We start from the raw sequence: 250120 nt of genomic DNA on the forward strand, positions 1-250120 counted from the left end.
CTGATCCCTGGCTGCTTGGATAGTTTCTCTGTATTCCTCCCAAGATACCTGTCCTTGCTTCCACCCTCTGTAGGCCTCCTTTGCACCAGCCTCCCTGGGGCTGCAGGAAGGACAGAGCAAGACCCTACCTTGGTGCCCTGCCACACATTCACTCTGGAACCTGTGGTTAAACTGGGAAAAGCCACTGCATCAATACAGGCTCCAAAACAAACATTTCCTGCTGGTCTCCAGTGCCCTTCAAAGGTGTTTGTTTGGGTGGGTTTTTTTTGTTTTTACACAGGCCCAAGCACCACTTTACATGTAGGCTCTCACGTTTCTAGATACTCACAGTGTAATTCTGCTCCTTGAAAATCTCCATGCCCCTTCCTGGGAAACGCTGTGAGAAGGATAGGCCCTGGGCTCTGTCATGTTTCCTACTTTCTGCTGGGACAAAGAAGTGGGGAGAGGAAGGAGAGAAAGTGCAGTTTTGTTTTTTTCAGAAGGGGACACAGCACCAGCAGGTAAGGAAGGGAACAGCAGCTGGATGAGGGAGAGAGCGAGTTGTCCTAAGGCCCTTCTGAAGCAGTGGGGCACACCTGGCTGCTGGGGCCTTCCAAGGCCTGGTGCCGCCTGCCCTGGCCTGCGGGGGGCACACGCTCCTACGGGAGCTCTTGTCGAGGGCCTGAAGCTAGCTGCGGAAGCAGGCGACACCCCACTGGGCTCCGGCAGGGCGTGGCAGGCTCGGCGCCCCGCTCAGCGGCGATACCTCACGCTGACGAAGCCACCGACCGCGGCTTGCGCCGCCCAGGGGCCCGCGCACCTCCCACCCCTCCGCGAGGCGGCTCGCGCGAGGCTGCCTGGGAGCGCCCCGCCCCGCCCCTGGCGGCTGCCTCGCCTCGCCTCGCCTCGCCCCGCCCCTCCCCTCGCGCGGGGCACGGATCCCTGGCTGCGATAGCCGCTGCGCGGGGCGGCAGGGCCGGAGCGGCGTCTCCTCCCCTCTCCTCCCCTTCATTCCCCGTCCCGTCCCGGGACCGCTGCCGCCTCCCGCCCGGCCCGGGCCCCACTTGCGGCAAGGCTGGGCGGTGGCTCTGGCGGGGCCCGCTCGCTCCTCGCCCGCACCATGGCGGCGGAGCGCGGGGGCTGCTCCCTGGAGGCGGTGCCGCTGCCGCCCGAAGTGCGCGAGAGCCTGGCGGAGCTGGAGCTGGAGCTGTCGGAGGGTGAGGGCGGCCGGGGCCAGGGGGCCGGGGGCGGGGAGAGCTCGGCCCGGCCGGCGCCGCGGCAGGAAGCCCGCGGGTCGCTTCCGTTGTCCGCCCGGGGCGGGGCGGGAACCTGGTCTCGCTGAGGGGGCTGGGGGGCGGTGGGAGCCTCGTACCCCGGTTTCTCCCCCCGGGGCTCCTCTTCTGCTGCCAGCCCTCAGAGGGGAGCCGGGATGGGAGGGGGCGCATTTAGCAGAGAGTCTGACTCGGGACTGCGAGGTCTTGCGCCCTCCTCCCTGGGGGACCCCTTTTGCAGGAGGCGGTGGGGTTCACCCGGTGGCTGATGAACCGCGGGGGGGGTGGGGACGGCTCCAGCTGCCCCGCGTCCCCGGCCCCCGGTGCCTGGGTGGAAGCGGTTGTAGAGGCCTCTTCAGAGGCATTTTGTGAGATGGCCATGAGGCGTTTTTTGTTCAATCTGAGTTGGCCCCGAAATGGTCAGTTAGTGTGCAGCTGAATACCTTTTATCTTTTTTAATATTTATCCCTAATTATAGCTTTAATCTTAAGCCTTTCGCTTTGGATCTGTCCATAATTCCCACTGTTTTTATGCTTTCCTGTATATCAAGTTTCCAGGCAGGAATATGGTGACATTCCCTCCACACCTTTAGTTAAGGAGCCCTTGGTCAGAGGGGCAAAGATGCAGTGCCAGGCTAAGGTTCGCTTTGACAGTGTACTTAAGCCCATCTATTGGTTTGCAGCCCCCAAAAGGCCTTTTTTCCTTCCACCTCCAGGCTTGTGTTTGGTGATAACAGTCCTTTTGTGATCCCTGTTAGAATTACACTTGTTTTTGTGGTTGGATTGGGTTGTGGGTTTTTTTTATTTGTTTGTTTGTTTTGTTTTTGGGTTTGTTGGTGTTTTTTTTTTTTTTCGGATTGGTTCCCTGGCATGGCCCACCCTGCAGACAGACAGGTGTAGACACTTGGTGTGGAAGAGCATGTAAGATGTGGAAAAGACCGAAGCAGCGTTTTCTGGAAGCAGTTAGTCATTGCACGTTCCCTAGCTATGTTGTCAAGCTCCACTTTGGAACAGAACAGCTAAAAAGCTGTTAGAGCCACGATCCTGGGGTAGCCTGCTCCTCAGATGTTGCAGTTTTCAGATCAGTATGCTCAGGTGGGCAAAACTGGGGTTATTTTACCTTCATATGCTGGCTGACATATGTCGTGGTTTAGGAAATGATTCACAGATCAGCTGTTCTCACCTCCAGTGTGGAACCTTTGGTGCAGAGGCAGGGAAAAAGTATAGGATTAGTAATTTTGTTGTCCAAGTTTAACCTGCCACTGCACGTCTGCCAGAGCAGTACGCGACACGTACTGTTGCTTGTGCAAGAGGAGTTTCTGTGACTTGTGAGCTGCAGCAGTGTGCAGCTGGTACCTGCGTGCTCTCACAGTGTAGACACGCTTGGTACAAGAGCTTTTGCATGTGTGCTTGCTGGTGCTTGCAGGTTGGCCAGGATATCCTGGGGTTGGCTCCTCTTTTGTGTAGGTCCTGGCTCTGTGTTTTTTTTTTTAACCACTGGAACATTTTTTTTAATATATGGATCTGTGGTATGTTAAATCTGTGAAACGCCTAAAGTGATTGCGAACTGTCATAGTACAGTGCGTCTCATGCTGAAATTTGTATTGCTGGATTAAGTCATTGGATAAAGTAATAATGTTAGCTCAAACTTCTTGACCACTCTGAAGACTTAGTTTATGATCTTAGATGCCATTCCTTTTCTGCCTTGCCTTAATGACTTGAAAGTGTTTGCAAGCAGTTCTTCAGTGTCTGGTAATGTTATGTGCTTGTGTTCTGCGATCGCTTGACATTTGTATATGCTGCTTTTAATGGACCTCTCCATCATTAATATTCAGAACTTGCTCACTTGGAGAGGAAGGAATTGTGATCTAGGATTAGATGCTTGCATTTTAATCTATGTGAAGTGGAAGTAAATTGGTACATGTAGAGATTGTTGGTTATTTCCCTATTTTTATTTGAGCAGAATACAGCCCATAGTGGAAGGCCACTGCTGACAGTGGCTTCCTCAGGTTTTCAGCAGTCTTTTTACTGGACATACGGTGCTCTTCTGCGCTTGGTGTATGGATGTTGTAGCTGACCTTTGCCTTAATGAAGGGGGGTGTGTGTGTGAGACACAAAACAAGCAGCCTGCGGGGAGGTTTAATGGGGGATTTCTTACGCTGAATATGCTGTAAATTAGAGGTCATACTTGGGAGGATGTTACCATAATCTGAGAGGAATTGTGAAGGAAGGAAAAGAAGAAACTTGAGAGCAAGTTCCTTTATACTTTGTATGTGTACGTTGTTAATTGAAATGTCATGTGTGCTATGCTGAGGCAGGAATGACTAATGTTCTCTTTGATTACATTATTTTCACCTATAAATAAATCAGGAGAATGATTAAAAACTTCCTTTGTTTTTGCCCCAGGTTGTCATAGTGAAAGCTGGGAAATTGTTTGCATTTAGATGTAGAGAAAAGTGGAGACAGAGTACATTGCTAGTTTCTAAAAATCACTCAAAATCCCAAATCAAGTGTTCAGCTTGAAGAGTTTTGGATGGGGAGGGAACTCCAACTCTTGCTGCAATTCTGGTCACATGCACTCTTATGGATCCTTCCACTTTTACAAGATTCTAATCTCTTGATTGACAATTTTTTGTATTCTTCATGTACTAGAAAAATAATAGTTGGGGGTGAAAAAGAAACCTTAGAACAATGCTGATGTATTTTATCAACACTAATTTTTCTTGTAGAAAAAAATGGTGAATCTTTTAGTGAAAACTAAGAGATCTGCTACAACATTTTTGTGAGATAAGAACAATTTTGAGACAGTGATTGGCAGCTAAGCTGAATTGTAGCTTATCTGTAGATTAAGCTTTCTTACCTTAAGACTGTAAGATGCTGCAACTTTCTGATGTAATGGAAAGATGCAGAGTTCCCTAATCAGTCTGACAGGATCTTCTGTGAAAGCACGAAAGTACTTTAGTTCTTTATTAGTCACTATAAAATGTTTTTTTCTTCTGTCTTCTGAAACAGAACTAAGGTTATAAACCCCCCTTTTAAAAAAAATTAATCCAATCCACATTGGAGATTTTGTAAGAAAAACTTCAATGTGCTTTTTTAAAGCCTGTAACTGTTTTATGATGGTGTATCTTATATTTGTGTGTATTTTTATGTATCTAAATGTACTTGTACACTGCTTTTCATTAAGGTGTGATAATTTTGAAGAACAGGTCTCATTTAGACACAAATGGTACTTGTATAATTTGTGCATTCAAGAAAATCACGTTTGGTTTGAAAGCTGTGCCTCAAAACAACTTTTGACTGTTCTCTTGTGCACAAGGCTCCTTGTTTTTATCCTTTTCAGACCTTTCCCAGTGTTTCTCCTACAGCTTTTTCCATGGCACATAGCTATAATTTGCTGTTTTATGCAATAAGATGCATGTTTTGGGTGAGAGAGAAAAGCTTGAGAGGTCATGAAACCCTTCCTCTGGCAGAAATAAATGTTGACGTTTAAAGACCTCTTTCTGAAGAGCACTATGTGCTGTACTTCCACCATTTAAGCAGCTTTACTTGTACTCTTCTAAGCCTAGGGGATGTGGAATTGGGTCATTTTTTGCTTCTTGCAGGTCATCTGTGCAGGAAGATGCCTTGCTTGTTCCTTTCTAATCTAAGGACAATATATGGAGGAGTAGAAGTAGTCAAAGTTAAAAACATACTATATATCTGTATAGCAACAAGGACCAACTGGTGTTAGCTTGTGTGGCTTTGTCTTCTAGAGTTGTTTGTGGTGGTAGTCCCGTCAGCTACCAGTTTGGTGTCTTATGAGAACATATGGCTATGCTTGTTTCTTCTCTTGGAATTTTTTTGTGCTTGTTGCTATGTAGTTCTGGTGAGATGGGGCTGTTTGGATGCATAACTTATGACTTGCATTCAGTAAATGTATGTAAAAGTTGCAAAAAGAAGAATGTGGGTTTACAGACTTCCAGGTGGCTGTTTGACCAGCGTGTGAATATTACAATGGTTTTCTTTTCTTTTTCCTGAATTTCTGATCAACTTTAAACATTAAATATATGGATTTGGCTTTTCTTCTGTTTCCTAGGATTTGTAGGTCAAGCTTATTTTGGAACTGAGCTGAAACTCTTAACAGAGATTACCTGTTGTAAAGAAGTTAAAGATACTATTTTTTCCTAGTCCAAGTCTATTCTGTTACCTCTCTGATTGCTAGACGGGAAATGCTGTTCTTGATGGCTTCTATCAAACAGGCTACAGAATTAGTCCTGAGATAAAAATGTATTGTCATGTAGTTTACCGTCTTAAGTATAACTTGATTTTGCTGTTTATTTGGGATGTTGGGTTTTCCATCTTTTAACATGTTGCCCAAAGTTTCTTCTGAGCCTGGTTAAGTTTTAGTGGAAAGCATGGTGGTTTAGATGGAGTGTTCTATGTGCGGCTTTCTCTGGTTCCCAATGAGGTGGTTGTGTCAGCCTGGACAGAAAGCTCACTCTCACATAATTTTTATCCCATTTATTTATTTCCCACTTAAGAAAAGAGTTGTGTGACAAGGAAGCTTTGTCAGGGGTTGGTTTTTTTTGGGGGGGGAGGGTAGGGAGGCTGAGGTACTGCAAGTAGTGTAATGCATACAGCTGAGTGGAAGAAGGTGTCGGCCAAGAAGAGTTTCCTGAAAAAATTAAAGGTATTTAGTGTCTGACATTTTTGGCTACTGCAAACATTCTAGCCATGCTCCAGCAAATACTTTTTGCAATAATTGCTAGCCAGTATTAGCCCATACTAACAGTCTGGTTGGGTTCTTTAAAAAATAAATTGATAATAGAATATTCTGGGGGGGCAAAACATCTTTCTTACAAAAACTAAAGGCAGCGGTCAGAGCTGAAAAGTTTAACTTAATTGCATTTGTTATACTAGCAGTATTGATGGGGTATTTAAAATACTGTATTTGAAGTCTAATGAGGACAAGAGACACACATACACACATTAACCTGTTATCCTTATGATAAAGCATGGTATTTGGGTGTTAATTTTTTTCTGGTCTTAAAGTGGTAGTTTTCTGTTATGGAAGTCTTCAAAAAGTATGTCTGCAAGGTACAATTGTTTACCACTTCTGTGATCATTTTAAAACTCGGAAATAAATATAAACTGAGGCTGTCAGTGAGAAGAACTGTTGGAACTGGGGAGAGAGATGCTTGGCAAGTGGATGGTAGTCTGTGAAACTTGACCTGCGGCATCTTTGTTGCTTAATTTCTGGGCCTCTTCAGCAGAAACTGTTAATTGCGTGATAGTACATGGGGCTTGCCAAATGCCCATGTGGGGACTGAGTAAGTCTACAAAGCTTGTTCTCACATTACACCTGGCACAGGTCTCTGGACGTGGCTGACTTGATGTCCTTCAGGCTAGTTTGTATCCTTAGGTCCGGTTTGTGACTGAAATAGTCATGCAGTGTTTGAAGGGAAGCACGTTTCTGATTATTTATTTATTTATTATAAAATGATCTTGTAGCAAGGAACAGCTGCCATTGCAAGCTTCATGGTTAACCTATGTGAGGGATCCTTTGATACTGGTCATCAAGGTATCTGAAGAAGGGCTTTGAGGGATCATTGTTGGTGACTATCAATTGATGGAGCAAGGCTAGTTCATTCTGCCAGCCTTATCTGGAAGTTAGGTACTATTGTAGTCTTTAGGAATACTTGCTGCTTTAATGCTATACTGTGTATAAGCCAACAAGTGGTAGCTAACAGAAGTGTGCTTTTTATGGGTACAAGGATATTTGAATCCTTTTATCAAAATGCGCCTGGATTTAAACTGGTTTTGCTTTGCCAGACTTTGATTGTAAAACTATGCGATGATGTGGCTAACATTACCTTCCTGAAATATTCAGAGAATGTAGTTACAATGGCTTGACCTTGTGGGAGTCCAGTGTTTCATTGGTGGGTCTCTAAGCACATTCTCATTTGTGTAATTCTTAGGTTTATGTTGTTTAATGTGTGTATTATAGGATTATTATTAGGGGGAACATTCAGTTAATTAAGGAAAAGAGGGGCTTTTCATAGACTGTAACAATTGGAGGATTTTATTTGCTGCTATTTATAATGAACACAGTGAATGTGTATATGAAATTCTAGTTACAGCCATCTTCGAGTTTATCTTCTGGGAAATTAAAGCTGCTGCCTTCACGGTGGTAGGCCTTTGCTCCAGAACCTTCTTTTTGTTTATGTCCTAGCATATTTCTTGGCTGCTGTGAAAAGCTGGTGAAGCTTTGGGGCCTTATGGCTAAAAGGTGTTATTGCTGGATGGAGTTGCTGTCCCAGCATTTCTGTTTCACTGATGGCATCAGGGGATGCAGTCATCTGCAGCCATTGACAGGCTGGCTGTGAAGTAGCTGCCCAGTGGGTTGTCATCGCTCTGCCTCATCACATTGCTCTGACTGGTCAGCTAGTCCAGGTCATTAAAGAACAGGGGCCATATGACTATTGCTTCCTGGAGCTGTGTTCTGGTCGCAACTGAATTTTCTTTTATAACAGCAGCCTCTGAAAACTAGATTGCTTTTAAAGCCCCTTTTTTTCCCAAGTTAAACTTTCTGATTATGGTAGAAAACACAAATTAACTTGTCTAATAAGGGGATGTTTGCAATGAAGATTTTTTTTTTTCCTTACTGGTTATGACAATTTTAATGATGTCATTGCTATTAAACTGTAAAAATGAAATAGTATCCTTACTTGGTATGGTCAAGAATGCCGTTTTCTTCCCAAAAGTGGGTTCAGAATCTTCCTACTCTGCTTCAGGATAGGACTGAAGTTCATTTGAAGGCTACATATCTGTTGACATAAAGAGAGTCCAGCTAGGTGGCTGTTAGGTAGACATCTGGTATGTGGGATGCTTCCATCCATTGTGCTCCTTTTGGCTGCAGCACGTTTTGCAAGGCTGTTAAAGCACTGAATCTTGCCCTAACCATAAACTAGTTTGCTGCTAGAGCGGGAGAGGAAAGGAGAGGTGGAATGGAGGAGGGAGGCATTGCTACTGGGCTAAGTAGGAGTACTTCTTTTGAGCCAGGCTACTGGTACTGAGATGATAGTAGCTGTTTTTTCTGTACATCTTTGTGTCCTCCATTCTGTGCATCAGCCACATGACATTGTAAAGATTGTGCTGGTGGGGTCTGTTGCTGACAGTGGCTGTTGAGGTTGAGCTGTCCTGTCTAGAATGTGTGGAAGGTATTTTTCTAAACTGAGCAAGATGTTGTAATTGGGAACATACCCATTGTTTCAGAGTTATCCCATCACATTAGTATAATTGTAACAGTGACAACTGAGACTCTTGTAGCTATGTTTCTTGGATTACTACAGTGAAAAACAATTTTACACATTTTTACTACTGTCCTTTTTTTACACATGCACCACTTAATTTTTTCTTTTTTCAAATGAAAAGCCTATTCCTCAAAAAGGGGGAAGACTCTCTTCTCGTTCACCTGTGGGAATGCATTATAGCTGAGTTCATTGTCCAAACCTTGCTATGTTCTCCATAGAATTAGTTCATAAACTGGGGATTTAAGAGAGACAGCAGTTAACATAGATGGCATGAAGAGTTCAAAGTCTTATGTACCCTTCTACATTGTGAGAGAAAAACAAATTCACCCATTTTCTTTTTCTTACCTTATGTGCTGGATGATCAGAGCAGCAAATGGAAAAAAAAAAAAAAAAACCCTTATTATTTTTTTTTTCCTCCCCTCTATTTTGGAAGGTAATGAGAAATTGTTTTAGGGGCTCTTTTTGGATTGGCCTTAAAGATTAGCAGCAACCATGCTGCAAAGTTCAGTTGTGGTAGTGGAATAATATGATTGACTGTGGTTTTCATCTGTAACTCGCCTTCCCTTTCACTGATTCCCACTCCCCTGTCATATTCATTTTCCATCAGTGTTATTCTGCCCCCTCCCTTTTTCCCCTCGTTCCATCTTCTGCAACATGGGAGGACAAGCAAGGTGTCTTATCTTAGCTGAGGGCATCCTTGCAATTTTTATTTTCAGCTGCTTCTGATGAAAACAGTCCTGTGAGCAGTGAGAATCTGCAGAAGGACATCCAGTCTTATTTTGATATCTGTGGCTTCCAACTTAGGAGTTATGGGGATGCACTTAAGGGCTTACAAAAAAAGACTAAATCTACTGTGTTGTTATCTTTATTGCTTTGAGGAAACAGAAAATGCACAACCAGGAGAGCTGGAAGTGCTAGGTCATCAACTCTCTTTCCAATCAAAGCAGAATTTCAGACTCTACCAGTTAGGTGGTTTGGGCTTTTTTTTTTTTTTTTTTTTTTTGTCTTTTGGATTTCTGCTGTAGCTAACCAGTGTTTAAATTATTCTTCCTTGTGTTTGAGTAGAAGAATGTAAAATACTCTCCATCAGAAGCAGTTCTGCATTGAATGGTCAACTGTAGTTGTTGGAGATTGAGGTTGAAGACTTAAGTGGCAGCTCGCTATGTTCCTGGAAGATGCCTTAATTCATTGCTGATCTGAATGGCAACAGTAATGATAACTGTAAAATCCTGGGGTTTATCTAGCTGAGGCATAGGTAACATTTGTCAGAAATTTCTTAAGGGATTTCTTTAGATGTGATCCTGGGCAGACTGCTGTAGTTGACCCTGCAGGAGCAGGGGTTGAACTAGGTTGAACTTGAGATGTCCTTTCCAACTTCAGCTGCTCTGTGGCAGAGGGCTGGTCTTTAAACCTTGTTATTCTTTTGTATGTTGCTTTGGCAAGGAAGGTTAAATCCTGGTGAGGAAAAGGAGTATGATGGCAAACTTTAAGACAATTAAAGGAAATACATTTTCTTCCAGGTGTACTCATGGAAAAGTAAGTTTCCCTTAAAATCATAAATGCAAGTGTTCTAGCTCCCTATCCTCTCCCCCAAACCTAAATCAGGCTCTGCCAGTCTTAAGAACATAAAGTGATTCTTTTTTTTTTTCATTTGCTAGCTGTAGGAAGCTGTTGTTATTTTGTTTTGGTTTTGTTTTTCTTTTTTTTTTAAGGGATAAACTATTCTTCTGAAATGTGTTTTCATTGATGAAAGGCTACGGGCATTTTTTGGACTGAAAACCAGTATGATACAGAGATTCAAGATGCCCAAGATGCCAGCTTGGTGATGTTTCATACCCCTGAGTTACAGATGTATCACCCAATTCTGTTACTGGAGGAAATATCTTTGTACTATGTGTGTATGCAAATACAGAGGCAAAATATTTCAGTCTCTGATTACACAACAGTCATTTGGTTATAAAAAACTTGTGTATTTACCTTGGAAGAATTACCAAAGTGTTTGACAGTTTCTTGGCACAAGGTTTGTAGCTCTCAAGGAAGTGTAAAGTTGTTGCATTCTCTGGAGATTTCTTGAAGTGATGATTGACCCAAATTTGAAGATCTGCAGCAAGATGTAAGTGAATGGTTTTCCTGCGCTAAGGTTGAAGAAAGCAGTTCTGCAATGCAGAATTCAGGAAACCAAGCTGAAACGTGTAGCTGAATTATTAAAGCCTCCAAATCATCATTGTATCCTTCCGTCTTTTTTACTGTTTTATTACAACCTCTTTTCTTTCTCACTGTTGTTTTCCCAGCAATGCTCAACAGGACACAAAGATCAATCCTCCCCTGCAGTCTTGTTGAAAAATGCAGCATTGTTTGGCTTGCCTCCTAACAAGTGCATTTTACTCCTTTTTAATAACCTGTTTTCTTTTAAGCCTCCTTGGATTTTTTGTTTGTTTTCCTGTGTTGGAGCGTGTGTCATGTCGGTAAGCTTATCAAAAACACCCACTACAAGACAATGAAGAAAGAACCAGCTCGTATCTTCCATGTTGTTACTTTTAAAGGTCAAGGCGTTTCTTTTATTATCTCTATGAATCTTTCTTTAAGAATTTGGATAGACGTCTTACAGCTGGTGAATATAATTGGGCCTCATCCCTTCACTAGCAGGATCTTGTTCAGTGTTCCTTCTGGATGCCAGAAAGAAAAGTCTGACAAAATTCTGCCTCTTCTTGCATTTGCTATTTATGGACACTGAAAATATACTGATAGCTGATGTAATATTAGGAAGATAGATGCAAATCATCTTTTATTCTGGCTGTTTATTTTAATTTATCATGGCTTAAATTTTCCAGTTTTTTGTCCTTTTCCCTAGTTTTCTTGTTTCTTTCATTTTTGGTTATCACCCACTGCCCCCCCCCCCCCCCAAGTGCCTTTCAAAGTAAACAGCTATTTCAGAAGAAAGTTATGAGGGTAGCATGTCCTTATTTATCCTTAAAGCAATATTCCACTCTAATGCTGAAACTACTGATTACGCTTAACAAGCTGATGATAAAGTTTGAAGGGTGTGCATGTGTGTGTATATATATATATATGGGCAGTATCAGTTCACCTAGCTTTTTCCTTCCCACTGAAAAAGAATGTAATACTGGGATTTTGCTATGTCCCTTTCTGCTCTATTATCCTTTGTGTAGTGGTTTTCTGATGAAGTTTGGGGGCACACTTCTGCTGCTGTGGGAGCTCATTCTTTCCATTTCCAATCTTGCGCACAAGAGAGTCTCAGTTTTTACAATGGGAATCTTGTGCTTGCCTTGCTTCTCTGCTTTCTGGCTGCTGCTGTGAAGGGAGCTGGAAGGGGCCTCCGTCCATCCCCAGGCGCTGAGTAGGGTGTTGTTTCACCAGACAACTGAACTAAAGAAGTAGCTGTTGCCCAAAAGGGGAATTCCTGTACCCAAGCTTTTATCTTGAGCTACATCTGGTGCCTGTCTGATGCTGTGGTACAGTGGCAGCAAGTTAACATGACAGAAAGTGAGTATTCTTTTTTTAAAAGCAGGTTAATGAGCTGAATTGGCTTAGTGTTATAGCCTGATGGGCTCAGGGCTTGATTGGGTTGAGGCAGAGGGAGGAGGGTGTCAATACTTCAGCTTAGCTGCAACATGAGTCCATACCCAAAACTGATTTTTTTCAGCATCTCTCTGTATCTATACTGCTGTTCCTTCAGAGCTGTCCTGGATCCAGCCTGGAATGAAACATTGTCCTTGCTGGTTATAGCAGCATTTTGCCCTTCTAGAACTTGAAATATACAAACTCCCATAAATCATGGTGTAAGATCAATACGTTACTGTCCCACAGATCTGTGACTAATCAGATACAAGGAAAATAGCAGTCCACTCAATATTTTATCAGATAGGGTTTCAAAAAGCTATCTGTATATAGAGAACTGAAAACCTGTAATGGTAAGTGGTTTGACTATACCCTAGAGGGCCTTCAGCTCTGTCTTGCCACAGAGAAGTTTCAGCAGAGCACCCCAGGAACTGCAGCTTTTTTGGAGGTGAGGAAGGCTGGAGGTTTGGGTTCTGTTTTGTTTTCCTGTTGCAACAAGGTACATGGGTAGGATGAAGCCAACGATAAAGGGTGCATGTACTGTGGAGGATGGCAGTACAACTGTGAGGCTGAAAAGAGAAGTCCTGAGAATGATATAAAGGTTAAGGATAAGCAAGATTTTGTGCAAAGCAGATTCAGCTCACAGGTGCTGGTAACCACCAGGCACTGTGCACAGTCCATAGTGGGAATGTGTAATTTGGGGGAGTGACAGGGGGAGCAGCAGTGAGTTTCCCCCTTCATCAGGCTTTCGATTCTCTGCTATCTTGCAAGCTCATGCTGACGCATTACCCTCCAGCAGACCTCCATGCTCTGGATGCGCTGGTGGGTTTGATTAGAATTACATGTTGTTTAACAAAAATATTTTAAGTTTCTCATTACAAATGTTTGTGTATAATTTTTATTTCGTGGGAATTACTTCAATTTGCAGAGTATTCACTGTTTCCAGAGTTAGGAGCTCAGTAAAGATTTTTCCCTTCTTTTATTCTTTCCAGAAACAGTATTTGAAGAAAGTAAGTATTTAGGTTTGGGCATATTTTTAATTTTTTTTGTCTTAAGTTTTCATTTACAAAGTAACAATCACTAAGAAAATTAACCAAATAAACCAGCTAGTTGAGCTTGTAGTACATGTTGTGGAAATTGTGCAGTCCCAAGAACAGCCATTGTATTCTTGCTCTTTGCCTTCTTTCTACTGCCCTTAGGTTATACATGTGCATAGTAAAATTCATGACCTTGAAACTTCTTAGCAGTCAAGCTGATGAACCTAGAGTCACTCCTTAAGCAGGAGCTAGAGGACTTTTTTTTTCCCTTGCTCTAGTGCAAGTGTGTTGCTGCTCTGTGAGCTTTCATGTCAAGAATTTTCACTCTGGAGTTTCTTCTGGTTTGACTGCACATAGTCTCAGTTGACTTTTGGGCTATGCTTATAATTTACCCAAGAGACATCAGCATGGTAAGGAGTAGTTGGCTGTTGTGAGTTTGTGTGTCATATTTTTGCTGGTTGTGAGTTTGTTGTCCTTGAGCAGTTTGGTAAACTGAGAAATAATACATTTTGTAGTCATCAAATCTGAAGTCGTAGCTGGACATGTCAGTATGACCAATAGTGCAGGAGTAAAGGCAGTGTGTGCCTTTATCCCTGTGCTCCCTTTCCAGCTGCACCTGCCTTGTTTGTGAGGTTTTGGGTTACTTTTCTTGAATAATGCAGTAAACCGCTCTGTTTATAAGCATTGCTGTAATAATTGACCAATGTTGTTGTGTGACAGATGAAGGAATGTGTTAAGGAAATGGGTATTTTTAAACAGAAAATGCTCTTCTGATTAACTTAGTGGTTAGAACAAATTATATCTATATTTCTAGACTTCTAAAACTTGTAATGCCAGCATTAGCTGTATCAGCAACTATTGCCTAAATGAGTGCAAAGTCATGGTTTTCTTAAAATTTGGCTTTTAGCAGATACTGACACTTTTCTGATTTGTTTTGTTTTTATTTCCATAGGACATCAGTTTATAAATTAATCAGTACCTGAGACTGACCATTAACAAATGAGAATCTTCCCTTCCTAACAAAAGGTGTTGTTCAGATGTCCTTCAGAATGTTTAAATTCTGCTAATTGAAAGAAAACTTTGGGTGCTGGAAATACTTGCAACAGCTTTTTGCAGGAGGCAGGGGCTGCTCCAGAGACTGTAGAATGAAGATCTACAAAAGGCAGCACTGTGGTTATTGCCATTTCCTTTTTCAGTGAAAGTAAAAATTATTTTTTTTTTAATCTTACTGTTAATAATAGAAGCTTGTGGCACAGCACACTCTAAACTAGAAAAACCTTGCATAGTTTTCCAGCAGGAAGAGAAAGGGAACCAGAACCACATGGAATAACTTCTAACCCTGTCAATAATGTGCTTCTGAGATGCGCTTGGCTAACAGGCCACAGATCTTACCAGGTCCTGAATGATGAAGAAGGAGCTTCACTTTTTTTTCTTTTCCAGGATAAGTGACCAAAAAAATTACTTATGGACTAGCTGTATGAATTCTTACTTGGAAAATTGAATAATCAACCACAATCTGACAGCATTGTAATAGAGGCATCAGCACAATTCCCAGTTCCTGAGAACTTCTGTCCATCTTAAGCTGTTAACTTCTGTTTGTAGTTAATTTTGTATTTGCTTGTAATTATGGCTCGATATTCTAATTTTACACTACTGCTAAGATTATAAATAATACTTTAAATGATAAAATAGCTGTTTGTAAATCCTGGTATATATTACTTTTGCCTCAGCAAGTCATATGGGTCTTAACTTTGTGATAAGTATGTGTTGCAAAATCATAGCAGGATAGTTGTGATGATGAAGGTAGCTTACAGGCTGGTTTGAGATAACAGAGGAAGAAGACCAGAAAGCCTAGTAAAAAACAGTAAATGGTAGATAGTAGTAAGAAATAAATGAAGTCTTGTACTTTTAAAATGGAAGCTCTGTAAATAAGATCTGACAAATTCAGTGGCTGAGTAGGTACTTATACAGTTGCTATATTGCTGATCCTTCTGCCCTAGCAGGACCAGTGTTGTCTGGCATGCATCCGGAGGAGAAAAAAATAATTTAAAAATAATTATAAATACCCAAAACTTGTGCATAGCTAATATCTCACAACTTGTTCCTGTGTCTTCTGTGCCCTACTGCACTTAGTTGCATCTTCCACTTGGGAAGCTCTTGCATCAGTGTTGCTTTTACTATTTATTTGGGTTGTTTTCCTTTCACAGTTAGGCCATTTTGGTCACTGTTGTGCTACAAACAGATTTTTCTTGACTGTGGAAAGAGCCTGTTCTTGGTTTTATCCAACTCTGTCCAAAGTCTTCAGCGCTAGTGATAATCCACGAGTTTTTTGGGGGCTTTACCTTTCTTTAGTAGTTATTTGTAAGTACTGAAATGAACCGGTACATACTTTAGGCTTAACTTTGAGCTGTACTCTGCAGTGCTTCAGTCATGCTTGGTGAAGTTTGACAAGCCCAATAAACTGAATCACGGACATTCATGTATATGTTCAATGTTATTTTATGTTAAGTGCACATGGATTTATTTTTTTTTTAATAATAAAGATCAAACATTGTAAATGAAGTAGGTTGTAGCTCTTGTGGCACGATTCAATGCATGAAACTCAATAGCCATTTCTCTGTTATGTTTGCAATATGGTTATGTGTTGCAGTGAAAAGTGTGATAGCAGGATAAGCCCTTCTGGAAAAGGTGGGGGAATTAACAGCAGTCTTATGACTTTGGGCAGACACTTTCCTTAAGAAGAGACATACCTGACAGGTATTCTGTGAGCCATTTGTTCTTTCCCTGCTGTCCCCCAATGTTTTTTTCCGTTATTGTCTATAAGATTGTGATAAAATAAAAGTGACTGGCTAAATCATAACAAGAGGTAGCCTTGCTGTGTTAAAACAAGCAATGTTTTGACAGTGCAAAATAAAGAGAGATTATGAATCAGTACGAGATCATTCCCTGTGGTGACTGAAGGGTATTGTTGGATAGTTGATGACTCATGCAGTATTGATGTTATCAAAATTGTGTTCATCACATGAAATAGGTTCTCAATGCACTTTTATAAGGGAAATTCTGAACTTCAAAACTTGAGAACTTATTTTACAGTCGTCGCTGCATATCATATTTGGTATAATGACTGCAGTAAAATTGTTAACTGATGCTGTATAAAGACCATTGCTTTCTTTTGTGCTAGGAGGATAATAGGACTATTCACTGGAAAATAATGTTGTGCATAATTGATAGAAATATCTTTGGCAAAATATGGTTCAGATTATTAAATAAAGATATTTCGGTAAGCACAATACATTGTGACGGGGGGGAGGGAGGAGGATATCCTCAAAACTGATCATGTTGACATACTATCTTCAGATGATAAACCAGCTGATAAAATAGTAACTTTTGCAGGTTTATGGATGTGTAGACATTTTTAATAGCAGTGAAGTAATACACATTTAATGGAATGAAGCCATTGGATGCTTAATGGTAAATGCCAGTGGATTATATTTTAAGGCTAAGGAAACTTATGTTTAAAAGAAATACAATTACCAACATCATAGGAATTGGTGTTACTCCTTTGAGACTCATCTTCAGGTTTTGGACTTGTTTTTCTATATAAGTGATTTATTAGATTCCAAGCTTATCCAAGTATTTTTAAATTGTTTATTGAATTCCTAGTTTGTGCAGTCTACACTTAACTGGCATGAGCAATTACAAAAAATATAATTATATTGGTAAGTTTACTAGAGAAAATATTTGAAGAGATTGCAGTGTTGTTTTTTTTTTTTTTTTTGTGAAAACCAGGAGGCGCTATTATTCCAGTTATTTCTTGAATTGAATCATAGAACAGAATTACAGAGTTGTTTGTGTTGGAAGGGACCTTTAAAGGTCATCTAGTCCAACCCCCCTGCAATAAGCAGGGACATCTTCAACTAGATCAGGTTGCTCAGAGCCCCATCCAACCTGACCTTGAATGTTTCCAGGGATGGGGCATCTACCACCCCTCTGGGCAACCTGTTCCAGTGTTTCACCACCCGTATAGTAAAAAATGTCTTCCTTATATCTAGTCTAAATCTACCCTCTTTTAGTTTAAAGCCATTATCCCTTGTCCTATCACAACAGGCCCTACTAAAATGTTTGTCCCCATTTTTCTTAAAAGCCCACTTCAAGCACTGGAAGGCCACGATAAGGTCTCCTGGGAGCCTTCTCTTCTCCAGGCTGAACAACCCCAGCTCTCTCATAGGAGAGGTGCTCCATCCCTCTTGGTCATCTTTGACTTGCTCCAACAGGTCCATGTCTTTCCTGTGCTCAGGGCTCCAGAGCTGGACAAAGTACTCCAGGTGGGGTTTCATGAGAGTGGAGTAGAGGGGCAGAATCACCTTCCTCAACCTGCTGGCCACACCTCTTTTGATGCAGTCTAGGATGTGGTTGGCTTTCTGGGCTGCGACCGTACATTGTCATCTCATGTCCATTTTTTCATTCACCAGTACCCCGAAGTCCTTCTCCTCAGGGCTGCTCTCAATCCCTTCATCCCCCAGCCTGTATTGATACCAGGGGTTGCCCCAACCCAGGTGCAGGACCTTGCACTTGACCTTGTTGAACCTCATAAGGTTGACACTTCTTGAGCTTGTCCAGGTCCCTCTGGATGGCATCCCGTCCCCCAGGCATGTCAACCACACCACTCAGCTTGGTGTCATCTGCAAACTTGCTGAGGGTATACTTGATCCCACTGTCTGTGTCACTGATGAAGATATTAAGCAGCACTGGTGCCAACATGGACCCCCGAGGGAGGCCACTTGTCATTGATCACCATCTGATCATTGAGCCGTTGACCACTACCCTCTGGATGCAACCGTCCAACCAATTCCTTATCCACTGACAGTCCATCCATCAAATCCACATCTCTCCAATTTAGAGCGAAGGATGTTGTGGGGGACTGTGTCAGAGTCCTTAGGGAGGTCCAGATAGATGACATTTGCAGCTCTTCCCTTGTCTACTGATGTAGTCACTCCATCGTAGAAGGCCACTAGGTTCATTAGGCAGGATAATCTCCCTGTCCTCCATGAGCATAGCTTCTCGGAGGACTGCCATGACTCTTCAAATATCATAAAGAATGTCTTGACAACATCAGCCAATTCCCTCGGGACTCTGGGATGCATCTCATCAGGTCCCATAGACTTATGTATGTTCAGGTTCCTCAGGTGGTCACAAACCTGATTTTCTCTTACAGTGAGAGAGACTTTGCTCCCCCAGTCCCTGTCTTGCAGTCCATCCCCTATAGAGGTGTGGGAAGAGAGGTTTCCAGTGAAGACTGAGGCAAAAAAGTTGTTGAGTTCCTCAGTCTTCTCTTAGTCCATTGTTACCAGTTTGTCAGTCTTGCTAATCAGGGGGGTCACTTTCTTTGCCCTTACTTTTCTGGCTGACATACCTACAGAAGCCCTTATTATTATTCTTTGCATCCCTGGCCAAGTTCAGCTGCAGCCACAGCCTTGGCCTTCTCAGCTCAGGCTGCCTCCTGTCTTGATGTCACCAATTAGCGCATTTGCGTTGGTGACCAACAGGTCGAGTATTGCATCCCCTGTGGTGGGGCTGTCTATTACCTGGCTTAAGACGCTATCTTCAATGTACTCCAGGAGTCTCCTGGATTGCCTACAGCTAATTTTCCAGCAGATGGCGGGGTGGTTGAAATTCGCCAAGCAGGATGAGAGCATGCAAGCGATGCCTTCTGTAGCATGTAAGAAGGCTTTGTCAATAGGCTCCCTTTGATCGGGCGGCCTGTAGTAGACACCGACCACAAGGCTCCTTTCTTGCCTCAGTCTCTAATTCTTACCTGTAGACTTTCAACCTGCTCGTGGCTATTCTTCAGAGACAGCTCTTCACACTATCCATTTCTTGATGTAGAGGGCAATGCCTCCACCCCTCCTTCCTCGCCTGTCCCTTCTGAACAGCCTGTAGCCATCGATAGCTGCAATCCAGTCATAGGATTCATCCCACCAAGTTTCAGTAATGGAAGTTAGGTTCCCATGACACTTCATGGAGAGTCTTGAATACATGTGAAGTTATTAGAGGAGGTTCTGAGCGGCAGGTCCTTTAATGACTGAGGGCTGTTAAAAGTGGGGCCTGAAAATAGAAATAAATACAAAATCTGTCACTTGGCAGAAGAATGTCAAGTTGATGTCTTTAACCTTTTTTTGGTGTTTCCAGTAGATTTTACTGGATCTTGATGCGATGTTAATAACATTACTGATTTCCAGCTCTGGCAGGAAGGGACTTCACTGGTAGCTTTTGTAGTGAATTTTATTCTTGCTTACAACAAAGAAAGTAACAACAGGACCTTTCGTGGTTTGGCCTCAGCCACCAACAAAGAACCATGGGGCTGCTTGCTCAACTCCCACAGCTGTGGGAGAAATCGGCAGAAAAAGGCAAAACTCGTGGGTTGAGATGGTGCAGTTTAACAGAACAGCAAACAGGAAGAGAAAAAACAGTGACACTGAGAAAGAGAAGCAGTTAGCTGGGCATGGGTCACGTGGTATGGAATGCCTGCCTCCCCTACCTACTCCTTGGGGAAATTAACGCCATCCCTGCCAGAACCAGGACAGACCTTAAAGAAAAATCTGCGTGCAGAATATTGACTTTGAAATTACTTCTCCCCCCCCCCCCCCCCGCAATGAATTGTAGAGTTTTTCAGGGGTGTTGCTGGTAGCTGATATGAGTAATTAGAATTTCTTGATTTCAGTCTTTCTTCTTCTGGGAGGAAGGTTAAAATAATACTGCTTTCTAGAATATGAGGGGAGGGAACCTTAGCAACTGTAAAAGCTTCAGAATTTTAAACTCTTTAAATATCTTTCATAATTTGGAAACTAAAATTACTTCCGGAATTTATGAGTAAATCAGTTTAGCTGTTGAAAGAACACTCGAGTATCTAATAGAAAGATAAGACGCTTTCACATTATTATCCACTTGTGTCAGTTTTTGAGTGTTTTAAATCCATGGTTTATGGGTAAATTCATATACACTGAAAAAGTTTACAAGATAATTATGGAAAGCTACGATGCCTTTGTTCCCAAGAGGTGCTAAAAAGGGTGTATCTCATTTCTGAAGCACAGGAAGATTTAGACAAAACTGTAGAGAATATAGGATTATTGACATTCAGTTGTTTTCATATATGCTAAGAAGACACATGCAAAAGTCAAAAAAAGCTTTGCAGATTGGAAAGCTTAAAATTGCAGAATTTTGGCTGAAAAATTGAGCTGTTGATAATTTTCTTGGGAAAGGAGTTGAATTTCCAAAAGAGAAATCTTGTAAAAATATATGTATGTAGTAGTATAAATATTGCACTAAACACATTTTTCGGGAGTAAAAAATTGAAATGCTGCATAACTTTATGAGAAAATTGTGTTGGGTCACTTTCCAGATTTATTTTAATCTGTCAGACTAACGGATAATGGGGAAGTTGATGGTGACATAGTATTTCAGAACTCTCTTACCAGACCTCTGGAGGATCTAATGTTTCTAGGAGTAAAAAGCAAAATGTTTTCATGAATTAATAATTCATGAATTAATAAAAGTCGTGGTAGATAAGTGGATAGTAGCTCTGGTGGATTTCTTCTCCCTCGTATTAATCAAGACTGGAGAGAGAAGACTGGGGAACTTGAGAAACCTAATCAAGTTAGATAAATGGGCAAGGCATTTGTACAGGCCATGTCACCAGCTTCTACATATTAGATTAACAGGAATTTAATTGATTTAAAATTCCACAGCTGTTTATAAAATGCAGTAAGGCCATTTAAGTGTCTTCTGATCATAAGTCAAAGTGAAGGGACTAATTATAGCTGTTTGAAATGCTTAGCTCTAAGAGTATTTGTATTTTTTGTATTACCAATGTAGGTAATGTACTTCTTTATTCCAGTCTAAAATAACGTAGAGCCCTCTGTTGTGAACAGGAGCAGCTTTGTCTCATGAATGTTTAAAACAATTATTCAAATAATTTAAACATGATTTGGGGTGTCAATTTGAAAATGCTAGTGCATTTAGTTTGTTATCTCAAAAATCTTTAAAGTCTTGGTGGTAATTGAAATAGTCACTACCATAAGAGGTGGTGTTGAATCATAACTCTGCATTATGTAGTGACTGTTACATTGGGGGAGAAATAACTTCAGATTCATAACTTCAAGGCAAAACAGTCCATTTTTGTCATTTGTATGGATATATGGCTGTGCTGTGCCCCAGTCCTTTCTGGTGACAAGACAAAGTAAATCTTGATTGTACAGCTTTGTAGTGCTTTCCTGAAAATATAGTATTCAGACTTCATTGGTTACATAAGAAATAAAAAAAATCCAACAAAATGCTTTGATAAGCACTTCTGCAGAACAGATTTTTTTTTTTTTTTTTTTTTTTTAAATAAGTAAACTTCTGTGCTGGAAATTGAGTTCAAATAGCATGCTGAGTAAGCTTAAATGGAGTGAGTATTGCAACATGAAATGGAGTGGATGTCATCTACATTATGTTGCCTTCTCACTTGTGCTGCCGTTCATTCCCCCATCTTCTGTGATCTGCATCCATGAGCTCTTACATTGCCTGGAAGCCTGTTTACTTTAACTTTGAAGGAAAAAGCAAGCAGCCCTTTAGCATGATCCTCTGACATTTTTATTTTTGTTCTGAAACTTACAGATTTGCTAAAGTGGGTCTAGACATTAAGTAGTTTAATGTGCTACTGTTAAACATAACCTTGTAATCAGCTGAAAAATGCTTCTGTACCACAGCACTTGAAGGGTAATGTCAGTGGTGCCTTAGGTTTGCCTAGGCTTTTGGAAGCAAATGTCAAAATCTATTGCTTTGAACAATTTCACTGCTAATGAGTTTCCCACATGGAAACTTTTATGTTTCAATCTCCTAAGTTTAAGTGCAGGAGACTGAGTGAAAAAAAAACACCTTATCAGTAGATAGCTTTATTCTGCAGACATCTAGAGGTTATACAAGGTGAAACCAGATCCAGGTGTTATCTTTGAAAATATCAAGTTCTGTGCAAGCAGTGCCATCTCCTTTCTTTCTTTTTTCTTTAAATTCTTCTGTGGTCTTGCTTTCAGTACTGTATCCAGTCCCAAGAATTCAACAGGTTGTTGCTGCTTCATCAGGTTCTGAACACCAATGAAAGGAAAGGTGCTGCTGGGGATCTTGGTGAGATTTTTGAAATAAATCCATGCTCAGGCTAAATCTGAATTTAGGATCAGCTGGCTTTTCATACCATAACATATATGAATGAGACCATTTTGAGTATAAACAAATACAAATTTTCTATTTTGGGATGAAAAAGTTTGAACACGCAGTGCCAGCCTAGTTCCTCCTTCACAAGTACTTCCTGTCTGTGCCCCTAACCATGACCTTCCTGTTCATGTGCTCTTGCATTCTGAAGTCTGTTCTATCTTGACAAAAGAATTTAAAAACAAAACAAAAACCTATTCAATATTCTGTTCGTTGAACAATGTCTCTTCAGTGCACTTGATGAGTCAGAGGTCTTGTTGAAAAATAAATATGATCAAGTAGATTTTCCCAGTACTTGCATGCAAGAGACTACATTGGATTGAATGGGTAAGCTTAAGTGATACTTTTGAACTCCCATATTTCTCTTTGTAGCTTTAATGTTTGTCTAAACTTGCATTTTGGGCAGTTGGACGTTTTATGTTAGTACTGGGTAGCATTGCATGTGGTGGTTTTCTTTTTTTTCCTTGGAATTGAAATTCTAGAGGCAATTGTACTAGGCTTCACTATTATGACATCAAATATGGGCACTTTAGAAAGTTCATGGGCGAGTACTGTTTTAACAGAACTGCTTGCAATCTCTTTATTTTAATGAAGAGATTCCAAGTGATTAAGTGATTAGTAATCACTTAATAGTGATCACTGTTAAAGAGCTGTGGGGGAAAGCTGGTAGTAATGGAAGAGCTTGAGGAAAACATAGCTGTTTGCTATGAAGCTGAAGAACTTTGGTATTTCACTAGTGGCTGAGGACAGCATAGTCCCTTGCTGTTTGGTATTTCCTTTTGTGCTCTGGGCTGCAGGATGTTATCCTGTATGCTAACTATGGGATTCTAAAGACCTTTCTGTGAGCCCGTTTAGATCATTCACTTAAAAGAAAACTAATTTTCCCCACCCACCCACCCACCCATTTTGTTTCTGTAAAACAACTTGTGTTTCCTGGGTTAATCTCACTCAGGTTTTGGAGGGGTCTGAGTGCTGGACCTGGTGCTGAGTTGTGTCAGAAGTAGTTGTTTGGAGTGCACTGAAGGGGCGCAGGTCTCTCTTCCAGCTGCACTCCCACCTTGTGCAGCCCCACCCTTTGCTTACTTGCCAGGGTGAAAAATAGTTATGCTGCCACACCCCTCCTCACCCACCCTCTTAATGAACTGAAACAATTTTCGGCACATTTAAATGTCTTTTCAACAGCACTTGCATTAATAACAGCACCAAATATGCATGCCAAATTTGGCATAAGCTGTGGACATGGGCAAGGTGCAAAAGAAGATTGAGAAAGCATGCATGTGAGAGAAGAAAAAACAAAATCTCTTGAATGAGTTGTCTTGGCTTTGACACTCATGGCTGCTCTAGTATAGTTACAGTTCCTGTGTACTTTATTGATATTTCCTTGTATGGAGATGTCAAAGGTGAAAATGAGGACCCAGTTACCCTGTAGGAACTAAGAAGATTTAACAGCTTGCTTGTGCCAAAAAAAAGAGTACTTTTTCAGTTTAACTGAACAGAAAACTTGCCTGGCACAAAGTGAATGGGTCTGGCTGTCTGTTAACTGTCCAGGTTACTGATTTGATTGAGCATACTTTGTGAACACATCAGCTCTACAGCTGGCACATAGGATCATAGAATCATAGAATTAGTGAGGTTGGAAGGGACCTTTAAGATCATCAAGTCCAACCATTAACCTACCCTGATAAAAACACCACCACTTCTAAACCATGTCCCTAAGCACCTCATCTACCCTTTTCTTAAACACCTCCAGGGATGGTGAATCCACCACCTCTCTGGGCAGCCTATTCCAATGTTTAATAACCCTTTCAGTGAAAAACTGCTTCCTAATATCCAATCTAAACCTGCCCTGACATAACTTGAACCCGTTTCCTCTTGTCCTATCACTTGTCACCAGGGAGAAGAGGTCAGCTCCCATCTCTCTAAAACCTCCTTTCAGGTAGTTGTAGAGGGTGATAAGGTCTCCCCTCAGCCTCCTCTTCTCCAGGCTAAACAACCCCAGATCCCTCAGTCGTTCCTCATAAGGTTTGGGAGGGTGCAACGGTTGGGAGTTACATGCAGAGCTACAACAGGAGCAGTAACCTATTAAATTAGCCTAGGTGTGTTGTGTGACCAGACTTGGAGAAATTAATGTTTTCTTTAATCCTATTTTTAATCTTATTTCCCTTAGTATCTTCTGGCCTTGGCTTGGGAACTTACATACCTACTTACACCTGTCCTGTTCTGTTACGTACCTACTGACTTTAAGAATCTTCACCTGCCTGTTGCTGCTGTTGAAACTGCAAGTGTATCTTGAGAGAAGGTCTATGATCTTTTGAGACACAATTTTGTAATGCAGACATTTTGTTGGTCTCTTACTGTGGATCAACAGTGGGTGAATGTTTTCCTCTTTCTGACCTGAAGCTTTCTCTGTATGAGGTTTGTATTGGTGACTGGGCAGGAAAGAAGCATTTGGTTTAGAAAAACAAGGTCTGACAATACTGAGAATTGTCTAAGTGGGCATCATTCTATCATTCTCTCCAACATTATTTGGAAAGAACTGTTTCCCAGACTCAAGAAAGTAAGAAACTGGCCACCAAGAAACTGGAGGCTTAATTTGGCAGACTGTAATAGCTAGAGCAGTTTTATTTTGCATAACTGGAGGCAGGTGAGATGATAATGCTGTAAACACTGGAAGAATGGATGAGGAGGTGTTCTCTATAGTTAAAAATGTCATTTCCAGGTTCAGAGCACAGAAACATCAGAAAATCATCACAATGTGACCCACTGAGACTGAAAGAAGAGTAATTATATCAAGGACAAAGGAATCCATAATCATATCAAAATCCTATGTTTCCCAAATAATTTGGGAAAGGTAGAAATATTTAAATTAATTCCCTATTGATCATAGGGAAGGGATAGAAGATGCTATATGCTTTTTTTCAGCCATAATTGAGAGTGTTAAGTCTTGTCCACTGGAGTGAGAAAACTTTAAATCAGCAACTGCGTGCAGTTTGCATGCAAGAGCCCTTGAAAAAAATGGGAAAGAGGCTAGCGGAGAAGGTCTTTGAACTGTTGAACTGTTGGTGTCCCTTGTCTCCAAAGAGATTATCCAGAAGATGGAACCAGGTGCTTCAGAGTGGTACATACACGGAGGATGAGAGGCAGTGGACTTAAAGTGAAGCAGGAGAGATCTGGTTGGATATAAGGAGAAGGATTAGGATTGGCATTTTCACCGTGAGAGTGATGAGAATTCCCAGAGAGGCTGTGCAGTCTCTGTTCTCATTTTCAAGGTCCAACCTAAGCTACCCAGTCTGACCTTTTAATTTTCCTGCTTTTAGCAGGAGGTCTGACTAGAGTGGTCCCGTGCAGCCTGAATTTACTCATTTTTTCATGAAGGCTTAGCTTGAGAGCCAGAGAAAAATACTTAGGAAGCTTATAAGGAATCCTCCACAGCTTCAGGAGAACCATTAAATGGTTGATTGGAAGGGATTAGGATGTATTGGATAACACAGGCATCTAGCAGATAATAGATGAGCATATCCTAGGACAGGATGAGACATATGTGAATAGGGAAGACATGAGAATCTGGCTTTTTTGTATGGACCAAATAGTGAATAGCTACCATGAGGGTATCCCTGAAAAAAAATAGAGGTATTGGGGAGGTAATGGGCACAAACTTAAGTTGAACATAGGAAGTTCCATCTAATCATGAGGAGGAACTTCCTTACTTTGTGGGTGGCAGAGCACTGGAACAGGCTGCCCAGAGAGGTTATGGAGTCTCCGACTCTGGAGACATTCAAACCCCACCTGGACGCTGTCCTATGCAACCTACTGTAAGTGACTCTGCTCTGGCAGGGAGGTTGGACTAGATGATCTCCAGAGGTCCCTTCCAGCCCTGACCATTCTGTGATTCTTTGGAGTTAGTAATGTAATATTAAGAAGCTAGGAAAATTAGAAGTCACTATGAATGATATAAAAAGGAGCTTAATGCAGCCTTAAAAATGGAATTATAAATATGGCCAGCTCCCGAATAGCAGCATTTTTAGTAGATTTCCCTGGTTTGGCCTAATTATAGACACTTTTTAAAGTAATTGACAATTGAATACTTTTTAGATTGCAGTGGGAGAAGTAGAGATAAATAGTTAAGCAGCTTGGTAAGGAGATTTAGAGGCAAAGCCATCAAATACATGGGCACAGGATCAAAGGATGTAGGGCAGAATCCCTGTCCTGTATTCTGGGAAGCAGCAATTGCAAAGAATGGAAAGAAGTGGTGGCTAATCAGTTGGTGCAGGTTCTCTGTGCAATTTTGTGGCATATGACAGTGGTTCTCCAATTTGAAGCGTGTCAGACCATAAGGCAAGCATGAGCTTGGCCAGAGTGGTTCTATACTGGTAAGTTTAGGTACTACAGAATTGTGTTCTAAAGACAGGGAGCTTTCAACAAGTTAGATGTCTGAGTGGCTTTAGATGGAATCAAATGGGTCCTACTTACTATCTGTAGTTTGATGTCAGTGGCAGTGCTATTAAAAACATTTGCACAAGAGAAGGAAATGATTGTGAGAGAGTAGGGGTGGGAGATGTAAGGAGCTGAATGTCCTGCAGGAGAGCTTTCTCAATGTACAGCTACAGAACGTTTGGGACCTGTTGGCCAAGAAGGTTGATGTTCATGGTGCAGGTGTTGATGGAGTTCTTGAATAGATTATAGCAGCTTTCTGAAGTAACATTGTGTTCATCTGCTACTGGGAATCTCTTTGCTTCTGCTGCCTGCAAGCTGGAAAAGATGGAGGGGACACAAAGAAATGGGAGAATAATTTAAGGAATTGGGCTTGGTAGTTCTGCATTGACTGAGTTTATTCAGGAAGCTAGTTAGTGTTTACATGAAAAAAAAAGATGATGAGGGCTCTCAAAGCTATCACAGAAGGAAACAGTGAGAAGCAATGGCTGGAAATAAAATCTTAGATGAAAAGTAAATGCACTGGTTTTTAGTGGTAAGCAATACTGTAACAACATTTCTGCTCTTGCAGTATTTGAAATCAGGGTGGGAGGTATTTGTAAAGGTGCTGCTGTTCAAGTACAGCCGTGGAATTTGCAATTGAAACCCAGTGCAATGTAAAGGTCTGAATTAGGGAGAGTACGTAACTAGATAAACCTTCTATATGGTGTTGACGAATGGTGAGAACCTAGCTAAGGGCCTGTGTCAATAATAAACAGTTACATATCTGGTTTTGCTTAGGGATGAGGAGAAGGCCTTGTAAGCTTAGGAGTGTGTTCTTGTGTTAATGATCAAATCCCTTATTTTGGAGTAGTGCTTGCCAAACTCAAGTTCAGTACAAGTTGGTTTTGTTAATGTTTGAAATACCAAGGTGTAAAAGCAGGTCACCAGTCATAACTGCAGCACGGAAATATGCTGTATGTATGTGAGCTGGTAACTCTTGACAAAGATTACAGCAGAATAAAATTTTTGCTAGATGAAATCACCTTGAATTTACAGGGTGTTTTTTCCACTTTTCTAAATTTATCTTTTAGCTACCATTCACATTCCAACCAAGTGAAGGCTGAGTTTGATCTGTTAGTTTTAGCAGATATATAAAATGTGTGAATATTTAGAGAAAAGTAATTATTTGCTAGATTCTCTGTGAAGTCATTAACTTTTTCCTAGAAGAAGCAACTTCAAAGTTTGCACTGAGAAAAATGTTCAAGGTGGTACTGCTGATGTAGTCCTTGATGATAGTGACTTATATATATATATCAAGGTTTTAGTGAAGTGTGAGACTAACAGAGAAAGGAAAGAAGAAACTGTTACACGCGCATAAGTAGAATATAATAGTAAACAAGGATAACCATGCCAGTTTATTGTGTTTTTTTTTCCCCCCAGTTTTGATTTCCTGGCTGGCTCATTGAGTTGCCAGTCCATTCCTTACTCTTCCTATGTTATCTTTATTTTTGCAAGTTAATGCACTCATCTGCAGCTTCTCAAAGGGGATTAGATTCCACTGAATACATTTCTCTAATAAAGAAATAGCTCAAATCATAGAATGGTTTAGGTTGGAAAGGACCTTGAAGATCACCGAGTTCCAACCCCCCTGCCATAGGCAGGGACACCTCTCACTAGACCAGGTTGCCCAAGGCCACGTCCAGCCTGGCCTTGAACACCTCCAGGGATGGGGCCTCAACAACCTTTCCAGGCAACCTGTTCCAGTGCCTTACCACTCTTAAAGAATCAAAGAAAAAATACAGAATAGTTGAATCAGACTTTGCACTCCCTCTGAGTAGCAAATGTTTGTTCAGGCATAGCCACGTAGTTGATCAGGTTGATGGGATAAATTGCCTGAAGTCTCGGTGTTCTTTGCCTTGTCATTCTGAAGTCTATGCATTAGTAGAGGTGAATTATAAAATAAAGTTAAAAAACATTTGAACTTTATTAATGCAATGGCTGGGCTCTACATATTATTAAATTAAATAACAACATGACCAGAGTTGTTAAAATAAAAATGAGTTATGTACTGGGATAAAAAAAGATTAAATTGGCCCACCTGCTCTTCATGTTACATTTAGAAAATTACCAAGTCAGTGTTAGGTTTCAGTTGGTCCTAAGTAAGGAATTAGGTCTTCACTCAATAACTAAGATGGAATTCAGCAACTAAGCCCATGGCAGTGCTTTGAAATATATTGGGTTAAAATGATAGCTATAAAACCTGATTGGGCCAATTTAGTCCAACAAAGTCCTCAGTGCTGTTTGTGGTGGATTGCTGACCTCTTGCTCTGGCTCTTCTGGTTGGTTCTAAGTGAACTGTCTGAAAGCCCATTTGGCAGGAAAAAGTTCTTTTCAGCAGGTGGTGTGTTCAGTGTATGGTATGGTTTCAGTAGAGATACAGTCCTACTCAGTGGCCTATCCACAGGTGTAGATTTTAAAATTATTTCAGAAATAAAAGAAATAGACTTCTGAAAAGACAAAAGGTGTACATAGTTGAGGAACTTTTCTAGGAAATAGGAATCACGAGCCAAGTAAAGTTTTATTCTAAGATTTTTTTCTCAGTTGTTGAATATTTTCAACATTCAAATATTTTTGCAGTTTTCCATGCAAAAGAATGTTAGAGAGAGCACAATCAATTTAGCAACAGATATATTTTGGTAGAATTAAATGGGTTTAATAAATTGAGCGCTTTTTTTTCTGCTATCTAATCAATGATGACACTCATTGGAAACGAGATTTATTGCTGTAGTGGTGTTTCTGGATTCCCTTCTACAAGTTACTTTGAACCTATTTTACATCATTGTTGTGTTGCTAACTAAAAGTATTTTACTGCAAAAGAGTATTTTTCAGACACATTGCAGCCTTGGATTATGGCTATCACTGGATGTGAAATTCTGGAAACGTGGGGTTTTGTTTTGTCGCTGGAGTTGTTTCACTTTTTCCTCCCTAACATACTTTGTCCTTCTTTAGCAGCCAATTAAAGTTGCCTTCGTTCAGTACTTAATCTAATAAAAATGATGTGTTCTACTACTGGATTACATTGGTTATAACAAAGCTTACTTTATAGAAATGCTGCCAGTTAGACACTGCCTCAGCAGTAGCAGTGTGTTATGTTCAACCTCAAACAGGGTGCTGGTTGTGGGCTTGAGCATCTAAGACTACAGACACTGAACTTGGCTTTCCTTTGGCTCTTCAAAGAAGGCAAATGAGGAAAAAGTGCAGTTGGCAGAAACATTTTATTCTTGCAACATTTTATTCTTGCTGTTCAGGGAGAGCTCCAGTTCTTCAGAAAATAGATGTCTGTGTTTTTCTAGGGAAGATTTTTCAAGGTAAGGATATGAAAACATTTGGAAAGAAATCAGCATCTTTTGAGGAACTAATTTTCCTAGCATTGGTAGCAAACTGATGGCTCTTCTCTGGTCATTAAGTAGGAATGACTAAGCTGAGCGGATGGGGCGGCATGCAGGAGTGAATCAGCCCACTTGTCGATAACCAGCACTGATAGGTGCCTGGAGTGGGATATTCTTGGTCCTTGGTAACAGCCTTCTATGCAGAAAGTTGGCATGAGGTGATTGGTTTAATTTTTGTGAGCGCTCAGAGTTGCTGACTTTGAACAGATAGATGGCGTGTTGTGTGTGATAAGCTTAACTGGTAAAGCATTGCTCCTATGTGTGTGAGTAATCAAGAAAGGCCTTCACTAGGCATGTTCTTACACTTTTTAAGTCCTGGATTCAGGAACATACATTTGCTGATCATCTATAGTCTCCTAACTTCAGCTAGACAATAAGTAGTGTTACAACTAGAAATAAATATAAGTTAGCCATCATAGGGACCCATGGTGGGGGCTTCCCAGGCTTGTGAGCACTGAAGTGTTCTGGTCATGACAGGGATTGATAGTTTTTTCTCCTGCCACGAGAGGTTGGTTGTGTGCACCAGCTGGCTAGCTGTTCTGCATGCTTCCATGAATAATTCAGTGGGTTTCTTTTTTTCAGTTTCTCAATGTAGTTTATCATTTTATAGTTCAGCCAGAAACTCTGAATTACTTCATCTGTTTCTTTGTGATCACATCAGATGATTTATGTGAATCCACTATAAAGTCTTTGTGAGGTCTAATTTCCTAATGAAATTATGTTGTATTATGTTATTTTGTAGCTTTGCATGGATACTGGTGAAGATTTTTTTAAAAATATATACTACCTTTTTATTTTAAAAAATCAAAGTGTCTGCATTCATAGTAAAACTTAGCCCAGTAGCCACCCCCACCCCACCCCACCCCAGTTATTTCAAGATCAACTTTAAATCTCTTTTGTCCTTTACTTTAAAAGCATGGTTTGACAATACATGTGAGGGTATGGTAATAATGTGTCAGAAATGGATGCATTGCATGCATACAACGTCCTTTCAAAAGTTTTTCATTACTGCATTTTGCTAAAATAATTTCCAACAGTGTCAGAAAATATTTTTAGCTCAGATTTTAAAAGATACTGTTTGTTGATCTGCCCGACCACTCCTAGTCTGTGTTTTTTTCAACTTTTGTTGGCTTTTGTGGGAAGCAGACAGTATTTTCCCTGAGTAACGTGATTTCCACCAGTCTCCCTCCACCCCTCTACTCCCCTCCACCCCCATGCATATAGCTTTCCTAAGATTGTTAAAGGGAATGGCAATGTTCATGATTTACTTAATAATAAGATACGACAGCTGTATCTAGTTTGACAAATTTTGTTCATAACCTCTGGGTGAAGTTTCTAATCAACTTTACAGAACATATCAATTGAATGTTTCAAAAACAGTTTTCATACTTAAAAATGTCTGATGTTATGAAGCTGCAGGGGTTATTATATTTTGAAGCTTGTATCTGCTGTGGAAATACAAACTGTAATTTAACACACGCTTAATGAAAATGGTTCTTCATTTGTCCTTCTGGTGCAATAGTAGGCAAGAGTATGTTTCATTGAAAGGAAACATCTCAACTTATATAAAACAGGACTAGTTTTTAAATAATTGTAAGAGCAGGAGCCAGTGTCAGACTGGTACACCTACAGATGTATGTATAGCTGGCATCTGTCAATCTGTTTCTGTATTCTACAGAGAGCCCTAATGGGATAGAAGAGAAGTGGTGGAGTTTGAGCTCTTCCTGTCTCCCTGTGGAGTGAGCTTAAAGATTTACTGAAGCAGTATAAGAACAATTCATTAATTGGGCTAACTGAGCCTGGAAGCTTGCCCAGCTGCTTTTGTGATCCAATTATTTAACCTTACTTTACCCTGTTAAATGCTGACTCCTGGCAGATGAAGGAAATAATGGTTTAAAGCCAAGCAGCTGAATATTTAAATGGGAGCAGCTCTCTTGTCTTTCAGAGTACAAGCACAGTTTACAAATGTAGATTTGTGCAAAATGGAATAACCTGGAACGGATAGACTTTTCTCATCCTCACTGTACTGCATACTTCATTCATCTTGGCTTTTATTTTTAGTTTGTAAAATGTAAATGGTGCCTTTGTCTACAAACTGCTTTCAAACTTTGAGGTGAAAAGGTGGTATATAAATGTGTCAGAATAGAATTTTATAATTCTAACACTTAGCATTGCTTTTCCAATAGAAAAACTCCTAAATGGCTTGATCAGACTAAATTTACGCCAAGATATAAAGCACACTAGGCAATTAAAGGTATTGTAAAATAAGTAGTCCTATTGTGTAATTTGCACAAAGTGGAAAACTTTGTGCTACTAACGTACAGGTAAAATTACTTCCCTTTCTGGCATTAAGATACATGCCACTGGCTAGTCAATATTTGTCGAATTTCTAGAATTTGATGGTTCTGTGATTTCATTGTGTATGCAAAGGTTTAATGAAACGGTACATTTAAGTGCTTGTGTATCTCCATGTTACTACTTTTACATGCAGACAAGTTTTGTACTTTGATAACTTAAATTCTGTCAAAGGGATGAAAGTCCTACTGCAAATTACCAATAACATACGTTTTCAGTGAAGTTGTGCTAAACTTCTAATACTGCTTAAAAGGCGTCTTGATGCTTGCAGGATGTTTAAAACAGGCTCTTCCAAATAAAATTTTGTATAGATTAGTCAAATGCATGGAATGATCAGATGCCACTTATTTCCATTTTAAACAGATCCCTATAATAGGAAAGATTTATAATCAAGGTACTTTTGTGCTTCACTTATCATATGCAAACTAAATTAGGGCATCAATCGATAGCCCTTACTTCAGAAAATAGCAATGATTCAGGATAAAAGACTGCTGTTTGAATACTTTGCAAACTTACAGATGTAAGGGAGTGTTATTTTCTGGATATTAAAGATAAAGCTTCACAGGCTTCTCATGCGGCTACAGTTTTCTATGCTTTTGAAAGACAATGTGAACATAAGCTTAGCTGTGGCTGAAATACTGTGCTATAGAATGAGTCTAGGAATGAAGGTATGTTGTACAGAGGAGAAAAAAACCCATGACTTTTTACTAGAAATTTCATGTCAGAATGGACTTAAGGTTACGTGACAGGTTGAAAGTGCTTATTTTACCTGTGATTCCAAACCATGAGTTTTATAGAAGAGCAAACAATTGGAAACAGATACACTTACCACTCTCAAACAAAAAAAACCCAAACCTAAAACCAAAACCTACAAACCACTGAGTTTAGCAGTATAACTGCTTAGTATAACTAATCTATATGCAGTCACTTACTTCAGTATACAGTTCGGTAATGATGGAAGTACAGCTTTTAATATAATTTTAGGAAAAAAAGGTTAAGATTGAAACAGGAAAATTTAGTAGCTAAAAATGTAGAACCAAGACTACTTAGTAGATTACTTATTTACAGATAGTTGTGAGATGCCCTGCAGGTTTATCAATGCACTGTTGATTAATACTTCAGCTACTAGGGAAAGAATCCAGTGGTAAACTTCTGCTTTGCCCAGGAAAAAATGGTGGTTCCTCAGCTGGCAGAAAAAGGAGAAAAACCCCACCATGGTTTACAGAAGAGCTGTTCTGATGTGGATCCAGTTTGGAACCGGTTTGTTTAAAAAGTGCGCTAATTTCCAGATAGTGGTAAGTGATAGTTATGGAAGAATTCTTTTCTTTTTTTTTCCCTTCCCCAGAACTCTTTGATTATCAGATTTAAACAGCACAGACCTACCAGAGACCATATCTCAGGGATGGCAGCAAGTGTTGTCTTCTGCATAGTCTGGAGGTCCAAAACCCTTTCTTTAATTGAAAGTAATTATTTTCATTTTCTAGTTCCTTTATCACCTGTTGATCAGTTTGGCTTTTGCCTTATTTACACAAAAAGTGTGGTATCTGGGAGAAGAATACGTAGCAGGTAACCAAAGCTTGTAACGGACACGAGTAGTAGGTTTGGGAGAGTTGCTCTGGTTTTTAGATTTGTGCAGTGATTAAAACTTAGAAGTTAGTTAGAATGATTGTGAAATGCCACTCAGCAGAATCTGTTAACGGCGCACCCGTATGCGTCCCAGTTTGAAGCTCATGAGTGTGTATATGTGTATATTGAGAAAATATGTCCCTAAACTACTTCCAGTTTTCTTAGGAGTATTTAATTTCTGCGAAGTTTTCTTAACCTTCCCCATTCCTTTCCAGTATTTCTGCAGTTTCTTGTTAAGGATTTGTATTTTGATCTTTGGTTTATCTTGTTCCTCAAGGTCATGTTTCTACCTTGAACTACTTGCAGCTGTTGGATTCCATGTTCTTTTGAGACATGTCTGCAGCCTTGAAAGGAAACATGGTTTGGGGGTTTTGTTTGTTTGTTTGTTTGTTTGTTTGTTTGTTTTTTTCCCCTTTTCCCCAAGCCAGTAAGACCTCGATCAACTTTTTCAGCTCTGCCCTTTAAACTCAGTGAGTGAGTGACCTCCCAATGTCTCCCTGCTTTGCTGGATAGTGTGGCACTTCTCATCCATGTGACAAGTACTCCTGCACATGAGATCATAATGTTATAACTCTAGGGTTAGTCCTCTCATCCACAAGTTTAGCAATCCCACAGTGAAGGCTTAATAGAACATTTCTTCACTGCTAATGGTGCAGTGAGCCTGGCTACTTGGGGGCTCATTCATCAGCCTTTTTATCAGATGTTGCAATTGTGCTGGTTTCACCTTCTTTGAAATGAATGAATGAATCCTAGTAAATCATGCTCTGTCTTGATTCTGCTGGTTGCCTGCAGAGAACTTTGGTAAGGATAAAGACATGTACCAAGCAAAGTTCCAGGTCTGGGACGTGTTGTCAGCTCTTATTGCACACCTGATGACTGAGAACATGGGGTAGCATTCTTAGAGGTCTGTCAAATGCAAGACCTAAATCCATTCAAGCAACAAGCATGCTAAGAGTCACAGATTTTTTTTTTTTTTTAATCCTCTTTTGGTTTCCAGACATTGCTTTGATTCCTTCTGTGAATAGGATGGAGAAAAAGTTTTAGGTTTGGTAGGAAGCAAATGGCCAGAGGTAGGCTGTTTTATTTCATCCATATATATGTAATTCATGCCTTTTTTTTTTTTTTTAACTTTGTATGAATGAATCCTAGTAAATCATGCTCTGTCTTGATTCTGCTGGTTGCCTGCAGAGAACTTTGGTAAGGATAAAGACATGTACCAAGCAAAGTTCCAGGTCTGGGACGTGTTGTCAGCTCTTATTGCACACCTGATGACTGAGAACATGGGGTAGCATTCTTAGAGGTCTGTCAAATGCAAGACCTAAATCCATTCAAGCAACAAGCATGCTAAGAGTCACAGATTTTTTTTTTTTTTTAATCCTCTTTTGGTTTCCAGACATTGCTTTGATTCCTTCTGTGAATAGGATGGAGAAAAAGTTTTAGGTTTGGTAGGAAGCAAATGGCCAGAGGTAGGCTGTTTTATTTCATCCATATATATGTAATTCATGCCTTTTTTTTTTTTTTTAACTTTGTAGTTTGCTTTGGTATGCTCTTTCACCAATATGTTGCTGGAAGAATGTATTTGAAGCAAAGATCTAAATGTAAAATTTTACTTTTATGTCCTAACTCAAGTCAAAATAGTTATCTGCCTACATTTCTAAAATTCACTTTCTACTTAAGTATGTTTTCAAAAATATCAGATATTTATAATATATTTAATCTTGGTTATATTTCGTGCTGATGTGAAGCATTTGCCAAGTATGGAGGGATAAAAGTCCACGTTATTAGTGGAACTGCATAGTATCTCACCATCTTTAAGCAAGTGTGAATTCTGGGAGGTGGGCGTGGTTTTAAGTTAAGATCTCTGTTTTCATGTCTGTGCTGAGTTCTAGAAAACCAACAAAGCTCTCAAAATTTTGGTGGGATTTGGATTTTTTTATTTTTATACTAAGCTTACTGCTGGTTTTGCATGAAGCTACCTTGTTCTGTTGCTGGAATCGTGGAGGTACATGTTCTGAAACATCTCAAAAACTTATTTTGGGTTTCTGTAGAAGTTTTCCTTTTATTCTAGTCTGTAAAAAGACATCATGTTTTACCAGTGGAGTCTGCAATAAGGTTTAACACGATATCAGATGACAATTGTGAATAAAAACTAGTGCTTGAAGGAGATTATCACGTCCTAGAATTTGAAAGCAGAGACTTGTATTGCACATTGCAGAGTGGGCAACATGGTCTAGAGTTTGAAAGGGACTACACAGGTGTGCTAGAGAATGTTCTCCCAAGCCTTAGTATATTGAGCGTTTCTGATGCCCCAGAAGGGTGCAGAGCCAGGCTTGTCAGCTTCATTGTCTTCCATTACTCTGCAAATCTCTTGTGCTATACTGGAACCCCAGGTTCCAGTATAGGATGGGGAGCTACCTGTTAGAGAGCAGTGTAGAGGAAAGGGACCTGGGGGTCCTGGTGGACAGCAGGATGACCATGAGCCAGCACTGTGGCCTTGTGGCCAAGAAGGCCAATGGCATCCTGGGCTGTATTAGAAGGGGGGTGGTTAGCAGATCGAGAGAGGTCCTCCTTCCCCTCTACTCTGCCCTGGTGAGACCGCATCTGGAATATTGTGTCCAGTTCTGGGCCCCTCAGTTCAAGAAGGACAGAGAGCTGCTGGAGAGAGTCCAGCGTAGGGCAACTAAGATGATTAAGGGAGTGGAGCATCTCCCTTATGAGGAAAGACTGAGGGAGCTGGGTCTCTTTAGTTTGGAGAAGAGGAGACTGAGGGGTGATCTTATTAGCGTTTATAAATATATAAAGGGGGAATGTCATGAGGATGGAGCCAGGCTCTTCTCAGTAGCGACCAATGATAGGACAAGGGGTAATGGATTCAAGCTGGAACACAAGAGGTTCCACTTAAATTTGAGAAGAAACTTCTTCTCAGTGAGGGTGACAGAGCACTGGAACAGGCTGCCCAGGGAGGTTGTGGAGTCTCCTTCTCTGGAGACATTCAAAACTCGCCTGGACGCCTTCCTGTGCAACCTCATCTAGGTGTTCCTGCTCCGACAGGGGGATTGGACTAGATGATCTTTTGAGGTCCCTTCCAATCCCTAGCATACTGTGATACTGTGATACTGTGCTGCGTTCTGCATAATGGTAAATATCTCTAGAACCACGTTCAACACAGGTGCTGCGGACAAAACCACTTTTCTTCTGTTGTATAGCTCCAAGACTCATTTTCATAGTTACACAGATAGTGCTGCATCGGTAGTATGTATATGGCCATAAATTTCTCTGACGTGCCCAGGTCTTTGTTGCTGATGTGACTGATGCAAAGTTAGAGAGTTTAATCACAGGTTTCATGAAAATGAGAAAGCTTCTTTAAGAACTGTTCAAAACAATGTGCATTTATTTTTTTGTTTCTTTAGGAGACATCACTCAGAAAGGATATGAAAAGAAAAGAGCTAAGCTGTTAGCACGGTACATACCGCTCATTCAAGGTAAGAGACAGCATATAAGTTACACCTTTTGTGCTAAATCTGTGAAAATATGTAATGGAAAAGTTTTTACTAAATAGAATAGATGAATTAATAGCATTTGATTGACATGGCACCTAACCAGTAGGGGGAAATGGCTATTATAGAGAAGTTTAGAACAAGAGAAAAGTCTGAAATGTATTTTTGAACTTTTTGTGAAATGTTAAATGGTAACATTTTTGTCAGCAAACGTTAGTTTGAGAACTGTATCCAAGACTTTACAAATTTTTGAAGTTAACTTAGTTATTCCTGAAAGCAAGTTGGCCGGTTTTGTTAAATAAAACCACTCACTAGTCATCACTTTCATTCTTTAGTGTGCTTTTTTTGTACATGCCCTCTGCCTCCTCATCCCCCCTCACCCCCCCAGTTTCTTCAAAATACTGACTTTTTATTATAAACTGTTACTTCTTAAATTGGTTATTATCAGACTTTATCTTAAATGGCCAAAAGCTAAACACCCAACTTTTATTTATTTTTATACTAGGATGCTTAAATCATTTGGGGTTAAAGCTGTTGTGCTGCCATTGAGCTTTGGTCTTGTATGATAACCCTGGGCCAATTCTTTCATAGCTTAAGAGATTCTGGTTGAGATAAGGGAAAATGAGAAGACAACCAAATGAGTGGAACTGATAATACTGTAGATACCTGAGAGAAAAAAAAATAATCAGGTATTATTTTACAATGTTATTGTTATGCTTTCAGATCAGAGAACAGAGGGAATAATGCTGTTGAAATCTTGATGCAGTGACCCCTGTGGCTTCTCGTAGCAGGATAGACAAAAGTTGTATTCTCATGAGTTCTGCTGACTGCTGAGTTGTGGCATTTTAGAAAAGTTTTACAGTGTATTTGGCGTTGAACAGTTAGAACATGGTCTGGTATATTGTCATGGGGTTTCTTAGCAGAGGTTTATTGTTGTGGTTTGGGTTTCTGGTTGTGGTTTGTTTTTGTTTAAGAACAACTGTAGCTTTTTCCTTATCAAATTTATAGTACTCTGTGGACCACGCAGGACCTAACTCATCTCTATAAAATGCCTCATTTCTTGAATAGAAGCAGTTTGGATTTTTTTTTTTTATAAATATTGCAGTCAGCAGCAAGCTGCAGCTTCACTTGCCACAGCTTCTCCTCCTTACACCATTTTTCTCTTGGGAACTGTCTTGCTTTTCTGTTCCAAATACCCTATCCTCTAACTCTGCTTAGTTAAAGATTTTGAGACCAGGGTAAGTATGGATTTTGGCTGAGGATTAACAGTTATGAGACATGTTCTGTCAATGAACTCTGTCTACGAGAGTCCTAGTTTCTGTGATCTGATATTAGGTTCAACTGAGAATCCTAGGTCCCTGTAGATTTCTAGCTGCTTAAAAATTTCTCTTTTTTCAGCCAAGTTTTCCCTAATCATCATTTCAACCACCAAGGAGTGGTCGACAATTAACTAATCCTATGGTTTGTCCTACTTCTTTGATACCACATTTTCTATGAAATAGCAGATTACCCGATTTGTCTACCACTTCTGCCTAGCTTTGCATTAAAGTGACAGGAACCTAGCTTTAATACAAGAAAATGAGTGGTCTCTCTGCCTGTGAGCACAAAAAATGATACTCTGGCAAAAAGACAAAGTTTGCTTAAAACCATAAGCTAACTACTTTTTCAGTTTCCTGACATATGTTCCATTAACCCCGTTCTACCTTGGAATTTTAATTGACACAGCTTCAGCATACCTCAGATTAATGTGTGGGAGTCCCAGTGGCTTTGAGCCTGCAGTAATTTTTTGTCGTTAAAAATTTGATCGTGAGATTTTTTGTAACGTCCTTTGCTCAGCAGCATTCCTGATAGGGTTTGTTAAGTTTCCCTTTATCCATCAAGATTTTGCAGACTGATGGATACCAGCATTTTGGATTTGAAGAGTTCTTAGCCTGTGATTTGACCATCCTCATGACTTGAGTCATTCTAAATCTGATTTGGTTATGATTTCTTTTCCAAGTATATGCATTATCAGCTTTTCTTTGTTGGTCTATGAGGTAAAGACTGCTGACCAGTTAATTTTATCTCATGCTCTTCAGTACATATTTGAATTTCACAAGACGTGTTGTCTTCCTCATGGTGCATCAATACCTAGCTCTACTTGTTTTGTTACGGACCTTTAACTGATAGGTCAATTCTGCTGATTTGTAAGGTTTTTAACAAAATGTAAGGTGGGCACTGAAACTACTGAGTAAGAAGTAGAATTCCTGGTGAGAGGCAGGAAAGTAGAAAAAGGAATAATGGGAAAATTGTTTGAGATGAAAGGTTTTTATTAGTGTAAGTCTATGAAATATGAAATTATTAGACAACTCGAGATAGGACTGCATGTTGATGTGGTACTTGTAAAGAAGGAAGAGGTGGTGGCACAGATTTAGAAGCAACTGTGGAAAGAGCTGGCTTAAATTGAGAGAAGAGGGTAACCATTCTGTGTGCTGTAAGTTCTCCAACTTAGACTTGAATGTGTACAGGGTTTTCTATGATTTTGGGGTCAGTGATTCTTCTGTCTTGTTAGAAATTTGAAGTAGATATCTGTAATCACAGAGTTCAGATTTACATGGGTAGTTGATTGGATCCTCTTTTAACAAACATTCATGAATCAACAGTTGTATGGTCTTTGTGTCTTAAAAAACTCATTTACTTGTAAGATTTGAGTTCCAGAAGTTTAACTTTTCATGTTATACCTCATCAGCTGCCACATAAAAACTAATCGTATGAGAACTCCTACTCTTTCATTGCCAAGTAGAATGGATTGGATTAAGTTTCTACTGCACTGTGTAGCTGACTCTGTGGGGAACCAAATCATTATACAGACAGTGTTAAATAACCCCACAGAAAAAGACAGAAGTGACTGCAAAGCATATTTTCAATTAATAGTAAAATTAAGTAGAACTTGTTAGTATTCAGGAGTCGCGTTCCTGTAGGCTCTGTTTTGCATTCCAGAATTTTAAATCTGCAGTTATGAAGAGTTAGTAGAAATGTTAGATTTTGCTTAGGAACCATAAAACTATGTAGCTACTGGGAAATAATTAAAATGTGTTGTCTTGCACTAATCCAACCAAATGCACTGTGCCAAAGTAGAAAAAAGTGTTGAGTAATAGCAAGCCTTAGCAGTAATCAGTCATAATGAGTTTTGTCAGTCAACCTCTGCACCCAAATTTCAGATAAAACTCTGAGGAAATAATCAATTATAGACAACCTGGCATGCTGTTAGGTAAAGCTTCTGAGAGATGGATAACATCAGACACATTACAAAAATCCATTTTGAATGCGGGTAGAGCTTGGATGTAAAAAGTTTCAGAAAGAACATGATAAACGAGCAGTGTTTACAGTGAAATTGGGTAACTGGAATCCTGGAGCGTACTGTCCTGATAGTGAGAAAATACTGTACTCCCTTCTCCCTTTTTTCTTTGTAGCCAGTGTTCATCGTCACTTTTCTGTTGAATTTCAAGAAACTTTTGATGGTTAGGAGAACTATGTCTTTCTAGAATCACTTTGTATTCCCACATGTGGGATATATCTCAGAATAAGAAACAATACCAGGGATGATGGCGACCCCAAAAGGCTCATTATAAGCAATCTTGGGGCTGTGCTTGGGGGAACAGGTAACTTCTACCCGTGAAGTTACATTTGTCTCTGGAACATCAAAAAATTCATGTCAGGAAGTGGAATGTCGTAAGCTGATTGTTGGATGTGAAATAAATAAAATTTCTACTTTGTACTCAAATGTGATATGATCGTAGCTAGATTTCTTTTTAGTGGTTGCCATGCCATTACCTGAATTATGCTGATATTCTAGACACTTGAATGTAAACAGGGTTACGTAAGCTGGATGGCTGCCTCAAAGCAGCAAAAGTCATCAAAATATTTGCAGAAGGGTGTTGTATGAATTAATTAGTTTAACAGCTGAGAGGTTTGACAAAGGGCTTGTCATAAGCAAACCTCTGGATAGGAGTACTGGCCAACTTTTCTAGCTCATTAGAGTTTTCCCCTTTACTTAAACTTATTGTTAGTAACTACATCCTGACCAACTTCTTGGGTGTTGTCTGGGCAGGAAAAGCAACCATAAAATCCCAGTTCCTTTCCATTTGATGTGTTGTGCTGAGTAGGAGATTGGTGTTGAGTATTAGCTGAGGGACTTTGGCTCTGAACATGTGCAGGTGCTACTGCATCCTTCCGATGTTAGTGTATTTCTGCTGAAATCCCCTCTGGAGAAGTTGAGATGCAAGACTGGAATGAGAGGTGGTCCCATGTGGGTGTTTCTGGCTCTTGCCTGTAGTACAAGTCCCTCTTCTCCATGATCTCCTAGGCAGTACTGTGGGAGCATTGGTTTTCATAAAGCTTTGGCAAAAGAAGTCTGGAAAAAAGAGATACAGAGAGAATGAGAAGCCTAGCTGAATGGGAAAAGACATTGTAGAGGAAAGCATTGTAGAGGAAAATCATATTGCGAAGGGGAGGAGACATTCAAAAGTCATCTCTATAAAACAGAAGCCAAGACGGTCATCTAATTTGTGAGATGAAGCTAAGGGAAGGTGTTGGCCATGAGTTTTAATTTTGCTTCCTTACAGTTGTAGATTCTTTGTTGCTTACTGTGCTGTTGCTTACTCTTCCAAAAGCTTATCAGTTTCAATTAACTGGAAACATTTTGTTCCATGGTTTTCTCAGGCACGTTGTCTCCATCTCCTGGTGTAATTCTCTGTCTTTTGCCAGGAATTAGTATACTACCATGAAGGCACATGGTCTTCAACTTCCTTTCTAAACAGCTCAAGTTGTAACTCCAAAATCTCTTTCCCACCTTACTGGCATTTACATGAGCTATTACTACTGGTTCATATCCAATATTTTGCAAGACCATGTTCAGATGCGTTGTGAGAACTTTCCACCTTTACACAGAGGTGGCGAGTCATTACTCAGCCCTCTGTGATACTGTCAGAAATCTGGATGATTTGTTCATGGTGGAAACACCGAACATAACAGTTACCTCTCTAGGGGTAAGAAAAAGGGATCTATTTATTCAAAAGTAAATCTGGCCATCTTGTCAAGCAGACCCGTTATGGAATAATTTCTCTTCATTAGTTTGCTGTTGTCATGCATGGAAGCTTTTATCCCCCTTTAGGGGAGCTAATATGAAAACAGGATTTCTCTGTGATGCCCCTGAATTATCTTGTTGAACCTCTTTTTCTCTTCAGTGGCTAGTTACTTGCGTGTGTCAATGAAACTTGTCTCCCTGAGGTTTCTGTCTGTTTCAGTGAACTGAATCTGAAGTCTGAGGCCCTTTGGCTAACTGCGCCATGCATGCTCCTGAGAATGTGTGCATCTACACTCTTCCCTTGTGATGTTCGTTTTCTTGGTATCCTGATTTCTTACTGATCTTTTTACAGTGTCAATGTTATTTTTAAATTGCCTCTTCTGTTGTGTAAATCAGGTCGCAACTGCAGTGTTCTGGTGCTGCTTTACAGAACAGTCTGTGTAAAGGATTTCACTAGATTTAGTTCATGCTAGAGAAACACCTTGCTGAGTAACTTTATTTTTCCTCTGTTGTCAGAGTGATTCCACCATAATTAAAATTAGTTTTGGTTGTTCTTTGCTCCCCTTTTCTTCCTTAGCACTTCCGCTCCAGCAAAATTAAAATGTTACCACTTTCAAATTTTCGTTTTTAAGGAAAATGATGATGAAGCCTCCTCTAGTTTTGGTTGAGGCTGGCATGTCCCATAGTTCCATTTTTCTTACATTCTCTTTGTTTTATGTAATTTACTTGAAAAACCCTACTGCTAATTTTGTAGGAGCTCAGTTAAAGCATCAAACAATCAAATAGTACTTAAGATAACTTAGCAGTGCAGCCTAGTATGACTGATGGTTTTGTCTACTGACCATATGAAGTCCTGAAAATGAAAGAGCGTATTTCTTACACTGTAATACTTGTGATTACTTGATGAATGATGAGTCCATATTCTGTTAGTCGTGCTGAATAGAAAGGCATGTTAGAGTGGGATTAAGACATAGTCAGCTAGTGTAGGAAGCTGGGTTTGACTCTGTAGTCATTTGAATTTTCTGCAGTCTTTGAAAAATGTTTCTGCTGCTAACAAGGATACATGCCCTTTCTATTCCAACCAGAAGGTTGGATCAGATGCTCTTTCAAGGTCCCTTCCAACTTGAGCTGTTCTGTGATTCTATATAGCTGTGATTTTTGTTTTTATTTTTTTGTGGGTACTTCAGCCTAGCGTTCAATTAGAATAGGATGATTTTTATATGCCCCATAGCACTCTGTTCTGTAGTTCCTTTTCTAAGGAATGTGCAACTTGCTCTGGTGTCTTGGAGTCTACAATAGCTTTTATAATTTCTTATATTTATAATTTATAGGGGAAAAAAGTGCAGTTACCTTTCTTGGTGCTACTGAAGTAAAACTCCTACTTTATATTACGGGTATAACAGCTGTGATCAAAGTATGCCCAAATTTTAATAGGCTAATTTGGATCTTGGTATAATTTGTTTAAATGAAATATATGAAAATGTAGTGTGATCATGTGGGCTTTTTATAACTTCATTGCTCACAGTTTCTGAAAATAGCAATGGATTTCTATTCATGAGCCTTTTTTAAAAAGTGGTGGTTTTTTTGGTTTTTTTTTTTTTTTTTTAGCACTGCATCTTTATGACCAAATTTCATAATACATTATTTTGGGAGCTTGAATATGGAGATCGGGATATTATAGTGCTGGTGTTTTTTGTTGAGTTTTTTTGTGATAAATTAATTTTTCATTAAAAGTAAGAGTCATCCTGCACCAGTCTTAACTATATCTGTCTAGGTGCAACAAATATTTTTGAGCTTGGTGTAAACCTTCTGATGCAGTCAAGAGCAAATGATCAACTGGCATACTCAACTCAAAGTATTTTGTGTTATAGGAAACAATGAGGTAAATAGTTTTACAAAATGATGATAAAATTAAAAACTACATTTCTGTGATCTCAGTGTTTTATCTAGAAATAATGTATTTCCTAGAAATAAAGTGGGCTTGGATGCAGGATTTGTAGGTTTTTGTTTTCTTGTAAGCGTTTTGTAGGTGGTAGCCCTTCATGCACCCTTGTGCTTATGAAGTGCTGCTGCTGCTGTTTCAGAGGTGTGTCTTTTTTGGTAGACAAGGCCTTGTACTTTTCTCAAACTAACAATGTAAGACCTTTGTTCTGTCAGGAACGCAAAATGTGGTTATATCTGTCGTCTTTGGTAGCTTGCTTTCTTCTTTTCTAATTAGTGTGCTTAAATAGATATTGCCTCTGTGGGCTCAGCTAATATAACCAAATTTACATAAGTGATGTGGCCAGCATCACCTTGAAAGTTGATAGCTAAGCAAGGAGTGTTTTAACAGAGATTGTCCAGGCTCCAGGGACTGAATTGTCCTGTTGCTCTCTGCTGGAGCTGGGTGCTGTACAGCCAGCCATCTTCCTCTAATGGCTGTGTTTCACCTTCCATTCCCTGCTCCTAGTGTTGACTTTGCTAACTCTGCCATGGAGGCCTTTCATATCTGGCTTCTGCTTCTTTTACTGTCTGCTTTGATTAGACCTGTGCTGTGTGACACTTAGGTAATTTATATTAATTTGGGCTGTGACTGACAGGCAGAAGCTGCTTATGTTAGGAGAGCTGAGCTGCTTGTGAAGCATCTCCTGAACTGATGCTTAGAATGGACTATTATTTTGAGAAATAAAAATTCTAGCTAATGACATGTAGGTCTTCTGCTTACCAGTCTTGTCATAATGTCTAAATAAGCATGTCTCTTGCAGTTGGTATTTTCATTGAGACGGTTTAGTTTCCTGGCTCGTATTTGGATTCGTTGAATTGTTAACCAGAGTCTTCTATACTTTTGTATTTTTTGCTGCTGTTGTATGCTTCCTTTAATGGAAAATAATAACACCCTTAAAATTATTTAATTTTCTCCAAGTGTAAACCTGTAAGGTTACTTCCATGAGTAGAGAAGAATATTACAGAACAGTGGAAGATTGTCAAGCATAATTCATGTATATGATGCCTATTATTATTTTTTTTAAACTCATGATTTTCTAATATCTTCTTCTGCATAATAAATTACATTGGGTAGACCCTTGTTCAGTTTCACTGACCCAGAAGGTGTGAACACTTAGATAATTTCAGATCTTGAAGACAGAAATGTATGCATCAGGTAATATGTTCTGGGAGGTGTTATGACAGCAAAGAATGATACAATTGAACTACAACCTAAGTAAGAACTGGATACTTAATAACTGAGGTGAGGCTTCTCAGAACAAAAAGTAGAGAGAGGTCCTCCATCCTCAGATTTCAGTCTCTTGAGGAATAATTTCCATTTAGTCTCCTGCCTTAAGTTTTCTGTGAAAAGATCTGGAACTCAGAGTATGTTTCATGTAAAACTTCAGCATCTCAGGTCGTTTTTGTGAGAAGAGTTTGCTTTTTTCTTTTACAGTTCAGTGGGAAATAACTGTATCTAAAATTCTATTTAAAGAAATCTGGAATTAATATGACTGTTACTGTGGAGCTGTACCTAAGCTAGATACACATTAGCACAGTGTCGTGGTTTGGCCTCAGCCAGCAACAGAGAACCACGCAGCCACTCGCTCGACTCCCACAGCCGTGGGAAAAATCAGCAGAAAAGGGCAAAACTCGTGGGTTGAAATATTATAATTTAACAGAACAGACAAAGGGAAAAAGAAAGAAAAGAAAGAAAGAAAAACAATAACACCGGTAAAGGAATACAAGAACGCGATTACAGTACCGCCGCGAAGCGCACCGACCGGACCCGCACCGCCGCAACCCGCCCCCGAGTGGCGACTGACTCCCCCGCCCCGGCTAGCTCCTTTTATAGCGGGGCATGGGTCACGTGGTATGGAATACGTGCCTCCCCTGCCGGCTCCTTGGAAATTAACCCCATCCTTGCCGGAACCAGGACATTATCCACCCCTTATTCCATACCATCTATGTCATGCCCAGATCTTTCAGTTCCCATAGTCTATGAGCCATCCCTTAAAAATGTCCATTAAGCTCACGTAGTCCATGACGGTAGGCTCCAGCAGTGAGAACAGTCTCTCAGGGCACATAAGATGATGTGTAGTGCTGAACTGGTGGGTGCTGTATTTGAAGCTCGTGACTGGGGAATGCAATACAGTCCATGCCCATGGTCCACAGGTTGAAGATGTCGATCTCAAGGAAAATTGCTGGGCGCCAGATACTGAGATCAGTTCTTATTACATCATAAAATTATTCACTGGCTATTCTCACCCAAAATCAAATCCCCATGAGGTACACATCGGACTTCCCCATCCTCTCTCATCACCCACCAAGTGCACCCGGGTCCTTGTGCAAAAGCAATCCCACGGATGGGTTTGCCTTTGCCTGAGGCAGGGCTAACCCAGACTGTCTTTCCTAACATATTCTTCATATGCACTACAGGGACTTTATCCCCTTCTACTGTACGTGGAAGTTTTGATTGGGCAGGGCCAGCTCGATTGGCAGATCCCCTAGTGTTAACTAACCAGGTGGCTTTTGCTAAATGGGTATCCCAATGTTTGAAGGTCCCACCCCCCATGGCTCTCAGGGTAGTCTTTAGCAGTCCATTATATCGTTCTATCTTACCTGAGGCTGGTGCGTGATAAGGAATGTGATATACCCACTCAATGCCATGCTCTTTGGCCCAGGTGTCTATGAGGCTGTTTCGGAAGTGAGTCCCGTTGTCCGACTCAATTCTTTCTGGGGTGCCATGTCGCCATAGGATTTGCTTTTCAAGGCCCAGGATAGTGTTACGGGCGGTGGCATGGGGCACAGGGTATGTTTCCAGCCATCCAGTGGTTGCTTCCACCATTGTGAGCACGTGGCGCTTGCCTTGGCGAGTTTGTGGGAGTGTGATATAATCAATCTGCCAGGCCTCCCCATATTTATATTTTAGCCATCGTCCTCCGTACCAAAGAGGCTTTAACCGCTTGGCTTGCTTAATGGCAGCACACGTTTCACATTCGTGGATAACCTGTGCAATAGTGTCCATGGTCAAGTCCACCCCTCGGTCACGAGCCCATCTATATGTCGCATCTCTTCCTTGATGGCCTGAGGCATCATGGGCCCACCGAGCTATGAATAGTTCACCCTTACGTTGCCAGTCCAGATCCACCTCAGCCACTTCAATTTTAGCAGCCTGATCTACCTGCTGGTTGTTTTGATGTTCCTCAGTGGCCCGATTCTTGGGGATGTGGGCATCTACATGACGTACTTTCACAACCAGATTCTCAATCCGGGCAGCTATATCTTGCCACAGTTCAGCAGCCCAGATGGGCTTACCTCTGCGCTGCCAGTTGTTCTGCTTCCACTGCTGTAACCACCCCCACAGAGCATTTGCCACCATCCATGAATCAGTATAGAGGTAAAGTACCGGCCATTTCTCTCGCTCAGCAATGTCCAAAGCCAGCTGTATGGCTTTTACCTCTGCAAACTGACTCGACTCACCTTGTCCTTCAGTGGCTTCTGCAACTCGTCGTGTCGGATTCCACACAGCAGCCTTCCACTTTCGATGCTTTCCCACAATTCGGCAGGACCCATCAGTGAACAGGGCATGTTTCTTCTCATTTTCTGGCAGTTCATTATACGGTGGGGCCTCTTCTGCACGCGTCACCTCTTCCTCTAGTGATATTCCGAAATCTTTGCCTTCTGGCCAGTCCATGATCACTTCCAGTATGCCTGGACGACTGGGGCTTCCCATTCGAGTTCGCTGGGTGATCAGTGCAATCCACTTACTCCACGTAGCATCAGTTGCATGATGTGTGGCAGGGACCCTTTCTTTGAACATCCAGCCCAGCACTGGCAGTCGAGGTGCTAAGAGGAGCTGTGCTTCAGTGCCAACCACCTCCGAAGCAGCTCGAACCCCCTCGTATGCTGCCAATATCTCCTTTTCTGTTGGGGTATAGCGGGCTTCAGATCCTCTGTATCCCCGACTCCAGAACCCCAGGGGTCGACCTCGAGTCTCCCCTGGTGCTTTTTGCCAGAGGCTCCAGGTAGGGCCATTCTCCCCGGCTGCAGTGTAGAGCACATTTTTAACGTCTTGTCCTGCCCTGACTGGCCCCAGCGCTACTGCATGAACTATTTCCTGCTTAATTTGTTCGAAAGCTTGTCGTTGCTCAGGACCCCACTTAAAATCATTCTTTTTCCGCGTCACTTGATATAGAGGGCTCACAATCAGACTGTAATTTGGAATATGCATCCTCCAAAAACCCACAACACCTAAGAAAGCTTGTGTTTCCTTTTTACTAGTCGGTGGGGACATAGCTGCTATTTTGTTGATCACATCCATTGGGATCTGACGGCGTCCATCTTGCCACTTTATTCCTAAAAATTGGATCTCCTGTGCAGGTCCCTTAACCTTACTTCGTTTTATGGCAAAGCCAGCTTTCAGAAGGATTTGAACTATTTTATTCCCTTTCTCAAAAACTTCTTCTGCTGTGTCGCCCCATACAATGATATCATCAGTGTACTGCAAATGTTCTGGAGCTTCACCCTGTTCCAGTGTGGTCTGGATCAGTCCATGACAAATGGTGGGGCTGTGTTTCCACCCCTGGGGCAGTCGATTCCAGGTATACTGGATGCCCTTCCAAGTGAAAGCAAACTGTGGCCTGCACTCTGCCGCCAAAGGGATTGAGAAGAATGCATTGGCGATATCAATCGTTGCATACCACTTGGCTGGCTTCGACTCCAGTTCATATTGAAGCTCTAGCATGTCTGGCACGGCAGCGCTCAGCGGTGGTGTGACTTCATTCAGGCCACGATAATCCACTGTTAGCCTCCACTCTCCATTAGATTTTTGCACTGGCCATATGGGACTATTAAAGGGTGAGCGAGTCTTGCTAATCACTCCTTGAGTCTCTAGTTGATGAATCAACTTATGGATGGGAATCACAGAGTCTCGGTTAGTACGATATTGCCGTCGATGCACCGTTGTGGTAGCAATCGGCACCTGTTGTTCTTTGACCCTCAACAACCCTACCACAGAGGGGTCCTCTGAGAGACCAGGCAAGGTGGATAACTGTTCAATTTCTTCTGTCTCCAAGGCAGCTATGCCAAAAGCCCACCGGTATCCTTTTGGGTCCTTGAAGTATCCTCTCCTGAGATAGTCTATGCCAAGGATGCATGGAGCCTCTGGGCCAGTCACAATGGGATGCTTTTGCCACTCATTTCCAGTTAGGCTTACTTCAGCTTCCAGTACAGTCAACTCTTGGGATCCCCCTGTCACTCCAGAAATACAAATGGGTTCTGCTCCTCTGTAATTTGATGGTATTAAGGTGCATTGTGCACCAGTGTCCACCAGAGCCTTATACTCCTGTGGCTCAGATGTGCCAGGCCATCGAATCCACACAGTCCAATAAACCCGGTTGTCCCTTTCCCCCACCTGGCTGGAGGCAGGGCCCCTCTAATCCTGATCATAGTATACGTTACTCACTTGTTGCAAAAATGATTTGGAAGTCCCTTCAAGAGGATCAGAGGTTAGATCAGGCCTTCCATTCTGTCTGGGGAACTGTCTGCTGGAAACAGGAGCTGCACTTTTTCTGGAGGGATCCCCTTTTGTGTTTGTTCTTCCTTGCAGCTCACGTACCCGTGTCCGTAGTGCTGAGGTAGGTTGTCCATCCCACCTCCTCATGTCCTCTCCGTGGTCACGCAGGTAAAACCACAGGGTGCCTCGTTGTGTGTACCCCCTATACTCTTCCTCTTGAGTAGGGAAACGCCTGCTCCTAATAGCTGAGATGCTGGCCTGTACAGGTGGGGAGTAGGACATACTCTCTTCAAGTTGCTGGATCTTCTGGGACAGTTTCTCCACAGCTGAAACGAGGGGGGAAGATAGGCTTTCTTCATATTGACGGAGTCGTCCAGCCACCTCATCCACCGTTGGTCCCTCTTCACCTCTCCATTCCATCACTGCCAAGGAGTTGGCATATGATGATGGTGCGCTCCGTACAAACTTCCGCCATATGGGCCTTGTGCACTGGACTTCATCAGGATCTGTGGGTAACTGCGCATTATCTGGGTCAAAGTAAATCATCTCTCGTACGGCTAATTCCCTTAGGTACTGGATACCTTTTTCCATGGTGGTCCACTTGCTTGGACGACATACAACATCTTCACTGAAAGGATACCTTTCCCTTACACCTGACAGGAGTCACCTCCAGAGGCTGAGGGCTTGTGTCTTTTTCCCAATTGCCTTGTCAATGCCTGCCTCCCTAGACAAGGATCCCAGCTGCTTAGCTTCCCTGCCCTCTAATTCCAAGCTACTGGCCCCGTTATCCCAGCATCGGAGCAGCCAGGTGACAATGTGCTCACCAGGAAGTCGACTGAAATCTTTTTGCATATCTCGCAGCTCACTCAGGGATAGGGATCGGGTTATTACCTCTGGTTCTGTCTCTTCCTCCTGTTCCTTTGATGGCCCTGGTTCATCATCATCCTTTACTATGCAAACTGATTTCTTGGTGTATTTCTTCTTCCGTATAGGAGCAACTGATACTGGCACAGGTTGGTTGTCCGGTTCAGCTGCAGAGCCTGCCGCTGGGGTTTGAGTGGCTGCATTGCCTGTCACCAGGGTTTGAGTAGCCACAGTGCCTGCCACGGGAGTTGGAGTAGGCATAGTGCCTGCCACCGGGGTTGGAGTAGGCATAGTGCCTGCCACCGGGGTTGGAGTAGGCATAGTGCCTGCCACCGGGGTTGGAGTAGGCATAGTGCCTGCCACCGGGGTTGGAGTAGGCATAGTGCCTGCCACCGGGGTTGGAGTAGGCATAGTGCCTGCCACCGGGGTTGGAGTAGGCTCCTTGTCTGCCGGTCTGGCTTTCCCCTCTTTCCCCTGAGGGTCCTGCATAGTACTGAGCAGTGTTTGGTAGATACTGGCCAGGGCCCAACACAGTGCCATAAGTTGTGCCTCTCTGGAATAGCCACAGCATTTTCCTTTGAAATATTCTATTACTTTATCAGGGTCCTGTAGTTGTTCAAGGGTGAAGTCCCAAACCATTGGAGGTGAGAAGTTCTCTAGATACCTGCCCATGTTCTCCCACATCCCATGCCACCCCTGACTATCTGGCCTTGGGACAGATTTCTGAGTGGTAGTCTTAAACAGCTGTTTTACCCTAAAAAAGACTTGAAAAACATTCAGGAGACATAGCAATAGGAACACGCTGGTTTGAGCATCCCAAGGATATTCAAAATTCTCAAGAGGTGTTATACCTGGCCCAAAGGAGAAAAAGGAGGCAAAAGAGCTGGGGAAAGTATCTCCCCCTGTTTCTCCCATAGATTGGGTGTGATTATTGATAACTTCTGAGAGACGGTAACCAAGGTATGGACAGGACAGCAATACTACATAGAAACCCCAACAAAGCCACTTGAATAGTGATGTTACCATATCATAAGCTGATATTGCACAGGACAGCAAAATTATAGTCCTGATCCCTCTCCCTGAGATGACAAACAGCATCACAGGGAGTACATACAGCATATAAGAATTTACATAACACAGCCATGTAAACAAACGAAGCAACATTGTAACCGGCAACTATTTAACTAATAGGAGAAATACATATAAGAAATCCGTTTTAACAAGCTCTGGTCAGATCTGTTGTTATTAGAACCCTTCGTGCCCCACGTTGGGCGCCAAAAAGGACTGTCGTGGTTTGGCCTCAGCCAGCAACAGAGAACCACGCAGCCACTTGCTCGACTCCCACAGCCGTGGGAAAAATCAGCAGAAAAGGGCAAAACTCGTGGGTTGAAATATTATAATTTAACAGAACAGACAAAGGGAAAAAGAAAGAAAAGAAAGAAAGAAAAACAATAACACCGGTAAAGGAATACAAGAACGCGATTACAGTACCGCCGCGAAGCGCACCGACCGGACCCGCACCGCCGCAACCCGCCCCCGAGTGGCGACTGACTCCCCCGCCCCGGCTAGCTCCTTTTATAGCGGGGCATGGGTCACGTGGTATGGAATACGTGCCTCCCCTGCCGGCTCCTTGGAAATTAACCCCATCCTTGCCGGAACCAGGACACACAGCTACGCAGCTTTTCTTGGGAAGACTGTGAGGAATACGAGGTACCCTAGTGATGGTGAAATCAAGGAGTTACATGCAGATATTTCATGTGAAGGTACTACACAAAAATGCACCTCTTCTGCCGTGGTGTATGAAATGGTGCTAACAGGGAAGGAGGCCCTATTTCCAGCCCACCTGGCCCTGCCCCTGCTCCTTGCGTACATTAATAAATGGCTGAAAAAACTGCCAGGAAAGATCTTACCTATTCTTCTAGACTACCTGTCTCTAACTAGGAAACTCCTGAAGCTCCCTCTCCTTTAGGGCAGGCAATGGCAGAGGGCACTAAGAAATACTGCAGTCCTTGGCAAAAACCTCCCTTGTTTTTGTAGGGGCTTATGTGAGTGGGTGGTAAACAAACTGCAGTGGAGAAACATGAACAGGAGGTCTGTAGGGCTTGAATCTATGGAGAGGGCATGAAAAACAGAGGCAGGGTTGGAGGAGATGGGCTGAAGAGCCTGGGGGTGAAGGGGCAGTAAGGGAAGGAATGTGCTACAGACGGATGGCTGGCCATGGTCTTTGGGCAGAGCAGAGTGCTGAGTGCAGAGGAGACAGCGGAGAGGGACCAGAGCAGGGCTGGATGGACTGAAAGGTTGGCCTAGAGCCAGACCAGGAGTTTCCCACACTTGTTTTATTTTCTGCCTGTCATACCTTTTTTCATTTCTTTTAGTGCTTTGAACCTGGTTGTTGTCTTTTGTTCCTCTCTCATTTCTAGATCCAGTTCAACAGCTGCAGAAAGGTTGAATAGTGTACAAAGAACCTGAAGTTTCCTCTTCGGCCTCCCTCTTCCCCTCTGCTCTCTGCAAAGCTCTTTAATATAATACACCATCTTTTGCAGACTGTGGATGTTTAGAGGCATGATACGTAACCGGGTAGCAATGCAAGTAAAACTGAGATAAGGGTATTGTGGCCATGCTGTTTTAACTCCTTTGGTTTTATTTTTCAGTTTACCATTAAAACTTTGAAGAGAATACTTTTGAAAGGTTCAGCTAGTAAACTGGTACAACATATAAATTAACCTAGTTTAGAACTGAAATTACTTTGCCTGAATGTCTATTTTGGGAGATGAATATCATGATCAGTCTTTTTGTGAAGGTAATGAGATTTGCATGCCTAATAGCTGTTTCAAATAAGAGTTTGCTGAGACATTGGTGAAAGTCTTTAAAAACCACTGAGTTTGATGTTAAGACATCACATCTTATGCAGATTAGTTGAAAGAGATAATAAGGCAAATGCTCTGCTCGTGAGTTGCCCAGGAGACTCCTCTAGCAATAAAGTTTGTGCTTTTGCTAAGTATGTTTTTGAAATTTTTATCTCTGCCTATCTGATGCCAGATGTGTTTAGCTTAGCGTCTTCCCCTGCATTACCAGCAGAGTCTTCATTGTACTGTCAACTGTTCAGTGCTCTTATAGTAAAATAATTTTGGCTTGTATAAATCAAAATTGCTAGAAATGTCAGTGTTAGTCTTGATTCTCCAGCATTAGTGGATGGAAAAATAGTTCTAATTCAAATATTAACTTTAATTTCATCCTGTAGAAGAGAATTATTCAGTTAATTGGAACAAGCAGCCTCTTTAAAATGACTTTTCATTCTTTCTAGCTTTTTGGGTAAGTTAAAAAAGGACAAAATACAGTGATAGTGGATCAAGTGTCTTTAGTGTATACTTGTTAAAATACTTTTGTGAAGATCTTCAGTGTGAATGGGGGAAGTTAGCCTGATTATCCAGCTGCTTTTGCTGAAGGCTAAGGTAGTGATTTGCATAGTACCAGAATAAGTTAACAAGTTCACCAAGCTTGTGGAATAGGATTTTTCTGGCACATACTTGTGTAGCCTAAGAGTCAGATGCAATATCATATGATTTTTACCAAAAAGTGATGTTTTTCAGACTCATCCATGGTGTTTTTGCGCTATGATGTGAAAACTTCCTCTTTGAGAAGGCAAAAAGGGAGGCTTAACTTGAAGAAGCGCAGTTGTGGTTTCTAACAGTGCACTCATTTTATGCCTCATCCTAATTTAAAGGGAACTTCTGACATTCATTTATGTATATTTCATCACAGTACAGCTGCCCTAACTCCGATTCACAAAAATTGGTTCTGTAAGTGTTGGAGGAGGAGAGAGTTCTGGGTTTGGAGTTGGTAAGCTTTCATGCACTCTATGCTTATATGGGGTCCCTTCTCTTCCCCACTTCCCCTGCCCCCAGTACTGGTGTGGCCAAATAGCAGTGCTCAAGTTGGGCATGTCTTAGGAGCATCCCACATGCAGCTTGTCATCTGCTGGTTGGTTATACCAGTTAGCTTGTTTTACATCCTTTTTCCCCATATGTTCAAGGGCTAAATCCTTGTGCCAGGTGCAGCAGCGTCATTGGCCACAAATTATGCTGACCAGCTTTGCTGGGTGTCCTTGTTTCAGCTGGGATAGAGTTAATTTTCTTTCTAGTGGCTGCTGTGTTTCACATTTGGTATAAAAATAATGTCCATAATGCATATTGATTTAGTTGTTGCCAGGTGATGTTTATATTAGTCAGGGACTTTTTTCAGCTTCCCATAGAAGTTGAGAGGGGCACAGACAGAACAAGCTGGCCAACAAAATATTCCATACCATAGACATCATGCCTAGTATACAAATGGGGGTTGGCCAGGGGGTGGGAATCCACTCTCACTGCTCTGGATGGGCTGGGCAACTGGACACTGGGTGGTGAAAGTAACTGGTGTTGTATTACTTTATTTTTTACCATTATTATTATCATTGTTCTGTTAAAATGCATTTATCTCAAGCCGTGAGTTGTTTTTCTTTTTTCCCTTTCCCCTTCTTTTCTCCCTCTTTTCCCTAGCCTTCTGGGAGCAGGGAGGGGAGAATTGAGCGAGTGGCTGCATGGTGCTAGCTGCCTGCTGGGGTTTAACTGCAACACCAGGCATATGCGATCACAGACTGGGAAAGGGGCTTGGTTGTGGTCTTACGAGTCCTGATTCCAAGGCATTGTTGTTACATGCTTTCATACCAGTTTAGGAGTTAAAAATGGGGGATTCATGGACTATACCATGCCCAGGGAGAGAGAAAGGTTTTGAAAGCTGAATACTGAACTGTAGGACTGGAAAAGATAAGAGTGAGGAATTACGAGTAGAGCATTAATCTCTTCTTCCACTTAGAACTAATAACCCTCTTTTGGAGTAAAAAAATAAATGGCACAAAAATAAATAATCTTCTGCTCTTTTGTTGCTGCCTTTACCCAAGGTTCCTTGTGACAAGAGCACACAAAATTGACCTGATGTTTGGCATGATGACTTTCCTAATGTAGATATGCTATTGTGTGAAAATTTCATAAACAGGCAATCTATTTTAGGAAGACTCAGCTTAGCTGCTCGTCCTGTTCTCTTTTTCACCACCTTACTTATCCCATTATCCATTTGCATCTGCTCTTTTCTTGGCTCAGGCTTTGAGGAGATGACTTGCCTCAATCTTTTTAATGAAATATGAAGTTTTTTACTGTTTCCAGACCAACAAATCGTGCTGGACTCTTGACTTGTGGCTATGTAAAACTTTTGTTCACATGAAATGTAAAATGCAATTCTCAAGTGTTTTCACCACTCTTTGAGTTTCAGATATGTTGAATCAATTCAGTTGGTAGACTAAATTTGCTTTTCTTTTGGAAACAGAATTCTGCTAAAGTGTTTCAGGGAACGTTACCTCTTTATATTGGGTAGCATTGAAACTTCATGCGCTAACTCACCTCCATGTTCAACTGCTCTCCACTGGGGACACCAGTTTCTTTACTGGTCTGTCTCATTTCCCCTATTGGAAAATGCATTTGATGTTACTTAGCCTGTCATCTACTTCAAAAGCTTTACTTTTGAGGAGTAGGAAAACTCCATTAGGTGAGAATGTGTGTGTTCTTTCTGTGTAGCAAATTGTAAAAGATGGGAACGTGTCTCTGGAGTTGGATTAATTTCTGAATACTTAGATCTGTGTGATTTATTAAGTGTTCCTTACTTTTCTACTACTTAGGCTCATATTTTTTTCCCCACACACGCTCCCCAAGTCCTTGGCTAACTCAAGGTTGCCTTCTCAACATCCAGAGATGTTAACACTCAGCTAGCTGCAAATGGGGGTGGAAAAGGGATTATGGAGTGCATTCACCCACTGGTGTTAACAGGTACCTAAGAAAGCTGATGTATAGCAACTGATCCAGGCAGGAAGGTGATAAAGAACTTTTCCTGAGGTTATTATATTTAAAGAGAGTATTTGAAAATTCGTTTTGATTAGCTGAGATAGAACTGGTATATTCAGTCCAATTACTGGATGGGTGTACTCTTTGCTGGGTGAAAACTGGCTGGATGGCCAGGCCCGAAGAGTGGAGTTAAATTCAGTTGGCAGCCAGTCACAAGTGGTGTTCCTCAGGGCTCAGTACTGAGGCTGGTTCTCTTTAATATCTTTATCAATGATCTGGATGAGGGGATCGAGTGCACCCTCAGGAAGTTTGCAGACAACACCAAGTTACCTGGGAGTATTGATCTGCTTCAAGGCAGGAAGGCTCTACAGAGGGATCTGGATAGGCTGAATTGATAGGCCAAGGCCAATGGTATGAGATTCAACAAGGCCAAGTGCCAGGTCCTGCACTTGAGTCACAACAACCCCATGCAATGCTACAGGCTTGGGGAGGAGTGGCTGAAAAGCTGCTCTGCAGAAAAGGACCTGGGGGTGTTGATTGACAGCCAGCTGAACACAAACCAGCAGTGTGCCCAGGTGGCCAAGAAGGCCAACAGCATCTTGGCATGTATCAGGAATAGTGTGGTGAGCAGGACTAGGGAAGTGATTGTCCCCCTGTACTCAGCACTGGTGAGGCCCCACCTCAAGTACTGTGTTCAGTTTGGGGCCCCTCCCTACAAGAAAGATGTTGAGCTTCTGGAGCGTATCCAAAGAAGGGCAGTGAGTTTGGTGAGGGGTCTAGAGCACAAGTCTTATGAGGAGCAGCTGAGGGAACTGGTGTTGTTTAGCTTGGAGAAAAGGAGGCTCAGGAGAGGCCTTTGTCACTCTCTACCTGAAAGGAGGTTGTAATGAGGTGGGAATCCGGCTCTTCTCCCAAGTAACAAGTGATAGGACAAGAGGAAATGGCCTCAAGTTGCACCAGGGGAGGTTTAGATTGGATATGAGGAAAAATTTCTTCACAGAAAGGGTTATCAAACATTGGAACAGGCTCCCTGGGGAAGTGGTTGAGTCACCATCCCTGGAGCTATTTAAAAAACAGGTAGATGTGGTGCTGAGGGACATGGTTTAGTGGTGTTTTTGGCACTGTTAGGTTGATGGTTGGACTCAACTTAAAGTTCCCTTCCAACCTAGACAACTCTATGATTCTATGATTCTAATATTTGAAAACTTACACTTCAAATGTGAAGACCACATCTTACTGTAAGGTCTTAATGAAAATCTCTTCTAATTTCTAGATTTATTAATAATAAATTACCAATGTCTTTTGTTGTACACACTTGGGGTGAAGGGGAGGGAGGGGAAGCCCCATAAGAGAAAGAGGAATCCTTTCTTATTTGTTAAAGAATTTACTTGCAAAGGAACTGGCAGAGATTCCTCTTGAGTGATGTCTTCAGTTCAGCGAAAGCTGCTTTCTGTAAATATTTGCATTTTCATAGAATCATAGAATGGTTAGAGTTGGAACGGACCTTGAAGATCATTGAGTTCCAACCCTCCTGCCCTGGGCAGGGACACCTTCCACTAGACCAGGTTGCTCAAAGCCCCATCCAACCTGGCCTTGAACCCTTTCAGGGATGGGGCATCCACAACTTCCCTGGGCAACTTGTTCCAGTGTTTCACCACCCTCACAGTAAAGAATTTCTTCCTAGTAGCTAATCTGAATCTACTCTCTTTCAGTTTAGAACCATTACCCCTCATCCTATTGCTACACTCCCTGATAAAGAGTCCCTCCCCATCTTTCCTGTAAGCCCTTTTTAGGTACTGAAAGGCTGCTATAAGGTCTCCGCAGAGCCTTCTCTTCTCCAGGCTGAACAACCCCAACTCTCTCAGCCTGTCTTCATAGGAAAGACGCTCCAGCCCTCTGATCATCTTTGTGGCCCTCCTCTGGACTCACTCCAATAAGTCTGTGTCCTTATTTTGGTGGCCCCAGAGCTGGATGCAGTACTCCAGGTGGGGTCTTACCAGAGCAGAGTACAGGAGCAGAATCGCTTCCCTAAACCTGCTGGCCTTGCTTCTGTTGATGCAGCCCAGGACATGGTTGGCCTTCTGGTCTGCTAGTGAACATTGCCAGCTCAGGCTGAGCTGACGTGCAGAAATGAAACTCCAGAGACTCCACAACCGAGAAGGTTGTAAAGTAGGTATGTTTATTCAGCGCTGGGCAGCACTGGGGGTCGCCCCACCACAATCGTGCGCGCCCAATGCAGCGGCCTTCTCAAATATATATAGTACTTAACTACATAATCATAAGATTTCCCAATACGCCTATACATATGCATAACCTGTCCCCGCTTCGTATTAAAATTAGCTCTAAGAAGTCATTTTCATGAACTCCTCCCAACTGCGCTTGCGCAATGCCTCCTGGTGGTGGTCGCTGAGGGTCGTGACGATGAAGGCTGATGATTCCTCTTCATCAACGCAAGTAACTTTTTGTCCTTGCGCAGACTCATTTCTTCTTTGGTCTTTGTCCAGACCGCAGGGTTAGTTTCAGCCGCTTTTCAAGGCATACTCTTATTCGTTATCAGGAGCTGTCCTTGGCAATCTCAAGACTTCTTGCTTCGTCCATTTTTATCAGGCCTGTCCTTTAGGTTATGAATCACTACTAGTCAATCAGTACACAATGTGTTATTGTCTCTATCACATACCCCTGACTCAGAGCTTCTTATCCACCAACACCCCCAAGTCCTTCTCCTCAGGGCTGCTTTCAAACTCTTCTCCACACAGCCTCTATTGGTCCTTGAGATTGCCCTGACCCAAGTGCAGGACCTTGCAATTGGCTTTGTTGAACTTCATGAGGTTCACTTGAGTTCACCTATCAGTGCCCCCTGGATGATTGTAAACTCCTGCAAGGAGCAAAGGAGTTTTTCTGTTATTCAGAAGTTTCTTATGCTTACCAGATCAACTAGGTTTTAGTTTAAAAATTTTAAAATGCAGTTGGAAGGTAAGATTATTTTTTTTAAAGGCCTAGACTTAGGGCTTCAGTAGTACTTGTAAGTAGGTGTCAAGGGTGGTAAAAGAATGTAGGCATGGGAAGCAGATGTTTTATTTGAAAATCTGAATTTGTACTGAAATAAAACTCTATTTCAGGTGTGGATCCATCCCTGCAAGCAGAGAACAGAGTCACAGGCTCTTCGCAAGCTACTGCTGCTGTATCTAAACAGAAATCCCGTTCTACCAACTCGAGGGATGAGCGATTCCGATCTGGTAAGGAAAAGAAATGTAGCTAAGACACATCAGGTGTCTTAAGAGGAAAAGTGTACCGGTAAAGCAGTACCTATACCTAAAGAAAAAATTGGAAGTACTTTGGAAGAAGGGAAGAGCTAATGAATATTTTTCAAGTAGCTGTTTGTATTTCTATACATGAATGGACTTGTTTGAATCCAGAATGGAGGAAATGCTGGGATGGAAAGAAATTATAGACATGCTTTCTGATGTTTTTCTTATTGTGAATTTTATACCATGCTTAACAATTTTCTCTTGTTTGCTGATTGGGTGTCTAGTATGTAGATCAGTTATTTAAACATTTAAAAAACTACAGTGTGTGAGTTACGGTGTTTTTTTTATTTATTTGGTTGGGATATTTTGTTAAGGGAAAGTTACAGGATTATCATATTCACTGTAGCTCACTTTCAAATAGTTCCTGGTTTAATATTTCCTGTGTCCAGTTCTGGTCTCCCCAGTTCAAGAAAGGCAAGGAACTACTGGAAACAGTCCGGTGGAGGGCTACAACGATGGTGAGGGACTGGAGCAGAGAGGAGAGGCTGAGAGACCTGGGCCTGCTTAGTCTGGAAAAGAGAAAACTGAGAGGGGGATCTCATCAATGCTTATAAATATCTAAAGGGTGGGTGTCAAGAGGATGGAGCTAGACTCTTTCCAGTGGTGCCCAGTGACAGAACAAGATACAACGAGCACAAACTGGAACACAGGAAATTCCATCTCAACATGAAGAAAAACTTTATTTTGAGGGTAACAGAGCATTGGAACAGGCTGCCCAGAGAGGTTGTGGAGTCTCCCAGTCTGGAGATATTCAAAACCCACCTGGACTCTATCTTGTGCAACCTGCTGTAGATGAACCTGCTCTGGCAGGGTGGTTGGATTATAGGTGATGTCTAGAGGTGCCTTCAACCCCTACCATTCTGCGATTTTGTAAGGCAAGTGCACAAAAAAGGGAAATGTCACAATGGATATTCTACTTAATTTTAAATGGATGCCACTGCGACAAACCTGTTTTGGAAACTTCTGTGAAAATATCAATATCCTCATCACATCCAGTTTCCATTGTTATTTTTCAGGTGATTGAAATACACTGTTTACTTGTGGAATTCCTTGTCACAATAGTGAGAAAAGACGGGTGTTTGGAAGCTTTTCTCTCCTGAATACCTTTGAACTTTTAAGTGGAAATTTTTCTGTTTGTTTTCCAGGGTAATTATATGCCTTGGGTTTGGAGATAAGTGCAAGCAATGGCATGCATTGCACATCCTTAATATGTTGTTGGTCTTGCATCATTTTGCTTTGCAACTGCTTGGGCATAGTGGTTATTGCATCATATTTGCATTGCTGACATTTAAAACCTTGCTCCAGAAATGGACTTGATATGCCCATATGGGTTCCTTATGAATAACTGAAAGATGAATGAGACTAAATATTCTGAGGATATATGTACTCCTGGGAAAGATGTATTCAGCTACACAAAGAAGAAACTTCTGAACGTCAGGGAAGATTACATAGTATCAAAATTAACTAAATGACATGTTTAAGAGTATGTACAAATTGGTCATTTAAATTTATTTTTGCATTTCAAATTTATCAATATAATTCTACTGTTGAATATATACTGGGGAAAAAAAGCCAGATTTAGTGATTGAATTACAGCCATGATTTCCAAGTTGTGATCAAATAGATTCCAAATAAAGTACAAGCCGTCATGAATCTGACAAATTACTTCATTTAAAGTAGCATGTGATGTTAAAACTAACAGAAATAAAATCTGCACAAGAGCACAACTACAACAGGGAATACTTGGGAACCGTTAGCTGAGAGAGCTAGGAGGGTCTAGAGCAATATGCTATATACACGGACAATTTTCCTGTCTCAGAGCTTCAGCTGACCTATTTAATTTGCACTGAGGATACTTAAAAAAGCAAACAAATACGACAAGAAGCAAGTAAATAACCCCAACATAGTACTGGTATTTGGGGTGGAAGTTTGTCATAGGGCTCATTAGTCTTACGGTGCAAGACATGTAGAAGTGGGTGGATATTAACAAGTTCAGCTACTGTAATTGTTATGAATAGATGTGGCTTTTAAATGTTAGTTAAAGTCTAACTATCAGTGCTAATTATCAGCGCTTCCTCTTTTCCTAGAGTTAATATTTCTATGGCCTTGCTGATTTTAAAATTCTTTAAATCACCTTTCAGTGATTCAAATGTACTGCTCACCCTCTCATCAGTCTATAGCTTAGCCAATATTTTTACATCTCGATATGAGTATTTCTGAATGATCCTAAGCGTTCAAGCGTTCTGACAGTGCACAGTTATTCAAGATGAAGCCTGATGTGTAGGGCTTTTAGGTTATTTCTTGTACTTATCACTGGCCAGTGCCAAAAACCTAGGTAGTGTTTCATGTGGACTGCCATGTCCTTTTGTGCTTTCCTGTCACTGCTCTGCTAACTCATGTTTCATTAAAAACTGTTGCCTAGAGCGTGTTCTTTACTTTGAAATCTAAACCCCTTGGGGAAAAAGTTCTTAGTTGTAACAGATGTAATTGGATGTCTTTTTTCCATTAGTGATACATGACAAGGCTTAGTGTGCTCAGGTGGTATTAAAACCAAATAGTGATGGTTTTGCTTCACTTGATTTAGGCTAAACTTATGCCTATGCAGGGTGTTATACATACAGCTTTCAGAAGCCTGTGTCTTTTCCTCTTTTTCCTGTCTAATTTTTAGAAAAAAAATCTTCAGATTTATTGCATTAGTGGTTCTCTTCTTTATCTCAATGAAGAGACGACTGAAAGAAAAACGCAAGGTGTTTGTTGCATGTTTTTACTCCTTGAAAGTATTACTGCTCTGATTCTAATAGATGTTGAATCATCTAGTTGACTTGAGTCTGAAAATGCTTCATATTGGTGTTGATGCTCTTTTTCATGGCTGCTTATGCTGTGAGATTTATGTATACGTAGAGCATGAACAGAAATGTTGACAAGTCATCTCAGAAAATAGCAGTTACTGCGAAGTAGCTTCACTTTGTTCCTCCCAATACTTAGGCATAAAAAGAGCCGTAGTTTTGCTTCACAAAGCAGTCCCAATTTATCTGAGAAATTCTAACCATCCTAAAAGCATTTTCTACCTAAGAAAAGATGTCCAGCACCACCAGCTTGAAATGTTGTGACCTTTTTAAATTTCCCTGTATGTTGACACATATCACCTGTTGCGAAGGATAAATGGCTTTTGGCTATGATTCTGGATACTGTTTCTTCTTGTATCAATTGCCTGCCTTATTTATTCTTTAGAGTTTTGGGGGGAGTGAAGGGTATGCTGTCTCTTTTTTTTTTATTTTTTATTTTCTTCCACTCTTTCTTTCTTTTTTCCCTTTCTTTGCATCTCATCAATTCTGCTATGTGTTTTTCAAGAGTAGCTGATGAGGGTGGAATGCAACTTTTCATAGAACAGGATCTCTTTCTGGAGCAATTATAGTTATTTTAGAACCATCAACATAAATTACATAAAGTAAGCAAGCAAAACAATTTTGCCTTTTTATGGAAATACTCTGCCATTTACTAGCTGTAAGCATATATCTTTTTAGTTTCACAGAGTTGTTGTCCATTCAAATTAACTATGATTTCTATCACCCACAGATTTTTATCTTCAAGCACTAAATATTACTCAAAAATTTCCAACAGTGGATACCATCAATAAATACTGTAGGCTTCTAAATTACCTAGGAGTTATTGGAACAGCAGTTAATATTACAGTGCTTTAACTAATTTTTCGTTCTGTTAAATGATGGCAGTGGGACAGAGAAAGGAAGAAATGCAGAGACTTTGTAAGCATTTGTCTGTGATAAGTACTAAGACCCTTGTATCCTCAATTCAGAAGACATTTGGTGATGGGTATATGGCTATTGCTGCTGGCTTTTCTTTTGGAGTAGGGGTGGTGGTGGGAGTGGTGGTTTGGTTTCTGGTTGAGGCACGGTGCCTTCTCCTATGTTCAGTCCCACTGCTGCCTGGTTTGGGATAAGAACCCAGATGAGTTAGCTGGTAAGCCTTTAAAGTGTCTGAAAAAGCATTCCCAGCAGCTATACTTTCCACTCTTGCACAATTTTTCTCGTTACTGTTCTTCAGCCTGTTGGATATATGGCTGGAATACACAGACTGTTCTCCCAGCTTGCCTGGAGCAGGATACAGAGATGCATTTGGGGAGCTGCTCCAGCTGAGGGACAAGCCTGCTCAGCATGCAAGGGGTGATACCTGTACAGCAGCGTGCAATATACATCCGCTTTCTCTTTCAGTTCATGTCGTAGACCTTGATCCCCACAGTGATCCTCTGTGCTCTACCAGCCTTCCTGGAGTCATACTAGCTTTTTAAAAATGTTTTACTTTTTTTTTTTTTTAACTGGCAATCCTTGTCACAGAGGTGCAGTCATATGCGACACAGTTTGCAGCAGCCATTTCTAGAGGCAGACAGTGCTGGTTGCTTTAGCTACTGGTATTTGGAGATCTGTGAGCAGTAGGGAAACCGGTCAACATATGAATGCCGTTTTTTCTTCAAACAACTGTAGAAATTCTTCCTCCTGTGCCGAAGGCAGGAACCAAGAATCAGAGGCTGGTAAACAAGTAGAGGCTACAAACAGGAAAGATAAATGCTCTTCCAATAACTGGAGGTTTTAGGGTGTAAGAGTTTACATGATTTCTAGTCCACAAACTATTTCTTAGTTTTCCTCCCTCATCCTTTTTTAAGGACATGTAGAAGGAAAGAAAACAAGAATAGGTACATAAAATGGAAGAGAAGATTATGTGGTTTACTACAACAGAGGAAGAAAAATATGTTTTGGATCAATAATAAATTGATAGTTGTCTGCAGCTTAATAAAGCACAGAAACTTAGAACTATTCTTTCAAGTCTTTTTCTTTTGCTTTTGGATGGCAGCATATTTTTTTATCACTTTGGTATGCATAATATTCATGTTAATAAGATGCTGGCATTGCTGTTCATCTCTTTCAGTATTCGCTGATGAACATTTGTGTTCCCTGTTCTCAGAAATGTGATGTAATACAGATCGCATTTGATCTGATTTTAATGACTATTTAATGCACTGAAGAAAACTGAAGTCCACAGTTCTTACGTATTAAATTGGTCTCACAGTAAATTTTTAAGAATTTAGTAACAGAAAATGGTAGAGAGCTTCTTTTTCAATTCCAATAGCCAGTTGAAGTTTAATTTATAGTGATATATGAATTTTTGTACCCTAAATGTTGTTGTTCTTCTAAAATTATTTCCTTCCTTTTTCTTTTTTTAGTGAAGTCTGTTTCATCATGCATATAATGTAGATAAAGCTCTTAAAGGAAACGTGGAATACGAATAAAGCATCCCAGGGAAGTGAAACTAGTTAGTTAGGTTATTTGGCTGAGAGACAATGGTTCTACCCAATTATTATCCAAGAACACCAGAACAGGTTGCCCAGGGAAGCTGTGGATGCCCCATCCCTGTAAGTGTTCAAGGCCAGGTGGGACGGGACTTTGAGCAACCTAGTCTAGTGGGAGGTGTCCCTGCCCCATGGCAGGGACCTTGGAACTAGATAACTTTTGAAGTCTTCTAACTTAAACCATTCTATGATTCTATGAAAAGATAGTAAAAGAAAAATTTCAAGCTGGAAATAGATCTTAATGGGTCCAGAAGGAACTGATGAGCTAAATCAGCGCTATAAAAATAAAACATGAAACAGAATTAAAATTTATCCTGACTGTCTTTTGGTTCATTTTTATCATTTAATCTAGTATTTTCTAGGTTTGGGGTGGGAGTTAGGAGGGCTAGAGGAGGAGGTGGTGCTGATTTTGCCCTTTGGAAATGGAATAAAAAGTAGTTCCCATCTTGCTACCACACATCTGTGTGATGTTATGACCTGTCTCACTCTGTTAAAATGGCTCAACACACCCTTGCCTCGTTTGTCCTTCCCATTCCCTAAATACACAACTAGCTAAGAATGCTTTCATTTTTTTATCTGAAAAACATTCATGATTTAATGAATTTATATACAGACTATAAATATTGTGTGCTAATTTCCTCTTTTGGAAGACATTTTCTGGAGAAAAAACATTTGTTATGTTCCCTTTCTTCCTACTAGATGTTAATGTAACAAAATGTCTTCTAAATTATATGTAGATATATGCACGGTTGGAATGAATGAATCTAATAGTTCACATCTTTTTTTAAAAACAAGCAGCTTGGTTTTGAGTTCAAGTTCTGCTATGGAAATGTGTCCTGCAGAATTGGCATTTTGCCTCTAACTTTTAAGGCTGCAAAAAAAACCCATTAAGTAATATTCTCAAATCTGTGGATAGCAGTAATGTCATTGGTGCATCTGAGTAACACAGGAAGACAGGAAGTGTGTTGAGTTCTGCTTAAACTTTCTGGAATTTTGTGAAATTAAGAGATTTGCTTTTGTATATCCATGAGAATAAACTTCAACAATGGACATTTACAAGCTGGGGGAAGCCCAAAACTAAATATCAGGAGAAACCAAGACTTGACAAAAAGCAGTAGCCCAGATATGGGGAAGGGAGGCAGGGAGATATAGGGAGAGGGTAGTGAGTTTTTAATTCATAAAACATCTACGAACAACTCCTTGGTGTGAAGGACAGCAGCAAAAATCTATCATGCTCCCCAGTCTAAAAAAAAATAAAATCTTGTCTCAAAAGATAGAGGTTTAAGAAGTTTTGGGTTTTTGTTTTGGGGGTTTTTGTTTTTTGGGGGTTTTGTTTGTTTGTTTGTTTGTTTTTTAAACATATTTTTTCCCCTCATAACAGCATTGTCCTTGAACCTTACAGGTTAGTTGCACAAAACATTCTTATTTGAGACAAGCATCTACATAGTAAATTCGTAAGTCTTGTAAGAACACACAGGTGGTGTAGTGTGTTTGCATATATATATTTTAAATACAACATTGAACAGGTTATCTGGGGGAAGACTTGAAAAGTGACATTGTTACCGTGAAGAACTAGGTGGTGTCTGGGACCATATGCACAAGGCTTATTTTGATTTTTCTGATCCATTTGGCCAGGCTGAAGGAAACAGTTTGTTTCTCGTTTGAAACTGTGACTAAGAAAGATCAGCTTCCTGATTTTTGATTAAGAGTGCATTGGGTTTTTTTCTGGCATTTCTCTTAAAGGTGCTGTGCTCTTCCAGTACTGGGGTTTTAACTTGTTTCTCTCATGGCGTCTCTTTGGTCTCATGTATTGCAGTAAATTGCGCTGTGTAGTCGTGCAAAGTGCGATGCCTGAAGTACATGGTATGGTTATGCTTTGGAGCAGGGGGGATTTTTACATGTGGAAATGGAACAGGTTTCATCTGAGAAAGGAAAATATGTCAGATTAAGATATGGTGATTTTTGTTCAGTTTACTTAAGAGTAGAAGTTTGGCCAGTATCTGTCATAGAGTTGGTTAGAAATATATTGCATGAAGCCTCCTCTGGCAAGGTCATGCTTTTGAGTTTATAGGCAGCATTTGTCATCTGTTTTAGAAATGGAGAATTGAATCGTTGTCCCACAAGTGTCAGGTGTTTATCCGGTGCATCGGGGCACAGCTGCCTTTGGAAAGTGTTTCATGCCAAGATGTCCTTACAGATTAACATTGATGTGTTGTGCTTTGCCATTTCATACACTTTCATTCTCTGGGATGCTCAAAAATCTCATCCAGTTTTTGGTAAAACATATACTGATTAACTTTCCCCTGAGCTATCTCTTGTGTTGTCCGAGTTAACTGGAATTGATCAGAATATTTAAAATAAATTAGGAAGAACCTCATGCTGAGTATGACCAAAGCAGTTTCAGGACTAGCACCAGCACCAGAAGTGGTGCCTTTTATTTTATTTTTTTTTTTAAAAAAGGTACTGTACTTGAATCTTAGGTCATAAGTTAAACTATATTTTTAGTCTGCCTCATTTCTCCTTGACATCTGTTCACTTGTTATGAATTTTCTTTCTCCATAAGCTTTAGCTTTTGACACCATTGAAATATATATGTCAAAGAGAAAAATCTGAAGGCAATTTCGAATTACTTGAATTCAATAAATTTTATCTGTGGTGTGGTCTTGATTGAACACAAAATCCCTCTTTAATAGTACTTTTAGCTTAAAAATAAGAAAAGTTAAAATATACCCAATGAGTATATTAGGGTAATTTATGATTTCAGGAAGGTGAAAACAGTTTGTTTGTCTTCCCTAATTCTTCATATATATTTAGCCTTCTCTTTCTGCTTTTTCTTACTTGCATTCTTTTGTGAGAGCTTCAAGTATACATTTTTCACTTCTTTTCCCATTGTGAATTCTGAAGGATGAGGAATCCAATGCTATTGCCAATATACAGTATCTGCATTGATATTTTCCCTCAAAATTAAATCATAGCTTAGAACTAATGTGCTAGGTATTCTGTAACTTCAGTATTGATTTTCAGGGTGTTCTTCCTAAATGATACTTGCAAAGCCTTTTCAAGCTAATTTAATGAGGAAAATATGTTCACCCTGCTTATATCCTTTCTTAACTTTTCAAGCCATTGCTTCTGCACTGAATTTGAGTGGGAGGCAGGCGTATTTATTCAGTCCTACTAAACATCATTAAAGGAGAAACAGTTGATAAAGTTGTCACAGCTTCAGAATTGAGAACTGTGTTACTGTAGGTTAGCTTGGGCCTTTCTGCTCTCTAAGAAGTGCTGCTTCCTCTGAAGCTGAGAACCTACTCCTTTCTGTAAGCTAAGCAATTGGCCGTAAGGGCCATCGTGTGTGATTCAGCTTTTCGTGTGTGATTCAGCTTTTGGGTTTGAGCTGTGAAAGATGGCATTGATGCTTTCTATATCTTTAGAAAGAAATAATGATTAAACTTAATGTCTTAACCTTTTTTTGTTTTCTATATAGATGTCCACACGGAAGCGGTACAGGCAGCACTTGCAAAATACAAAGAGAGAAAAATGCCCATGCCTTCAAAAAGACGGTCTGTTCTTGTGCACTCTTCAGTAGAAACATACACACCTCCAGGTATCTATTGAGTTAACATACGTAAATCTTGCCAGGTGAACATGATAACAAAATATAAAGAGCAAATGCTAAGTTGTAAGTATGTTGCAATAAACTACTTCTATATTCATGGCTGTATTTCCTGATAATCAGGTGTCAGTTGGATTTGTTCTTTGATGTCTTTCCTCAAGATTTTTAGTGTCTTCTCTAGAGATACTGTAGCTGCTAAAGGTACACTTAAAAGCAATAATAGAGTGAGCAGTTGCCCTTTATGCATTAAGTATGTTCTCTTACATAATGTCTCACTTGGAAGGAGATAATCTTGGCGAGCGTGTCAGAACTGTAAATAGTTTATTTTGCATTGCATAAGATTCTTTTTTTAAGAGTTGAAGAAAATGCCAGAGCATTAAGTTGCTGCGTTAGCTTGCAAAACACTCATCAGATGGTTTCAGCTTTGAGCAATTTAAAACATTCAGAAAATTATATGCTTTAATTGTTCAAATTGTTTAGGTTAGAACATTTTCTTTAATTTTTTGAGGGGGAGGTAAGTAATCTTCCTGTTGTCTCACAATCAATTCTCTATAGGTTAAGAAAATTCTTTCTCCAGATAACGTGCTAGCAAGCCAAGTGTTCTGGGGCCAGTGTCTTGTATACAAAGAAGAGGAATTTCCCATAGCTCTTAAGTTTTGAATTATGTGCTCTTGTCTTTTCTAAGGTGGCCTGGGACTAGAAGCACTCTAGTGCCCTTCTCCATCAATTCTATTTCTTATACCCCTTCTGTAAAAGAGGAGTTCTGATGTGCTGCTCTTGCTTCCTGTGCTATATTTCTTCTTTCCGTTCTTCCCATTTAAAGGAAATTCAATTTTTCTTTGCTAGTCACGCATTTTTATATTGTTTTTGTGGGTTCTCTGGTGCTTTCATTAGGTAATAAATAGTAAGCTGCTTTCATAGTTTTATATATGGTCTTTCCCTCACCCTTATGTTTTTGTCTATAAAATATATGAAGATATCATGAATTTTGATTAGCTTATTCTTCTAGTACTTCTATACTCAGAAGCCCACGAGGGCAGCTGTTGCAGCACGGTGGTTATCGTGCTCTTGAGTTTTCTTGCATACATGTTGTTTTTGTGTGTGAAAGTTGCCATGAATTGCATAAAGTGAAATCCTGGAGAAAATTAATATGTAGCAACCATCTGTATCCTGAGGCTTTGGGAGAGAGGCCCTGAGGTTTCTGTTTATAGCTCTTCAAAGGAATATTCCTTCTTGCCCTCCAAAATAAACTCTGAGAGAACAATCAGTGGTGCATTTCATGTAGCATCACTCTGTCCTTTCCTCTCATTCCCATAGTGTGACAAATCACTATGTGTTTGGCATGAGGCACACAAGAAGAAAAGAACATGCTACTGTTCTGCCTAAGATTTGGTGTACAAAAAAGAGCTGGCATTCAGAAGCTCTGCTGAAAGTGGAGGACAACTGGGCTTTCCAGTCTCCCTCAAAATTTAAAACTAGAAGGAATCTCCTTTCAGTTTTTTTGAGAGAATCAAAATATCATTCTCTTTTGAATACCTTCAGGACAGATTTGAAGCAGTGTCCCTGTGGTTACTGCTGCGCCCACTCTGCCTGCAGTCAGGGCTCTGTGTGCTGTTCTGGAGGAGCAGAGTCTTGAGGGGTGGTTGAGAGACTCTTAAAACATTGAGATGCTGTGGGTGAACAGTTAGGTTATGTGATAAAAGCTGGCCTGCACACCTTCCCAGGAACATAGAAAGTGATGGGTGGGGGAGCCCAAATAATACCTTGCCCCAGCTACTCTGAGGCCTGTCCCAAGAGCCATCAGCCTATCACAGACCCATCTCTACAAGCCCAGAGGAGCACGGGGAACAACAGCAGGTGGGAACCCAAGTTAAGGACTCCGGAGAAGGGTCACCCTGTCTAGGACCCTCCTAGGGCTGTCCCTGCAGCCTTCCTGTCCAGGCATGAAACCTATCAAGACTAGTCAACACTAGAGCACCTTCTGGACTGAGGGGAGATGCCCCGGAGGGCTATGGGACACATTATGGGATGCAAGGCAAAAGTGTATTTGGACTGCATCAGGCTTGTTATGGGATGTTTAGGTGAGGAACCACAGATGGGGAAAGGGGTAGATTTAGGCGATTTGGGGAGGAAGAATTGTGGGGAAAATATTGGGGTAAGGGGCTAAAAAGGGCTGGTCATGTATAAATGGTAAACACGCCTGGCCTGTTATATTCCATTCCTAACACCTCTCCTGGGTGAGGGACTCTATATTCTGTGTGCATGGAGTGGCTGAGTCAATCAGTCTATACAAGCAAATGGAGCAGGACTGCAGCCTCAGGCTCGTACATCTAGGTGTTAGGAACTGGGGAGACTGGCATCCAGGGACAGCAGACCCAGTGTCCAAGCCCAGCTGCTGGAGGGATCCACATTGCATGTGTGTGTGCATGTATGACCTCCATCCTGCTCAGCCAGAGCAGGGAGCAGGATGAGGCCATGGGATCTGCCTGTGTTTGTGGGAGTGGTTTTGTGTTTGTGCTGCTGGAGAGTGTAATCTTCTAATGTGCTTGCCCAAGTGGTTATCAGAGAAGACAAGTATTATATTCGTGCTGGGCCTTAGCAGGATACAGAAGCACCCTAACTAATATATTCTGAAAGAAGAGTTAAGCGTCTCTGGGATCTGTCATGTTGTTTCTAAGAGAAGGTGACTTGTTATGAGATTACCTTTATCTTTATAAGAAAACGGGCCACTAAATGAATTCTGTATCATGGGAGATCAGGCCATTCAGAAATATTCTAAGGACTTGCCTTAGCTGTATCCATTCACAAACATAATTGTCTTTTTATGGGCCTGCCTTTATTTGCAAACTTAGCAAGAAAAATCTGAAATTACAAAGACCCTGAGTAGTGCTGAAGCGTCTAGTTTTGTTGTCTTAAGTCATTAAACCACTGTCTTAAAATCTTTGTATTGGCAGAAATTAATGCAATTAAAACCGGGCTTTCTTAATAACTGAAATTTGTTACAGTTAGCATCAGTCACCAGGAAGGAAGCATCAGACTAGTCACAACATTAAGTTCAAAACCAACTCCTGACTGCCAGTAATGGAACTGCTTTTGTCAGTCGTCCTTCCAAAAATTTTAACATATGTTTGGTTTTGTCCCATCAAGTCTCTCATCCTTCCCATACAGATTTCGCATGATCAGAACTTGAGCAGCAGTCTTAATGCAAGTTTGGTCCAAAGGGTGGTGGTTTCTGTGGCTATCTTGGATCAGGTCCCAGCCAGGAAGAGCTGCAAGCCAAGTACATAGTATTCTGCTCACAGCACACAGAGAACCACTAATTACCTCTTGCAGCTGCCACAGAGCTAGTTGCTGATGTTACCTTGCAACTTTTCTGTTGTAATTATGTTTTGATGTTAGAATGTTTTTGCTACAGATCATTAATTTTTATACACAGTTAATATTTTATGTTTAAAGTGGGTTTTCCCCCTACTCCAGTTTATGTTAGATATCTGAAAGCTTAGAAATTTTAGAGAGACTTCATTAAACTTGTACCTGGATAAGGGGATGCTGTCAGAGTATGTATTCTTTGAGAAGCCTGTTTTTTTTCGGTAGGTTTTTTTTTCTTAGTGATAGTAGATCACAAATGTGTGTATGTTGGGTGGGGTTGTCAAAACCTGACTGTAATCCTATCTTGTTCCATATTCCTGGAATTGTTTATTTTTGCTTTCTGCCTAAAAGAAAGGGAAGGTTGCAAGCACTAAAGGGCAGGTTTGGCTCCACTCCAAGAACAGATGGAGTCAGCAGCCTAAAACTACAAACATGGCAGTAAAACAGAAATATCGTACAAGGCACAGACCCAGGAATGGCAATCCACCACAGCTGTATCTTCTCAAAGATCAATTGTTTGTGTATTTTCATTCAAAATTGCCATGTTTGAGTAGGGATGGTCAAGTAATGAGAGATCTGTGATTTTTAACTTTGAAAATGCCATCAATTTCAACAGGCTTTTAATGAAATTATTTCTGATTTTTATGGTTTTAGACTGTTTAAGAGCAGTTATTCTGAAGGTCTTGGAAACACATATATTCTTGAAAAGCAGAAAATTAAACACCTGGTAACTGAAATTTGTTGCCAAAGATGAGGAAAAGATTTTTAATGTGGCTTCAACAAAATTCATATGGAATTGTATATAGCTGAACAGTCATGGGTTCAGAGGATTTAAAAAAAAAAAAAAAAAAGCCCTAACTAAGGTTGCAGAATTTCTGAGGTAACCCACCCCACTATCACCCAAAATTTCCATGTCTGGAAGGAACTCTGGAGTATGGTAATGGATACCCTACCTTTTTTAGAAGCTGTTTTTCAGCTCCTACTGACTTCTTAATTGGTCTGGCTGTTATGTGTAACTTAAAACCACTCTTCAGAAACTGACATGATGTGAACTTTATCAGTATGTGGGCACTGTATTGTTTTAGGAGCTTTCCTTTAATTACCCAGTGGAGAGCTGGGGTGGGGGGATCAAGTTCTTAAAATATAGCAGTCTTTTTAGGAGGGCAAGATTTTTTTTTCTGTAACTAAGGTTTATGGTTTTCACTCAAAATCAACAGGGATATTTTCATGGTATTTGGAAAGACCTTTTTATTTGTTATTGAGTAGATAATAAATGTGGAAGGATTGTGTGCCAAAGGGAAACGTCTGGAAAGTTGTAAATAACTGAATGGTAATTAAAATAGGAGCCCTTTATCAGACTTCTAACAGCAACAAATGTACATCTAGAATGAAAAGATACTCTATTAGGCATTTCTATGTAGTGCTTGTTAATATCAGTTTATGTGGTTAAAATACATGCTTTTAAATTCCTTTAAATTATTCTTAAATTAATGAAATTACTGTTTCATTGAACTTTATAGCACTGTGCTTTTTTTAGTAACTAGTTCTCAAAAAACTTGTCAGAAGAATCGAAAAGTGAAGAATTTTTCCCTGAAAATGTAAAAGGAAAACACCCAATTAAAAATGTAATGGAATTTATTCACGTGGGATGAGGTCCAATTTACCTGTTCAGAACAGAAATATTCTTTCAGTGGAATAGGTATGGTATGCTCACTAAGCGTGGTCTGTGAAGGTACTAGGTCCCTTAGGTAGAAGCCTTTTTTGAGTCTTACGCCATTCCAAATACAGGAGGTAAATGAAACTTTGCTTCAAGTGTGTTCTAGGTATAATGTGTAGAAGTTGTTGCATTAACCTAAAAAATGGCATTGAGCAGAATTTGTGCATTTGAATATACCATTTGCTGAAAACATGCATCTCGTGTAGTACATGAGAACACTACGTGAAGAACATGGAAAAACTTCATGTTCCCGTCTGTTGGGTCATTCCCACATTACATGCCTGTCATCGTTATTTTAATCACAGACACATCGTCAGCATCAGAAGATGAGGGCTCGTTACGTCGGCAAGGGCGGATCACCTCCACTCCGTTCCAGAGCCATTCCAACGTAGAGCCCTGGCTTAACCGGGTTATTCAGGGCTCCTCCACCTCATCTTCTGCATCCTCCACCTCATCTCATCCAGGAGGGAAACCTGCTGCTGCTTCCAATACTACTGCCACCGCTACTGCCACTGTGCTTGCAGATCTCATGGCACACACCCAGCTAGGTCAGTAAAGAAATGCCTGTGTGGTTGGAATAAAATCAAATTAAAAATTCCAAAACAGGGCTAAACAGAAAAGTATTCACCAGAAGATATCTGTAAATAACCTTAAAGTGTACAATCCACAGACCAGGTATGTATGATATATATGTATTTAATTTCGACCAAACCAGTTGTTCATGAGATCTGAACATGCATTCTTCATGGTAAAATGTTTGATTTATCGAGAAACTAAGCTTCAATTTTACTGGATTCAAAAGCAGAATTTCAAAGGGATTATATTTTTGGTGCATGCTTTCCCATCAGCATGTATTTACCCTAGACAATTATCAGGTTAGGGATTTCAAAGGTGACTCAATTGATAAACATCCAAAAGACAAGAAAAACATCCAGAATCTTTTGGAAAGTTATGAAATCAAAGATACAAAGCTACATTTCAGGCTCCAATGTGATTTTTTTTCCTTTAATTAAAATTTAAGTCATGAATAGTCTTTTATTGTGAAACTAGAGTGAAAATGTAGTAGTACTGGTAAGCCAAAATGTAAATGAGAGTTTTTTCTCAATCTCTGTAATGCTGAAAGTCCAGAACTTCAGGTTACTTTTTTTTGTCCTCAAATGCAGAGAACTAGTCTTGTGCTTTTGGAGGATTTGGTAGGGAGGCAGAAAGGCAGTCTCTTCCACCATGGAAATAATTTTTGCAATGTTTTGTATGCTGTAGATTGATAGTGGATTTATGTGTGTGCAACAGGTCTGCACTAGTGTTGAAAGATGGGAAAGGACCTAGAGGAGAAACAATAACTTTGTATTTCAAATATATTTTTTTCCCCAAAGTAATTTAGAAAAATGAAATGAAGAATGATGTTTGTATTTCAGCTATGGACTACAGCATGAAGTTCTTGGGCTTCTAGTAGTATGCTGTAGGCATCATGTATATTGTTCCTGGACGTTTCAGGTTTTGGCAGTTTTAGTGCTCTACTTGCCTGAGTTTTTGATTATCTATGACTATATGCCTACATACACTATACAGACAGTTTTTTCTTTTTCATTACAGAGAACAAATTAGGTTAGATGAGGAAAACATATTGAAATGCTTTAGATTTAAACTGAGCATACAGGCTTCTGTATACCTAGAGATGTCAATTAGCATGATAATTTAAGGCACAAATACATTTTGCAAATACATGTTCATTTAGCTGGTCTAGGTGTTACCTTCAAATTCTGTGGAAAGCCCAATCACGTAACCTTTAGACTACTCTGTTTGGATGATACAAACGGTTCACTTAGACGTGAGGCAGCTATTCATGAGAGGGTTGATTCTTCGTTCTTTGCTGGTTTGCCCTCTGAGTTCCTTCTGCCTTATATTAAGTATGGGCATCAACCTTAGTTTATAGTAGCTATGGGCTTCAAAATGCAACAATGCTTGTAGTTTTTGGCTGGGAGTTTTAGTTCTTAAGATTCCGAAAGCACATTATGAAACAGAGAAAAGAGTATAAACAAGCTAGAGGCACTCTGAAGGAGGATCATCTGAATCTTCTATATGGCTTAGGTGCTGACAGAAACAGGGATTGATGCATTATGCCATGATTGACATCCCAGTTTTCACAGTGCAGGCAGTTTTCTGCAAGTGGAGCTGAGATGGAAAGAGGTAGTAGCTTGCTTTGTGTTCTGGAAGGCTCTTTAGATGTCAGAGAGTCTGGGAAGGGTTGTGTGTGTCTTTCCTATTTATCTTTGCTCCCTCCTCAATTTTGTATGGTGATCTCTTTATTGTGGAAGCTTAGTATCTAAGTATCAGTATCTAAGCTTTTATAAGGCAAAACTTGTTTTCCAGTTCCTTGACAAAAAATTAAATGTCTTTTTGCATAAGAATAATCTTCCTCATTTCTGAAATGCTTGCCATATTCCATAAATTTTCATTTCCAGCTTGATAACGTTCATGCATGTCCAGTAACAATTTAGTTGTCAAATTTTTCATAGAATCATAGAATCAAAGAATGGTTTAGGTTGGAAGGGACCTTGAAGATCATCAGGTTCCAACCCCCCTGCTGTAGGCAGGGACACCTCCCACTAGACCAGGTTGCCCAAGGCCACATCCAGCCTGGCCTTAAACACCGCCAGGGATGAGGCCTCAACAACTTCTCTGGGCAACCTGTTCCAGTGCCTTACCACCCTCAGAGTGAAAAATTTCTTCCTAATGTTTAATCTAAACCTGCCCTCTTCCAGTTTAAAGCCATTCCCCCTCATCCTATCACTACATGCCCTAGTAAAATGTCCCTCCCCAGCTCTCCTGTAGGCCCCCTTTAGGTACTGGAAAGCCGCAATAAGATCTCCCCGGAGCCTTCTCTTCTCCAGGCTGAACAGTCCCAACTCTCTCAGCCTCTCCTCATAGGAGAGGTGCTCCAGCCCTCGGATCATCCTCGTGGCCCTCCTCTGGACACGCTCCAACAGGTCCATGTCCTTCTTATGTTGGGGACTCCAGAGCTGAATGCAGTACTCCAGGTGGGGTCACACGAGAGTGGAGTAGAGGGGCAGAATCACCTCCTTTGACCTGCTGGCCACACTTCTGATGCAGCCCAGGATACGGTTGGCCTTCTGGGCTGCGATTGCACATTGTTGGTTCATGTTGAGCTTCTTGTCAATCAGCACCCTCAGGTCCTTCTCCTCAGGGCTGCTCTCCAGCCATTCCCCGACGAGCCTGTATTTGTGCTTGGGATTGACCTGACCCAGATGTAGGACCTTGCACTTGGCCTTGTTGAACTTCATGAGGTTGGCTTAGGCCCACCTCTCCAGCCTGTCCAGGTCCCTCTGGATGGCGTCCCTCCCCTCCAGCATGTCTACCTCGCTAAACAGCTTGGTATCATCGGCAAACTTGGTGAGGGTGCACTCAACCCCGCTGTCCATGTCACCGACAAAGATGTTGAACAGTACAGGTCCCAGTACCGACCCCTGAGGAACACCACTCGTCACTGGTCTCCACTTGTTCTTTGAGACGTTAACCGCAACTCTTTGAGTGCGACCATCCAGCCAGTTCTTTATCCACCGAGCGGTCCATTTGTCAAATCCATGTCTCTTCAATTTAGAGACCAGGATATCATGTGGGACAGTGTCAAACACTTTGCATAAGTCCAGGTAGGTGACATCTGTTGCTCTTCCCTTGTCCACTGCCACTGTAACCTCTTCGTAGAAGGCCACCAAATTAGTGAGGTGTGACTTGCCCTTGGTGAAGCCATGCTGGCTGTCACCAGTCACCTCCTTATTTTCTATATGCCTTAGAAGAGTTTCCAGGAGGATCTTCTCCATGATCTTGCCAGGCATAGAGGTGAGACTGACTGGCCTGTAGTTCCCTGGGTCTTCCTTATTTCCCTTTTTGAAAATAGGAGTTATGTTTTCCCTTTTCCAGTCATCGGGAACCTCAGCAGACCACCATGACTTCTCAAATGTGCTGGCTAGTGGCTTAGCAACTTCATCTGCCAGTTCCCTCAGGACCCACAGATGTATCTCATCAGGTCCTTGTGCACCTTTAGGTTCCTCAGGTGGTCTTGTACTTGATCTTCACCTACAGTGGGTGTTTCTTCATTTTCCCAATCCTCATCTTTGCATTCTGCATCATGGGCAGTGCGGCTGCAGTCCTTGCCAGTGAAGACTGAGGCAAAAAAGTCATTGAGTACCTCAGCTCTGTCTCTGTACCGGGTAACCAGTTCTTGCGTTTCCTTACGGAGAGGGCCCGCATCTTCCCTAGTCTGTCTTTTCTCAATGACATACTTAAAGAAGGATTTTTTGTTTGTCTTAATGTCTCTGGCCAGATGTAGTTCTATCTGGGCTTTAGCTTGTCTAACCTGATCCCTGCCTGCTCGAACGATTCCTCTGTATTCCTCCCAGGCTACCCTCCCCTGTTTCCACCTCCTATAGGCCTCCTTTTTCCTTTTGGTTATGTCCAGGAGCTCCTTGTTTATCCATGCAGGTCTCCTGGCTTTTCTGCCTGCCTTCCTCTTTGTAGGGATGCATCACTCCTGAGCTTGGAGGAGGTGATCCTTGAATATTTACCAACTTTCTTGGGCCCTTCTTCCTTCCAGCGCTTCATCCCATGGCACCATACCAAGCAGATTCTGCAAGAGGCCAAAGTCAGCTCTCCCAAAGTCCAGGGTGGTCAGTTTGCTGTGCACCTTCCTTGCTGCCTTGAGGATCTTGAACTCGACCATTTCATGGTCACTACAGCCCAGGCTACCCTTGAGTTTGACACTGTCTACCAGACCCTCCTTGTTGGTAAGATCAAGGTCCAGTATAGCTCCTCAACCACTTGGAGAAGGAAGTTGTCGTCAGTGCAATCCAAGAACCTCCTGGATTGCCTATGGCTGGCTGTGTTACCCTTCCAACAGATTTTGGGGTGATTGAAGTCGCCGATGAGGACCAGGGTCTGTGAACCTGATGCCGCCCCTATCTGTCTACAGAGGGCTTTATCCACTTGGTTGTCTTGGTCAGGTGGTCTGTAGCAGACCCCCACTGTAATGTCTCCTGCTCCTGATTTCCCTTTAATCCTGACCCATAGGCTCTCAGTTGGCTCTTTATCCATCCCTAGGCTGAGCTCCATGCATTCCAGCTGCTCGTTGACATGTAAGGCAACACCGCCTCCTCGTTTCCCTTGCCTGTCTCTCCTGAAGAGCCTGTAGCCTTCCATGCCAACACTCCAGTCGTAGGAATCATCCCACCGTGCTTCTATGATGCCAGTGAGATCATAGCCTTGGAGGTGTGCTTGCATCTCTAGCTTCCCCTGTTTGGTCCCCATGCTGCGTGCATTTGCATAGAGGCACTTCAGCTGTATTGAGGCTGGCTTGGCTGGAGCAGTTGTAATTACTTTGTTCTGCTCTCCAGGCAGCATTCCTGTGCTGTGTATTAACGGTGCCTCCCCATTGGCTCCTGTTGGTCCAGAAGCTCCTGGCTCATCTACGTAAGACTTTGAACATGCTGCAGCGTAGCTAGCACATTTTGGAGCAAACAGCTGCAAGCTCTCACCAGCACCCGGTTCCTCTTTGCTTGGTACAACATCCCTTGGCTTGTCGCAGACAAACCTAATAATACCCACTTTCCCTGTCTAGTTTAGTTTAAAGCCCTGTTAATAAGCCCTGCTAATTCTTGGGCAAAAACCCTTCTCCACCTTTGAGTGAGACAACCCCTGTCTGCTGCTAGCAGGCCTGGTGCTGCATAGGCCATTCCATTGTCAAAAAAACCAAAATTGTTGCAGTAACACCAGCCACGTAGCCACGTATTGAGACTGAGCTGGTCTGTTTCTTTCAATGTCATTGCCTGCAACTGGAAGTAGCGACAAAAAAAAAACCCTGTGCTCCACATTCCTATACTAACTGTCCCAATGCCCTGATATCTCTTTTAATAATTTTTGCACTTCCATTTGCGCTTCGTTGCCCCTCACATGGAACAGAAGCAGCAGGTAGTAGTCGGAGGGCCGTACCAGGCTAGGGAGTCTCTTTGTGATATCCCTGACCTGTGCCCCAGGGAGGCAGCAGACTTCCCTGAGAGTGGGGTCTGCCCTACGTATCAGACCCTCTGTCCCCCTCAGAGTTGAGTCACCCATGACTATAACCCTCCTTTTCTTCCTTGTAGAGGTAGTCTTAGTACGGTGAGTAGGCCTTTCTGGTCCCAGCGGCTCCTCTGATATATTTGGACTGTCAGCCTCGTCCTTTGGCTGCTCTACCATGTTTGTCTATAGACTTCCTGGCTCACAAGAATAGGAAAACTTACTCAGTTCTTATGTTACAAAATTTTTGATTATCTATAAATGCTAGTATACTTCGAGAAAGTACCCCTTTGATTTGTCCTAGAGCATAAAAGAAGAGTTTATTTTCTCAGTTAATGTGAATGTGCTGACATCAGCAATGTAAAAGTAATCTTGTGTATTTTAAACGCTATGCCTTACTAAAATACTCTGTATTTTGACTATGTACTGAACAACTATTCACAATTTTGATATGTTGGAGAATTTAAATTTAGGAGATTGTTCCCTTGCAGCTTATCTTCTCAAGCTTGTGTTTTTAATGATGAGTTTGTACTAAATTCCCAAAAAATTGACTGTTGCATTGGAAGTGCAAGGTTATAGTATTTATAATAAAGTCAGATAGGAATATGCATTATTTTTGAGCTGTTTGTCTTTCACCTATAAGAGCAAGGACAACACCTACATGTTGGTTTTTTTGTTGTTTTTTTTTTTTTTTTCTTTTAGTGTAATATTTTCTTTAAAATGAGTAAGGCTAGCAGAACATTTAGGTTTTTTTCAAGGTCACAATCTCAACTGTGGAGTATTTCCCAACTTAGCACTTGTTAGAGTAACTGGAAAAATGGATTATCGTGGTATTTGGCCCACTATTTATTGAAAGACTTAAAAGTACAATTCCTTTTCTTAAGGGGAAGCAGGGTTATAAGTGTAAGTGTTTTGAACTTCTGTGGCTCTGAAAGCAGTTTTACAGGAGTTGTAAGAGTGAGGTGTGTTAGAAGCAGTTTCAAAGAGTTTATTGAAGATGAAATGCAAGAATGAAGTAGTGGCTTGTGGATCGTATTTTGTGTTCTGGCTGTCTTGGTGCACTCTTTTTACTTTTTTATTTATTGTTTCAATACAATTTAATAAACTTCTTTTAAATGTCCTCCATATATAGCTATTTCCTGTGCTTGTTTTCAGTTAGGAATGATTGTTACTGGGTTTTTTGTTTCTTTTCTGAGCCTTCTCATTTTTTGAGTGATTTCTTTGAGCTGTTCCCAAGTAAACAGCTCTTCTGCAAGTGTTCCCAAAGAGCTTCTTCCTTATGTTATTTTCTGAGCATTTAATTGCAGAGCTTTTGTATTTCAAATATCTGCCTCATGCATGTGGGCAGAAGATTGCTTTTTCCCAACAGGAATATTCATGATAAAACCTGCATTTGTTCAGCATTTCAGCATCTGTAGTTTATGCACAGCTTTTGACTTATATGTGCACCAGATCTCATAATGTGTTTCAGTCTCTCTTGACCTCTCTCTTGATTGTTATATTTTTACCTATGTGTGCATCACTTTGAGTGTACATTTTCAGTCTCCTTAATGTGTAGTGGTGACAACTTCATCTATAGGAATGCCATTTTGGGGCCTTCCACTGATGAAGCCACACTGCAGATACATCCCTAATTGTAATTCTTGCTGGTGTATTCAAGTATGAACTTGTGGGCTAGTACTGCAGTATGGGAACCAGGTACATTTGACTCTGTGTCCTTTTCTGTGATTAGTTTGTATGCTGAAGTCTGTGTTTTGGGAATTTGGTAAAGCAAAGGAAAAAAAAAAAAAACAACCAAAAAGCAACTCAAAAAGTGTTTAGAACACAGCGAAAGAATTTCAATTTACTCTGAATACATGGGCTTTCTATACGCTCTGTAAAGTGGTTATACAGATTGGTTTTACACATAGTTGTCACCTTTTCTTGTTACTGGCTCTAAACTCAGGCATTTGTCAGAAACATTAAGTGATACTTTGTCCTTCTTGTACCTTATCCACATGGAAGGAATTTGTGGTCCTTGCTTAGTGCCCAGCAGGACATGTCTCTGCAATACAAAAATGGGCATTGCAGTGATGACCATTGGAAAGTATGGGTATGGATTTAATTTTTTCTTCTGGTGATCCCTCTAAAATTGCTTAGAGCTGTTCTGGTGGCTTGTATGTCAGCTCTGGAAATCTATGAACAAAGCTATAAGCTCTTTGAGTTTTCTCAAAATGGGTGGGGTAATGTATGTATTTCACAGCACTGCCCTATGCTTTCTGCAGGATTTGTGGCATGCTGAGGTCCTTCAAGGGGTATTACTGCAGAGCTCCTTGACCCCAAGCAGTCCCTCCAGCACAGTGCAGCATTGTTCTTAAGCTCTTTCCTGTTGTGCTCCTATTTTTACTTAGTAGGATTGTGAATGTTTCAGGAATCCAGTTCTTGTTTTGTCTTGTTTGAACACTTCTCCCGGATACTGCCATTTCCTAACCTGTGATTCCATTCAAAACCATTCCATAATCTAGGTCACAATTTTGGAATGACAGTATTCCCTAAGCATTGTTCTGCAGCACAGAAACATGGTGCAGTTCCAAGCAAAGCAGGCTTTTGCCTCAAGGTTGTTACAAGATGGTTTTCAAGCCCCTGTGAGTATGTGAGGATTTGAGAAATGTGCTGCTTTCCTTATGTAAATATACATCATAAAAAAATTTAGGTATTTATTGCTTATGGCGCACACCATTAAAATGAAACAGCATGTTGTGCCTGGCCACAAATGACTACCTCATGCCTCAGAGAACCCTTTTTTATCTGTTGTGAGCAGTGTGTGTTGGCATCTACACCACAGATTTTTTTGAGCGTTACAGGCATTCCAGCTGTTCTCATTGATAGATGCCTCAGTGAAGAATGTACTGTGTCTGTACCACAACATAAACAGGAAGCTTTTCCCTACAGTATCATTGTGAGACTGTTAAAAGCAGGTGGTAAGAAAAGCTGCTAAAGGAAAACTGTGACTGGTCTTACAAACTGCAAGTGACAGTTTAAGTCAGCAGTTACTTTCCTCTGAGGAAGTCTCTCATCTCTCCGTGTCCATCTTCAAGATGTGTTCAGACCTAAGTGCGCTGTCTTTGCCACCTTAAATCTTAATCTGGGTTTCTCAGGAAAAGTCTTCCTCTTACAGCTTGCAGAATGTAGATAAGTGCTTCATGTTATCCTGGGGCAAAAGTTCCCGTATTTTAAACCTTATGCTTTTGTCCCTTTCTCTTCCTATGGGCCTTAGATGAGTCATTCCATTTTTGTGATGAGACTTTTGAGTGCCTGAATTTCTTCTGAGAGACATGAGACAGGCTTTCTTTGTAGGCTTGTGCTGTTTACCCATAATGAATCTCCCTGCTTTCACCTTGAAGTGATGGACTGACCCACCGCTCTCTTTATTTGTCAGAATTTGTTTGGATGCCTTTGAAAGTTGGAATAGCTCTTCTCCACCCTGGAGAGACACAGCAGTTCTTTCCAGGATTCCCCCTGTATCTAAAAGATTTTGGTTACAGTTTGATTAGAGAAATTAGAGTTTTGTCAAAAACACATAAGAAAACAGCAAGAATGCTGTAAGAAGCAACTTTGGAGATATTGATTCTTAAAATGACTGATGAGTTCCCATGTCTGTCTTCCATTTCTACAGATAACCACTCTGCACCTCCGGATGTAACCACTGGACTGGTGGAGCATTTACATCATGAGCGTCCACAGGTAGCATCAGTACGAGGAGTTCCCAGAGGCTACAACAGCAGCATTTTGGAAACTGCAGATGGTGATTGTATTATAAACCTCCTATCTTTCAATCTATGTCCCTTTTTCTGAATAAGCAAATGCATAACAGAGCTTGACACCCATATGTGTCTGCCCCTCCAAAGCTTTACAGTAGTATGGTGTATCTGTCAGTCTACCACAGGAGAGGAAACTGTACTGCTTATCTCATGTTCTGCTGGTGGGAGGCATGTCTGCATTTCTGTATATTTCTATAGTAAAAGGCAATGTAAGCCCTTTAGTCCCACACTTCAATTTCATATTGCCCCAGAGGTTTATATTTCAATAAATATAAAAAAACCACACTTATATTTAATTTAAAATAAATATATCACACATATAAATGAAAATCAGTATTCAACATTGTTTTGTGTTGTGATTATTTTTTGCTAGCCCTGTAAAATATTGAAAGATTCACTTATTTTTTCCAAGCATTCTCAGACTTTCATAACTGAATAAATATTAAGATGTAGCAAATACAGAGACTCTTGAAGAAAAGAACATTCTTCAGGTTTGTATTGGAATCTCATGGAGTCAGCAGTTTGAAAAGCTAAATTAAAGTGTGAGAAGGTATATGCATCAGCCAAGTAGCTAGGGATCAGCATTATTTTAAAACAAATAATCCATGTTTGAAACTGTTGCTGATTAAAGCTGTTTTTTTCCAAATAAGCTGCTCATCTTGAATGACTCTTCCACCTGAAAGCTGCACTGAGCTTAGAGTGATGTCAGCAATGTGGCAGCATGTGTTTTAGTGTATGTTTATTAATATATGGTAACTAATAATTTTTTTTCTGTTTGGCAGGTGTACCAGTGAGTAGCAGAGTGTCCTCTAAAATCCAGCAGCTTCTAAATACCTTGAAACGACCAAAGCGACCACCTTTGAAAGAGTTTTTTGTTGATGATTTTGAAGAACTTCTAGAAGGTTAATTTTCTTTCAAATACATTTTTCACTCTGTGTAAGCGGTTCATGAAAGAACTGATACATTTTAGCAAGTGTTTTCTTTTTCTCTTCCCTATAGAAAACAAATCATGGTGGAGTTGTTTCATTGGAGAGAGAAAGGTCATATGCTAGGTCTAACTAGATCAGGCTGCTCAAGGCCATGTCCAGTCCAGTTCTGAGCATCTCCAAACATGGAGATTCCACAGCCTCTTTGGCGGCTCACATTCAAGCTGCTTGTCTACAAGCACCCCCACGTCCTACTCTGGAAAGCTGCTTTGTAGCTGGTCAGTGCTCAAATACAGTAAGATGAGTTAGTTACTTGCTAGTTAGTTACTTGCTAGTAACTGGAATTTATTATGATAATACTGTTTGTATGCATGTTGATATCCTCTTCTTGAAATCCAGAAACATTAATTATTTTAGAGGTTCAGAGGAATTAAATGCATTGAGTGCACTGTGTAATATGTCTTGTCTGTGCACTACATGAAAGGATAGTGCTTGTACGTGCTTTGCAGATATTGCTCAGCTAAAAACCACTATTTTTTCTCTGAATGCATGTGTCTAGGTGGAAAGAAAAGCATCTCTAATAAATGCAGAAGTTGCTTAGCAATATGTAGCTGCCTTTAAAAACAGCTGCATCAGCTAATTTTGGAGAATGATTTCTGTTCTGTTCTCTTAGTCCTAAAGATTAAGTGAAAATTTTATTCTCTGTGACATTTTTGAGCAGCTGCTACTAGATTCTCTGTACTGTTTGTTTGATACTTTAAAATATAAAGTGACTGCAGTTCTAGTTTTCGCTGAAGATTTTTCAGGCATGCTTTCGTTGAGGTTGCGTGTATGTCATTGTGGAGAGCGGAGAGTATCACTTTGAACTTTTAATTTTAGTTATTGCATAGATTTAGTGTTAGCTAAATCCAACTATGACTTTGTTTTGCTAACTAAGATCAAGGTGCTTCACCTTCTTCAGCAGCTTGGAGAGTGATTTTAACAGCAGGCTGCTCAGAGAGCAAATGGCTTACAACCCCTGCAGTGTTCCACAGTCGAGAGAAATGACCTGGAAATCAAACAAAATATTCTGTGAGTGATATAGTTTTAGTTGTAGGTAATCCATACCAGGAGCATTTAATCTGGCTTTTTTTTTTTCCCCCAATATATGTTGTGACAGAGGCATAGTGTCATTCTTCATCACCTGTTGAGAATTTGGTGCAGCAAAAATAAATTGTCACTGAAGCCATTCTCTCTGATAACACTTCTTGACTTGGTGTAGGCTTTCATTTAAATGGATGTGCAGAACAAACAGCAGAAAATATAATCTTTCCAAAGTAGAGAAAAAGAGTGAACTAGAGAGTCAAATTCTGTTCCTGTGGCCAGGTCCTTTGAATAATGCAGAATCAGAACTCCAAAGTGATGGTAATCCTTTTTCTGTGAAGCCAACAGAGGATTAGTATAGCATCATCATAAAGCAGAGGAGAAGGTAATGATAGCTGTGAGGAAGAAGAAGGTGAGAATGCTTCATAGAATAGTCTATTAAGTGTAACTTGCACATTTTGTAACGATTGACATTTGACGTTTTACTGTGCTCTGGTTTTAGTGCAACAGCCTGACCCAAATCAACCAAAGCCTGAAGGAAACCAAATGAATGTACTTAAAGGTGAACCCTTAGGCATGGTAACCAGTTGGCCACCTTCTCTGCTGGCTGCCCTGCAGCGCTGGGGAACTACCCAACCAAAAGCTCCTTGTCTGACGGCATTGGATACGACTGGGAAAGCTATTTATACGCTTACCTATGGTAGGAAGAATTAGGCATTCATTGTGGAAAGAATTATTTACTCTACTTAAGAGGGACTGTGCTCATGACAGTTACTTTCATTTCATATGAAAAACATTTTAAAGAAAGTTAATAAAGGGAAAATGTATAATATTGATTCTTTACAAGTGGGTATTTGTAAATTTCAAACAATTGTGGGGGTTTTTCCTTAAAAGAAAATAAAAAATAGCCTGGTGTAAAAGAGGAAGAAGTAACAAATGACTAATAATGGACTCTTCAGATTCCTAGAGTAGATATTAAATTTTAGCATGTTATTGCCTATCCTTATAGAGAAGACTTTTACTTCAGGAGCATATTAAGGATGTTATTGTGGGAAGGGAAACTTGCCTGTATCAATGAAGTGGAAGTATTATGGTAATGGCTTTTTTTTTTTTTTTTTTAAGATAATTGTGTCCCTTGGGACAGCTATCTGCAGCATATCATTGTATAATATGTTAGAATGTTAAAATTACTTGTATGCTTTCTTACAGATGAAGTATGCTTACAGGAGATGTAACTGAGCAGCTGCATTAGTTTCATTACTTTGCAGTGGAGCTTTGAGAATTGATTAGAGTATCATATTTAGTTTTACATGAAAAAAAAAAAGCGAAAGACAAACTAAAAAGAAGCCAAGCCTTGAACTGTACTTGGACTCTCTGCCAGCTGCACTGCATTTACTGCATTTGATGTACTTGATTCCTGTGTAATTTTTTTTTTGTATAACTGGAAATTACACAGAAAAAAAAAACAGTTGAATTGAAGAAGTTTGAGACTGTTGGTTGCTTCATGATCTGAAGGGATTGCGTGTGGATGTCAGTCTGTGATAAAGACTCTGTACTAGAAAGCTGAGTTCCAGATGCATGTGGTTTGCCATGGCATGTTTCTTTGGGGGGTTCTTCTTGCTTTGATTTACTATTTACAGTGAAATGGTTTTGCTGTTGCTCAATTTTTTATAAATAGGTTTTTTTTTAGCAAAGCCCTTTTTTTTGAGGGGGGGCTACAAATTAAAAATTGATTTTTATTTTGTGTCAAATAAGTAGTTAAATTGTTGTCTTTGTATTTAGTAGCTTAGAATAGGTTTTTGTTCTGAATTACTGAAAGCTGTGTAGATTACTACTGAGCACTGAACTGGCATTTCACAGAGACAGATATTATGGCATTTATTCCTACCCTTTGTTTCTAAAATTTCAGTTAATTTTTTGTCCAGTTTAGGATTTTTCTTTTTATCCCAAGCAGTTTGCTAAGAGCCCTTAGGAAGGAGTCTTGTTAAGTGCCTTTTGGAAATGCAGTTAAATTATATCAATCAGATTCTGTGTGTGTGTGTACACTTGCACTGAAACATTGGAACAAATCAGTAGGTTTGTGAGATGGAACGGCTTTCACAAGAGTGATGTTTGCTTCTCCCCATTTACTTGCTTATGTTCCTCTTGACCCTGTTCTAATACAAACAACTTGCATAATGCATATATAAGGCACTGAGATTTGTCTATTAAATGTTAATTTTTGTCTCTATTTTTATATTTCTATATTGTGGGTTTTTTTTTTTTTTTTTTCTTTAGGCAAGCTGTGGAGTCGAAGCTTGAAGTTAGCGTATACCCTGCTAAACAAGCTAATCACTAAGAATGCACCACTGCTGAAGCCTGGTGACCGGGTAGGCTTCTGTTTGAAATGGTCTGTATGGATAAAATAGACAGTGAGGAACAGCGTTAGCTAAAGAAAGCCTTGTAATACTGTGACTTGTAATAGTATGTTATCACAATATTTAGTATTTCTGTTCCTAGTTTAAATATGAACCTTAACATTGTTGGAAAACTTTTTTCCCACAAAAGCACCCTCCCCCCCAAAATGAGAACAAAACCCATTTCTTGTTATTTTAATGTATTTTTGTAGGTAGCTCTCGTATTTCCTAATAGTGATCCGGTTATGTTTATGGTGGCATTTTATGGATGTCTCCTGGCGGAACTTATTCCTGTCCCAATAGAAGTTCCACTAACAAGAAAGGTAGGCAAATACATTCAACTTTTTTATGGTTTAATAAATAAATAAAGTTGGGGGATGTCTAAATCCTATAGTCCTTATATGGGACCCTTCAGAGCCTGTACTTTTGAAAGCGCTATGGTGCATCAGCTGAACTACTCAGTGCATTTTATGCTTGGAAAGTGTTTAATATTTAGTTAGGGAAAGGAGGAAATAGTTTGAAGCTAATAAGTTAACTATTTTAGAATAAGTAACTGTTGAAATTATGTTAACTTTTGAAAAGCTGTGTGAAAGTGTTTCTCAAAATATAACACAGAAATGCTGTCTTTTCAGCTGTCGTGCTGAGTAATGAGAGCACAGGCAGGCAGAGACACCATAGTTACTGGAAATATCAGTATAATCCCACACACACTTTGATTATTAGGGAAGAGCCGAAAAGATCCAGGCTGTGCTCTTCAGTGCTTCAGGACAGCATCAGCTCTCTGTTTTACCAGAACTTACAAACAACTCTGTTGGGTTGGAGAGGGATGCACAACCATTGCTTTTAACACTACTTTGCTACCATTGCTTGCCAGATCTACTGCCAAACCTAACTTAGTTGGCACTAAGCAAAACTAAGCCTTTTGAACATAGACTTCAGTCGTTTGTCTTCCATAAAAAGTCTTATGGGCTATAAGTTTGTTTTTTCCTGTGATGTAAATTGGCTTAATATTTTCTAAACATGGAAAAGTTACAGTAAACTGTACAGAAGCTTCATTATTTGTAATTTTGCTATAACATGGTTTTTCTGTAGGATGCTGGCAGCCAGCAGATTGGATTTCTTTTGGGCAGCTGTGGAGTAACACTAGCTTTAACCACTGATGCCTGTCAAAAAGGCCTTCCTAAAGCTCAGACTGGTGAGGTGGTTACGTTCAAAGGTATGTTTTTAAACTACTCAAATTTCTTCCTAGGGTAAAGAGTGGGTGTATCCATTGTTGCTATTAAACAGTAATCTTTGAGTTTTCTTGCATGCTTCTAGTTTACATATGAAAAACAACTGCCATATAAAGTAGAACTGCCTTCATTGTCAAGATAGTGCTGCTTCTTCCTGTCAGGGTGGTGAAGCTGCAGCTTTTGCTTGCCTCCTGTTATCCCTGAATACTAGGGAAAAAAATTATTTTTGGAACTGTAATGACAGTAACTTTTCTTTTTCTTTGAAGGCTGGCCTCATCTCATTTGGTTTGTGATTGATGGGAAGCATCTGGCGAAACCGACTAAGGACTGGCATCCGCAAGTACGGGATGCCAGTGCTGAGATTGCTTACATTGAGGTGATCCAGTATAATATGCCTAATTTACAGTTACTCTATTGTAGTTTGTCACAGCATATATTTTTCCTTTAATCTCTTGATGCAGTGAAAGAGATGACTATAATATTCTTAACTGTGGAACAAGAATGTTTCCCTCGAGGTTGCGAGGCAAACTGTCATTTGAGTGGTTGTTTTGAGTAAGATTGAAGATTGGGGGTAATTGGCATTTTTGGATCCCTGGGAAAATTTGTTTAATTGGGGTAGAGAAACAGTCAGATTTCATATGATATTAGTATATTCTCTGAACATAAATGTATCTTTTATGCTACCTTTTCGATTTTTTTAAAAGCTCACTTCATTTTTATAATAAAATATTATTTCAGTTCACTACTGTAAATTTTCTAGATTTTGTTGTTAATCTAATGCTTGTGTAAACTTTCTCTTTTCAGTACAAAACAAGTAAAGAGGGCAGCACAGTGGGCATTACTATATCTCATGCTTCCATGCTGGCACACTGTCATGCATTGACTCAGGCATGTGGTTATTCAGAAGGTAGGTTAGATAGGTACAACTTTAAAATGATACTTGTAGCTTTGAATATTCAGACAATTTATGTTGCAAAATCATGTTTACTGTCTTGAAAGAACTTTAGATAAGCAGTAGTAGCTTTAACTGCAAAGGGAATGACAAACTTCCTCATTCATAATTGGTGTGATATGTGAAGGAAAGTAAGAAGCCGCTTGTGGAGTCATAATCAATGTGTATTAAAATTTCTTTAACCTCAGATCCTTATTGATTTTATTCAAGCATTTGGATTTTTCAATCTTAACAAATTTGCTAGTTGGCGGTAAGAGCTATACTGACTTTTCATCCTCTTGAAGACAGCTTTGCTATGAATCTGTTTTGCCCTCCTTAATGCCTTTTGAACACACTGGCCACTTTATGAAGACATAAGGGGGCCAGTTTGAGATGCCCATGTGCAGAGTTAGAGGAGCCCTCCCAGCAGACATTCAGGGAGTTTTCTTAGACTGATCCTAGAGGCCATTTGAGTAGCTTGGATCTCTTTGAATAGCTTTGGATGCTGCCAGTTCCAGTTGTAGCTGCTCTAACAGTGCAGACTGGTGTGCCGTGCAGACAGGCTGGTGTCAGTTATGCAGCTTCTTATCTCTCAGGAGAAGGAGTTGCAGTTGTTGACCAAAGGGGTCAACTGACTAGGTGAGATGTAATACGCATCGTACTCCTTATCGCTCTTCTACTTCGTGATTCCTAGGAGTGTGACAGTTGACCCCTGAAAGAGGCTTGATCTGAGAGTTACCATGTTAAAAACGCCTTAACTTGTTTGGCTTTACTGCTCTTGCACCTTTGATGACCCTGCCTGCCTAGATCACAAGTCCTAATGCAAGTCATCTGCTCCAATTACTTCAGCTAGATCTGTGATTCTGGATAGTGCATTTGAGGGCACGAGCAGATTGCTAACAGTTACTAACTGTCCTCTCTTTCACTTATTTTTTTTTCTTCCTCCTTTGGGCAAGTGGTTTATGGCCGTAGTGATCCAAAGTCCACATAAGTAATATGATAGGGTAAAAGAGGTTTTCACAGTCAGATATCTGTACTCTTTTTACTTATCATCAAAGAGGACAGTTTCCCATTTTCATTTCAGGACACCTTCCTGTCACAGTTGCCAACTACAAGAACTGTGCTGGGAGAGGGGAGGGTGCACCCAGCTTGTAGGTAAAGGATTGTACAACTGTTCCTGAATCCTGAAAGGATGATGGCAGCCAATTATGGATTGAAGGGGTCTACATGTCTTAATTTTCAGAAAAATGTGGAGTAGTGTTGCTAGCCATTAACATTTCAGATCTTCACAAACAATACTGAATTCTCTTGTCCTCCTGCATGTTCATTTTTCAAATTTCTGTTGCCACATGCTAGAGATGCTGTCACAAGGTTTTTATTCTGTATAGACAATACCCAGTATAAAGCTTTGCCTTCTGTTTTGTTTATAGCTTCTTGCACCTTCACAGTTTTGGCCACAGTAGTTCCTATTTTCAAAAAGGAAGGGATCTTCTTAGTTACTCATGTCCTAGAAAAGAACATCTCCATAGGGATTGGAATACAGAGGGAGATCTACTTGTTTTCAGTTATTCTCTCAATGAATAGCAAAGAACTGCACCTGATTTTGACCATGTGCATAGAGTTCATCTATGCTACCATTAACCAAAAACTTTTCCCTTTGAAATCTACTTGCTGGAAGAATCTCATGGTTTGACCCATAATGGGGTAGTGTATCCTAATGTATCTTGGGACATGCAGAATCACAGAATGGTTGAGATTTGAAGGGACCTCTGGAGGTCATCTGGTCCAAACCCTCAGCTCAAGCAGGGCCACCTAGAGCCAATTACCCAGGACCACATCCAGATGGCTTTTCAATATCTCCAAGGATGGAAACTTCACAACTTCTCTGAGCAACTTGTGCCAGTGCTCAGTTACCCCCACATAAAGTTTTTCCAGGTGCTCCAGTCTCCTAATCATCCTTGTGGCCCTTCACTGGACTCGCTTCAGTAGCTCCATCCCTCTCTTGTACTGGGTAGAAATACACAGAAATAGACACAGTACTGCAGACCTCACCAGTGCTGAGTAGAGCGGAAGAATCACTTCCTTGACCAGCTGACAGTACTCCTCCCACTGCACCATTAGCCGCCTTTCGCGCAGTACTGCAGACCTCACCAGTGCTGAGTAGAGAGGAAGAATCACTTCCTTGACCAGCTGACAGTACTCCTCCCACTGCACCATTAGCCGCCTTTCGCGCAGTACTGCAGACCTCACCAGTGCTGAGTAGAGAGGAAGAATCACTTCCTTGACCAGCTGACAGTACTCCTCCCACTGCACCATTAGCCGCCTTTCGCGCAGTACTGCAGACCTCACCAGTGCTGAGTAGAGAGGAAGAATCACTTCCTTGACCAGCTGACAGTACTCCTCCCAGTACATAGCTGGGTCATGTGCAACTTGGTGTTCATTCAACCATGAATCCCAGGGCCCTTTCTCCAAACCTGCTCTCCAGATGGTTGGCTCTATGTTCTGGTGCATGGGGTTATTCCACCCCAGCGGGGAGGACTTAGCATTTCTCCTTGAACTTCACAAGATTCCTGACAGATCATTCCCTCAGCCTGTCAGGGTCCCTCTGGATGGCAGCACAACCCACTGGTGTATCAGCCATTCCTCCAGCTTTGTGTCATCAGCAAACTTGCTGAGGATACCCTCTGCCCCATCATCCAGATCATTAATGAAGATGCTGAACAAACCTGGAGCTAGTATTGAGCTACACAGCTAATTACTGGCCTCCACCTAGACTTTGTGCCACCAGTCACCACCCTCTGGGCCTCGTTGTTCAGCCAGTTTTCAGTCTACCTCCTTGTATACTCATTCAGCCCATACTCTACAACTTCCCTGGGCAACCTGTTCCAGTGCCTCACCACCCTCACAGTAAAGAATTTGTTCCTAATACCTAATCAAAATCTACCCTCTTTCACTTTAAAACCATTACCCCCTCATCCTATCACTACACTGCCTGATAAAGTGTCCCTCCCCATCTTTCCTGTAGGCCCCCTTTAAGTACTGGCAGGCTGCTATAAGGTCTCCACAGAGCCTTCTCTTCTCCAGGCTGAACAACCCCAACTGTCTCAGCCTGTCTTCATAGGAAAGACGCTCCAGCCCTCTGACCATCTTTGTGGCCCTCCTCTGGACTCACTCCAATAAGTCTGTGTCCTTATTTTGGTGGCCCCAGAGCTGGATGCAGTACTCCAGGTGGGGTCTCACCAGAGCAGAGTAGGGGAGCAGAATCACTTCCCTCGACCTGCTGGCCGCGCTTCTTTTGATGCTGCCCAGGATGTGGTTGGCTTTCTGGGCTGCGAGCGCACATTGCTGGCTTATGCTGAGCTTCTTATCCACTGACACCCCCAAGTCCTTCTTCTCAGGGGGCTGCTTTCAATCCATTCTCCAGCCTGTATTTGTGCTCAGGATTGCCCTGACCTAAGTGCAGGACCTTGCCCTTGGCCTTGTTGAACTTCATGAGGTTGGCATGGGCCCACCTCTCAAGCCTGTCCAGGTTTCTCTGGATGGCATTCCTTCCCTCCAGTGTGTCGACCATACAGCTTGGTGTTGTTGGCAAACTTGGTGAGGGTGCACTCAATCACATTGTCACTGATAAAGATGTTGAACAGCACCGGTCCCAGTTCTGACACCTGAGGAATGCCACTCGTCACTGGTTTCCACTTGGACATTGAGCCATTGATCATAACCCTTTGAGTGTGGCCATCCAGCCAATTCCTTATGCACCAAGTGGTCCATCTCTCCAATCATCCGTATCTCTCCAATTTAGATAACAGGATGTTGTGTGGGACAGTGTCAAATGCTTTGCACAAATCCAGGTAGATGACATCTGTTGATCTCCCCTTATCCATCATTGCTGTAATGCTGTCATAGAAGTCCACCAAATTTGTCAGGCATGACTTGCCCTTGGTGAAGCCATGTTTGCTGTCACCAATCACTCCCTTGTTTTCCATGTTCCTTAGCATAGTTTCCAGGATGATCTGCTCCATGATCTTGCTGGGCACAGAAATGAGACTGACTCGCTTGTAGTTCACGGGTATTCCTTATTTCCCTTTTTAAAAATGGGGGTTATATTTCCCCTTTTCCAGTCAGTGGGAACTTCACCAGACTGCCATGACTTCTCATGACTTCTCAGATATGATGGATAGTGGCTTAGCAACTTCATCTGCCAGTTCCCTCAGGACCCGTGGATAAATCTGATCAGGTCCCATGGACTTGTGCACCTTCAGGTTCCTCAGCTGGTCTTGAACCTGGTCTTTTACAGTGGGCTGTTTTTCATCCTCACAGTCCTTGCCTTTATCTTCTGCGACTTGGGCAGTGTGGCTAGAGCCCTTGGCGGTGAAGACCAAGACAAAATTTTTTCCTTCTGTACAGACTCATGACTGAGACTATGCACCTGTCTCAGGGCAACTGGAGCTCTCTCGCCCAGAGAATGAATGCATAGATGGCTGACTTACTGAAGTATTTCATTTATCGGGAAATAGCTGTGTACATTCTGAAAAGTGAAAAAGAATAATATATACCCTAAAGAACAGTTTCTTGTGCATGCAGCTATTCTCAGTGATAAGCAATTTTCACCTCATCAGTACAAGATATCCCTCTAATATCAGGTTGAATCTTTGATTTAAAATCTTTGATTCTATTTTTTAAATCACGTAAAGTGTTCAAATTTCTCAGAGAAAACATTGAAGAAAGTTTGGTACAGCCTTGGTCATTTCTTACTGAATTTAATTCTTTCAAATATAGCTGAACCTTTCCAGTTCAAGTGAAAAATTTTGCATCAAAACTAAAGTTTTAGTCTGCGTATTTCATCGGCAAATGTGAAAAACACACAAGAAGTGGTATTATAATGAAAACAGGGTCTTAAATACTTTGTAATAATCTTGTCTATAATCATAATTGAAAGATGATTGTTTTAAGTAAAATAAGACACTTTCAGCTTAAACAGCCTGTTTGTTGTAGACGAGAAGGCATGGCAACATGGCTTTGATTTGTCAGTGGTGTTGGAAGTTTCATAGTTGCTTTAACAAATATTTTGAGTTGTTAAATATTCTTATAAATATGCTTCTTAAGTCTGATAGTTTTTCCTTCACTTTCAGCTGAAACACTAACAAATGTCTTGGATTTCAAAAGAGATGCTGGCCTTTGGCATGGGGTATTAACAGTGAGTATTTAAATGAATGAAAAAAAACTGCAGCAAGTTGCTTCTCTTAGGAATTAGAGTATTTGTATCAGAATGAGGTCATAAACTCTCTCAAGCTATTTATATTTCAATATTTATAAGTCAGAATAAAGTGTTATTTTTTCAGTAACAGACTGCACAGGCATAGCTTATGTTTTTACTGACTATACACATAGTTTTCACTAACAGTTAAATGCAAGAGTTACGCTGTAGCTGTGATGATTTTTTTTTTTTAAGTATTGGTACATGCTGTGTAGTCTTTTAGTCACCTGGAAGTTTATTTTTTAATATTTTTCTCGTAGAGTGTTATGAACAGGATGCATGTCATCAGTATTCCCTATGCATTAATGAAGGTTAATCCACTGTCCTGGATACAGAAAGTCTGCTCATACAAAGGTAACCTTGAAGTATTTTTGCTTAACCCATCTCTTTTTGGATGATTAAAAAAAATAATTTGTTTGTATAAAATGTCTGCTGTGTCTGAGGCCACTGTTCTTTTATCTAGCTGACTTTCTTTGCCACAGCTTTAGCAATTGGGTACCTCACTTCAGTACTGTATCTGCTGATAGATTAATTGATGAGTGATGTTGATGGCTTCTTCTGATAGACCTTTAAAGAAACTGGTTTTCTTATATCAGTATTTAAATTTATAGTAAACATTTAAATTCTATAATCAAGTCCATCTGGAAACACTGAATATATGTGTGTCATAGTAGTTAAATATTTGGCATTCATATTTGTTTTCTGTGTTCGTAATTTGTTTCATAAATTTATGTAAATACACAGAAATATTTATATAATTTTATAATTGGTCTTTATTTTGTTCTGCACATGCACCGTAATTATCTTTTTATTTTCAGCCCGTGTAGCAGTAGTCAAATCACGTGATATGCACTGGTCACTTCTGGCTCAGAGGGACCAGAGAGATGTCAGTCTGAGCTCTTTACGAATGTTAATAGTGGCAGATGGAGCTAATCCATGTGAGTATGGATACATTTTCTGAGTGTCAGTTCAAGGTGAACTAAAGCACACTGTAAATCACAGAACGCTGGGTCTGCACTGTAGGGGTTCAGCACCACTGACTGTAGTTCATCTTCAGCGAAACAGACAGCAGCAGTATTTCTTTACCAAGGACACTGTAGCAAAAGTTTCATAGAAAATATTCTGAAGAATCTATTCCTTATATAAAGAATAGTTGGCAATGTAATTTGAAAGAGGCTTTTAAAATTTCAAGTAAATCGTAATGCCAGTTTCGAAGTAGTTGCTCGTGTTTTGCATGTAGACGTAAAATATTTGAGTTGCAGTGTGTTTGATTCTGTATGTGCCCCTAGGGCTTGTCTCAGTCATGTGATAAGGACATAATAATGGGAGCAGTCACAGCCTTAACTCAAAACTATGACAGCTATTATCTAGAGTATGCAGTAGGTTCTTGCCTTTTTCTGTCAATTCTGTTTACAGTAATCTGAGAAAGCAGCTGTGAGATTTTTTTATCCAACAGGCAAGAATATACCTTATTTACTTAATTTTGTGGATCTCATACACCAGAAAATCAAGAGTATTTCTGATTCCTTGGAGTTGCATGTTGAGAGGTCAGCAAGTTGCGATGGCAGAAGATGAAAGCTTGACATCCTCTTGCTAAGATAATACTTGTTGTAAGCACTGTTTCTGAGCTGATGTTTAGAAAGTTAGGCAGTTTGATCTATAGTAAAACACTATTTGTATGCTAGTGATGCTACTGCTTGTTCATTGCTGTTTGCACTTCTTAGCTACATTTAGCTGTGTAAATTCATTTTTATAACCTCATCTTTTGATCAGTGCTATACTTTTATATGAACTGACATGAAATTATACCTAGGACGTACTATAACAGTGAAGCTTGCTGGTTTGCATTATGTGCTGCAGTTCCACAACTGTAAAATACAAAGCTGTAAGTGATGAGGTATCGTCTTACATTTTGGGCTGAGTGCTAAAGGCCAGGTAGAGTTCTGAATTGAAGTGAAGATATGTAAGAAGCATTTGATGTTAATTTCTAAATGCTTTCCTTCTGTGACCTCTATGAGAAACACTCATATAGGAACTATATAGGAAGCAGACAGATACAGTTACACTTAGTGACTAAATACTTTGATCACTGAAGGGCTTTTGGTGATGTTAAGTGTTACAGAGTGCTGGCAGAGAAAGAGAGAATGTAGTTGTGAATTTCATTCAGTGAATTAGTTGTTAACTACTAGGGTTTGGGTTTGTTTTTTTTTCCTCCGAATCTAACATCTAATAATAGGCTGGAATGTCTTTTAAGGCAGTTTAAATGTATATTGGTTTTGTGCATGGATGCAACCATATTTGTATTAGCTGAGCTGAGAGTAAGTATATACTTTGAAATCCTGCAGCACAAGCTTTCCTGCCCTTGGCAAAATGTTTCCAATTGTGTGATTGTTCTTTTTAGGGTCGATATCTTCATGTGATGCATTCCTGAATGTATTTCAATCCAGAGGTTTGAGACCAGAAGTAATCTGTCCCTGTGCTAGTTCTTCAGAGGCACTAACTGTTGCTATTCGCAGGTAATTCTCTTTTATGAGAAGTGATCTGAAACATTTCTTGACTGTTGAAGTGTATCTGGCATTAAAATGGTAGTCAGAAAAGATGATTAGCCACATAAAGATGCCCAAAGACCTAGACAGGGGAAGTCTGAGGTTCACAGGTATCTCCTTCACTGAAGGATGTGTGATTTTTGTTTTGTTTTTGTTGAAAAGTTTAACATTTTCTAAAAGTAGTCGGCCAAAAGAGGGTTTTTCTACTGCTTGGGAAAGCGAAGTCTTCTCCTCAATAATGTTGCCGGAGGACCTTTACAAAATGCCCCCAAAATCAAGACTGACTTGGGAGGAAAAGGATGCTGAATCTTCAAGTAATTGCTTATATACAATGTCTTGTAAACAGGGGGCTAAAGAAAGGAAAAAAATACTTCTAACTGGCCTGAAAAATACCGTTGAATTTTTGGAGATAGCAAGAGATGCTCTGAAAAAAGGAAAGTCTTTGATTATGAATAGACATATGGATGGAATATGCTGGAATGTTTTGACAGTGGTTTTGATCAAAATGTGCTTGTTCGGAAACTCAATTTCAAGAAAACTTGGAACAAAAAAGTTTGAGGTTTTGGAGAGTACTTTCTCTGGTGGGAGAACTGACATTTCCCAATTAAAAAAAAAATGCAATTCAAGAACTAGGTTTTTTTAAACAGCACCTGGAATCTTTTGTTCTGTTCCGTCCTGAAAGTTGAACAGTTACACAAAATGGAGTTGTTGGTCCTCAATCAATTCTGCTCAGAGTAAGAAGTGTCAAGCCCTCCAAACACTTCCTAATTTTTCTGGTGTTTAGAAAATTTAGCCTTTGAATGCTTACTCTTGACACTTCTTTGCCCATAATAGAACTTAATTCTCTTCCAGAGGAAGCTATGTGATGTTTTATTCCAGGTCTTTTTTCATCTAGTTAAAATACATTACCAGTCTTGAACTCTTGTTTGTTTAAAATGCGAAACCATTATTTCTCTTTACTATAACAAGCCTGAGAGACTTGCACAATGTTTTCGGTGAGCATATTGCCATTGGTCTGTTGATTCATATCTGATTTGACTTTATGTTTTTCAGACCTCCAGAATTGGGTGGGCCTCCTCCAGGAAAAGCAGTGTTATCTATGAATTGTCTGAGTTTTGGCGTGATAAGAGTGGATACAGAAGAGAAGCTGTCAGTGTTAACTGTACAGGATGTTGGTCAAATTATGCCTGGAGGTAGGAAAGCGTTTCATGTAGGCTTAAACATACTCCACATATAATGACTTGTGCTGATGAAATAAATAAAAATGTCAAATAATAAATACCTTCAAGGTGGTAGTATGACTTACGTTTTGATGCATTACCTAAACATACAATGATTAAGTACTGTCTCTACTAGATTATTCAATGTTTTCAGTAGAGATTAATCAACGATAAATTTGAATGGCCGTACGTTTTGGTATGGCCTGATGCTTTTGGCTGGTCTGCAGAGCTGTGTTGTTATTTACTTGTTAGCATTAGTGCTGACTGACATACAGCTATGAAATAACAAAGACAGCAGAACAAAACCTAACGCATAGTAAGAAATACCGTCTTTCATCCAGAAGTGATAGTCTACATGTTAGAATAAAAGAGAATATTTCAGTTGAAAGAGACCTACAACAATAATCTAGTCCAACTGCTTGACCTTTTCAGGGCTGATCAAAAGTTAAAGCATGTTAAGGGCGTTGGCCAAATGCCTTTTAAACACTGACAGGCATGGGGCATCAACCATCTCTCTAGGAAGCCCGTTCTAGTGTTTGACCTCCCTCTCAGTAAAGAAATGTTTTCTAATGTCCAATCTAAATCTGCCCTAGTGCAGCTTTGAACCATTCCCATGCGTCCTGTCACTGGATCCCAGGGAGAAGAGCTCAGCACCTCCCTTTCCACATCCCCTCCTCAGGAAGCTGTAGAGAGCAATGAAGTCCCCCCTCAGCCTCCTTTTCTCCAAACTAGACAAACCCAAAGTCCTTAGATACTCCTTATGGGACGTGTCTTCCAGCCCTTTCACCAGCTGCATTGCCCTCCTCTGAAGAATTCACATGCCTGAGATCATAGAGACATAGTGAGATACAGTCTCGTTAGGAAGGACAGGAGGAGGAGCTGACCTTTATGTGAGAGAACAGTTGGAATGCATGGAGCTCACCTGAGGATGGATGAGGAGCCAACTGAGAGTTTATAGGTTAAGGATTAAAGAGCAGACCAGTAGGGGTGACATTGTAGTGAGTGTCTGCTGCAGACTGCCTGACCAGGACGAACAAGTGCATGAGGCCTTCTGCAGACAGCTAGAAGCAGCCTCATGTTTGTAGGCTGTGGTCCTCATGGGGGACTTCAGCCACCTTGATGTGTGCTGGAGGGAGGACATGACAGGACATAAGCAATCCAGGAGGTTCCTAGAGATCATCAATAACAAATTCCTAACCCAAGTGATAGGGGAGCAAATGAGGAGACGGTCTTTGACCCTCACACTCACAGATGAAGAGGCAGTTATTTGGGATATGAAGGCTGAAGGCTACAGTGACCGTGAGATAGTAGAGTTCAGGATCCTGAAAGAACAGAGCAGGGCAAAATCAAGATCGCAGCGCTGCACTTCAGGAGAGCAGACTTGGGCCTCTTCAGGTATCTGATTGGTAGAGTCCCATGGGATAAAGCCCCAGAGGGGAGAGGGGCCTAAGAAAGCTGGTTAATATTCAAGGATCACCTCCTCCAAGATCAAGAGCAGTCCATCCCAAAGACCTGGAATTTGGGCAAAAATGCCAGGAGTCCTGCATGGATGAACTAGGAGCTCCTGTCACAAATCATATGTAATAAGGAAGTATAAAGAAGGTGGAAGCAGGGGCAACTAACCTGAAAGGCATACAGACACACTGTCTAAGCATGCGTGGATGGAAAGCCAAAGCGCTGCTGGAACTGAATCAGGGGAGGGCTGTTAAAGGCAACAAAAAGGACTTCTGTAAATACATAGGTGACAAAAGGAAGACCAGGGAAAATGTGAGCCTACTGCTGAATGAGGTGGAGGACCCAGCAACAGAGGACATGGAAAAGGCTGAGATACTGAATGCCACCTTCATCTCAGTCTTCACCATCCAGACTGGCTTTCAGAAATCCCAGGCCCTGGAGACCTGGGGGCAAGGTCTGGAGCAAAGAAGACATATCCTTTGTAGAAGAGATGAAGTTAAGGAATACCTTAACAAACAAAACATGCATAAGTTCATGGGCCCTGATGGGATTCACCCATGAGTGCTGAGGGAGCTGTTTGATGTCATTGTGAAGCCACTCTTAACAATCTTTCAATTACTATGGTGACTGGGAGAAGTGCCTAAGGACTCGAGGAAAGCAAATGTCACTCCTGTCTTCAAGAAGGGCAAGAAGGAGAATCCAGGGAACTACAGTCTAGTCAGTCTTGCCTCAAACCTTGGGAAGGTGATGGAACAGCTAATTCTGGAAACAATTTTTTCAGGCACATGGAGGACAAGAAAGTCATTGGGAGTAGTCAGCATGAATTCATGCTGACAGAAGTCAGAAGTCATGCTTGACCAACCTGATTGCCTTCTACAATGAAGTGACTGTCTTGGTAGATGAGGGGAGAGCAGTGGATATTGTCTACCTTGACTTTGATCAGGTTTTGGACACTGTCTTCTGTTAGATCCTCACAGAAAAGCTGATGAAGCATGGACTGGATGAGCACCTGGGGAGGTGGACTGAAAACTGGCTGAACAACAAGGCCCAGAGGGTGGTGACTGGTGGCACAAAGTCTAGGTGGAGGCCAGTAATTAGCTGTGTAGCTCAATACTAGCTCCAGGTTTGTTCAGCATCTTCATTAATGATCTGGATGATGGGGCAGAGGGTATCCTCAGCAAGTTTGCTGATGACACAGAGCTGGAGGAATGGCTGATACACCAGTGGGTTGTGCTGCCATCCAGAGGGACACTGACAGGCTGAGGGAATGATCTGTCAGGAACCTTGTGAAGTTCAAGAAGGAGAAACGCTAAGTCCTCCCTCCTGCACCAGGACATGCTGAGAGCCAACTGTGTGGAGAGCAGATTTGCAGAAAAGGCCCTGGGATTCATGGTGGCCACCAAGTTCTTCGTGATGCAGCAATGTGCCCTTGCGGCAAAGAAGGCTAATGGTGTACTGGGCTGCATTAGGAGGACTGTTGTCAGCTGGTCAAAGGAGGCGATTCTTCCTCTCTACTCAGCACTGGTGAGGCCACAACCTGCAGTACTGTGTCTATTTCTGTCTATTTCTCTCCAGTACCAGAGAAAGATGGAGCTGCTGAAGGGTCACTAAGATGACTAAGAGCATCTCAGCATATGAGAAGCTGAGGGAGCTGGTGCTGTTCAGCTTGGAAAACAGAAGGCTTTGGGGGGCATTATCAACGTATACAAATATCAGAAGGGATGTTATAGAGAAGACTGAGTCTGGCTGTTTTCAGTGGTGTCCCATGACAGAACAAGAGTGAATGGACACAAACGGAAACACATGAGCTTCCCTCTGAACAGAAGGAAAAACTTTTTCCACAGTGAGGGTGACTGAGCACTGGCACAGGTTGCCCAGAGAGGTTGTAGAGTCTCCATTTGTGGAGATACTGAAAAGCTGTCTGGATGTAGTCCGGGGCAGCTGGCTCTAGGTGGCCCTGCTTGAGCCACCGGAGGTCCCTTCCAACCTCAGCTATTCTGAGAGTCCTGGACTCTGGATATCCCACCAAACTGGCCCATCCTGGTTTAACCTCGGTTTCTTAATGACATCTGTTTGCAACACTGTTCTTTTTAAAGTAGGTAAATATTGGCATTGTTCCCCAGCCTTTTATGTGGATTGTAGCAAGGAGACTTGGTTTTCTTTTGAGGCTGTTATAGTTGAAATTAAGACCAATTGAATCAAAAACAGATTCACTAAGTATTTATTAAGGTAGGAAAGCAAAGGCAGTGCTGGGCGGCCGAGGAGTCACAGCTCCACTTAGGCTCACACTTTACCCCCTCCAGAGTCCTCTTCTTATAGTCCGTCTCTTCCGGGTTGATGTGACTTTTCGCTGGTTTCTTCTGCGGCCTCAGGCTTTGTTGCTAGGGGGCCTTTTCTGGTTTTCTGGTAGGTTGCGATCTTATCACTTAGAGCATGCATACTACATACACACCATACACACTTTTACAAATCTAAAGTATTCCCTTATCAGAAATCAAGGCTAGCATATCTTGTTTACTTCTTCTGGCTATACTGGTTTACAGTGATTGGCATATTGTGAAATGCTGCATAGCTTACATACTGGTTTGATTAACAAATTTACAATGCAAGTCTATCACAAGGCTAGGCTGCCGAGTCATGTATTATTTGTAGAGGAGAGCACTCTGAAGAAGATTAATAAAATTAGGGTGCCAAACCAGACCTAAGACTGAAAAATGGCTGGGATCTGTGTCCTGAAAGACCCCTTAGTGCCCTCTACTCCAGAAGTGAAGATTGCAACATTGAGGTTGGTAGTGTAACACTCCCGGGTAATACTAGCTTCAGGCCCTGTCCTGACTTAGCCTGTGTGTGCTTGGAGAGGATGAGAGACAGATTTTTTGGAATTCTCCTTACCCCTTCAGGTTTACTATGCAGTGACCACAGAACCCGATTTGTTCTGGTCATGCCCTTGGCACGTGTGGCTTTGCTATTCTTGGTCCCATTATGGATCTCATGCCTTGCTGAGCTGTGGTTCCAGAGCCTACCTCTCTGTAGAGCATTTACTCAAGGTAAAGATGAAGGGGAGAGCTATCTTGTGCTATTTCAGCAACCACCTCTTCTCTGTACATCAAGGCCCTCATTGTGAGTAAGAGGAGGCAGACATCTTTCCAGTCTGCTGATAAAAATTTCAGCAATGGTGTAGCAAGTGGCACTGATCTTGTTTCATTTTCCTCATTACTTCCAGAAGCACTTTGCAAACAACATGTTGGTGGTTCAGTTATTCTTACTGAAATTAAATTCACATTCAGAGCTTCCTCTTCTTACCAATAAAAGACTGAGTAGAAGCTCTGCGCTTCATACCAAAATAAAGGGAAAGGAGCCCTTCCTGTGGGGATTCATGTCTGACCTGCTCATTTTAACTGTACAAAATTGAACATCTCTATGCTGACCTTCTAGGTAGATAGGCAAGATATTCAAAGTGTTCTGCACAAGGGCTTTGTTGCCAGCAGGAGGGTTTTAGTACATTCCTCAATATGTTCATAGAACTGTATGCATTCTGCAGATCCCGTTAGAGTTCAGTGTGCCAGGCACCCTCAGGCAGGTGATACCTGGTTGGATCTGTGAAAAATCTTTGTGACCTCTTTGCTCTGCCAGTTACCATTATATCACCATCTCTTTTCTGCTTATGATCCTTGAGCATACTATAGCATCACAGATCTGAGTCAAGATAGGTGGGCCAGGTAATTTACAACAAAGTAACTTCTGCTTCAACTTAACGCTCTAGGAAGTAAGGTTGTAAAGGCAGGCCAATGTGAATACAGCCATTGAGGATAATGACTATGCATTGTTGTACGGCCTCAATGTGAAAGCATGCTCAAGCATCATGTGCAGGGAAAAAAAAAAGAGGATAGTGACCTAATGAGACTTAATGGCTTCTGAATTGCTTCATCTGAATGTTCAAATTCAGGCTGTTAAACTTATCTGCAAAGACCCAGATGATGGTCAGCTGCAACTGGCGTCTCAACAGAATGGTCATTTTTCCACTTCAACTAGAATACAGATGGCACGGACTACTACTGCTGTCTGGTTTGGCTGTTCAGACTACTGATGTCCCTTGAAACCCCACTGAAATTTAGCCGTGCTCCCAATGCTCTACTATGAGTTAATCACAGGAACATGGAGGGAACAAGTCTGTATGCTCTTCAGGTAGTCACGGATCCTTTGGTGAACCATCTGAGGTTGAACTTGATGTTGGTCCAGTTTTTGAGAGTTCAAAAAAAGTGGTATTTGATGCAGGATCAATTAAAATCTTTCTTTGGATCAATTTATCACATGGAGATCCTCCTGGCTTTGCTGTAGACTTGTTCTCTGGGCAGACTGTGCTTGACTACACTAAGGCACAAAGCAACCTACGGTTGTGTTGCACCTTAAGCTACTCTTCATATTCAACCGTTACAGCTGTAAGCCCACTTGCTTAATCTTCTGTAGTGCATTTGCTCGGTGGCAGGTTCAAGTCTGCTTTGTGATGTTGGAAGAATTACCTGCGTGTTTGCAGGTAAGTAATTTCACCTTCCTCTTCTAAGTAAGTTGCTAATGAAAAACATGTCCCTGTCCTTGTGAAATGCTTAATTGGATCTTTGACAAAACTCGTTCTCCTTTGTCAAATGCTGTGGAGCATTGGTAAATATAATGGACCCTTCTGGTTTAGGATGCCATTGGCAGACAATTGGCAACACTACCAGGGCTTTCTACATTAGTAAGAAACATGGAGTGACTTGTCTGATTATGTGAGTGGAGAACAGTTAAGTGTGTATCCATTTAATGCCTCAAAGTGGTATGACTTGTAATTGATGACTATTGCTATTTTAAAATATAGTAGTAAGTGGCAAAACTACATGTAGGTTAAACAGAAGTTGGGCAACTTAATGAATTAACTCTTTTAAAACTCTGATCAGCATTGGACTATCAGTATCTGGGGCAGATTAGCTTCAATTTGACCAAATGATAAAAATTCCAGGTGTGAAGGTATATTTTAGCAGAAATTTCTCTGCACGTTCCTTAAGTCAGAACATACACAATAGAGTTCTTTCTAGAGGGTAATCTAATGACTTTGTTCCCTGTGACTGTCTCTTAAAAAAAAAACAAAACAACTTGTTAAAAGCTTTCAGAGTAGGAAGAAAGTAAAAAGCTAGCAGTTATTTATAGATGTGTACCAAATGAAAAGAAATTAATGACTTAAGGAAATTAATGACTTTTTTATTTTCAAATGAGTCTGCATGTACATTCTAACAGTGTGCCTTACCTTGTAAGATTTATGCTTTTTCCTGTGTAGTATTCATGGAGGATGTGCTCTGTCCATTCTCACTTGGTGTTTGGCATACAGGAGAGGTCGTACCACCATTTCCTTTCCTGTTAGTTGTCCTCTTGAATTACTCTGCTGACTGATGAGTCTTGCTATATGTCTGGTTCTGGGGTTGGTTTTTTTTTTTTTATTTCCTTAGATTGCTGTGCTTTCACCAAAGGTCTAATTTGAGTCAGATGCCATCCCTGAAGGCTTTGTTCCATCTTCTGATCCCCATTGAATGTGTTTAATGTCTTGGAAGTGACTACGTGCCCTAGTCTTTCAAACATTTTAATTATATAAGAGCTCACATTCCTGAATTTTGTTGAGTCAAACGTGCTCTGAAAGTAGTCTCCTAACCAAGAACTAGTAGTCATGCTGAGACTTGTTCAGTGAAGTCAAATGGTTTTGATCTCATTACCCTTGAAGGTCCCTGGCTTACTTTATTTGGAAACCAGCTGGTTAAAAGGTCGTGGATAAAGTGTCCACTTTTGTCTTCCTTTTGTCAGATCTTGCTATTAGTTCTGAGACACTGAGCCCATCTGCTCAGTGAATCTTATTTAGCAGACTCCTCAGCACCAGGATCATGTCTTATGTCACCGCTGTTTAACCTGTAGGCCACTCTTGATGCCACATTCTCTTCAGCCTTCAGTTCACTTTCATATCCACTGTGAATGCCAATCACAAGAGCCACCAGGGAAGTGCAAGCATCCACAAAGAAATCTTCCCATCAAAGATACCATGGGAATTCTTAAGAGAGAACTTAATATGCATTCCTGTGGAATCTTCTCTGCAGCTCCTGGAGGGATGCTGTTTTGTCTTACCTGTTGAGCACCTTGGGCTGTTTTGCATGGTTTCTGTCTGGGACTGACATTGCTAAGAAGCAATATTTCGCTCATAACAATCTTTAGTTCATTTTTTCGAATTGGACTGGTAAAGATGGTAGGGAGAGTACCAACCCTCTCCTCTTCTGCCTGTTTTGTGCCTCCAGCTTTCCCATCAACTGGGATGTGATTGCCGTGTCATCTGTCATCTTGGAAGCTTATTATACCTTATGCTTGCACCTGGATCTGGAAGCTCGGTGTATTCAATCAAGTCTGCCTGTCTGCTACTTCCCAACTAAACATTTCCATTCTTTTACAGGGATCCTTCTCACATTCTTTCTTTGACAGGAGAGTAACCCTCTCTAATCCAGAAGATCCATATCCGTATAGCTCTGGTACAAATAGCTCCGTACAAAGCCTGGTTTGTAGAAAGAATGCTGCAGCAACTACATTCTTATACTTAAACAGAAAACTTTGGGTTGGTGCCAGATCTTACGCTTCTGCAAGGTGAACTTATGCATATACAGTTTAAAGTTCTGTATTCTGACTGTGTTCAGTATCTTTCCCAGAAGGTTGAGGAGAATGGTTCAAATTTCTCAAATGGCAGGATGCTTACTTTGCCTCCAGTCTATGGATGTCTTGGATGTTATTGTTTCCTCTGTCTGTGTCTCAGCAAACATTTGCCCAGGCTCTGGTAGTTATCATGACACAGCTTTGCTGCAGAGGAATCTGGTTCTTTTATCTCAGTGCCTGATTTGTGAAAGGAGTTGTTACGGAACAACTTTGTGAAGCTTTCATATTGTGAAGTGAGATAGCAGTATCTCATTCCCACTCAGTCCTTAGAATTTATTGTAGTTCCACTTGGCTTCAGTCTATCACATGATGGCACAACAGCCTGCCACTGCAAAACTTCTCTTGGAGATTTCTGGCAATATATACACTCATGATGAGATGTTTTTTTCCAGTTTAAATGTTGTGCTCTGGATGCTTGTGTGACCACCTTTAGAGTTTAGATTCTTGCCCATCCTTATCTAAGAAGTTGGATTGCTTTATGCCTGCTGCCCTTCCCAGAAGAGCAGGGAAGGATTCAGGTCCTTGCATTGGACATCCCCATATGCTGTTTTCTTCAAGACTATGTTTCTCTGGAAACGGTCCAAATTTGTTCCAGAATGGTGGTAGCGGTGTTTTATCCAAGCCTTTTAGTATTTTTCGTAAGGCTTCATGCTTCTAGATCAGAAGTTACAACTAAAGACTGTAGTGCAAGGAGGGCCCTCTCAGGCCAGGAAGACATGCTTGCTACAAGAAGATCCTGGAATTCCCCTGTTGGCACATAGTGACAACCCAAATGGATATCGGTTGCATACGGATCCACTATGAAACTGCAAAAGTGGAACAGAGGAGCACTTTCTAACACTCATCAGGCACCTTTGGTAGTAACGTACTGCTGTGCAAGCCTCTGACTTTCTTCTTTCATTCATGCTGTGCTGGTCTTGAAACATCCAAAGCTGAATCCAGTCTTTGGTAGGGTATCAGTGTGGTCATTTGTTTGCACAGTAGGATTCTCATCCTCTGCCAGAAATCCCATGGCAGAGCTAACTGCTGAGAGTCACCATCTATAAGAATGTACATGTGGACTCATTTGAAGAAAGAAAACTTTCTTACCAGTAATCAGTGTTCTTTGCGATGTGTAGTCCACATGTACATTCCTGTCCCATCTGCTTTTCCCTTCTCTCTAATTCTTTTTCAGATGCAATGCTGTTAAGAGAGACTGAAATGGTGGTAGATGCACTCTCTTGTATGTCACACATGAAGCAGGAAAAGAAGGAGAAGCAAGAGTACAGGCTCTACAGATACTGCAAAAGGAAAACCTTGCAGTATCACGTGGCAGGGCAGAACTATTCCTGCTGTTAGAATTTACGTGTAGTCTACCTGTATCATACATTGGTTACTGGTAAGTTTTTTGGTTGGTTTTTTTTTTTTTTACTTGATCAGGGTGATAGTATTGTCCTTGGGCTTCATGGATGGAGCATCATTTGGGGACCAATCTGTTGGTTTTTCAATGTTTGTGAACGACTTGAGGACTGTAACAGTGTTGCACTCTCCAGTTATTAACACTTCCCTCTGCATCATTGCTGAAGTATTGCAATACAGAGTTCTGAGATTAACACAAGTTATTTCCTGTGGTAATAAACTATTTATTCTATTTCAATTTGCCACTAGGATGAAAAAAAGGCCTTTTTTTCCGGTTTCTCCTCCTAAATTGCAGAATGCATTTTTTGCACAACTAACTGATCGTTCATACTGTATAATTTAATTCCAACCTTCCAATTCATACATATAATTTTCAGCAACAGAAACTGTTGTTCTAATTTGGATTTGGACCTGAACCAGCGTTTGAGTCGTGTCTCCTTATTTGGTCACCAAAGGTTATCATTGTGTGATTCCAAACACTTCATTAATAAATGCTAGTTGTTCTAATAGATAATTTTTATGAAACCAAAATAATTTAGAAGTTGGTCTATTGGTAGCGTGAATTATTTTCTGTCCTGTTGACGTAAGAACTGAAGACTTCTCTGAGATTAGAAAAATGTACCTATGAATCTGTTCTATCAGCAGAGTTCTTGGTCCATGCTTGCAGCAGAGCTGGCTTTATCATGTATTAGTATTAAAGGAAATATGCCACTTTCAATTTATGATTCCTCTTCATGCTAGTTGAACAACGGTAAAAAGTAAGGGCTATCTGTGTATCACTTTAGATTGGCTAAATTAGAAAACAGTAATGCAGTCCTTCATGATGGGTAAGCCTTATCTAGGATTGGCATCTGATCTATGTTCCATGGCCAACACATTCAAAACATCCTGATAGAAATAAAGCAACTAAATAAATTTTTCATATCTCTGGGGTCTCATGGTTGTTTTCTTTAATATAGGAGGTGTGACCACAAAGTACTCTGATAATCTGAGTTGGAAGCAGATGCAATGGGAAAGGGCAGAACATCAATTTATGGCAAAGTCTGTGTTATTTTTTCAAAGGCCTTGTTTATTTTGTATTGACCCAGATAGTCATTTTGATTTCTTTGTTAGTCTTGAGTCTTAAGTGCTAACCTAAACTTCCTTGCTTTATCGTGCCTTCTCCCTCCGTATCTTTTTTCTTTCCCTTTGGGACTAGGAAAGATGAAATCCAGACTGCTTAAGCAAGGGCTCTACTTAGCCAAAGAAACCTCTGAGAAAACAATGACTTCAGAAGTAAAATATAACCAGTGAGTCAGTGTAATATTTGGTTTACAAGCGTGTATATCCTTGATTTAAAAATAAGAAAATTTCAGTGTAGGAAGACTTCTGAGATTTCAGAAGAAAATTGGTAAGGATAATGGCTGTAGGACCTTTATGAAATGCAGTCCTTTTAATGAGTTGAAGATCATTAAACTGAAGATAGGGAAGAGATAACATTTAGTCACAGGAGTAAGTTCAGTAAGGGACAGCTCTGTCAGATGAGTTGTCTGTGGTCTCCAAATAATAGTTGGCAGACTGGCCTGCTTTAAAAGAAGATGGGTCATAAGGAAGAAAAATCATTGACCTGCCAGTGAGAGAATAAAATAGCCTACTTTTCTCTCCATTTCTAATGTGTTTCTCACATAACTTAAGGGGTGATACTATGAATACCAAAGTGTGCAATAAATAAAAGAAATGGTACATCTGTAATTGGTATCTTCTTATTTTTCATCTTTACTCTCATATATGCTTGTACTTGATCAAACCATCTGCCTTCATGTTGAAAATCAATTGCTACGGTTTTAGATTCAGTTGCAGCTGATGTGTAGGCTGTGAAGCACTGTAAGAAAAAAAAATTGCATTTGTGAACTTGCATCTTTAATCTTGGAGAACACATGACACAGGCTGTCAAAAAGATAGAGCTGTCTTGCATGCTGATTTTGCTGTAGCTGATAGATAATTGATATTAAAATCTTTATCTGCCTGCCAGTGGCAAAGCAACTTCGTGTCAGCTGCTGAAGCATACCAATGCTGTGATTCTGTGTTCTTCCTTTCCTTTTAGCAAATGTGTGTGTTGTGAAGGTGGATGGGACACCCTATCTGTGCAAAGCTGATGAGGTTGGAGAAATATGTGTGAATTCAGAAGCAACTGGGATGGCATATTTCGGCCTCCTCGGAATTACCAAAAATGTGTTCGAGGTTTGTATTTTTCTTTGTAATGTAAAGTTTCATTGTTACATTTCTATTATTTAACTTCTTTGTTCCTTAAACTTTGCTTCATTCTCAATCAGAGCTCAAAATTCTGTCCCTTATAACCAAAAATACAAAGTACCATCAGCAGTCAATCCGCTGCCTGCATATTCTGCAATCCAATGTTGTGCCTATGTTAGCATTAAATTCATCTTAGTTCTCAGTAACACAGCAGTCTTATGTAAAGTTACCTGAAGACGCTTCAAGTTTATGGGTGCACAGCTTGAGACAGAGAGTTAGAAGTTAGTCTGGTATTTCTGAGCTTCTTCATACAATCAAAATGCATTTGTTAGGATATAATAAATTATTTAGAAAAGTTTCCTTTGTGTATTGCAAACAGTATGTGCTTTTCAAAATGAACTTTAGTGTTGATTTGCTATAATGCTTAGAACACTAAACAGTTTCCTGTTGGATATATGAAATTATGTTCCTAGATACATGGTAGGAGAGATAGTAAGGAAGATGGCATAAGAGCCATAAACCTTGAAGCTTGTCAAAGTAAAGCAAAAGTGATCTTTCTGCCCAGATTTTTCCTTGAAGTGGTATCCCAATTTCATGTTTTCCCTTTTCTGGCAAGAAAGGAGTGAAAATCCTTTGGGAGTCGCACACAGAGTAGCATTACACTGAGCAGCAGTTTGAAGACTCAGCTGAAGTATGGAGTTCTACCAGAGAGATGAAAAAAATCCTGACCATAGTCTTCTCTTTCAAAAAAAGCTCTTTCTTTCAGCTTGCAAAGGCTCAACGCTTTAAACAGCTTAGCTTTCAGCAGTGTCCTTAGCTAGTGAGACAGCCAGTGAGAAATCTGATGTAATGGAAGAGTTGGGGGGTGGTGGAAAGGCAAGGAAACCACCTGAGTAGATGAGCGGAACTTGTTGATGAGCTTAATGCTTTTGCTCTAGTTCTCTGTTGTAGGCAGTCCCATAATTGCAGCAAACTTAACTTTCTCAAAGTTCTGATTTGTTGCAATTGAAGTGATATGCCTGGGTATGTATCTCATCGGGGATGTTAATAGTAGCAATAGAAAGACTTTCTGATTAAGTGCTATGTGAGTGCATACTATAAATCCTGATTAAAAAAGCGGTGTGAAGTCTTGTTATGAAGTCTAAGTAGCTTAGATAAATATTAGAAAGAAGGCTACCACAGAGTTAAGAATTGATGTGTTCTTCATTATTCAAAAAAATGTTCATAGTTGACATGATAGTAACTGTTGTCATCAGGTAATTTTTCAACTAGTCATAGAGCTGCAGTGAAACAGAGGCATATTATCTTCATTTTTCTTATCAGTACTGTGAGTGTCTGAGTACTTATGTGTTCTTTCAGGCCATTCCAGTGACGGCAACTGGCGTACCTGTTTCAGACCAGCCCTTTACAAGAACAGGATTGCTTGGCTTTGTGGGTCCTGTAAGTGTGAATGAGCCGTCTGGGGCCCTGCTTTGTCCTGACTCCCAACACTAAGTGATGCCCCTGAATTCAGCAGAATTCTCTTAGGGTGATGAACTCACACAGATCTTAAGAATATTCTTTGCTTTAGTCAGGCATATATCACTGGGAGTCTGGAGGTTTTGCCCCTCTATTTGTAATCTTGTCTTCTTTTCAGGACTATTTGGTGTTTGTGGTAGGAAAATTGGATGGTCTAATGACAGTTAGTGGCCGCAGGCACAATGCAGATGATGTGGTAGCCACCGCATTGGCAGTCGAACCCATGAAGTTTGTCTATCGGGGGAGGTGAGTATATTAAAAACTTCACCACTGCTGATTGGACTTTGTTGCTCCTTTTTTCACCTGCAAAAAATCAACAAGTAACACAGCATTCACAAGAGCTCTGCATGTGAATTTTTACATATGTATTTTGTAGGAAAGGTGGCACTGAGTTGTGATATGCCAGATAAGAATTTATCTGTCCCTGCTAACTTGGAAGACAAATACTGACACCATGCTTTGTGCATAATAGATTTAAAATTACTTTTGTATAGTATAGGTGTAGCTCTTTAAGTGTCTGTTTAAAAATTCTTTCAAAGCTTCTCTTAAGACAATGAATCTTGTATGCCAAATGTAAAACAGAACTCCCCTTTGTCCACCTGAGCATTTCATGCAGAGTGGCCTAGGGAAGAACTTTGCAGTATGTTCTAAAGAACAAACTGGGAGTGTTGAGGCTGCTGAAGAAACTTCAAAAATAGTGTGTGTTTTATCACCGACCTTACTGCTCTTCAGTGGTCAACAGCTCGATGTTCAGATGGCAGCTGGTGACAAGTGGTGTCCCTCAGGGGCACCAGTGCTGTTTAGTATCTTTAATATCTTCAATGACATAAACAGTGGGATCAAGTGCACCCTCCACAAGTTTGCAGATGATACCAAGCTGAGTGGTGTGGTTGACATGCCTGAGGGATGGGATGCCATCCAGAGGTACTTGGACAAGCTTGAGAAGTGGGCTCGTGTGAACCTTATGAGGTTCAACAAGGTCAAGTGCAAGGTCCTGCAGCTGGGCTGGGGCAAACCCTAGTATCAGTACAGCCTGGGGGATGAAGGGAGCAGCCCTGAGGAGAAGGACTTGGTGGATGAAAAACTGGACATGAACCAATAATGTACACTTACAGGCCAGAAGGCCAACCGTATCCTGGGCTGCATCAAAAGAAGCGTGCCTTGCCAGCAGGTCGAGGGAGGTGATTCTGCCCTTCTACTCCACTCTCGTGAGACTCCACCTGGTGTACTGTGTCCAGCTCTGGAGCCCTGAGCACAGGAAAGACATGGACATGTTGAAGCAAGTCCAGAGGAGGGCCACAAAGATGATCAGAGGGATGGAGCAACTCTCCTATGAGAGAGCTGGGGTTGTTGAGCCTGGAGAAGAGAAGGCTCCCAGGAGACCTTATTGTGGCCTTCCAGTGCTTGAAGGGGGCTTACAGGAAAGAAGGAGACAGACTTTGTAGTAGGGCCCGTTGCGATAGGACAAGGGAAAACCGTTTTAAACTAAAAGAGGGTAGATTCAGACTAGATATAAGGAAGACATTTTTTATGATTAGGCTGGTGAAACACTGGAATGGGTTGCCCAGAGAGGTTGGTAGATGCCCCATCCATGGAAACGTTCAGGGTCAGGATGGACAGGGCTCTGAGCAACCTGATCTAGTTGAAGATGTCCCTGCTTATGGCAGGGGGGTTGGACTACACGTTCTTTAAAGGTCCCTTCCAACCCAAACCATTCTATGATTCTGTGAAAGTCAAGCTTACCTCATTTTTGCATCACTTGTGCAATTCACATATAAAAATAATGGCATATTAATATTTTTGAGGTTGAGGTTATTATTAATATTTTGTCCTAGAAGATGTGAGCCGAAAATTAATTTACTTCATGAAGGGGAGTAAGTATTTTTTAGTGCAAACATTGATGGGCAGGCTGGTCAGTAATTTGGCATAGTTGTCTTTCAGGAGGGACATCATATGTAGGTGTAACAATTTTAGCATGCATGATGGAGTTATACAGGCAAGGTTTGCACAGTCCCTGCACGTATGGAACCTGCCTGTGCTAAACATGTGCTACATTGGTGACTGCAAATTCACTTGACCCCCTAGAGAAATAAATTTCAATAATAAACCTACATTTGTTTTAAATTTGTCTGTGATTTTGTGATGATTTGGCATGAATAATGCTTGTGTGTTGAAACAGTACCATTGAAGGTTGCAGTCGTTTCTACATTATAATAAACCATGCTATGTTCATCATATGTTGCATCCTATCATTCTTCTGTCCTTTGCGTTTTAGGATAGCAGTGTTTTCTGTGACCGTTTTGCATGATGATCGAATAGTGCTTGTGGCAGAGCAGCGCCCTGATGCATCAGAGGAGGATAGTTTTCAGTGGATGAGCAGGGTTCTACAGGTAGTCAGTCTGTCCTTTCTCTCTTTCCAGGTGAATAAGGCTGATATATGAAATGAGAATCTTAGAGCATCTTTTTCTCCATAAGAAAAACATAGCAGTGTAACTACAGAGAGTTGGAATAAGCTGACTTCTGAATGTATTTCAGGGTTTGGTAGTTAACTGAATTTTGTAAAAAGTAAGACTTTCTTTCAGAATGTTTTTTAAATTCATGCTACTAGGATTTGTAAAGGCCTAAGGATGATAGTGTGTGTTTGTTTTAATCTTTTAATCCTACACATCTCTTCTGATTTCATACTGGCTGAGAAGTTAAGTCTGGAAATGTTTAAGGGTATACTTAGTGCCAAGTATCAAAACACACTCTGAAATCTTTTTATGTCACTAACATCCTTATTCTAGATCTCCAACAGTAAGCATTTAAAACTTTTTCCTTGATTATGTCATTGTGTTTCTGTGGGGGACCAGGAGGGAGGGAAATTCTGATAGATTTGCATTTGAGGATTTCGGAGTTAATCGGTCAGTTCTAAGGAAGTAAAAAGTGAGAGAGCAATTATGGAAGACGACTCTGGTGAAGGGACAACTGAAGGGAAGACTAGAGAGAACAACTTAAGCGAAGATGCCTCTTAAGAGTAAGGCAGTTGTGTACTAATGGTTTCTGTCTAATTTCAGCTTTGGTTTTTCTGGTGGTTTTTTGTTTTTTTTTTTTTGTTTTTTGTTTTTTTTTTTTTTTGGAGGGAATACCTGGTAATAGAAAGGCTGTTTTTCATGGGAGGAAATATTTTTATTTTTCTTTTTAGAAGTGTCATAGCTAAAATAGACATGTTTTAGGCAGCAAGATGTTTTCCTCCCTATTTTTGTGGTTTTATGTTCTACTGAGCTTTTGTGATTGTGCCATATGTGCAAAATTTGCTGTGGTATAATTTTGGTTTTTTAAAATCTCTGCACTTTTTGCCCAGTTTTAAGAGACTTTCCTAATCCCTGATGTGCAGGTGGCATCCCCTTGATAGAGTGCACAAGCAAAGTCCTGGGTCTGCTCCTGCTCCCATTGAAGTCATGGCACAACTTCTATGAGTTCAGTGAGTGCAGAATTGGACCCTTTATTTGCAAATTGTGTGCAAGTAAAACTTTTATTAATATTATTAAATGACTCGAATTCAAATTCTTTGTCTAGCTACTTCCCAGTTGATAACGTGGAATATATTTTTTTCTTTCTGTAAAGGCAATTGATAGCATTCACCAAGTGGGCATCTACTGTCTTGCCTTGGTGCCAGCCAACACTTTGCCAAAGGCTCCACTCGGAGGAATTCATATTTCAGAAACGAAGCAGCGCTTTTTAGAGGGTGCGCTGCACCCCTGTAATGTCTTGATGTGTCCACATACTTGTGTCACTAACCTGCCTAAGCCTCGACAGAAACAACCAGGTGAGTAAACCAGAGTGTGTTCCTTAGTTCTGTGTGTCTGTCTCTGAGGGTATGCGTGGAATATGATCCAGAAGCAATGTGACAGCTCAGGGCTGTGCACATTGAATGGCTTTAAGCTGCATAGCTTTGCAGAGCTAGTGATGTTGTCACAGCAGCCTGGAGCTCGGTGAGGGCATTATGATCTGCCTCGAGTCCCAGGAAGATGCAAGGACATACAACATGTGCCAATTTCATGCTTCTATAGCTACATTATAAATTGTTCCTGTACTGACCATCTTGCAAAGGATGGTCCTCAGACATGCTGTAACTCTTGTACAAAAACTGAAGTACAGACAGACCTCAATTTGCTGGACCTGTAAGAGACTAATTTTTTTTTAATGTATCAGGCTGATAAAGGACTGATTTTTAGTGTACCATACTATCTTCTTCTCTCTTTTTCTATGCAATATGATCCTTGGTTTTAGCTTTTCATCTTTTCAGATCTATGTTACACATGGCATTTATAGTAATCTACAGGCTGAATTACAGATTATTACATGTTCCTTACATTATTTTTCCTGTTTTTGCACTGTTTTTCAAAATGTAGATGTTGGTCCTGCTTCAATGATAGTAGGAAACCTTGTTGCTGGAAAGAGAATTGCACAAGCCTCAGGAAGAGACGTTACGCAGTTGGAGGATAATGACCAGGCAAGAAAGGTAACACTGATGTCCTGGTATTGTTAAATATTTGAATTGGCTTATTCAAAATGAGAGAAGACCGGTTACAGTATTCTGCTGAAACTAAGCATGGTGCATTTTGAGTGAATATGAGCGTCTCCTTTTTTTCTGTTTCAGTTCCTGTATTTAGCAGATGTTCTTCAGTGGCGAGCTCAGACAACTCCAGATCATCCTCTCTTTCTTTTGTTGAATTCCAAGGTGAGATGCACTTTAGGTCGTACATGGAGATTGCGATCAGCAAAAGACTGATTGGATTCTAAGAAAATTCCAGCTAGAAATCTTTTCCTAAAATGCTTCAGGTTATTTTGACGAAGCAGACAAACATTGCTAGTTAGAAAGCAGCATAACTTTACCATATCTGGAATTTTATTCCACATCTTTTATTCCACATGTGGAATATCAGTATGCATTCTGCCTAGCTTAAAACATTGCAGTAATTGCATTTCCTGCTGGGAGACTACTTTTGTCTTATTAATGGAAGATTCTGTCTTCATCTCTGAGCACAAGGGTAAGTGGAAGTCAGAGCTGGAGGATTTTTTATTTAGAAGATCTAGAGTCTAATTAGAGAATCCTTGGACAGTTTTGGGGTCGTATTTTCCAGGAGCACTGCATACCCTTCCAGAGACACTGATGCGTTGTCATCATCTAGGCTCTGTCCCCAGAAAGGATGGCACTTATAGTCACTCAAACATGAACAAGTAAAAGCTTCAGTTTTGGAGTACAGCCTCTATGTACTTATAGAATCTATATACTTTATTCAAGGGCTGTCTGAGCCCTTATGACATATGACAAAGCAGTGGTCATGTTTCTCAGCAAATACATAATTTTTGCTCATAGCCACTCTGCTCTGCATATGAAAGTCAGTAGTTTTTCTAGCATTCACATGCTCTGTGTATCCAGCACTTTGTAAAGGGGTGTGAAAAAACATGCACTCTTGTATGTTCCTCAATCCTGCAGCCTCTCTGGGCTTGAGAAGCACTACTACTGTGCATATTTCAGAGATCTCAAATAGTTTAGCTTCTTCTACTGCTGTTCTGGCTCTTTTGTATTCCCCTCCTTTCTTTCCAGGAGGCAAAGCTGCTGAATTTTTGTTTGAGCCTGTACTCAGTAACTACCCTTCCAGTGATAGTAACAGCCCAGTGACAAATTGTGACTACCCTGTGCTGTGCTGTACTGCAGACATGTGAGGTAGGGAACATGCTTTCAGAAGGTCCAGCAGCAGTCCCTGGGAAGTAAAGGGTTTGCCATTGTGGGTCTCATTCACACAAGCAAAATGGTTTAGGACGTGGTTCAACTGAATTTTCTCCTGAGACTCTGCTTTAGGAGAAGACACTGCTTCAATATGGTTATTGCTAAAAGCCACAGAATTGGTTTATTCTTCTATGAGAGTAAAGAGGCTTTTGAGGGAAGTTTTCTAGTATGAAGAAGCCCTTTTCTGGGTCACTTTGTTCAGGCAACTTTTACCTTTCACAAGGAGACTGCAAAAAGAAAACACAAAATTTAGGCACAAAGAAATTATCTGTTGGTGAACATGTCTTAAATAGCTGGGGACTCATAAGCTACAATGCTAAACATTAAAGTGTTCAGAGCTGTCCATGAAACACCCTTTTGTTTTACACCTTCTCATGTCAATATTCTTCTCCCGAGTCTTGGAGCTGCTACTGTTCCTATATCAATAATACACTGTATATACTGTTCTTATTTTGCATGACAGCTCCCAGGCTTTAACAACAGTTTCCTTAGTAAAACTGAGCAGAGTGCCAGTGCCATCATGCATCAAACTGGGCCTTGGATCAGGCAGCTGTGCACTTGGGCTGATGATTACATGTGGCAACTTGAAACTGAATACTTGTATAGCAAACAGTTGCTGTGATAATCCTTATCTGTATAGTGGGAGGCTTGATTCAGTCTCTGACTGTTTTCCTCTGAGGTGGTTGTCCCAGCAGTTTTTCTTGAATCAGATTGCAGTCTTGGAAAAACAGATCCATCCCAACCTCACAGGCTTAAGGCTAAGACATCGCTTCCTAGGCTGGATAGAAAAAGGATGTTTTCTGTCTTCACATCAAAAACTGGATTAAGCCTTTTGGAGTCCCCATGACTCTGTGACTGCCTAAGCAATCCAAAGATACACCTGCTTCCATGTGAAGACTTTCCAGATGCGTAGTTGTGGGAAATACACTTTCTACAAGATGGACAGTAGATGCACTGAAGCAGAACTGACAGTGCATACCAACCATAGTTCAGGTTGCCTCTATGACCCTTTAAAAGAATATCTATACCAAAGACATCAGCAGAGTTCCCTTTGCTCTTTTAAGACTGCTGATTGCAAAAACATCTAGAGGTTTGGCTGTGCACTGTAGGGTAATGCTGATGCAGTGCTTGACTTGTTGCTAAAACAGTTGTGTTACTACTATTACTACTGTGTTTTCTCCCTTGGACTGTGAAATTTCAAATATTTGTAAGGTACCCTTTTTGTGGTATCAAATATATATAGAATCTGCTTCACTGTCTGATGTTCAAAATAATACGTATAAAATTCTCTAGCATTTTAAAAGTTCATGGTACTAGCAGCATGGTTTCCAAAACACCAAGACAGAAGCTCCTTAAATCTCTTCTATGAATCCTATTAAATTCAGCTTCCATAGCCTGAAGAGCTTCTGTCCTCTCCCCCCGCAAGCTCCCTAGATAAAGGGAGTATGTTGCACTGGACAAAATAGTACTCTGAGAGAAGGTTTCTTTCATAAGAAAAGCTGGAAAAACACTCATCAGATCTGTGAATTACATGGGATTCAGTTCTATGTGCAGGCACCTTTCTTGACCTGTCTTTGAGCCAGTCTTGTCTCCCCTTTACTGACCTGCAGAGTTGTTAATAAATACTTGATGGGTGTTGACCTTACTACACAACTTCAGGAGCAACCAAGGAGAATGTTCAGAACTACTCTATTTCCAGGTGTTTATTTTTTATTGTCTCTTTGTGTGGAAACAAGGAAAACTAAATATATTCTCTCTTTTGGACTTAAAAATATTGCAGTACTGTACAATGGTGCAGATGGTGAGAGACGGGGCCTGTTGCTGAGAATATCTATTCCCTTTCATAAAAAGTGTTTGCCTTGTTGTTAAAATAAGGACAATGAAATATTTCGTTTGCAGCGTGTACTTTATTCAGTTTCAAACTGTTCTCCATAACATGATGTTGCTTCTGTGATGTGCAGGGCACTGTAGCTAGCACTGCCTCCTGCATACAGTTGCACAAGAGAGCAGAGAGAGTGGCAGTTGCACTGATGGAGAAAGGACGACTGAATGTTGGTGACCATGTGGCCTTGGTTTATCCTCCAGGTAAGGCAGTACAGACAGCAAAAATCAGTGTCAGACATGACAAGAAAATAAATAACTCTTGAAAAGATACAGCATTCAAACATACATTTAATATAGTGGTATACGGCAGTGACTATTTCAAGGAACAGACTTCCTTTTGGTCATTTTATTATTGAGTCACTTCTCCAAGTAGCAAACTACATTTACGAAACCTTTCACCTAACTACTCACGATGTCTGGGCAGTTATACAAGAGTAGTTTGGTTTAAACCACATGAAAGATTCTCATTTTTCAGCCTCAGAGAATGGAATAAAACTGCATACGTATTCATTGAAAGCTAGATGAGGGTTGTTGGTGTATGAACACCTTTGCTTTCCTGAATGGCTGTCTCTAGAAGTGAAGTCTGGACCACAGACTTGCATTACTAGTGTATATTTACAAGTGTACCTCAGGAAAAAGGTATTACCTCATAAAAGTAGGATGCCTGTGTATTTCAGAGTGATAATTGTGAAAAACAAATATAAGCTTTTTAAAAGAATCTGAGTTGTCATCTTCATAACCTACAATACCTTATTTTGTTATTTTTATTTTATGCTGCCTGTCCATGAAAATATTAAAAGTTTGTAGGGCTTGAATAATTTTTGCCAACTCTCAAATGCAAAATATTTTAACCCTACAGAATTGGGCATGGCCAAGAACAGACTGTTGATTTGAAGAGACCTTTGTGATAAATCCTTATATCCTAATAAAATAAATCAGTGTGTATTTTTATTTTGGTGAAAGAGCTTGACTTTTTGTTCTAATAAAAATGGCTTTAATTTCACCAATATTCTTTACAGGAGTAGACCTGATAGCAACTTTCTATGGCTGCTTATATGCTGGCTGTATACCTATCACTGTTCGCCCACCTCATCCACAGAATCTTGCTACCACTCTGCCCACTGTCAAAATGATTGTAGAGGTATGTATAAGACATTCCTCTCCTAATGTTTTTGGTGGGTGTAGGATGGTTCATGGAACCTGATGAATTGCTTTGCCACAGTCAATGTAAAATAAATTAGGAAAAAAAATAGTCAGTATGCTGTAGCTGAGTCAATAAATATCTTTTCAGAAACTTGTTTAAAAATTTCCTTCTGTTTTTGTAATTTATTTTGCTTTGTTTCCAATGTTTTTCTTCATCTATTCAGCTTCCTGGTTATCTCATCCGGATGGACATGAAATCACTTAAGCATTCATTCACTAGTTATTTATAAATGTTTTTAATGCTGTGTCTTTTACAGGTCAGTAAGTCTGCATGTATACTGACCACACAAGCAATAATGAAACTGCTGAGGTCCAAGGAAGCTGCAACAGCTGTAGATATTAAAACATGGCCCACTATTTTGGATACAGGTACAGAATGTTTGCCCACTAGCCAAAATGTAAATAGTTTGAAGACTTACTTATTTTGTTATACCATAACTGCCTAATAGAATGGATGCATTGCATTGAAATAGCTGTCCAGAAACTTTAGAAAGCATCTGCTAAAGATACGTTTTTGTCCTGTGCTCTTTAGCCAAAATAATAATATGGTACTCTTTTCTTTTTATGTATTTTAAATAGATGATATGCCTAAAAAGAAGCTGGCTACTATTTTCAGACCTACATCTCCTGATATGTTGGCATACTTGGACTTCAGCGTGTCTACTACTGGTATATTAGCAGGAGTAAAGGTAAAGTAACGAGAGAGATTATTACACTTTGTTTCCTTATATATAGGCATATTCTGCATTCATTCCTCCTGCCAGAGAAGAAATACAAAAATGTAAATGGACCATGTTGGTGTTCAGAAAGCTTATTTTTCAATTTGTATGACCTCAAAATTTCTTGATGTGCATGCTTGAAGCATTCAGTCTTACTGGCTCCATGTGAGGCACATGTTTGTCATAAAGTTCATGAGTGTTTTCTTCTGAATTTATCATAGAGATGTCAGGTGTCATATGTCATCATTCGATGTCATGACAGATGCCATTTTCCAATGGCATGAAAAGTACCTGAAATTTGGGGCTTGCATCCCTTTCCAGTTTTAAAGGTGCTTAAAAAAACGCAAACCACTACATGTTGCCACGTCTTCTAAAATAAACATTTCTATCAGTTGTTTCATGTGATACCCACTTTTTAAAAAGGTCCCTGGGAGTGCCTGTTTTCCTCTTACAGATGTCTCATGCAGCTACAAGTGCCTTATGTCGCTCTATAAAGCTACAGTGTGAGCTGTACCCTTCGCGTCAGATTGCCATCTGCCTTGACCCTTACTGTGGCTTGGGATTTGCACTGTGGTGCTTGTGCAGGTATGTCATTTGAGTCTTAGGCTTTCTCATGTGTTCCCAGCCTTCTCTAGAATCCAAGGGAACAGCAGTGGATGAAACTGTCAGAGAAAATCAAATTAACCTTTTTATATATATTTCATAAAATACCTTTTGTGGTAGCAAAATTTATCAAGTTAGTTAGTTAGTTGAGTACCTTGGGTTTTGGAAGTGGAATTAATTAGATACCAAATCCAAGAAAAATAAAGGACTTCACTATTTCACATTGATTAAATAAATCCTTTCAAAGACTTTTGAGATTAAAACATATCTTTTTACAAGACCCTTAAGGTGTTGACTGCAAGATTGGTATGCACTAAAATATATTGCTAAAAGAAGCAATTAAATGTTTCTTAAAATAAATGAGACCTGAATTGGTTCATTCAGATAACTACTATAATGCAGCACATTTTGCAAGGCTGCAAAATTTTCCTCTTTTTTGCCTTTTAAAACAAACATTCAATAGTGGTTTAGATATTTCATTTTAAAAAATGCAGAAACTGAATATGAAAGGTTATTTTGTAAACAGATAAAGTTAATTTTACTGTAGTTAAACTTTACCTTCCCTCTCCCATTTCCCCAATTGGAAAGGAAGTGTACTGAAGGAAAGCAAAAAATTTAACTTTGGTAACATCTGTTGATTTATGTCATCAATAAAGTGAGGCAGGGTGGAGGGAGAAGAAACCTCAGTGATGGAAGAATTAAAATCTAAATGGATTTTTAAAAAATATTTTTAGGGAAGGGAACTACATGTGTCATGCTTTCTATACAAGAGTTAATATAAGGTGGCTTTGTTTCATCTGAGTTACAGCTTTGTTTTGTGTGAAAAACTGTTTTATTATGGAATGCTTTTTTTTCTCTTTTAGTATGTTTAAAAAGAAAACAAAAACCCCTCATCATATTGGCCCCTACAAAACCACATCAACTCTAGTTACGTGAAATGGCAAGCATGTCACGCTACCTGTTGAAAGTAATTAGAGATGCTTTTATTTTTTTCAAAATGCATTGGTTTATCTAAGCCTGGTTTTACAGAGGCTGATTTTGTTGATAGTAACTGATCTAAAAAACTTTTGGCAATTTAAGACTGTGTGGTCATGGCGTTTACTGTCTTGAAATGAATATATAATATTAAAAAACATAAAATTAAAAGGAGGTGTGACTCTGAATTTGACTTTCTGTCCACTCATGTTAACTGGTATCCAGGTTAACTATTTCACATCAACACTATTTAAAAACTGACATCCATACGGCAAAGATCAGAAAATTGCACTAAAAACTTGAATGGTGCAATATAGGTGTTAAAAACTCATTTCACTCAAAGAAAAACCTAGAATGACTCACAAAAATAAGATCAATTACCAATTGTAATCTGTAACTGGAATGATGTCTCAAATGTTAACATTTTAGTGTCAGAAGTCCTGTCTATTCAAGGTATTGAGTATTTCTGTATAGTTCAGCACAATTTACCACAGGGCAAGTATACTCACCTTAAAGCAAACCCATAGTTCTTAGCTAACTAAGAAATACTTGCTCTCTATGTAGAAGATAAGCTGAAGTTTAGATGGATACCAAGCTCTCAGTTTTCCTGTATTTACTTCATTTTGACTTTATGTAACTTTTGGCTTTTTACGCTAGCTTGAAGTTTTCATGTTTCTTTTTCTTCCTCTCCCTAGTGTATATTCGGGTCATCAGTCTATTCTAGTCCCTCCTCTGGAACTGGAGAGCAATGTGTCTCTGTGGTTGTCTGCTGTAAGTCAATATAAAGTGCGTGTCACGTTCTGCTCTTACTCTGTGATGGAGATGTGCACCAAAGGGCTTGGAACACAGACTGATACACTCCGGGTGAGCAGACTTGATTTTACAGCTTACTGACATACAAATAAATGTATCTTTCTAAAACAATTTCATTTTGGCTTGCAGAAGATGGGCAATAAGTGTTTCTTTGGTTTTTGGGAAATGTTGAGATCGCTGGAAGTTTCAGTGATTGTGTTTCTGGTGGTGAAAAAAAGAAGTCTTATGTTTTCAACTTTGCTTATTTGTGCCACCTCTGTGCTGCTGGGTATTTCTGGGATTTTGGGCGGAATACGTAGCAAGCCTATCAACTTTATGTTGTCTGCGATGAAAAAAAAAAAATAAAATCCAACCAACCAACCAAAAAAAAACCCACACCAAAAAAAGAAAAACACCCAAAGCCCCACCAAACCACAAAAAACCTCTCCCCCCCAAAAGACCAAAACATAAAGCCCCCCAAAACCTGTCAAATCTCACCTGCTTTCAGATCTCTTGACACCAAAAGTACTGAGTTCTAAAATGGATGTATTCTTCCTAACAGTAGCAATTACACATTAATATATACATTTATTTTTGAGGGAAATCTCTTAACTGAAACTTAATGTCCTTGAAGAGGCGCCTTTGTCTGAATGGTAGGAGAGTTCCCATGGCTGTAGTAACTAAGCTGCTCAGCACTTCCACTGGGAATGTCTGGCAGCTTGTTGTGCACAAGAAAGCGGCTACATTGTGCTCATTCTTATTCTCAGTACACACAGAAAGCTCTGTCCCTCTCTTCTCTTGGACCTCACTTAAGGGAATGCTGGCCCACAGCCATTTGCTACAGGTTCACATTCACGCTGATGAGAGCTAATAATGTCTCAAACACTCTGTCTGCAGCTGAACTGTGCAACACAGTAAGTGGATCTCTTGTGAAGCCAGCCCTGTGACACAATGACATTTTCTGGTGTTTTCAGCTCTAAATGCTGAGTGGCTGTGTTGCAGCTACACAGTGCAAGTAGTTTGCATCTTGTGCATCAAACCCTGCCACAAAGCTTCTTGGCACAATTTTAGAGGGTTGTCCTGGGTGGATGGAGTCAAACTGAATGCAGTCTGTGTCTATATTGTTTAACTGGTCCGTGTCAGTTATTCTAGTGTTTTTAAACTCCGTTTTGCAAATTAAAATGGCTTACTTCTAGAATTGTTGACTTCAAACTTAAAATGTTGGTGTTTTCTTCACTCAACCTCTCAGATGAAAGGAGTTAACCTGTCCTGCGTGCGAACATGCATGGTGGTTGCAGAGGAGAGACCAAGGATTACGTTAACACAGTCTTTCTCTAAGTTATTCAAAGACCTGGGCCTCTCTGCTCGTGCAGTGAGCACTACATTTGGGTGCAGGGTCAACGTAGCAATTTGCTTACAGGTGAGATTAAACTGCTTATTCCTTATACTTATGGACAGAACCTCTGGGAACTTCATAGGAAATTATGTTCAGCTCTATGTAATTTTTTTAAAATCAATTAGAGCTCCATTGCTTGTCTGCTTCAGCACCAAATTAAATAAGCCTTGAAGATGTGGATTATCATAATTTCACTTTTCTGTACTCATTGACCAATTGATTTGCTTTCCTAAGACAGAGGATCAGTATTAAGAAACTTGTTTCCTTCCTACTATGCAGGAGCAGTATTAAATTAAATACACAGCTTCCTGTTCATAAACATATTAAATATTTCAAGCGGTGCTATTTCAGCTTTTGTGTGATTCAGATTCTGTCTGTTTGAAAAATAGCTTATTGTGTATGTGGATTTAAATGGAAGACAGAGTTCCTCAAATAAGACCCAGAAAAATTGATAAGGTTGGCAGGGTTTTTTACTTTTAAAATCTCAAATTAGTATTATCAACACGCAAATAGGTTTGTTTCACCTCATGAGAGAATTGGACTTATTTTTCAACTAAAGAAATAAAATTGGAAGCTCTGAGGGGGAGTATATGCACGTAAAGTACACAGCCCTACTTCGCACGCAACTTTGATAGTTTAGTATTCCATTAATGATATCTTGTATGTCTAATTTAACCAGATTAAATCTAACTTTTCTTAATGAGATGTTTCTTCTCTAATTAGGAGAGGGAAATAATAATGCATTCCAAAACTCACCTGAAAATCGGGTACTATGGTCTAGAAAATGGCAAAGCGCCCAGGGTTTTGGATGATACTTGAGTAACAGATGAACTGCTCAATTTTCAGATGTAGCTTTTTATGTGAGGAATTTCATAGATGGAACATGCCTTAAGTATGTGTGTAACTGTAAATTTTATTTCCAGTTTTATTGGTATGAATTACACAATAAAAAATATGATTCTATGAAGATTGCTACTGTGCTTCTGCAAAACTTTTTTTTTTTTCTTGTGCCCACTAGATGAAGGAAAGCCTTTTGTCCTCTCAGAATATATTTTAATGTTCTTTATTTCCTACAGGGTAGATGATTTGGAACATTAGTTTCTTAAATATGATGCCATTCATAATTGTTTCTTTAGTTTCTTTCACACATATTAAAGAAGAAAATGTTTTTAACAACCTCTAGATAAATGGTTATAAAGAAATGCAGCCAGAACAATTTTATGAATCAGTAGATGGAAAAATGGGAAGTATATAGATGAAAATAAGACGATTGTACAGAAAGTTTTTAAGTTCATTAAATAAAACATTTTAAATGTCAAGTGTGAAAGAATAGCTTTCTAAATTGCCTGTCTAAATAAGGATTTTAAGACAGTTTTGGATATTTGTTGTTCAGACTGTACGAAGGGTGGAAAAAACAGGTTTTTTACAGAATGTTAAATGGCAATGTGAAAAGTACTCCAAGAAAACTGTGAAGTGTTTAGGGCTGCTGAGCAGTTAAACTTCCCTTTCATTTTATACCTTCTTCATCTCTGTTCTCCATCCTTGAGTCCTTTTTTTAGTGGTGATTTTTTTTTTTAAACGCCTTTCCCCCATTCTTCCAAATTGATATCTGTATTTGACTTTTTAAATCAATGAATTTAACTGGCCAAATAGAATTGGTATTTGATACAAGTTAGCATGCATATAAATGCATCTTCCAACCTTACTGGAATGGTTTACTGAGGTGGTGTTTCTGGAGCTGCAAACAGCCTTTAGATACTTAGAGATGGAGGAGAGATTTATAATAAGACAACAGGCATTATGTATGATCTCCCTTAAACCTCTTCTTGTTTATTAACTGGGACTTGCATGTTTCCCACTGAACCACTTAAAATTGCCGAGCTCTTAAGTAATCTGAAATGGAAATTTTTTTTTTCCACTCTAAAACAGTATGAGTTTTGTTTTCTGTCTTACTGTGTGTATCTTATGTTTCCAGTACCTCTTTGTTTGTATTTTCTTTTTTCCCCTTTCTCTCTGTTTCAAACACTTTGATGGCCTCTGTTACTTCTGTTTGTGGTCGCACTGTCAGCCAAACAGGCTGGGCAAGCTGGCTGAACAGGTATAGTGATGCATGTGTGCTTGTAATGTCCTAAAGTCTGTCTGGGTCAGCAGTGTTACTCTATAACAAATGTACGCCATCTGAAAGAGTTTTTATTTTAAACAGATCGAGCAAGACTTTTTTTCTAAAGAAGTTCAGTTTTACTCACAAAGAACATTTGTACCTGAAGGGCAACACCTCTTTCTCAAACAAGCAAGAAAAGGAGTATAGCAATAATTAAAGTGGTATATTTCTAAAGACATGATCATGGCGTTCACCTGGTATGGCCGTCAATGTCACTGAGCCTCAGTGGTGTGATAAAAGTACACTGTAAAGACATTATTACTGTTCTCCAGCACTGCAGTCTTGAGCTGATGGCAAAGTGGCCTCATTTCAAGTATTTCTGAAATGAGAAACCATGCTATGGGGGTCATGCTATAGGTTTAGTCACCAAAACCTCAACTGTTTTTTAGCTTAAATATGCATTTCACAGTAGTTTCCAGTTTTCAGATTAAGTTCTGCTGGGGTAAAAATAAAGGTCCCCTGTTCCTATATTGAGAAATGGGAAACCTTTCGCCAGAGTTGGTCAGAAGGTTTATCCTCTGACTGCAACAGAGCTCTGCCTCTGCTGAGGCTGTTACTGTCAGGAGCCCTGAAAAGATATGGGTTGGTTAGAGTTATGTTTTAGTTAAATGTTGGGGGTTTTTTCTTCAAAGTTGACAAAGCTGTTATAAAGTAGAACAGTTGAGCTTTTGTGAAAGGGATTTAGGCCCAAACAGGTGTATGCTTACATGCTTTGCAGTTGCTATGTAGTTTTTAGAGAAGGTGCTAACAAAATCAAGTTTTAAAAACTTAGACTTACCTGTATGAATACACACTTCACTTGTGCATTCATTCACTGATTCCTTAAAACATCAAAGCTTTATGGCAGTCACTCTATAAAGGGGGGCTGGTTTACTTTACTTCTTGTAGATTAGGGCAGTACTTTATGTGTCAGTAAAAAAGGGAGAGGAATTTGTGAATTTATGTGGCTGTGAAAATGAAAGCAGGATTTTCTGGCTTCTGTTGAATTCGTTTCTTCCTTCTTATTCTTAGGGAACAGCAGGACCAGATCCAACAACAGTCTACGTAGATATGAGAGCACTTCGACATGACAGGTACAGATTATTTTAAAGCATTAACTATTTAATGACTGTAGAGGAGAAAGTTCAGCCTCGTTGCATTGCATTGGTATGTTGAAATATTTTTGGCAGCCTCATCACCATATACAAGGAATCCCACCCTAGAAAATCCTTTGATGGCTATGTGCTGGAAGAGGTCTGGCACCTCCTCCTCCATCACTTGTTCTGCTGTTTCTTTCTAGACCCTCACCTAACTTGCTGTCTGTTCATCAGTCTTGTATAATCTAGACTCATTAGCTGTTTCTTACCTAACCAGACCGTTAGCAAAAGGTGACCTTGCCAACTGGCTGGTTAGTCATAGAATCACAGAAACAGGGTGGGTGGGATCTCTGGATGTCCCTCATGGAACCTCCTGCTCAGAGCCAGGACCAGCTTCAAGGCTTCATAGGTTGCTGAGGGCCAGAACAAGTTCAGTACAGAAAATTTCCAGGAATGGAGATCCTCCTCCTCTCTGGGCGTATGTGCTGAGACTGACACCCCACTCTGGGCAACTTTTTCTTACTGGCATTTCCCAACTTGCATATTATGTCCCTGGCCTCTTCCCCTTTATGGTGTGCAACTCTGAGTAATCTGGCTCCATCTTCTCTCTAACAATCCTTTAGGTAGTGGAAAAAGTACAGTTAGAGTCTCCCTTAGTCTTTTGTCGCTCTGCCCCACCCTTCAGACCAAGCCAACTCAATTCCCTCAGCCTTCCTAGATCCAGCAAATTTATGTCAGGCCTGTACTACAGCATATCAAAACACACACACAGAGATGCGTACACACATGTCATCTGGAAACTTGACAAGGATACATCATTCTATCAGACTTAATTCTGTAGTCATAAATTTCATATTAACTTGCCTCTTGGTTAAGTTAGTTAATAAAAGTGCCAGCAGCACCAAGTTCAGACTGTAAGTTTAGTAGGGTACAAACATATATGCATTTGTTTCTGTACTTAATAATATAAGAAACATAATGTCAAGCCTTGGTGCATTTGCTTTATTTTTTTTAATTGATAATGTTAAATTAGGGACTTATGTTAACTGGCAACTACTCATCTGTAGTTTTTGCAAACTTAAATCTTAGCTGTTAGAAGACAAGCAATATGTCATCATTTGCAGAATCCCAATTTGCCATCTGAACAGATCAATGTAAACTACAGTCATTTGCTCCTTATTTAATATATCACTATGACTTGCATGCTATGTATTTCTGTTAAAAACAAGTTCAGCCATAGCCTCAAAGCTGCCGCTATGTTAGTCAGTTCTAGCCTATGGGTGTAGGGATAGTGTAATATAACATAATACATAGGAGCTGCTTCTCTTGTACGCTTCTCCTAGTGCACTCAATTCCTATTCCTTCTGCAAATGTACTACTGACACTGTGCCATGTTTCAGTGTGGCAAGCAGATGTCCGGGACAGTCCAACAAAGAAAGTGAATTTAAAATGCTGGTGGAACTGCAACCTCAGAGCTCTGTTGGAAAATCTCTCCAGAGAGCTGAGTTTCTGATTCTTAAAAGAGATGTGGTCTATGGGAAGGCTAATATGGAAGTCTTGAAGATAGTTAGAAACTCTTAACTGTCTTACTGCATTGTGAAAAACTGAGGATAATGGCTGGCATCATAACAGTTTTGTCAGTGCAGCTAAGCATAGGATAACACTGGATATTTAAGTTCATAAATTCTTGTACAAATGCATTCTTTTATTTTCCCAGGGTGCGTTTGGTAGAGAGAGGTTCTCCACACAGTCTTCCACTTATGGAGTCTGGGAAGGTGAGAGACTGAGAGCAATCCTTCCTCATGATCCTTACCTGGGTAGTGAGCTGCTTCAGCTGGATCTCAGTACAGAATCTGTGCAACAAGCTTCACTAATCACAGTATATCTAGAGGGTTATATATAGAGAGAGGCACTAGAGAGAGCATAAAATAAACAGCTAGTTAAAATGAAGCCAGGTGCATAAAGTGAAGCAATAGGAAAAAATCAGAGGCCTTCATGCAGAAGATGTTTTTCAGGTGTGAAACAAACTTTAACGATGGAGCTGCAAAATAGCTGCTTAGAGTTTAAATGATTGAACAACTTGGAAGAGATGGTTTATATCTATCATGCAGAGAGGAATAGAAAGGAAAGAATTGCACAGACTGTTGACTTCTGTGGCTCTGCATTATTAATTTTTCTTTTGACGAATTCAAGTTATCTTAACTTCTATTTTAAACATTTGCTTCTTATTCAAGATTCTTCCAGGGGTAAAGGTCATCATAGCACACACAGAAACCAAGGGACCTCTGGGAGACTCGCATTTAGGAGAGGTAAAGCTTGATGCTGTTGTACTTTGTTTATCAGCAGTAATTTAACAAATAGATAAATCTTGTCAGGTAAATGCCTGCCTCTTAGTGGGATGGCCACATAATGTGGCAAGTGAATGAACTCTCAGGGAGCTGGAACTGTTTACATACTTGTATGTACGTCTTCACTGTTCCTCCATCCTCTGCAAAATTACTACATGTCAGTACCAGGTGGTATCAGTTGACTAGTCTGTGTCTGATTGGCAGCTAGAAGAGGCAGTGAATATCTTATGTACTCCCATCAGTGGACAGTAGTAATGAGGTAATTTGCTGTTTGGTTTAATCTTTGTTTCATATACATCTGGATTTGTGTATACTAAGATGCCCAATTAATAGAAGATTGCAAGTTAACAGGTGTTCCTTTCCAGTAAGCCAAATGCCTTGTTCGTTTTTCCTCTTTACCATCCCCAATCACATCTATGTAAAACTCCTTTTTACTCCTTTTTCCTGATCATTTCCTGTGAGGCAGAAGTTAATGAATTATTTTAATAAAACTACTCCTGGCAAAGGAGCAACAAAATTGTCAGTAGAACAGATCTTTTAAATCAATAAATGATGCTGCCTAGGTCTGGCAAAATAACCTATGTTTATATGAGAATGATTCCCTTTTGTTTTTTTGTATCCCCTAGATATGGGTGAGTAGTCCGCACAATGCTACTGGTTACTACACAGTGTATGGAGAAGAAGCACTGCATGCTGATCACTTTACTGCTCGCTTGAGTTTTGGAGACACTCAGACTGTATGGGCTCGGACTGGGTACCTTGGCTTTCTGCGCAGAACAGAACTTACTGATGCTAGTGGAGGTGAGAGAAAACAAATGTACTTACAGAAGCACGTGTTTGAAACTCCTTGAGGTAGTTGAGCTAGTGAAGAGTAAGCTATCCTGCAAATTTATCCTGACTTCCATCTGCGAAAAGTGCTAAATGTAACAGGAATTGTTACTCTGTACGTATTCATTGATTATAATGATACTGGGTAATCGTGCAAAATGAGAAATTCATAATGCCTTTTTGACAGATTTAGAAATATTTCCACTTACACAAAATAATATCAGTGCATTTGTTAGAAGCACTAGGGCCTTTCTAGTCACTTTTCCTCTGAACCTCTTTCCTTACAGACCAGATGCAGTATTTCAGTGCTGATCTAGAGAATATGAATAATATTAAGTCATTTAGCAGTTTTAGGACATGCACAAATACCAATGATTTCCCAGCCTGTCAGAAGTTAAAGGTCTAGAGGAGTAACTTCACCATAATTTTTCCAGTATAGAAAATAAATTGTTAATCTAATTTTTTCAATCTAAGGCAAGATGTCTAAACTTGAGAAATGTAAGCAGATGGAAGAAAAACTGCTCCTTTTTCTGTTAAGACAGAGTATGGAGTAGGTATAACTCTTGATTATCACACATTTAAAAAGTAATCTCTAAACATCCAAAGAAAAGGAGTTTGAATGCTTATAACTTATTAACAAATGTATATTGCTAATTGTCTGTGATTGGTTTTAAATGAATGGTGGTAGTTACATGGATAGTGTTGGTGTGTCCTCATTGCTGTCACTGGATAATGAACTGTAGGGGGCTCACAGACACCTTTTACATTTCCTGTAATCACTCATGCTACAAGATAGAAAAGCAGCATTACCACTTCTGGAACTTAAGTGCCTGTTTTGGGGGACACCATGCATATCCTTGCTACTTTTAGTCCTCCATTATGTGAAGGAAGAAGAGTGAGTGGGTGTTGTGGTTTGGCCTCGGCTGGCAAAGAACCATGCGGCCACTCACTCAATCCCCACAGCCTTGGGGGAAAATCGGAAGAAAAAGGCAAAACTTGTGGGTTGAGATAAAGGCAGTTTAACAGAACAACAAATAAAAGAGAAAAAACAAAAACAATAATGCCTATAAAGGAACATACAAATGCAGTTACAGTACCACTGCTCACTGTTCCAATCCACTCCGATCTGCAACTTCCTGCCCCCTCCCCCAGCCAGCTCCCCCTAGAGCTTGGGCATAGCTCACATGGTATGGAATACCTGTGTCCCCTGCTGGTTCCTTGGGGAAATTAACCCCATCCCTGCCAGAACCAGGACAGTGAGGATAGCAATTTGTCGAAGGTGCAGACTTTTGTTGAGGAGCTACCCCATCTGCTGCAGTGGATACCAGTCCAGGGTTCAGAAATGGCCCATGATGTAACCCTATTGGATCTAGTCACTAGGAGAGGGTCATCCTCTAGTCTACTGTGCTGGTGTGCTATTCAGTCTCCCTGGGGCTCTTGAGAGTAAAAGAGGTGGATGCTATTGCTCCAGCTGGACAAATCCCTGCAGCCCACTGAATTCCATCTCCTCCAGAGCAGCATCCTGTAGACTTCCCTCTTCCACAGTTAGAGTGCCATCAGAGAGCCAAAGGTGAATTCTGGTAAAGAAGCAGTCTTCATCAGAGATGTGTGGCATCCATAGCCCAGAGCTACCACCATTAGACAGAAGGGTCCCTTCTTGGCACCAGGCCTCTTTATCCGTTCAGCCTGCATAGTAGGTTCTGTGTTGGCTAGCCCCTTCTGAATCTGTGTTCTTCAAGGAATGTGGTCTCAGGCTATCAATGGGATAATGGTGTAATGTAGATCCAGCTCCTTGAAAAAGCATTTACTACATGTCATCTTCCCCTTCAGAGCTGGTAGAGCATGATAAAAGAACACTCAACCAAGGTGCTCTAAGGTTTCCTGGCTTCCTTCTCTCTGATTTTTTAGGGTAGTTACTGGACCTCCAGGGCACATTGTACTGCTGCTCAGTGCAAGATTCTGCACTGTAAGGTTCTGCATTGGATGCTTCGACGGATTTGTCCTTCTGTCAGTGTTCAAAGTGAAATGGCACCCTGTTCTTGAGAAAGCTGGTAGTTGACAGAAATTGGAATCTGTGAACAGACATTCACAAAGAAGGAGAACATGCAGGTGCCAAGGCACCAGATTACTGTAACAAGTTTTTGTGCCTTGTAGCTTTCTGAAAAATCATGTATCATAGAGATTTTTATCATTGTGGAACAATGTCAGTTGTCCTTTAGTTTGTCAGCTTTTGAGAGGCTATGTACGGTGAATTAACATAGCAAGTATGCATGAAGTACAGTGCAGTTTCCCAACATGCTTTTTGTCTCAAGTTCCACGATTGGGCAGAATTATAAAATGGGTGCAAAAAAAAGCGAACTTGAACTGAACAAAGTTACAGGATGAATGTGGCAATGTGGAAAGCATGTCAAGAGGGGTCTAGGAGAGCTTTGCTTATTTAACCTAGCAAACCTAAGGCTGACAAGGGAATAGAGTTGTTCTTGCATTAATTGTGCGGAACTTAAGCTGAGAAGAATATTGCTGGCATGAGGACAACTGGGTATAAGTTGGTTTTAAAAAGAGAAAAAAAGAAGTTAAATTTGGAAACTGGAAAAGTGTTCCTATTGATCAGAGAGTTCTCTGTTAAGAATAGTGGGACAAAAAGATGCTTTAACAATGGATTTTTACTGGGTTTACGAACTGAGATTACACTACATGAGAAAAGGGGCAGAATTGGATGATCCAGAAATTCTTTTTAGTCTGGTTTCACTTGCTTGAAGTCAATAGGCAGAAGTTCGAAATGACCTCTTCTCTCCAAATGGTAGAGCTTGATGTTTATTATAGACTTTTTCTCCTAGGAAGCACTGGGAACATCTTAGAATGTCAGGAATAAGCACGTACAAATGACCATAATTACTCTGTAGATCTGATGGTATTTTAAATGTCTGTGCTATATTGCAGAGAGGCATGATGCCCTGTATGTGGTAGGCTCCTTGGATGAAACACTGGAGCTCAGAGGAATGAGGTACCATCCCATTGATATAGAGACCTCTGTAATAAGAGCGCATAAGAGCATTGCAGAATGGTAAGAGCCTCAGTATTACTTTTCTGTATCCTTTTATTTCTTCTAAAGCAGCAGAAGTCAGGCTTTGTGGAACAGCATGCTAGACTGAGAAGCTTGCTGTAGAGTGAACTAACCAAAACTGCTTAGAAACTACTGTAGTGGGAGTAACTGAAATATAATGCCCCTCTTTCCCCTGCCTCTGCTGCCTAAAAAAAATAAAAAGTGGCAAGCCCACTCCTTTATCAGTTTGATCTTCATAGTCTGAAAGACAGGGAGGGCAGGGCGTGAACAGGGTAGCAGAGCACTTGCAAGTTTTGTTGTTGACTTCCCTGGCTGTGTCAGAATGTACGTACTTGGATGTGGTAAACACATCTTAAGGTTTCTTGAGTGGTATCTTCTAACATACATTATTCTCATTTGGTCCTAATGGATGATGTATGCCATTTGGCTGTAGGTCCTCTTCAGTCTCAAAGTGGTAGTGTTTACTTGTAAGCTTTGGGCTGTTTTGTCTTTCCTTTAATAATCTCTGAAGATTTATACAAGTAAATTTATATCAAGTATGCACACACTGAATGTGAAATCATAATGGTTCCCATTTTAATACTTAAATGCAAAGGACTTTTAAATACATGATTGTATACATTTGAGAGAAAAAGACCTACTTGTATTTTGTACATGGACAATTAAAAAACAAGTGGCAGAGAATATCCCAGGAAGTTACAGCTTTAATATCTCTTGGTTTACAAATACTTTCACATTATTATTATATAACTTGTTCTCATTTATTATATTGTTCAAGTCCTTACAAAATTTATTTCCAGTGATCCTCTCTTTGATAACTATCTTCCTTTGGCTATGTATTTTTTTCTCACCATTAATATTTGTATCATGCCAACAGTGCTGTGTTTACATGGACCAACTTGCTTGTGGTGGTTGTGGAGTTGGAAGGCTCAGAACAAGAAGCGTTGGACCTGGTTGCACTGGTAACAAATGTGGTTCTGGAAGAGCATTATCTCATAGTAGGTGTTGTAGTCATTGTGGACCCTGGTGTTATTCCTATCAATTCCCGTGGTGAGAAGCAACGAATGCACTTGAGAGACGGATTTTTAGCTGATCAGCTGGATCCTATTTATGTTGCTTACAACATGTGAAAACGGAAAATCACATCAAGGCTAAATCACCAAAATCAAGGGACTTTCTGAATAACATTGGAATCATTTTCTGTGTTTTTAAAAGCTGTTGAAGACCTTAGGAAAATGGAGATACTGATCTTCACAGACCTTAATCTCTCAGATTGCATTTGCTTTCATAAATCCATTGTAACAGTTACAGCTGTCTTAGGATGGAGAGTTTACTGGAATTCCTGAAGGAAGCTTATTAGAACTATCACGGACCAATGTTTTTTTTTACAGTAATTATGAATGTCAATACTTGATGCACTGCATAGAACGACATAAAGCAGGGTGGGGAGAGAACACCAGCTGTAAGGAGGACTCTTGGAAATAATACTGAAAGTCATGAGTAACCGTTCGGAGTTCACCCTCCATGTGATTGCAATATATTGGCAGTATCTGGGTTGGGATGTAACTTTCATGATTGCACACATCTCTACCATATTCTCTACTGTACTGAATTTTGCACATATTTTAGATTTAAAAATGCGGCCCTTTTATTTTAAAACACTGACTTATCCCTGTTCAGAAGAAACAAATTCATTCCAATCCCAGATTCTATGTAACAACAATTATGCTGCTGTTCAGCTTTTTTATACCAATCAAAAACAAATACTGCAACTGTAACAAGGTTACTTATTGTACCATGCTGGATTCTGTAATGCTAAAACCTTTATAATAAAATGTAAGTTAATATCTGGTTTTAACTACTTGATGCAGGAGGCTTCGCTGCTCTTGCTGTCATAACTTCATGTTAAAGTTGCTTGTTTTCATTGCATTAGCTGTTAATTACTGCCCTGCATAATGCCAAGTATTTGAAAATTCATTCCAAAGCCAGTAGTCTCTGAATGATTCATAGAAATGTTTACAAAGCATGGTCTTACATATGTTTTCCCTGAATATCCTGTGCTAAAACTTATGATAGTGATTTCTTTTTTTTTCACTGTGGAAAAGATATTCAGTGTTAGCTAGCTTGATCTGCTGTGGTACAAACTTTTTTTTTTTTAATAGTTGTATTTAGACAGATGTTTTGTTCAGGCTGAAATATCCAGTTGGTTGAGGCACACTTGACCAATTAAGGTTTTGAAGTTTCTGCCTGATCTAATACTGCAGTGAACCTAATTCAGAAAGAGAATGTGAAATTACTCAAATACTTCATGTATTTGATAGTAAGCACGAAACTAACAAATAATTATTTTTATAGGGTTGTTAAAGACTTTGAGCTACATAAAATTTTTTAATAATGCGTTGGTTTGGCAAAAGAGTCAGGTTTTTCTGCAAGGCAATTCTGCCTAAGAAAGATGGATGTCAGTCTCCTGATTTAAGGATATCAGATTGACTCTTGGTCAAATAAACTATAAAATCTTCAACATAAAGCTTTCATATATAGTAGTTCTTTGCCCTCATGGTGTTTGACTGTGATGTATTATACAGCCGCACCCTCTACTATGACTGTAATTATGTACAGAACTTGTGTAACTTATTAAGTACAGCAACCTTTATTTAGCAGTGGACTGTGGGACACTCCTAACAAAAGAGCTGGCAAAAGGAAAACTACCTAACCCCAATTTTAATGTTGTAGTTTTTTAGCAAATAAAGCATTGTAAGATTTTTGTATTGAGATTATGACAGTGAGACAAGTTGCTCTGTAAAGTAAATCTAAAACAAACGGCACATTAAACATTTCAAAAAAGCTCTGGAAAATGACTTGCTGAATGTTGAAACTTATGCTGTTAGATCAAGAACTTAGCTTATCTACAGTACAGTTTTCACCTGTGTTTTGGACAGCGTAATGCCTAAGCAGCTTTTTCTGCAAAATTTTATTACAGTTGCTTTACAATTAAAGCAACTGCACATCCTCAAAGCCTGGATATTCCTGAGTTTCGTATGTTTTCAGTACCCAAATTGAAATGCTCCCCCGGGGGTCTGGCTTACCTCCCTGCCCTGACCTGTGTGTGGGTCCTCCTTACCCACAACTGGCACCGCCCACGCGCCACATTTTCTAAGCTTGGGTGAAGAGTGCAGCTCGGGGGTGAACAATCCGCTGCTTATTTCGCACAGCAAAGCTAACGGTGAGTCTTGACAAAAAGACCTGCTGCGTCGGAGCAGGGGGGAGACAGGGGAGAGAGGAGCCCGCTGCACCGCCAGTGCACGGAGCTGCCTTGCATCAGGCGCGCTCCCCAGAGCGGCGGTGAGCTCTCCCTTGAAGCAGCGGATCTGTGAGGCTGCAGCACCGTCCCCGCCGAGCCAGAGGATGGTGGCCGCGAGTCCGCGCCGGCACCTCACTTGCGGACGTCACCATCGCGCGCCGGCGGCGCATGCGCGCGGAGCACGGCTCGTGCCGCTGCTTCCGGGGCGAGGCGGCGCGGCGAGCGGACCGCCGCCATGGTGCCGGTGGGGCAGCCGGGCTGCCGGGCCGCCGGGCGGGGCTTGGCGCTCGCTGCCGAGGCGGAGCGGCCCCACGGGTGCGAGCAGTGCGGGAAGGCCTTCGCGCAGGCCGGCGCCCTGGCCAAGCACCGCCGGGTCCACACCGGGGAGAAGCCCTACCGCTGCCCTGTCTGCACCAAGGCCTTTGCCCTCTCCTCTGGGCTGGTGCTCCACAAGCGCACCCACACCGGGGAGCGGCCCCATGCCTGCCCACTCTGCGGCAAGGCCTTCATCTCTTCCTCGCACCTTGCCCTCCACCTGCGCTCCCACACGGGCGAGCGGAAGTATCAGTGCCCCGTCTGCGGAAAGCTCTTCCTCCAGTCCTCCCACCTCGTGCGCCACAAGGCCATCCACACTGGTGAGAGGCCTTTCAAGTGTGAGGACTGTGGCAAGCTCTTTGGGCGTGCCTCACACCTCACGACCCACCGCCGTGTGCACACAGGGGAGAGGCCTTTCAAGTGCCTGCAGTGCGAGAAGGCCTTCACGCAGAAGGCTGGGCTGGTCCTCCACGTCCGCCTGCATACTGGGGAACGGCCCTACAAGTGTGACAAGTGTGGGAAGAACTTCCGCTCCTCTGCCCACCTCATGTCGCACCAGGTTCTCGAGTCAGGTGAGAGGAACTTCAAGTGCTCTACCTGCGGGAAGGCCTTCAAGCAGGCATCGTCTCTCAAGCAGCACCTGAAGACCCACGAGGTACATGAGCCTCACCGCTGCTCAGTCTGTAGCCGAGCCTTTTCTAGGTCTTCTTACCTCCAGCTTCACCTGAGAACACACAGTGGGGAGCGGCCATACCACTGTTTGGTTTGCAACCGGACATATGCCAAAATTTCTACCTTTGAAAAACATTGTAAAAAGCACCAGCAGGATGAAGAGAGACCTGATGCTCAACCCAGGTCTGTGACCACCAGAGCAAAAGCACTGGCTGAAAAGAAAAAGTGGGAGCAGAAACAGCAGCACCAAGATGACAGCCGCAAGCAACCTCACCAGGCTGACCCAAAGCAGCAGCAGCAGGCAGAAAGGCTGTAAGAGTCACTAAAACAAGAACTGTTCCTGGCCCTCTGTGGCATGGCTCATGGGAGGTAGAGTGTCTGGTTTAATTTTGGTCAAAAGATAATGCTGTACCAGCATTACTCCAGAGCATGTTTCCAAATAGCATTCTTTCTCTGATGCAAGGTTCAATGCAAACACTTCTCTGGGGCGCATCAGATATGTAAAAGTCTGCTGAGGCTCCCTGCAGACAGTGTGGTGTGCAAAACGCTCCACGGTTACAGGGGGGATTCCACCTTGTTCACAGGCCCTGGTGGTTTTATTTTATGTCAGCAGCGTTTTCTAACACAGGCTTCCAGGAGTTCCTGACCAAAGCACCTGCTTTTACCCAGATTTAAAGAGCGATGCTTCTTCATATGTGGAAATAAATTGAGTTGTAGTCTCTTAAATGAAGGGAAATTTTTTGTTTGAAGAGGCAAGAGAGGTAGTGCATCTACAGAAAACAGTTTTGTGTCAACAATGGGTTTAGGAAACAAGCGGGAATTTATCCTCCAAAACACAGTTTGTTTTTAAAAGCACTGTTCATAGTGAGATGATAGCATCTTTGAGCCTTTTCTGGTTTTGTCACTTTATTACAACAAGGCGTTGTACTTGGCATCCAGATAATGCTGTATATGAAGTGCATCTAAAGCACAGCAGATTTTATTGGCAAAGCAACTTAAGTCATCTTTCTCAAAACTGTTGAGGGCAGGTGTCAAAAATCTGTAATTCATCTTAATTCATCACATTTGAAATCCCAGCTTGTAGTAAAGGTACAAGACTGATTTTTATTCTTTTTTTTTTTTACCTGATCTTTTGGGAAAGTAAAATGTAGTAACAAGGGAATTCTAAGCTCTGTCTCCTGAATTAAGAAATTGCTGTAGCTGGCCAGTCACCACGCTGAGGGAATGAGGCAAGATGCCACAAAAGGGTTGCTGTTGAAGCAGAATGTTTCAGATAGGTGTGAGATCAGACTCCAGTGAGTACTAAATAGCTTTGTAAACATTAATAAAACTGCCTTTATTGCAGCAGTGTTGTTTGTCAGACAGCACTTTGTAGTGACTCTTTATGTCAGCTTTATGTCATTCTAGCAACAGTACTATCAGGCTACTTTATGCCTTTATTTATGACTTATTGTTACCCAGGAATTTATTATAGCAGAAAAAAGGAAGCAGTGAATTAATTTAAAGTGCATATTTTTAATTTTTTGTACCAAGTCCCTGATGTTATTTCCCTGGCATTGTGTGAAAAAACATATTATGCACTTTAAGGATCTTTTTGGATAGGCTTCTGGTTTTGGTTTATGTAGCATATTCACAACTCTGTTTTAAGGCCAAAGAAGGAATTTTCCAAAAGCTTGCACACTGAAAGTATTGCAGTGTATCACACCAGAAATCACATTAATAGGTGATAGAGCTCGATTACATCTAAGAACTAATTTACAGCTAACAAAACTACATTAAATAATTGTCTGACTTACTGCACTTCAACATTTACTTGATGCTGGGTATACTAAGATATAACCCTTATTGCTGAACGGATGTTTATATTCAGGTGGTTAATATACTTTAAATATTTACATAGTCAGATATGTCAAATCAGATGTTTCTAAGCCAGAGTTTCTTGTCATGACAGACTCTAATGTAAATTTTTGCTACAATCTTTAGATTTTGTTTTGTGACCAATCGTGTTGTTTAGGAGGAACTAGACACACTCAGTTTTATTTCCAGTTTGGTTATGTCAGTGCCATATAAGCAGAGTTCTGTCTTTTTTTGTATTTCAATTCATGTTATTAAAATTATATACACCACACTCTTTTCCTCCAGTCATTTTTTTTAATCCCATTCTCACCTAAACATAAAAGTTTACTTATGAAAGTGAAAAACATTTGCTAATTTTCTAGCATTCTTTAAAACTTATCTTGCAAAGGTAACTGCAAAATATTGATTTATTTCGGGTATTTTTCTTTGCCAAACATGGACAACAGTGCCATGGTGGTTGTGTCTATACTTGTAATGTGCCATGCTTACATGCACAATCAAAATTTCAGTTGCAGGAAAATATAGAAGTGGCCTTTTAAAGATCAGTTTTATGTTGCTCCTTGATAGTTTTGGAGGTGTTTTGTTTAAAAAGCTTCCAATTTTGCTCTTCTAGTTTCCTGTCTTCCCCCTGCAATTGGAAGTCAACACTGTTCGGGATGCAGGATGAACTCAGACTGTGTACAGTAAAATCCAGTGTCTGAAATTTCCAGTGTATTTCAGAATGGAAAAACTGAAACTGTTGCAGGAATTAAGGCCAGGCAAATCCTTTAGATTTAATATGTGTAAGGGGGAATAAATTCAATCCATGGATCACTCACAGAAATGCTGCCGCTTTCTTTTGAAATACCTGTTTCAGTTTAATGTACAGAGGGAGCAGGAATGTGCTTCTGTGTCACTAGACTGCCAGGAGGGAGAAGCACCGAGGGAGGAGCACCTCTGAGTGCCCTCATGGCTTGCAACACAGAGTTCTGAATGCATGGGAGATGTGGCCTAGCAGCACAGTGCTTTGTTTACACAATTACTTTACTCTGTCCAACAAGGTCAGGAATGTTCCTTCTCGGGTCTGTAAAAGTCTGCATTTGATTTGTGGAAAAAGCGTATTTTGTTTTTCTTTTTGAAGATAAATTGTTTTTGCTGTCAGCCGATGAACTCTGCTACTGAATGATTCAGTGTGAATGCAATTCCATCGGCAGTTAACAAGATGAAGATTTTTTTTTTTTACATGTGCTAACAGCAATAATTAGCACTACCAGTAAGATTAGATCCTATGTGGAAGAATGTTTTTGTGGGGGTCTGTAAGTGCTCTTCCAGTGCGGTAATTTTGTGTCTGATCCAGAGAGAGCGTTCCCTTTCACAGATGTATTTCGCCTAAAATTATCTGTGGAGAGAATAAAAGCCCAAATTCTAATCTCTCAGAGCAAAAAGTAATGGCAGCATTTTAAATTATGAAAATGTAGTTCAACACTGTCTGTCACTTTTCTAATTTGCAAAGTTAATTTGAGTCTGTTAAGTGTCTCAAGCTCCTCCTGTTGTTGTACTTTCTTCTTTTGGTTTCACTTTTAGTATTGTGGATAAATAGTTCTTGTCTTGACAGGGCATTTAATATATGAAGCCGTCCATTGGTGATCTTCCATTGGTGCTCTTCCTGGTGGGAAATTCACTTGCATCCTCTTTTATGGGGAGTCAAAAGCATAACTGACAAACATGTCCAAGCATCAGGTAGGCACTGCTAGTGTAGTGCTGCCATTTCATTCTGAGGGAGCCTTCAAGGGCCCTGAGGGTCCCACGGTGCAGACCCCAGAGCTCCATGTTACCAAATCAGCCTTTCTGCAGGTCATCACATGCCAGTCTCCACTAATAACAAAAATGTGGATTTTCTGAGCTCTCCTGGGATTGATGCAATATCAAATCAATCTAACCAATGCCAGTGGGGTACTGTAAGAGCACAAACACCTCAAGTAACCAGCAGGCTGATTCTGTTGACTGGGATGTGGGCATAACTAAAATTGTTTAATAATGTCATCAGCTTACGACCGTCCCTTCCTGAAAAGTGAACTATCCCCACCAGAGCCTGAAAACTGGTCTTGATAGGACTGGCACTTATAAGTATCTAGCCTGTTGTTACTGGGAGGTTAGTGAGTTGCTTAAGCATTTTGAGCCTCCTTCAGAGCCAGCTGTGATGTCTACCTTGTAAAGCTCTGACACCTGCTCCTTGGTCAGCCCCAAGGCTTGAGCGATTTTTCCCCAGAAAGCCTTGCCACCCTTCTGAGTCCCTCACAGCACTACTCAAACCCCTTGTTGGCACATGTTGCGTTAAGGGGCAAAGTAGTTTTGGCAGAAAATAAATCCCCTTGTGTTCTAACACTCCTCACTGAGCTGGGAGGCTAGGTGCAGCTAGGTTTAAATTCTGAGTGATGCCCAATTCACCACTATCAGTCCAGGCGCGTTTAATATATATTAAACTGTTATGGTTCTGGATACACTAATAGCGGACTGCACCTTCAGCCCAGTTGTGCTCATGAACTAACACGGCCTCACTTTGGTCGCGTTCAATGAGAAAACCCAAACAACTAGCTACCTACACAGTGCAGTTTATTTAAATAACAAATACACAAGTTCTTTTGGATTGCCAGTGATAGTGACTGTCTGCAAAGCACGTGCGAATACTAAAGAGGCTAGCAATATAGCTCGATTACAAATGTGCTAAGTTATAAAACCACTCTATATAGAGATTTCTAAGTTCCCTGAGGAAGCACTTGGTATAGCCAAGTGTTCAAATCTTACCCACAAGCGTCCTTATGGGGGGGGAATAGAGGCTCAGCCCATCGACTGGTCCCAGAAGTCCACAATGGTGTCTTCTCTCACATCCCCCTTTTCTTGGGCTATTTTTATACTATTTTTTATCTTCAAGGTGGAGTTTGAGTGACTCTAGTCATAAATACTTTCATTATGATTGGTGTAAAATTTTCTTGCCTCGCATTTAAAGGTGTAGTTTACAAAAAATTCAGGGCGCAGACTCAAGGAGGAGTGGTCGCACCTTGGAGGTGGGCAGCTTTTGGGATGGAGGTGTGTTTTGGTGTTATAATGAGCAAAGTTCACTAAAGAACAGCATTTCATCAAAACCAAAGAAAAGACAGATTTTTGGCTCAGGGTAACAAGTAGGCAGTTTATCAGTTCTATAAGACCTTCGAGGGCTCCATTTGGTCCCCAAGTTCCCAGTTTATCACAGAGTTTTAGCTGCGGTGCCTGCACTCTGCTCCATCCTTCGCACTGTTTTTCTTTCGTGGCGCCATCTCTTCCCATGTTTGCTGGATTATCACAGGGTTTGGCCTTGGAATCTCCACCCCACTCCACTCCCTGTGTTGCTTTGCAAGCAATATTGTACAGGGAATTGCAGATGTAGCAGATTCTTCACATACCAGCTGTGGCTGTATTTTACCCTAGAAGCCTTTTGATTTTATACCTTTCCTTAATGTGTGACCAATGCTGTATTATTGGTCATTTTTCGTAATCATTCCACAACACGGCAGCATCCTTTTTCTAGGCTGCACACAGGAGTCTGTGGGGACCCAGGGCATTAGCAGAGGGTAGCTGGCTGTGGCTGTGCCTGTGTGTTCGAGGGGGCAGTGTGCAAGAGGGATCAGCAGTGGTGAGGTTTCAGCAGTGGCACCTCATGCTATGTCCTTTGGTGAGTGTTGCCCAAACTGCTTTGCCTGCCTCCCCCATCACACCAGTGTGCAGCTATCCCCACAGTCTGCGCTCTCAGCTGAGGCACTGCCTGTGTAGAGAGCAGCGGGACACAATGGGAGCAGAGCTGCAGTGCAGGTGCAGTGCAGCAAGGTGCCAGGTAATGCCTCTGTGAATTCCCAGCAGTGGTGTTGCTAAGTCAGGACCAGCTTTACTGCTAGAAACATGTGCATAGTCATACTACGTCACTTCCTGCTCCTGCTGTTGTTGCTCGCCAAGGGACAGGACAGCCTGCTCTGTGGCTCACTGGCTCTGCCAGCATTCAAGCCACATGTTACACCTACAGCTCTTTGCTGCTGTGATGCTGTGCAGAGCTGCTGAAAAGGCTCGGTCTTGGGAAAGGATTCCTCATCCATGTGAGCACTGCTGGTGCGGTGAGGCAGAAAGCAGGTGGAACTTGGAGACCTGCCAGACAGCCTCACCAGCAGGCCCTTGTGCTGAAGCATCAGACTCCTCTGCTGAACTCAGGTTCAGGCCCAAGAGAAGGTCATGAGAGTCCCATCTACCCTGACTAACCTTAGGGACGCTGGGACAGACAGTGTCCCCATTCATTGTCCTCACATGCTGCATCAAGTCCATACAAGTGTTTGAAACAGCTGAACTGAGAACTGATGAGGATGTTAAAAATGTAGTGGAAGTAACTTGGATGCTAAACAAGCTTTCAACAAATGAACACTACCCTAGGATGGCAAAAGTGCTTTTTTTAATTCTAGAGGGAGTACAAGATGTTGACTTTCTTGTATGCATGTCTACCCGAGTGTCCCCTTTCACAGCTTTGGGGAGGCAGATAAGAATACCAAGATGGCTCCTGTCTGAAGAAATGTTGTTTTGCACATGAAATCATTATAAAATGTGGAATGAGGTAAAGACAACAACATCTGCAGCCATCTTTGTCATGAATTTGTTGCTGTAGATTTTGAATGCCATGAATGCCTAACTCACAGGTATTGCTGAGCTGAACAGCAAGTGCAGACTGAAAAAGGCAGGAGCATAGGCTTTGGGAAGGGTTTTAGTTTTGGCTTTGTAAGGCTCACCAGTGCAAGTCACTGGATGACCCTGGCAGCATCTAGAACAGCAGAAGTCCCGTGAAGGTGCGTTGTGCTCCTTTGGACTCGCTGGTACGTCTGCCAGTTTGGACATCCAGGCGGAGCATAGTGATGATGGCAACCTTGAGCTGTTTGGCCAGCCACAGTGATGCCAGGGAGGAGATGAAGGCTCAACAAGAAACCCCAGGGTGTGAGCAGTAGCAGTACTTCAGGCTGCATCCTCCAGCCTTCCCCTCTGTTAGTGAAGGGCAGCTGGGGAGCTGCATGCAGCCTGGGACAAAAGGACACATTTTTCACCAGACACTAATTGCTCCCCAGGGACCGAAACAACATTTTATTCTCACTGTTTCCACGCACTCCAAAGACTGCGCCTGGTTTATGTTAAAGCTCTGTGGTCACACTAGGCAGATTCCGCCGTCCCTTCTCGCTGAGCCTGGAGACCTTGCCAAGGCACATCCCAGGCCCAGAAGCTGTCACCAGCCCAGGAGCCCCATATACTTTCAATTCCAGTTCTGCAGGCCGTTAAAAGCAGGAGGAGCCATCAACAATAGAAGAGCCTGGGCTGTTAGATGGTTATTGCTTTGCCTTTCAAGCCAAGGGTGTCTCAGTTTGCCAAGAAATGCATGGGCTGTGCAGAGCCCCTGTGACAGGACAAGGGCTGTGCAGCTTGAGTTGCTACCATGCATAGGGTGCTCAGAGCACACAGGAATCAATGGAAACTTTTCCATTCACACCAGTGGGCTCAGAACCACACTTCTGTAACCAGCCCCTCTGCATCACCTCCTACTTCAGCCCTTGAATCTCCCTTTTCCCTTTGCAAACAAGCTTGGATAGCGGCATCCACCTGCCTCTAGCCCCATGCACCTACCTTGCATACAGCAGCAGGGAAGGAGCTGGAGACAAGGCTATCACGCACGGTATCCAACCAGGTGGGCACTGGCCAACAGACTTTCCTGAGCTGTGCGGGTGTTTCTTGTTTGCAAAGCCGCAGAACTTAATAAGCTGCTTAAGTCTAGCTCCAAGGACCCCCTAATTGCACCCAATCTTTTTCCCAGAGGAGTGATGCTACTCTGCATCTCTCCAGCATGAGCAGGATGTGCTCACCTGCTTCCCACCAACTCACTTATGCTCAAAGAACTCATTGCAAGCAGCGGTGACCATCGCAATGAAGGCTACAAACTCCTGGAAGTCACACTCTGCATCCCCATTGCTGTCCAGAGCCTCTATGACTTTGTCCACAGTCTCCTGGGTTTGATCTCCTGAAGGGATAGAAACACGCAGCCAAAGCAGAAGAGGATCAGAACAAGGCCCAGACAGTAACATGTCCCTGCTTCTCGGGTGCTCTTATGGCTGAATCTCTGTTCAGGCACATCCCAAATAGCTTGTTGCTCTTTCCTGCCTGTGTTGGGGCACCGTCGTGTGCCTTGCAGCAGCATCTGTACAACAGCAGCCCTCCTGAAGTGGGAGTCACAGCCATAGCTGTTCCGCTGGGAAGGGGCAACCTGAGCCCCCTGGGGCAAGGCTGTCCCCCCTTCCCAGGGAAGGAAATTTCCCTAGTATCCAATGTAAACACCAACCCCCCACTCAGGCTATTGCCCTTGTCCTGCCACCTGCTGCTCCTGCAGAGTTGGAGCAACGTTTAATTCACCACAGTGTAAAAAACCCACTTCTCCTGTGCTTGCTTCCCATGGGAGATGGAGTTAGCAGAGCCCAGCAGCTGCTCGACATGGTTCCCTGAACCTAGCTGGGCATGCTGCACAGAGGGCAATACTTAGGCAGAGGAAATGAGTCAACCCGTTGTTAATGAACTCCTTCGGTTCCGATTTCTTCAGCTTGTGCTTGTCTCCCTCCTTCCCTGAGTACTGGTGGAGGGCATCAGTGATGGTGATCATAGCCTTCGCCAGCTCAGACATGGTCACAGCATGTCCCTGAGGTCAGAGGGAGTGATGGGTGTGTTAGCCTGGGCAAGCTCCAGCGATGCCTTTTGCTTTGCAAGTACAGCCACCCCAGGGCTCCCTCCACATATCAGCAATGCTGGAGCCCACACTCAAAACATGCTGCTGAAAAGCACCACTAGCAGCTCTCACATCAGGGATGAAGATCCCAAGAGATCTTGGTCCTTCCACTGGGAGCTCTCGAGGCAAGGAGAACCACAATGCAAGGAGTGCCCAGTAAAGAACTGGTGCATGCCAGGAGCTGACACATCCCTTGGGAGTGATCTGAGTTTGGCACCTTGGGTCTCTGTGTGGGCAAAGCGTAGGAGAGAAAACAAGGAGAAGCTGCAAAGCCCTGGTGGCTTCCAGCAAGGTGCTCCTACGTTTTCCATGTGTACCAACCTGGCTTGCAGGCAGCATGTTGTCACTTCACCTCTTCTTTGGTTCCTGCTGCTTAACCCATTGCTTTGTTCTCTGTGCTTGGGAGAGGGGCAGGCACGGTTTTAATTTCTGCACATGGAGCTTCAGAAAGGTTTTGCTGTACCCTCTGTCACAGGCACTCTCACCTCTGCCTTTCTTGACTGCAGGACTGGATCCAACTGAGCAGTCAGGATTTGGATCCAGCAGTTCCAGGCAGGAACCAGTTTTGATGAGTGCCAGCAGGACAAAATAAGCACATCTCTTCTAACCTCCGTCCTCCTGTGCTTGATCTGGAGACCCTCTTGGGAATGTTAATAATTGGGATTGCAGTGTTTCCTGCAGATTTCATAAACGGACAAACCAAAGAGACTCTGATCAAAAAGGAAGAGATGCAAAACCACCTTCCCAAAAGCTGTTGAATGCACTGATGCTGTGGGGGAGGGGGAAAGACTTATTGTCTGGCTTCATACCCCATGGATAAATGTCTCCTGTCCTGTGGCCTGGCTGTGTTTCACCACCACAAGGCCTGATGCCGAAGGCACTGAATCTCATCCCACGGCCTGACTCTCAAGCTGCTGCCCTTCCCCATGCAGCAGTTGGTGTCCAAACTGTGAGACTGTTTCCCATCAGGTAGGAAATATTCCTAAAGCACTTCATGCATGTTTCCTAACAGCTCTTTGCATGCTCATGACCTGCCTGCACTAGGCTGAGCTAGCTGCCAGCGGCACTGCCTGCTTCCAGCTGCAAGACTGAGGAGTGTTTCAGCTCCCCACTGGCCTCTGCTGTAGTGGCAGAGCTCAGACCTGCAATGGTGCCCCCCGCGCCACCCCTCCCAGGGCAGCAGCCTGCCTCCATCAGCCAAGCACCTGCCCCAGTATCCCCCGGCCCCTCTCACCTCCCTGCTGGCAGTGGGGCTGTGGCACAGCAATGCAATGTGTCCGGGTGCAGGCACCCCAGGGACTCACTGGCTTCTTATGCCCTGAGGCGCAGAGCTGCGGGCCCTACCTCAGCACCCACGGCACCAATGGCAGCTGGGGGTGGGGGTATCCAGAGCTGGGCACTGTGCCCACGCTATGCAGCAATGCACACAGGGACATATTGACTCACTGCCAGCTCAGGGCCAGAGACGTGGGAGCCATTGCAGAGAAAGCTGCCGTTGCGAGAAAAAAATAACTGGGCAGTCAGCAGGAGAGCTGGCCTGGCAGCATTGCTTGTGCTGCCACTCTTGTCCACAGTAAAGGCAATGAATTGTGAGCCACAGCTAGGTAGGTGCAGTCCGAGCTGGGCTGGGGGCCCCAACACCTGCCCCAAGGCACCCCGCAGCCAGGGCCAGGCGCATAGGAACGATGGAGCCCCCTTTCCCCTGTGGGCCCTGACCCAGGGCTGCAGCATCCTCTGGGGCAGAGGTTTTTCTTTGCATGTGATGAGAATGTCCATCACGGAAGCTTGTGCCTGCGGTCTCCTGTCCCTTCACTGTGCACCTCTGAGATGGGTCTGGCTGCATCTTCTCTGCCACCCTGTCAGTCTGGGGGACAGTGGGACCCTTTGCAGGGGAGTTGCAATTGTATCAAGCTGCAAGTGATTGAAGGACAGAGCTGGCAGCAGCTCCTCCCTGATGCATACTGGGGAGACAGTGCCAGGTTCTGGGGCGTCCCTTGCCCTCACTGTTGTGGTTTGGCCTCAGCCAGCAACAGAGAACCACGCAGCTGCTTGCTCGACTCCCACAGCCGTGGGAAAAATCAGCAGAAAAGGGCAAAACTCGTGGGTTGAAATATTATAATTTAACAGAACAGACAAAGGGAAGAAAAAAAAAAAAAAGAAAAACAATAACACTGGTAAAGGAATATAAGAACGCAATTACAGTACCGCCGCGAAGCGCACCGACCGGACCCGCACTGCCGCAGCCCACCCCCAAGTGGCGACTGACTCCCCCGCCCCGGCTAGCTCCTTTTATAGCGGGGCATGGGTCACGTGGTATGGAATACTTGCCTCCCCTGCCGGCTCCTTGGGGAAATTAACCCCATCCTTGCCGGAAGCAGGACATTATCCACCACTTATTCCATACCATCTATGTCATGCCCAGATCTTTCAGTTCCCATAGTCTATGAGCCATCCCTTAAAAATGTCCATTAAGCTCACGTAGTCCATGACGGTAGGCTCCATCGGTGAGAACAGTCTCTCAGGGCACATAAGATGATGTGTAGTGCTGCACTGGCGGGTGCTGTATTTGAAGCTCGTGACTGGGGAATCCAACACAGTCCATGCCCACAGTCCACAGGTTGAAGATGTCAATCTCAAGGAAAATTGCTGGGCGCCAGATACTGAGATCAGTTCTTATTACATCATCACGCACTTTACTTAGTCTCATCAAAATCCATCTGTCATTGATTTGGGTGATTCTTCTGTAATACCATTGATAGCAATAATAATGATAACATACACCAGCAAGGTTATTTAACATCATAACATTATTCATTGGCTATTCTCACCCAAAATCAAATCCCCATGAGGTACACATCGGACCTCCACATCCTCTCTCATCACCCACCAAGTGCACCCGGGTCCTTGTGCAAAAGCAATCCTGCGGATGGGTTTGCCTTTGCCTGAGGCAGGGCTAACCCAGACTGTCTTTCCTAACATATTCTTCATATGCACTACAGGGACTTTATCCCCTTCTACTGTACGTGGAAGTTTTGATTGGGCAGGGCCAGCTCGATTGGCAGATCCCCTAGTGTTAACTAACCAGGTGGCTTTTGCTAAATGGGTATCCCAATGTTTGAAGGTCCCACCCCCCATGGCTCTCAGGGTAGTCTTTAGCAGTCCATTATATCGTTTTATCTTACCCGAGGCTGGTGCATGATAAGGAATGTGATATACCCACTCAATGCCATGCTCTTTGGCCCAGGTGTCTATGAGGCTGTTTCGGAAGTGAGTCCCGTTGTCCGACTCAATTCTTTCTGGGGTGCCATGTCGCCATAGGATTTGCTTTTCAAGGCCCAGGACAGTGTTACGGGCGGTGGCATGGGGCACAGGGTATGACTCCAGCCATCCAGTGGTTGCTTCCACCATTGTGAGCACGTGGCGCTTGCCTTGGCGAATTTGTGGGAGTGTGATATAATCAATCTGCCAGGCCTCCCCATATTTATATTTTAGCCATCGTCCTCCGTACCAAAGAGGCTTTAACTGCTTGGCTTGCTTAATGGCAGCACACGTTTCACATTCGTGGATAACCTGTGCAATAGTGTCCATGGTCAAGTCCACCCCTCGGTCACGAGCCCATCTATATGTCGCATCTCTTCCTTGATGGCCTGAGGCATCGTGGGCCCACCGAGATATGAATAGTTCACCCTTACGTTGCCAGTCCAGATCCACCTCAGCCACTTCAATTTTAGCAGCCTGATCTACCTGCTTGGGGTAGCAATTCTTGGGGATGTGGGCATCTACATGATGTACTTTCACAACCAAATTCTCAATCCGGGCAGCTATATCTTGCCACAGTTCAGCAGCCCAGATGGGCTTACCTCTGCGCTGCCAGTTGTTCTGCTTCCACTGCTGTAACCACCCCCACAGAGCATTTGCCACCATCCATGAATCAGTATAGAGGTAAAGTACCGGCCATTTCTCTCGCTCAGCAATATCCAAAGCCAGCTGTATGGCTTTTACCTCTGCAAACTGACTCGACTCACCTTGTCATTCGGTGGCTTCTGCAACTCGTCGTGTCGGACTCCACACAGCAGCCTTCCACTTTCGATGCTTTCCCACAATTTGGCAGGACCCATCAGTGAACAGGGCATGTTTCTTCTCATTTTCTGGCAGTTCATTATACGGTGGGGCCTCTTCTGCACGCGTCACCTCTTCCTCTAGTGATATTCCGAAATCTTTGCCTTCTGGCCAGTCCATGATCACTTCCAGTATTCCTGGACGACTGGGGCTTCCCATTCGAGTTCGCTCTGTGATCAGTGCAATCCACTTACTCCATGTAGCATCAGTTGCATGATGTGTGGCAGGGACCCTTTCTTTGAACATCCAGCCCAGCACTGGCAGTTGAGGTGCTAAGAGGAGCTGTGCTTCAGTGCCAACAACCTCCGAAGCAGCTCGAACCCCCTCGTATGCTGCCAATATCTCCTTTTCCGTTGGAGTATAGCGGGCTTCGGATCCTCTGTATCCCCGACTCCAGAACCCCAGGGGTCGACCTCGAGTCTCCCCTGGTGCTTTTTGCCAGAGGCTCCATGTAGGGCCATTCTCCCCGGCTGCAGTGTAGAGCACATTTTTAACGTCTTGTCCCGCCCTAACTGGCCCCAGGGCTACTGCATGAACTATTTCCAGCTTAATTTGTTCGAAAGCTTGTCGTTGCTCAGGACCCCACTTAAAATCATTCTTTTTCTGTGTCACTTGATATAGAGGGCTCACAATCAAACTGTAATTTGGAATATGCATCCTCCAAAAACCCACAACACCTAAGAAAGCTTGTCTTTCCTTTTTACTAGTCGGTGGGGACATAGCTGCTATTTTGTTGATCACATCCATTGGGATCTGACAGCGTCCATCTTGCCATTTTATTCCTAAAAATTGGATCTCCTGTGCAGGTCCCTTAACCTTACTTCGTTTTATGGCAAAGCCAGCTTTCAGAAGGATTTGAACTATTTTATTCCCTTTCTCAAAAACTTCTTCTGCTGTGTTGCCCCATACAATGATGTCATCAATGTACTGCAAATGTTCTGGAGCTTCACCCTGTTCCAGTGTGGTCTGGATCAGTCCATGACAAATGGTGGGGCTGTGTTTCCACCCCTGGGGCAGTCGATTCCAGGTGTACTGGATGCCCTTCCAAGTGAAAGCAAACTGTGGCCTGCACTCTGCCGCCAAAGGGATTGAGAAGAATGCATTGGCGATATCAATCGTTGCATACCACTTGGCTGGCTTCGACTCCAGTTCGTATTGAAGCTCTAGCATGTCTGGCATGGCAGCGCTCAGCGGTGGTGTGACTTCATTCAGGCCACGATAATCCACTGTTAGCCTCCACTCTCCATTAGATTTGCGCACTGGCCATATGGGACTATTAAAGGGTGAGCGAGTCTTGCTAATCACTCCTTGAGTCTCTAGTTGACGAATCAACTTATGGATGGGAATCACAGAGTCTTGGTTAGTACGATATTGCCGTCGATGCACCGTTGTGGTAGCAATCGGCACCTGTTGTTCTTTGACCCTCAACAACCCTACCACAGAGGGGTCCTCTGAGAGACCAGGCAAGGTGGATAACTGTTCAATTTCTTCTGTCTCCAAGGCAGCTATGCCAAAAGCCCACCGGTATCCTTTTGGGTCCTTGAAGTATCCTCTCCTGAGATAGTCTATGCCAAGGATGCATGGAGCCTCTGGGCCAGTCACAATGGGATGCTTTTGCCACTCATTTCCAGTTAGGCTTACTTCAGCTTCCAGTACAGTCAACTCTTGGGATCCCCCTGTCACTCCAGAAATACAAATGGGTTCTGCTCCTCTGTAATTTGATGGTATTAAGGTGCATTGTGCACCAGTGTCCACCAGAGCCTATACTCCTGTGGCTCAGATGTGCCAGGCCATCGAATCCACACAGTCCAATAAACCCGGTTGTCCCTTTCCCCCACCTGGCTGGAGGCAGGGCCCCTCTAATCCTGATCATAGTATACATTACTCACTTGTTGCAAAAATGATTTGGAAGTCCCTTCAAGAGGATCGGAGGTAAGATCAGGCCTTCCATTCTGTCTGGGAAACTGTCTGCTGGAAACAGGAGCTGCACTTTTCTTGGAGGGATCCCCTTTTGTGATTGTTCTTCCTTGCAGCTCACGTACCCGTGTCCGTAGGGTTGAGGTAGGTTGTCCATCCCACCTCCTCATGTCCTCTCCGTGGTCACGCAGGTAAAACCACAGGGTGCCTCGTGGTGTGTACCCCCTATACTCTCCCTCTTGAGTAGGGAAACGCCTGCTACTAATAGCTGAGATGCTGGCCTGTACAGGTGGGGAGTAGGACATACTCTCTTCAAGTTGCTGGACCTTCTGGGACAGTTTCTCCACAGCTGAAACGAGGGGGGAAGATAGGCTTTCTTCATATTGACGGAGTCGTCCAGCCACCTCATCCACCGTTGGTCCCTCTTCACCTCTCCATTCCATCACTGCCAAGGAGTTGGCATATGATGATGGTGCGCTCCGTACAAACTTCCGCCATATGGGCCTTGTGCACTGGACTTCATCAGGATCTGTGGGTAACTGCGCATTATCTGGGTCAAAGTAAATCATCTCTCGTACGGCTAATTCCCTTAGGTACTGGATACCTTTTTCCATGGTGGTCCACTTGCTTGGACGACATACAACATCTTCACTGAAAGGATACCTTTCCCTTACACCTGCCAGGAGTCACCTCCAGAGGCTGAGGGCTTGTGTCTTTTTCCCAATTGCCTTGTCAATGCCTGCCTCCCTAGACAAGGATCCCAGCTGCTTAGCTTCCCTGCCCTCTAATTCCAAGCTACTGGCCCCGTTATCCCAGCATTGGAGCAGCCAGGTGACAATGTGCTCACCAGGAAGTCGACTGAAATCTTTTTGCATATCTCGCAGCTCACTCAGGGATAGGGATCGGGTTATTACCTCTGGTTCTGTCTCTTCCTCCTGTTCCTTTGATGGCCCTGGTTCATCATCATCCTTTACTATGCAAACTGATTTCTTGGTGTATTTCTTCTTCCGTATAGGAGCAACTGATACTGGCACAGGTTGGTTTTCCGGTTCAGCTGCAGTGCCTGCTGCTGAGGTTTGAGTGGCTGCATTGCCTGTCACCAGGGTTTGAGTAACCACAGTGCCTGCCACCGGGGTTGGAGTAGCCACAGTGCCTGCCACCGGGGTTGGAGTAGCCACAGTGCCTGCCACCGGGGTTGGAGTAGCCACAGTGCCTGCCACCGGGGTTGGAGTAGCCACAGTGCCTGCCACCGGGGTTGGAGTAGCCTCCTTGTCTGCCGGTCTGGCTTTCCCCTCTTTCCCCTGAGGGTCCTGCATAGTACTGAGCAGTGTTTGGTAGATACTGGCCAGGGCCCAACACAGTGCCATAAGTTGTGCCTCTCTAGAATACCCACAGCATTTTCCTTTGAAATTTTCTATTACTTTATCAGGGTCCTGTAGTTGTTCAAGGGTGAAGGCCCAAACCACTGGAGGTGAGAAGTTCCCTAGATACCTGCCCACGTTCTCCCACATCCATGCCACCCCTGACTATCTGGCCTTGGGACAGATTTCTGAGTGGTAGTCTTAAACAGCTGTTTTACCCTAAAAAAGACTTGAAAAACATTCAGGAGACATAGCAATAGGAACACGCTGGTTTGAGCATCCCAAGGATATTCAAAATTCTCAAGAGGTGTTATACCTGGCCCAAAGGAGAAAAAGGAGGCAAAAGAGCTGGGGAAAGTATCTCCCCCTGTTTCTCCCATAGATTGGGTGTGATTATTGATAACTTCTGAGAGACGGTAACCAAGGTATGGACAGGACAGCAATACTGCATAGAAACCCCAACAAAGCCACTTGAATAGTGATGTTACCATATCATAAGCTGATATTGCACAGGACAGCAAAAATTATAGTCCTGACCCCTCTCCCTGAGATGACAAACAGCATCACAGGGAGTACATACAGTATATAAGAATTTACATAACACAGCCATGTAAACAAACAAAGCAACATTGTAACCGGCAACTATTTAACTAATAGGAGAAATACATATAAGAAATCCGTTTTAAAAAGCTCTGGTAAGATCTGTCGTTATTACAACCCTTTGTGCCCCGCGTTGGGCGCCAAAAAGGACTGTCGTGGTTTGGCCTCAGCCAGCAACAGAGAACCACGCAGCCACTTGCTCGACTCCCACAGCCGTGGGAAAAATCAGCAGAAAAGGGCAAAACTCGTGGGTTGAAATATTATAATTTAACAGAACAGACAAAGGGAAAAAAAAAAAAAAAAGAAAAACAATAACACTGGTAAAGGAATATAAGAACGCAATTACAGTACCGCCGCGAAGCGCACCGACCGGACCCGCACTGCCACAGCCCACCCCCAAGTGGCAACTGACTCCCCCGCCCCGGCTAGCTCCTTTTATAGCGGGGCATGGGTCACGTGGTATGGAATACTTGCCTCCCCTGCCGGCTCCTTGGGGAAATTAACCCCATCCTTGCCGGAACCAGGACACTCACAAAAAGCAGCGTCAAGTGGCTTTGGGTTGTAAAGGTGCTCTCACAAAGCTGTGACCTGGCCAGTTACTGCAACACCACCCTTTTGTCAGGGGGGCGGCAGGAACCTCCTGTCTGCATGTACCTGTTGTCCATGTCACGGCTGCATGGGTGGCAATTCTCAGTAGTCCTCAGCCAGCCCCAGCAGACACCACGGGCATTAAATGCACTTTTATTTAAACCCAAGAGCTGTAAGTTTCCCTTTCCACCACAGACTCCCTTGCAGGCTGGTGCAGAGACCCGATGGAAGTGATGCTTCACAGGGACGAGCGGGCAGCCCAGAAGGGAAGGGGGATCTGGAGGGGAGCAGGTGACAAGCAGCAAGAGCAGGAAACAGCATCTTTCTCCCAGACTGCTCCTGGTGGCGCAGTATAAGTGGGTGGTTGATAAACACAGAGAATATGCTGAAGAAAGCAGGTTTTTCCTGTGCTTCATTGCCTAGCCACGCCATTTCCCAAGAATGGGATGGGATGACACAAAGGTGAAGCTATCTGCTATTACAGTCGGCGAGGAGATCAGCTCCAGTGAAGGTAAGGCCTCACTGGTGAAGGGGATCGCGGCGGATCGGGCTGGCAAAGGGCTCTTTTGAGGGCTCTTGTAGCTGGGAAAAGCGGCTGGTGCGTGCTTGTGCCGGAGCCGGCAGCTCGGGGGCGGGCTGCTGACGTGGCAGGGGCGGAGCCAGCGTCACACGCGGCAGCTCTAAACGGGCCGCTCAGGAGGCCCACGCCATACGCGGGCAGCTGGTGGATGTCACCCAGGGCGTCACAGCGGTGAGAGTGGGCAAACAGGGCGCAGCTCTTCTAACGGTAAGTTACTAAAAAACTCTTGACCCGGCCAGGACGTCATGGTAAGAACTCGGCAGAAGACCATGGCTTTCCTGAGCTCTGCACCGAGCAGCTCTGAGGTGGCCACCCAGACAGAGCTAGCGTGGCAACATGCTGCCACTCAGGTGTCAGGCTGTAGGGAGTGCCCTTCTCTTGCGCCGGTGTTGAATAGTCACGGTGAGCAGGCCTGTGGGCTGTGTGCCCAAGTAGAGGAACTCCTTCAGCTAGTGATGGAGCTCCGTGAGGAGGTAAGCCGCTTAAGAAGTATAAGGGAAAGTGAACAGGAGATAGATAACTGGAGTCACACTCTGTCTTCCCTGAGAGAAGCACCCCAGGGAGACCGAGCTCCACCTACAGTGAACCCCACACCCTCCAGCATTGTGTCTGAATGTGGAGATTCAGAAGACAGGGGCCAGTGGCAACAAGTCCCCACTCGTCGTGGCAGGCGTGCCTCCCAGGTAACCCCCACACCATCCCAGGTGCTGTTACAGAACAGATATGATGTTCTTGAAAGGGAAGAGGAGGATGACAATAACTGTGGCTTGCCAAACATTGAGTTGCCACTGAAGCCAAGACAGATAACACCTCATATAACGACATCATCATTTAGGAAAGAAAGACGGGTCTTGTAGTAGGGGACTCGATTCTGAAGGGAGTGGACGGTCCCATATGTAGACCGGACCCAATCTGTAGGGAGGTCTGCTGTCTTCCTGGGGCCAGAGTTAAGGATATCCGGAGGAAACTCCCTAGCCTAGTCAGGCCTACTGACTACTACCCTTTATTGATCTTTCAGTTAGGTAATGATGAAATTCCAGGAAGGAGCCTGAGGGCAATGAAGAGAGACTAGTTAGGGGATCAGGAGCACAAGTAGTGTTTGCTTCTATCCCAACAATTGCACAGATGGACGGGAAGATTAACAGGAAACACCAGCTGATCAATGCCTGGCTCAGAGACTGGTGTCGTCGGCAGGATTTTGGGTTCTTTGATCATGGGCTGCTTTTCAGGACACCAGGCCTTCTGGCAACAGATGGCAAAAGCCTGTCTCAGAGGGGGAAAAGGGTTTTAGGGCAGGAGTTGGCGGGGCTCATTGACAGGGCTTTAAACTAGGTTCGAAGGGGGATGGGGATAGATCCAAGGCTGCTAGCAAAAAGCCTGAAAGTAGGGTGCTGGCACTAGACTTGGAAAAGACAGGGGGCGTAACCGGGCTCCTTAGGAAGATGTCTGGGGATGGCAGAACTTCAGCTCCCTCCAGTAAAAAGGAGAAAGGACCAATAGCCCAGCTGAAGTGCTTATACACTAATGCACGTAGCATGGGCAACAAACAGGAGGAGCTGGAAGCCATTGTACACCAGGGTAATTACGATGTAGTTGCCATCACAGAAACATGGTGGGATGACTCGCATAGCTATAGTGCTGCCATGGATGGCTATAGACTCTTCAGGAAGGATAGGCAAGCGAGGAGAGGCGGGGGGGTGGCCCTGTATGTCAGGGAGTCTTATGAATGTCTTGAACTAAATGATGGTGATAATGGGATTGAGTGTTTATGGGTAAGGATCAGGGGGAGGGCTAACAAGGCAGATATTGTAGTAGGAGTCTGTTATAGACCGCCCAACCAGGATGAGGAGGCAGATGAAATATTCTATAAACGGCTGGGAGAAGTCTCAAGATCGCGAGCTCTAGTCCTCGTGGGAGACTTCAATTTGCCGGACATCTGCTGGGAATACAATACAGCAGGGAGGGAACAGTCTAGAAAGTTCCTGGAAGGTACTGGGGATAACTTCTTAACACAACTAGTGAAAGAGCCAACTAGGGAAGGTGCCCTGCTGGATCTGTTGTTTGTAAACAGGGAAGGTCTTGTGGGGGATGTGATGGTCGGAGGCCGTCTTGGCAACAGTGACCACGAAATGATAGAGTTCTCAGTTCTGGGAGAAGCAAGGAAGGGGGTCAGCAGAACTGCCACCTTGGACTTCCGGAAAGCGGACTTTGGGCTCTTCAGGAGCCTGGTTGACAAAGTCCCCTGGGAGGCAGTCCTCCAGGGCAAAGGAGCCCAGGAAGCCTGGATGTCTTTCAAGACGGAAGTCCTAAAGGCGCAGGAGCAGGCTGTCCCCGCGTGCCGTAAGACAAGCCGTTGGGGAAAAAGACCGGCCTGGCTAAGCAGGGAGCTAGTGTTGCAGCTTAGGGAAAAAAGAGGATATACGGCCTTTGGAAGGAAGGGCAGGCCGCTCAGGAGGACTACAAAGAGGTAGTGAAGCAATGTAGGGAAAAAATCAGAAGGGCCAAAGCTCAGCTAGAGCTAAACCTGGCTTCTGTTGTCAAGGACAACAAAAAAAGTTGTTGGGGCCGGTAACGTAGTAACCAAGGATGAGGAAAAGGCTGAGGTACTTAATGCCATCTTTGCCTCAGTCTTCAGCAGTAGGACCAGTTGTTCCTTGAGTTCCCCGACCCCTGAGCTAGCATACAGGGATGGGGAGCAGAATGAAGCTCCTGTAATCCAAAAGGAAATGGTGAGGGACCTGCTTCAGCACCTGGAGGTGCACAAATCTATGGGGCCAGATGGGATCCATCCAAGGGTACTGAAGGAGCTGGCGGAAGTGCTCACCAGGCCACTCTGCATCATTTATGAACAGTCCTGGATAACCGGGGAGGTCCCAGCTGACTGGAGGTTGGCAAATGTGACACCCATCCATAAGAAGGGCCGGAAGGAGGATCCAGGGAACTACAGGCCAGTCAGTCTGACATCGGTGCCTGGGAAGGTCATGGAGCAGATCATCCTCAGTGCCATCACACGGCACATGCAAGAGAACAGGGTGATCAGGCCCAGTCAGCATGGGTTTGTGAAAGGCAGGTCATGCCTGTCAAACCTGATCTCCTTCTATGACAAGGTGACCCACTTAGTGGACGAGGGAAAAGCTGTGGATGTTATCTACCTGGATTTTTGCAAGGCTTTTGACACCGTTTCCCATAGCATTCTCCTGGAGAAACTGGCTGCTCATGGCCTGGACAGGTGTACTCTTTGCTGGGTAAAAAACTGGCTGTATGGCCGTACCCAGAGAGTGGTGGTAAATGGAGTTAAATCCAGTTGGTGTCCAGTCACAAGTGGTGTCCCCCAGGGATCGGTGCTGGGGCCCGTTCTCTTTAATATCTTTATCAATGATCTGGATGAGGGGATCGAATGCACCCTCAGTAAATTCGCAGACGACACTAAACTAGGGGGGTGTGTTGATCTGCTTGAGGGTAGATTGGCTCTGCAGAGGGATCTGGACAGGCTGGACAGATGGGCTGAGGCCAATGGTATGAGGTTCAACAAAGCCAAGTGTCGGGTCCTGCACTTGGGTCACAACAACCCCATGCAGCGCTACAGACTGGGGGCGGAGTGGCTCGAAAGCTGCCTGGCAGAAAAGGACCTGGGGGTGTTGGTGGACAGCTGGCTGAGCATGAGCCAGCAGTGTGCCCAGGCAGCCAAGAAGGCCAACACCATCCTGGCCTGCATCAGGAATAGTGTGGTGAGCCGGACTAGGGAAGTAATCATCCCCCTGTACTCGGCACTGGTGAGGCCTCACCTCGAGTACTGCGTTCAGTTTTGGGCCCCTCACTACAAGAAGGACATTGAGGTGTTGGAGCGTGTCCAGAGAAGGGCTACAAAGCTGGTGAAGGGTCTGGAGGACAAACCTTATGAGGAACGACTGAGGGATCTGGGGTTGTTTAGCCTGGAGAAGAGGAGGCTGAGGGGAGACCTTATCACCCTCTACAACTACCTGAAAGGAGGTTTTAGAGAGATGGGAGCTGACCTCTTCTCCCTGGTGACAAGTGATAGGACAAGAGGAAACGGGTTCAAGTTATGTCAGGGCAGGTTTAGATTGGATATTAGGAAGCATTTTTTCACTGAAAGGGTTATTAAACATTGGAATAGGCTGCCCAGAGAGGTGGTGGATTCACCATCCCTGGAGGTGTTTAAGAAAAGGGTAGATGAGGTGCTTAGGGACATGGTTTAGAAGTGGTGGTGTTTTTATCAGGGTAGGTTAATGGTTGGACTTGATGATCTTAAAGGTCCCTTCCAACCTCACTGATTCTATGATTCTATGATTCTACTGGTGTGGCATGTTTCCATTTACACCTTATTCACTGCAGCACAGGATCAATAGTTGCTTTATGTCTTTCGCCTTTGTTGAATTTCACTCAGCGCAACTAAGAACAGATCACTGCTATTACCAAGAAGACAGGTTACCAATACCCATGATAGAGTCCACAGGTGTCATTTTATTACCGTGGTCAGCTCCTGTGGAGAAATGTGAGGCGTGTAAGAGCCTTATACATAAGCTTGTGGAGAAGGATGAAGGTCTGGACCTCTTAAAAAGTGTCCCTTTGAAGAGGCAGGGCTGGGTTGCTGGGCAAACACAATCCCTGGCAGTGCCTGTGTTCCCCAAAGCTACCATGAATGCAGTCACTGAGACAACACCTACCATGTTACAACATGGTTACACCTACAGTTTTGCACATAGTAGTGTGAAAGAAACCCATCCGCATTGATAATTTCCTTACATCAGATCTTGAAAGCTTTTGTAACAGCTTCAAACATTGGTTCGGGGAAAAATAGTTTCCCCAGTGTTAAGCTTTAGTATATTGACTCTAAATATAGACACTGAAATTCTCATCTTTATAGCATTGCAAACTGCAGCAGTTATCTGTGCTCTCATTGGACTGGCAGGTATAGGAGGCACACTTTTGGCAGTGGTATTTCTACTGTGGAGATATAGTTTGTCAACAGTCTTGCAATATTCAATTTTTTCCAAGTATATTTGTATTCGCTTAAGAGCTGGCTATACATGGAACTCTGTCAGCAGGAAAGAAATAGTTTTTTCTCCATCGATAACAATTTGATCTGGTAGATCTCTTAGCTCAGTCATTAGCCAAGAAATGCATCAAAGCACACCATTTCTAGTCAGAGACAAGGTCCTAGCTTGGCTTCGCTAAACCATTTTCTGATGTCATTTTTGAAAGTGGACTTTTCTTGAAATGGAACGGAAAAAATAGCATTTGGCAGCTCAAAACCTGAACAGTCTTGAAATTACTTTTCCTGCTTATTCTTACTGTCCATTTCACCCCAAATCATTCTAACTTCTGTATTTTACAGGGAATGTCTGAAATGATCTGCTGCACTGGCTGATAGGTTGGGAAGGAGCAGCGGGATCAGGTGTGAACACCTCACTTTCCTGCCTCTGCTAATAAGCAGCTCCAGGGTACTTTCCCAGTCTTTTCCCAGGCTCATATCCTAGCAAACACTGCTCTCCTGGCGTGGGTCATCCCTGACCTGGCCTGTGAAAGTCCAAGAGGTCTGGGTATAGGTGTGGGGCTGAGAGCTGGCTGTGCTTTTAGTGCTATCCAAAGAGTTGCTTCCATTATTTTAAAATCCATGGTCCTGATCTTTGAACAGGAGACTGTAACCTTGGGGCTCCTTTCCTCAGGGTCACTGTTTCCTTGCCAGAGCTTTGGGCTGATGTGTTTAAAGAAACAGAGTGTTTTACAGAACCCAAGGCCAAGCAAAACACTTCAACCCTCTGCCTGTCTCCCTCTCCCCAGTAAAACACAATGTGGGCTCTTCGTAGCAGGCTCAGGGAGAAAAGCCAGTCTATTTCTTTGTCTTTCTGGTTTGTATGGCACCAGGCTCTGCCAGACCACGAGACAAAGGCCAGCAATCATTGAACTGGGAGAAAAAAGTAATGAAAGCAGAGGAATTTGTGTGTGAGGGGGAAGAAGTGGCTTCTGCCTCTGCAGGGCTGTGCTCACAGTCCCAGCACACAAAGTAGCATTGCAGAAAGCAGGCTCCCCAGCTCTGTGCCATGGTTACTGTGTCCATTTCTGAACCCATAAACATGGCAGCCACACGGTCCTCATGGGAAGCCTCAAATGATGCCTAGAAGCAGAAACACTGGGACACATCTGGGAATTGGGCTGGTGCTTGCTGAAATTGTTGGAGGGAGATGATGGGCCCGATTTAGTGCCTGCACATAGGTCCAGGGAGCCCAAGGTGTTGTGTCTGCCCCAGAAGGGACCCGCTGGGCCCTGCACCATCTCTGCCAGCCCTGTGCAAATGTCAACTCTGCCTCTGCCTGAGGACTAGGAGAGATTGGGCAGGCTCCATGAGATGAGTAATGGGTCTTTTTTGCTCCCATAGAACAGACTCACAAGGTTTAGACGATGTCTCCCTCTCGGGAACCAAAGGTAAAGGTAGCTTTACATCCACCTTTATGTCATAAATTCTGGGCTCTGGGCTCTGGCTAGCTGCCATTTTCCCCGCTGTCCTTCCAGCATACCCGTGCACTAGAGTTGCAGAGGAAGAGCTCTGGACCTTGCTGCTGGCCCACCAGATGCTATCGTCTTGGCAGTTTTTGCGACCCCTTAAAGCACTGAATAGCGCTGCTGCCACTTCAACAAATTCTCTGGAGTTGAAAACACTGGGATGCTCTTACCTTGTCTGAAAAATGGCCTTGATCTTAGGTCAGTTCCTGGCTGAATTCAGCTGAAACAACAAGACACTATTCTTAAGTTTGTTAAAAAGATGTACGAATATGTTCTCCGTCAAACCTGCACTGAGAGAAGGCATTACAGCATCGATCTCAAGTGTCTCTCCAGCCCCGGGTACAGACAGCAGCCCCAATGAGAGACGATTGCAGGCTTGCTGGTGGAGCAGGATGCGGAACGTGTGACGAAACGGGAAAAAGGACTTCACTGTGAGGTTCAAATTAACAATTTATTTGGACTTCACTCACAGGTCCAATACGTCACTATTGCAAGTTCTAGGTGTACAATGGCGATTACACTATTGCAGTTTAAAAGAAATTAGTGGGGTACACTATTGCAAGCTGCAAATGATCCCAACAAGTAACAACACAAACCACAAGCACGCTAGATATTAATACCTTAAACGAGTGCACCATTCACAAACTTAATAGCATGCTATATACCGTACGTATGTTTCTTAGTCGCTTACCCTCTCTCAGGTAAGGTCGCTCAGTCCCTAGGAAGTTACCCTGTACAGCGTCCTGGACAGGGGGGGGACGGATCTCCTACAGGCCAGCTGTATCGTTGGAGGATTCCCCATTTTTCTCCCCAAACCCTGTGGTTTATATTTCCTGACTCTGTGAGGGTGCAGGATTATGCCTGAGTGGATTACACTATCTGGGATATTTACCTCTGGTGGTGCAATAGCTAAGTCTCTGTTGCCAATTTGTTATGTCTAGCGCTCAAAGTCATGGGAATAGTGGTGGGATGGGACTCAGGACATTTTGTTTGTCAAGGGCCATTTGGTTTCGTTTTCACGGAATCACAGAGTTTTCAGAGTTGGAAGGGACCTCTAGAGATCATCTAGTCCAACTCCCCTGCTAAAGCAGGATTGCCTAGAGTACATTACTCAGGACTACATCCAGGCGGGTCTTGAAAATCTCCAGAGAAGGGGACTCCACAACCTCCCTGGGCAGCCTGTTCCAGTGCTCTGTCACCCTCACCGTAAAGAAGTTTTTCTGTGTATTTGAACGGAACATCCTATGTTCTAACTTGTGCCCATTACCCCTCGTCCTGTCACTGAGAACCATTGAAAAGGACTGGCTCCATGCTCCTTCGACCCACCCTTTAGATACTTGTAAGTATTAATAAGGTCTTCCCTCAGCCTTCTCTTCTCCAGGCTAAAGAGTCCCAGATCTCTCAGCCTTTCCTCATAAGGGAGATGCTCCAATCCCTTAATCATCTTAGTTGCCCTTCGCTGGACTCGCTCCAGCAGTTCCCTGTCCCTCTTGAACTGGGGAGCCCAAAACTGGACACAGTATTCCAGCTGTGGCCTCACCAGTGCAGAGTAGAGGGGGAGAATGACCTCCTTTGACCTACTGGCCACACTCTTCCCTAGGATTCCATTGGACTTTTTGGCAACAAGGGCACATTGATGGGTCATGGACAATTTACTGTCCACTAGGACCCCCAGATCCTTCTCTTCAGAGGTACTTCCCAGCAGGTCCGCCACTAACCTATACTGGTGCTTTACATTCTTCCTCCCCAGGTGCAGGACCTTGCACTTGCTTTTGTTGAACCTCATTAGGTTCTTCTCTGCCCAGCTCTCCAGCCTGTCCAGGTCACGCTGGATGGCAGCACGGCCCTCTGGAGTGTCAGCCACCCCACCCAGTTTGGTATCATCAGCAAACTTGCTGAGGATACACTCTGTCCCCTCATCCAGGTCATTAATGAATATATTAAACAAAATTGACCCCTGGGTATTGACCCCTGGGGGACACCACTGGTTACAGGCCTCCAACTAGACTCTGTGCCACTGATTACAACCCTCTAAGTTCTGTCCCGCAGCCAACTCTCAGTCCACCTCGCTGTCGCCTCATCTAGCCCATACTTCCTCAACTTCCTAATGAGGATGTTATGGGAGACAGTGTCAAAAGCCTTGCTGAAGTCAAGGTAGATGACATCTACGACTCTCCCCTCATCCAGCCAACCAGTTATAACATCATAGAAAGCTATCAGATTGGTCAAGCATGATTTACCCTTGGTAAATCCGTGTTGACCACTTCCAATAACTTCCTGTTCTTCAACGTGTTTGGGGATGACATCCAGAATGAGTCGCTCCATCACTTTCCCAGGGACAGAGGTGAGACTAACTGGTCTGTAGTTCCCTGGGTCCTCCTTCTTGCCTTTCATATGCAATTTTGAGATAACCCCGGGCTAAGCTGTTTTGCAGCTCCCCCCAAGTTATCTCTGCATAGACAAGGCAAGGCAGAGATGAAGCTGAGTCGGATGACAACTCCCTGCATCTCACCTATTGTGCTCGGAAACCAGTTTGGCTGGCTGCTCCCATACAGAAGGCTTACGCCCTCTGCTGCATGGAGCCAAGTTACCTTAATGGGGACAGAGGAAACCATAGAGGATTTTAAGATACTGCTAAAACACCTGTGTTTCTGCTTAAAATATTTCTGCTCAAACAGTGACTATTTCAGGTCTCTCAAAGCAGAGATGGCCATATTTAGATTGTGTTCTGTAAAATCCCTTTGATCAGATCCTCTTTAATACAAACTAGATGATATCTCATGGCTTTAAAGTACCTTTGCAATTTTTACTCTAGCAGCGTAACAAATAGCATTTGGCAGATAAGACCTTGTGAACTGTCTCATGTGCTGGACTGCAATAAATTGGGGGAAAGTTGTGGTGTTTGCTCTTATGAGCTGATGGCATCCCTTTCTCAGGGGCATGCTCAGTTTCTAATGTGTCCAGCAGCAGAGTGCCCACAAACAACAGGAACAGAGCGTTCCCCTGTCAGCTGTGCTCTAAACCTCAGAGGTATAAAAACTAGTGTAAAAATAATGCCCAGGTAGCAGGAGTCTGGCAATTATTAAAAATAAAATTTTCATAATTAAAATGTAATTTCTAAGGCAGGCAGGTTTGACAGAAAAATAAAACCAGGTGGTTCATCTTCCATCACTGCCTTTAGGCAAACATTACCATAAATTGTCCAAAGATTTTGGTTTCCACAAGGAACTGGAGATACTTACAGAAGGCTCGTCTCAGGCAGATGCATTATGATATTTTTTTTTCTTAAACCAAGCTATTAAGCCCCAAGTTCCCTTTGTCTGTTTAAACTGTGCAAGAGAAGCAATGCAGCTCTCCCTAATGAGGATCAGTAGTATTAGGCACAAGTTAGGCACAAGTCAAAGATGATATCCTCATGCCATGACATCCCCCTCAGGAGGACTCCAGCACCATTAGTTGTTCAGACAAAATTCTGCTGTTACTGAACACAGCCAGGGCTGAACCTGTGTGTGACCTAAGCCTAGTTTATAAAAGAAATACCAAATTAATTCTATAATTCCCAAATAAAATTACTATATCCTCACCAAATAATCCCAGAGGTTATGCTGGACATGAGTGCAGAGATATTTGCTAGTGGAAGAGCATTTTAAATTCAACTTGTAGTGTGTGAATACAGTAAGTATTCACAGGCATGTTTCTGTCCTGGGGTGCTGATGGGTGCCACATTTGGGAGTAGCTCTTTTATCCCTGGGCCCCTCTTGCTCTCTGAGGCCCCCAGGGACTGCTGTGCCAGACATGGAGATGGTCCCTGCCTCCAAGGCCTTAGAGTCAAGGTTGAATTTTGATCACAAGTATTTATGGCAATGAATTTGAGCTTTTCTGCCTGAACTTTCCACTGGCTTAGCTTGATCTAGTGTCGCCTCTGCAGTAGGACAGAAGCCATGTTGCTCTGAAAGGCAGCAGAAGAAATTTTATCACCACATTTAAACAAGCATGCATTAAATTCCCACCCAGCCCTTCCAACACACAACAGCAGCAAGTAAAGCATCTCTGGCTCACATTCTTCTTTCCCAGAGCAGGATTTATAGTGTGTGTTATAAAAACAGTGCATTTCTTTGGAGGGACAGAGATGGTAAAAAAATTATGTCTGCAGGAGGAAAGGAAAGGGGAATTCATCCGTGCTATGGATGTGCACTTTAAGTCTGTGTTGCTGCAGCTCTGGGATGCAGCTACAGGGCCCCAGTGTATGTCAGGAGGGTTTGCCAGCCAGGTATGTTTCTGTCCCACAAAATCCCATTTGCAGCCCAGCTGAGGCCTGCCTCCTGCAAAGCAGTCCCTGACATCCCTGGGCTGCACACTTCTGCCAGTGATGCAACCCCAGGTGTCCATCTGTCCCTGAGGGACTCGCGGCTCCTCACACGCCACCCCAGACTCCTGTTGGGTTTGTCCAGCTCACGGCAGGATGTTAGCCCCTTCTCAACCACCTGTGTGCCTGATGGAGTTTGTACTTCCATTAGAGGAGCCATCTTGAGCCTGAGCAGTTTTGAAGGGCTAAAACCCACTTGCTCACTAGCCCAGGATGGGAATGCTGCCAAATATGGAGCAGCATTGGGGGTGTTAGCAAAGAAATGGGGGCACATCACTGGGTGAGGACAGGATGGGAGTAGCTCTGTGACCTCCTCATAGACCTCATGGACTTCTGTCCCATGGCAGCACCTGTGGGAGGGTGACAATCTGCCCCCAACACTGCACCCATGCTTGGGGCACAAAGGAAAGTTCACAGTAGGGATGCCTGACTCACCTCCTCACCTGATACCAGAGGTGAAACCACCACCCATCCTTACCCCAACCCTGATATTGTTTTTATAAGGGCTGGCAGACCCCCGTGCCTGTGACAGGATGTGCCACATGTCTGTTCTCTTTTAACCTCATGGTTACAGTACTTGTAAAGCATCACAAAATGTTTTATGGGTGTCACTCCAGCCCACAACACCCCTCCTCAGCCAGGCAGAGCACCAGTATTTAGCAGGTGCCTGCCACCCCAAGAGAGCCATGCCAAGGATTGTGATCAGGGGTGCTGCTGGTGGCGGTGTTTTCAGAGGGTGCTGACTGCATCGCCTCTGCTGGGAGCCTTTCTGCAGGTTTGGTGAGCAAAAGCAGGTCTCTGAGGCAGCAGCGCATGGCAGGGCTTAGGGGAGCCAGGGAGCACTGGTGCAGTGGGAGAGTGGGCACCCGTGGGTCAGGGTGCACCATCCCCATGGCTGGCGCTGCACCAAGACATGATGTCCCTAGCCCCTCATGGTCCACAAGGACGTGGACTGGGCACCCAGGCTCAGCTGGAGTTGGTTTATTATTTCCTTTAGCAATGGAAACCACACGCCTGGGCTTTGAGGATGCAGAGAGGTAGGGACAGTCACTCTTGGGGTTGGCGCTGTCACCCAAAGGCACAGGGCAGCATTTGGGATCTGCGGGGGGTTAGTACTCCTGGGGAAGTGAGCATGGTCTCTGTGCCCGGGGCTGTCACGTGGGGCAGAGGAGCTGGGTTCTGGCTGCTGGTGGGGTGATGACATCCCCATGACAGCAGGTGCTGCAAGGAGGGGGACATGTGCAGGGACAGATGCAGTGGCATGTCTTGGCACAGCCAGGGGCAGCAACACCATGGCATGCCCTGGGGCCGGGTGTCAGAGCTGGTTGTGCAGCTGAGGCCCCTGGGGCTGAGGGTGTTGCCTGTGGAGCTGAGCCTGGGCTTATGGCCCACAGTCACCCTTGTGAAGGTGGGTCCTCAGGAGGAACCACCAATGCTAGGCAGTGAAATGCCATCAGTGTCCACTCCATTGGGTGCGTGTCCATCTTTATCAACCACCCACTTGTCCAGCACCATCACGAGCCATGAGCTGCTGATCTTGCTGCTTGTCACCTGCTCCCCGTCACCTGCTCCCCTCCAGATCCCCCTTCCCTGCTGGGCTGCCTGCTGGTCCCTGTGAAGCATCATTTCCATCGGGTCTCTGCACCAGCCTGCAAGGGAGTCTGTGGTGGAAAGGGAAACTTACAGCTCTTGGGTTTAAATAAAAGTGCATTTAATGCCCGTGGTGTCTGCTGGGGCTGGCAGAGGACTTCTGAGAATTGCCACCCATGCAGCCGTGACATGGACAACATGTACACGCAGACAGGAGGTTCCTGCCGCCCCCCTGACAAAAGGGTGGTGTTGCAGTAACTGGCCAGGTCACAGCTTTGTGAGAGCACCTTTACAACCCAAAGCCACTTGACGCTGCTTTTTGTGAGGGCAAGGGACGCCCCAGAACCTGGCACTGTCCCTCCAGCAGGCGTCAGGGCGGAGAAGCCGAGGTGGTGGCCAAGGAGAGGCAGCCGGTCCGCCTCGGGGGCGCACAGCCCGAGGACAAGCGGCAGTGCCGGCGGTCGGGGACCGTCCCGTCACTCGCCACTGACGCCGACCCGTGGGGGCGGGGCTTAGGGACGGGGCGGAGTTGTCCTCCCGGAACCGCGGCCCCATTGGCTGCCGCGCATGAGGCGATATCGGTCCAGGGCGGTGCGGGCCCCGACACGGCGGTGGAGTGGACGGAGGCGACGATGGCGGCGGATGGCGAGTGGGTGCCGGCGCGCCGCGGCGGAGGGTAGCCGGCGGGGCAGAGCGGGGGTGATGGCCGCGGCTAACGGTGCCCATCTCCGGCAGGGCGGTGCGGCGGCGCGGTGGCCCGCGGCGTTCGGCGGCGGCCACGGCGCTGCCTGCCTGGCGGTTGCGCTGCGAGGGCGGTCGCCAGCGCTGGCGCTACCTAGGAGACGGCGATGGCGACGACGGCGAGGCAGGCAGCGAGCAGCGGGCGCAGACGGCGCTGGAGAAGCACAGCCTCGGCCTGGACACGGTGCGGGGCGGGGGCCGGGCGGGTGGCAGCGCCCTCGCCGAGGGGCAACCCCGGCTGAGGCGCTGTCACCCTGCAGGAAGAGGTGCTGCGACCCTTGCCGGTGGCCGGCACGGCACGGGAGGCTGCTTGCAAGGGCATGGTGTTCTACGCCACCTTGCAGGCAGAGGACGGGCACTGGGCGGGCGACTACGGCGGGCCCCTCTTCCTCCTGCCAGGTAGGACTCGTGTAGCGTCTTCCCTGAGATGGGTGAATGTGTTGCTTTTGCCTTCGTGTAAGAGCCAGCCTGTCTGATCTTCCAGGTCTCCTCATCACGTGCCACACTGTCAAGATCCAGCTGCCAGAAGGGTTTCAGAAAGAGATGGTGCGCTACCTGCGCTCTGTGCAGCTCCCGGATGGAGGCTGGGGCTTGTGAGTGGCAAAGATGCTTCTTTTAGTGATGGCACCTCCAAAGTCCAGCACTTGGAGCTACTGTCAAATCTGCCCAGGCTTGGGGAGTGGGATGAGGCAACTGTGATACCTCTGGGTGGTTGGACTTGCTTGTGTAGCACTCCAGGTACACCTTTAGCCACAGAAATGGCTGGAACATCAAGTTTGACTGTATCTTCTCTGTGGCGCTGTATCCCAGAGCATCATGTGTGATAGGGTAGTCCAGAGCAATGTTTCTCCTTGGGTTAGTTGGTTCTCCCCTTTTTCACAGTCAGCCCTGGCATCCCACTTCACCCCATAAAAGACAGCCATGTGCAGTGGGTTGTGTCTGACTAATGCTAATAGCTGTCTAATGGTTATGCTGTCTCTGTGTATACCCGTGACAGGCATGTGGAAGACAAATCGACAGTGTTTGGCACAGCACTCAACTATGTAGCCCTGAGGATCCTGGGGCTTGGACCAGATGACCCTGACATTGTGCGGGCCCGTGTCAACCTGCACAGCAAAGGTCAGCTCCATTGTGCCCAGCACAGCAGCTGTGGGCCTGGTACGCTGGTGAGAGAGGTCTGGCTGGACCCGAGGGCTCTGTGGAACATGAGGGGCTGACAGGTAGCAGAGGAACTGTTGCTCTTGCTTGCCCTCAATGGCACCTGCATTTTCAATTAATGATGGGAAGGTGATACATTTTCATACCATTGCCTGCTGGCCCTTTTTTGGGACACATGTCCCAGCCTGAGTAGCATGCTCTCAAACATGAGAAGTAACACTGCGATGGGGAAGAAAGCAAGGAGCTGGCATAGTTGTGTTAACCCTGAAAGCTGATATCGCTCTCTGCAGGAGGTGCTGTGGGAATCCCTTCCTGGGGGAAGTTTTGGCTGGCTGTCTTGAATGTTTACAGCTGGGAAGGAATGAACACACTTCTCCCAGAGATGTGGTATGTGCTGCCCTTGATGTGAAGGTAGAGGGTGTTGTCAGTCTTTCCACCAGCCTCAACCTGGAGCTGTCCCAGGCACTGGTGTTTGCTTCGATAACTTGAAGTTTTTCGATAACTTCGAAAACCAGGGGCTGCACAGTACCAAAAGCTGCTGGTGCTTTGTCCTCAAATGCACTTAACTGTCAGTCTGGGCCTCTGCTCTCAGTCACATGGGGAAGAGAGGGGCTCCTGAACTTTCTCCCCTTCCTCCTCTCTGAGCTCAGCATCCTGCCTGCCCTGTGTCAGCTGGGCCAGAAGCAGTGCCTGCTGGCCCTGGTGGGGAGGGAGCAGCCCTTTTGGGGAGGATCTGAACAGGGCCAAGCTGTGTGGATATTCCTTTCTTTTCTCCTGTAGGTGTACCAGCAGCAGCAGGCCTGGTACAGGGAATAGGGAAAGTCATACCCTGCTCCAGGCATCCCCTTGTCAGCACATTTTCTCTCTGTGCTGCTCGTGGCCCTCTTTGTTCCTCATAGTTGCACCTTCTCTGTTGCAAACAGGCTGCTTCCTACGTGGTTCCCAGCCCACCCGTCCCGGCTCTGGTGTCACTGCCGCCAAGTCTACCTCCCCATGAGCTACTGTTATGCCAGGCGTCTGTCAGCAGAAGAGGATGAGCTCATACAGAGCTTGCGGCAGGTAAGGAGCTGACCCTGGTAGGGCTCCCTGACAAGGATCCGTGGCTGCCTGACCACCTGCTGTGCCAGCCATGTCCTTGTGGACCAGCCTCTGGCTTGTGGAGTGATAGCTCTCATACCCACACAGTCTCTCTGTACAGGTGGCAGAGCCAACTTCCAGCAGTAAACTTCCTCTTGGTGCTTGCTCCCAGCTTGCCAGGCTGATGTCCTTTGTTGTCTTGTGTCAGGAGCTGTACGTGGAAGACTACGCCAGCATAGACTGGCCAGCCCAGAGGAACAATGTGGCTGCCTGTGATGTGTACACCCCACACAGCTGGCTGCTGGGAGTTGCCTATAGTGAGTGTGGTGTTGGCTGGAGTGGGAGGGCCCTTGATATGAGCCGGTGGTGGTGGAACTGCTGCCTTGTACCATGGGGGCTCTTTAGGGTCTACTGCCAGCTACTGGTATATGCCCTGGAGCTGGGATGGAGATATGGATTATGTGATCGTTGAGCTTCCCCCTCCCTGAGACCAGCAGGACCTTGTGCCCTGGTCCTTGGGCCACTCTGGGGCAGTGCAGTTCCCATACTTTCCTTCACTGGTCATCATGTGAGCTGTGGTGCAGCCTGCCACAGCAAGTGAATCTGGCCTCATGGGGTGGGTTTTTCATTGCATGTCCCATTCTTCTCCTGTAGCCATCATGAATGTGTACGAAGCCCACCACAGCACCCACCTGCGGCAGCGAGCCATCACAGAGCTGTACGACCATATCAAAGCTGATGACAGATTTACCAAGTGTATCAGCATTGGGCCGGTAGGACACTTACTGTCGATCCTTTAAAAATCTTGCCCTTTGCTCTTTAGGGACCAGCTTGTGCCCCCCCCCCAGCCCTTTGCAGTTGTGGCATGTAACCATAATCACCAGATCTTGCTCAGGCAGAATTCCTGCTGCTCCTAATGCTCAAGAGCTTAATGCTATCAGGGCACAGAAGATGCAGAGGGCATGGGGACAGCTCTGGCCTTGGTGAGAGGTATCTCTCCTTGTGGTCCAGGGAAATGATCTGAGGGAAAACTCTGGAGTAATCTCACAGCACCTGCTCTGGTAACTCAGCTATGCCACAGATGGAGCTGTCGCGAGCCTGGGACCACCTCTGGATGGCTTTGTGCTGGGTGGGAGTGATACATGACTCTGGGGCTGGAAGAATCTGTATCCAGACCAGTAACAGCACTGCTCTCGGCAGATTTCCAAGACGATCAACATGCTGGTTCGCTGGTTCGTGGATGGGAAGAACTCCCCAGCTTTTCAGGAGCATGTTTCCAGGATCCCCGACTATCTCTGGTAAGGGCCAAGTGTGGGCCACCTGGCACAGCGTAGGGCTCTGACTCCTCTGGAGTGAACACACCGTGGCTCTCAATCTGCTTCCTGGCACTCTTGCTGTGCCTGTGCTGCAGCACTGTGCTCTCTCCTTCCACAGGCTGGGCCTCGACGGCATGAAGATGCAGGTGAAGTGCCGTTCAGCTGTGACTGAGAGGGACCCTGGCATGTTGGGGCAGCCCATGGAATAATGGGATAGCTTGTTCACACTGGGCCTGAGCTTCTGGCATCTCACCTTTGGTGCCTGGTGGCCTTGTCTGTCTCACTGCCACTTCCCCTGGCTGTGCCGGGAGTGAGTAGTGTCCATCCTACTAGTTTGCCTCTCTGTGGCTGTGAGCTGAGGGGGCAGCTCTAGGCCTCCATCCCCTTCATCCCCACGGGTCCTGGGGCCCCATGGGCCCCTGATACTGCATGTGGACTGAGCTGTGCTTCTCTCATAGTCGTCGTGTCCCTCTGCTCCTTATCGCTAGCCACCTATCCTGTCTTGGCTGTACACAGAGCAGGCTGAAGCAGCTGTCTCATTTCCTATCTCCTTACTGTCCCTGAGCTGCTGCTCCCCTTTATGCCAGCACAACAGCCATGATGCTGGGTGACATAAAACTGAGACACAAGGCAGAGGGAGCTAGTGGGGGATATGCTGTCCTATAGACCCCACAGCTAGGTCAGGCTGCTGCCAGCACCTGCCCCTCACTATCTGTTTTCTCTCTTCCAGGGCACAAATGGATCCCAGCTCTGGGATACTGCCTTTGCCATCCAAGCCTTCTTGGAGGTATTGCACTCCTTAGTGCTACATGCTGCCTTAGGAAAATGGTCTCTCCTGACACGTCCCTGAATACCAGCAGCTCTTACTGTGCATCCCCTCAGACCTCTGCTATGCCAATTGTGGCATTGCATCGTATGACTGAGCCAGGCAAACACACATCTTCTCAGACCCCATCTCAGGCGGGGTGCCCAGCACAGCTGGTACAGCCCATCTTTGCCAGCTGCTTTTGAAGCAGGAGCCCACAGTGCCAGCTGAGTGGGTCAGGTTAGACTTCCCAGTTGCTGCAGTCTTGTGGTAAAACTCTGGCTCTTCCTCCTTGCTCTGCTTGGCCCCAGAGCATTGCAGGGCAGGGACAGTGTGCAGGTCTCCTGCTTTGCTGCACTGAGGCAGCTGTGGTGGGTATGCGTTTTGGAGAGTGGTGTGATTGCCCTCGTAAGCCCCTAACATGGTCATGCAAATATCTCTTTCAGTGATGCTGGTAACAGTTGTTGGTTCAGTTCTCACTGTAGAGGTTTGTAATGGAAACAGTAAATGAAGTATGAATGCAAACCTACAGAAAAGGCTAAATGAAGGGCCAGACATTAATGGCACCTAGATCAGCAGGTCAGCAAGGTCCCAGCACATCCTCTCCTTCTTGAGGGTCACATTTGGTGGGCACAACTCCTTACTGACTGCTAACTGTTCACTTCTGTTTCTAGGCAGAAGCCCAGAAGATGCCTGAATTCACATCCTGCCTCCAAAATGCCTATGAGTTCCTCCGGTTTACCCAGGTGAGCAGAGCCACTTGCTGGTGTCTCTCACATGCTGGCTGTGTAGACTTGGCAGCTTCTCAGAGCCCTCTTGGATGCATCTGTTGCCTTCTGAAGAGCTCTTCTGAAGGGCTGGACTAGCAAAGTCCTAGGGACAGCCTCCTGTTTTCTCCTCCCTGTTGCTGGGAGCCATCTTTGCAGCTTGGAGAGGACCTTGGCCAGGCCCAGAGATGTTGGGTTGGCTGCCTGGGCTAAGAGAGGCTGGAAAACTGAGAGCTTAGGCTTCTTTGCCCTTCAACCTGTCTGGTGCCCACGTATTTGAGGCACCCTTCTGGGAAACCCAAACTCCTTGGCTAGTGACTGCATGAGCTCAGCTCCTGCTGGCCAGGCCGGTGGCTCAAGGTGGGGGTCACTGTCACCAGCAGCTTGCTGCAGACGCAGTCATAGGTATTGCTTATGGTGCTGTCAATGGGAGCATTGAAAGCAGATGGCTCCCTGGCAGGAAAGCATCCAAAGAGGGGACTTAGCAACACTTGTTGAAACCGGGCCAAAATGTGCTTTCACTTCAGCCCTCCCTGTTCCAGAGCTGATCTCTTTCCTTGTTTGCCTCCCTGAGCAAAAGACAGGTGGTACCTAGTCCCACGCAGTTCTGCATCTCCAATGGTTTCAGCCCATGGTCCTGCAGTGAGGCACCTCCAGCCTGCCCTCACTTGTTTCTTGTCTCCTGCAGATCCCAGAGAACCCACCCGACTACCAGAAATATTATCGCCATCTGAACAAGGTATGATGGCTGGAACTGGTCTCTGAGGGACTTGCAAATGGGGCAGGAATTTGGCTAGAAGGGATGGGAATAAGGGACAGTACCTCCTCCCTTACATGAACAGAACAGGAAGGTGCTGAGCCCTCCTGACCCCTTTCCAGGGTGGCTTCCCCTTCAGCACCCGAGACTGTGGTTGGATTGTGGCAGACTGCACAGCAGAGGGGCTGAAGTCAGTTATGCTGCTTCAGGAGAAGTGCCCCTTCATAGCCAAGCTTGTCCCCCCTGAGCGCCTCTTTGATGCCGTGAATGTGGTAAGTGCTGCAAAAATTAGGGCCAAGGGAAATGCAGACAGCATAGAGCTAAAATAAGAGAAGTCAAGGCCTCATATGTTGTTAGATCTGGTATTACTAAGCTAGTACAAGGCCCGTGGCCTGGTATCGCAACACCATATTTACTGCGACATAATGTAATGTGACAGTCCAGATTGGGCCAGCCTGCCAATGTGGTTTGGGACCTGGGTTATCTGCCAGCCCCATGGACTTGTGGGTCTGACTTTGTCCTCGTGCCTGGCTTGGGGCCAGAGTGGGGTGGTACTGCCTGTTAGCCAGTCCTAATCACTCTCTGCTTGTCTGGGCAGTTGCTGAGCATGAGAAACTCAGATGGAGGCTTTGCCACATATGAAACCAAGCGAGGCGGCCACTTACTGGAACTGCTGAACCCCTCAGAGGTGTTTGGTAAGGGGAGCTGTGTGGGGCTGGTCATCCTGCCCCCTGTGGACTGGCCTCACCGTGCCCAGTGGGTGCATGGTTTTGCCCCGGGTCCCTGTGTGGGATAATTGTGGCCTGGGTCCAAGGGAGAGCATGTGGCTCAGAGGTTCCCCAGTGGAGGGACTGTTGCAGTGACACTCTTCAATTGCTGGCAGGTGACATCATGATCGACTACACCTATGTGGAGTGCACATCGGCTGTTATGCAGGCACTGAGACACTTCCACGATCAGTTCCCTGAGCACAGAGCCCCAGAGATCAGGTGAGGCACTGAGATAAGAGTCAGGTAGGGGAGAAGGCAGGCAGCAATGTCATGCTGCCTGCCATGGCCTCTGTTAGCACAGCTCTTGCTGAGCCTTGTCAGGGCTCTGACCTGAACCTCTGCATTGGGATGGAGCAGCACTTGCAGTGGCCCTTGGTGTATGCACAGCTGGGATGCTGGTGACTTCTCCAGAGCCCCTGCAAGAGGCTGGGGCCCAGCCTTCTCAAGGAGCAGGACATTGGATGTTTGGGATCAGGCTGGGGGAAATTGGTGGAGATCTGCCTGCCTCTTGACTTAGCAGTTGCCTTGATCTTGCAGCCATTTGTAGGTTGGGTCCCCTGCTTGTGTGCTGGCATGAGGCAGAAAAGCGCCTAAGTAGTATATGATTTGACTGAGATCCTGAACAACGTGGCTGCCTGTCTGCATGCTCTTGCCTCTTGAGCCCTCTAATAATGGGACCCATGAAAGCCTCAGAGGGACTGATGGATGCCCCTGATGAAGCAGCCACTGAGTTTGAGCTGCTTCTGAAGTGGGTGTCTTTTTCCTGACCAGGGAGACTCTGCAGAAGGGCCTGGACTTCTGTCGCAAGAAGCAACGAGCTGATGGGTCATGGGAAGGGTAAGCAGTGTTCCTGGTGCCCAGTTTCCCCTGGCTGGCCCAGTGTGAGAGGGACCATGATCACAAGTATTCTGTGGGAAGGGCAAGTAGGGGCTGAGCCTCCTTTAGCTCCTGTGCTTTGCTCTCCTTTCCTCTCCCTCCATCCCAGGCGGAGCAGGCACCTCATGCATTGCACAAGACCCAGGCAACCCCTGGGGGCTAGGGTGGCCCCAGATCCTTTGGTCCCAGAATGTCTGCTAACCCTGAGTGAGCTGGGAGCAGGTGCATAGTTGCACCATAGGGGAAGGCAGGCTGCAGCTCTATGCCTGGCTCTGCTCTTGCTGTGAACATGGCCACATTGCAGCCTGCCTCTACCTGGGGCCTTGCACCCCTGACAGTACCAGTCTCCCCTTCCTCCTAGGAGCTGGGGGGTTTGTTTCACCTATGGCACCTGGTTTGGTCTGGAGGCATTCGCCAGTATGCAGCACACATATCAGGACAGGTGAGAAGGAGCTGTCTGGTTCCCTTGCCCCTACCTGAGTCTTGGGCTGGGGCAAGACTCTATGGTGGGGCGGGGTGGATGCCCTGGCTGTGCGGGGGGTCTCCTGCCCCAGGTATTGCCCCTCTAAATCCTGTGCCTGTGATATGACCAGGGCACTTGCTGCCTGAGCCTTAAACTCAGGGCAGTCCTGGCCATGGGCAGGGGAGACCATAGCTCCTGTTGGCAGCTGGGAAACATGGGTGTGCCCTGTCTGATTCTCTGCCCCATCCTTGCAGGGCTGCATGCCGAGAGGTGGCCCAGGCCTGCCAGTTCCTCATCTCCAAGCAGATGGCAGATGGCGGGTGGGGAGAGGACTTCGAGTCATGTGAGCAGCGCACGTATGTGCAGAGTGCCATGTCGCAGATCCACAACACATGTTGGGCCCTGCTGGGGCTCATGGCTGTCAGGTAGGAGCAGCCCTCACCTGTTAAGGTGTCACCTGGCCCTGAGTGCTCAGTGAGATGGGAAATGCAGGCTGGGCTGTGTGTCAGGGCTGGCACAGGCCCTGGGCCTGGCTGGTGCCGGCCATGCCACGTTTGTGAGCTTGTTGGTCACAAACCTCCTGCAATGAGGGACTGGCCTGCACAGTGCTTCATGGGCCAGCGAGACTCATAATGCCGGGTGAGGGGGAGCCAGGACAAAGCAAAGGTCTGGTTCATAAGCACAGGCCTCCAGCCCAGGAAAATGCTGTGAGTGTCTGGTGTAGGGTTGTGAGGGGCCTTCCCAAAGCACACAGCATGCCTGGGACCAGCTCAGGGCAGCCTGGAGGTGGTTGAATTCCCTAAGCACGTGGATGGGGGTTTGCAGTTTGGATAAGAGTGCTCACATCTCCCTCGTGATTTGCAGGTACCCTGACATCAACGTACTGGAAAGGGGCATCAAAGTGTTGATTGATAAGCAGCTGCCCAACGGGGACTGGCCTCAGGTACGTCTTTCCAAGGGGTTCCCTGGTATTGCACATGTCCTGGGCTTGGTGCAGCCATTGCAATGGTGTGCTTTCCCTTACCTGGAAGGGAAGTCACACGTGGCTTTTGGTGGGGAAAATTCAGGAAGGCAATGAACTCAGCACTGCATCCTGGACACACTGTGGTTCCCTGTCACCCATACCATCTTGCTGTCTGTCTCTCTCTCAGGAGAATATTGCCGGGGTATTCAACAAGTCATGTGCCATCAGTTACACTGCGTACCGCAATGTCTTCCCCATCTGGACACTAGGTCGTTTCTGCCGGCTTCATCCCAACAGCCCTCTTGCTGGGCAACTGCAATGCAGATACTCAGCTGGGGCAGGGAGGACCATGCAGGAGGCCCTGTCTGCCTGAACATGGGCCATTGCAGATGCCATGGCCTCTAACTTGTCTTAGATATTGGCTCTTGCATGGGGCCACGGAGGGTGTTTCTTGCATAGGATATCTCAGTGCTGATCTTAACACATGGACCGCTGCATCTGCCAGGCAGGAGTGCTGCCGTGGTGCTGCAGAGTCTCTGCTTTCTGTTGAACCTCTACTAAAAATCCACTTTTAAAGGTTTTTCCCAGGTATATCCTCCCTCACAGAATGGAGAGTGAAGTGCCTTTTCAGACCAGTTTGGTGATCTGAGAAGAGAAAGCTGCCAAGCTGTGTTGTATTACACATCTAGACAGACTCTCTCATCCTGGGTAGAGCAAAGCTGCTTTTATCTTCCCCTCATGCTGTCCAGGTTGGCTCTCTGCAGCAAGAGTGTGGGAGGGCCTCCCCTGTGTCCAGCATCGTGATGGGGTGCACAATCCCTGCTGAGCTGGCCTCTGTGCTGTGAGTGCTGGTGACTGCCTTTGAAGTCTTCTCTGCTCTAGAGCCTGTGCTGGGAGGGGAAGGGTGCCTGTCCTCCCCCAGAAAGATGGGAAAGAGGAGTGCTTCCCTCAGTTTCCTTACTGTTCTGTCCCCTAGCTGGTGGCACTTGGCTTCCCAGAGCCTCACAAGTGAAGTCACCAGCATCATTCCCACTTTGAAAAAGGGGAAACTGAAGCAGAAAGCACTGAGGTAGCGAGTGTCAGGACACAGCCTGGATCCCTGGGCTTCAGCCTTCCCCCAGCACTGCAGGTGTGTCTGTTCAGGCTATGGTGCATTTGGGCATTCACACTTCATTGTCAGAGTTGGAAGTCGCATTGACTGACAGGTTAATAAACTGCTAATGGTGTTGCAAGTGGAACTTAATTGTGTGTTGGTCTCCTTATGGTCTGCCCCAGTGTGTGTCCCAAGCACAGGGGAGTTTGCATAGCAGCGTCCTGTAACCTGCCTTGGGTCACCTGTCCCCAGTGGTATGGGCAACATCTCCACCAGCAAGCAAGCCAAGCTTGGAGCCTGTGTCTGCTTTGCCCTCCTCCAATGCCTTTGGCCCCAGAAAAATATAATCAAGGAAGCAGCTGACTAAAGGGGAACAATCATTTCCCTCTACCTGCCGCTTACACTCAAGCAAATAAGCCCAGTGTGCAGTTGACTGCACTCTCTTGGACTCATTGCCCACCAGGACTCCCAGTCCATTTTTGCAAAGCTGTACCCCAGCCATCTGGCCATCTGGCTGCATGGGGTTATTCCATCCTAGGGGCAAAATATTGTATTTGCCTGCATCTAACTTCATAGAAGAACTGTAGAATCATAGACCTTCCTGTTCAACCCATTTCTCCAGCCTCTGGGAGGCAGCTCCTCTCTGTACCATATCCTCCTCCTGCCCAGACTGGTAGGGTCTACAGACTTGCTGAGCATGCACTTCATCCCCTTCCCCAGGTTGTTAACTAGAAAAGTATACTTAAGCAAACCCAACTTGGGTTGTTTTGACAGCCCTGTTTGCCTTTTCTAAATTCTGGAGTCCTTTACACCTGTCTGTGATACTACTCTGCATTTAAATAATCTCCATATTCTCCATTACAAGCAGGAAGAGGGTTTTGTTGTAGTTTTGATTTTGTTTTATTTTTAATCATTGTAGGGGAACTTGACAAAAGCAGTCAACAGGTTATTGTAAGTTTGTTTTCTTTTTTTCTTTTATTGTGTACAGTTTCTTGATACCTAACGCTCCAAGCAACGTCGTGTCCCTGAGTGCTGCAAAGAAGCTGTTTTATCACTAAAATACCATTTTCATTATAAATATTTTGGTTGGTAAGGGGCCAAAGATTTGTGATGTTAGATACCAGTTAGCTGGATTTATGCCGTGTACGGATTCTTTTTTTTCCATCTTTGCGCAAGATCAGGAGCAGGGAGTGGCAGTTACTAAGCTTTCTTCTAGCTGAAACTGAATTGATTCAACTGTCCTGTGGTTGTGTGTTTTGAGGGGATGTGGCTGTTTGGATTTCAGCCTAGGTTTTGGCCTTTAACCAAACAAAACTAGGTTTACCTTGCCAATTTTATAACTATAAACTGCTGAATGTAATTTATTTTCTGTCCTCCTTTGGGAATCCAGGAACTCTTAATTTTGCTTCAGTTTGAGAGCAGGAAAATGTTCCCTCTGCTTTGCAGTGGGAGCATCATGGTGAGTTGCATTATATCACATAAAGCAGAGATACTGAGCAGCAAATAGGTCCTCTCTAAAGGTAAAAGAAACTTGTTAGCTTGGGGTTTCAGGCTGAACTTTGTTTTTGTCTTGTTTCTGAGTGAGAGGCAGAAAGGGTCATCATAGAACATCTCAAGTTGAAAGGGACCCATAAGGATTATTGAGTCCAACTCCCCACTCCTCACAGGACTACCTAAAACTAAATCATATGACTAAGAGTATTGTCCAGACAGAACAGGCTTGATGCCGTGACCGCTTCCTTGGGGAGCCTCTTCTGGTGACCGACCACCCTCTCATGACCTATTGCTGATCACGACAGAGAGGAGATCCAGCACCACTGCCTCCCCTTGAGGAAGCTGTAGACTGCAATGAGGTTTCCCCTCAGCCTTCTCTCCTCTAAGCTTAACAAACCAAGTGACCTCAGCTGCTCCTCGTAAGTCTTGCCATCAAGACCTTGCACCATCTTGGTTGCCCTCCTCTGGGCTGATGTCATTCTTATATTGAGGCACCCAAAACTGCACCAGTGCAGTGTAGAGTGGAACAATCACCTCCCTCGACCAGCTAGCTATGCTGTGCTTGATACATCCCAGGGCACGGTTGGCCCTTCTGGCTGCCAGGGCACACTGTTGATTCATATTCAACTTGCCATCAACTGAAATCCCCAGATCTCTTCCCTTGGGGCTGCTTTCCAGCCTCTCGTTCCCCAGTTTGTATGTATAACCAGGATTGCCCCGTCCCAGGTGCAGAATCCGTCACTTGATCTTGTTAAATTTCATGCAGTTGGTGACTGCAGGCTCTCTGTCTATCCAGATCTCTCTGTAAGGCCTCTCTACTCTTGAAGGAGTCCACAGCTCTTCCTATCATTGGCAAACTAACTTAATGCACATTCCATTCCTGTGTCCAGATCGTTTATAAAACATTAAAGAGCACTGGCTGTAAAATTGAGCCCTGGAGAACCCCACTGGTGACTGGCCACCTGCTGAATGTGAGCCCATTTACTATAACTCTTTGAGACATCCCACAATTTCACTGGCCAGCCCTTTCAGTACCTTGGGATGAATCCCATCAGGCCACCATAGATTTATGTGACTCCAGCTGGAGCAGCAAGTCTTGAACAAGTTCACAGTTGGCTGGGAACTTCTCAAATCCCCAGTCATGGTCTTCCAACACAGTGCTCTGGGGGTCCCAGGGCCCATCATTGTCATTGACAGAGGTGAAGAAAGTTTTAATTGTCTCCACTTTATCTTCATCCTTTATCCTATCTCCGCTTTATCTTCATTTGAGGTGACCGGCCTCATCAAGCAATGTTACCATGTTAGGGATGAAGACAGTCATTTGGGATTCAGGAGACATGATGTCAAACGCTGCTCCCCAGCAGCTCTACCTGGCCAGGCTGATCTATTTTTCTTGGACAGATCTCAAAAGCCATAGAAGTGCCTAATTTTCATGGAGTTCACAAGTCATCTGGATCCTCAAATACCTGTGGGGCTTTAGACCTAGTTTCTGAAGTAGGATTTAATGGCACTTTCTTATCCCCTGACTTTGTCAAGACAGACAAGAGGGACAAAGACCAAAAAAGTCACCATGACAATACAGAAGTTTGATACTTAAGTAATACTTCTCTCATACTGGTAGTTGAGTAGTACTTTTTTCATGCTGTCATCAGTTATTTTTGTATGTGGAGTTAGTTTGCAGTTTTCTCTTTTCATACAGCTGCTGTAGTTGTCCTTGAGCCAATTTCCAAAATAGTTCTCATCAGTTTAAAAAAGAGACTGTTTTTCTATCAGGAGTTAGGAAGCTGGACTTGTCGCTTCTTCAAGTCAATGGCAGTCAGCTTTTCCAGCAACATGACCATGTCCTTGCCATGAACAGAACCAACATATCTTGCTCTAAGACTAATTTGGTTTCTATGTTGAGTGCAAGACTGTAATTGTGATTCCTAAAGAGTGCAAGACTGTAATTGTGATTCCTAAATAGAGTGTGAAAGCTGTTTCCTATGCCTGAGATAAAGGCCATCTTAATGGATTTTAGGTCTTGATGGTGTCGGTTAATGTTTTAAAGCTGTCCTAGACACTCCTGTAGTTTGAAGCCTCTTGGCCACCAGCTCAGTTTTTCATGTGTCTGACAAACAGATCATAGAATCATAGAATCAGAATTGTCTAGCTTGGAAGGGACTTTTAAGATCATCGAGTCCAACCATCAACCTAACACTGCCAAAACCACCACTAAACCACCTAAGCGCAACGTCTACCTGTCTTTTAAATACCTCTAGGGATGGCAACTCCACAACTTCCCTGGGTAGCCCGTTCCAATGCTTAACAACCCTTTCTGTGAAGAAATTTTTCCCAATAATCAATCTAAACCTACCCTGATGTAACTTGGGGCCATTTTCTTCTGTTCTATCACTTGTTACTGGTGAGAAGAGTTTGACTCCCACCTCTCTACAATGTCCTTTCAGGTAGTTGTAGAGAGCAATAAAGTCCCTCATTGAGCTAGGACAGTGACATGACATTGTTGAAATGACAATCCTGGGGCAGCTGGTATTTTAAATTCCAGCTGCGAGGTACTCTAAGGTGTCATGACTCAAAGGCCAAGCTACGCACAAGCTGGGAAACTTGGGTTCTCCAGTCTACCATTCAAATTCAGCATGACAAAACTGGAACACATTAAAGGCACTGAGGTTTTCAGAGTATTAACTATCCTTCCATCATCCCTCTCACCCAAAGAAACCAGAACCCCCATATTAAGATAACTGTGTGATGATAATTTCTTAATATAATTTCTACATAGGAATAGCCAAGGTAAACAACAGCACTCACAAAAGAGCTGATGGCAGAGCTGATAGCCCTAGCAGTTCATCTTTCTACCTCCAGGGACCACTGTTTTTTAGAGGGGGGGTGGGGAACCTTAGGACTATCTTGTGCAAGGTTGCCATCTTGTCTTTCATTTACAAAAAAAAAATTAAGCTACATTTGAATTTTCACTGATTTACTCCTTTTTTCCTTATTAATTGTTCCCAGCCATAGCTGGTGTCATATATTTCTTTTTGCACTTCTTTCATTTACTATCACAGGCCAAGAAAATTTGCGCAAGGTGAACATCCTGGAAGAACTAGGTAAAAGTAGAGTGGTTTTGTTCTTAAATTTTAACACCACCACCAGCAGTATTATTTTCGTGCGTGTAAATTTTGGGACAGCCACCTAGTACCATTCTGGGAGATGAGGCCAGAGGAGTGCTCAAGTCACTTTGCCTCCCAGCCTCTACCCTTGGGCAAGAAGGAAACATGCCTTTCCCCAGCCTGGGTTAGTACAAAGGAAAGGAGCGGGGCTGGGGCTCTTTGTGTGCTCAAGGGGGGTTGAATGGTGCCCAGTGACGGCTGGATGTCCCCTACGAACTGCCGTGTGTGTGGCAGCATGCATCATCCCAACTCCCGTCACCATGCTGTCCAGACACACAGGGGAGCTGGTCCGTAAGAGCTGGCACAGCACCATGGCACAAGGGGGCGGGGGACCCTGCAGATGAGTGTCATGTCCTACTGCTACAAAAATAAGGATAAGTAAAAATTGGTGTTCAAGCTATAAAAGTAATCACAGGCTGTGCCTGCACTTTGTTCTGTTTCAACCTTTGTGGTTTTTTGGCCCCTTCTTTTTAGAAATGCAAAAGAAAATATGAGACAGCATCACTACCCTGGGTCTCATGTGAACAGTGGATTTTAGCAGAGAAGAGGTAGAAGCAACATCTCTGGTGTCCTGTTTAAATTTTTCACAGAATTTGACATCGTTTGGATGTCACAGTGCATCTTCCTTAAAGTCTTGGCTGGTAACTGGTGAAAGGAGGAAAATGTTTCTCAAGTCAAGACAGGAAAACTCTCAGCTCCTATGCTGGGCTACACCACTTCCATCAAGAAACACCAGCAACATCTGGCTTCTTCTCAGAGGCTGTGTGAGCACAGTCGGGATTTATTCATTTATTCTCTTCCTCCAGGGAGAGCCCAGGGCAGTCACGCACTGCCAGCCACTGTGGGTGAGCAGCTGTGGCCTGCACACCTAGCACCCCACCCTGGGAGACCCACTTGGCTGACCCTGGGCCCAGTGGTCCGCCTTCTCTTCAGGGAATGGCCTCTGGGATAGGGCCAGGACCTCAAGTGGCCAGCCCATTCACCTGCCTTTCCCATTGCTGGGCTCATCTCTGGTGCATCAAGAACCCTGTGTCACTCCATGACATGGCCCACGGGCACCAGGACATTCCCGCATTCCCGCTTTTCTGTGGGACCAGAGGATGCTCCCCACCACTGCCCACCACATTTTTCTAGCTCTGTTCCTCCATCTTTCTCCATCTGTCTGTCCTGCTGCGCATCACTATTTTTTCTATCTCTGTTTCTGTCCTGCTCCCTGTCCCTCTCTTTCTCTATCCCTCTGTGCCTCTTCCTGTTTTTTTTTTTCTACGCTGCTGTCATGCTCTGTGCCACTGCTTTTCCTTTCTGTATTCCACTGTCCTTCTCCTGTTCATGTCTTTTTCTCTTTTTCCCTCTGTCCCACTTCCCAGCCCTTTTTCCTTCCTCCCTCTCTGCCCTGCAGCCTATTGTTACAGGCACCAACTATTCCCCACCAGACTGACAAGCGCTGCTCCAGTAAAGCTGAGCTGCCCTGTGGGAAGAGGGACTGTATGGGCACTAAGTCCCATAGCAGACTCACTCCTGGGACTTCTGTACCTTAACTGACAAATGACTGCTTTCTTCTTTGCACTCATGGCTACACCTGCAGTCCCTTTGCACTTGGTAAATGGCTGTTACAGTGTCCACAAGAGGAGGTGGCATGGTGGGGGTGAGGCATTTGGGTCCCTGGGGAACCCCAGTGCTACTCACAGGGCTGCAGGGGGTTTCCCTTGCATTGCCATGGATGCTTCAAGTCCCCAGGCTGCTTCTAGTTTTGCTCTTAGCACGCCTGATGACCTGGGTACATCCAGGGCCAAGGGTCAGGCCAGCACGAGTGGTGCTTGGAGCTGAGGTTCACACAGAGCCAGGGCTGCTTGCAGATGACATCCTGCCAGCCACCCCAAGCCCCACAGCAGGCATCACAGCCCCTTGGGTAGTCACTAAGACTTTTTGTTTGTGCTTGGATGAACCTCAAGTCCTCCATGCGCCTTTCTGCATGCTCACAGATTCCCTGTGTGTCTTGCAGTATGCCACCAAGACTTCTCTATAGCATTCTCTTGTACTGGAGTTTTCCTGGTAATTTTTTGGTGTGCGCTGAGGTTATTTGTCTTCCTCTCCATGTGCCCCAGGGAGTTCTCTGTTTGTGTTATCAGCCCCTGATGTTTTTTCTTTACTTTACCGCATCCCAGAGCTTGTTCTGTCCTCCCCATAACAATGTATCTCCAATGAATCTTTCTGTGATGTGCAACACACCAACTGAGCACTTGTGAACCTACTTGCAGAAGCCCCTCACTGCTCCTGGCCCATCCCGCTGTACCCACACAGCATCTCACTGTGCCCATGAAAGCAGGGCTGGGGCAACGGAGGGTGCTGTCCCCATCAGGCCCTACCAGGACACTCTCCACATGCCACTTCTCTGCAGGCCGAGAGCGGGGGGGTGGCCTCTTGCACCTCGGGTCTCCTATGCCTCAGCAGGGGCTGCTGGCTGCAGCCCCCAGCCCCAGCAGCTAGTGGCTTAGGCCCTGTGCTGGCATTGAGGGAGAGAGCAGGAGGGTGCCAGGCTGGGGTGGGCAGCAGCAGAGATGGGCTCAGCACCGACCATCCGTTCCTGCTGCAAGGTCTCAGGGTGAGGGCCAGGGCCTTCGCCTGAGAAAGCCTAAGCCAGACCTGCAGGCTGAGGTGGGTCAGGAGCACCTGTGCCCCAATGGCATGACTAGGCTTTGTTGCCTAACCCCCCCCCCCCCCCCCCCCCCCTTATCATTGCTGATGTTCTTGGCTAAAAATGGGAAAATGGGGAGTAACTTTGCCATGTGTGCTTGTGGCCTGATCATACTGGGCCCTGGGTGCTAGTGGGGCTTTCCAGGTGGCTGAGTGACACTGTGCAGCTATAAGCAGTGGTGCAAATGGCTCCAGCAGCCAGCATCTCTCTGCTGTAACATGTCTCACCTGTGCAGTCAAGAGAGCTGGCTGGATTTTCCTGCAGCTCCAGCCTGGGTCTTGCTCCTTCCTATGTCACCTTTTGTGATGCAGTTAGGTCTGATGGGTTGGAGGTCTCCAGTTTCTGCCTATATGCATATGATAATATAATATAAAAGTGTATATAATAATTTGATATATAATTCAATATAATCATATATAATGGACTATGCCTTCCTGTCTGGCAACACAGCTGAGAGAGTCCTCAGGGCTCTCTTGGCCTGCAGCTGCTTTGCACAGGGGCCAGGCTGGGCCTCAGCATGGGGGAGCTCAGGTTGGGTGACAGTATCAACCTGCCAGGGAGAAGCCATGCTGGGTTGCAGAGTGCAGAAGCCATCCCATGAGAGCCTGGTGGAACAGCTCTGTGAGGATTAAGGCACAGACTCCAGAGTGTGGTAAATGAAATCCACTTTATTAAGCAAGTACGCTCTTTATATACTTTTCTACCAAGGCCAGTAATTTTCTACTTTACTTGTTTACACCATTGCATACTCTAAAAGATCTTGTTCCCACCGGGAAGGGAATCTCTCTTCCCTGTGAGCAGCATCTCCTTATCTAGGGAGTAGCTTCACACAACTTCATCTGCCAAAACAGTGCTGCAGCTGCTTATTCCTCCCTATTAGTTCTACCACACTTAACCCTTTTGCCTCAGTCCCCCACAACTCCCCCTTTTTTTTGTTTTGTTGAACAATTAGCACTGTGTTTATTGATTTTTCCACCATTCTCTGCGTACATTGTAAAAGGCATGGTAAAAAGCGTGGTTCTGCAAAGCAGCATGTCTAACCGAATCTACATCCATTAATAAACTAGGTAGAGCCAGCGACCTAGCATTGCTCTGTTTGGTAAGCCAGCACTCTAATTTATTCAATGCGGCTAAAGCTTGCGAAGCAGCAACACCTGGTGCAAGTATAGAGGCCGTAATTATCTCCCCTTTACTCCAAAACTCCACATTATTGTTGCATTCACTCTGAAAGGCGTGGGCCAATCATTTGGTGCGTCGATGATGCTTTGTAAAATTCTGAATCATTGATGTATTTGGGGTCAACAGCGTAAGTCTTCCCAGACTACAGGGCCATCCCCTTATAGATGAGGGTATACCTCCCCAAGCTCAATCACCACAGATAAAGAAGAGCCTCTGTGGGAGCTGTAAAGGCACATTGCTGGAGCAGGAGACAGTACTACTAGTATAGTTGCACCAGGCTGTGTCATTTCTATATATCAACAGAGAAGAATTAACATTTTACCCTATAGATTGATTCTGGCCAATATAATTAAAAATTAGACAGCTATCCATTTTAATTGAGCCTAGGAGTTCAATCTCCTGTGGCTTGTGGGGCAGGGGGTGGCAAGTAAGGAGCCCACCCATCCCAGTTATCAGCCAAAGCCGATGAGTTTGCGAAATGCTTTGCTTGTTCATGGCTTGGCCAGTTGTCTGCTGGGACACTGACTAGACATGTCAAAAAGGGGTTTCCTGGGGTAGCCAGCAAAAGGCACAGGGTGTCCTGGCCAGTCTTGTTTGCCAAAGTTACCCAGATGTTTTCCTTGGGTGCCGGTGGGATCCATATCCCATCTCCTGGTTCTGCAGTGATCATGATGATGAGCATGACTGCAGTGACAGTCAGACCCATCTTGCCGGGACCCATCTTGGTCCAGTATCTGTGGAGATACAAGCGTATCCTTTTCCCCATGTTATTAAAGGGTAAGGTCCTTCCCATCAGCCTGTCTCCAAATTTTTTATCATGATAGGGGCTTGCCCATGAATCACGTCCTGGGCAGATTGCCCAAAGTGTTTCTGAATAGGTGATTGCTCATTTTGCCAGCGATTCAGAAAGTTCAGAACAAGAGAGCTTTTGCTAACCGTTCCATAGGGGTGCCATATCCTTGCGAACGCAAACCCCATGGATTCACACTGTATAATGGTGGAAGGATAAAATTTTGACAAGTTTGGCATGATCGAACAATAGTTCTCGCCTGTTCACGTGTCAATTTAAATTGTCACTGCAGAGCCATGGCATTTTGGTGGTAAAGGTCTTGGGATAATTTAGCGTGGGTAAGAGTATTTGGTACCATTGCTGATGCTGTCAGAGCACTGGCTCGCCGGTTCCCTTCAACTATGGGGCCTGGTAACAAGGTGTGCACCCGTAGATGTACAATAAAATAAGGATGCATGCGGTTCTGTAGTAACATAAGGAGGGTTGAAAACAATGAATACAATTGTGCATTAGATAATTCTTGTAGTAAGGCACTCTCGGCACGTTGAACAATACCAACAATGTATTGAGAATCTGAAACAAAGTTTAAAGGCTCATTTGGCCATGAAGAAAAGATGCAAATCACAGCTGACAATTCTATGAGTTGGGTAGAACCACAAACATAATGCACATCGGATTGCCATTGTTCATTCTCTTGCCACACGACTACAGCTTTGCTGTTTTTTCCTGAGCCGTCTGTAAATATTGTTCGTGTCCCAGCAAGTGGGGTATGGCTTAGCATTGCAACAGACTTAAAAGGAACTGAATCCAAAAACCAAAGCAAAGCGTTTTTTGGCCAGTGAATAGAGATTTGTCCAGAAAAGCCTGCCAAAGCATAAACAAATTCATCACTAAATTGGAATAAATGATCCAAAAGGTCCTGTGTAATGGTAAGATAAATGGTATGTGGGTCAGCACCAAATATCTGTCTTAACCGTAAACAGCCTTTTCCAATGATCTCTGCTAGTAATTCTGCCAATGTTGAGATTGTGCGTTTGGCAGTATGGGGCAGGAATATCCACTCCAAATGAGTGTTGTAGTAGTGTTACTTGCCCAATTAAGGCTTTAGAGTGATGTTTACCGGTGAAAACATACACGTTCACTGGTAGATCAGGATTATATCAATCTGCTTTGTATGTTTGAATTTTCATTGATACGTCTTCCAATAATTGTTGTGCCACGGTTGTTAGATGTGTAGGAGACGCTAAATCTGGGTCTCCTTTGAGCAGGTTAAATAGGGGTGATAATTCCTCAGTGGACAGCCCTAAAAGAGGATGAATCCAATTAATAGTACCTAACAGTTTCTGTAACTCATGTAATGTATTAATCTGTGGATCTATTTTGATATTTGGTGGACCCCCCTTTTCTCAGTAATTTTCTGTCCTAAATATGTCAACGGGAGTGTTCGCTGGATTTTTTCAGGAGATATTACAAGATTAAAAGTAGAAAGAGCATCCCTAGTTTTTGCAAACATTATGTTCAGTTGTTTACCTGAAGGGGCAGCAAGCAGGATATCCATATAATGATAAATTACACAATTCTGAAACATTGCTCTAACTGGTGACAATGCTCGCGCTACATGCCACTGACAAATTGTAGGACTATTTTTCATACCTTGTGGCAGAGCAGTCCAATGGTACCGTTTACTGGGTTCGGCCATATTAGTTGAGGGAACAGAGAAAGCAAACTGTTTAGCATCATCAGGGTGCAAGGGGATAGTAAAGAAACAATTTTTGAGATCAATAACAATTATTGGCCGGTCCATGGGAATTAAAGTAGGTGACGGGACACCCTGTTGTAAGAGCCCCATATCTTCGAGGATTGTGTTTACTGCTCGTAAATCCTGCAGGAGTCTCCATTTCCCTGATTTTTTCTTTATGACAAATAGTAGGGTGTTCCATGGGCTATGTGTTGGAACTATGTGTCTCAATTGCAATTGTTCATGGATTAGGTCACTGAGATGTTGCAACTTCTCCATAGTTAAAGGCCACTGATTAGCCCAGATGGGATCTTCTGTTAACCTGGTCATTTTCGGGGTGAGCTGCTCATCAGTGGCCAGATTAGTAAATTTTGTAGCTGTATGCCCCGTTGTGCTAAAGCGTCTCATCCCGATAAAGTAATGGGTATGGGTAAGATCAATGGCCTAACTGTTGCCAGTCGATTTTCCGGTCCTTCTGCTAATAAAAGTGATCGGCTTTGATAAGGGCTAGTTTGACCGGCAACTCCTGTCACAGAGGTAATGGCTGGTTCGGACTTCCAAGCAGAGGGCCAATCCTGCGCTGCAATAATAGTAACATCAGCTCCTGTATCCACCATTCCATTAATTAATACCGTGATTTTGTGTCGTGGTTTAGGCCAAATCCACCACTGGGGACCCGAGGGACCCCAGACGGGACCGACAGATGCTCCCCTCTACCCCTCTTCAAAGAGAGAGGCAGAGGAGGAAAAAGACTTATGAGTTTAGAAGGAACTAAACTACTTTAATGAAATATTAATAATAAAATAAAAAGAAATAATGAAATATATACAAAACCGTATCAAGCTCCCAAGATGACAATCACGTCACCAGCTGGCACTGGACTCAGTGACGGACGGGAACTGGATTCCGGATCTGGATTCAGGATCGGGATCACAGGCAGACAAACAGAGTCCTCCTCAGACGTCGGCCATTGAAGCAAGAGCCCGTGACCCTTTGATCCCTCAGCTTTTATACTGAGCATGAGGCAGATGGGATGGAATACCCTGTTGGTCAGTTTTGGGTCACCTGTCCTGTCCGCTCCTCCCTGCAGGTGGGACCCCACTATGCTTTTCTGCTTCCGACCCTCCAACGTGGCAAATAACAAAGTTGGTTGGCCTTGGGGGTTATAGCAATAAGTATAAACAAGAGCCTCTCTGCATACCATGCCTGGGCATCAGCTATAAACAATTGGTCTTATCACTCTGAGAGAGTGAACACTGTCTGCACAATATGCAGTTAATTTCAGTTGTTAGAAGAGGCCCAGCTAAGAAGCGAAGTTACTGAACAAAATTGGTTCTGTTTTACCTCAAACCAGGACATTTTGTCATCTTGATTATGAATCTTGCAGCACATCAGCCTCTGCTGCACTTGTTCTGTCCAATAAATCAATGGAAGCCCTGTTGAACCAAAACCCTTACCTTCCCTCTTGTCACAGAGCGGGGCATAATCCTCAGGTCTGTGAGAAGTATGGAAGGGGACTAGTTGTGCAAGACGAGTTCCAGACAGTACAAAACAAGGGGGTTGAGGTGTCCATAACATGATTTTTATTTCTCCTGTATAGTCAGCACTGATAACTCCTGGCAATACAAATAGTCCCAAGAGGGTCATGGACAATCTCTCTAGTAACAGCGCATTGCCTTCTCCAAGAGGACCAAACACACCGGTTGGCACTGCTACAGGTTTCGAAGTATCTAAGTATGCAGGTTGGGAGGTGGCCAAGTCCAAGCCAGCGCTTCCTTGGGTGCTGGCACGAAGGGGTTGTTCGCGCTGCTGCTGACCCAACTTCGCTTTTGTGGCTGGGGGACATTTATTGTCTTGGCACCTCTCCCTGGGGCGCTCCGACGACAGTTTCCCTGCCCTCTTGCTTCAGGCAAAGGTCTTGCCGTCTTTATTGTACTTAGATCTACATTGATTGGCATAATGCCTCCCTTTCCCACAACAGGGGCATAATTGTGGACCTTTAGGACAATCTTGCTTCAGATGTTCTATTTGCCCACAAAGAAAACAAGCCCCTCTCATGTTGCATGCTGCAAACGCCTGTGTCATGGCTTGCATTTGGTATGTGTGTGTTCCTATGGCGCTACATGAGTCAACCATCTGTGGGATATTAGCGTTAGGATTTGTGGCCAATAAAGCCTCTAACAATTTCTTACAGTCCACATTAGCATTTGCTACAGCAAGCTGTTTAAGCAATATCTGCCGGGCTTCAGGGTGTTCAACTTGTTGTTCTAAGGCTTCATTTAACTGATCAACAAATTTCATAAATGGCTCTGTAGTCTCCTGTTTAACCATTGCAAATGACTTTGAGCCCCCCCTCCCCTCTTCTGGATCACTCTGTCCTGGGTCAGATGGATCAGGCAGACATGAATTTGACACATCAGGTGCAGAAGGTTGCACAGGCGCTGAGGGTTGCGAGGCTAGATCTTGAGTATTTTTATCTAATGCGTCAAACACCAGTCGCCAGGTAGATAATAACAGAGGCGCTGCCACGTCACTCATTGTGGCTGCATTCCCAATTGTGTCCCAAGTACTCTTACTATAGATATTACTTGAGTTGGCTTCAGGGACATGTGCAGAGACCCATACTAAAAGTTCCTTAAGTTTTTCTTCTTTTATAGTTACATCTCATTTTGCTAAAAAGGTTTTGAGCACCTTGAACACAGATTTGTGCTCAGGCGATATACAATTTCCCATGTTCCCAGCTGCTTACCTCTTCTTTCAGGTAATTGATTGTCACTGCACAGCTCTTTTGTGGTTCAGCTGGGATCCTCTCTGGTACCACTTCACAGTTTTTCTCCAAGTCCCTGTTTGGGCGCCATTTGTGAGGATTAAGGCATGGACTCCAGAGTGTGGTAAATGAAATCCGCTTTATTAAGCAAGTATGCTCTTTATATACTTTTCTACCAAGGCCAGTAATTTTCTACTTTACTTGTTTACACCATTGCGTACTCTAAAAGATCTTGTTCCCACCGGGAAGGGAATCTCTTCCGTGTAAGCAGCACGTCCTTAACTAGGGAGTAGCTTCACACAACTTCATCGTCTGCCAGAACAGTGCTGCAGCTGCTTATTCCTCCCTATTAGTTATACCACACTTAACCCTTCTTTTGCCTCAGTCCCCCACACAGCGCTGCCCAAGTTCTGCCCACAGGGCTGGGCTGAAGGACAGCTGTTCTTGCAGAGTTCCCACTGGTGGGGCTCAGGCCCCCACAGCAGATTTATGTCATCAAAGAGTGGAATAAGCTTCTCCATCAGCTGCAGAGTGATGGGGCTGGCTGCCTTCCTCTTCATATTACCTATGATGTTTCTGAAGACTAGCACGACCTTCATCTTGATGTCTGTGTTCGTATCCTGCAAGGTCTCCATGAAGTCTGGCAGCAGGACCTGCAGGTTTTTTGCCTGTCTGAAGCACAGAATTTCCTTTAGGTGATGTGGTGAAAGACCAACCTGGCAAAAATGCTGTGGTCACTGAGCACCAACCTCCTGTCCACCTTCTTGTCATGTGGCACAGAAATTGCTGCAGCAGCCTCCTGGCAGGCAATGGCCATGGGCAGCATTGATGGGGATGCGAGAGAGCAGGGGTAGGGAAGTGAAGGCAGAAGAGCAAAGAGTATGTGTCCCCTGCTCAGCTACCCTCTTTTCCAACCAGCCCAAATAGGCAGATGACTTGGTAACCCTCTGTGCCTGGAAAGTTTGCCAGGCACCCACGGGCCCCTCCATGGTAGGGAGGGCATTTGGAACCATCACCTCCTGACTCCCAGACAAGTCTAAGCCAGCACATTACCAATTGCCCCAGCCCCAGGCTGCCGACATGGCTCCACTTGACTATGCCTTGCTCACCACCTCAGGTTTCTTTGACAGCGTAATAAAGGCTCCATGCACAAATGAGAGCATCATCAGCCTTGAATGCCTCAGAGACCTGCAGATATTGTACAGGACTACAAACTTTTCTGATTTAATGTCGCTACAGGCCAGCAGCTGAATCAAAGGTGACAGTGAGAGACGGGTAGACCTGCAGGGCTCCCCACACTGTGCGGCTCCTTGTTCCCACTGGCAGCTGAGGACAATGGCACTGGGGCCACCCAACCCATCCTGGGGCAGGAGAGAGCTGAGGTGGTGTTCCCCATGGGGCAGGGAGGAGCATGGTGGCAGTGTTCTACGATGGCTTGGACAGCTGACCCACCAGGGCTGGAAAGCACAGTGGGATGGAGGGCCCTGCTCCTCAGGGATGTCCTGCAGTTCTGTGAAGTCCGTGCCTGGTAGAAATGGGGCTTTTTTGATACCTTTTTAGCTTCTCTGGACTTGAGGTTTCAAAACATTTCATTTGTCCATCCACCAGGATAAGCATTGACTTTGTGTCTGGAGAGGCATTTTGATATTCAGGCCCTGGGTGTTTCCTAGAGCAAAGTGGTGTTTCTCTTGTTTTCTACCTCTCTGTCTCTGTCATATGTTTAGCTTATAAGTGCGTTAGAAAGGAGCTTTCTGGTGGGGCTTACACATTTCACAGCCCGGGACAGCCATGTCTGTGACCGTCACAAGGTTTTCATTCTGCCTTCCCACAGAAAGCCAAGCCATAATGCAAGGAGTTTGGTCTCATCTGCCTCCCAAGCAAAGCTAGAAATAGTGTTATCATCAATGAGCTCCTATGTGACATAAAGGAAGCTTGCCAAGAAACAGTAGTGTCTTGCCACATAGGCTTTGAACTAGCCCTGGTTAAGAAGCTGACCAGCAGATTGTCAGTAGATGACACTCAGGCTGCAAGGGTATTATACATTTCCCAGCAGTCACATACCTGGAGGGAGATCTGCTTTGATGGCCACATGCCAGAAGAACATGGTGGACATACATAGATTTGTTTCTTGGACCTGTTAGTAGAGTATTGCCCAGGGCAGAGGACAACAGCACAAAAACAGTGAAGTTATTGCCTTTTTCTCAAGCCAAAGAGGCAATTTCACAAGGAGTTTCTCTCCTTAGCAGCTGCAGAAGTGCCAGCTGTCTGAAAACACCTGTGGCTATTTCAAGGCATGAGCTGATTGTTTTGTACCTGCTAATGCAGGGCAAAAAGACAGCTTGTGGTTGTCTTCTCTAAATGAATGGCTAGAGAAATATTACTAACTTGGTCCAGGTGTGATCTCGTTGTTTATCTTGGGAAGTCCATGGATGGGATGTGGCTGGAGCCACATACTTCCCATACCTGGTCATGGAGGGCTCCACATAGTAACGAGGGCCTGGAGAAGAGCTGTCTTCCATAGGAGTTTTTGCCCCTTTGCATGTGTAAACAGGGGCTTTAGTTTTGGTGGGACTGCATTTCAGGTAACCTAGGAAGAGCAGCATATGGAAGGACACCTGCATGCAACAACATGTTTAAAGCTCCTTTATAACTGGAGGACTTTGAGTTGACGGCCTCATGAAATTACCTTCATGGGGGACGTTTTCCTCCCAGAATAATACAAGCTAGTGATACAGTGCCTTATAGTGCCAAAGAGCAAATCTAAGCACAAACGAGTTTGCAACTGTATTGCTAAGTCATCTTAAAAAGAAAGCAGATCTCCTGCCAGCCTAGTTCCAGTGACTGTCATTTTCTATATGTAAATGCTACTTGTTCTCTCAAAAGGTAAATGAACATCCATTTTAATCCCACACATCCAGTATTTCAGACTTGCAGTTCAGGGCCCTGACACGGGCTCTGTGGCCCACAAGGGTGTTCGAGTCAAGGTAACCCTCCAGAAACTTCTTATATGCAAAATGTGCAATACGGATCCACACTTTAAGCTTCTAATGTGACACAAGAAGCACTCAGTTTACACTATGCCGATAAGTCAGTATCATGGTTTGACAGGGGCTGCTGACGCGGCAGGGGCGGAGCCAGCGTCACACGCGGCAGCTCTAAACGGGCTGCTCACAGGCCAACGGTCAGTCGCCGAGGAGATCAGCTCCAGTGAAGGTAAGGCCTCACTGGGGAAGGGGATCGCGGCGGATCGGGCTGGCAAAGGGCTCTTTTGAGGGCTCTTGTAGCTGGGAAAAGCGGCTGGTGCGTGCTTGTGCCGGAGCGGGCAGCTCGGGGGCGGGCTGCTGACGTGGCAGGGGCGGAGCCAGCGTCACACGCGGCAGCTCTAAACGGGCCGCTCAGGAGGCCCACGCCATACACGGGCAGCTGGTGGATGTCACCCAGGGCGTCACAGCGGTGAGAGTGGGCAAACAGGGCGCAGCTCTTCTAACGGTAAGTTACTAAAAAACTCTTGACCCGGCCAGGACGTCATGGTAAGAACTCGGCAGAAGACCATGGCTTTCCTGAGCTCTGCACCGAGCAGCTCTGAGGTGGCCACCCAGACAGAGCTAGCGTGGCAACATGCTGCCACTCAGGTGTCAGGCTGTAGGGAGTGCCCTTCTCTTGCGCCGGTGTTGAATAGTCACGGTGAGCAGGCCTGTGGGCAGTGTGCCCAAGTAGAGGAACTCCTTCAGCTAGTGATGGAGCTCCGTGAGGAGGTAAGCCGCTTAAGAAGTATAAGGGAAAGTGAACAGGAGATAGATAACTGGAGTCACACTCTGTCTTCCCTGAGAGAAGCACCCCAGGGAGACCGAGCTCCGCCTACAATGAACCCCACACCCTCTAGCATTGTGTCTGAATGTGGAGATTCAGAAGACAGGGGCCAGTGGCAACAAGTCCCCACTCGTCGTGGCAGGCGTGCCTCCCAGGTAACCCCCACACCATCCCAGGTGCTGTTACAGAACAGATATGATGTTCTTGAAAGGGAAGAGGAGGATGACAATAACTGTGGCTTGCCAAACATTGAGTTGCCACTGAAGCCAAGACAGATAACACCTCATATAACGACATCATCATTTAGGAAAGAAAGACGGGTCTTGTAGTAGGGGACTCGATTCTGAAGGGAGTGGACGGTCCCATATGTAGACCGGACCCAATCTGTAGGGAGGTCTGCTGTCTTCCTGGGGCCAGAGTTAAGGATATCTGGAGGAAACTCCCTAGCCTAGTCAGGCCTACTGACTACTACCCTTTATTGATCTTTCAGTTAGGTAATGATGAAATTCCAGGAAGGAGCCTGAGGGCAATGAAGAGAGACTAGTTAGGGGATCAGGAGCACAAGTAGTGTTTGCTTCTATCCCAACAATTGCACAGATGGACGGGAAGATTAACAGGAAACACCAGCTGATCAATGCCTGGCTCAGAGACTGGTGTCGTCGGCAGGATTTTGGGTTCTTTGATCATGGGCTGCTTTTCAGGACACCAGGCCTTCTGGCAACAGATGGCAAAAGCCTGTCTCAGAGGGGGAAAAGGGTTTTAGGGCAGGAGTTGGCGGGGCTCATTGACAGGGCTTTAAACTAGGTTCGAAGGGGGATGGGGATAGATCCAAGGCTGCTAGCAAAAAGCCTGAAAGTGGGGTGCTGGCACTAGACTTGGAAAAGACAGGGGGCGTAACCGGGCTCCTTAGGAAGATGTCTGGGGATGGCAGAACTTCAGCTCCCTCCAGTAAAAAGGAGAAAGGACCAATAGCCCAGCTGAAGTGCTTATACACTAATGCACGTAGCATGGGCAACAAACAGGAGGAGCTGGAAGCCATTGTACACCAGGGTAATTACGATGTAGTTGCCATCACAGAAACATGGTGGGATGACTCGCATAGCTATAGTGCTGCCATGGATGGCTATAGACTCTTCAGGAAGGATAGGCAAGCGAGGAGAGGCGGGGGGGTGGCCCTGTATGTCAGGGAGTCTTATGAATGTCTTGAACTAAATGATGGTGATAATGGGATTGAGTGTTTATGGGTAAGGATCAGGGGGAGGGCTAACAAGGCAGATATTGTAGTAGGAGTCTGTTATAGACCGCCCAACCAGGATGAGGAGGCAGATGAAATATTCTATAAACGGCTGGGAGAAGTCTCAAGATCGCGAGCTCTAGTCCTCGTGGGAGACTTCAATTTGCCGGACATCTGCTGGGAATACAATACAGCAGGGAGGGAACAGTCTAGAAAGTTCCTGGAAGGTACTGGGGATAACTTCTTAACACAACTAGTGAAAGAGCCAACTAGGGAAGGTGCCCTGCTGGATCTGTTGTTTGTAAACAGGGAAGGTCTTGTGGGGGATGTGATGGTCGGAGGCCGTCTTGGCAACAGTGACCACGAAATGATAGAGTTCTCAGTTCTGGGAGAAGCAAGGAAGGGGGTCAGCAGAACTGCCACCTTGGACTTCCGGAAAGCGGACTTTGGGCTCTTCAGGAGCCTGGTTGACAAAGTCCCCTGGGAGGCAGTCCTCCAGGGCAAAGGAGCCCAGGAAGCCTGGATGTCTTTCAAGACGGAAGTCCTAAAGGCGCAGGAGCAGGCTGTCCCCGCGTGCCGTAAGACAAGCCGTTGGGGAAAAAGACCGGCCTGGCTAAGCAGGGAGCTAGTGTTGCAGCTTAGGGAAAAAAGAGGATATACGGCCTTTGGAAGGAAGGGCAGGCCGCTCAGGAGGACTACAAAGAGGTAGTGAAGCAATGTAGGGAAAAAATCAGAAGGGCCAAAGCTCAGCTAGAGCTAAACCTGGCTTCTGTTGTCAAGGACAACAAAAAAAGTTGTTGGGGCCGGTAACGTAGTAACCAAGGATGAGGAAAAGGCTGAGGTACTTAATGCCATCTTTGCCTCAGTCTTCAGCAGTAGGACCAGTTGTTCCTTGAGTTCCCCGACCCCTGAGCTAGAATACAGGGATGGGGAGCAGAATGAAGCTCCTGTAATCCAAAAGGAAATGGTGAGGGACCTGCTTCAGCACCTGGAGGTGCACAAATCTATGGGGCCAGATGGGATCCATCCAAGGGTACTGAAGGAGCTGGCGGAAGTGCTCACCAGGCCACTCTGCATCATTTATGAACAGTCCTGGATAACCGGGGAGGTCCCAGCTGACTGGAGGTTGGCAAATGTGACACCCATCCATAAGAAGGGCCGGAAGGAGGATCCAGGGAACTACAGGCCAGTCAGTCTGACATCGGTGCCTGGGAAGGTCATGGAGCAGATCATCCTCAGTGCCATCACACGGCACATGCAAGAGAACAGGGTGATCAGGCCCAGTCAGCATGGGTTTGTGAAAGGCAGGTCATGCCTGTCAAACCTGATCTCCTTCTATGACAAGGTGACCCACTTAGTGGACGAGGGAAAAGCTGTGGATGTTATCTACCTGGATTTTTGCAAGGCTTTTGACACCGTTTCCCATAGCATTCTCCTGGAGAAACTGGCTGCTCATGGCCTGGACAGGTGTACTCTTTGCTGGGTAAAAAACTGGCTGTATGGCCGTACCCAGAGAGTGGTGGTAAATGGAGTTAAATCCAGTTGGTGTCCAGTCACAAGTGGTGTCCCCCAGGGCTCGGTGCTGGGGCCCGTTCTCTTTAATATCTTTATCAATGATCTGGATGAGGGGATCGAATGCACCCTCAGTAAATTCGCAGACGACACTAAACTAGGGGGGTGTGTTGATCTGCTTGAGGGTAGATTGGCTCTGCAGAGGGATCTGGACAGGCTGGACAGATGGGCTGAGGCCAATGGTATGAGGTTCAACAAAGCCAAGTGTCGGGTCCTGCACTTGGGTCACAACAACCCCATGCAGCGCTACAGACTGGGGGCGGAGTGGCTCGAAAGCTGCCTGGCAGAAAAGGACCTGGGGGTGTTGGTGGACAGCTGGCTGAGCATGAGCCAGCAGTGTGCCCAGGCAGCCAAGAAGGCCAACACCATCCTGGCCTGCATCAGGAATAGTGTGGTGAGCCGGACTAGGGAAGTAATCATCCCCCTGTACTCGGCACTGGTGAGGCCTCACCTCGAGTACTGCGTTCAGTTTTGGGCCCCTCACTACAAGAAGGACATTGAAGTGTTGAAGCGTGTCCAGAGAAGGGCTACAAAGCTGGTGAAGGGTCTGGAGGACAAACCTTATGAGGAACGACTGAGGGATCTGGGGTTGTTTAGCCTGGAGAAGAGGAGGCTGAGGGGAGACCTTATCACCCTCTACAACTACCTGAAAGGAGGTTTTAGAGAGATGGGAGCTGACCTCTTCTCCCTGGTGACAAGTGATAGGACAAGAGGAAACGGGTTCAAGTTATGTCAGGGCAGGTTTAGATTGGATATTAGGAAGCATTTTTTCACTGAAAGGGTTATTAAACATTGGAATAGGCTGCCCAGAGAGGTGGTGGATTCACCATCCCTGGAGGCGTTTAAGAGAAGGGTAGATGAGGTGCTTAGGGACATGGTTTAGAAGTGGTGGTGTTTTTATCAGGGTAGGTTAATGGTTGGACTTGATGATCTTAAAGGTCCCTTCCAACCTCACTAATTCTATGGTTTAACCCCAGCCAGCAACTAGGACCACGCAGCCGATCGCTCACTCTCCCCCACAGTGGCATGGGGAAGAGAATCAGAAGAGTAGAAGTGAGAAAACTCATGGGTTGAATAAACACAGTTTAATAAGTAAAACAAAAGCTGTGCACGCAAGCAAAGCAAAACAAGGAATTCATTCACCACTTCCCGTCAGCAGACAGGTGTTCAGCCATCTCCAGGAAAGCAGAGCTCCATCATGCCTAACAGTTACTTAAGAAGACAAATGCCGTAACTCAGAATGTCCCTCCCTTCCTTCTTCTTCCCCCAGCTTCATATACTGAGCGTGATGTCACATGGTATGGATTACCCCTTTGGTCAGTTGGGGTCAGCTGTCCCAACTGTATCCCCTCCCACCTTCTTGTGCTCTCCCAGCCTGCTCATTGGCAGGGTCGTATAAGAAGCAGAAAAGGCCTTGACTGCCTAGCAACAACCAAAAGCATTAATGCACTATCAATCACCACTGTTTCTCATTCCAAATCCAAAACATAACACTACACCAACTGCTAGCAAGAAAGATAACTCCACCCCAGCTGAAACCATGACAGTCAGGTTATTTGAGACTCTTGGGATAGCTACCAAGCTGTGCATTGAGCATGAATAGCAACAGGATCATCCAGACCAGAGGAAGGCATGGTATAGGACACAGAACATAGACATTGGCTGCAACTGCCTTGTTCAGACATACACATCATGTGGAAATGACCGCATGCTCTCTCTCTGCCCAAACCTGAACAGATCTCTCCACAGCCCTGACTTTAAAACCCCTGCCTGCCTGCCCCTGTAAAACCTCCTCCCCTCTGCCAACCACACTGCACAAACATAGCATTGGTCCCCCAGTTTAGCTTCCAGAGAGCTGGGGGGATGACATGAGCCCATGTGGCCAGGATGTTGCTGCTGATGCCAGGTTCCTCCACATCATCATCTGCAGAACTGAGAAACAAAGAGGGGGATACAGACCAGCACAAAGAGATGGAGAACAACAAAACAGCAGCAGTCTGACAAAGAGCAAAAATGGTTGGGAAGCAAGACAGAGGCACAGAGAAAAGAAAAAAGGAACATCCAGCTGAACAGGGAGCAGAAAAAACAGCAACAGGCAGCAGGCCAGACAGGTAAAGCAAGAAGAAAAATGGGCCATGGGGTGAAGAATAAGGAGAAAACACAAGAATAAGGAGAAAAATACAGGTGCAGGGAAGTGGCAAAAACAGTGAGGGGAAGAGAGAGGGCTTGGAACTCCACACAGACTATAGCTCCCTGGGGCCTATAATTATTTACTGAAAATTGCAACCGGGGGTCCATGCATACTTGGAAGACTCACAGTTTCCCTAATAACAAGAAATACCTCAGCCAAATATAATTCAAGAAGTAGAAGTAGCCTACCTCAGGTTTTGCCATGGGATTGTGACTAAAGTGTAAGTAAATCTGTTTGGCAAAGCGGAAGCAGTGACCTTAAGCATCTTATTAGTAGGGCTCCCTGCACTAGCAGCAGATGCCAACCTCCCACTGACAAAGGTGGCCTGTAAGCTAGGAAAAACTCTGAATTCCACCTCCACTTTGATTACATTATTACAGGAGGAACAAGAACTGAACAGGGAAGCAATCTCACAAAACAGAACAGCCATAGATTACTTGTTACTTAGGGCCAACTGTGTGTGTGAAGATTTTGAAGGACTTACTTATTTCAATCTCATCGGTAACAGTAAACCTACAGAAGCCCAACTGAAAAATTTTAAACTTTTAGTACAAAACATAAGACAGGAGCTGGAAGGAAGAGGAAGGTGGAACTTGTCAAATATATTTCCTTCTACTGCCCCTGTATTGAAACAATTTGTCAATTTGATATTAATGATATGAGTTTTACTTATTTTGGGGATTGTGGTCTGCTGGTTTACTCAAGTATGCCCAACCCGTTTTGCTCAAATTAGAGGATACAAGTACTATTCCGCTCCAATTTAAGGTGTGTAGATATGTACAAAACAAAAGGACGGAATGTTACCTAAGAAAACACCCAATGTAAAGATGACTTCTAAGACATGCGCAACTGAACTTGACTGACAGCGACCTCACCTCTCTAAGGGGATCTGCTGTTAAAGAAACCAGATCTAAAGGGCTGAAAGCAGCAAAGTTGCAACAAAATATTGCAAGCTCAGCTAAAAAATATGCTTTAAGTGTGCTTGCACAGGGTGTGTCACAGGACAGATACTCAAAAGTGATGGGCAACAGGTATATAATGGCCAAAGTCAACAGGTTGTGTAAATGGTAAAAAGGAATATGTGAGTAATCTTGAGATTGTATTTAAGGATGTCCTGGTTCCAGCAGGGATGGGGTTAATTTCCCTAAGGATACCTGCAGGGGAGGCAGGTATTCCATACCACATGACCCATGCCCAGCTATAAGAGGAGCTAGCTAGGGAGGGGGGTCAGTCACCACTTGGGGGCGGGCTGTGGGGGTTCGGGTCCAGTCGGTGCGCTGCATGGCAGTACTGTAATCGCGTCCTTATACTCCTTTATCGGTGTTACTATTTTTCTTTCTTCTTCCCTTTTGCTGTTCTGTTAAATTACACTATTTCAACCCATGAGTTTTGCCTTTTTTTTTTTCCGATTTTTCCCACGGCTGTGGGGGTTGAGCGAGTGGCTGAGTGGATGCTGGCTGAGGCCAAACCACGACAAAGGAATAATGAGATGTAATACGGTGTTCTCCTTGTGCTCCCAGATGAGATGCACATTTACTGCCAGCAATAAAAGGGGATTTAACTACAGTGCACTTCTGCTGCCTTGTCTCCAGTTTCTGTGCAGAACAGAAGAAAATTTCTTTTCACCATTAAGTCACTAGGCTAGCATGGAGCTTGTGAGTCTATAAGAGCACTGCCAAGGGACAGTGAACAAGCCACATCATTATTTGCCAGCACCTTCTGCGTGGGTGAAACTGTGGGATGGTTGTAGGGTTTTTTTAACACAGCTCTAGAGAGAGGGGAGAAATGTATTTTTTTTGCGGAATGAAAGTGCTGCCAAGGGACAGTGAGAACAAGCCACAGCATTCTCTGCTAGCACTTTTTGTGTGGCTGCAATTGCAAGATGGTTGCATGTTATGAAACGTGCTCAGGAGAGAAGGGGAGAAGCATGTTTTTTTGGGGCTATGAATGCGCTGGGAAGGGACAGTGAGAACAAGCCACAACATTCTCTGCTAGCACCTTCTGTGTGGGTACAGTTGCTGGATGGTTGCAGCTTCTGAAGCCAGTTCTAGGGCCAGGGGAATAATGCCTTTGTTGGGATATGAAAGTGCTGCCAAGGGACAGTGAGAACAAGACACAGCATTCTCTGCTACCAACTTTTGTGCCTCTGAAATTGCTAGATGGTTGTAGTTCCTGATCCAGCTCTAAAGAGAGTACAATAATGTCATTTGTTGGGCTGTGAAAGCACTGCAAAGGGAAAGTGAGAACAAGCCACAGCATTCTCTGCTAGCACCCTCTGTGTGGCTGCAATTGCTGGATGGCTGCAGTTTCTGAAGCCAGCTCTAAAGACAGACAAATAATGTATTGTGTTGGGCTATGAAAGCGTTGCCAAGGGACAGTAAGAACAAGCCACTGCAATCTCTGCTAGCACATTTTCTGTGGATGAAATTTGTAGATAGTTGCAGTTTCTAAAACAAGCACTAACGTCGGGGGAATAATGTTTTGTGTTGTTCTATGAAAGTGGTTCCAAAGGACAGTGAGAACAAGCCACAGCATGCTCTGCTAGCACCTTCTGTGTTGGTACAGTTGCTGGATGGTTGCATATTATGAACCCTACTAGAAGAAAGGGGAGAAATGTCCTTGTTGGGCTATGAAAGCGATGCCAAAGGACACTGATATTAAGCCACAGCATTCTCTGCTAGTGCCTTTTCTGTGACTGAAATTCCTGGATGGTTGCATTTTCTGAAACAAGCTCTAGAGATGGGGGAATAATGTCTTGTGTTGGGCTATGAAAGCGCTGACAAAGGACAGTGAGAACAACCCAGAGCATTCTCTGCTAGCACCTTTTTTGTTGGTAAAGTTGCTAGATGGTTGCATATTATGAACCCTACTTAGGAGAGAAGGGGAGAAATGTGTTTTTTTGGGGCTATGAAAGTGGTGTGAAGGGACAGTGAGAACAAGCCACAGCATTGGAACCAATTTCATTGCCCCAGGTACTTTGGCACTCTCTTCTTTCCTATTGACTCAATCCTCAAAACCACCTTTTTTCACTCTCTGCAGCACTGCAGTACAAAATAGCAAACATCATTCCACTGCTCCAACGCCAAAGGTGCCGGAAGGGAAAACTGTGCCTTGCTCTCACTGCCTCCTGCAACCACTTTCATTGCCACCCACACTTCGGCACTCTCTTCTTTCCTATGGACTAAATCCTCAAAACCACCTTTTTTCACTCTCCGCAGCACCGCGGTAAAAAAAAAGAGTAAAAATCCAGCCACTGCTCCCAAACCAAAAGTGCCATCGAGGAAGACTGGGCCTTGTCCTCACTGCCTCCTGGAACCACTTTCATTGTCCCATACACTTAGGCACTCTCTTCTTTACTTCTGACTAAATCCTCAAAACCACCTTTTTTTTTTTACTCTTTGCAGCATTGCAGTGCAAGCTAGCAAACATCCAGCCACTGCTCCCAAACCAAAGGTGCCAGGAGGGAAAACTGCTTACAGTGAACTGATTCTTGGTGACAAATGGAGAGCAACCTAAAGAGAGCTCTGTCTCTTGTACAGCCCTTTTGCTCCCCAAGGCTGTGCTAAAGGAGTTGGGAGAGATTTGCCCAGCACCATCATAAGCACTGTAGAACCTCTGTACTGACAATTCCTTGTAAGATAGCATGATGAAGCCCTTTGGGGCAAGAAGTGCTATTTTGCAACATCATTCATATGAACCTGAATCATCTTGTGATCCTATGATTGTCTGGGAAATTCATACACGTCTCCCCAAAGAGCTGGCGGGCTCTGTGATCAGTTCACTGCTGAAGGTAAAAGTAATTGTGGCAATAGTAATCCGGACTTTAAAAGTCTGTGTTACCCCGAGAAGAACTTTGGAAAGTCTTGTATCCAATGTATGAAAAAGGAGAGATAGAAAGAACTAGCAGGCAGGAGCCTGTTAAGTTGAGAGTACCTGAACTTTTTGGAAAGGTTATGTGATTTCTGGAAGCTGCTTGTACTTTCTCAGTGACGAATGTTTCACCTACATCAATGACAGAGTGGTGCAGCTCCAGTCAGGAAATTCCCATGTTCTTTAGGTGTCAATAGAAAGGTGTTGGAAATCGGTCCAACTGCCAGATCTGAGACATAGTATGTACTCTGGGTTTTGGAAACAAGAATGTGTTTACATTCAAAACTTGTCTGTCTTTCCCCTTTGCACAGACTGAAGGACTTAGTGGTGCTTGAAGAAAAACATTCCTTATTACAGCGTGAGTTGATGGTCGCAAGAGTGAATGCTCTCCTGCGACAGCACCTGGAGAAAGCGAGCGAGGTGAATGCAGCCCTCCAAGAAGACATTGGCAAACTGACAGCAGATTGGATGAGGGCCTGGGAGGAGCTGGAAGTGAAGGAGAGGGAATGGCACACAGAATGTGAGGTGAAGCTGGGCTGCGGGAATGTCAGAAGTGATGCCATCGTGGCGTGAGAATGCATTTTATTTGTGGCCTAGAGAAGTTGCTGTGAGAACATTGGGGCTCTGCTGAGGATGTGTTGCTGTTGAGGAGCAGAAGACAGGGGTGTGGGATGGAGGAGTGTCAGCAACTTGTCGTGATGGAAGAGGCCTACCTGCTGCTTGGTCCTAAAGGCAAATGCTGCTGTTGCTGGGTGCTGTAGGGCAGTCCCACGGGAGAGCTCGTCTTTCTGATAGTTGTTAAATCTCAGCCTAGAGCAGCGGAGACCAGAGAGAGACGATGAATAGGGATCACCTTGCTTTGCTGAGACCCACTCCTGCAGGAGGAGGGTGGATGTTCCCTTCTTTGCAGTCAGGTGGCAGCTCTCCTGAGGACACTTCTGTGGTACCTCTTCAGTCCTTGATGCCCCTGTTGGAACAGTTCTGAAGGGAGACCCCACAATGGTGGTTGTACTCTCATCTGAGAGACTTGTACAGTGACAGCGAAGTCTGAACCAGCATTTCTTTTTGTCTTTGCATCTTTAGCTTTATGACAGCCACTTCAGGGATGAACGTAACCATCTGCCATGCAGCAGACAGACAGACATGGAGGGAAGGCCTTTGTACATTTCCCGAGAGGCTGTTGCAGGGGGTGGGGTGGAGGTGGGCAACGTTTAACAGGCTCCCCGCTAATGAGAATTGGGCAACATCAGGCTCTCTGCTAAGCTAATCAAAGACCTCCTTGAAGAGAAAAGCAACCCACAAATGGCCAAGCACTGGCACTGTCAGGTTCAGGGATGCTGCATTTTTGGATGCAGAAGCTTTGGAAGGAAACCACAGTTTTTCAACCAGACGCAAAAATGCCACCATGCACCGTGTGGCCATTTAGTGCAGATCACAGGTTTGTGCTAAACGGGCGAGTCCCTGTGCAGAAGTGGCCGCTGAGAGTGCCCCAGCACACTTTTGTGTCAGAAAGGGCTAGTGCCTTGTGTCCCAGACACACAGGAAGGACAGCGCCCACTTCTTGGCCTCTGACAGCCACCCCCAAATGACTACAGATCACGCACCAGCCGGGCATCACCTCCTCAGCAACCAAGCACTGCTCGCAAGCCCCAAGTGGCTGTGTGTGAGGCAGCACCCTCTCCTGAGGCCTGGGTACCAACATGCTACCGCACAGCAGAGGTGGCCCCCAGCATCCACACGGCTCCTACTCACCAGCGGCCTCCCTTCGAGACCAGACCTTTTGGAGCTGCTCTGTGTGCCTGGCTTTCTCCTCTTTCCCAGCTGCTGCTGCTGTTGGCACTTGACCTGCTGGAGGAGGCATTGCTCTTTTTCAAGACCCTCCAGTCTTTCAATCTGCTGCTTGAGGAGAGTGAGATGCCTGTCAAGAGAAAGGAAGGCAGCTGAGAAGGAGCTGTTCTGTCCGTCTGGGCCAGGCCATTTTCCGCTCAGCCACTCCTGTCGTCCTGCTCTGGCTTGCTTTGCTCCAGTAGTCCCCGCAGCAGCTTCCAGCTGCCTGTCCAAGGCTCCTAAGACAGACTGCGCCAATGTGTTGCAGCTGGCACTGGCTCCTTCCACTGCTGGGCTTGCTTTGTTTACTGGAACATGAGGATCCAGGACTTCTGTCAGGGACCACAGGCTCCCTTCAAGAGAAAGTGTTACTTTGCCTTTTCTTACCTCTGCCTCCTCTTCCTCTCTCCCCTGTCAAACTCTTTCTTTGCTCCTGCAGCAACCACTCTCGCAGGCGAGAAACGTCAATCTGTCCCCGCAGTTCAGGGGCATCCTCTAATTTGGTCTTGCTGAAGCTTTTTCTGAAAGGTGACACCAGTTTGGGGCTTGCTGTGGCCTGGACAAGTGCTCACACCCCTGTGTGCTGAGGCATCCCGCAGGTCCAGGCCAGCACTCTCCTTCAGCCTCGCGATGAGGGCAGAAGAGAAATGCTTCCCACAGGACTCCGTGTGCTTGCACATGACTTTCCTGTCCGTGCCTGCCCCCGCCCCCTGCACTAGCTCTGCTCACAGCCCGGTACTCCTTTCCCTGCCACACTGCTTCTCCCAGCAGCACATCCCTCACCTCTTTGGCACTGACGGCCTCCCCTCCCTGAGATGCTGCAAGGAAAGTCCCAGCCCTCGGCACCGTGCTGCTGACCGGTGCCCACAAACATTCTGCTTTGTCTGCCTCCTCTCGCATGAACATTTTCTGTCTCCAGCTTGAGCGTGGTCAGATACTGCTGGTACTCCTTCAGAGTGCAAATCACCTACGGAGAAATGAGGGGAGAAATCCCCCAAGAACTGTCAAGACAGCTACGTAGGCCACCTTCCCCAAAACAGCCCAAACCCAGCGGGAGGGCAGCTGCTCCTCTGCACACCCTCCCCTCCTTGCTGGCAGGGTCCTTGACTCCCTTCCCCAGCTGGGGCTCTTCGCCCTGGCACCAGGCCTCACACCGCATGCCTCCTCAATAGTCAGACAGCACAGGGCAGCCTGAGAAGAACAGGAGTGGGAACTGCCAGAGGGATGCCAGCGCTACTTCTGCTCCCAGGGAAACCAGCCCCACAGGCCTGTGCCCTCCACCAGCAACAGGCAGCTGCAGTAAGCACTCTGGGTGCTTAGCCATAAGCCAGGCTGGGCAGAGAGGCGGAACTCCCTGCTAACTTTCCCCGGCCTGACCACCACTGAATCCCTCCCAGCTCCCCATGAACATCCTAAGGCCCCAGACCAGCCCTTCATGTCCCAGGCTCCCGGGCTGAGCCTTCTCCATAGGCCTGTTGCTCACCTCTCCCCACTTCCCCACTGTTCTGCAGTGCGTCCACGTTTTGGATGACAGCAGCGAGGTGGTGCTCCATGGCTCTTTCCAAGAGCTATTCTGGAACTGTGACCCTGTGCTGGCACCTCTTGCTCCATCGCGCATTGTTGAGCAATCGCACATTGTTGCATTGTAATGTTGCCGCAACACTGCACTATTGCATCATTGTGTTGCCACGCTGCCACCTGGTTGCTGCCTGGCCACCCCGAAGCCCGCCTGGAGGCCCATCTGGACACGCATGTGGGCCACCCACTCTCGCTGACCCTGCTTCGATCAGGGAGACTTGACTAGGTGCTGACCTGCTGCCCCTCCTTTCTCCTCATACCTTGTTTTCTCAGCTTTGGCCTTCAGGTGGCACGGCTGTAGCTGGGCTGCCCACGGGCAGCTGCTGCTGCTGCACTGGCTTTGGTAGACTATTTTTAGACCATTGCCCTGTCACGGGCAAAGCAGCCTCCAATTGGGGAATTACCCTACATTAGATTTTGGGCCCATTGCTCTCGACGTCTAATTCTGGATTTGTGTATTGAGAAACATGGAGGACAAACAAAGGACACAGGACAACCCTCTCCTCCCGTTCCTCAGGCTCCCCTTCAGCTCAGACACCTCTTTGACCCCTTCTCAGTCTCCCCTGCCATGCCCCACAGGTCTCCTCCCACCTCCTGCCCCAGCACCTCCGCACAGGCCAGAGCACCGGGCCATGCACTCCTCTGATGGGCCGAGCTCCACCTGCGGCCAGGAGCCAAGTGTTGTGGGAATGTCTCAGAAGAGAGTGCCAAAGTGTGTGGGGCAATGAAAGTGGTTCCAGGAGGCAGTGAGGACAAGGCACAATTTTCCCTCCTGGCACCTTTAGTGTGGGAGCAGTGGCTGGATGTTGGGTACTTTTGCCCCCAGCCACTTAAAAAAGGAGAAAAAAGGTGGTTTTGAGGCTGAAGTCAAGAGTAAGGCCCTGAGCGCCAAGGTTTGTGGGGCGATGAAAGTGCTTCCAGGGGACAGTGAGGACAAGACACAGCTTTGCGTGCTGGCCCCTTTGGTGTGGGAGCAATGGCTGGATGTTGGGTTTAGAGCACCAATACCAGATGCAATTTTGTCTCAACATTGCCGCCATGACGCCATCTTCCGGGAGGACCATATTCTTCATGGTTTTGGAAGTGGACGACCTTGTACACCTGCACAGGGACCAAAGGCACAAAAAGAGCAGGAAGAGGCTTGTAGGGGAGCAGAGCTTCCGGTCGATCTGTGCATGAGCAAGATCCCTATATAAGGCTTTTGTCAGGCTTCTTCAGCCTCCCTTTGTTCTCCTCACCTCCCTGCTGTGCGCCTCCCTGGACCCCAGACTGTACGACTTCAGACAGAGTCAGCAAAAAACCGTTGGTCTCCGGGTGGCAGTAGCGAACTTTCTCCCTCTTTCTTTGTTTTCTTCCTTGCCTGCCTTTCCTTTCCCCTTTGCGAACCCTTCGCCTCCCTTTTTACCATTCTTTCATGGTTTTGTTAAGAGGATTCAGTAAAAGGTTGTAGGACATTTGACTGACTTCAGTGTCTTAATCTTCTCTTTGGGATTATAACGAAACCTTCTCAACACTGGATTGGGACACTAAAATGGCACCACGGACAGGATCCCTTGAGACAAGAGTTTTGTACAGCCTTCTCGTGTGCTGAGTGATTGTGTGTGAACGAGATGTACAAACAAGTATGAAGTGAGTGTGGAGTTCCGATCTGCGGTTCTGCTCTCCCGTGAGGGAAGCAGCCGGAGATGAACGAAACGTAAGGAAGGAGTGAATGTTGAGATCTTTGTGTTAAAACTTATACACTAGTTTATGGTTTGGCCTCCTGCGGAAGTACAGGGGAAAATTGGGTTTTACAGTGTGACCTTCTCAGGATGATATCCCCTTCGTAGGCCCTTTGTTGTTTATTAGTAGGTTATGGTTTGGCCTCCTGGGAGTGTATAGGGGAACCTTGGATTTTAGTTTGTTTAACCCTCCGAGGACAAACTGCCCTTTGTAGGACATGGCCGCCCAGAAGGCAAGTGATTTTTGTGAAGAAACAGAAAAATTGTATGATCTTTTGGAAACATATTGTTCATTGTTCTTGCCCCTCATTCCTGGGATGAGATTTGGCACAGGACCATTGGTTCCAACTGCAAAATGTTGTAGACCAAATAGTGGTCTTGCATAAAGAAGCTAGAGTTAAAAAGGTAAAAGGGAAAGCTATTGTTTGTGCTGTGCTAGGAGCGTGCTTGGCAGCCGCGGTGGAGAACAGGAGGCAGGTGCCCCGCCAAGAGGAGCTGGTGGTTGTCTCAATGCAAGCAGCACTAGCGCTGCTGCAGGAACAATTACTAGAAACCAAGCGTGCTCTAGAGGTAGAGAAGCACCAAAATTTAATATTGAAAGAGGAGCCAAGAGTTCAGCTCCTGAGGGAGGCAGACACCCTTGCTGAGAGAAAGATGATGCCAGAGGGAAAAGGGGTATGCCCAATTTACCCTCAGGAGGATTTAAAAAGATTAACAGACGCCATAGATGACCCCCCAACATGCACCCACTGGTAAAAACAGAATATATAGATGAGGATGATAGCGACAACCGCCCCCATGTTGTCACCAAAGAAATCCCCTTTACTGCCACTGAATTGGCCAAACTATGGAAAGATTTTGCTAGGGCAGCAAGGGAATCCAAAACTGAATACGTGTGGAGGATATCCCTGTTGGGGGGGGGGGGGGGTGTGAGGGGGGGATGGAATCATGTTATCAGAAAAGGAAGCAGAGGGATATTGGGGCCCCGGCATCTTCCTCACAACAGGCGACCGCGGAGCCCCATGGTCTTTGACCCAGAGAGCCGCATATTGGGTGGGGGGCCTGAACCCATTGGAGAGGGGGGATCCTCTACCTGTAAATGATTCTGTCGATCAGCTATTAAAAAGTGTACAGAAGGTGGCTTGCCTACAAATGATGTATGATTGGGAACTCAGACCAAACCTAAGCTCCCCAATGTTATTACTGGTAGATCCTGAGTGAGTAACGTCCCTGATAAGAGGACTCCCCAACTCACTAAAACCTACCAGGAACCAATTGCAGGGGAGGATTAAAAATGTGTCTCGGGAAGAGTGAATTGCAGCTGCCCGAGGGGGGATGATAACCCCTGAGCAGCAGCTGTGTGGGGGGGAAAGGTATGGACCTGGGGGAAGGTAGCTCAGGAATTAATAAATTACGGGAGGAAATATGGGTCAGTAGGTTGGACCTACCAAAAGGTAGAAGCTAGAGCCATGCGGGTGGAGGAGCTGGCAAATAAATCATTGTTTTTTTCTGGAAGAAGCCCTGATCTAACCAAAAAAGAGAGACCTCTGATCCAGCAAGAATTGTGGCAAATAGGACTGCAAAAGGGTGTGCCCTGAGACTTAATAGAGGGGCTCCCCACCAAAAAGCTAGAGCTCTTGGTGCGGAGGTGGTCTGGACAAAGACCCCTGCCCAGACTGAACCCACCTTTGGCTCCACCCGTGGACATGGGGGAAGGGTTCAAGAGAAATAAGAAGGTGGCAGAAAACTAAATCCTCTGCCCCCTCAGGGTGAGGGGGAAGGCGGAGGGTGGATATTCATTAGGCGACTCACCTGCAATAATAAGGGAGACTTACTAATTACGGTTGCGGTAGGGCCAAAGAAAAGGCCTGTGACCTTTTTAATTGATACAGGGGCCCAAATTACGGCAATTAAACAGAGTGAGGCAGAACAGTGTGGCATCTCGGTCCCTTCTAAACACCTAATAGTAATAAATGCCTTGGGGAAAACCCAATCTGTGCCTATGACCCCGGTAATCTTGTTGCTACCAGGAGAAGAAATTCCGGTCGACACCATGCTGGCTATAGGGCCCTTTCAAATGAATCTCCTGGGAATAGATGTTTTGAAGGGAAGACAGTGGCAGGACACCCAAGGGAACTCATGGTGTTTCGGCGTTCCTCAGGTTAGAAGGCTAACCGAGAATTTCAGTGTGGCAGTGCGCCTGCTAGAAGTGGCGCCTCCCCTCCCCTCTTCCTGCTTGACTAATGTGAAACCCTACCCGTTACCCCTGGGAGCGAGGAAAGGCATCACCCCCGTGTTAGAGGAAGTGAAGAAGCAGGGGTTCATAATCCCGGCACAGTCCCCTTCAATTCTCCCATATGGCCAGTGAGAAAACCTAATGGGAAATGGAGATTGACCGTAGATTACCAGCGCCTAAACAACAATATGGGCCCATTAATGGCTGCCGTACCAAACATGGCTGAGTTAAACGCAACCATTCAGGAACAATCCCACCGGGTGATGGCAACCATCAATATCAAAGACATGTTTTTTATGGTTCTGCTGCAACCTGAGGACCAGGAGTGCTTTGCCTTCACATGGGGGGGCAACAATATACGTTTACTTGACTGCCTCAGGGATACAAACACTCCCCCACACTAGCTCATTATGCGCTGGCCCAAGAACTTGAAACTATTCCCATACAAGCAGGAGTTAAAATTTACCAGTATATAGATGATGTGCTTGTGGGAGGGAGCCAGGCAGAGGACGTTGAAAAAACGCAATGTGATATCATTGCCCACTTGGAACAGATAGGACTGACGATCCCGCCTGAAAAAATCCAGACTCCCTCCAGAGAGGTAAAATTTTTAGGAATCTGGTGGAGGAGGGAGATGACTCGGATACCCTATCCTTGTTAGACTTCATTAAAATGCCAGAATCCAAAAAGGATTTGGGGCTGCTCGTGTTTTGGAGAAAACACATCCCCGACTTTTCAATTGTTGCCAGACCATTATATGATTTCCTGAGGAAAAGGGCTCAGTGGGAATGGGCCCCAGTTCATGCTGAAGCCTTGCAACTACTAATTTTTGAAGCAAATGCCTATCAAGCTTTAGGGCCAATCCATCCCACTGATCCGATTCAGATTGAATGGGGATTTGCCCGGACTGGGCTCTCCATTCATCTGTGGCAAAAGGGGCCTGAAGGGCCCATCCGGCCCATCAGATTTTATTCACGCAGTTTCAAGGACGCTGAAAAGAGATACACTACTTGGGAAAAGGGGTTGTTTGTGGTTAGCTTAGCTTTACGGGATGCCCAACGGACTATTCGAAAACAACCCATAGTTCTTGGGGGCATGTTCAAGGTGATCAAAGCAGTTGTAACAGGAACCCCACCCCCTGATGGGGTGGCTTAGCGTGCCTCCGTGAGGAAACGATATGCTCAAATAGAACCCTATTGCGAGATTTTTTCTGTGACAGAAGGGACTGCTAAAATACTGCCTATCCAAGATGAGGCGGACTTGGATAGGGAGATGCCCCAACTTTCCCCTGTGATCAGGGTAGCTCCCCCATTCTCGGAGCAGGTTTTAAATGGTTTACTGACGCTTCATTGAAATGAGAAGGGAAAGTTTGGAAGTACCAGGCTGTGGCCCTTCAGGTAGACACCAACGAGCAGATCACTACAAGAAGGGGAGGGCAGTGCACAGGTGGGAGAGCTGGTTGCAGTGTGAAGCGTATTTCAACTTGAGAGACAGACTCTTTCCCCTGTGTGCATTTATACAGAATCCTATGTGGTGTTCAAGGGCTGCACAGAATGGCTTCCATTTTGGCAGCAGAATGGCTGGGAAGTCAATAGAATACCAATTTGGCAAAAGGAAAGGTGGTAAGATATCCTTGCGATTGCAAGGCAGGGGACATTTGCGGTAGCATGGGTAGCTTCCCACCAACAAACTGATACCCCGGCTAGCCGGTGGAATGCAGAGGCGGACGAGTTGGCCTGATTAGCCCCACTGCAGAACACCCAAGTGCAGGAGTACTGAGAATACCTATTAGAGTGGTTGCACGGAGGCACTTGGGGATCAACGATTTGTTCCATGAGGCACAGGCTTGAGGGTGGCCAGTCACCAGGGAGGAGTGCAAAACCTGCATATCCTCCTGTGAACAATGCCGTGTCTGTCTGGACAGGCACCCCTTAGAAAATGAGCCCCTGCACCTCAGGGAAGGGAAAGGGTTGTGGGAGGCCTGGCAAATTGACTATATTGGGCCCTTCCGAAAGTCCTCAGGGAAGTGTTATGTGCTGGTGGGGGTCAAAATAGTGTCCGGACTTGTACAAGCCAGGGCCTGTGCAAAGGCGACCGGGGAAAACACAGTGAAGGCCCTTAAAGAGTGATTCGGGACTTTTCCCAAACCACAAACCATCTAGTCGGATAATGGCTCGCATTTCACCGCCAAAATGGTCCAAGAGTGGGCAGCTCAGGAAGGAATTCCTTCCTTCCACACTCTGTGCTATCCACAAGCAAACGGGATTGTGGAACGGGCTGCTGAAGCGCTTCCTAAAACCACACAAACCGGGATGGGATGAGCGGGTGGGGGAGGCAGTGACCAGCGTTAATAGTCGATGGGGCACAAATAGGTGCCCCAAAATTGCGGCATTCTACCCACAAGCACCAACCTTTGTACCCACCTCTCAAGGCTCCGATCCCCCCGATGTCCCATCTCACTCCCCCGGTCAGCCTGTTTTGGTTGAGCTCCCCACCGTGGGAGCCATCCCTCTTATATTAGACACCCTGCTGAACAAGTATACCTGGAAGGTGAAAGATGCTAGTGGGAGGACCTACAAAATCTACACAAAATGGATGGTTCCTTCTTTCTAACCCGGGAAGCGAGATTGTCTGTGTTTTCTGTTTTTAAGGATGGCAATACAACAACGATGTACCTGCTACTTTGGATTGTCTTAACTCAGACATGCCTCCATGTAAGTGATGGACGACCACTCCCTCTACCTTCCCCTCCTCCATACCATCCCTTTGAAAACAACGAATTCGTGTTGAACATCCAAAAGGGAGGGATCGAAGTGGGAGAAAGCCAATGTCGATGGACTCTCACATGTAAGCCCCTCAACAAGGAAAAGGACCTCCACCTGTGGGCGTGGCTAGATGAGACGGGATGTAATCGAGGGTTTGAGGGATATGGTCAGACAAATATGAAACCTTAATACTCGAGCAACACAATTACCATCTTTACAAACAAACCTGCAAGTGGAGGGGCATTGCTCAGGCATGGTATTGCACTGGCCGGATAGGGGATGGGGCAACCACCATTTTCAGCCATCTGGGCAACAGAGACACAACTTATTTCCAATTTCCCCCCGGGAAAAATGGGCCATTTGCTCAGGGAAATAGAGCTCAAAAGGGACACTATTGGATTTGAGGGCACACAGCATATAAATCTTTACCCGCGGGGTGGTTGGGAGTTTGTTATGTAGTAATCATCAGGCCCTTATTCTTCCTTTTACCGGACACAGGCGGATCCCGATGGGGTGTAAAAGTGTATGATAATCTCGGGGATAGAAGCATTGCCCGTAAGATGTGATCCATAGAGGTAAATTTGTGTGGGACACAAAAAAGGGGGTATAATAAGTGGCCCCCTGAACAAATAATTCAACAATATGGACCAGCAACTTGGAATCCTAACAAGCCCATTGCGGGGGTGAGAGAACCAATTTATAACCTAAATCAAATAATTAGGCTACAAGTGGCTCTAGAGATCATTACCAACAAAACCGCTGACGCAATAGATTTGTTAACAATCCCAACAAATGTGCACGGCAATCCTTCTGAACCGCATGGTTCTAGATTATTTGTTGGCTGTGGAGGGAGGGGTGTGTGGAAAATTGAATATGTCCAACTGTTGCTTGGAAATAGACGACGTGGGTGAAGTAGTTTTCCAATTAACCAAAGAATTTTCGAAAAATAGTCCACATCCCTGTCCAGACCTGGAAAGGCTGGAATGGTGATTTATGGTCCTGGCTACCAGGAGCACCATGGGTCAAACAGTTAATACCGTATCTACTATGTGTCATTGCCGCCCTAATGTTCTAACCCTGTTCAAATATACAATTTGTTCCTACTTCCTGGCCCAATGGCATAAAATATATCTGTGCCACCAACTGCAACCCACTGTGGTTTCTATCATTTAAGTCCATTCCCTATTTATTGTGAGGAAAGAAAATTGCATATTGATATTAATATCATACTTGTCAGCTGCATTGTACTTGTTGTAACATTTACCTACCTTGTTGACTCAATTCCGATGTTTGTTCTGTAAAGGTAAATGTTGTCAAAACTATTCAAGAATAAGCTTGCATTGGACAATATCTTTGTTTAATCCCTGTTGTTCCCATTTTTTCCCTTCGCCCTTATCCCCAGTTCTCACACACACTCTCTGTTTTCTTTCCTTTCTCCCTCATTGTCTCTCTCTCTCTCTCCCACCAAGCTGCAATGTCGAGCTACGGGGACGTGTAGAGAACAAGTACCAGGTGCGATTTTGTCTCAACATTGCCGCCATGCTGTCATCTTCCTGGAGGACCATATTCATCATGGTTTTGGAAGTGGACGACCTCGTACACCTGCGCAGGGACCAAAGGCACAAAAAGAGCAGGAAGAGGCTTGTAGGGGAGCAGAGCTTCCGGTCGATCTGTGCATGAGCAAGATCCCTATATAAGGCTTTTGTCAGGCTTCTTCAGCCTCCCTTTGTTCTCCTCGCCTCCCTGCTGTGCACCTCCCCGGACCCCAGACTGTACGACTTCAGACAGAGTCAGCAAAAAACCGTTGGTCTCAGGGTGGCAGTAGTGAACTTTCTCCCTCTTTCTTTGTTTTCTTCCTTACCTGCCTTTCCTTTCCCCTTTGCGAACCCTTCGCCTCCCTTTTTACCATTCTTTCATGGTTTTGTTAAGAGGATTCAGTAAAAGGTTGTAGGACATTTGACCGACTTCAGTGTCTTAATCTCCTCTTTGGGATTACAACGAAATTGTCTGGACACAGGATTGGGACACCCGGCCATGGGGAAAATGAAAAAATAGGTGATTTTGATGGTGAAGTCAAGAGGAAAACCCTGAGCCCCAAGGTTTCTGGGGCGATGAAAGCCATTCCTGGGGACTGTGTGGACAAGGCTCAGCTTTCCGTGCTGGCCCCTTTGGTGTGGGAGCAAAGCCTGGACAATAGGTATTTGTGCCCCGGCCATTGGGAAAATGGAAAAAGGTGGTTTTGAGGCTGAAGTCAAGAGGAAAGCCCTCAGCCCCAAGCTTTGTGGGGCAATCAAAGAGGTTACAGGGGCAAGTGAGGACTAGGCACAGCTATGCATGCTGGCCGCTTTGGTGAGGGAGCAATGGCTGGAGATTGGGTATTTTTGCCCCTGGCCATTGGGAAAATGGCAAAAGGTGGTTTTGAGGCTGAAGTCGAGAGGAAAGCCCTGAGGCCCAATGTTTGTGACGCGATGGAAATGGTTCCAGGGGCCAGTGAGGACAAATCACAGCTTTGCGTGCTGGCCAATTTGGTGTGGGAGCAACGCCTGGGGGTTGGGTATTTCTGCCCCTGGGCATTGGGAAAATGGAAAAAGGTGGTTTTGAGGCTGAAGTTGAGAGGAAAGCCCTGAGCCCCAATGTTTGTGGGGTGATGAATATAACATCAAAACCACCTTTTTTTCTTATATTCACTCTGCGCATCGCTACACTGGAAAAGAGTAAGTGTCCAGCCACTGCTCCCACAGCAAAGATGCCAGGAGGGAAAAGTGATGCTGTTTCTCACTGACTCTTGGAATTCCTTCAAAGGCCCCAAACAGTTTGGCTCTCTCTTCTTTCTTCCCGAATGTATCCTCAAAACAACCTTTTCTCACTCTGCGCAGCCTCTGGAGAAAAAAAGGCTAACGTCCAACTACTGCTCCCACAGCAAAGGTGACAGGGGGGAAAAGTAATGATGGTTCTCAATGCCTCCTGGAACCCCTTCAAATGCCCCAAACACTTTGGCCCTCCCTTCTTTCCTACTGAGTGTATCCTCAAAATCACTTTTTTCACTCTGCGCAAGGCCGAGCTTCAAAAAGAGCAAATGTCCAGCCACTGCTCCCACAGCAAAGGTACCATGGGGGAAAAGTCATGCTGGTTCTCACTGCCTTCTGGAACCCCTTCAAAGGCCCCAAACAGGATGGCACTCTCTTCTTTCCTACAGAATGTAACCTCAAAACCACCTTCTTTTCCTTTTTACACTCTGGGCAGCGCTGCACTGGAAAAGAGCAAGCATCTAGCCGCTGCTCCCACAGCAAGTGTGCAAGGAGGGAAAAGTGATGCTGGTTCTCACTGACCCTTGGAATTCCTTCAAAGGCCCCGAACAGTTTGGCTCTCTCTTCTTTCTTACTGAGTGTGTCCTCAAAACCTTTTCTCACTCTGCGCAGCCTCAGGAGAAAAAAAGGCTAATGTCCAACTACTGTTCCCACAGCAAAGGTGACAAGGGGCAAAAGTAATGCGGGTCATCACTGCCTCCTGTAACCACTTGAAAGGCCCCAAACACAATGGCACTCTTTTCTTTCCTACGGAATGAAACTGGAAAACCACCTTTTTTTTCCTTCTTTCACTCTGCGCAAGGCCGAGCTTCAAAAAGAGCAAAAGTCCAGCCACTGCACCAGCAAGTCAAGAGCAAAGCCCTGAGCCCAAAGATTGGTGGCGCATTCAAAGCTGTTCCAGGTGCCAGTGAGTTCAAGGAAAAGCTTCATGTGCTGACTTATTTGGTGGGTAGCAATGGCTGGACGTCGTGTATTTTTACCCCCGGCCTTTCTGAAAAATGCAAAATGTGGATTTCAGGCTAAAGTCAAGAGGAAAAACCTGAGCCACAAGGTTTGATGGGGCGATGAAAACGGTTCCAGGGGCCAGTGAGGAGAAGGCACAGCTTTGCGTGCTGGCCCCTTTGGTGTGGGAGCAATGGCGGGACGTTGGCTATTTTTGCCCCCAGCAATTGGGAAAAATGCAAGAGGTGGTTTTGAGGCTGAAGTCAAGAGGAAAGCCCTCAGCCCCAAGCTTTGTGAGGCGATGACAGCAGTTCCAGTGGCAAGTGAGGAGAAGGTAAAGCTTTGCGTGCTGGCTCCTTTGGTGTGGGAAGAATGGCTGGATGTTGGGTATTTTTGCCCCTGGCCATTGGGAAAAAGGCAAAAGGTGGTTTTGAGGCTGAAGTCACAAGGAAAGCCCTGAGTCCCAAGGTTTGCTGGCCATTCAAAGCGGTTCTAGTGCCCAGCGAGGACAAGGCACAGCTTTGTGTGCTGGCCCCTTTGGTCTTGGAGCAATAGGTGCACATTGGGTAATTTTGTCTCCGGCCATTGGAAAAAAGGCAAAAGGTGGTCTTGAGGCTGAAGTCAAGAGGAAAGCCCTGAGCCCCAAGGTTTATGAGGCCATGAAAGCAGTTCCTGTGGCTAGTGAGGAGAAGGCACAGGTCTGTGTGCTGACCCTCTTTGGTGTGGGAGTAATGTCTGGAGGTTGGATGTTTTTACCCCGGTCATTGGGAAAATGGCAAAAGTTGGTTTTGAGGCTGAAGTCAAGAGGAAACCCCTGAGCCCCAAGGTTTGTGAGGCCATGACAGGGGTTCCAGGGTCGAGTGAGAGGAAGGCACAGTTTTGCGTGCTGGCCCCTTTGGTGTGGGAGCAATGTCTGGACGTTGGGTATTTTTGCTCCGGCCATTGGGAAAATGGAAAAAGGAGATTTTGAGGCTGAAGTAAAAAAGAAAGCCCTGAGCCTCAAGGTTTGTGGGGCATTCAAAGCGGTTTCAGGACCCAGCGAGGACAAGTAACAGCTTTGCGTGCTGGCCCCATTGATGTGAGATCAATGTCTGCACATTGGGTATTTTTGCACCCGGCCATTGGGAAAATCGCAAAAGGAGGTTTTGAGGCTGAAGTCAAGAGGAAAACCTTGACCCTTAAGGTTTCATGGGGTAACAGAAACAGTTCTAGGTCCAGCGAGGTCAAGGCACAGCTATGCGTGCTGGCCCCTTTGGTGTGTGATTAATGGCTGGACGTTGGGTATTTCTGTCCCTGGCCATTAGGAAAACCGCAAAAGGTGGGTTTGAGGCTGAAGTCAAGAGGGAAGCCCTGAGCCCCAAGGTTTGGGGGGCATTTGAAGCGATTCCAGGACCCAGCGAGGACAAGGCACAGCTTTGCGTGCTGGCCCCTTTGGTGTGGGAGCAATGGCTGGACATTGTCTTTTTTTTGCCCCTGTCCAATGAGAAAATTGGAAAAGGTGGTTTTGAAGATGAAGTCAAGAGGAAAGCCCTGAGCATCAATGTTTGTGGGGCCATAAATGAGTTTAGAGGGGCTAACGAGGACAAGTCTCAGCTTTTTGTGCTGTCCCCTTTGGTGTGGGAGGAATGGCTGGAGGTTGGGTATTTCTACCCCTGGCCATAGGGAAAATGGCAAAAGGTGGTTCTGAGGCTGAAGTCAAGAGGAAAGCCCTCAACCCCAAGGTCTGTGAGGACATGAATATGGTTCCTAGTGTGAGTAAGGAGAAGGCAGAGCTTAGCGTGCTTGCGCATTTGGTGTGGGAGCAATGGCTGGACGTTGGGTATTTTCTGTCCCCGGCCATTGGAAAAAAGGCAAAAGGTGGTTTGCGGCTGAAGTCCGTAGGAAAGAACAGAGTGCCAAAGTCTGTGAGGCATTCGAAGGGTTTCCAGGAGGTAGTGAGGACCAGAATCACTTTTCCATTCTGGCAATTTTGCTGTTGGAGCATGGCCTGGACTTTTACCTTTTTTGCTCTTGAGGCTGCAGAGAGTGAAAAAAGGTGGTTTTGAGGATAGACTTCAACAGTCTGTGGGGCACGTGAAGGGGTTCCAGGAGGCAATGAGGACCAGCATCACTTTTTGCTCTGGAGGCTGCGAAGAGGGAAAAAAGGTGGGTTTGAGGCTAGAGTCCGTGGGAAAGAAGAGAGGGCCAAAGTCTGGTGCGTTCGGAGTGGTTCCAGAAGGCAGTGAGGACCAGCATGAGTTTTCCCTGCTGGCACCTTTGCTGTGGGAGCAGGAGCTGGACGTTTGCCTTTTTTACTTTGGAGGCGGCGGAGAGTGAAAAACAGTTGCTTTTGAGGTTAGAGTCCGCTGGAAAGAAGAAAGAGCCAAAGTGTGTGGGACATTTGAAGGGGTTCCAGAAGGCAGTGAGGACCAGGACGACTTTTCCCCCCTGCACCTTTGCTGTGGGAGCAGGAGCTGGACGTTTGCCCTTTTTGCTCCGGAGGCTGCGGAGAGGGAAAAAAGGTGGTTTTGAGGCTAGAGTCCATGGGAAAGAAGAGAGGGCCAAAGTCTGGGGCATTCGAAGTGGTTCCAGGAGGCAGTGAGGACCAGCATGACTTTTCCACCCTGGCACCTGTGCTGTGGGAGCAGGACGTGGATGTTTCCTTTTTTTGTTCTGCAGGTAGTGGAGAGTGAAAAAAGGTGCTTTTGAGGCTAAAGTTCATAGGAAATAAGAGAGGGCCAAAGTGTGTGGAGCATTTGAAGGGGTTCCAGGAGGCAGTGAGGACCAGCATCACTTTCCCCCCTTGGCAACTTTGCTGTCGGAGCAGGACTTGCACGTTGGCTTTTTCTGCTCCGGAGGCTGCAGAGAGTGAAAAATGGTGGTTTTGAGGATACCGTCGTTAGGAAAGAAGAGAGGGTCGAAGCCTGTGGGGCATTCGAAGTGGTTCCAGGAGTTAGTGAGGACCAGCATGACTTTTCCCCCCTGGCACCTTTGCTGTGGGAGCAGGAGCTGGATGTTTGCCTTTTTTGCTGCAGAGGCAGTGAAGAGTGAAATAAGGTGGTTTTGAGGAAAGAGTCTGTAGGAAAATGACAGGGCCAAAGTGTGTGGGGCATTCGAAGGGGTTCCAGGAGGAAGTGAGGGTCAGCATCACTTTTCCCCCCTGGCACTTTTGCTGTGGTAGTGGGAGCTGGACGTTTGCCTTTTTTGATCCGGAGACTGCACAGAGTGAAAAAAGGTGGTTTTGAGACTAGAGTCCGTAGGAAAAAAGAGAGAACCAAAGTGTGTGTGGCATTGGAAGGGATTCCAGGAGGCAGGGAGGATCGGCATCACTTTTCCCCTCTGGCACCTTTGCTGTGGGAGCAGTAGATGGACGTTTCACTTTTTTTTCTCCAGAGTCAGCCAAGAGTGAAAACAGGTGGTTTTGAGTATAGAGGATGCAGGAAAGCAGAGCAGGCCAAAGTGTGTGGGACATTTGAAGGGGTTCCAGGAGGTAGTGAGGACCAGCATGAGTTTTCCCCGCTGCTACCTTTGTTGTGGGAGCAGGACATAGACATTTGTATTTATTTATCTGGAGGATGTGGAGACTGAAAATTGTGGTTTTGAGGATACCGTCTGTAGGAAAGAAAAGAGGGCCAAAGTGTGTGGGGCATTTGAAGGGGTTCCAGGAGGCAGTGAGGACCAGCATCACTTTTTCCTCCTGGCACCTGTGCTCTGGGAGGAGGACGTGGACGTTTGATTTTTGTTCGGCAGATAGTGGAGAGTGGAAAAAGTTGGTTTTGAGGCTAAAGTTCATAGGAAAGAAGAGAGTGCCGAAGTGTGTGAGGCATTTGAAGGGGATCAGGATGTGGACGTTTGCCTTTTTTGCTGCGGAAGCTGCTGAGAGTGAACAAAGGGTGCTTTTGAGGCTAGAGTCCGTAAGAAAGTAGAGAGGGCCAAAGTGTTTGGGGCATTCGAAAGGGTTCTAGGAGACAGTGAGGATCAGCATCACTTTTCCCCCCTGTCACCTTTGCTGAGGGAGTAGGACCTGCATGTTTGCCTTTTCTGCTCCGGATCTGTGGAGAGGGAGAAAAGGTGGTTTTGAAGCTATAGTTCCTAGAAAGGAAGAGAGGTCCAAAGTGTGTAGGGCATTTGAAGGGGTTCCAGGAGGCAGTGGGGACCTGCACCGCTTTTCCCTCTTGGCACATTTGCTGACGGACGAATACCTGGATATTTGCCTTTTTTGCTCCAGAAGCTGTCAAGATTGAAAAAAGTTGGTTTTGAGGGTACCATCCGTAGGAAAGAAGAGAAAGTCAAAGTGTGTGGGGCATTTGAAATGGTTGTAGGAGGCTGTGAGGGCTAGCATCACTTTTCCCCCTGTCCTGGTTCTGAGAAGGCTGGGGTTAATTTCCACAAGGAGCCGGCAGGGGAGGCAAGTACTCCATACCAAGTGATCCATGCCAGGTATAAGAGGAGCTAGCCGGGGAGAGGGAGTCAGTCGCCATTTGGGGACGGGCTGCGGTGGTGCGGTTCCGGTCGGTGCGCTGCGCGGCGGTACTGTAATCGCGTTCTTATATTCCTTTACCAGTGTTATTGTTTTTCATTCTTCTTCCCTTTGTCTGTTCTGTTAAATTATTATATTTCAACTCACGAGTTTTGCCCTTTTCTGCTGATTTTTCCCTAGGCTGTGGGAGTCGAGCGAGCAGCTGCATGTTTCTTTGTTGCTGGCTGAAGCCAAACCACGACAGTCCTTTGTGGCGCCCAATGTGGGGCACGAAGGGTTGCAATAACGACAGATCTTACCAGAGCTTGTTAAAACAGATTTCTTATACGCATTTCTCCTATTAGTTAAATAGTTGCCAGTTACAATGTTGCTTCATTTGTTTACATGGCTGTGTTATGTAAATTCTTATATGCTGTATGTACTCCTTGTGATGCTGTTTGTTATCTCGGGGAGAAGGATCAGGACTATCATTTTGCTGTCTTGTGCAATATCAGCTTATGATATGGTAACATCACTATTCAAGTGGCTTTGTTGCGGTTTCTATGCAGTATTGCTGTCCTGTCCATACCTTGGTTACCGTCTCTCAGAAGTTATCAATCACACCCAATCTATGGGAGAAACAGGGGGAGATACTTTCCCCAGCTCTTTTGCCTCCTTTTTCTCCTTTGGGCCAGGTATAACACCTCTTGAGAATTTTGAATATCCTTGGGACGCTCAAACCAGCGTGTTCCTATTGCTATGTCTCCTGAATGTTTTTCAAGTCTTGTTTAGGGTCAAACAACTGTTTAAGACTACCACTCAGAAATCTGTCCCAAGGCCAGATAGTCAGGGGTGGCATGGGATGTGGGAGAACGTGGGCAGGTATCTAGAGAACTTCTCACCTCCAATGGTTTGGGACTTCACCCTTGAACAACTACAGGACCCTGATAAAGTAATAGAATATTTGAAACGAAAAGGCTGTGGGTATTCTAGAGAGGCACAACTTATGGCACTGTGTTGGGCCCTGGCCAGTATCTACCAAACACTGCTCAGTACTATGCAGGACCCTCAGGGGAAAGAGGAGAAAGCCAGACCAGCAGACAATGAGGCTACTCCAACCCCGGTGGCAGACAATGAGGCTACTCCAACTCCAGTGGCAGGCACTGTGGCTACTCAAACCCTGGTGACAGGCAATGCAGCCACTCAAACCTCAGCAGCAGGCACTGCAGCTGAACCGGAAAACCAACCTGTGCCAGTATCAGTTGCTCCTATACGGAAGAAGAAATACACCAAGAAATCAGTTCACATAGTAAAGGATGATGATGAACCAGGGCTATCAAAGGAACAGGAGGAAGAGACAGAACCAGAGATAATAACCCGATCCCTATCCCTGAGTGAGCTGCGAGATATGCAAAAAGATTTCAGTCGACTTCCTGGTGAGCACATTGTCACCTGGCTGCTCCAATGCTGGGATAACGGGGCCAGTAGCTTGGAATTGGAGGGCAGGGAAGCTAAGCATCTGGGATCCCTGTCTAGGGAAGCGGGCATTGACAAGGCAATTGGGAAAAAGACACAAGCCCTCAGCCTCTGGAGGTGACTCCTGGCAGGTGTAAGGGAAAGGTATCCTTTCAGTGAAGATGTTGTATGTCGTCCAAGCAAGTGGACCACCATGGAAAAAGGTATCCAGTACCTAAGGGAATTAGCTGTACGAGAGATGATTTACTTTGACCCAGATAATGCGCAGTTACCCACAGATCCTGATGAAGTCCAGTGCACAAGGCCCATATGGCGGAAGTTTGTACGGAGCGCACCATCATCATATGCCAACTCCTTGGCAGTGATGGAATGGAGAGGTGAAGAGGGACCAACGGTGGATGAGGTGGCTGGACGACTCCGTCAATATGAAGAAAGCCTATCTTCCCCCCTCGTTTCAGCTGTGGAGAAACTGTCCCAGAAGGTCCAGCAACTTGAAGAGAGTATGTCCTACTCCCCACCTGTACAGGCCAGCATCTCAGCTATTAGTAGCAGGCGTTTCCCTACTCAAGAGGGAGAGTATAGGGGGTACACACCACGAGGCACCCTGTGGTTTTACCTGCGTGACCACGGAGAGGACTTGAGGAGGTGGGATGGACAACCTACCTCAACCCTACGGACACGGGTACGTGAGCTGCAAGGAAGAACAATCACAAAAGGGGATCCCTCCAAGAAAAGTGCAGCTCCTGTTTCCAGCAGACAGTTTCCCAGACAGAATGGAAGGCCTGATCTTACCTCCGATCCTCTTGAAGGGACTTCCAAATCATTTTTGCAACAAGTGAGTAACGTATACTATGATCAGGATTAGAGGGGCCCTGCCTCCAGCCAGGTGGGGGAAAGGGACAACCGGGTTTATTGGACTGTGTGGATTCACGGTGCATCGACGGCAATATCGCACTAACCGAGACTCTGTGATTCCCATCCATAAGTTGATTCGTCAACTAGAGACTCAAGGAGTGATTAGCAACACTTGCTCACCCTTTAATAGTCCCATACGGCCAGTGTGCAAATCTAATGGAGAGTGGAGGCTAACAGTGGATTATTGTGGCCTGAATGAAGTCACACCACCGCTGAGCGATGCCATGCCAGACATGCTAGAGCTTCAATACGAACTGGAGTCGAAGCCAGCCAAGTGGTATGCAACGATTGATATCGCCAATGCATTCTTCTCAATCCCTTTGGCGGCAGAGTGCAGGCCACAGTTTGCTTTCACTTGGAAGGGCATCCAGTACACCTGGAATCGACTGCCCCAGGGGTGGAAACACAGCCCCACCATTTGTCATGGACTGATCCAGACCACACTGGAACAGGGTGAAGCTCCAGAACATTTGCAGTACATTGATGACATCATTGTATGGGGCGACACAGCAGAAGAAGTTTTTGAGAAAGGGAATAAAATAGTTCAAATCCTTCTGAAAGCTGGCTTTGCCATAAAACGAAGTAAGGTTAAGGGACCTGCACAGGAGATATAATTTTTAGGAATAAAATGGCAAGATGGACGCCGTCAGATCCCAATGAATGTGATCAACAAAATAGCAGCTATGTCCTCACCGACTAGTAAAACACAAGCTTTCTTAGGCATTGTGGGTTTTTGGAGAATGCATATTCCAAATTACGGTGTGATTTTGAGCTCTCTATATCAAGTGACGCGGAAAAAGAATGATTTTAAGTGGGGTCCTGAGCAACGACAAGCTTTCGAACAAATTAAGCTGGAAATAGTTCATGCAGTAGCCCTGGGGCCAGTCAGGGTGGGACAAGACATTAAAAATGTGCTCTACACTGCAGCCGGGGAGAATGGCCCTACCTAGAGCCTCTGGCAAAAAGCACCAGGGGAGACTCAAAGTCGACCCCTGGGGTTCTGGAGTCGGGGATACAGAGGATCCGAAGCCTGCTATAACCCAACGGAAAAGGAGATATTGGCAGCATACGAGGGGGTTCGAGCTGCTTCGGAGGTTGTTGGCACTGAAGCACAGCTTCTCTTAGCACCTGACTGCCAGTGCTGGGCTGGATGTTCAAAGAAAGGGTCCCTGCCACACATCATGCAACTGATGCTACATGGAGTAAGTGGATTGCACTGATCACAGAGCGAACTCGAATGGGAAGCCCCAGTTGTCCAGGCATACTGGAAGTGATCATGGACGGGCCAGAAGGCAAAGATTTCGGAATATCACTAGAGGAAGAGGTGACGCGTGCCGAAGAGGCCCCACCATATAATGAACTGCCAGAAAATGAGGCAGTTCGTAGGAAAGCAGAGAGGGTCAAAGTCTGTGGGGCATTTGAAGGGGTCCCAGGAGGCAGTGAGGATGAGCAACACATTTCCCTTTTGGTACCTGTGGTGAGGGAGCATTACCTGGATATTTTATTTTTTTGTCCGGAGGCAGCAGAGAGTGAAAAAGGGTGGTTTTGACGCTAAAGTCCGTAGGAAAGCAGAGCGGGCCAAAGTGTGTGGGGCATTTAAAAATGTTCGATCAGGCAGTGAGGACCAGCATGACTTCTTTCCCCGGCACCTTTGCTGTTGAAACAGGAGCTGGACGTTTGCCTTTTTTGCTTTGGAGTCTGCCACGAGTGAAAAAAGGTGGCTTGGAGGCTAGAGTCCGTGGGAAAGCAGAGAGGGCCAAAGTGTGTGGGGCGTTTGACGGGTTTCCATGAGGCAGTGAGGACCAGCATGACTTTTCCCCGCCCTGGCACCTTTGCTGTGGGAGCAGGAGCTGGACGTTTGCCTTTTTTTGCTTTGGAGGCTGCCAAGAGTGAAAAAAGGTGCTTTTGAGGCTAGAGTCCGCAGGAAAGCAGAGCGGGCCAAAGTGTGTGGGGCATTTGAAGGGGCTCCAGGAGGCAGTGAGGACCAGCATGACTTTTCCCCGCTGGCACCTTTGCTGTGGGAGCAGGAGCTGGACGTTTGCCTTTTTTGCTTTGGAGGCTGCTGAGAGTGAAAAAAGGTGGTTTTGAGGCTAGAGTCCGCACGAAAGCAGAGAGCGCGAAAGTGTGTGGGGCAATTGAAGGGGCTCCAGGAGGTAGTGAGGACCAGCATGGCTTTTCCCCACTGGAACATTTGCTGTGGGAGCAGGAGCTGGACTTTTCCCTTTTTTGCTTTGGAGTCTGCCGAGAGTGAAAAAAGGTGTTTATGAGGCTAGAGATCGGAAGAAAGCAGAGAGGGCCAAAGTGTGTTGGGCATTTAAAGGGGTTCCATGAAGCAGTGAGGACCAGCATGACGTCTTTCCCCGGCACGTTTGCTGTTGCAACAGGAGCTGGACGTTTGCCTTTTTTGCTTTGGAGTCTGCCACGAGTGAAAAAAGGTGGTTTTGAGGCTAGAGTCCGCAGGAAAGCAGAGAGGGTGAAAGTGTGTGGGGCATTTGAAGGGGTTGCAGGAGGCAGGGAGGACCAGCATGACTTTTCCCCGCTGGCACCTTTGCAGTGGGAGCAGGATATGGACGTTTCCCTTTTTTGTTGCGCAGGCTGCCGAGAGTGAAAACAGGTGGTTTTGAGGCTCGAGTCCGCGGGAAAGCAGAGCGGGCGAAAGTGTGTGGGGCATTTGAAGGGGTTCCAGGAGGCAGTGAGGACCAGCATGACTTCCCCACGCTGGCACCTTTGCTGTTGCAACAGGAGCAGGACGTTTGCCTTTTTTGCTGCGCAGGCTGCCGAGAGTGAAAAAAGGTGGTTTTGAGGCTAGAGTCTGCCGTGAAGCAGAGCGGGCCAAAGTGTGTGGGGCATTTGAAGGGGTTGCAGGAGGCAGTGAGGACCAGCATGACTTTTCCCAGCTGGCACCTTTGCTGTGGGAGCAGGAGCTGGACGTTTGCTTTTTTTGCTTTGGAGGCTGCCGAGAGTGAAAACAGGTGGTTTTGAGGCTAGAGTCCGCACGAAAGCAGAGAGGGCCAAAGTGTGTGGGGCAATTGAAGGGGTTCCAGGAGGCAGTGAGGACCAGCATGACTTTTCCCCACTGGAACATTTGCTGTGGGAGCAGGAGCTGGACTTTTCCCTTTTTTGCTTTGGAGTCTGCCGAGAGTAAAAAAAGGTGTTTATGAGGCTAGTGTCCACAAGAAAGCAGAGCGGGCCTAACTGTGTGGGGCATTTAAAGGGGTTCCATGAGGCAGGGAGGACCAGCATGACTTCTTTCCCCGCCACCTTTGCTGTTGGAACAGCAGCTGGATGTTTGCCTTTTTTGATTTGGAGTCTGCCGAGAGTGAAAAAAGATGGTTTTGAGGCTAGAGTCCGTGGGAAAGCAGAGAGGGCCAAAGTGTGTGGGGCATTTGAAGGGGTTCCAGGAGGCAGTGAGGACCAGCATGACTTTTCCCCCCTAGCAGCTTTGCTGTGGGAGCAGGAGCTGGACGTTTGCCTTTTTTACTGCGCAGGCTTTCGAGAGTGAAAACAGTTGCTTTTGAGGCTAGTGTCGGCAGTAAAGCAGAGCGGGCCAAAGTGTGTGGGGCATTTGAAGGGGTTGCAGGAGTCAGTGAGGACCAGCATGACTTTTCCCTGCTGGCACCTTTGCTGTGGAAGCAGGAGCTGGACGTTTGCCTTTTTTCTGTGGAGGCTGCCAAGAGCGAAAAAAGGTGCTTTTGAGCCTAGAGTCTGCAGGAAAGAAGAGAGGGCCGAAGTTTGTGGGGCATTTGAGGGAGTTCCATGAGACAGTGAGGACCAGCATGACTTTTCCCCGCTGGCACCTTTGCTGTAGGAGCAGGAGCTGGACGTTTCCCTTCTTAGCTTTGGAGTCTGCCACGAGTAAAAAAAGATGGTTTCGAGGCTAGAGTCTGTAGGAAAACAGAGAGGGCCAAAGTGTGTGGGGCATTTGAGCGAGTTCCAGGAGGCAGTGAGGACCAGCATGACTTTTCCCTGCTCACACCTTTCCAGTGGGTGCAGGAGCTGAACGTTTCCCTTTTTTGCTGCGCAGGCTGCCGAGAGTGACAAAAGTTGCTTTTGAGGATAGAGTCGGTAGGAAAGTAGAGCAGGGCAAAGTGTGTTGGGCATTTGAATGGTTTCCATGAGGCAGTGAAGACCAGCATGAGTTTTTCCCGCTGGCACCTTTCCTGTGGGAGCAGGAGCTGGACGTTTGCCTTTTTTGCTTTGGAGGCTGCCGAGAGTGAAAAAAGGTAATTTCGAGTCTAGAGTCCGCAGGAAAATAGAGAGGGCCATATTGTCTGGAGCATTTAAGGGGTTCCAGGAGGCAGTGAGGACCAGCTTGACTTTTCCCCGCTCACACCTTTGCTGTAGGTGCAGGATCTGGACTTTTCCCTTTTTTGCTTTGGAGGCTCCCGAGATTGAAAAAAGGTGCTTTTGAGGCTCGAATCCACAGGAAAGAAGAGAGCGCCGAAGAGTGTATGGCATTTGAGGGAGTTCCATAAGGCAGTGAGGACCAGCATGAGTTTTCCCCGCTGGCACCTTTGCTGTGGGAGCAGGAGCTGGACGTTTGCCTTTTTTGCTTTGGAGGCTGCCGAGAGTGAAAAAAGGTGGTTTTGAGGCTAGTGTCATCAGTAAAGCAGAGCGGGCCAAAGAGTGTGGGGCATTTGAAGGGGTTGCAGGAGGCAGTGAGGACCGGCATGATTTTTCCCCGCTGGCACCTTTGCTGTGGAAGCAGGAGGTGGACGTTTGCCTTTTCTGCTGTGGAGGCTGCCAAGAGGGAAAAGGTGGTTTTGAGGATACAGTCTGCAGGAAAGCAGAGAGTTCGACAGTGTCTGGGGCATTTGAAGGGGCTCCAGGAGGCAGTGAGGACCAGCATGACTTTTCCCCACTGGAACATTTTCTGTGGGAGCAGGAGCTGGATGTTTGCCTTTTTTGCTTTGGAGGCTGCCGAGAGCGAAAAATGGTGCTTTTGAGGCTAGAGTCCGCAGGAAAGAAGAGCGGGCCAACGTGTATGGGGCATTTGAAGGGGCTCCAGGAGGTAGTGAGGACCTGCATGACTTTTCCCCGCTGGCACCTTTGCTGTGGGAGCAGGAGCTGGACGTTTGCCTTTTTTGCTTTGGAGGCTGCTGAGAGTGAAAAAAGGTGGTTTTGAGGCTAGAGTCCGCACGAAAGCAGAGAGCGCGAAAGTGTGTGGGGGAATTGAAGGGGTTCCATGAGGCAGTAAGGACCAGCATGACTTTTCCCCACTGGAACATTTGCTGTGGGAGCAGGAGCTGGACTTTTCCCTTTTTTGCTTTGGAGGCTGCTGAGAGTGAAAAAAGTTTTTTATGAGGCTAGGGATTGGAAAAAAGCAGAGTGGGCCAAAGTGTGTGGGGCACTTGAATGGGTTCCATGAGGCAGTGAGGACTAACATTACTTCTCCCCGCTCACACCTTTGCTGTTTGAGCAGGAGCTGGATGTTTGCCTTTTTTGCTTTGGATGCTGCCGAGAATGAAAACAGGTGGTTTTGAGGCTAGAGACCTCAGGAAAGCAGAGCAGGCCAAAGTGTGTGGGGCATTTCAAGGGGTTCCATGAGGCAGTGAGGACCAGCATGACTTTTCCCCCTTGTCACCTTTCCTGTGGGAGCAGGACCTGGACGTTTGCCTTTTTTGCTTTGGAGGCTGACGAGAGTGAAAAACGTTCGTTTTGAGGCTAGAGTCCATGGGAAAGCAGAGAGTGCCAAAGTGTGTGGGGCATTTGAAGGGGCTCCAGGAGGCAGTGAGGACCAGCTTGACTTTTCTCCACTGGTACCTTTGCTGTGGGAGCAGGAGCTGGACGTTTCCCTTCTTTGATTTGGAGTCTGCCACGAGTAAAATAAAGGTGGTTTCGAGGCTAGAGTCTGTAGGAAAACAGAGAGGGCCAAAGTGTGTGGGGCATTTGAGCGAGTGCCAGGAGGCAGTGAGGACCAGCATGACTTTTCCCCTCTCACACCTTTCCAGTGGGTGCAGGAGCTGGACGTTTCCCTTATTTGCTGTGCAGGCTGCCGAGAGTGACAAAAGTTGCTTTTGAGGCTAGAGTCGGTAGGAAATTAGAGCAGGGCAAAGTGTGTTGGGCATTTGAATGGTTTCCATGAGGCAGTGAAGACCAGCATGAGTTTTTTCCGCTGGAACCTTTGCTGTGGGAGCAGGAGCTGGATGTTTGCCTTTTTTGCTGTGGAGGAGGCCAAGAGGGAAAAAAGGTATTTTGAGGCTACAGTCTGCAGGAAAGCAGAGAGCGCGACAGTGTGTGGGGCATTTGAAGAAGTGGCAGGATGCAGTGATGACCAGCATGACTTTTCCCCCCTGGCCCCTTTGCTGTGGGAGCAGGAGCTGGATGTTTGCCTTTTTTGCTTTAGAGGCTGCTGAGAGGTAAAAAAGATGGTTTTGAGGCTGGAGTCCGTGGGAAAGCAGAGCGGGCCAAAGTGTGTGGGGCATTTGAAGGGGTTCCATGAGGCAGTGAGGACCAGCATTACTTCTGTCCCAGGCACCTTTGCTGTTGCAACAGCGGCTGGACGTTTACCTTTTTTGCTTTGTAGCCTGCCACGATTGAAATAATTTGGTTTTGAGTCTAGAGTCCGCAGGAAAAGAGAGAGGGCCAAAGTGTGTGGGCCATTTGAGCGAGTTCCAGGAGGCAGTGAGGACCAGCATGACTTTTCCCCGCTGGCACCTTTGCTGTGGCAGCAAAAGCTGGACGTTTGCCTATTTTGCTTTGGAGGCTGCCGAGAGTGAAAATTGGTGCTTTTGGGGCTAGAGTCGGTAGGAAAGCAGGGCAGGGAAAGTGTGTGGGATTTGAAGGGGTTCCAGCAGGCATTGAGGACCAGCATGACTTCGCCCCCCTGGAACCTTTGCTGTGGGAGCTGGAGCTGGACTTTTGCCTTTTTTGCTTTGGAGGATGACGAGAGTGAAAACAGGTGCTGTTGAGGCTAGAGTTGGTAGGAAACCAGGGCAGGGAAAGTGTGTGGGATTTGAAGGGGTTCCAGCAGGCAGTGAGGACCAGCATGACTTTTCCCCTCTGGAACCTTTGCTGTGGGAGCAGAAGCTGGACGTTTGCCTTTTTTTGCTTTGGAGGCTGCCACGAGTGAAAATAGTTGGTTTTGAGGCTTGAGTCCGTGGGAAAGCAGAGAGGACCTAAGTGTGTCGGGCATTTGAAGGAGTTGAAGGAGGCAGTGAGGACCAGCATGACTTTTCCCCGCTGGTACCTTTGCTGTGGCAGCAAAAGCTGGACGTTTGCCTTTTTTGCTTTGGAGGCTGCCGAGAGTGAAAATTGGTGCTTTTGAGGCCTGAGTCTGCAGGAAATTCGAGAGGGCTGAAGTGTGTGGGGAATTTGAGGGAGTTCCATGAGGCAGTGAGGAGCAGCATGACTTCTCCCTGCTGGCACCTTTGCTGTGGGAGCAGGAGCTGGACGTTTGCCTTTTTTACTGCACAGGCTGCCGAGAGTGAAAACAGTTCCTTTTGAGGCTAGTGTCGGTAGTAAAGGAGAGAAGGCCAAAGTGTGTGGGGCATCTGAAGGGGTTCCAGGAGGCAGTGAGGACCAGCATTAGTTTTCCTCCCTGGCACCTTTGCTGTTGGAACAGGAGCTGGACGTTTGCCTTTTTTGCTTTGGAGTCTGCCACAAGTGAAAACAGGTGGTTTTCAGGCTAGAGTCCGTGGGAAAGCAGAGCGGGCCAAAGTGTGTGGGGGATTTGAAGGAGTTCCATGAGTCAGTGAGGACCAGCATGACTTTTCGCCGCTGGAACCTTTGCTGTGTGAGCAGGAGCTGGACGTTTGCCTTTTTTGCTTTGGAGGCTGCCGAGAGTGGAAAAAGGTGCTTTTGAGGATAGAGTGCACAGGAAAGCAGAGAGGGCCAAATTGTGTGGGGCATTTGAAGGCATTCAGGGAGGCAGTGAGGACCAGCATCACTTTTCCCCGCTGGCACCTTTGCTGTGGCAGCAAAAGCTGGACGTTTGTCTTTTTTGCTCCAAACACCGCAGAGAGTGAAAAAAGGTGCTTTTGAGGATAGAGTGCGCAGGAAAGCAGAGTGGTCCAAATTGTCTGTGGCATTTGACGGGGTTCCAGGAGGCAGTGAGGACCGGCATGACTTTTTCTCGCTGGCACCTTTGCTGTGGCAGCAAAAGCTGGACGTTTGTCTTTTTTGCTCCAAACACCGCCGAAAGTGAAAAAAGGTGCTTTTGAGGATATAGTGAGTAGGAAAGTGGAGAGGGCTAAATTGTCTGGGGCATTTGAAGGGGTTCCAGGAGGCAGTGAGGACCAGCATCACTTTTCCCCGCTGGCACCTTTGCTGTGGCAGCAAAAGCTGGACGTTTGTCTTTTTTGCTGCGGAGGCTGCCGAGAGTGAAAAAAGGTGCTTTTGAGGCCTGAGTCTGCAGGAAATTCGAGAGGGCTGAAGTGTGTGGGGAATTTGAGGGAGTTCCATGAGGCAGTGAGGAGCAGCATGACTTCTCCCTGCTGGCACCTTTGCTGTGGGAGCAGGAGCTGGACGTTTGCCTTTTTTACTGCACAGGCTGCCGAGAGTGAAAACAGTTCCTTTTGAGGCTAGTGTCGGTAGTAAAGGAGAGAAGGCCAAAGTGTGTGGGGCATCTGAAGGGGTTCCAGGAGGCAGTGAGGACCAGCATTAGTTTTCCTCCCTGGCACCTTTGCTGTTGGAACAGGAGCTGGACGTTTGCCTTTTTTGCTTTGGAGTCTGCCACAAGTGAAAACAGGTGGTTTTCAGGCTAGAGTCCGTGGGAAAGCAGAGCGGGCCAAAGTGTGTGGGGGATTTGAAGGGGTTCCATGAGTCAGTGAGGACCAGCATGACTTTTCGCCGCTGGAACCTTTGCTGTGTGAGCAGGAGCTGGACGTTTGCCTTTTTTGCTTTGGAGGCTGCCGAGAGTGAAAAAAGGTGCTTTTGAGGATAGAGTGCACAGGAAAGCAGAGAGGGCCAAATTGTGTGGGGCATTTGAAGGGGTTCAGGGAGGCAGTGAGGAGCAGCATCACTTTTCCCCGCTGGCACCTTTGCTGTGGCAGCAAAAGCTGGACGTTTGTCTTTTTTGCTCCAAACACCGCAGAGAGTGAAAAAAGGTGCTTTTGAGGCTAGAGTGCGCAGGAAAGCAGAGAAGGCCAAATTGTCTGGGGCATTTGAAGGGGATCCAGGAGGCAGTGAGGACCAGCATCACTTATCCGCGCTGGCACCTTTGCTGTGGCAGCAAAAGCTGGACGTTTGTCTTCTTTGCTGCGGAGTCTGCCGAGAGTGAAAAAAGGTGCTTTTGAGGATAGAGTGCACAGGAAAGCAGAGAGGGCCAAATAGTCTGGGGCATTTGAAGGGGTTCCAGGAGGCAGTGAGGACCAGCATCACTTTTCCCCGCTGGCACCTTTGCTGTGCCAGCAAAAGCTGGACGTTTGTCTTTTTTGCTCCAAACACCGCCGAAAGTGAAAAAAGGTGCTTTTGAGGATAGAGTGCGCAGGAAAGCAGAGAGGGCCAAATTGTCTAGAACATTTGATGGGGTTCCAGGAGGCAGTGAGGACGAGCATCACTTTTCCCCGCTGGCACCTTTGCTGTGGGAGCAGGAGCTGGATGTTTGCCTTTTTTGCTTTGGAGGCTGCTGAGAGGTAAAAAAGATGGTTTTGAGGCTGGAGTCCGTGGGAAAGCAGAGCGGGCCAAAGTGTGTGGGGCATTTGAAGGGGTTCCATGAGGCAGTGAGGACCAGCATTACTTCTGTCCCAGGCACCTTTGCTGTTGCAACAGCGGCTGGACGTTTACCTTTTTTGCTTTGTAGCCTGCCACGATTGAAATAATTTGGTTTTGAGTCTAGAGTCCGCAGGAAAAGAGAGAGGGCCAAAGTGTGTGGGCCATTTGAGCGAGTTCCAGGAGGCAGTGAGGACCAGCATGACTTTTCCCCGCTGGCACCTTTGCTGTGGCAGCAAAAGCTGGACGTTTGCCTATTTTGCTTTGGAGGCTGCCGAGAGTGAAAATTGGTGCTTTTGGGGCTAGAGTCGGTAGGAAAGCAGGGCAGGGCAAAGTGTGTGGGGCATTTGAAGGGGTTACAGGAGGCATTGAGGACCAGCATGACTTCGCCCCCCTGGAACCTTTGCTGTGGGAGCTGGAGCTGGACTTTTGCCTTTTTTGCTTTGGAGGATGACGAGAGTGAAAACAGGTGCTGTTGAGGCTAGAGTTGGTAGGAAACCAGGGCAGGGAAAGTGTGTGGGATTTGAAGGGGTTCCAGCAGGCAGTGAGGACCAGCATGACTTTTCCCCTCTGGAACCTTTGCTGTGGGAGCAGAAGCTGGACGTTTGCCTTTTTTTGCTTTGGAGGCTGCCACGAGTGAAAATAGTTGGTTTTGAGGCTTGAGTCCGTGGGAAAGCAGAGAGGACCTAAGTGTGTCGGGCATTTGAAGGAGTTGCAGGAGGCAGTGAGGACCAGCATGACTTTTCCCCGCTGGTACCTTTGCTGTGGCAGCAAAAGCTGGACGTTTGCCTTTTTTGCTTTGGAGGCTGCCGAGAGTGAAAATTGGTGCTTTTGGGGCTAGAGTCGGTAGGAAACGAGGGCAGGGCAAAGTGTGTGGGGCATTTGAAGGGGTTCCAGGAGGCAGTGAGGACCAGCATCACTTTTCCCCGCTGGCACCTTTGCTGTGGCAGCAAAAGCTGGACGTTTGTCTTTTTTGCTCCGGAGGATGCCGTGAGAGAAAAAAGGTGCTTTTGAGGCCTGAGTCTGCAGGAAATTCGAGAGGGCTGAAGTGTGTGGGGAATTTGAGGGAGTTCCATGAGGCAGTGAGGAGCAGCATGACTTCTCCCTGCTGGGACCTTTGCTGTGGGAGCAGGAGCTGGACGTTTGCCTTTTTTACTGCACAGGCTGCCGAGAGTGAAAACAGTTCCTTTTGAGGCTAGTGTCGGTAGTAAAGGAGAGAAGGCCAAAGTGTGTGGGGCATCTGAAGGGGTTCCAGGAGGCAGTGAGGACCAGCATTAGTTTTCCTCCCTGGCACCTTTGCTGTTGGAACAGGAGCTGGACGTTTGCCTTTTTTGCTTTGGAGTCTGCCACAAGTGAAAACAGGTGGTTTTCAGGCTAGAGTCCGTGGGAAAGCAGAGCGGGCCAAAGTGTGTGGGGGATTTGAAGGGGTTCCATGAGTCAGTGAGGACCAGCATGACTTTTCGCCGCTGGAACCTTTGCTGTGTGAGCAGGAGCTGGACGTTTGCCTTTTTTGCTTTGGAGGCTGCCGAGAGTGAAAAAAGGTGCTTTTGAGGATAGAGTGCACAGGAAAGCAGAGAGGGCCAAATTGTGTGGGGCATTTGAAGGGGTTCAGGGAGGCAGTGAGGACCAGCATCACTTTTCCCCGCTGGCACCTTTGCTGTGGCAGCAAAAGCTGGACGTTTGTCTTTTTTGCTCCAAACACCGCAGAGAGTGAAAAAAGGTGCTTTTGAGGATAGAGTGCGCAGGAAAGCAGAGTGGTCCAAATTGTCTGTGGCATTTGACGGGGTTCCAGGAGGCAGTGAGGACCGGCATGACTTTTTCTCGCTGGCACCTTTGCTGTGGCAGCAAAAGCTGGACGTTTGTCTTTTTTGCTCCAAACACCGCCGAAAGTGAAAAAAGGTGCTTTTGAGGATAGAGTGTGCAGGAAAGCAGAGAGGGCCAAATTGTCTAGAACATTTGATGGGGTTCCAGGAGGCAGTGAGGACCAGCATGACTTTTCCCCGCTGGCACCTTTGCTGTGGCAGCAAAAGTTGGACGTTTGTCTTTTTTGCTTTGGAGGCTGCCGAGAGTGAAAAAAGGTGCTTTTGAGGATAGAGTGCGCAGGAAAGCAGAGAGGGCCAAATTGTCTAGAACATTTGATGGGGTTCCAGGAGGCAGTGAGGACCAGCATCACTTTTCCCCGCTGGCACCTTTGCTGTGGCAGCAAAAGCTGGACGTTTGTATTTTTTTGCTCCAAACACCGCCGAGAGTGAAAAAAGGTGCTTTTGAGGATAGAGTGCGCAGGAAAGCAGAGAGGGCCAAATTGTGTGGGGCATTTGAAGGGGTTCCAGGAGGCAGTGAGGACCAGCATCACTTTTCCCCGCTGGCACCTTTGCTGTGGCAGCAAAAGCTGGACGTTTGTCTTTTTTGCTCCAAACACCGCCGAAAGTGAAAAAAGGTGCTTTTGAGGATAGAGTGAGCAGGAAAGTGGAGAGGGCTAAATTGTCTGGGGCATTTGAAGGGGTTCCAGGAGGAAGTGAGGACAAGCATCACTTTTCCCCGTTGGCACCTTTGCTGTGGCAGCAAAAGCTGGACGTTTGTCACTTTTGATTCGGAGTCTGTCGCGAGTGAAAAAAGGTGCTTTTGAGGATAGAGTGCGCAGGAAAGCAGAGAGGGCCAAATTGTCCAGAACATTTGACGGGGTTCCAAGAGGCAGTGAGGACCAGCATCACTTATCCGCGCTGGCACCTTTGATGTGGCAGCAAAAGCTGGACGTTTGTCTTTTTTGCTCCGGAGGCTGCCGAGAGTGAAAAAAGGTGCTTTTGAGGATAGAGTGCGCAGGAAAGCAGAGAGGGCCAAATTGTCTGGGGCATTTGAAGGGGTTCCAGGAGGCAGTGAGGACCAGCATCACTTTTCCCCGCTGGCACCTTTGCTGTGGCAGCAAAAGCTGAACGTTTGTCTTTTTTGCTGCGGAGGCTGCCGAGAGTGAAAAAAGTTGCTTTTGAGGATAGAGTGCGCAGGAAAGCAGAGAGGGCCAAATTGTCTGGGGCATTTGAAGGGGTTCCAGGAGGCAGTGAGGACCAGCATGACTTTTCCCCGCTGGCACCTTTGCTGTGGCAGCAAAAGCTGGACGTTTGTCTTTTTTGCTACGGAGGATGCCGAGAGTGAAAAAAGGTGCTTTTGAGGATAGAGTGTGCAGGAAAGCAGAGAGGGCCAAATTGTCTGGGGCATTTGAGGGGGTTCCAGGAGGCAGTGAGGACCAGCATGACTTTTCCCCGCTGGCACCTTTGCTGTGGCAGCAAAAGCTGGACGTTTTTCTTTTTTGATCCAAACAGCACCGAAAGTGAAAAAAGGTGCTTTTGAGGATAGAGTGCGCAGGAAAGCAGAGAGGGCCAAATAGTCTGGGGCATTTGATGGGGTTCCAGGAGGCAGTGAGGACCAGCATCACTTTTCCCCGCTGGCACCTTTGCTGTGGCAGCAAAAGCTGGACGTTTGTCTTTTTTGCTGCGGAGGCTGCCGAGAGTGAAAAAAGGTGCTTTTAAGGATAGAGTGCGCAGGAAAGCAGAGAGGGCCAAATTGTCTAGAACATTTGATGGGGTTCCAGGAGGCAGTGAGGACCAGCATCACTTTTCCCCGCTGGCACCTTTGCTGTGCCAGCAAAAGCTGGACGTTTGTCTTTTTTGCTCCAAACACCGCCGAAAGTGAAAAAAGGTGCTTTTAAGGATAGAGTGCGCAGGAAAGTGGAGAGGGCCAAATTGTCTGGGGCATTTGAAGGGGTTCCAGGAGGCAGTGAGGACCAGCATCACTTTTCCCCGCTGGCACCTTTGCTGTGCCAGCAAAAGCTGGACGTTTGGCACTTTTGATTCGGAGGCTGTCGAGAGTGAAAAAAGGTGCTTTTGAGGATAGAGTGCGCAGGAAAGCAGAGAGGGCCAAATTGTCTGGGGCATTTGAAGGGGTTCCAGGAGGCAGTGAGGACCAGCATCACTTTTCCCCGCTGGCACCTTTGCTGTGGCAGCAAAAGCTGGACGTTTGTTTTTTTGCTACGGAGGATGCCGAGAGTGAAAAAAGGTGCTTTTGAGGATAGAGTGCGCAGGAAAGCAGAGAGGGCCAAATTGTCTAGAACATTTGATGGGGTTCCAGGAGGCAGTGAGGACCAGCATCACTTTTCCCCGCTGGCACCTTTGCTGTGGCAGCAAAAGCTGGACGTTTGTCTTTTTTGCTCCGGAGGCTGCCGAGAGTGAAAAAAGGTGCTTTTGAGGATAGAGTGCGCAGGAAAGCAGAGAGGGCCAAATTGTCTGGGGCATTTGAAGGGGTTCCAGGAGGCAGTGAGGACCAGCATCACTTTTCCCCGCTGGCACCTTTGCTGTGGCAGCAAAAGCTGGACGTTTGTCTTTTTTGCTGCGGAGGCTGCCGAGAGTGAAAAAAGTTGCTTTTGAGGATAGAGTGCGCAGGAAAGCAGAGAGGGCCAAATTGGGGCATTTGAAGGGGTTCCAGGAGGCAGTGAGGACCAGCATCACTTTTCCCCGCTGGCACCTTTGCTGTGGCAGCAAAAGCTGGACGTTTGTCTTTTTTGCTGCGAAGGCTGCCGAAACTGAAAAAAGTTGCTTTTGAGGATAGAGTGCGCAGGAAAGCAGAGAGGGCCAAATTGTCTAGAACATTTGATGGGGTTCCAGGAGGCAGTGAGGATGAGCATCACTATTCCCCGGTGGCACATTTGCTGTGGCAGCAAAAGCTGGACGTTTGTCTTTTTTGCTTTGGAGGCTGCCGAGAGTGAAAAAAGGTGCTTTTGAGGATAGAGTGCGCAGGAAAGCAGAGAGGGCCAAATTGTCTGGGGCATTTGAAGGGGTTCCAGGAGGCAGTGAGGACCAGCATCCCTTTTCCCCACTGGCACCTTTGCTGTGGCAGCAAAAGCTGGACGTTTGTCTTTTTTGCTCTGGAGGCTGCCGAGAGTGAAAAAAGGTGCTTTTGAGGATAGAGTGCGCAGGAAAGCAGAGAGGGCCAAATTGTCTGGGGCATTTGAAGGGGTTCCAGGAGGCAGTGAGGACCAGCATGACTTTTCCCCGCTGGCACCTTTGCTGTGGCAGCAAAAGCTGGACGTTTGTCTTTTTTGCTACGGAGGATGCCGAGAGTGAAAAAAGGTGCTTTTGAGGATAGAGTGCGCAGGAAAGCAGAGAGGGCCAAATTGTCTAGAACATTTGATGGGGTTCCAGGAGGCAGTGAGGACGAGCATCACTTTTCCCCGCTGGCACCTTTGCTGTGGCAGCAAAAGCTGGACGTTTATCTTTTTTGCTCTTAACACCGCCGAAACTGAAAAAAGGTGCTTTTGAGGATAGAGTGCGCAGGAAAGCAGAGAGGGCCAAATTGTCGAGAACATTTGACGGGGTTCCAAGAGGCAGTGAGGACCAGCATCACTTATCCGCGATGGCACCTTTGCTGTGGCAGCAAAAGCTGGACGTTTTTCTTTTTTGCTCCGGAGGCTGCCGAGAGTGAAAAAAGGTGCTTTTGAGGATAGAGTGCGCAGGAAAGCAGAGAGGGCCAAATTGTCTGGGGCATTTGAAGGGGTTCCAGGAGGCAGTGAGGACCAGCATCACTTTTCCCCACTGGCACCTTTGCTGTGGCAGCAAAAGCTGGACGTTTGTCTTTTTTGCTGCGGAGGCTGCCGAGAGTGAAAAAAGTTGCTTTTGAGGATAGAGTGCGCAGGAAAGCAGAGAGGGCCAAATTGGGGCATTTGAAGGGGTTCCAGGAGGCAGTGAGGACCAGCATCACTTTTCCCCGCTGGCACCTTTGCTGTGGCAGCAAAAGCTGGACGTTTGTCTTTTTTGCTCCAAACGCCGCCGAGAGTGAAAAAAGGTGCTTTTGAGGCTAGAGTGCGCAGGAAAGCAGAGAGGGCCAAATTGTCTAGAACATTTGATGGGGTTCCAGGAGGCAGTGAGGACCAGCATCACTTTTCCCCGCTGGCACCTTTGCTGTGCCAGCAAAAGCTGGACGTTTGTCTTTTTTGCTTTGGAGGCTGCCGAGAGTGAAAAAAGGTGCTTTTGAGGATAGAGTGCGCAGGAAAGCAGAGAGGGCCAAATTGTCTGGGGCATTTGAAGGGGTTCCAGGAGGCAGTGAGGACCAGCATCACTTTTCCCCGCTGGCACCTTTGCTGTGGCAGCAAAAGCTGGACGTTTGTCTTTTTTGCTCCGGAGGATGCCGTGAGAGAAAAAAGGTGCTTTTGAGGCCTGAGTCTGCAGGAAATTCGAGAGGGCTGAAGTGTGTGGGGAATTTGAGGGAGTTCCATGAGGCAGTGAGGAGCAGCATGACTTCTCCCTGCTGGGACCTTTGCTGTGGGAGCAGGAGCTGGACGTTTGCCTTTTTTACTGCACAGGCTGCCGAGAGTGAAAACAGTTCCTTTTGAGGCTAGTGTCGGTAGTAAAGGAGAGAAGGCCAAAGTGTGTGGGGCATCTGAAGGGGTTCCAGGAGGCAGTGAGGACCAGCATTAGTTTTCCTCCCTGGCACCTTTGCTGTTGGAACAGGAGCTGGACGTTTGCCTTTTTTGCTTTGGAGTCTGCCACAAGTGAAAACAGGTGGTTTTCAGGCTAGAGTCCGTGGGAAAGCAGAGCGGGCCAAAGTGTGTGGGGGATTTGAAGGGGTTCCATGAGTCAGTGAGGACCAGCATGACTTTTCGCCGCTGGAACCTTTGCTGTGTGAGCAGGAGCTGGACGTTTGCCTTTTTTGCTTTGGAGGCTGCCGAGAGTGAAAAAAGGTGCTTTTGAGGATAGAGTGCACAGGAAAGCAGAGAGGGCCAAATTGTGTGGGGCATTTGAAGGGGTTCAGGGAGGCAGTGAGGACCAGCATCACTTTTCCCCGCTGGCACCTTTGCTGTGGCAGCAAAAGCTGGACGTTTGTCTTTTTTGCTCCAAACACCGCAGAGAGTGAAAAAAGGTGCTTTTGAGGATAGAGTGCGCAGGAAAGCAGAGTGGTCCAAATTGTCTGTGGCATTTGACGGGGTTCCAGGAGGCAGTGAGGACCGGCATGACTTTTTCTCGCTGGCACCTTTGCTGTGGCAGCAAAAGCTGGACGTTTGTCTTTTTTGCTCCAAACACCGCCGAAAGTGAAAAAAGGTGCTTTTGAGGATAGAGTGTGCAGGAAAGCAGAGAGGGCCAAATTGTCTAGAACATTTGATGGGGTTCCAGGAGGCAGTGAGGACCAGCATGACTTTTCCCCGCTGGCACCTTTGCTGTGGCAGCAAAAGTTGGACGTTTGTCTTTTTTGCTTTGGAGGCTGCCGAGAGTGAAAAAAGGTGCTTTTGAGGATAGAGTGCGCAGGAAAGCAGAGAGGGCCAAATTGTCTAGAACATTTGATGGGGTTCCAGGAGGCAGTGAGGACCAGCATCACTTTTCCCCGCTGGCACCTTTGCTGTGGCAGCAAAAGCTGGACGTTTGTATTTTTTTGCTCCAAACACCGCCGAGAGTGAAAAAAGGTGCTTTTGAGGATAGAGTGCGCAGGAAAGCAGAGAGGGCCAAATTGTGTGGGGCATTTGAAGGGGTTCCAGGAGGCAGTGAGGACCAGCATCACTTTTCCCCGCTGGCACCTTTGCTGTGGCAGCAAAAGCTGGACGTTTGTCTTTTTTGCTCCAAACACCGCCGAAAGTGAAAAAAGGTGCTTTTGAGGATAGAGTGAGCAGGAAAGTGGAGAGGGCTAAATTGTCTGGGGCATTTGAAGGGGTTCCAGGAGGAAGTGAGGACAAGCATCACTTTTCCCCGTTGGCACCTTTGCTGTGGCAGCAAAAGCTGGACGTTTGTCACTTTTGATTCGGAGTCTGTCGCGAGTGAAAAAAGGTGCTTTTGAGGATAGAGTGCGCAGGAAAGCAGAGAGGGCCAAATTGTCCAGAACATTTGACGGGGTTCCAAGAGGCAGTGAGGACCAGCATCACTTATCCGCGCTGGCACCTTTGATGTGGCAGCAAAAGCTGGACGTTTGTCTTTTTTGCTCCGGAGGCTGCCGAGAGTGAAAAAAGGTGCTTTTGAGGATAGAGTGCGCAGGAAAGCAGAGAGGGCCAAATTGTCTGGGGCATTTGAAGGGGTTCCAGGAGGCAGTGAGGACCAGCATCACTTTTCCCCGCTGGCACCTTTGCTGTGGCAGCAAAAGCTGAACGTTTGTCTTTTTTGCTGCGGAGGCTGCCGAGAGTGAAAAAAGTTGCTTTTGAGGATAGAGTGCGCAGGAAAGCAGAGAGGGCCAAATTGTCTGGGGCATTTGAAGGGGTTCCAGGAGGCAGTGAGGACCAGCATGACTTTTCCCCGCTGGCACCTTTGCTGTGGCAGCAAAAGCTGGACGTTTGTCTTTTTTGCTACGGAGGATGCCGAGAGTGAAAAAAGGTGCTTTTGAGGATAGAGTGTGCAGGAAAGCAGAGAGGGCCAAATTGTCTGGGGCATTTGAGGGGGTTCCAGGAGGCAGTGAGGACCAGCATGACTTTTCCCCGCTGGCACCTTTGCTGTGGCAGCAAAAGCTGGACGTTTTTCTTTTTTGATCCAAACAGCACCGAAAGTGAAAAAAGGTGCTTTTGAGGATAGAGTGCGCAGGAAAGCAGAGAGGGCCAAATAGTCTGGGGCATTTGATGGGGTTCCAGGAGGCAGTGAGGACCAGCATCACTTTTCCCCGCTGGCACCTTTGCTGTGGCAGCAAAAGCTGGACGTTTGTCTTTTTTGCTGCGGAGGCTGCCGAGAGTGAAAAAAGGTGCTTTTAAGGATAGAGTGCGCAGGAAAGCAGAGAGGGCCAAATTGTCTAGAACATTTGATGGGGTTCCAGGAGGCAGTGAGGACCAGCATCACTTTTCCCCGCTGGCACCTTTGCTGTGCCAGCAAAAGCTGGACGTTTGTCTTTTTTGCTCCAAACACCGCCGAAAGTGAAAAAAGGTGCTTTTAAGGATAGAGTGCGCAGGAAAGTGGAGAGGGCCAAATTGTCTGGGGCATTTGAAGGGGTTCCAGGAGGCAGTGAGGACCAGCATCACTTTTCCCCGCTGGCACCTTTGCTGTGCCAGCAAAAGCTGGACGTTTGGCACTTTTGATTCGGAGGCTGTCGAGAGTGAAAAAAGGTGCTTTTGAGGATAGAGTGCGCAGGAAAGCAGAGAGGGCCAAATTGTCTGGGGCATTTGAAGGGGTTCCAGGAGGCAGTGAGGACCAGCATCACTTTTCCCCGCTGGCACCTTTGCTGTGGCAGCAAAAGCTGGACGTTTGTCTTTTTTGCTACGGAGGATGCCGAGAGTGAAAAAAGGTGCTTTTGAGGATAGAGTGCGCAGGAAAGCAGAGAGGGCCAAATTGTCTAGAACATTTGATGGGGTTCCAGGAGGCAGTGAGGACCAGCATCACTTTTCCCCGCTGGCACCTTTGCTGTGGCAGCAAAAGCTGGACGTTTGTCTTTTTTGCTCCGGAGGCTGCCGAGAGTGAAAAAAGGTGCTTTTGAGGATAGAGTGCGCAGGAAAGCAGAGAGGGCCAAATTGTCTGGGGCATTTGAAGGGGTTCCAGGAGGCAGTGAGGACCAGCATCACTTTTCCCCGCTGGCACCTTTGCTGTGGCAGCAAAAGCTGGACGTTTGTCTTTTTTGCTGCGGAGGCTGCCGAGAGTGAAAAAAGTTGCTTTTGAGGATAGAGTGCGCAGGAAAGCAGAGAGGGCCAAATTGGGGCATTTGAAGGGGTTCCAGGAGGCAGTGAGGACCAGCATCACTTTTCCCCGCTGGCACCTTTGCTGTGGCAGCAAAAGCTGGACGTTTGTCTTTTTTGCTGCGAAGGCTGCCGAAACTGAAAAAAGTTGCTTTTGAGGATAGAGTGCGCAGGAAAGCAGAGAGGGCCAAATTGTCTAGAACATTTGATGGGGTTCCAGGAGGCAGTGAGGATGAGCATCACTATTCCCCGGTGGCACATTTGCTGTGGCAGCAAAAGCTGGACGTTTGTCTTTTTTGCTTTGGAGGCTGCCGAGAGTGAAAAAAGGTGCTTTTGAGGATAGAGTGCGCAGGAAAGCAGAGAGGGCCAAATTGTCTGGGGCATTTGAAGGGGTTCCAGGAGGCAGTGAGGACCAGCATCCCTTTTCCCCACTGGCACCTTTGCTGTGGCAGCAAAAGCTGGACGTTTGTCTTTTTTGCTCTGGAGGCTGCCGAGAGTGAAAAAAGGTGCTTTTGAGGATAGAGTGCGCAGGAAAGCAGAGAGGGCCAAATTGTCTGGGGCATTTGAAGGGGTTCCAGGAGGCAGTGAGGACCAGCATGACTTTTCCCCGCTGGCACCTTTGCTGTGGCAGCAAAAGCTGGACGTTTGTCTTTTTTGCTACGGAGGATGCCGAGAGTGAAAAAAGGTGCTTTTGAGGATAGAGTGCGCAGGAAAGCAGAGAGGGCCAAATTGTCTAGAACATTTGATGGGGTTCCAGGAGGCAGTGAGGACGAGCATCACTTTTCCCCGCTGGCACCTTTGCTGTGGCAGCAAAAGCTGGACGTTTATCTTTTTTGCTCTTAACACCGCCGAAACTGAAAAAGGTGCTTTTGAGGATAGAGTGCGCAGGAAAGCAGAGAGGCCAAATTGTCGAGAACATTTGACGGGGTTCCAAGAGGCAGTGAGGACCAGCATCACTTATCCGCGATGGCACCTTTGCTGTGGCAGCAAAAGCTGGACGTTTTTCTTTTTTGCTCCGGAGGCTGCCGAGAGTGAAAAAAGGTGCTTTTGAGGATAGAGTGCGCAGGAAAGCAGAGAGGGCCAAATTGTCTGGGGCATTTGAAGGGGTTCCAGGAGGCAGTGAGGACCAGCATCACTTTTCCCCACTGGCACCTTTGCTGTGGCAGCAAAAGCTGGACGTTTGTCTTTTTTGCTGCGGAGGCTGCCGAGAGTGAAAAAAAGTTGCTTTTGAGGATAGAGTGCGCAGGAAAGCAGAGAGGGCCAAATTGGGGCATTTGAAGGGGTTCCAGGAGGCAGTGAGGACCAGCATCACTTTTCCCCGCTGGCACCTTTGCTGTGGCAGCAAAAGCTGGACGTTTGTCTTTTTTGCTCCAAACGCCGCCGAGAGTGAAAAAAGGTGCTTTTGAGGCTAGAGTGCGCAGGAAAGCAGAGAGGGCCAAATTGTCTAGAACATTTGATGGGGTTCCAGGAGGCAGTGAGGACCAGCATCACTTTTCCCCGCTGGCACCTTTGCTGTGCCAGCAAAAGCTGGACGTTTGTCTTTTTTGCTTTGGAGGCTGCCGAGAGTGAAAAAAGGTGCTTTTGAGGATAGAGTGCGCAGGAAAGCAGAGAGGGCCAAATTGTCTGGGGCATTTGAAGGGGTTCCAGGAGGCAGTGAGGACCAGCATCCCTTTTCCCCACTGGCACCTTTGCTGTGGCAGCAAAAGCTGGACGTTTGTCTTTTTTGCTCCGGAGGCTGCCGAAAGTGAAAAAAGGTGCTTTTGAGGCTAGAGTGCGCAGGAAAGCAGAGAGGGCCAAATTGTCTAGAACATTTGAAGGGGTTCCAGGAGGCAGTGAGGACCAGCATCACTTTTCCCCGCTGGCACCTTTGCTGTGGCAGCAAAATCTGGACGTTTGTCTTTTTTGCTGCGGAGGCTGCCGAAAGTGAAAAAAGGTGCTTTTGAGGATAGAGTGCGCAGGAAAGCAGAGAGGGCCAAATTGTCTAGAACATTTGAAGGGGTTCCAGGAGGCAGTTAGGACCAGCATCACTTATCCACGCTGGCACCTTTGCTGTGGCAGCAAAAGCTGGACGTTTGTCTTTTTTGCTGCGGAGGCTGCCGAGAGTGAAAAAAGGTGCTTTTGAGGATAGAGTGCGCAGGAAAGCAGAGAGGGCCAAATTGTGTGGGGCATTTGAAGGGGTTCCAGGAGGCAGTGAGGACCAGCATCACTTTTCCCCACTGGCACCTTTGCTGTGGCAGCAAAAGCTGGACGTTTGTCTTTTTTTGC

The 250120-nt window shown here is 44.8% G+C and overlaps 3 protein-coding genes across 4 annotated transcripts; 2 read left to right on the forward strand and 1 right to left on the reverse strand.

Annotated features, from left to right (window-relative positions):
* The first annotated feature begins 920 nt into the window (after positions 1-920).
* DIP2A (disco interacting protein 2 homolog A) lies at positions 921-138942 on the forward strand. 2 transcript variants are annotated; one of them, XM_082483809.1, is made up of 39 exons: positions 921-1196; positions 37660-37731; positions 60145-60261; positions 69177-69296; positions 74697-74939; positions 84116-84244; positions 85043-85162; positions 86772-86969; positions 88547-88638; positions 88878-88988; positions 89758-89881; positions 90164-90273; positions 90702-90804; positions 95961-96025; positions 96346-96439; positions 96904-97023; positions 98487-98601; positions 99685-99824; positions 111505-111641; positions 113013-113093; positions 113290-113417; positions 115447-115561; positions 116778-116979; positions 117566-117675; positions 117814-117894; positions 120909-121032; positions 121851-121972; positions 122292-122403; positions 122614-122723; positions 123208-123338; positions 125027-125195; positions 126373-126543; positions 128588-128617; positions 129692-129753; positions 131474-131531; positions 131991-132065; positions 132731-132905; positions 135873-135996; positions 136874-138942. In XM_082483809.1, exons 1-39 carry the CDS (start codon positions 1100-1102, stop codon positions 137124-137126), a joined length of 4740 nt encoding a protein of 1579 aa, XP_082339935.1. In that variant the 5' UTR covers positions 921-1099; the 3' UTR covers positions 137127-138942. The 2 variants fall into 2 exon arrangements, with proteins under 2 accessions (XP_082339935.1, XP_082339936.1); XM_082483810.1 differs by lacking the exon at positions 128588-128617.
* A 9111-nt stretch (positions 138943-148053) lies between these two features.
* On the reverse strand, positions 148054-148847 carry S100B (S100 calcium binding protein B; the record flags this gene model as incomplete). The annotated part of the gene is made up of 2 exons (XM_082484013.1): positions 148054-148190; positions 148706-148847. The coding sequence occupies 2 exons, from the start codon at positions 148845-148847 to the stop codon at positions 148054-148056; spliced, it is 279 nt and encodes a 92-aa protein (XP_082340139.1).
* Positions 148848-171476: 22629 nt separating this feature from the next.
* Positions 171477-181517, forward strand: LSS (lanosterol synthase). The gene is made up of 21 exons (XM_082483272.1): positions 171477-171517; positions 171594-171732; positions 171818-171926; positions 172331-172452; positions 172782-172878; positions 173415-173550; positions 173777-173885; positions 174223-174341; positions 174769-174866; positions 175003-175030; positions 175615-175671; positions 176364-176435; positions 177145-177195; positions 177336-177485; positions 177812-177908; positions 178097-178202; positions 178755-178820; positions 179221-179301; positions 179577-179747; positions 180187-180265; positions 180474-181517. The coding sequence occupies exons 2-21, from the start codon at positions 171654-171656 to the stop codon at positions 180657-180659; spliced, it is 2013 nt and encodes a 670-aa protein (XP_082339398.1). The 5' UTR covers positions 171477-171517; positions 171594-171653; the 3' UTR covers positions 180660-181517.
* The last annotated feature ends 68603 nt before the right edge of the window (positions 181518-250120 follow it).

Source organism: Vanellus vanellus, assembly GCF_965231255.1.
Source record: "Vanellus vanellus genome assembly, chromosome: 5".
NCBI classification, from domain to species: domain Eukaryota; kingdom Metazoa; phylum Chordata; class Aves; order Charadriiformes; family Charadriidae; genus Vanellus; species Vanellus vanellus.

Coding starts and splice junctions, on each gene's coding strand:
- DIP2A (XM_082483809.1), top strand. CDS start 1,100: ATGGCGGCGGAGCGCGGGGGCTGCTCCCTGGAGGCGGTGCCGCTGCCG. Junction 85,163..86,771: donor TTTTGAAGAACTTCTAGAAG/GTTAATTTTCTT, acceptor CTCTGGTTTTAG/TGCAACAGCCTGACCCAAAT. Junction 132,066..132,730: donor GAGACTCGCATTTAGGAGAG/GTAAAGCTTGAT, acceptor TGTATCCCCTAG/ATATGGGTGAGTAGTCCGCA.
- LSS (XM_082483272.1), top strand. CDS start 171,654: ATGGTGTTCTACGCCACCTTGCAGGCAGAGGACGGGCACTGGGCGGGC. Junction 172,879..173,414: donor ACACTTCTCCCAGAGATGTG/GTATGTGCTGCC, acceptor TGTTGCAAACAG/GCTGCTTCCTACGTGGTTCC. Junction 178,821..179,220: donor GCTGATGGGTCATGGGAAGG/GTAAGCAGTGTT, acceptor CCTTCCTCCTAG/GAGCTGGGGGGTTTGTTTCA.